Here is a 283,501-nt window from a genome sequence, read left to right on the forward strand (position 1 = left end):
GATGAAGAGAATGCTATCTAGTAGAAATAGCTGAAATTCAGGATCTGCAGGAGATGCTGGCTTGTTTTATGAATTGTAGTGAAGTTTATTCTCAATTTTCACTAATCAAAAATTCTAAAATAAAGTGGTCCCATGTTTATCTGTTTTTATACAGTGACCAATTTGAGTCATCTTTTTTTCCTTCTCTGCTGTGATTTCGTGTGAGTTTTTACCCTCAGAGGAGGCACAGCTCTTCCGTAATTTTAGGGAGGAGGAGCACAAAACAACTGCAATTAATTACTGAAACATTTCCTGATCAGTATAAATATTAACTATCTTTAAATGCTGGTAGCAGCTAAGCAGCAGTATAAACTAGCCAGGGAACAGCCATTTGAGACTCATTTCTGGGTTTTCCCATTTCCTTTAGAAATCTCAAGCAGCGTTCTGAGAAATCCTAGGCTTAGATATTTCAAATAAAAGAAAAATGCAGTTCTTTGTTCCCCCTCCTTATTTTTTTTTAACTGTGTGATTTTTTTGGACCATGTTCTTAAATTTTATTCTCTAGGAATTCAGAAATCTTGATTTAAGAACAGTGGATCTTTGCCCTCTCACGCTGAAGGAAGAGTTGCTTCTGTATACTCTGGTTATATTTTGCACAGAAGATAATTATGCCAATAGTGAAAAGTCAAGATTTATCAAAACCCATTAAGCTTTTTCTTAAGGGACCTTAACAGGCTTGTGAAATACTGAGACACAAATACTGTCAACAGTAGATGGAATTACTGAGTGGGTTTTAAAAAAAAAAAACCAGCTATAACCTATAACCACTTTTTCTAATACACCACAGCAAACGGGATAATTCTTTCTGCTTCTTTCACTGCACATTTTGCTTGATTTCATCTCTAATGCTTCGGAATGGCACATCCTTAAAAGACTCTCTGTCTGATGCCATGAACCATGGATTTTTTCCTGACTGCCTGTGGCTGGAAAGGGACAGTCTTGTTCAATCTCTAAATTACAGCTCCACTGATGCCCTCCTGCAGTCTCAGTGTTGAGACCAACTCTGTAATTATGATTATTATTATATAATTAGAAGTAACTTTGCCTGTGTAAGAAAGCAGGTCCATACCTCTTCTTATTCTTAAGAGCAGCAAGTTTTTAAATCTCAAAAAGTGCAGGGTCGACTCAAATCCCTGAATTATCAAATAAAATTATAGGCAAAACATGTAGTTACCTCTCCTAAATTCACATTCTGAGTTATTTCTACTTGTGATCACGTGTGGGAAGTTATCTATGCATTATAAGCAGTGATACTGGTATAAATAGGATCAGGAAAAAATGAAAACTAATATTAAATCCTTAAGTCTCTCGTGTTTTGCTTCAGCCCTGGAATTTACCAAACTGAATTAAGTTCATACTCAGTTCTCTCCTTTTGTTTGGTTTAGTGCAGCATTTTTTGGGCTTAACTGTTGTTTTCCTTTCTATAGCTACAGGCTTTTCAGCCAATTTAATAAAAACAGGAGAAGGTTGCCTGAGCACCAAAGCTGGTGCAGCTTCTTTGCAGATTATTTAATACCTGCAGATACTTTGCACACTCTGACTGTGCTTGAGAGTGCCAGAGGCTGTTTTAAAAACCTCTGTGCTCACAGGAGCTTTCGCCCTTACTCTTGGTGCTCATTGTAAGCTCAGTTCTTGAGGGGAGAGCAGTGGTGTTTACTGATCTGTGAAAAGCTCAGCAGGTTTCCTGACAGCTTCCCAGGATGTCCTGTTGATCCTGGAATTGGGTTCTTTGTGCTCAACACTTCAGCCACCTGCTCTGGGGTGACAGCACCGTGTTCTTGCAAGGTTCAGAGAGGCTTTGCAGGATCCCTTCCTCTGGTGCTGAAAAGTGCCCAAAAGCTCCAGCTGTAGTGTTGGAACAACTGTTTGTAAGAGCTTGAACTTTACCAGTCAGTACACAGCTGTACCAAGGGGAGTCACCTCCTGCCTCAGGGCCCCTGTCAGTGCAAACAGGAGGGACTGTGCTCACAGTGCTGAGCAAATCACTTGGGCCACGTTTCTCCAGAGTGCTCCTTCAGATTTAGCATGAAGATCTGCTGGATCCCATCCCAGTGGGGGCACAGGGCTGAGGGGAGAAGAAAAAATAATTCAGTTAAGAGGGAGAATGATGAATTGTTTCAGGGAAGAGTTAAGTGCTGTAGGATTTCTTCCCACTTTTTTTGGCTGGGGTTGGGTTGGCTGAGGTTATTTTGGTGGATTTCTTCTGTGTGACTTTCCTTAGCTAGTTTCTGCTTTCCTCTGCTGAGCCTTTGATGCTGTCCTTGCTTTTTAAGCTGGCAACAGGAGAGATGTGGTAGATTTTATTTCTCATTCTGACAATAAGCCATGGGAATTTAATGTGAATTGAACTCCAGTCAATTCTCTATTTCCTGGAGGAGCTTGAGCCATAATTTTGTTTAGCACTTCACAGTTCTAGTACTCATCTTTTTAATGCATTTTTTTAGTACATGATTACAACACTATTTTGGTGCTAATTGTAGGGGTTTTATACTTATTTGCAGTTCTCTCCCCCTCTGTAAGACCTTGGAAAACGTAGGTGGTTATCAATTGCACAAAAAAAGAAAATAGAGTGGTAATGTAAAAACAAGCATTAAAAAGGACCACACTTAAACATGTGGATATTGAGGACTCAACGCAGTACATTAACTAAAGCATTGAATCAGTGTGTTTAAGCATGAGATATTTTGCAATCTGCTTTACTTGTGATTTGTAAAGCACTTCTTTGTATTACCTAATTTTTTTTATATTAGGGAAATTTCTTTCACTATTGTCTGTGTACTTACTAAGCCTCTTCATAGCAATTTCTGTTTTTAAGTAGACTTATGGTAAGTACTCTGACTTGACCGTGTGTAACAACTTATCTGTTGTTTTCAAATATTAATTCAAATTACAGAACGACAGGAGTGGCTTTGAACCAGAGATGCTTGTGGTGTTGGAGTGGGATCTTGCCATAGTTTGTACATGTTTGTACGAGCTGCTGGATACAAAACCACAATCTAACTGCTTTGCTGTCCTGTCTTCCAGGGAATGCTGTTAATTGGGCTCGATGGCCAACACCTGCAGTGTCGGGTTAATGTTGGGACCAGAGGTCAGGTTGCAGGTGTGCAGCTTAATGAGTTCTTAAATGAGTGGCAGGTGGAACAAAACAGGGAGCAGACAGGCTGCTGGAATGTCAGTGTGTTGTTTGAACTGCTAACTCTGCAATGGAAATTAAACAACACTGAATATATAATATTTCAGCTTAATCTTTCTGCAAATATCATTGTTGTGTGAAATAGATTTTTGCAAGTGGGAGGGTTACGTTTGCTTTGAGAGCTTTTGTTTTTGGGAGCACCGTAGCCTGCAGGAAGAACAGGTAAGTTGGAGCTCAGCATCTCTTTCACAGCCCTGTTGTAACTGAAAGTTTTATTTTGGTTTTGGACTGCTAATAATGAATTCATCAGCATTGTGAAAATGGCTTTGGTATAAATTAAACCTCCATCCTGATACTGCTAAACTTCATCCCAATGTTGATGTGGGCCTGGCCTTTGAGGAACAACTTTGTTTTCTGCTTGTCTTCCATAGTGCAGGTTCCAGTGGCATTCCCCAGGAACAAGTTTTCCCATTTTGTTAAAAAGGGATTAGTTCTGGCTGCACTACAGAGGTCTGGGAAGACTGCAGTTATTGCTGTTCGGAGGGGAAGTTACATTTGTGTGCCAATAATGATAACGGATGATTTTACAACTCTTGATAACAGAACAAAGCTCCCTTCAGGCTGTGCTCTTGATTTTTCCTTAAGCAGTTCTGAAATTTATCATGTGTTTTGTGCCCATTTCTCTGAGACATAAAACTGAGCTGGTAGGACAAAGGCAGGGAGATTTTTTATCAACCTTGTTTTAATGTTGAGGCTGTGTTTGTCCTTCATTTCCCCACCGAGAGTAATTTTTCATCTCCTCTCCACTGACTGAAATAGAATTGTCCAAGGAGGCATGATTTCTCATCCACAGGGCTTGGGTTTTTGATTCTGCCCTTGTTTATATAAAATATTGTTTTGACTCCTTGAAGTGTGCATTCCTTGGTCAGCTCTGTTCTTTGTTTGTTGCTGTACTGTTATACCACTAAGTTGCATTTATATATTATATATACATTGCCTGCCTGATGAGTGAGGACGAAAGACCAGCCATACTACTAATCCATATAGTTATGGTTTAATAACTGACTTGTTGTCTGCATGTTTCATTTCAGTAAGAAGTAATGGCAGTGGGTGGTTACTTTGTTACAATCCATTTTATTCTGGTAACATTCCATTAATTTTAATTGGAGGGGCTGGCATGATGCAGTGGTCACCAGGCTCAGGTTGGTGGGGTTTTTAACTGGAATGTAGCACTGCAGCACACTCAAATGCTGTTATTTTATGTCATGATTAGTGAGTAAAACAAGACACAAAACATGAAGAGCCTTGTGCTTATTCACATATGCTGAAAATGTTTTATACGGACACAATCACCTTTTAAAAATGCAGGTTTAGAAATGCACTTAGATCCAGCCTTACTAACACTGATTGAAAAGCAGGACTGCAAACGAACTGCTGAACAAATTATCTTTTGTTATTCAAATGCTCAGTGGGGCCTTTTTGTCTCTGTAACTGGGGAAATCGATAGGCAATTAATGTGCAGGTAGGAGTCAATATTTTAGAAAGCATCTTATGGTTTGGGATCAATTTTCGCCTATGGTAAAGCTTCATCATAGTTTAAAGATTTCTCATTTGAATCTTGACATTTGGTTTCTGGGTGCTTAATTACCATTGAGGCTGGAACATCACTGTTTTCCAAAGACATGTGAATCCCACCCAGTGCATCCTTTGTACACACTCTTAATCAGCCATTGATAGAAGTTGGCTGTTCACTCTCTAAATCCAGATAAATTAATCTTCCACTAAAAGTGGAAAATGCTTATGAAGAAAAATATTTGCATGAGGCAATGTAATTGCTAAAACACTGGTTTGTCAAGAAGACATCTGTGATATTACAGATGAAGTATCCATATTTTGATTATCTTATTCATGAAATCGTACTGGTTTGTGGCTATTCATTTCCTGTTGTTTTCCTCTGTTATAAATCAGGAGATGAGTTTGGGCAGCCAGAGTGCTTTGTCCAGACAGGACTCACATTTATCACATTTAAAAAGTAACCTGGTAAAAGGTCACTGTATTAAATCAATATGTTTTTTTACTGCATTGCTTTAGAAAATGTTGATTTTCTTCACTTACCCGCCCCCACAGCAGACATGTAATGGAAGTTTAAAGCAGTGGTTCAAATCAGCAATTACTGGGATGCTGAGGTGTGTCTAGAAAAACAAAACCTGGTAACATTAAATAACTTCAGTGTCAGAAGTTGAGGGTTTGAAGGTTGCCCATCGATGTGATGGGTCAGGCCCCATGTTACCTGTGCTTGAGGCTCTTGTATCTGTAGACTGAAAAAATGTATTTTATTTTGGCAAGCTGCCACAACTCTGTTTCTGTATCAACCAAAATTTTCTAGCTTCATTAACTAATTTAGCTTCATTAACTAATTTATGGCCATTAGGAAAATGGCTTTGAGGGATGAAAATTTCATGAGTTTAATTTTTTTATATAATTATTGTTACAGTACCTAAAGTTTGTGAGTATTTTTTTTTTAACCTTCTTTCACTGGTAGAAACTGGATCACAGGAGGCTGAAGTCCAAATCTAGCCAGGATGGGAAAAGTGTCCCACTGATTTTAGAAATTTTGAATTAAAATATCTGTCTGGATTTGGACCCCAGTGACTTGCATAGTCACACAGAAATTCTGTGGCAAGGCAAAGAACCTGGAATTCGAAAAAAATCTGAAAAAAATCTGCCCTCCACAAAATCCTCAAGGATCCACTTCACCCTCTTCATGGAACTGCATTCCATGATAGTGTTTAGGAGCTTTAGGAGAGCTCACTCAAATATCTCTGATTTATTTTTTTAAGGCATTCAGGATTTTTTTCACAGTAAATAAAACTTCATTTGTAGATAGATAAAAATGATCGCCATGTGAAACATGCACAGTTTGCCAACTGGTGCTACTAATTGATGTAATTATCACTAATGAAATGTTCTAAAGATAGCGATTTTTGTAATGCTTTTTCAATGGGTTGAAGTGGCTTATGAAGCTGATCAACACAGAGCAGTTCTAGAATTGTGTATTAAGATTAAATTAAGTTAGTGCAACAGAAGATATTTTCCTAATGTATTTATCCTGGAACAAAACCAATATCACACTTAGCTAACCAGGTCGCTTGATGAATGAGTGCACAGTAGGAGATTTGCTTTTAGTGAATATTCAGCCTAAAAAATAGTTACATTCCCACTTTCATGCTAGTAAAGCCTGAGTGCTTATATACTAATGGAGAAAATAATTGCAGAGGGTCACAAATGTGATTGAATAAAGAAAGAACTTGTTCAGATTTTCTCAGAAAACATGTTATGCTTGTTCTTGTCTTTCAGTTAATAGATCTGCTTTTTCAAAGGCAATTTGGTAGATCCTGTCAGCACACAAATACCTCTTCAGAGTCTGCAGCACAAGTGGCATTTAGGCTGACTAAAATTTATGTTTTGTGTTCTTTTGTTGTGGAGGAGGTAATTCCTCTGATTTGATAACTTGTTGTGCCACAATTGGGAGTGATTAATATTGATTACAAATATTTAGTATTTGCAAATGGTGACTGACAGGCACTTCCCTAAAGTGGTGCATAGTGATGGTTCTCAGTGAAATAGTTACTGAGGTGAAAATATGGTTATTAAGATGAGTCAATCATAATGACCTTAAGTAGCTGATTTCCCAGTTTTCAGTTGTCTGTTCAGAACTTCAGCTGGGGCACCTCTCAAGAGGTGAGTGAAGGAAGGCTGTATTTCTGGGGGGTTTTTTCAAAGGAAATTAGGAAGTCCTCGTGTTCTCAGAAACCACTTTTGAGATGGTCATGTGGTAGCAGAGTTCAGGGGCATGTGGGACTTGTGAGGGGGAATTTCTAAGGGATTTCAGCTCTGTCTGCCATAGATGAACTGTTCTGCAGGCTTCTGTCTGCATGAGTTCTTCCCAGTGAGAGCTTCAGAAAGGATATGTTGGGCATTTTGGTCCTCTGCTGAGGTTTTGAATTACCTTGTTGATGAATACTTGCAATGACAGTCACCATATTTGACTTCAGTCTTTCCCGTACTCTAGAATTAGCTCTATGTCAGAATTCCTCTGTCTATACAGTTCTGCAACATCTTTGCAACCTTCATTTTGAGTAAAAGTATTAATGGCAGCAACAAAACATCTTACTTGTTACTTTCATGAAAGCTCTTGGATTAGTTTAATTCCTGCTTCTCAGAATGCTGACCAGAAGCCTCATAGAGATATTACACATATTATTTTATCCCTGCATATTTTGAATACAAGCTGTATCAGAGATATTAAATGGTGTTGTAACCATAATGGTCTATTAAATTTTGCGCCTTTTAAAGTGTAAATTATTTCCATAATGGAGGGCGATTGCTCTGCTTTGTCAATCCCTCATCAATTCATGGACCCTGCAGGGTGTATGTGCAACCTCATGTTTGAGGGATTATATATGCAACCCCCATCATTGTTTGTTCTTCAATAAACAGCCTCTAATGACTAAAGCTGTGTGTGAGCTGTTATTTAACAGCTAAAAAATTTGCCAGAACTGTTATTGCCCTTCTATCAGAGAGCTTGTTGTTTGTGAATGCTCAGAGGGATCTTGAATCAGATTATTAACTCCTTTGCAATCAGTTTTCCTTCAGTGTTAATTGTGCTGCTAAATCCCAGGATATTGTGTTTAAAAATAACTCAAAAGTCAGTGTCACATCACAGACACATTTTTATGCTTGAAAGAACAGATGCCTAAGTTGTGGGCACAATCTGCCTGTAACAACTCGAGTTTTGTCGTGAATTGTGTGTTTACATGCACAGGAGGGATGCTTGTGATGTTTGTACACACACATCTCAGAACTACCTCCCTTCATACCTTCTCCTTGCCACCTCTGGTATATAATCATTGTGTGTCGTGGCAGGAGGTCCTAGGAATTATTGGCAGGTATTTGATGTATAAGACAAGCCTTTGCAACACGAGAAAAGGTCCTGCTTGGTGCCTCTGAGTAATTTTAAAAAAAAATTCAGGTTGTAGAATTTTACGAATGGAAAAATATCGGTCTTGTTCTTCCACCACAGATGTGCACACATAGCTCTGCCTAAGATGTTTAGTATTTGGATTAAGTATTAGCTCCCTTTTGTTCACAGACTGTGCAAGCAGCTTGTAAATTATGGAGTAAAAATGAGGGGCTGTAACTACCTAGTAATAAGTAATGCCTATGCATTCTGGACTTTAGCACTAAAAATGGTGCTGATTTAACAACTCATCAGCATTTCTGAGCTTGCAACAAGAGATGTAGAGGCAGAGCTGGACTTTTTGCCTTTGAGGTGTGTACAAGTCTTTCTCTCCTAGGTAGCAGTGTCTTTGTTGAAGTGATTGCCAATGATAGTTTTGTATCTCAATAAAATGATGGTGCCAGGTTATAGATAAGACCTTTCACCCTGCAGAATTCTAAACGCTGTAATTCTTTAATCCTGCAAATACAACTGTATTGACAGAAAATTGTGGTGAGGAGGAGTTTTAAGTCAAGGTTAAGGGAACAGAGAAGTGCTGTGAGTTCCCTGCTGTCCACAGGAACATCTGTGCAATCTTAAATGAAAGGCTGGCTTTGTGGTGTCAGAAATCGAGAGACCTTTTCTTTTTTGTGGCACTCACCCAGGGCAGCCAGCAAAGAGTTTTTATTCTTGTTTTTATTCTTCTCACACCAGAAGTAAAGATAATAACGCTCCTTATTGTGCCCCATCTATTTGCAGAGCAAGTTCTGTGGAGTGCAGGAGGTCTTTTTTTAAGTCCAGGTCTATACTCCAAAGTTGTGCTGGTGGCACTGCACGAGAGCTGAGGTTATAAAAAATTAATCCTCCCTCACAGAAATCATGTTGTTAAAGTTCTTTCTGGCAAGGATGCTGACCTCCTGTCTTTCCATCCTAGTTCTGCTATGAAAATGAATGTTCATTTGCAAACATGAAGGAAAACCGTTAGCATTCTTTCAAATCAAAATATAATCACATCTTCCTGATTTCAAAGCCCTTCCCTCTTGGCAAACCTCATTAATTATCCCAGACAGGTGTTTTTGAACAAAAGCTCCTTCTTGCGTTCTCTCTTCTTCTCCAGCCTCCTACTTGAGCTAATGAAGCTTCAGTGATGTTTGTGGAACAATGGAGCAATTTATGTAACTGCAGGTTGGAGAGAGCAAATAAGGAATGGTAATTGAGGAGGGGCCGGAGGAGAGGCTGTGGGGGCAAAGTTCCTCTGTCTGTGTAAAGAGATCTCTCATTACTGGTGATTGGGGAGGAAGCATTACAGAGCCAAAAAGACAGTAGCTGTGCTGATAAAAAACGTTCTTTGATAGTTTATTGATATGCAGATGCTGCTCTGTGAAAGGACCACAGACCTTCTTACGTCCTTGAGTTACTGGAGTGTAGGTTTGGGTTAAGGGAGGGGAACTGGCATTGCCTCCACACGGCTCCTGTGGGAAGTCACTGATTTAAAAAGCTCCTGGGCATGACTTACAGCTGTGTGAATGCTGTTTACTAACACCCTGTGCATAAATTGGATGATTCTCTCTGGAATTAGCTGGGCTTCTTTTCTGCGTGCACTATGGAATTGAAGACTCTCTGCTTCACTCAATATTTGATGCATATTTATAATTATAGCAGGTCTTCTTTCCTGGTTGTTGAAAACAGGTCCTGCCTGCTCTGTTTATGCCTAGACAATAGGAAAGAGGCATTTTTTTAGCAGGTATGGTAATATAAATTATACACAGATGTTTTGCTGGGCTAGTTGACAAGCAGCCCTGCCTTGTCTAGAGTGGTTATGCATTTTCACAGTTCTCATTTGATTATGCCTAGAAACTCCCTAGTCCCTGCCTCTTCCAAATGCATATAGACATTTATATTCTGAACACTAAAAATCAGCAGAATTCAAATACTCCTTTAAGCATGTTTGAATTAGTCATCAGCTACTCTGAAACTTCTCGACCAGCTCAGAACATTTTCAGTATGAAAACTAGGCTCGGGTGTGACTTCATGTCCAGGCATAAGTAGTTATTTTTCTTTTTTATTTGGCAAGGCAAGAGCTTTTATTTCAGGAAGGAATATAAGTATCTTCCCTGCAAAATCCACTAATGAATAAAATTACTTTCAGCCAAGTGTAGATAATTCTGCCCATATGGAGGTCAGAGACCATGAAAATACTGTGCAAAAGGCTCACAATGAAATATGTGCATTTCTTCACTCTTTGGGAAATGAAGGTGTAACAACCAGTACCTTTTTATCAGACTCAACAGTCTAGTAGTCCCACCTCTCCTGATGAACAAAGGAAGAGAATCACAGCTGGAAACTGGTGCCTTGGTCACGTTATAACTCTTTCGTTTTTAGGCAGGCCAGTGGGTTTTGTAAGTCACAGGAAGAATTAGTGTTAATGTAACTCGGAGTTAGTATTAATGTTAATCTTAGTTGCATGTAACATGCTCTGGAAAACACCCCAGGTTGGAGAGAATTGAGTGATGTGCACTCTCCACACCCTCAGTGTGCTGTCAGCAGCCTGCTAAGCAGAGGTAAGAGACACTCAGCTGTTTTGGGAGCTGTTTTTTTTGTGAGATTCATAGACTTACCTGCCTCCTCTGGCAAATCCATAAATGTTTTACTTCCAGTTGGATTTTATCATTCCCACCAACACCTTGTTTACCATAAAATATTCAGCAAGCTTCATATAAAAATACTTTATTATGGTTTTCGGAAGGGAACAGACAGAAGGGAAAGGTACGAGCATCCTGTCAATTCACAGTACATTTCAAAGGGTACGTTTTAACCCATATATAAACAAACTGACAGAACATGTCACAAGACTGAAACATCATATACACAAGACAAGTCATCATTTAAATCCTGACTTCAGATGACAATACTGATCTACTTAACAAATATCACTGGAATACAGTTGGATGGCATTTTCTTTTACTCCTAGCAGCAGCCAAAAAGCAGTTTGCTTGCAACAGCGAGGTGTAATTGGCAATCACAACATCATAAGCTTTTGGGTACTACTTTACAGCATTTGGGCTTCTATTCATAAATGTAGTTTTCAGACTTATGATCTTGAGCTTTCCCTGCCCAGTATTGTTAAATATGAGCGTTTGCCACGGCAACTAAATACATGTTTGTGTTACCACATCACTGAGCAGTGCCAACAGAGATGGGCAGTGGAAGTCATCTGCTTTTTGTTCATACTCTGTGCCCAAAGAGGTTACAGAACACACGGGCAGGTGTGATGAAGCATGAGATGGGAAGCAGAGATAAAATGCCCCAAGATTTTATGTTAAAACCAAGGCTAGAGCCCCTGGTCTCCTGAATCTGGTGCTCTGTCTGTGGAATTAGTTGACTGCTTTGAAAAAATTAAGAAATTAAAGAATTGATGCTCATGTTGACTGATTATGTTGATCTCTATCCAAGTGATGTATTTTAAAAGGAAGAATGCAAATGTTCTGAATCTTGCTAAAATTCCCCACTTCTTGGGGAGTGGAAGGGACATCTATTGCACCCCGTGGAACAGGGATCCAGATTATGGCTGCAGCTGCTGTAGCAAAAGGGATAAACAAGATGTTTCCTCTGTGTAATAGCTTAAGAAAAAACACTCCCATTTATGGGAAAAATCAGGTCTGCAAACAGCTAAACTGTAATTTAGTGCAATGGTTTAAAGTCAGATATTAATTTTTTAGCTTTTATTTTTCCGTTTCCATTTTTCTTTATTTTAGCAAGATGCTGGTGCTGCTCAGCCTGACTAGGTGGCAGCAGAGCTCTTTTGTGGCACCTGCAAGTGGCGGACACAGACTTCACGGTCTGTGGTTAATGTCAAAAAAACAAACCCTTTACCCTCCCATGCTGTGGGATTTTGTTGTTGATGAACTAGAATAAATTAACAGTGGTCTTCCTGCTGCCTTCCTCACCTGCCCCAGACCACTGCTCCCAGCTCCCAGGTTCTTCCAAGGAAGGAAGCTGCATTCCTACACCGATGGTGGAGTATCAAACCAAGACCCTTCTCATCCTCACACAGGGCTGGCTTCACTTTCAGCAGTTCTGAAGGGCATCATGAGGTTGAATCTTCAGCTTCTTGGGACAGAGGAGTTTAATAAAAGCCCTTCTGAAGCTGTAGTGGCAGAGAGGGTATAGGACAGGGTTGATGGCCGAGTTGATCCACAGCAGCCAAAAGGAAGTCTCGTACCAGTACTCAGAGATGCAGTGGCCGTGGCAGCCAGCACGGATGATCATCAGGAGAGTGTATGGTGCCCAGCAAATCCCAAAAATGCCCACGATGATTGCCAGGGATTTGGCCACTTTCTTGTCTCTAGAGAGCCTGAAGTGTTGAGTCGTGCTCTGGGACATGACCTTCATCCGTTTCTCTAAGGATGGAGTGGATGCTGAATTTTTACAGCTCTTTTTGTTGCAACACCTGGGTTTCCCAGAGCTCTCCGAGCTTGTTGTCAGCACATCTTTGGCACCCAGGCTAGAAGTGGAGGCTGTTGCTTGAGCTTTACTCTTAGAGAGGTCGAGGGTTTCAGCTGACTCCTTCTGCTCCCACTTAGAGCATTTCAAAGAAAGCTTTGCTTCTGGGCTCGTTTCCATCTCTTCAGTGAAGGACTGGTTGTGCACTTCATGGAAAATATCCAGGCGTATCTTGGTACGCTTCTGTATGTTCAGGTAAATGCTCAGGTTGAAAAACATTACACTGATGAAAGGGGTGAAAAACTCCAGGGTAGAGGCTGTCATGAGAAAATACCAGTTGTAGAAAAACTCAGCGTAGCACTCCCCAGTGGGAATGATACTCCGGCCTGATATGTACTCCCAGCTGATAATGGCAGGTCCATACAGCAGGAATGCCAACACCCACACCATCACCATCTTCAGCACTGCTTGCTTGGTGTTGCCTTGCTGGGCTCTGTAAGCGACCTGCAAGAGGAAAACCTTTTCTTAAGGATGGTCACACACCCCAACTGGTTGAGGCTCCTCACAAATGAGCCGGTAGCGTTCCTGGTAAAGTTGCTAGGCAATACCCCGGCAGTCTAATAAGCTCATATGCCTTAGGCAACAGGAGCAATTGCTAGATAAATCAAACTCTTGCAGGGAAGATTTAGAACGCTCATTTTGCAGCTCTGAAATGTGGTGTCTGCTTAGTGGAAATGTACTGACTCGGCTGGAGCCCAGCAGTCACCCGCACCCACCACTTGCCTGAGCTGTCCCCAGCTACTCCCTGTAACTCCCAGGGAGATGCATGCATCAAACTCCTGGGTAAAGCAGGCATCCAGCTCTGGCTCCCTCTGAGCCTTGTAGATACTCTGTGTTGTATTTGGAGTCAGGGAAGGAGCAAACAGGAATGGATCAGATCTGCCTGTGGTGAACTGCTCGTTGCCTGCTCATGACGGGATGAGCATTTTTATCTCCCCACATACAAAGAGACCTCGGGGCTGTGCCCTGCCAAGGCTGGCACTGCAATCTACTGCCTTGGTAGCCAGGGAGAAGCTGTGAGTCTGACTGCAAACCACTTGTTCATCCTGGTGATGATAAGCCCCTGCAAGTTAGTAATAGGTCTCCTTACCTTGCTGGCTCCCTTGTACACTACTATCCTGTCATCTGGGAAGGGAACACCTGCACAATGGGGTCTGAGGCTTAAGTGATTTAATTATGCCAGGAATACTAATCTGAAACCAGAGCTGAATTATGTATTTGTGGATAATTATTGCTTTCCATCACCAGGCTGAAAGATTCATAATTTCTGGAGGATTCAAAAGCTTTTAATTATTGCAGAAAATCTGGAGAATAAGGCAGGAAGAGAGTTGTTTCCCTCTCAGCTGCCATGACAGGACTCACCGCTCTTGTCACCGAGAGGAATCTGTCATAGCTAATTAGTACGATGTTGAAGACCGAAGAGGTGCAGAGCAGGTAATCAACTACCAGCCAGAGTTTGCAGAGGCTTTTCCCGAAGATCCATCTCCCCGTCAGCACATAGGGCACGTACAGGGGGATGCAGAAGGCACCTGCAACCGGACGGGTACGTTCTCGTTGAGAAGAGGGGTGTCTGCAGCGCGGGTGCCCCCGGGGAGAGCCGCAGGTGCCGCGCTGGGACCGCGGGAGGGTGTCGGGGGGCGGGAGCCGGGCACGGCCGAGGGGACCCGCGGTGCCGGTGGGGCAGAGGGTGCCGGGGTGCCGGGCAGGAGGAGCCCCGGGCGCCGCTGCCCGTCCCGCCGCCAAGTTGCCGGCGGTCCGTGCGGGACGCGGGGCCCGCGGGGGCGGCACTTTACCTACTAGGAAATCCGAGATAGCCAGGTTGAGGAGGAAGAAGTTGTTCTGGGTGCGCAGGCTGGAGTCCGCCACGAAGGCGAGCATCACCAGCGCGTTGCCGGCCACGGTGACGGCGATGAGCAGGGCCATGAGCGCGGCCAGCGCCGCCGTGCCCGCGGCCGCGAAGCGCCCGGCGGCGGCCGAGCCGTTCAGCGCCCCGCCGCTCTCCATGGCCCCGCCGCTCCACCGCCGCGCCGTCGCCGCGGGACTGCTGCCCCTCCCCGCCCCGCCCGCCTCCCGCCCCGCCAGCATCCCCGCATACTCCCCCAGAGCAGCCCCGAATCCCCCGGAGCATCCCTGCATCCCTACAGAGCATGCCTGAGTCCCCCCAAGCATCTCTGAGCATCCTTACGTTCTCCCTTGCCCTCTCAACACGGGAGCACCCCTGTATTACCCCAGAACGGTCCTACATTCCTCCAGAGCATCCCTGAACCCCTACACAGCAAACCCGAGCATCCCCACGTTCTCCCTTCCCCTCTCAATCTGGGAGCATCCTTGCTTTACCCTGGAGCATCCCTGCATCCCTGAAGAGCATCCCTGAATCTCTCCAGAACATCCCCGAATCCTCCAGACCATTCTCTCCCATTCCTCTTTCCCCTCTCAGCCTGGGAGCACCACTGCATTACCTCAGAGTATCCTTGCCCCCACCCACAGAGCATCTCTACATTCCTCCTTCCCCTCTCAACTCAGGAGAATCCTTGAATTCTCCCAGAGCATCCTTGCATTTTGCACAGCAACATTCCTGCATCTTCCCAAAGCATCCCCCGAGACAGAGGCCAGGGGGAGTGCTTATGATTCCTGCCGTGGGGACCGTGCCTTAGTGAGAGAAGTAGAGGTCGGGGCTTCACTTGCCTTTTAATCAGAGGCAGCCAGGAGGGCTCCCTGGGCAGGTGGAGCGTGGAGGGTGATGCTTTTGCCTGTGCCCCTCATGGGTGTCAGGAGGAAGATCAGACTATGTCACTTGGTCTGCAAACCAGGGAGTCCTTGCTCCCAGCCCCAGCTCCAGGGAGGCAGTTAATGGTCCCTCCTCCCTCCACTTGTTCAGCTTTTTGTGGCCAAAGAGAATAACTTTTTTCTGAGTACTTGCTTTGGCTGGTGATACTGCAGGATGAAATTACCTACAACTGTACAACCCCTGCATGTGGTCCATGCTCCAGACCTCAGGAGTGGAAATGTCACGAGTATCATGTCACTGGGCAGGATCAGCTCCACAATCAGCACTTCTGGAGGTCGTCACAGGGATGTGCAGCAACGCTGGAAACCAGAGAACGATACTGGCTGGAGCCCTTGGCCAAGCACTCTTCTTTCTGGAGAAGTCTGGTAAGTCATGTGAGTCTGTGAGGAACAGATAAAAAAGCAAAGCAAGAAAATTGTGCAAACCTAGAAACATGCCCGAAGCTAATGCCCAGGGGTTTTGCCACCTTCTGATTGCTCCAAAAGCTATTTTCACATCAGGAACTGCTATAGCCTCAGTACATTTCTCTTCAAACTCACTACCACGGGCACTGTCTTGATAGCAGTGGCTGATCCTGCTGGGAGGAGGGTGAGAGGGCTCTCGGTCTCCACTGCTGCTGTGTCCCGACAGAGGATGTCACTGTGGGCTCGTGGGAGCCGCGGGTGAGAGAGCTGAGGATGCCGTGGAAACTCCTGGTCAATGGGAGAACGGCTTTGAGGAACTTCATGCGTGGCTTTAGCACTGCTTTGAGGATAATCAGATTTAACAAGGCACCTGGCTGCCTTCCCTGCAGGGTGGTGAGCAGCCTGGCTGGGCAGCCACAGTGGAGAGGACCTGAATTTTATGCCTATTAGCACAGATGTGACAGAGAAACAGCTTTTTGGTAACCCTCATGATGTTTAATGGACCCACGCACTGCTTTCATTGTGCAACTGTTTGTGATCTGGCGTATTTGTAATCTCTAGCCACTCAGTCAAACGTTAGTATTCGTTGAAATGTTTACAAATTCCAAATTACTGTGTGCATGCTGCAGTGTTATCCCTAGGAGCTGTCTGCTGTTTCTTAGCTGCCATTCATTATACAGAGTTTTCACTGTCTGGATAGGAGGCAAAAACCATCCTTTGTGCCTAAGGTGATTTATAAAGTGATACAATGTAAAGTGGGCAAATCACAGTTATTGTTTATCCAGAGTAAATTGCCAGGATTGCTAGATAAATAAGAGGTGACAGAGCTGGTCCTGATGTTTCTCTCTTGCTTCAGCAGACAGGACAAATATATTTCTAATATATTTCAGGAAACGTGCTATCTTGGTAATAAAGGAAATCACCCAGCCTGAAGGGGTGGTTACAACAGGTCACGTACAGAAATGAAGGCAGATGGTATGATAGCTAATGTTTGGACCTGGCTTATTCAGTACATATGCCATGGAGATATTCCATATGAGCCTAAGTACTTATGTATTTCATATAGGGTGTATTCATCACCCTGCAGTCAGGCCATGGAGTCCTCTCCTTGGTTAAGAGGCTGCCACAGACTCAGAGCCTTAATCCTTGTGGAAGTACAGGGGACAAAATTGGATCTTTCCAGAGGGTCAGAGTTGCAGTTCAGCTCCAAGCTCTCCTGAGCCTGGTTTCTGTTTATTCCAAGGTTGTGCCTGAGAAGCAGGGACTGAGGGTGGCAGATCACAGAATGGTTGAGGCTGGAAGGCATTTATTGAGATTTCTTAGGCCAACTCCTCTGCTGAAGCAGGGTCTGATGCAGCAGGTTGCCCAGGATTTGTCTGGTCAGGGTTTGAATATCTCCAGCAAAGAAGACTCCATAACATATCTCCAGACAATCTGTTCCAGACTGCCCTCACAGTCAAAATGTCTTCTTTTGTCTGCTTCCTTTCTGTACTGAAAAGTACATGGGCTTGTCTGACATGAAGCTGCCACAAACCTGGATTCTGTGGGGAAATCATAGGGGAAAAAAGCTTATAGATCAGTAAAAATAGATTCCAGTGCTGTTGGAGGGCTGCTTATTTTGAGTCCTTCCAACCTTCCGTGGAGGAATCTGCACTTTGGTACAGGTTTAGATATGCATCATTGCAATCACACAGGGAAGACAGCTGTGTCCTGAAATCAGGGGTTATGGAAATCAGAAGACACATTAGCATCAGTAACCATTAATGAGGAAACAAGAGGTTTTTTGGCACCTTCTCTTCGTTCTGTGGCTGTCTTTCCATTTCCGTGGAGGCAGTTTCCACACTGAGGAGTTTGCCCTTCCAGGGGCAGTGAGGATCTGCAGGGCTGAAGGCAGCACAAGCTCCAAACCCCCAGACGAAGTGTTGTAACTGCTATGCACAAATCATAGTTTTTCCATTGCTTACTTCTGTCCTAGGGAGCCAGTTTGCCTGTGAAACAAACTTTAAAGAAAGAGATGATTAAAAAACCTCTTTGTGTTCACATCTTTACTGATGAGAGTTGAAAGTGCTTTGGCATTCGTACAAGTATCTGTCACTATGAAACCCGTCCCTTTGTTTTATTTCCTTTTCTTCTGCCTTTCATCATGGGAAATGTTTATTCTGTTGGGAAAATTCCCTTTTTTGAGATCCCCTTGGAAGTTACCAGAACATGTGGGTGAGGGTAAGGGCAGATGGCAGAGAAAAGAGATTCCAGAGCAGCTGAGGGCAAAAGGAGCCCTTGAGCTCCTGCTTTGCCAGACCTCAAAGCTACAGCACGAACCCTCACTATAAATATTTTACATGTAGCATCAGTGGGTAGGACACAGAAAATGCCAGGGGAGCATTTCTCATACTGGAGATGCCTTTCCAGTGAAATTATACTCTTTGATATATTTTTCTCTTTTTAAAACAAACTCAACAGCGACTTGTCTGTCCAAACTTTGGGAGCTATTAGGACTGACAACCAGCACGGCAATCCAAACCTGGATGGGACATGATGAAATCAGTTGCTGGATGTGCTTCATCCACTGCTCAGCCAGATGTTAAAACAGCTTCAGCTGGTGGCAGAATGTCTCCTCCTTACCATACTGCAAGGGACGTAATTGAGCAAGTCTGATGTCAGATAAAAACAATGATGACTGGATCTCCTTAAAAATGCTGAGAAATACCCTGTGAACCAGCTTTCACAAAGGTAGGGAAAGCACTAACATCTCCACTCTCAAATCAGCACGTGCTGAGAGCTGCCCTGAGCAGCACCAGTGGCTGCAAAGCCACCACGTCCCTGAGAAGGACCACAAAAACTGGAGGGGAATTGTCCCCATCTGGGCACAGTGTGTGTCCATCTGTGTTCAGAACAAGTCCTGTGCCTTTTCACTCCTTTCCTGCCTTTCTTCTTTCCTCTCCTTCCTTTCTTCTTTCTCTCTCTTTCCAGCTGTAACCCTCAAATCCAAACTCCCCAGGTGTCCAAAAATGTATCCTGTACTGCAGGGAGACTGTTCATAGTCAGACCTGTCCCAGGTTGCTGTGACTGTTTTTGGATTCTTGAGAACTAACTCCTTAAAGTTACAAATCACCTTGTCACCTGAGAAAGTCACATTTCTATCCTTGTGCAAACCAAAGCAGTTTTGTGAGCAGGAAAATGCTGAGTTTAGTGACTCTGGGGGAGGAAAACACCTCAGAGCAGGATGAGTAATGCCATTAGTAATGAAGTAACTGTCTGATCAAACACCCGATTCTTGTTAAGGCCAACTCAATATTGTATTTTGAAATGAAAATTTCAGAGTACAAAGGGAATAAAACCAAAAGTCATCCTACATCTGTCAGCTTGGACTGAGTTGGTGGCTGCTGTTAAGACCAATGCATGTTTTCAGAGAGAGACAGCAGGGTCTGAATATCAAGACATGATATCCATGTGCAGCTGCTACCAACGATGCTGGAAGCATTTTACCACATGGAGAAGTGAATGTTAAAGCTCTGTTGAAAAAGTATCCATTAAAATTGGTATTCCATCAGGGGATGGCTTAAGAGGCAAGGCTGGACTTTGTTCCTAATACCCTTAATGGCAGCAAGTGGTGTAGGTTATGAGTGACAAGAGGACATCTGGGGAGGGCTAAAAAATTTCTAATTGAAGCCAATGCAGTTCCCAGGCAGATGGAAAATAGGGCAGCTGTAGAGAAATGAGCTGTGGCACAGTGTGCTCCTTAGCATTCCATCAAACTTTATAAAACTTCACAACACTAGGCAATTAGAGGGGTAGAGTTTAAGCCCACTTGTGGAGTCCATGGATTTCTTCAGAGCTACCACCAGGTTCTCGTGTGAGGAGACCTACAAATGTCAGCTCCCTTGCTTCCTGCAGGGCCTTGGAGGCAGGGAACTCATTGGTAACCTTATGTAATATTTAACAGACTTCCTTGGCTAATTAAGTATATTACTTTATATAGTAACTAACATATCTCTAATATGTATCAAAATTTAATTCAGTTTAATTCATTATCTCTGCTCAACATGGGCCAGTTCTCTTCCCTCTTATAAAGATGCAAATACATTAATTCAGTGATTGCATCAGGAAAGGTGACAGAGCCCTTATTTTGCCAGATTACTTCCAAACAGAAATATAGAAAACTTTAGTCTTGTCTCTGCCCAACTGAATTGAACCAAGAGAGTTCCTTCAGAGTCATGCCAAGGCAGCTGAGAGCAGAAGCTGACACCAAACACTCCCATCAGGTGTCTTACAAGCTGGAGGGTTCTTCAGGCACAGTATTTGAAGGGCTTTTCTGTAAGTCAAAGCTTGTACTTCCTGTCTGATACTTCTTCTCCAAGCACATGTGGTTGTGTAAGCAACACAGAATAGAAGGAAACATATTTTTCTGGAGAGCGGAAAGCAAACAAGATTTCTGTGCCTGAGATTGGGAAAATCAGCAGTGTAGCTAGTTTTAGCTTGTTTATTTGACCATTTGGCTTCTGTGAAGGCCCTGATAATGAAGCCTGGTGTCTCCAGGCTGCTGGACAGTGCTGACAGAGAGGGGAGGACAGGACAACGCTGCTGTGCTGCCAGGGAGGACAGGGAGGAGTTTACAAGCTGGGGAGGTACAAGCAGAGATTCAGGCAGCACTGGCTTGGCTGGACCAAAACTGCCTGTCCAAAGAGTGTCTGTATGGTCACGGGCTGTGACTGGCACCTTTATCAGGCAAACACCCTGGGCTGACCCACAGAACCTTCCCGAGGCATTCTGCAGGTGAAGATCAGGCAAAAGTTCATGGAGATGCTGCTATTGACATTGTTAGCAGGAATTTCAAGTGTCTGTGTCTCTAAAAGCCTCCTCAAGGGCACCCTGTGAAAGGCTATAATGTCCAACAGCTTCAGCATTAGCAAGCTCATTTTCTCCGGAGGAAGGTGCCCTTCCTGAGGAAAGGGGATGACATCCCTCTGTCCTTCCAGCTCCCATCAGCTCTGCTGAGTCCCCTGTCCCATGCCCTAGGAGCCACTGACCCTTCTCCATTTTTGAACAGGCTGGATTCTGCTCAGCTCCCCAGTTATGAGTTTGTTACCAGAGGGAAGTTGATCCCCCCGCCCTCCCATTGCCTTCCAAAGCCTGACCCGCAGTCTCCAGATCAGTCTAATTTAGAAAGACCTTCATCTGTACAAGGATTTTCCCTGACTCCTGGCTTTTCTCATAAAAAATCCTGTCTCAACCCTATCTCTGGCTGCCTGTGACAACGCCAGGCCTGCCCTTAGATCTGTCTAACAAAGGCAGATGGAAAATGTATTTCCTATTGAACCTCGGTGTGCCTAATGTATTCTCTTCTATTAGCGACTGCTCTGGGTCCTGATCTCTGATACGCCTTCTTTTCAGGCTTCCTTTTGATGTTTGTTACAAGGCAGCAGAGACTAATAGAGACTGTGTCAGGCATCTGACTACAAAAGCATGGGGAAGAGGAATTAAAAGGGACATGGTGACAGGAGGAAGACAAAGCATTTAGGAAGCATCAGCTCACCACAGGTAAAGCCGCAGCGATGCTCAGGATGTTTTTGCCTGTGCTGTTATCTACTGTCTTCCTCTTCCAAGCCAAAATCTTTTTTCCTGGAGCTGGTTTGGCCTCTAGACAAGCCAGTTGTTTGGAATGAGATTTGTACAGACAAAGATAGTATGGGACAAAGGGACCAGAGCCCTCCTGGATCTGGAGGGGAGGTAAAACTTCCAGCAGGTCTCTCTGTTGGGCTGGCTTGCAGCAAGCAGAGTTTTAGAAACAAAATCCATCTCATCAGCCAAGCTGGTGTTTGCTGAGGTTTCTGGCCCATTCCTCTGTGGCTGTAAGTAACAGGATTCTCATTTTCCTGACTGCAATTGTAAGATTCCTCTTCTTGTGAAACCACTCAGCTAAGCTGTCTCAGGGGACCCCAAACGCTGCAGAGCTGCCACGATGTAACAGCTGCTGTGATCTGAGGAGGGTTAAGAACATCCTGGAACAAATAATGGGAAAAAGAAAAACTGGAAGTCCTTCTCTCTGCAGTAAGTAATCACATTCTGCTGGGGCTGACCTCTACCTAACCAGAGTGCAGCCGTGTTGGAGGTAGGAGAAGTTGAGGACAAGGAACATTAGACACCTCTGGGGTAAGTTAAGGGTCTGAATCACACAGGAGCTGTAGGAAAACAAGATGTGCAGGAGCTGGGTCTTCCTTCTGGAGGGTGTTTAGTGTCATCCTCTTGGTTGTTCTCTGCCCCAGCATGGCAGGATCACTGGTCGGATCTGGCATCTACAGGGGACGATGGTCAATCAGTGATTTTCCTGCATGGTGTAGTGCCAGAGCAAGAATAGGAGCAAGAATTTGGGGGGGTGTAGGAGACAGGTCTCCTTTTAGACTGCAGGACAAACTATACCTACTTATCCCAAAACCAGTGGCCACAGAAACTTCTCTTTCCCTGTTGCTTCCCGTATTTCTCCTCCATGCAGAGGCTGAGAAACATCTCCTGCTAGCAGGGCAGGGGAAGTGAAAAATAATTCCCCACCTGTCTCTTTTGTTCTTTCCTTTCTTTCCTGGGGCCTATAAGACACTGTGAAGTCTGAAAATGAATGTCAAGCACACAAAAAGCTCTGTCATACAGTTTTTGCAGGTAGTATTATCTGATGAAGGCTGGGTTGGTGCTGGGCGGGTGGAGGATTCCTCAGTAATTTGCTTGGAAAAAAGAGAAGAGCAGCAAAATTAGAAATGCTATTCAGACCTGAACGTGGGGTGAGGATGCCAAGTTTTCCTGGGGCTCAGGAAAACAGCTCACTTGGGGCTAGGGGGTATTATCTGATCTCTAAACAGAGGGGGTCTTCTTACTTCCCAACCAGAGATGCTAAAGAAGACAAAATACAATGGGCATTCCCATGGGCAGAGAAGTGCTGCCTGGAGCTACCGCTGGGACTGGCCAGAGGAGCACACCCAGGGTAACTGGAAATAGAGGAGGGGACCAAACTGGGACTGGGTGCCTTTAGCATCTCCCTGGCAGCTAAAAGTTTTGGCAGTGAGGAGCTGGGACATTCGCCCTCCTCACCACTCACAGGGGCCCAGATCCCACCACCCTGCCACACCCTTCCAGTTAGGACCACGGTGCAATTTCTCTTAACTTCCCCTTGTCTTGCTCTGCTTTAACACTGTGAGGTGGTTTGTTGGAAAGGCACTGCCTGTCACTTCAGATGCTATTCCCTTTTCTCCTTGCTTTCTGCTGTCCGTCACTTTTGTCTGAGAGCGTGCCATGGTTCGGTAAAAAAGGGAGGGATGAATTGCCCAAATAATTTTGCAAACCACTGTGTGTAGAGGCACAGAACATCTTTCTGAAACAGTTAATAATTCCAGCTGTTAATAATGCATCATGCGCAGCTGATGCTTTTCCCAACACCCACAGCCAGGCTTTGCAGATCCCACTTACTTGCAGGCAGGTTGGGAAGGAGAGGGAATTGATTCTGAATAACATTTCATGTGACACTTGGCATTTAAGAATATTATGGCATTGCTTTAAAGCACTTCACCAATTTCTAAGCAATCTTTCCTGGGATTGTATGCATAAAAATGTGCTTATTTGTTTCCACAAAATAATGACTTTATTCATGTGATCTCCTCAGCCTGTCACAGCCCTTTTTTGAGCATCAGCACACACAACAGACTTCCACAAATTAATTGTGCAAAGTGCTCAGTGTTTTGAGAAACAGTTCCTAAATAGATACTTGGTATTGAGCAAGAAAGGTAAGTGATTGTGAAAGAGCATGAGTTGCTATTTGCGGTATCTGGATTTCAAAAAGTTTTAGCAAGTTACAGTCCCTCTTGAAAACAAGCAGGGAATATTCCATAATATTTCTTTAATTCAATTATCATGATTAAGTTTGTTTTTTCTAATGATACTAATTTCAGCAGCTCAGACCAGCTGAAGATGACCTCTTGCTCACTGCCCTGGCTGGTAATCCTGCAGAAGCACGTCATGAAGGGATGATCAGGAGCTTCAGGGATTTGCTTCAAAGAGCTTTTCTATTACTCTGTTCATCGTCTTCACAGTTCTGGTCACTGTGTCAGGCTCACGGCAAGGTATGGAACAGTGGAAAAAACAGTGCAAGGACAAGGAGGAGAGAGGATTGTGTCTATAATTGCTCGCCTCTAATTATCTGTCATTGTGCATTCTGTTCCTGCTTCTCATTAGCATAGAACGGGGAAAGTGTTTAATTGCAGCAGGGCTCTGTCTTATGGCATTATCTGAGAGCAGAGCAGATCAAATCAGCCTGCCTTGTGGGGACGAGGGAGCAATTAGCTTCTCCAGGGCAGGAGGGTACAGCTGAGGGAGATCAAGAGGCAGAATACAGATCGCGGGGTGCTGTGCACCAGCCTACAGTCACACAAGTGCCGCCTGGAGTGGGCTGTTCTCTCCTCTTCTTCCCGCTGATCACTTGGTGGTGGCAGAGTCCCACATCCCAGCCAATATCCCAACGCGTTTTGCATCGGGAGGCTGGTTTTCCACAGCACCTCTTCAGCTGTCACACTGCAGGGCACGGCTGGCTGTGGGGACAGGGAACTGCAGTGCGGTGGCTGCTTGGAGCCTGAATTTGGGATGGGCACACACTCGGCTGTGCCTCGTCCCTGTGTCCTGTGCACAGTCATTGCACAGGGGCATTGGAACTCAATCCTGGGGTTGCACAAGGGCAGCAGCTGCGTGGGGGGAGAGGAACAGACTCTGCTCCCGGGAGGCTGCGGGAGGAGAACTGAGACTGAACAATGCACCAAAATCAAGTTGTGACTTGCAAGAAAGAGGCTCCATAACACTGAAATGTACTTGGCCACAGACTGATTTTATTGATGCATGCGGGGAATGACAAGAATTTGAGCTGCTGAACGTGGAGCAGCCAGAAGTGGAGGCAAAACTATCCACACCTGAGCCACAGTCCGGCTTCCAGCGCAGTGAGAGGTGCTAAAGCTGCCCCTTCCTCAGGGTGCAGGTGAGTGTGATGTTGAGCCTGCTGAGCTGGCTCCATGCTGTGGGCACTCACCCTGGTACCAGGGGGCTTTAGAGAGGGCTCTGGCATCACTTTTGTGCCATGATGTGAGGAGCTGGGTTTCAAACCAACACTCTCTGCTCCCGGCTGCCCCCTTCCTTGCAGGCAAAGGAGTTTTTCCATGGCCTGGCCGGATCTGACCAGCGAGGATGATAATATCAACACTATTACTCTGGCATATTAGCCTGAACATCCAAGTCACCACACAGCTCTGCAAACACCTGATCTCCTGCATCCATTCCCACAGCCCTGAAATGCTGCCACGATTGTTAGACCTAACAGCAGACTTAATTAAAGGGTGGCAACCTGCCAGCATGCAAGAGGCAGAGCTGAGCTGGCTGTGGGGCTCTCAAAGAGGTTTTTTTAAAAAAAACAACCATGGGAAATAACAGGGCAAGCTCTGCCACACTGCTGTCACTGTGGGTCAAGCATCCGCTTTGCCTAAGGTTCGTCCCCTGGAGAGAAGTCCTTGTGCAGAGTCTTGGTAAGTCCCTGATCCTGTGGCTGAGGTAGGAGAAGTTGAGGACAAGGAATATTAGACACCTCTGGTGTAAATTCTCACAGGGACTCTTCCCAGTGGGGTGCACAGTGAGGTGTTGAGTCCCAGCTCCATCCTGCTCTGCTGGTGATGAAAAAGTGGGGTCCTCCCATTTCTGTGGGCTTAAGTGGAGCTCAGGAGAGCTCTGGGCTCCTCCTCTGTGTTGTTCTCAGTGTGACAAGGGATTGCAGGCTGGGGGCCATGGCCTTGTACCCCAGATGTGTGTTGGCAGAGAGATGAACATACAGACCTGCTTCCCTGCCCATCCCACCTGCCTCAGCCCCAAGGTAGTCTTGCTAATTCTTTACCTTCTCAAGCCTCAGGTTTATTCACTTCTGTGACAAAATGAGATGAAGCAACATATTTCCATGGTTATCTGAGATCTAAACATCTCCCCAGAGACCCCAGCAGGAGGGAAGGATGGTGACCACCTGACCTGGGACCCAGCCCTGCTATGGAGTTGTCATGGCATCTGCCCCTCCAGGCCCTTCCCGAGGCCACGTGCCATCTGATAGTCTGAGTGCAATCTTGATGCTGGAGGATCTCCAGAGATGGATGCTCACTGCCCCTCCTTGGAGGACAAAAGCATTTTTGCATCTGGAACCCAGTGCCAGCAAGCACACAAAAGCAGGATAAGGATGAACCAGCTCTGAGAGGAGAAAGGTAAAGTCCTCGGGTACCACCCTGCAGCAGGCAGATCCCTGTGGCATCTGTGCTTCTCAGCTCCAGGCAGATAACAGACAATACTCTGATTATTGGAACGAATTTAAGCACTGTGCAACAACTTGTGTGAATGCCTGGTTAAAGAATAGCTATTCCAACAGAAAAAAAAGAAAAAGAGAAAAAGAAAAAAAAAAGACAACCAGAGAAAAAGAAATCAGCCTTTGGTTTCTGAGTCATCGCTTTGCTTCACACTCAGGATTTGGTCCACTGTGTGTCTAGCATAATTATTAAGCAAGTTCTGATGGAAGAATTTTATTTACTCAGCCTCAAAAAGGAAGAAAAGAACCCTTAATAGTTGATTAGATCAAAAAAACCCATAATTTATTTTTCAATAAGTGCTTTATATGTAAGATCAATGGCTTGATGTTGATTGATAGGACCTGTTTGCAAAGACCTTAGATCTAATTGTACTGAGGCAATCACACAGACTTTTCCTTTGACTAGTACTAGACACCATCCCTCTTGTGCAGATGAGGAGAGGTACCAGAAAATAGCAATACTTTGCACTGGAGAGTTGCTCAGCAACTGCCCCATATTATTTTTGAGTTATCCTTGAGCACAGCCTCTTTTCTCTTTGATCTTCACGTAATTTTTGTTGCTGCTTCTTCTCAAAAAAGACAACGTTTTAAAAGAATTGCATCTCCATCTGCCACAATCTTTTTCTGTTTTTATTTTTTTTTTCCCCCAAGCACAAGCAAAGCCTGATGACATCGGGGAAGGCAGTGCATTGCTTTGCAGAGGGGAGGAAATTAAGGTCCATCTACTCTGCTAGAGCCTTTCACAGCTTTAGCATCTTTTTCTGTGCGTGGTCCATAGAGGTATTAAGAAGTAAAATAGCTGTGCTTAACTCTTGCCACCAAACAGCCACACAGCTGGGTTTGGGCAGGCAGGATGGTATTAGTGCTCCCATTTTGGCAGCATTTGATTAAGAAATGGCAGTGGGGTGATTTGTCAAGAGAAGAGAGTGCCAGGGCTGGGATTTCTCACCCTGCTGTAATCCCAGACAGAGCTTGGCATGGAAAACATTGGTACACAGTCCTGATTTGGAAAGAGCATCACATCTCGCCAGGCAGTTATTATGAGCCCTGCTGACAAACAGCTCTGTGTGATGCAAAAAGTCATCCAACCCTAAGCTGCTCATCCTGGACCAGTGCTGCCCCTGTGCTCTGGATGACACAGATCCCTCGTGGGGCCCAGCAGAAAGGAGCTTCTGATTATTGGGGTGTATCTGATCCTCCTCTCTTTCTCATTTATTTTCTGCTATTGCCACACACGGTGGGAAACAAGAGTTTTGTACTGTGTTTTGGTCTCTCCTGGGTACCACACACAGAAGAAGAGCACCAAATAAAACACCAAGTCCCTGCAATATTAAAAAAAAACCCTCAAAAAACATTAGAGAAGAAAATAGCCAATGAATTTAAACAGTATTTGCAACTATGAGTCAGGAGCATCTTCCCTGAAATCTGTCCACAGCAGCGCTGTAAAACCTCTGCCAAATACACCGGATTAAAGCTGGAATGATCCCAGCACAGGAGGGCACACACCACTCCTGAACCAGGTTACAGTCCAGATGGAGAATGTTCCTAAGGGGAAAAATGAATTTAATCATTTCTCTGCCCATTAGGCAACACCTTACCCAGGTAGAGCCACTTGTGTGCACAGGGGGTCCTTCTTGCATCCCTTCCCCAGAAAGCAGCTGATTTGTTTTGCTGGTATTTGACCAGGAGCCACCCAAAACTCAGAAAAACAGAACCCCGAAACTTTTAATGCAAATTAACACCCATAGCAGCAGAAGGAAGGAAATTTCTACATCTAGTAAAAAAATCTCAGCTTGAAAGGTCTAAAAATAGACCTTTCTTGCCTCGGGAATTCTAGCCTTGCCTTGTAAGTCGTGGTGCTGCAGATTATTGCATTCATAATTTAAACGTTGGATGGGTATAAAATTACTGGCGTGGGAGTTATTCAGTTTCTGCTAAGTACATTTACATTAAATAGCGGCTGCACGTACAAAAGACAGGAAAAAGCCCTTCCACTTCTGTGTGCCCGAAGCAGTGAGAGCATGTGCAGCCTCACAAGGCTGCTGTTGTGAACAGACAATGTCTTTTTCCTACTAAAAACCTGATAAAGTTCACCATGGCTCAAAGGGCACTTGTGTCTCCTCCCTTGGCATAGAGACACTCTGGACTCATCCCTCTCTGGGCTGAAAGAACCCCCAGAGCTGATCTGAGCACGGCCAGGGCTGGCTTTTTGTCTAGTTTCCAAACACTTCATCTTGTCACCTCGGTGCCTGTGAATCTGGAAGGACAAATTTCACAGTGTCCCTCTCCTGGGTAATCTATTCCCCTCTACAACTGGATAGAGGATTGAGCTTGCTGGACATCATCAGGTGGACCTCAAGTGAGGTTGTGACCACCCCTTGCTCACACTTGTGGGATGAAAACTGTTCCCCAGCCCCTGTCATCACTTTCCTGGCTTTCCAGTCACCTCTGAGTGTTTGGTTTTCCCTGTGTGCACACAGACACGTGCAGGAGACCCTCCTCTGGAGCTGCCTGGAGAAGCAGTGCTGGGATATCCATGGGGCCACAGTCTGGGGCCATGCACCCCAGTTCCTGAGTTTGTTGAATAGATGGGAAGAGGAATAATCCAGGAAAGCAATCCACCTTGCTGCAGGCCCTACGTGAGTGAAGGGATTTGACAAGGCAGAGATGATGGTAAGTCACAACAAACCTCACTCCAGACTTCAATTTGGAGGCAGAAATTGGGATTCCCTCTGAGGTTCATCCTTCCTCCTGCCTGAAATCCACCCAGATCTCTGCTCTGTGCTTCCAGAGGGGATGTTCTGTGTCTACAGCAACTGAGAGTTGGGGTTGTTCAGCCTGGAGAAGAGAAGACTCCAGGGAGACCCTATAGCAGCCTTCCAGGACCTACAAGAAAGATTGGAACAGACTTTTAATAGGGCCTGTAGTGACAGAACAAGGGGTGATGCTTTAAACTAAAAGAGGGTTGACTCAGTACAGATATAAGGAAAAAAGATTTTAACAATGAGGGTGGTAAAATACTGGAACAAATTTTCCAGAAAGGTGATGGATGTCCCATCTCTGGAAGGGTTCAAGGTCAAGTTGGACAGGGCTCTGAGCAACCTGGTCTAGTTGAAGGTGTTCCTACTCATTGAAGGGGGATAGAACCAGAACTTCTGACCCAAACTATCCTATGTTTTTATGACTAATTTGAAGAAATTGGAGGCTCATTGGTCCCCTCCTCACCCCACTCCTTTTTGCCCCAGTCTTCACTCCTTCTGCTTCCATGCTTCAAAGAGCAAAACCTCTGCCAAATTACAAGTGGCTGCATCTGGAGAGGCATTGCTGGGACCAGTTTGAGTTGCACCATCAGCAGACCCCAGGTCTGCACCTGAGGGGCTGCAGCAGCTCTGGTAAGAAGCCCTGGCCATCCCCCACCAGCACATCAGGACTTCTGGGGCACTTGCTTGCCAGAGAGTCTGGGGGTTTCGGTGTTTGTTTTTTTTTTTTTTTGTGATGCTGTTTTAATTCACAGAGTGAGAGCCTACCAATGAATCACATCTTGGTCAATTGGAAGTTTCCTGTGAGTTGTGCCTTCTTGGACATGATTCTCACCAGTGTAAATGCCAAAACTGAGCTCTGTCAGTCAGGGAGAAACTCTTCCTATGTGTAAATGAGGAGAGAGGACCTTCAAAATCCACTTCTGAGCTACAGGGCTTGAAAAATACGAAGTGTGCTTTGCATCCAGAGCGGCTGAGCACAGGTAAAGGAGCTCCCCCTCCTCCCTTCTAGCCCAGTTCCCATCCCTGGTGATGGGAAAATCAATGGAAATGTGAAAGGGACCCTGGGCAGCAAGGCAGGCAGAGCTCTGCTGGAAACCCTTAGCAGAGAGCCAGCTGGCAGGGCTCCTTCCTGCTGCCTGCCCGCGGCTGTGGGGCCAGATGGATGGCCAGGAACGTGGGTGTTCGGGCTCGGAGCTTGGGAAATGCTGACATGGCCAGCCCAGCCAGGCAGACACCCAGGGGTGAGTTCTGTCTTGCCAAAGCTCAGTGGCTGGATTTCCACCCATGGTCTGGAGCAGGGTTGTGCTTTGGGTTCAGGACATCACTTATTTTGTGTGGAAATGGGGACAGGGAGGGATTTTTGCCATCAGGGTGAGGGGACTGTTGCCAGCTGCAATTCCAACCTATCTGCTTTCATCATTAGAGATGTCTAATTTGGCATTTAGCTTATTTAGGGTAAAAAAACACTGTTTTTTCACGGTGCCCAGACTGAGTCCACCTTACTTTTCTCATATCAAATATACACACAGAAACCAAAATGATTCATGGTACTTTAATACAGAGTAACACAAGCCCCTTCCTCCACAACAGGGTCCTTTCTTCCCTTCTGACAGCCATTCTTCCACCTCATCACTTGTTTTCTCCTATTTTCTGAAAGAGCTCCCTTGGACAAAAATAATGCTGGACATGTAAGACATCATTGTGAATATCAATGAAGGTTTTTTCTTTTTCTTCTGCTCCCAGTTCCTCCTCTGGGCTAAAAGTAAATAGAGTCAGCTGTAGCTGACACAGAAGCTGATGAGGGAGGCACATTAGTTTGTCTGCCTGTCGGGGTTTTCTTGTGTAGCAGCCTTCAGATCCAGAGCCAAATTTCCCAACTCCATCTGGGACAGGATCTGGGACAGGATCTGGTTTTCTTCTTTTTGTTCATGCTCAAATATCCTATCTATTTTATTACTTTTTTTTTGTTGGAACTTCATGATGAGACCTTTTTTATACTTATTTTTAAAACCAATCTGTAAATTAGTATCATTTTTTGGAGGGAAGTTGAGATGCTGATTTTTAAGCACAGAAGATACTGAGGCACCATAAAATTAGTCTGGATCTTGTTTTGATGGATATGTGTGAATTTGTAGTTACTAATTAGTCTGTTCTAGTGGTTGCTTAGGGACAAGTAGCGAGGACTTTGTTACATTCAGTACAGGAGACTGTCCCAGCAAGTAATATGTGTATATAAATATTTGCTAGATCAAAGGTGCCAATTTTACAAAGCTGGAGAAAATTACATGCTGAATTGGTTTGGAACAGTCTATAGTGTATCAGGAAAAAAGCTGACAGTTTGCTTTACACGGTGGCGTTTTGTTTGGTTGGGGACTTTTTTGTTTGTTTGTTTTTAAATGTTTTGTTTTCTTTTTGTAGGTGTTGCTGGTTGCCACAAGTCATAGGGTTAAAATCCAGGGGGTTTTGACAAAATTGCAGGGCTGAACTGTCCTGAGCCAATTCCCAGCATCAGTAGATGCCTGAGCTCTGTGCTGCAGTGTGAGGAGGTGGCACCCTGGGTGTTGGGGCAGTTGTCCTTGTGTTGTGAACTCTGCTGGTCTGGTGGCTCTGCCCTGTGCTATGGGGCACATTGCAGATGTGTCATGAGGAACACTTGAAAAATACATGTGCATGCCACAGAGAACACTCCTCTGCTGTCTGTTCATCCACAAAGCCAGCAAAACGGAGAGGGAGGTGGTGCTGCCTTGGGGAAACACCCATGGTGCTGCTGAAGCAATAATATCTAATCCAGTAAATAATTAAATTAATTTACCTGACATCAGCAACACCTCTGTATTACCTGAGCAGCAAACATCTGTTTGACTTTCTGACTTAGTGTGGAGAGTATCCAAATGGAAATATCCCTTATACTGTGGTCTGTGAGGAGCATCCCTTCACTCTGCCTTGTGCACACTCATCCTGCTCAGCTGCTTGTGATGGATGAGATCCTGGAGACAGAGGGAAGGACTTAGACAGGTTAAGTTTTGCTCACACATCAATTCTGATCTTGCATCAATAAGCATAATTAACTTTTATTGACTTGAATTTCCAGAAAGAAGCCTCACACGAGCTGTTGAATTGATCTCTGATAGAAATACTGCCATCCCTGGGGAGAAGTGTGCTCCAAAGTGTACGAGGGGAACTTGCCATGCTGCTGTACGCGTAGCTAAACCCAGAGGTGGTAATTAATTCTAAATAAGATGTTCTTGTGGACAAACAAACATCTATTAGGATATAAAGCATCACTGATTGTTGACAGATCAACTGGCAGCAGCGTGATGGTGCACAGGCACTGGGAAAATAGAGTTTCTTCAGATCTGCTCCTGAAGCACAGGCTGAAGCTTGTGGGTAGGCAGCCCTCACTGGGAGGGGGTTTCTAAAAGATGGGTTCCATGGTATCCCCTATGGAGCTTCCCAAATCCTATACAAGTGTGTGAAGGATTGAAGCTGTGAGTCAAAGCTGATCTACCCTCATCTTCCCTGCTACGGATGTGCAAGAAAACCATGGACTTCCATCCCAGGGAAGGTGATACGGGGTATGAAAGTGAGCTAGTTTGGCCCACATATTTTTATCCCAAGCACAACCTCCTGCTCATCTCTACTCAGCTCCAGGTGTGGGAGTTTCCAGTGCCAGGAGTCATACCTGGAATCAGAGGAATTTAGGATTCAGCAGAGGGGAACATTCAGAAAACATGTGGATGTGGCACTTGATGACATGTTTTAGTGGTGAACAAGGTGGTGATGCTGGATTGATGGTCGGATTTGATGATCCTAAAGGTCTTTTCCAACCTTAACAATTCTGTGATTTTCTGATTCCGTCTAGACTTTGTGACAAAGCATGTTTTTTACTAAGCTTTCTGGCTTCCTGTGGAAAGGCCCTTGTACTCTCAGCACTCAGTTTTTAAGCTTTCACAACTTTGACCACAGAGATTTTAAAAACTTTACTTTGTATTGGAGGGAAGTGGCTCAGCCCCTGAACTGCCCTCAGCTGAATGGGTGCACCTCCCAGGGAAATTATCACTGGAGCGGAGGATACAGGCTGTTGTGTCTTTTCCTTTCCATGCCCTTACAAAGAACATGCTTATTCAGCCTTTTAACAGACTGGCTATTTCTACTTATTCAGCTTTTGCCATGTTCCTCATTATTTGTGGATTCCTTTTTCTGTTGAATTGCTTTTCTTCAAGATTCTGGTTAAAATTCATGTGGTTTCAGCGTTACCGTGTTTTTCATTATAGCCTTATCAGTGTTACCAATGTCTGCTCTTTTAATCTTTTTTTTTATATTAAATATAAGTATATGACTGTAGCTCTTTCACAGTATCTTCCCTCTTTCAGCGCCAGCAGCTCAAAAGACACTGTCACTGCCAATAGAACTCAAAATTCCTGTCTTTTGAGGTGAGCTAGACCATAGGAGGAAATCTTTATTATTCGGATTATGGAAGATTTGGATGGTTCCCATTTTGCAAAGTGGTGTCTGGCTCACTCGTATCGGGGCACAGGGAAGAGAGAAAGCCTTGCAAACACTTTAAGGCAGAAAGTTTCTTTCTCTTCCATGTTTGCACAGCCTCAGGCACGGTGTGATGGGAATAGGATGTGAAAATTACGGTCTCCAAGTGGGCACAGTGTGGGTGTCAGGTGGTACCTGTCCCGACAGCCAGAGCCACCCCACCAGGCAGTGTGGGCTGTGCTGATCTTGCCATTACTGACAGCACATTTAATCAATTGTTTTGATAATTTGGGGCTTATTTGCCCAGAGATATTTTGGGATTCCTGCTCTGCTTTTAATTCACACCCTCCCTTAATCCAAATTAGCTCTCAAGTGTGGACAAGCCCCGTGCTCCTCTGAGGTGAAGCTGTTGGTGAACAGGACTGGGAGTGTTTCCAAGTACATTTGGCACAGGACTGTAAGGACAATGCTGTGTCTCTGGAAGGCTGGGAAGGCACGGTGTGCTGGGAATTCCATGGTGTGGAGGACGAACGTGCAGCACCAAGCTGGAGATGCTGGAGCACTTGCTAAAAAAATGGGTTTGGTTTTGAAACTCCCTGGCAAGGAGTCATTGTCTAAAAAGGGCTTCCCATGGCACCTGCCTGAACATGTTGGGACTGAGTGACTTCTTTGGCTACTGGATGATTTGGAGGAGGAGGGAAGAGGCCTTTGTCCCTGCCTGTTTACAACAGGTGATTGACTGACTGCTGACAATCAGTGTTTCTGCTGTAATGTGCCACATTGCCTTGCAATATCTCTACATCAGCATCTCTAGATTTTCGGTTTCCATTTTTCCCTTCCTTCTTCTGCTGCAATTTTGGTTTCCTGGATCTGCTGCAGTGACAAGGTTTGTTAGGATCAGTTTTCTAAGCAGATGGTGCTGCTCCACAGGAGGGAAACAGTTGGCTTTATTATAGGTGGAGCTTATGGTTACACCTATGCCTGAGACAGTTGCTCAATATTTTCCACTATAAACCCTCTTTTTAATTACTTTTAATGTTGCAAAACTTTGCTAGCAAGGCAGAATTTTCCATGCCATCTCCTTTAAAAGGTAACTGTGCCAGTACAGGAGAGAGACAAATACGGAATTAGATTATTCTCCCTGTCCAATTTTGTGGTTTTGTGATTTTAGACCTGAAGCAGCTACACAAATTTGGTATTTCTTGGCCATCTAATCAGTGGGTTTTCTCTTTCCATGATCCTTTTGGAGAACTCTTCCAGATCAGCTGCTTAGTCATGACAAAGGCCTGCTCAGTCAGAAAATAATAATATAAATTCATGCTTACTTTTTTTTGTTGACCTTTGCTTAAAAGCCACAGGAGAAATATTTCTGTGCTTTATGTTGAGCCTATAATGTTGGGCAATCCAAAACAGGATGGCTGAATTTGGGGTCACTGGAAAAAAAAAATAATTTTTCTGGGAAAATCAGGAAAAAAAATCTTATATCCAGATTTAGAAATATGCAAATTATCCTCTGCTCCCAAAGATTTGTATTCCCTAAAGATGTGTCCAATAACACCTACCTTGCAGCTTCCCCTAGGTGAATGCAGGGGTAAAACAACCTGCATTGAGGGGACCAACAGACATCCGTGGAGACAGCTGTGCCAACCCCAAAACTCTCCTCAATCTCAACACGGGTGAGAAATTCTCGGTGGAATTTTCATTTAAAACCTTCTGTTTGTGCCAGAGCAAGGAGTTAATTTGTGCCTCATACATTGTCAGCATGTGGCTGATGGCCAGGAGCTGTCAGCCCATCTAGGGGTGAGCAGTACTCCAGAATCAACAGTGTGCCAGGAAAGTATTTGGGGATGGCAGGAGAGAGCTGTGCAGCAAAGAAGTGGTTTGTGTTTTGTGATGATTTTTCCCACCAGCCTTGCAGCCATTCCCTTGCTAAAACCATTTAAACATCCTCCCATGTTTAAAACCACCTCTGACGAACGAGTTCTGTGCTACAGAATTAATGTGCTAATCCCTATATTTGCTTTGCATTGAGAACTGAGTCAATGGTAGGAGAAGATAATTTTGAGGATAAATGTTTCTGTGACTCATCTCCCTCCTTTACTCCCTACCGTTCCTTATTCAGGCTCCACCTTATCATCCTGAGTGGATTTTGTTCGCTCTTGTGCTGGACCCTCCCAACATCCCATATCATTTCCTACTTAAGAGGAGAAGAAAATCTCCTTCAGCAATTATATCCATGTTTTGTGTTAGTGATATGAGTTGTACTTCATCCAGGTTGGTTTCCAGCTCCTCAGGATGGAAGCTTTTATCTCTGTGGTTGATCTCCTAAAGCACCTTGGCCTCTGCATGCTTTGTGATATTTTTAATATTTTTTTTTCCTTTTTAAGGTCATGGCTGCTGATTCCAACGAGATTTAAGCCAATTCTTAGCTTTCAAGTACAAAAAGAAAAAAACGCAGACATTTCATCGGCAAAGATTTCCAAACCCCCGCTCGTGGCAGAAGTCTGTGTGCATGTGAAGCAAACACCTCGCAGACTCAGAAACAAGCAGGTAAATAAAAAGAGCGGAACAGGTGTTGCATGAGAGAGAAATGCCATGAATCAAATTCATTTTAAACTCCTGACTCACAGTTTTGATACCTGCACCAACAGCTACAAACAGCCTCAATTGCTTTACCCTGCCAGTAATGACTGAGGCGGAGGGGATTATTACGGGCTTGCCTCCAGTCACCTGTCATGCACGAACAAGTGCAAGTTTGGGGCGAGGGAAAGAAAGGCACCTGTTGGCTTCTCGCCGGGCAGGGAGCGACTCTGACCCGTGAGCTACCAGCACACGGCTTTGTTGGGCATTTCTCTGGGGTTTTGAGGTGTGCATCGACCTGCTCGGAGCAACAGGACATGGAGGACGACGCCAGGATGATGGAAGGAACTGAAAATTGAACTGTTGCATTTGTAGCCTACAGGTGACGTGCCTCAAGGATGGCTTGAGAGTTATGTAATCCCCAAAACAGCATTTAAATTCACATTAGTCTTGATCAAGCAGCAGAGTGCACAAGAACATGTGCAGCTACAGGGCCCAAGCTTGAGACACCACTTACAATGACAAACAGTGAAAGATAGGAAGGATATGCCTGCTTTCATTTGTCATTAAAGAGCAACCCATTATACTACGACGTTATGGTGACCAAGTTCCCGCTCTGCAAGAGGCTGAGGGTACAATTTTCCCACAAAACACAACCGGTAAGAGTGGCTACATCGTTGTGTTCGTGCAGGAGGGGCCGCACCGACCCCCCAGATCGCGCCTGGTGAGGCGGCCTCGCGCCCCGGGGGCTGCCGGTACCACTCTTATTTGCATAGCCACGCCTTCCATGGCATCCCGTTCATCTGCATATCCCCGCCCCCCCGCCGTGCCATTGGCCCGCTCTCTTCCCAGCGGTGGCGCGGCCCGGGGCGGAGACGCTCCGCGCCTCATTAGCATTCGCCCCGCCTCCCAGCGGGGGAGTTGGAGCCGATTGGCCGTCTTCGCCGCGGCGGGGCGCGGCCGCGCCCTGCGATTGGCGGGGCCGCCCGTCACTCCGGCGCGGCCAGGGCCGCACTTCCGCCTCGGTGTCGGCGAGGCCGGAGCGGGAGAGGAGCCGGGATCGGGGCTGGTTCAGGTAACGCCGCGGGCAGGGCAGGGTCGGGGCTGCCGCGCTGCGCTCCCCGCGGGGCCCCCGCGCCCCCGGCAGCGCCCGCAGTGGGCCGCGGGGGGGTCGCTCCCCCGTGGGCCGCGGGGCGCGCTGTCAGCGCGGCGGCGGCGGGCGGGGGGGCCTTGACTCGCCCGGGGGTCTTGGGGCGCTGCGGGATCCCGCAGAGTCGGGCAGCAGGGTGGAGGGTGTTGGGGTGAGGTTCTGAGTGCCTCCCCGGTGCTGTGATTCCACCCGGTGCTGAGCCCCCCCCGTTCCCGGTGCTGTGATCCTGCCCGGTGCTGTGATCCCGGTGCTGTGATCCTGCCTGGTGCTGTGCCCGGTGCTGTGATCCCGGTGCTGTGATCCTGCCCAGTGCTTTGATGCTGCCTGATGCTGAGCCCTTCCCAGTGCTGTGACTCCATCCGGTGCTGAGCCTCTTCCCGGTGCTGATCCCGATGCTGAGCCCTGCCTGGCGCTGAGCCCTTCCCGGTTCCCCCTCGCCAGCCCTCGGGCTCTTTGTGGCCGGGCAGGGAGCGGGGGCTGAAGGACGTCGCTGTCCCTGCAGAGGGTGCAGGTCAGCGCAGCTCTGTCAGCCCCGGCGCTGGGCTTTTTCTAATTTTATTGCATTTTTCCGATTGCTTTTGCAGCTGGGTGGTTTAGCAGAGGAGTCTGCGACAGGCAGTTCCCCAGGGGAGCGTGTTGGGCTCGGCTCAGCTCAGCACGGGAGCCTCAAGGGGCCTTTTAAGCCACAGCTGAAGCACAGCGAGCAGTCAGGGCTTATTTGAGTTTGGCTTTTTTTTTTTTGTTGCTGTTCTTCAGTTACCTACCCAATGTTTCTCTTACAGAGCTCCTGAAAGGGAGACAAGCAAGATGGGAAAAATAGCAGGAAAAAAGGCTTTTTTTTAAATACCATGCCACCAGAACTTCTGCATGGTAGCAAAGGTATAAGTTATGTTGCCATTTATTTAATCTGGGTATTGATCATGTTTGTACTCTCTGTGTGTTCAGATTCAGGACTCCTTCTGGACTCTGCAGCACTTGCAGGCCAGAATTTCAGATGTGGGTTCAAAATCACCTTCTGTTTTTTGTGTATGCCATAATCTTGTGTTTCCTCTCAGGAGTATCTGCCAAAGCATGTTGAGTTCAAGCAGATATTGCTTCCATTTACTGTGAGTTTGCTCTGTTAAAGTACAGATCCTTCAGTTTTGATCCCAGGAAAACTAAAAAGGAGACATGGATATGCAGTGTTGATTAGCATCACTGCACCACTCCTCTTGTGGTGTTTCCTCTTCTAAAGCTTTGCATGCAGGAAAAACTAAAATTGGATTGTTCCAACTTTAACCCTCCGAAGTTCTGTAACTCCATGTTCACGTTGCCATCTGGGAGCAACCACGTACATGTCACCTTAACCAGCTTTGCACCACCGTGCTCAGGGACTTGTAAAACCTCTGGAAGCAGTGACTTGGGTAACTTCCAAACATAAAGCCCTGCGCCGTGGGATGGAAGTGGGAGAACTGGCTAAACTAGCATGGAAGCAAGAAATTCCGAGCAGTGATTTTTCCCCTAAGGAACCCTTTGGGTTTTCAGTGACAGTAAACAAAGCTTTTTGTTAAAATAGTTGTCAAGCCATGCGAATGTTTGACCACGTGACAGAAAGTTGAGGGCAGTCTGGGATAAGACCAGGAGTGATTCTTAGTGTTGTTTTCCTGAACCAACAGCACCTCATGGTGAACCTGTAACTTCAGGGAGTCCTCGAAAGGAAGCACTGGGATGTCTGCTGTCCAGGAATAAATGTGGCATTTTCCTCCAGAACTGGTTCTTCAGCCGTGCCAATATAATCTTAGAAAGAGAAGTCAAAAGTTGGAGATAGAAAATGATGATTAGACAACAAACCCCGTGCCTGCAAGTAGTTGGAGACTAGATAGGTTAAAGGTTTCGTTTGGTGCAATGCTGAAAAACAGTGTGGGTTTTAGTTATTTGTTTGCTGACTTCTAGGCAGTAACTGATCACTGAGGAGCATTTTCACTCTTGGATGGTTTCTTTAAATCAGTTTTAATACTGTTACTGCTTTCCATGATACGTACTTGCTTAAGCTGACAGGTCTTGTGATTGAAACTGGTATTTCTTTCAGTCTTTCTTCTTGTGAATTCTACTGTGTGAACTTCACACACGCTGACCTAGAACAAAGGTGGAAAGCTTTGCTTTCTGTTATCTTAGTGTTGGCTGGAAAACATCCCAACCAGGCTTTTTTTGCTTTGATAAGGCTATATTTTTAAACCACTGTTTGTAGTGCCAGTCAGATGATTTTTTTTTTTGGTGTCGTTGTTTGAAAGCAAGGTTTGCCTGCAAGTACGCTGAATTTTTAAGCAGATAAGTTATTAGCTTTGGTATTTGAAGTAACTTGTCCTTGAGCAAGTGCAATGTTACATCATGCTGGTTGATATCTAGGGCTTCCATTTGCAGGGTGGCATTTTTCTAGTCCTTCACTTCAGCATCAGTTTTGCCACCTGAGTCATGGAGATACAAGAAATGTCTGTATGTGACACTGCTATGATGTTTAAAATGCTTAGTGTTTAGTCACTTCTTTGTGAAGTAACTAAAATGTTTGGATCTCTTTACGTTTTTCGGAAGAAATGCACAAAATCGGGCGTGCAAAGAATATGTGTTAAATATGGAATGCTCGTGTTTTTGCTGAGTTTGAACATGTAACTGATCACAGGGGCACCTTCTCCAAGCTGAATAAATTGGAAAATGAGGGCAATGAACAAGTTGGTCACCCTGCATCTGCCACTTTGGAGATATGGGACTTTGATGTGCTTAGTCTTGCAAAAGAATATAGGTTATGCATTATAGCAATTCTTTTATAGGTATTATTATTTTATGGAATAGACCACCATAGAACTGGGAATCACAGAATACATTATCTCAATCCTTGAATTCTTGATAATTACTGTGCAGATACATGTATGATGATGTAATTATTTATTTTGTATCCTTAAAGGCTTGTAATAGCAAGTTGCAGGAGAGCAATAAGCAATTAGAATGTGTCAAATGTGGCTTACCATAACGTTCAGTTATACTCTTCAGAAAATGTATTGTTGATTCAGTGCACAAAGATAATATCTTAATTTTCAGGATCAATAAGTTACAAGAATAGACGAAAGAACAGACAAGAATAGACTAAGCTTCCTTAAACTTGATTTTTTTCTTTCCTTTAAATACAGTTACGATTGGAAATTCATTTGCTGGTCTAGACAGATCCTTTAGATTTAGTTCAGTATATTTTATTATGCACATCATTGTTGTTATGCACATATTGTGCACGTAATGAGACAGATTTTTAGTAAATTACAGCAGCCTCCATTCAGAAAATGCAGAGGCTGCAGAGTGTTGTCTTCCTGGGGTTGTTTATCAATCTAGTGGGAGGGAGGGTGCACAAAAGGTGAATTGTCCCTGCAGCTGCAGAAACCTTTTAGTTTTGACCCTCTGGGTTTTATAGTCCAAAACTTAAGCTGTCTTTTGCTCTGTGCTTGGCATTAGACTGAGTGGAAACCTTGGTCTGTGGTGTTCCTGGTGGAGTCCAGTTCCTTTGCTGTGCTGTCCAGAGTTTCGGATGAGATAGAGGTTGTGGCTGTTGGGATGCTGTGAACCTCTGGGGTTTTGTAAAGTTTGCATGCTTAGGGTATTTTTCAAGAAATGCATTTTCATGAATGCATAACTTCATTATATTTTTACTCTTCTGAGTAATTTTTTTTTTCATGCTCCCAAAAGAACCAGTTAATAGATCTCATTGTGTTTTGGTTGTGATGATAGTTAAAAGCAGTGATGGGAAGTCTGAAGGTGGTGTGTGAGTTCTGAGGTGTCTGTGGTTCTCATCACTCACTTCAGCTCTTTAACTCACCCACAGCTCTGGCCACTGAGGTGCTGATGTAAACTCTGTTCCCTGCAACGTGTCAGTGCAATCAAGTGAGAACAAGAATCCCTTTAATAACTCTCAATTATAAAACTTGTGTGTGTTGAGGCTGTGGAGAAATTCCCTCACCAGCCCGTTCATAACAGGCCCTTCAGCAACGTGTGTTCACTGAGATGAGAACTTTGTCAGGAGAACAAAACTGACCCCTGTGTGGGGTTCTTTCTAGGTTTTGCACCAATGAAACTGTTGAATGGTTGTCCAATAGTGAAACAAAAATGCTACCGATCTTCAGAGATGCAAATAGCTTTGTTTACATGGTCTTTCTTTTAAACAAAGTACTGTGCATGTTTTGTTACCCTAGTGGGTTAATGTTATTGAGCTCATAGTTGGGTGGATTCTTTACTAAAACTGAACTCTAAATAGAGAGATTTGTCCTGTCTTGAGAAGTCAACATTTATTTTATTTTATTTTTTTAATCTCTTGACAACAGCAAGCGTAGTAGCAACCTCATACTGGAATCCATTAGTTATCTACTACAAATGTACCTTTAAATAAAATTCACCCATAGCATAAACTCTGACTTTCTAAAGCTTTTGTAAATTTGTGGTATCATCTTAAAACTCTTAAACAGTCTTCTGGTTGTGTGCATGAGCTCGTGCTGCAGAATTCCAGTGTGTGAGGAATCGTTGGTAGGCATGAAAATATGGTTTCTTATGCTGTAGGGCTTTGCACTGGGTTCATCACTGTTGTCTTCCTGCTCTGTTTGTCATATAATTGCTATCATAATTATTTAAGAGTCTCTGTGAAAATGGTTTTGTAAGATACCTTGTACAGAATAAATGTAAACCTGCACTTGCCTGGAGAGAATGGGCCCACAGAGACAAAGCTTAAAAAGTGCCTTTGAGTAGGAAGATCTATAAACTTAAAAATGTAACTACTTTTTGCGGTTCCAGGGGTTTTCTCCGGTGATGTTTTATGCTGTAATGGTCTTCACATTCATAAGCTTCAGTGATCAATTTGTAGGGGTGGTTGCATCATGATGGGAAATACTGAAGCATCCTTAATTTTACCTTCAAAGAGAAGTGTTCATAAATGATTAATTACATATCTACTGACGCTTGTGTCACTGTGCTTGGAGTTATTGATTACTTCCCACCTTATCTCTGTAAGATAGAACAGTTCCTCAGGAAACTACTAAGAAGTAATTAGTTTTACAATACAGTAGTGAATGATTTTTTTTTTTTTAAACAATGTGCTTAGAAATGAGCTGGTTTATCACTCATGATCAAACCTAACATTCTGCATCATGCGTGGAGAGGAATGCAAAATGGAATTTTGTCATATTTTACAATCATGGGCCATGAAATAGTTTCCAAGGGAAGGTCACAAAGTCCAAGAAATGCTGTACCAGATGCTCTCAGGTGGAAAAATGTCTCAAATATTGAGGTGGTGTTAAAAAAGGAGAACATTTAGAGTTTTGTGGGAATTTCAGCGAAGCGTTTTGCATCAGAAGATATTAATCTGCTGGAATCAAGTTTCCTTGTTCTGTTTGTTTATTAGATTTATGGAAATTCAAGCCAATATCCTTGGCTGTAGAACAGAATTTTTGGTTGAAAAGAAAGTGGGGAATAGCCATTGGTTCCATAGGTAATTGAGCACTGTGCTGGGAGGGTATTTTCTGTCCAGTTTCATCTTTACAATTTTTATGTTCAATAAATAATACCTCTGGTAGCAGCACTGTAGCTTTGTGCTGGGGGCAGTATTTGTGTGTGCAACAATTACTGTCATTTGTTCTGAGGCAGATGCAAATTTTGTAGCTTTTCCTCAGTTGAAAGCCAGACTTGCAGAGTTCCAGTTGGCTCTAATTCCTGTGAAGTATCACCAGAAGCTGGTATTCCTGAGAGAACAGAACCATAAATCAGTTTGATTTGTGTTGATCCTCATCACTCAGCCTCTCTGCACTTTGTTAACTTGAGAAGGAAGTTGCCCTTTTCTTACTGAGGATGTAGAGAGAGTTTCATCTTGCCAAGACTTCTTGGTGGAAGATGGTATTACATTCAAACTTTGGAGTAAGAAAGAAATCTAATTTGGTAAAGAAAATCCTCTTCTGGATTCTGCCATCTGTAACTGTTCTCTGGCTAAAGAGATTTTAAGTGCATAATAATTACAGCAGGTATCTAAATTGCCAATTAAATTGACTTCTTGGCTAATTTTTGTAGATGTTTTAGATCCAGTGTTGTTGGTAACCTAATTCCATAAGTCAATTAGGATTCATCCTTGCTGAAGCAGAGATGAAACAGTTTGATGTTTTCAGGAGATGTATATGAAGCAAACACACATGAATATTTATCTTCCAGTTTGAGTTATTTATTTCAATCCCTTGAAGTACTACAGCTCTGTTTTATTTCAGCAGGCAACTCAGGAGATGATGAGGTTGGCTCCTATTCCCCCAACCATGCTGTAGACTGTTGGGTTTTTTGTTGTCCTTTTTTCCCCCCATTTTTTAATTTTAGTGTTAATGTGAAGAGTGTGTATCCTTGGTCTTCTGCTGGCTCTTGGAGTCTCTTTCTGGACAGAAGGTGCATCCAGGATATCACAGAATGGTTTGGGTTGGAAGGAACCCTAAAGACCATCTCTTTCCACCCCTTGCCATGAGCAGGGACACCTTCCACTATTCCAGGTTGCTCCAAGCCCCATCCAACCTGGCCTTGGACACTTGCAGGGATGGGGCATCCACAGCTTCTCTGGGCAACCTGTGCCAGGGCCTCCCCACCCTCACAGAGAAGAATTTCTGTTTAATATCTAATCTAAACCTGCTCTCTCTCAGTTTGAAAATTCACATTTCCTCTCATTCTTGTCATATCAAACTAATGAAAATGTTTTTCGTGAGGAAGTCCCAAGTGACCTTTTTCCTTTTTCCCCTTTTTTTCTAATTTTTCTTCCTTGCAATTATTCTCTTTTCAAGTTAATAAACTTTAATGATTTTAAAATTTGCTGTGGAAGTGCAGATCCAACAAAACCTTGTTAGGCATGTGAAAAAGCTGATGAATGTGCTAGTTCATGAATTCTTTGGTGGCACTCTAATTCCAGTGTATTGAACTCCTAACACCCTACCTGCTCATGCTGTGGTTATTTTCCTGACTGCCTATTGATTCTGTACTTGGTTTTACTTAAACACTCCTTGATCTCACAAGTAGATTTAATGTCAGTGTAATGAGCAGGACCGAGCGTTTTTTGGGTCTCACAGAGCCAGAACATGTGATTTCAAAGTGAAAAAAATGGGATTTGTAAAGGTAGCAGGATGGTGTCAGCAAAGCTTTCCAGAATTGCTGCATGATGTGAAATTTCTGCTTCAGGTCTCTGGAGGAAAAAAAAGCACTGCAGTTTTCTTGAGCCAGCTTCAAACCTGAGCTTGCTGAGCCACATTCCAGCCCAATGAGCCACTGGGCTGTAAATGCTGGTCTTTCTATAGAAATGTAAATGTTTCTTTAAGGAGGAGTAACTTTCGGTTATCCAGCCGGGTCTTTGTTGGGGATTAACCTGGAAGAACAAGTTAGTATGGAGGAACTAGTCGAATTAACTAAGCCAGAGTAGTTGCATGTATAAACTCTTACAGGTTGTTCTGGGGTACAATTTTTTGGGGTTTTTTTTAATCGTGTATAAGTTCCAAGGATCCAGAATCATGGTGTCAGAGGCATAAGCTGGTTATTTTTATTATTTTTCTGCTGACAAATGGATTTTGAGAAGGAGCAAGCACACGAGGCGACAAAATAGTGGGATTACTGATGTATCCAGATAAATGACATAGGAAATTTCAACTTTTAGTGATTGATAGAGCTGCAAGCAGATGAAATGATGTTATGGACAACCATTGCAGGTCATCTCCACAGCCTCAGGATCACAGAATCATTTAGGCTGGAAAAGACCTCCAAGATCATGGAGTCCAGCCTGTGACTCTTTTCAGCTAGACCAGAGCACTGAGTGCCACATCCAGTTGTTCCTTGAACACCTCCAGGGATGGGGACTCCACCACCTCCTTGGGCAGCCCCTTCCAATGCTTAACAACCCTTTCTGTGAAGAAATTCCTCCTAATGTCCAACCCGAAGCTCCCCTCGTGGCATATTTGCCTCATCTGGCATATAGGTGTGGAGAGCACAGGTGCTCTGCAGGCAGTGGATCCCCACAGTCTGATTTTGGAGAGCAGCCATGAAGGTGGAATGTGCATCTCTTCTCAGGGAGGTGCTCAGTGCTCACATGCACGTCACAGAGCACGTTGAGCAAATGAGTTTATAAAGTGATTTTGCAAAGTCTTGCGGCTTTTGTTGGCCTGGTTTTAAAAATAAATTCAAGTGGGAGGAAACGGTTTAAAATGGGAATTGTGCAAAGTCTCTGGGACTGATGTATTTCTGGAAGAGAGTTTTTGTACCTTCTACAACTGGGGACTGTGACCTTGTAGGGGATGCTCTGACCTGCACAGAGTTAATCTTTGCAAAGCAAAGCGTGTTCCTGGGAGCCAGATCACCTGGTAGGTGTCACACCGAGTGAGTGATGGGTTCAACTGCGCTTGACAAACACTTTGTGTGACATTATTCATAACCAGCTGATTGACAGATACGCTACAACTTCGTTCTTCCTTTGTCATGGGACCTTGGCTGTCACTGTGGGTGGTGTGAATAGTGACACTCTCTGCATCAGGGCTGTGAGGATCACTGAGAGGAGTGTGTTTTCTCCCGAGTGTGAGCCTCTGGGGATCTGTCTCAGACACATTTAGGAACAGCCCTTTCTGTTTGTTCTCTCTGTGACAGACTTCTGAAAGGCAGGATGTCATTCTGAGCAACTCCTTCCCTCTGTAGAACCTATTTCAAGGTGTGCTGTGAATGTGGTGCAGGTATTTTCTTGTGTTTCTGCAGTATTTATTTCAACTGCTTTGTCCTCTGCCTTTGTAAAACATCCCCATGTCCTTTGAGAAAGGGACTGTCCGTGGTCATCAGTCATACAGGAATGTGACACTTCCTGATGAACTATGAGAATTTAAAGGAATTTTAATGAGTATCATAGAATCACAGAATGGTTTGGGTTGGAAGGAACCCTAAAGACCATCCAGTTCCAACCCCCTGCCATGGGCAGGGACACCTTCCACTATTCCAGGTTGCTCCAAGCCCCGTCCAACTTGGCCTTGGACAAGGATACAAGGATGGGGCATCCACAGCTTCTCTGGGCAACCTGTGCCAGGGCCTCCCCACCCTCACAGGGAAGAATTTCTGTTTAATATCTAATCTAAACCTGCTCTCTGTCAATTCAAATTCACATTCCCCCTTGTCCTGTAAAAAGTCCCTCTTGTAAAAAGTCCCTCTCCACCTTTCTCGTAGGCTCCCTTCAGGTAACCTCTTGACTTGTTGTGCAGCAACAATACTAATCACTTGTGCCCATGTGATTAGTAGTTAGTTATATTTCTGTCCTTTACCTGTTCAGGTTTTGGGGATTCTTGCTTGGGGCAAAAATAGCATTTTTATTTCAGCATTGGTATTTGCATTTCTAAATTGTGTTATTGGACAGCCTAATACCTTGTTTAACCTGTTTATGGATGGCTTTAAAACATCACCAAAGTGCAAAGCTTATTTCAGAGGAACCGAAGTGGTTGTTCTTTGATAAGAAGGTGCCAGAAAGTCTTACAAGTTTTTGACTTCACATGCTATGCTTAACTCTTGGTTCTTTGGGTTTGTATATTTTAGGCATTGGTGTGCAAATAAGCAAAATGAGTAGAAAAACTAGGTTCTGCCCAAATAACTTGTCCAAGACTTGCTTCAATAAATTATGTTAGGCTTAGTTTTTTCTGTAAATTGCTTTGGCACTCACTTTAAGGGTAACTTCAAAGAGTGACATCTTATTGTGAATATTCTAGACAGAGAATTTGTCAGAGTGAATGTAAGATAATACAGCTGCAGTACAGATTTACCAACCAAAGTTGTACTGTTGGGATGGGTATTATTACTTTTTTTGGATGATTTTATCTCTTGTCTTTCAGTTTGAGCTTCAAAAATAGTGCCTTTCCTGTAGGGAGATCAGTTTGATACGAAAATAAAAATAAATGTGCCAGTTTTTGCTCATGCACACAAATCCCATAATAAATCTGATTAGTCTGTACCAATACCTACCCTTAAAATATGAGGAAATAGATAAGCTTTGTTGCTGTAAACCACAGAATCTGGGCTGCCTGTGGCTAGGAGTGTGTTGTCATCATTTAATGGCAAATTTGCAGTTCTCTTAGGATGCCACTACTTGCAGCTTTTCCATGTCATTTATAAAATGACTTGGTGATCAGTGTGGCAGCTGGGCCACACTGAGGTCCCCACAAAAAGCACCTTTCTGAGTGTCTGTGCCTTGAGCACTCAGGCTCAGCCCTTGGCACTGCCTGTAAACCCACTAAGATAACTTTAAGCTGTAAACCAGCAAACCCTGATGGCTGAAACAGTGTTTTCTCTCCAACGAGGAGCCAGTGAAATCCTGTATGGAAACCTGTTTGCTCTATTCCTAGTGATTACTATGTATATAAGAAAATATCCAAATATAGTTTATATTTCTTCTACACCGTAGGACTAAAAGTTGAGAACATGATACCATGTTTATGCTTTATAAGGGATTTTCCAAGACAGGTGGTCCTGAGCTCCTTAAGGTCTGTCTGCCACAGGAGTGTTGCACCCTTCCTCCAGTGGCAATTTTGGTAAAACCTGTTATTTACAGTTGCTCATGTGTAAGTGAATTCTTCTGGATACATCAGGGACATGGAGGAGGAAATGCAGATTACAAATACTGAATATGAAGCAACCAGGATGTTTTTGTCTTCTGGCATTTCAACCTAGCTGAAAGTAACTTTTGCTGTTGCTTTCAGTAAGAGAAAAGGACTTAATCCTAGCTTTTTGGCTCATGAAAGCTGAATGCTGTTATCACTGTGTTCAGCTACATGCAAATTCATGTTAATCTCTGCCGTATAAAAGAACTGAATGTAAAAGAAGTGATATAAGCGTGAAGTTATTCCCAGTGTAACTCAGCAAAATATATTACTTTATCCTTTTAAAATTGTTCCTGGCACCTTGGGACAATTTGTGACTGTTATTTAAAGTGACTTCAATGAATATTTTGTTCTTTAGGTAATAGTTATAAAGCTTGTGTGTAACATACAGGGATTTGACTGAACTTTCATTTTCAAATAGCAGTGAGCTTCAGGAGTGGTGTGAGGTTAAGTCAAGTTGTTGATTCTGGTCACTTCATTTGTACTTGGAGAGTGTTTTTATAGGAAATCTGGGTTGTCTCCATCTGCACACTGTGGGATGGAGTTCCACTTCACAGGTCCTTTTGTAATGCAATTCTTATTGTGCAGGAGAGGGGAGAGGAGAAACTGGCATTCATCTGTGTGACCTTATTTATTCTAAAGCTCTTAACGATAATTAACAGTTTTTTAAGTCATAATTTTTATTTCTCAGTGCCTTCTATACAAGACTGTTACAAAACTGAGACAAAACAGAAAAAGGGAAGGTGCAAGAAAACATGGAGAAAATGAGGGAACTGTAGTGCTGATCATGAGAGGGTTGTATCATGTGTGTATCCAAGTGTCCTTCTGGAAACGTTGGCTGCTGTTTTGCCAGGAGGATGCAATGCTTGTGGACAGCTGAAACCATAATTGTCTTGCATCTTCAAGGATACTTGGAGGGTTAAAGTAGTCCTCTAATGCAACCTCTTTTTTGGCAAATTAGTGGAGTCCAGTGTGGTCATCTGGGGTGAACACTTGTCCTGAGGTGAGTCCTGGTTTTCTGTAGCAATAGTTTTCTTTGGATTCCTTCCCTCCAACCCTGTAGAAAAGTTTACATAGTTGCATCCTCAAGGAGAGATTTTCTGCAAAGATATGACATATTTGGAGTCCTTGGAGGAGATACTCCCAGATATATTGCTGGTGGCGCTGGAAAGTTTGGAGAAACTTTGATATGAACAGGCACTTTTTTTAGAGTCAAGGATTGATTTCCCTTAGACAGCATAACACAGGGATAGTACACTGACTCGTACTCACAGTACAGATTTAGAAAAATTGGAACTAGATGATCTTTAAGGTCCCTTCCAACCCAAGCTATTCTGTGATACCAGATCTGGTGTTTAGTTCATGCAGAAATCCGAGCTGCTGCAAGTGAGCACTTGCTGATAGCCTTGCACTGGAATCCTTCAGACAGACATGTCCCTGCCTTAAATGCTCTGAGCTGTTGCATCCTTGCTTAGGAGAGTGCAGAGCTTTGGCAAAAGAAGTCAGAAGCTTGTTGCTGATGAGCAAGAAAGCTGAAAAAGGTTTAAAAGTCTCTGTCTGTAGAACAGCATAGGGAAAAGGGAAGGAAACTCATGCAGCTGAGAGCAATTGCAACAGCAGTGTAGCAATAGTCGAGAAGCAGATGTTTAAAGTTTTGTTCTTGTGGAGGTGAGGACTTACAAATATGATATTGCTGATGCAGAGATCGATACAAAATCCTGTAGTAGCAAGGAAATGGGAAGTTCCTAAGGGAAAAGTGACAAACTGAAATACCTGGCCTTGACAGACAGAACACTTCAAGGCGAACACTGTATTCATTAACTGAGATGAGTTCCATAATAAGCTGGTTTAGCTCCTCCTTCTGAATGGACAATTGGAAGGACTGTATGTGTGTGAGACATTCAGCTAGCTTTTGTTCTGGGCAGTGAGGGGAAAAAGGCTTGAAACACAGTTTGATTTCTTGTAGAGAAGAAGGAATTGGCTTCAAACATGGTAAACTCTTCTGCTAGGAGCAGAATGCGCTTCTGGCTTTGTTTCTCCTAATTGGAATGGAATTGTGCAAGTTATAATTACTCTGGAAAAACTACTGCCACAAAAGCAGTGGAATCTTCAAGGATCATAAAAAATTGAGACTGACAGATTGAGGTTGTTCTGGAGGAGATATCGATAGCATTGCCATGCTGTTGTCTGTTGTGGTGTACTTGGCTTGTTGTTGGTACCTGGTGAACATTTGTAAGAGTGGAAATTAAATTTTCTCATTCTCTCCTTAAACTAAGGTTGGGTGAAGTAAAAATGTTTGCATTACACCATTGCCAACCATCTGGAAAAAACCTGATTTAGTCTATGCATAAAGTAGAGCTGGAATGCTTCATAAATCTGTAAGTTATTTGCTTGGTTCTACCAAGGAAAAGTTTGTTGGTTCTTTACACTCCTCCTAGATGGAAAAATCTCCACTTGTCTCTTCAAGGGTTCATAGCAGTAGCCTGAGAAAACTTCTCTAAGGCTCACTATGTACTGATTGCATGATGTAGAGTGAGGCCCAACCTTTTTATGCAGTGGTCAGATTTTGGGATACAACTGTTCTCTTTCTTGTTCCTGGCATTCTTGGTTAAGGATGCAGTAAGGCTTGTCCTTGTGCTGAAAAGAATTTTTGGTTTGCCAGCTGTCTTTTTCTTCTGTCAGTTCTCTGCTCCTTTCAGTTGTACTTGAAATTTAACTTGCAGTAAATAAGATATATTTTACAGTAACGTATATGAAGTATTTATAGAGAGAGGAGGGTGGCATAGTAAAGCAACTGTTCTTGTGGCAGGCAGTATTCATCTTCAAAATTACTTTGGTATCAAAGAAGGCTGTTTACTTATGAATGCAAAAATCCATCTTTTACTATGGGAGGAAATAGGAAAATTAGTATTTGTCAGGTGTGCGTGTTTGTGCACGTAAGAAATGTGGAAGCTGCTAATTCTGTTTCCCTGTCTTGTCAAATAGATCATCTAAAGCAGCTGGGAATTTGCAAAAGAAGACCCTGACAGCACACAGATACTTGCTCTCTAAATCAAATTCAACGATGCATTAGAGGGAGCTGGATTGGCTGTGCAGAGATTTCACACTGAAGGATGAACGGAGAAGAAGAGTTTTATGATGCCGTTACGGGTGAGTGATGGGCACAGTGCCAAGGGGGGGAAAAAAGCTATAAATTGGATTGTGTGTGTGTGGTGAGGGGCCAGTAACATGTAGCTGTTAATAATAAATCAAAACGAAGCCTCTGTTGGTAAAACTTGTAGTTCTGTCTGCTGAAAAGCGGACAGAGAGAATTATAATTTGTGTTCAGGCTTGGAAATGAGGGGTTTTTATTGAAGCTTAATGCTGGCTATCATTTTATCATTATAACAGTCCTTTAGTGGCCAGGTCTTACTTTCGTTTTCTGGAAAAGCAGGTAATTTAATAGCAGCTTGAGAAGTAATGCTTTTAAGACCCTTTGAAAGGTGAAATATTTTCCATGGGTTGTTTTTACTGTTATTTTATTATTTTCTTTTTTTTTTTTTTATTTTAATGGAAGATTTTTGCTAAGGAATTGAAGTAGAAAATGTTTTTCTAGTCAGAAACAAATTACTGTAGAAGTGTGCTTTCAAAATCGGGAGCCAAAAGTCTTTGCAGTCCCATATTTTTTCTACAAAATTAAACCTAAATCACTTCACACTTGAGCAGTGTACCAAATGGTACTTTACTTTGAACTAATAAGGATAAATAGGTATTTGTAAGAGCCTTAGGTGGTTTTGGTGGAGAAATAAAATGCTTGAAGTGTTCTAATAAAGGAAATCTATTCAAAGATCTCAAACAATTTTAAAGTCTTCCACTGAAATGTCTCTTGAGAAGTCCTGTAACGGGGGAAATGAGAAATGTTGAGTGTGGAGTGGTTAATGTAGGATCACAGGAATGAGAAGAGAATAATGGGAAGCATTGAAAGCTGAAGGAGTGGAAGTACATGGTAGATACAAGTGGGTAAGGTGGACTTAGACATGGTTGGTTGGAAATGCATGTGAGAGTAAACAGAGGGGGCTGGGTGAAGCAGTGTGACTGACAGCAGGCTGTATAGGACTTGTCACAACTATGTCACAGAGAAGAGGAGGAAATTTGGTTTGCATTCATGCCAGCTGGGAGTGATAGGGGTAGTACTCCAAATTCCTTTGTAAAATCAAACTGTTGTACCATTAAAATCTTGAACACACAGTGGATTGTTGCCGTATGTCTTCGGTAATCTTTCAATTCCAAGAGCTCAGGACCAATGCCATGAATGAACTAGATTTTTTTCCACTGAAATAGGTGTACAGAAATGTGCCTCTGAGCATGAGGTCTGCGTGGTACAGCTGTGAGGTCGATGCATTCCTTTGTCTCTTGCTGCAGAAGTGCACAGCCCTCAGTGTTTGACTCATCTAGTTTTGTCCTCTTTCCTCTTCTTTTTTGCCTGAACCTCAAAGAGTTCATTCCCCCCACAAGTACTCCAGGTGGTAATGACTTCTGAGCTATTGTGCATGAGATGTTCCTGCAGTCTGGGCTGACTCTGCTCAGAAGTGGGATGTTGTGCATCAGTTCTGTGAGCACTCCTTGTCCTGTCCTAATCTTATTCTTCCACAGGGAGGAATGTACTGGCAGGAGATAAGTTTATATATATATATGTTATATGTGTTGCCCTGGAACATGCCCTGCAGGTACTTGGTTTAAGAGAAGTAAGCTGAGTTTAGAATCTGAATAGTTTTCTTCATTCTCCCTCAGGACTGTCTACCTTTAAAGACAGATGCTCAATCCCTTTCTCTAGCTGGATGCTTTAGAAGATGCTGACAGTTTGATGAATTACTTGCACAAACCTTTTGAAGCCAGACCTGGTTCTTTGTAGCTGTGTCTTGTCCAAGTCATACATAAATCTGATGCAAAGAACAACCTGTAAATAGGTCTTTCTACATTCATGTTCCCCAGCTGCTGTAGCAACTCTTTGCTCCTGTATCTTTCAGATAGTGCTTTGTTGAATTTTTTAGGTTTTATGGGTCTTGATCATGCCTATCTGTGTGTTATATTTTTAATGGTCTGGACATGTTAGATGTAGACTCAGTATTGCCAGAGATCGAGTTCACAGTCAAGGTCCTTTCTGAGCCAAGTTTAGCTTCCAGATTCTGCAGTAAAAACTTCAGGATTTGGGGTTCCAAATTTTGATTAAAAAAAGTTAAATGCCCTTGGCAGACTCCTTGGTCTGTTCTTTCCAAGGATACTCTCCTACTTCTACATCAGATGAGTAGATGAGCAGAAGCCACCTTTAGACATGTACTTGTTCTGCTCGAACTCTAGGACTGGGACATCGCTGCCAGGAACAAGCACATTCTTCATCTGTGTCTCAGCTCCATGTTGAGATGAAAACAGTGTGTTCACCATGCCCTGCTCTTGCTCCTGCCAAGTCCTGGGCCCTGGTTTCCCCAGAGGGAGCTGCAAAGTGTTCCCACAAGTTCAGTGATTTTAGTAATTGGGTACCGTGATTTGTGTCCTTTAAGTAGCAAACCAGGCTTAGAGCACTTGGACTCCGTGGGGAGTTACTCTCTGGAATTCTGCAGGGTTCTCAGGAGCAGCCCAGGTAGTATGCTGCCACCTTTAAGATAATATGGGCTCACTCCTTGAGGAAGCCACAACTTTTCTGTAGTTATTAATTGATGGCATCCACTTCTAGAATTTGAATCTGTCCTAAGGAGACCCCTGATTTTTTGTTGTGGTGGATTTCAGCTCCTTGGCTGAGAAGTTTCCTGCTTCTGGCACTGTCCCATCACATCCAAAAGACATTCTCGTGGGATGGAATTGCAAGCTGTGTGGTTGGGAATCATCCTCCTGGCAGATGGTTTGCCCCTGACTGGGTGATGATTACACTCGTGAGGGTGCAGGATGGATTGGGGTGTTCAGGTGATGAATCGAGTTAGTGACCAGTAAAGAGTTTCCATGGAGAGAATTTTCTTTGCATTCAGAGGTTATTAGCATTGCTGACACTTGACATCCTTGCCTCATGAATGAGTACTCCCCTTGGGAATCCCTTGGGAATGTTACTTGTGGTCTCAGCTAATTCTTGACGTTAACTTGACAGTTAATTCCCGACAGCACAGCTGTCAATAATCTGCTTTTTCTCAAAGCAAAGCATACTTTGATCTATGTCACCTTGGGCGTGATGCAGACTTTATGAAGACTATGTGCCACCAGGGTCTGCTCTATCAGAGCTGTATCCTTCATTAATTCTGTCAGATACCTATTTGCCAAAGTGTTTTGTGAAAGGGCTGCCACAGAGCAGGAAAATTCTTGGCTATTTACCAGAGTAATTTATTTTTGAGAACATGGATGGTTTAATTTTGCTTTTTTAAATATTGACCCGCCGTTCCATGGAAATCTGTTCTGTGCCCACCATGAGGTTAATCTAGCATGGTGTATTTGTGAGGATATTGTTCACTGTAAACTGTTGGTTTCACATGGAGAGGAGGAAATGAAGTATCTGCTGCCAAATGAATATATTTTCATAATGCCTGGATCAGACTGAATCAATGGATTCTGCTTTAATGTTTAAGTACAGATGTTGTGAAAGGCCAACCTGCCTCCCATCAGCTACAGGTTGTGAAGATGGACTTGTTTTGGAAAGTGTAGAATTCTAATTTCTGACAAAGAAAAAAATACCTCTTGCTTCACTTGCTGTCTACACTTTTAGCATATTTATCCCTATTCCTTATGCCCTTTTTAGGACTGAAGGCTCTCAGTACTCTGCTGTTTTGATTCTCTTTCTGTCTGGGCTGACAAGGCTTAATTAGTGCTCAGGGAAGTTGCTGACTGTACAAAGGGGTGTTCTCATGTACATGACTCACAGAACCGGGTGCCTCTGCTCCCTTGGCTGATGTGGAGCGTAGTCTGTGTGGACTTGTTTCATTTGCAGGATGTGGAAGAGGAAGGCTAAGAGAACTAGAATTACTGGCAAGTCACTTTTCTTTTAAGTTCTTGAAATAGATTCGTGTTGGCACCCAACCTAAGTATTTTACTTTGAAAATTTAAGATTTCTTAAAAGCTTTTGTTTCACCCTTAACGCACATAAGTTGGAATGTCTGATTAATTTTTGACATTGTATTTCTGCGTGTGGCTCCCTATTCCCTTTTTTATCCTCACTTCCAGTGGCTTTTCAGTGTGAAAACTGTCCTGTAAGTAAAACTTAGCTACTCAGTTTCTCAGGTTCAAAGCTTAAATGGGAGAGGTGTAAGTCTCTTCTTGTAACTCAGCAAAACTACAACAGATCGTTTCAGTAAACTATTTTTATTGCAGATCTACTTCCTCTGTGAAGAACATTCTCTGGGTAGTTCACAAAACTATAGCACTTTGAACTTCACTGAGAAGCAGCTTTTGAAACTTTCTCAGTGAGCTTGTAGTGGACAAGCCAAGTGATGCTTGAGGTTGAAAGTGTAGTTGAAAGTCTAGTGATGATCTGGCTGGGATTAACCCAAGTGGGTTTGGTTGGGTTTTTTTTAAAGTAATTAGGTGGAGGTACACTCTAATAAAGCAGACTTACCATTCTGATGTGTCTTACTTTTCTGGAGCTGGGATTTAATTTTTGTTGCTTGTCTGCAAGACACTTGTTTGAATTGGCATTGATTTTCTTACCAGTGACATATTGTCATCCATAAATAATATATATACCAGAATCTAAATTACTGTTGTGCTGTACAGGAACAGGGCAAAACAATTTTGAATCATGGAGGAGCAGAAAAACTAGTGTGGATAACATAATGAACATTTGATAGGATTTGCAGGGTTTCAGGTGCAATGTAAAGACTGAAATTCAAGTAACATGTTTTTGTAACTAATCTTCTATAAACCAGTGATTGAAGTGATGCTGTTCCTTGTGTTATGTGAACTTGATTGGTTTTCTAGGTGAGGGCACATGTACCTCATCCTTTTTTTCCAGCTTTGTCAGGTTTTTTTCCCAACTTTATTAGCTTGTCAGTCAAACTAATAAAAGTTATTTTGCTGTACCCTGAAGTATTTGCCTTTTCTACTTCCTTGTACTTTAACAGGTTCCAAATATGATTAGAAATACCATTTTAAGATCATAAATACTTTGTTGTGAGTTCACTGAAGTTGTACACGTGTATTTCTGGAAGACAGGTGTTTCAGGGTAGTCTTCATTTTAACTACCTGAATCTATATGTGACTATCATACTTTCCAATTGAGTACTGACTGGCCAGGTGTGGTTGTTGCTCTGTAATTAAATGCTTGTGACATCAAAACGTAGGAGACAGGGTAAGACATGACATCACCCATTACACCTGCTGTTTACCAAATAAGATCATATCACTGGTACTTCCTGGTGCAGTTTTGGATGTTACTGTCATGGTCTTGATATCTGAAAAAAATGCAGCTTTTTGAGTGTGAAAGTGTACCTTGCATGAATTCCTCCAGTACAGTAAAAGCAGCTGTTGGAGAGGTTAACACAAAACTGTTAAGAAGGTTTTAAAAGCATATTAATCTGTTTATTTAGAAAGTTAATGACAGAGGATCACAACATTTTGCTCTATTTAAAATTGAAATCATCTGTCTCAAAATTGATTTCTTTACTCCATTAGAGTGTTCACTTGCTTTGTAATATTTCAGAATCTTTGTGGACCCAGAGCTGGACTCTGGGATAGGCTGTAGCTGAGTGTGATGGTAACTCAGCACATAGACAAGTGGCTGCCCAGGTTGTGATAGATGGAATGAAAGGAGTGCAAAAATTATGTTATGTATTCCTTAAAACAGCAGGGCATGCTGTGGGTCACTTGGAGAGCTCAGGGAACAATTCATCTTGGAGTCCACAGGTTCCTGCTGGAACCTTTAGGGAAGTGTTACACGGTTTGCACACATGGGTGGCAAAAAGAAGTTAAGATATCCTGCATTTCTGTGCCTCCAGTTGTCTGAGTGTTTGCCCCTGGATTGTGAAATGGTCCCTTGCTCTTTTCTTTTTTTCTTTTTTCTCCTTGCCTGTTAGCAGTGTAAGTTAAATTATTTTAAGGCCTTTGAGGAAAACTACATAACTGAACAAAATTACAGTAATCACACTGCAGCTCTGAAGAGGAGACAATACAGCTAATCTGATTAGCAGCTACTCTCTTTTAAGATTCTAAATTGGTTTTATATTCAACAGTGTGAAAAATGAGTTGAGAATTCTTGATTCTAATACAATACTTGGCTCATAATACTCTTGGAAATTAGGTAGCTTAATGAGGGGCTTTCACTCTGATACTCTTTAAAATAAACTAACCTGGTATAAGTGTACTTAAGGTGTGAGACTTGTAAAGTGTGAGTGGCACTCTGTGGCATGATAAGGTTCCTAAGAAAACTGTTACCTTATGGTTTTTGTGCAGGCTTTGATTCCGACAATTCTTCAGGAGACTTTTCAGAAGCAAATCATAAAGTTCCAGAAATGCTTGATCTGGATCCACACCAAAGCAATAGGACGGGAAAGCATAACGGGGAGACAGAGATTCAAGAAAATGGAATTAAGAGACACAGGTAAACACACAGTGCTACACAGTGAATGAGGAGTGAGCATCTGCTGGCTCATTATCTTTTGGAGTATCACTGTTCATATAGTGTCTCTGCTTCCTGTGACAAGTCTAGGTTAATGTTTTACTTCCTTTATACATTACTTCAATACCTACGAATGAAAATGGCTTGTTATTTAAAGGGTTGATAATGACAGTTGGTTTTTTTTTTCCATTGCAGGACATCATTACCTGCCCCAATGTTTTCTAGAAGTGATTTTAGTGTGTGGAGCATATTAAAAAAATGCATTGGACTGGTAAGTTAGCCTGGATGAAGCATGCTGATGTTGGGTCTGCCAGTGTCATCTGGTTAATTTTATTGCTTAGACATTAAGACACAGAATAATATCTGGTGCATTTTGCATTTTTTTTCACTAAGGAGCATAATTTTAAATTGCAACTCTAGGTCTCAACATCCATACTTTCTTTCACTGTTGGAATATGTGGATTGCATTTCTGAAGCTGTCCTTTAAGAACTAGACCAAAGCCATTAAAAGTATAGTCAAATATGGTTTGAATAACTTAATGTTTTCTTATCTTGCCTTTTTTTGTTCTTTACTTAGCAAAATGTCATTTAGGGCTTTATTTTTTTTAATGCATGTCATCTAGGAGATACACCTGTACTGTCAAAACTCCTTTTGTTGGGATGAGTGGTCTATTTACTAGAATCTTTGCTTGGACCAAATCAATTTAAGCCAGTAAGAGTTAACATTATTTTTCCCTTGCTGCCTGTGACAAGATGAGGAGAATGTTGCATTCTCCTTTCCACTAAGTTTTAAGCACTTACATGAATGCTTTAATGCTCAGTCATGAGTGCAACTTTATAATTAAACAGCCAGATTTGCTTGGATATAGTGAAAGACCTGGGGAATTGGAAATCTGTGTGAACTTTGTGTCTGTCTTGTATCTATACATGTGAAATGAGGAACGTTCTGACACAAATAGCAGGTTGCTTAAAGAAAGCCACTAAAATTTGTTAGAGCAATTCACATACTATTCTTTATGTAACTGTTCCTTTCAAAAATTAATTTGTGGTTGCTACAGTACAATACATAGGTATTGTGCAAATAGGTGAGGATTTCAAAGGAATATGTGGCTCTTCGGTATCAGTATGGAGCTGGTTGGCACATTATTACTTCTATCTGTGGAAATTTTAACCTCTTCTGCTTTACAGAAGAGAAGGTAACATTTTTTGTGAATTTGCTAGGTTAGCTGAATGAATTTCTGAAGTTGTTTATCATTTCAGGTTGCTAGTAGAGTTCTGCAGTGCTTCCAGCCCCTTTTGGCTGTAGCACTTGGAGGTCTGCCACAGGCCTGCCAAATGTCCTTTGAAGAATGCTGTTAATAAACTCACCCACAACTTATTTTCAAAATTCTTGTAGTTGTCACTTGTTAACTTAGTGTTGTGTCTAAGAAATTATCCTGCCCTTTGGTCATTTAGGAGCTGTCCAAGATCACCATGCCTATTGTCTTCAACGAGCCATTGAGTTTCCTTCAGCGGATAACAGAATATATGGAACACATATACCTCATTAATAAGGCTTGTAGTCATGCAGATCCCCTGGAAAGAATGCAGGTAAGAACACCTACCACCTTCTGGGTGCTTCAGAAGAAGATTTTTTTTCTCCCAGTCTTTGATTTTAAGACAGTTTCTCACTTGAGTGTATTTCTTTCTCAGGCATTACCATAAGAATGCCCCTTTTTGTCTGTCTAGACAAGTTTTTTGTTTCATAGTGGCTGTATCAAATATTTGTGACACTTTCACAGTCAGTGCTGTGCATGGGGTTTGAGCCAAAAGGAGGAAAGTGCCACAACTGACCATACCCAAGAACCTCAACTCATTTCAGGGCTGCTTTTATCTGTGACTCCTTTTGTGGTTTTATGTGTTATGAAGATGAAATCTTGGCTTTAAGCCACCCTAAATTGGTTTGTTGAGTGGCCTTGTGATTTAGAAGTTACTGTATGAAAAATTGTTGTGGCAGAGACAAGATTTACCACTCTTTTCTTCCCCAGAACTGGTTGTTATTGGGAGTAGAATATAGTATCTCCCTGGTTTCACACCAAGGAGGAAAATATGGTGAAACCAGGCCAGTGTGTATTAGGTTATACTGGTATCACTCACAGCTCTGTTTTGAAAGTGAAACTGGAATATTTATCTTGTATTCTGTGTCTGTATAGTCCATACCTGTGCTTCCCAGCCTGCAGGAGCTCCTGAGTGTCATTTGTACCTGCTGGGGTGATTCAAGAGGTCTCATCTCTGTTAGAAGTAATTCTTGCCTGACACTGGGAAAGGAGGGCACTGTTCCCAATGAGCTGAGGGTGGGGGACAGTCAAAATGGGGAGAAAGTAGATATTAGAAACCAGGCTGACCTCATAGAGGTCTGTAGAGAAGATAGGGCAGAGTGCAACCTGACAGAACTTACTACAGAAAATAGTTCCTTTGGGAAATGAGAATCTTAATAAATGCTTATATTTTTCCACTTCTGTGTCACTTACCCATGGCTTGCAAATATTTTTACCTTAAGCAATATTTAGCAATTTCTTTTTGGAATAATAATGAAATACTGTAATGTGCAACAAATTAATACATTAAACTTAAAGTTTTAATGTACTCTTCTCATAGCAGCGTGTTCTTAATTTCCTTACAGGCTGTAGCTGCTTTTGCAGTTTCTGCTGTAGCTTCTCAGTGGGAGAGAACTGGCAAACCATTTAACCCACTGTTAGGAGAAACCTATGAATTAACCAGGTAATAATTACTTTAAATTGGGAACTGGGCCTGTTTGTGTTCTTGAGTTAGCAGACTTGTACTAGTTTGGTTGTAGTAAAATACTACTAAATTATATTTCTGAGTAGAGCTAAAATTCTTTTTGTCAAACTATCTCAAAATCTTTGAGAAGTTGTTATAAAAGCTAATAATTGTATTTCTAGCTTTAGGCAGAGAATTATTTCTTTGAATCATTCAGAGAAAAATCAGTCCATGTTCTTCCTCCAAAGACATTTCCTGACCAGACACTATTAATTAATTTAAACATTGTTTTGTTGATCATATCAGATAGAGGAATTAGTCTGAAGGACTTCCAGCTTGATTAAATAAATGGGTGATATGTCTGCAGTAGAGAAAAGAATTTTCAGTCAGACCTTCTCCTGCTGCCCAAAGAGTTTCTGTACTTTCATGAGTTATTTCAGTGAAACTAGTTCAGGTGCCTTTCTGGATAGAAGGCTGGTTTGAGGTATAAAAAGAAAGTGTTCAGAGTACAAATCCTTTCATTTCATTAATTGTAAATGTGTCATGAAACTAGAAAAGGAGAAGTCTTACCTTCAGTTTATTTTGAAATCCTGCAAATTTTTTTAAAGTATCAAGTCACTCTTTTCTAATATTAAAACAAAATACTTACTGTTTAATTGTCTTTTTTGTTTTTGCTAGGGAGGATTTAGGATTTAGGTTTATATCTGAGCAAGTCAGCCACCACCCACCTATTAGTGCATTTTATTCTGAAGGCCTCAATAAGGACTTCATATTTCATGGATCAATCTATCCCAAACTAAAATTCTGGGGAAAGAGTATAGAAGCAGAGCCTCGGGGAACAATTACTTTGGAGCTTCTGAAGTGAGTATGAGAAGTAAATAACTCTTTTTTTTTTTATGTTGATCTCCTTATCATTTACTTGAATAAAAGGATGGGTAATAATCATTCTGTTGGCTCTTCAGGGGTGATTACCTAAAAACCTCTTGCTGAAGAGGTTGTAAGAATTGATTTCCAAGTTAATTTTCACTGCTTGATTTCAGGACTCTGTTTTTTTTTAAAGTTATATCATGCTTGCATAGCTGTAGCAATTCAACCCAGTTTTTCCACTGTGAAAATAAGCATTTTTTAAAAATTGAATGCTACTCAAAGCTAGTTCTGTGAAGGCACGTAAAATTGAAATGTAGATATAAAATTCTGTTACTGGGCTGTTCAAGCTCATCTCAATTCTTAATATTGTTTTTGGTTTTGGTTGTTTGTGTCAATGTTTGTGTGGAAAGAACTACATCTCACAATTTTGTGATAAGGGAACATGAGAAACTCGTCAGGATTGCCTTAACACTTCCTGGGAAGGATCAACTTCCTATTAAAATCAAGAATGCCTCTCTTAATTACTCCCAGGCTTGTCTCTCATGAATTATGAGTGACTTCCCATAAGCTGGTTTGTGCCCTGGTGGCACAAAGACTGGAGCTTTCCCAAGTGGGACATGAGGATGCACTGGAATAGTTGCAGGAAAAGTGTTCTGCAGTTGAGCACTTCAAGGTGTTTTTATAAAAGCTTTCATGAGGCTTAACTTTGAGTGGGTTTTGAAATGTTGTCTTAAGAAATTTCTAGACATTTGGTTTCAATAAAGACTCAACTTGCCTGCCATAGCAAGCATTGACTTTTCCTGTACTTCCTTTTGGAAGCAGATTAATTTTCAAGCTGTTGGCATCTAATCTTCCAAAGTTTATAAAAGTATGAACTGGTCTTGGATATAATTGGTGATGAGAGGAAATTTCTTCTGAATGCAGAAATAACTATGAATGTTAGTGCAGAATGCAGATGTGACCAAAATAACATTTGCTTGAGAGCCTTTATTTAGAAGACTATTAAAATTCTTCCTCAGCCTAATCAAATGACAGGGCTCAGATTTAAACTGGAATATAAACAATTAAAGGGTTTATTTTAAATAATTGCTTCAAGTTAGCAGCAGAAGCTGAAATCAAATTTTGAGCCTCTCAGTGTTGTGATTCAAACCATTCTGTTGGTTTGAGGAGTCTGAGAACTACTCAAGGCCTGAGTGAACAAGGAGCTGTTTGGCAAAACTGTGTCAGTATAAAATCGTGCATTTATGTTAACCATGACTGCTTTCAAAACAGGAATTACAAGGCACTTCTCCAGCACAAAAAGTGTTTCAATTTATCAGCCCTCTCCATAAGTGCCTTGTGTGGGGTTTTGGTTTATACTGTACAGCTTTTGGTGTCAAGTAGTTCAGGAATAAAACTGTGCTTAAAGGCTGGTGGGATGAATTTGAGGAGTTCTGGTATTTTTCTCCCCACTTGAAGAGTAGTCATTGTTCTAAAGAAGAAAAGGAGCTGTGGAAATAGTAAGACTTCAGTGATTTGTTACTTCTCTGTACTGGAAAATGACAGGTTGGAAACATTAAATAGGAGTGTTCTCTCCATACTTACTGGAAATAGAAGTACAAGACATTTGTTACAGATGACACTGCTTGTCTCTGTATTATTTTGTATTAAAGTAGAGTTTGCAAGCTTTCCTAAGATGGATTGACTGCCAAGCAAGTAACTTCAGCATTTCTTTTACCAGCACAGAAAATGAGTGAAAATAGATGGCTTTGACTCTGCTAGTAATAATGGGAATCCTGTTGTTTAATTTTTTGACCATTTATAGGATAATGTCTTTTAAGGATTTAGAATCTGTTAACTCACCTTTAAAACTTTTCACAAAACATTAAACCAAAAGTGAAACCAAGTGGAAAATTCTTCAATTCTAGGACTTTTCTGTCTTCTCAGTAAATCTTTGGGGAAAGGATGGAATTGAGTAGTAAACACAATTTTTAAATGTCATGTTTGTCAAGCTTGAAATAGCGCTCTTTCTCCCACTGGTGTTAAAAAAAAAGACCTAAAAAAAGAAAAAACCACTCACACCCCCAAAATTGCCTTCAGTGGCACTGAACAGGCCTCAATTACTAACGAGGAAACTTGTGGCATATTTGTGAAAAACACTACTGCAGTTTACTGTTGTTACAGCACTTGAATAGAAGACACTGTTAGGTGTTAGGCTGCCAGTCTGGTTCTCCTGCCTGCAACTTTAAAAGTGCAAGTGAAAAAGATGAATTCCTGGGCTGCTCTTTGTGTTGGGCTGAAATTCGTAATCCAAAGCACAGCAACTGTGAGACTTATGTGAGAAGGGAGAAAAATAAAGGCAATATCACTTTATTAACTTGCACTAATGTTTGGATACGACACATTGTTGGCCTGTAAAGAAGAGTCTGTTTCTTTTCTGTTTTGAAGTTAAGTGCTGTCTGTTCATAGGGCTGCTAAATATTTTGCCCTGCCAGAACAGAATTGTAAACAGGCTTGCATTCCAGCTCAAACTCAAGAAATTGATTTCTTTCTTTGTTTTCCTTACAGGCACAACGAAGCTTACACATGGACAAATCCAACCTGTTGTGTACATAATGTAATTATTGGTAAACTGTGGTTAGAACAGTATGGAACAGTAGAAATTGTAAATCACAGGTAATGCTAATCATGGACCTGAGGGTTGGCTCGTGGGCACTGCTGTGTGGTCAGTTGTGTTACAAAGCAGATGGTTTTGACTTTTGTCAGAGACACGGGAAGCTTTGGTTTGTAGCTCCAAAGTCTTGGGGTTATTTTTGCTTGTTTTGTTTTAATCCATTTCTGACAAATGCAAACTATCCCTTGGGCTGGGCTTATTTGTCATAGTAGTGTTAATGAAAAGGCATAAGGCCAAATGTCTTATGGGCTGCAAAGGTTTTACTTTTGTGAGTTACCCATTCAAATTCAGCCCTGTTGACAGAGAACAGAATTGAAATTTAACTCCAGAACCATTAAATGGAATAATTGTTGGAGTCTTGGAGTAAACCTCTATCATGTTGATTGTGATTTGTCATTTTTTTTTAGTTTTGATAATGGAGAATGTCTTAAATTAGGGGTACAGCACAGGCTGATGTCTTCATGTGCATATTTGTTTCTTTTTTGTTTGTTGTGTGGAATTTTGACATTTGTGTGCCTTTTTTAATGCCCTGGTCAGATAATAAACCGTATTTAAAGAAAAATAATAAATAACTAGCCCCCAACTAACTGTAACTATATGAAAAAAACCTAAATAAGGTAAAAAAAGGTAACTTACTGATGTATTTAGAGGCGTGCTTCTTCAAGCTTGTACTTATTTCCTCTACAGTACTGGAGATAAATGTGTCCTTAATTTTAAACCATGTGGACTGTTTGGGAAAGAGCTTCACAGAGTAGAGGGATACATTCAGGACAAACAGTAAGTCATAAAAGCCTCTTGGTCTCTCTGTTTCTGGGCACTGGGGCATTTCTTTTGCTGACATAGTGACCACACTGATGTGACTGTAAAGTTGTTACCAATGAAGATTGTAACCCATTTTTGTTCTTTTTAGCACTAACCCCCTTGATTCCAAGGGTGATAATTTTAAGCATTATTAGAAAAACTCTACAGTCAAGTCTTTTGAAATAAAGGTATCCAGGAAAAATACAGAGTATTTGCAACTGATTTCACTGTTGTACAGTCATAATTCCAGTCTTCAGTTTAAAATAATGAGACTATGGTTATTAGAAGGTTTTAATTAACTCAAACCTGTTTCCTGGCTCCGAGTCTCTGCTGCAAACTGTTGGCTTTGATGTACCCACTCTCATTTAACAGTGGCAAAAGCATGTGACTCTCATGAGGATGTGTTCTGCCTGAAAGACTGGAATGAGCTGAATCTTTTTCTTTGCATTATCAAATATCTGGTTTCTAGGAATCACCCATTCTGTGATTCTGTGAAATCTGCAAGCAGAAACATAAAATGCAGCAAAGTAGAAACTGGGTGTTTAATATAGATCAGAATCTGCATGGCTTGGCTTGGAAGGCTCAATAAGAAGCAAGAGCTCAGTCTCCTTTGCTTTTCTCTGCAGCAGAAAGAAGCTGTGTGTGATCTATGGCAAGTGGACAGAGTGCCTGTGGTGCACTGATCCCACCACATATGAGACTTACAAAAAGAGTGAGAAGAGAGGTGGAGAGCAGAAGAAGAAGCTGGTAAGGTGAAATATCAGAAATGAAAACAGAACATCTTATTTAGGGAAATGGCCAGGTGTGAATGGAGGATTAAAAAACTGTCTGTCATTTGGTAGGGGTTGGATGGAGGCTGTGAAAAGACACTTGGCACTTTGCAGATGTAGTGTGAGCTGCTGGCATAGAAGAGAGCTCATGGGATGGTGTTTGCTGGAAATTTGTCAGAGAGAAGTCATCAAATATCAACCCCCAAACTGGTGTCCTGTCAGTCTGTGAGGAAAGTGGCTCTACTGCCAACTCCAGGGATAAAAATACTAGGATTTGGGCAGTAAAAAAAAAAATTATATTTTTTTAAAGTCAGATACACTTTTTGGTGTATCAGAATTTGTGACAGAGACAACCTTGACAACAAAGAGGTTTGGAAACATGCTGGGTTTTTCCCCCACTTATAAGCAGTGTCAGGTGATTAGTTCAAAAGCCTCAGTGTTGTATGGAAAATGTTGAATGGTGCAGCAAAGGACTGCTGGGTTTCCTGATATCAACAGGGTCTTCCAGACCCTGGTTGCTCAATGAAAACGAAAGGTTGAACAGAAGCCAATCATTCTTAGTGTTAAGAGGCTCAAACTTTCAAAGTATTTACATCAGAAGAATCTAGAGCAACAACAGGCCTTGCTTTTGGCTCTGGATTCTGTCATGGTACAGGTTTATATTTTGACTTTTTTTTTAAATAATAAGGTTCTGTTCATCTTAAGAAAATCAACTCTTTCTTTCCTTCCTTCCTGTTGTGTCTATATTTAGATGGGGAACTGTCTAACAGTAAACCAGATGTTGACATGGAAAGTAGCCTAGAAGTGTCTTTTTAAATAATGAATACTCAAACCAAATGATTGAAATTAGACTCTTAACCATATGGAGCTGTTTTCTAGTGTATAAAACAGGCCCTGTTTAACTTAGTAGGGTATTTTTGAATAAAATAAATGAGCCATGTCAGAGAAGGCAGAAAGGAAATAAAAGGGGGTGGGAGTGAGGAAAACTCTTGATACTGTCACTCCAGGATGTTATTGCCTCAAACTTCCTTTCTGGTTGTCGTGGTTTTTAATGGGTTCTCATGGAGAAATCCTCTAAAATTCCACAATGTAGCTGTCTGTGTCCTGCAACAGTCAGATTCTCTCAGATTCTGAGAGCAGCCTTCTGAATTTAGGATTTTTTTATGTGCATTATGGCAGTGCAGCTGGTAACAAAGGAACTTTGAAGGAAAGACACTGGATTCATAAACTGAAGTACACAGTATTCACAGTGAGAAAACTGGCAGTGACAATTGTGATTAGAGTCTGGATCATAGGAAATTGGACTGAAACAAGGGCTTATCTTTTTCTAACCACACATTCAGATCTTTTGTAAATGATGAAGCAATATCCAAAAGCAGGTGTGCCCTAATTTGTGACTCTTAAGGCCATTATGGGAACTTGCACTGGTTTAAATTGCAGTTCCTGGCTCATTTCAACCTCAAATAGTCATGTTAGGTGAAATTAAGCTATGGCATAGAATAGAAGGGAAGCTGGAGAGAACACTTCTGAAAGACATTAATTTACTGTTATTACTATTATTGATTTTTTTTTTTAAAGAGGCATTCAAGTTGTACTTAAGGGGTGGGAGAGACTATTCAGGGATATCAGGAGCCAGACATTACATTAAAAATGAGAGGAACAGTGTGCAGAGTGAGGAGAAGCAAACATGATGGGAGAGGCAGAAATACAGGAGAGTGTTTAGTATCTCAAATTTGAACAGATTCTTCAACAGCCACTGTGGAGTGGATGAAACTGTCCAATGTTCCTTTATTCCCCTGCCAAATGTTACCTCTCTTTCAGAGTGAAGATGATATTAAATCTGAAAATGATGAAGCTGATGATATGCCAGAGATTCAAGACACGGTGCAGTTCATACCAGGCAGTAAATTGCTTTGGAGAATAAATTGTAGGCCACCAAACTCATCACAGGTAACCATTTCAATCACCGTGTGCGTTGCTCTTGCCAGCGACTTATCCAAGGGAACAGTTCCCCTTGGAAGTTCTGTTGTGTTCATTGAGTGTAGGGAATCTAGTGCCACTTTGCCAGAATAACTTGTATGTTATCTTTATTTTACTTTTAAGATGTACAATTTCACCAGTTTTGCTGTGAGTCTCAATGAGCTGGAAAAGGGCATGGAAGCAATTTTGGCTCCCACTGACTGTCGGCTACGTCCGGATATCAGAAATATGGAGAATGGGAACATGGGTATGTGTTTGCTGCAGGAAATATTTCCACATTAATAAGTTTTGAGAGGAATGACCAAAGGGAGGTTGATACAGGAAACACTGTCTTCAGTTTCTCATTCCCAGAGCAGCCTTAACTCTTTTTCATCCTATGTAATGAACATGCGTTTGAACAATGTATAATGTGTGTTCTCTCCCAGAAAAGTCTGGCAGAGCAGATGCATCCCAGGTGGATCCCAGGGCTGCTATCCTGTGTTATGGGGTGTTTGCATGTTTGTTAGCTTGGGGGGGGGAGCTGGCAGACATGCTCAACATGCTCACTTGCTCTGGAGTTTGTCTGGAAAGACATGTGGTGAGCAGACGTGCTCTGTTGCTCTGGTGTTTGTCAGCGAAAACACATGGACAAATAGTGAAAAAAAATCACTCTCTCTGTTATTCCTAATCAGAACTGTTTCCTGCTGTCTCAGTGCAGTGTGTCTGATAGATAAAACACCAAAATTTCAGTTTCAACTCAGACTTTGTAGCAGCAGCTTTTCTGAAATGGCTGTTTTAGGTTTTCTTTACCTGAGTACAGCAAATGCTCTATCTTGCTTAAATGAACTCTACTTCATTTCTCTGCAGTCTTTTCTGTGTCTTCTTAATTTTTGCTCCTGTTTTGCCAAGTAACCAATTTCTCTTGGAATGTTGGCTAGATGTGGCAAGCAAAGAGAAGGAGAGACTAGAGGAGAAACAAAGAGCTGCTCGCAAGGAGCGTGCAAAGGACGAGGTGGAGTGGCACACACGGTAAGGGGGCAGGAGGGTGGGCAGTTGTTTAAGATTGGCATAGTTGGGTATATCCTGCTTGAATGGTTTCTCTTCAGGACAGCATGTGTTTGATTTCCTCCGTGACAGCACAGTTTGTAGTGTCACTTGAAGCATTGCTGGGTCAACAATTAAATATGTAGCTGGAAGCCAAAATTGCTGATAACTCTGTTCTGGACAAATTATCTAATGATAAATGCTGAAACCTGTCATAATTAACTAGTATGGTAATGCTGGGATTTTTTGGTGGGTTTTTGTGTTTGTTTTTTTTTTTTTTTTAACCTACAGAGGTCATATTTTTGTTAGAATTAATAAAATGTTAAGTCTCATCTCTCCTTTAACCAATTCCTGTCCGGCTTTTGGCAGTCAGGTGAGATGTTGTGGCCCTCTAAGGCCTTTTATTTTCACACTTTTTGGATTTCTTGGCTTGGATACTTGAAAAAGTGCTTTTTGAATTGCATATTCAAGTGACTTCTCAGTCACAGAGTGCATCAGGGAGTGATGTGTGATTTGGCTGCTGCTCCCACAAGTTGCTTTTTGCAGCTGCCAGTGCTGTGCAGTCAAGTGTGTGCTCACAGCCAGTCCCTGCAGGTGCTTCCTTCAAAGGCAAGAACTTTGGGATGCTCCTGTGCTTTCATGAAATTCAGAAGAGAAAACATTTTCTTCCCGAAGCCTGGAGGAGCAGCTATGGGCCAATTCCAGTTAATGCCTTTGAAAATCTCTTCCAGAGAGCATAAAATTGTTTTCAGTCAACGTGGCTAAAAAATGAGCAGCTGCTGATGTTCTGTGCAGAGCACAGCTCTGGAGAACAAAACTGTTTCCTCTTTGGATGAATTTACAAAAACGATTGTGTAACTGTTTTGGCATTATTTTAAAGTAAATTAATGTATGTTATATAAACTAGAGTGTCATTGTTAGTTTTATTAAAAATAGGACAGCAATTTTAAAACTAATTTCATTCTCTTTCTTGACTTTATGCAAAAAAAAAAAAAAGATGCCTTACAAGGTGGTGATAATTGTGTAGGAAGTTTAATGCCTTGTTTTTCATGTTCAGAGTATTTCCTGAATAATTTCCTGAGATTTTTTTCTAATAAGAAATACCACTATGTTTTTATAATGTTTTGTGAAAGAGGCAAAGTTGAGTTTTTTCCCCTGTTAATAACTGTTCACTCTGTTTGCTTTTTTTGTTTTCTTGTTTCTCTCCTTTTTCTTTTTCTTTTTTTTCTTTTACAGATGGTTTCATCAAGGCACTAACCCATACACTGGGACTTCAGATTGGCTGTACTCAGGTGGCTATTTTGATAGAAATTTCTCAGACTGTCCAGACATATACTGAAATTACAGAACCAATTGCTCATCTCACCTGGACATTTAGTTACTAGATTTCATTCCAAGCCAGTTCCTGTGGTTTTGTTGACAGCAAAAACCAGCTTTTCTAAGTAAATTTTAACAAAAATTCTATCAGCCAACAATCAATGATTTAATTATCACTAACGTTGGATTGCCAAATATTTAAATACCATTGTGCTCATTCCTTAAAGCTGCACCATGAAATCACCATGTTTTCACTAATTTTCAAAGGGACCTTTGGTTCTCCATCTTCTCCCCTAGTTTCTGTCAGGAGGATATGCTGTATCCGGTAGAGCACATAACATCCTTGAATACTACGTAACTTAAATAAAATAGAGATAATATCCTTGTTACTTAGTACAATAGCGAAGAATCTGAAGTTTTTGGAACTCGGAGCAGGGATGAAAAGCCAATATGGTACCAACAGGATCAAACCCAGTCCTGTCCTACTCCCCGTACGTATGTAGCACTCCCTGGGGACGGGAGCTCCCGGCCCCCCCTCTCAAACAATTCCATAACTGAGAGACTCATGGAAACAAAACCCAACCTGAGCTTCTCACACTGTAGTTGTCTGTTACAGTCTTCACAACTTTGGGACACTGTGAGCATTAAACTGTGTACCTGTGATGAATCCCATAAAGCATACCTTAGGAGAAGAGAAGGGCGCATTCCAAACATGCTTTTTCTGAAGTCAAATGCTGTTCTTAAAAATAGGAGAAGCTTCGGAAGCAATAGCAGGAATGTTGAGGTGGTTACAATGTACAATATATTGCTTGCTACCACTTGGAGGCTTAACTTCTGCACTACCTTTGGCAGCTTTGGCACTGTGTATGCTCCTAGGCTAAACTTTCCTTTGGAAGCACTTCCGTATGTATATCCACACAGGTTCATATTTTTGGGGAAGTTTTGGTTTGCATGTTTTTCATTAATAGGTCATGTCTTTTTTGTATGTTGTGAAAAAGCAGAATCAATTTAAAGCTTTGGCAGAGTTTATACCTATTACAAGTTTCCTGTGAGCACGTGATGTCAAAAAGTGGGATTTTTTGGTTCCATATCAAACCATCGAAGCCATAGAATACTGGAAAATAATCAATTACTGAACTGATGCATTCATTTTCTTTCAAGTGGTACACTTCAGGGGGTAAGGCAGGGAGAGAGGCTTGAAAAATTAGATCCAGTAATTAAAACTAGTCCTAATGTTGCTGCTTCTTTTATGAAAGTTTTTAATTGAGTAACCAGGTGAACATGGAGAGCGGCTGCACTGCTGTGAAGTTTATAGTAATTTAGACATTGCTGGTGTTAAGTGCCAGCAACATGAGGAGTTCAAGAAAGAACTGGTCTGATTTATGTCCAAAACATCTGTGGTTTCATCCAGAGGATAGATTTTTGAAGTGCGTCTCTCCCAGCCACAGGATTAAAAGGCAAAAGAAAACATATTCATAGAGAAACATTTTCCTATCAAATCGTGCATCTAATAATTAGATTAAATTTGGGTGAAATTGGAAAAATAAGAGAAGCTGTAAAACTGCAAGGCAGTAAGGAAGGGCCTGATCTGAACCATACTCATGGGGACATGATTCTGTTGCCAAAGTTTGCGTTGATGCAGGTCCTCAGGACTTAGGAGCTGAGTTGGTGACACAGTGCAGGCAACAGGGTCGTGTTTGTTTCTAGTAAGTGCATAGGCACTTCTAAAAAGACATTGCTGAGCCACATGGAACAGCATAAAAATAGTTTTGATAAAAAAGTGAACTTCAGTGACCGTGCCAGGCACTCTAATCCTTTTCCAAACTTGCTGCAAGCAGGTTAGGAAACCCTTTGTTAGGTGAGGATTGAAAGGATTCATGTATTAGACCAGTTTAACATCTCATGGGAGTTTAAAACTTGCTTAAACTACATGGTATGTTTAATGCTGGATTAGTGTTTTTAAAATAATGCATATAAATAGAAATTGCCTGAATGGAAAAAACTGTACAGTAGTTGCTAACAAGATGTTCTGTTTCTAAGAGGAGGTGTACAGGTTAGCATCCCTCTTGTCTAAGCCATGATTTAAATTCAAAGACCTAAAGCCTTGTCATTATGTGGAAGCATGAAACAATTGTACCAACGTGTTTAATCCAAACTTCAGTAGAGAATCTTCATGGGATATAAAAAGAAACTGGGAACATTTCCAAAGTAAGAAACACTTCATTAGTTACATCTTCACCCCCTTCTCCCCTTCCTTTAGTGTAAAGCTTTTAGTAAAATTTCAGATTAGTTCCAAACCCATTCTTCTAATTTATTGTTCTTCATTGACAACACTTACAGAACCCTTTCCCTGTGCTGCTGACACGGCTGTGCTTGACCAGCCCTGGCATTCCTGATGCTCTCAAAGTCCAAAAGTTTTATTTTCGATGCAGATCTCGCCTCTGTAGTTTACCTGTTGAAACATTAATAACTTTGCACCTTTTGAAAGAATGTCACTTTTATAACTTGATGAAACACTGTATATAAGATAACTGTGTTAGTATATGTTAATACAGCTACGTAGAGAAACCAGCTAGAAAAAAATTATAATAAATACTTAATAAATACCCTTTGGGCCTCTGGATGGTGACAGAGATTTGTGTGAATGCATACAGGTGGGGCAGGAGGATTCTGGCTTTGCTAAGCCAGCACTGGGGCTGTACTTAGATTTCACCGTGATGTTTATTGGATGAAGATGATTTAAATGGGAGCTTGGGACACCTCCAGCCTTGGGTGGAGGTGTCTGACCGTGGTGGGCTCTGTTCCTTAGCACCCTGTGGTGTGTGGGGTGATGGGGGTGTCGAGGACAGGGTTGCAAACCTGTGTGGGGACAGGGAAGGGGCAGCGGGAAGAGCCATGGCAGCGCTCCCAGCACTGGGACCTCACACTGGTGTGACAGCAGAGTGGCCATGGCTGAGCTGGAGCCGGGGAGCGAGGGGACTTCTATTAAAAATGTAATAGAACTGAAAATTAACTTTGTAGTTATGTGTTTGTCTTCGGGGCAACGTCCTGTTGTAAATTGGGAGCAGCTTAGCTTTTCAGACATCTGGCATTTATGTAGTTATTGTTACCTGGACTAACAAGGACAGGAACCATCCACCCTAAATCACCCAGTGAGAACAGAACTAATTAGAAGTATTTATTCTTGTTTATTTATTAAAAACAATTTCCCAGGAAATTTTTTGCTGAAGGCTGCTTTTAAAAAACAAACCCAAGACTCTTCGCCCAGCGACGCTGGGAATACACCAGTGTTGGCCGAGCCCCACATGGAACACCGCTGGCTCCTTGGAAAACACCCGGGATTTGGGTCAGTGATGCAACACTGAAATGCTATGAGGCAACCCAGAGTTTGGGCATGTGCAGGAGAGCTCCTCCATGGAAAGATTTATTTTTGTAACACTTGACGGGTGTGACGGGAATAAAGGTGGTTTTGGAGACGCGCTGTGCTTGGTTGAGGGGATGAGAGGGATGGGGGGGGGGGCCGCCGCCATGTTCCGTGACACAGCAGGGGCGCTCGGTCCCGCCCCCCACGTGATTGACAGCGGCGCGGGCCAATCGCGCGGGACCGCGGCGGCGCGCGCCCCGCGGTGGGCGGGGTTCCGGCGCGCCGGGCAGGAAGAGCCGAGGCGGCGGAGGAGGAGGAGGGAACAGGGGACGGGGAGCGGGGAACGGGGAACAGGTACCGCCGGGACCCCCCGCGACCGCCCGCGCTCGGTGGGGCCGCGCCGGGGGGCTCCTGCCAGCGGCGCCGGGGGGGAGGCGGCGTGGCGGCCTCGAGACGGTCCGGCAGGAGATCGCGGCCTCCGGCCGGGCGGGGGGCGCCGGGGCCAGGCCGGGCTGAGCCCCTACCCCGGCCCCGGCTCCTCTCCGGCTGCGGCGGGGCCGGGCCGGGCTGGGAACGCAGGGCGAGCCCGGGAACGGCCCCACAGTCACGCAGGGCCGCCCGGGCCCGGCATCGCCGTCCGGTCGGTCGGTGGGGACGTGGGGCGGGGGAGCGGGGGCAGAGCCAGGGGGGCACCATGAGGGTCAGTCGGGCGTAGGGCGGCCTGTGAGGCTCTGCTGGGATGCTGGAGCCGCAGTCTGAACATACAGCAGGGCTTCCTGCGCGTCCCTGAGCTTTGAACCGTAATTCGAACCAAAGAAGGAAGCGTCAGGGGACGGCGGTTTCATTTTCTAGTTCCTCAGCACGTAGGCTCACCTTTATTAGTGGAGGTCTGTGGAGCCTCCTGGCTTCATCCAGAGTTCTACTTTAGCTCAGCTGGATCACCCTGGAATTCTGCAGGCAGCAGGACAGATTGCTTTTGTGGAGCCCACCTGATAAAGGTTGAAATTTGATACTAGGAAGAGTGAACGGGAGAAGGTTTCTCATCACACCTGCTGCTCTCTCTCTTTCCAGGATGTCTTCAGGTGCATTATTTCCAAGCCTGGTGCCAGGCTCCCGTGGCTCCTCGAGCAAATACCTGGTGGAATTTCGAGCAGGGAAGATGTCCCTGAAAGGCAGCACTGTAACCCCAGACAAGAGAAAAGGCCTTGTTTACATCCAGCAAACTGATGATTCCCTCATTCACTTCTGCTGGAAGGACAGGACTTCAGGCAACGTGGAGGATGTGAGTACGAGCTTGAGGTGTTTGTTAAGTCATGGCCTGTCTTCTTCTGTTCTGCTGGTATTGCTGAAAGAGCTCCTCCAGGACAAATTAGGGTGAGAATGTCACTGACAGACCTGCACTTCCACGGCCGCTCTGCTTTGAGGAGCAGATGGAAGAAGGTTTGGGAAGGGGGGCGGAGGCCTTTGGGAGGTAAAAAGGAACGTTGGTGTATTTCCTCAAACATTTGTTCCTCCTGCCACATTTTCCAGGATCTGATTATTTTTCCTGACGACTGTGAGTTCAAGAGGGTCCCGCAGTGCACCACGGGCCGTGTGTATGTATTGAAGTTCAAGGCGGGATCAAAACGACTCTTCTTCTGGATGCAGGTTTGTGGGGAGTCAGTGGCAAAGATCTGGGACCAAAATACTCCCAGTTTGACTGGTACCAAGAGCTACTCTCTTGCAGGAGCCGAAGACAGACAAGGATGAGGAGCACTGCCGTAAGGTGAACGAGTATCTCAACAATCCCCCCATGCCGGGGGCGTTGGGTGGCAATGCCAGCGGAGGCCACGAGCTCTCAGCACTCGGAGGTACAGTCCATTCTCTGCTCCTTCATGTCAGAGGCCTTTTTTTTAAAAAAAATTATGTCTAGAATAAGCACTTAGAGTTCCCTAGGAAGACATTCCTGATGGCTGTGGAGGGTGAGTTGGGGACAGTGTTAATACCAGAAGCGTAAACGTGCTTTTTAGCAGAAAAAACTGTGCTGTTAAAATAGGTGCAGGCTGAAAGTTAAGACTGCCAGGAGAAATCTTTTTGTTTCCAGTAGATTCTCTGGAGTCTTACTTCTTTATGAAGCCAAGTTGCATTTATCTTTTATGAAGATCATGAATCAGTAAACACTTGAAACTGTTTTTCCATACAGAATGTGATACCAATTAATCTCCTGCTGTTTGAGCTGGAGTGCTGTGTAAAAAAACCTATGTGAATATGTTGTGTTTCAGAATGTTTTTGTTTTTAGGTGAGGGTGGCTTGCAAAGCCTTCTTGGAAACATGAGCCATAACCAGCTCATGCAGCTGATCGGACCAACGGGCTTAGGAGGACTTGGTAAAATGCTTTAATATCTTTATGCCAAAATGGTATTTTCTCCTGCCAGGTTAAATCTTACCTGACAATATTTTCAAGTAGCGCTATTGATCTCAATAGCGTGAGAAGGCAAGGCCCTGCCTCAGAGATGAGCTCAGGGCAAGAAAGGGTACCTCATTCTACACAGCACTCATCTCAGGGCTTGATCTGCAAGCAGCCTTGGTCTACTCCTTGCTGCACTGATCTTTCTGCTTTTTTTTTCCCCTCCTTTTTTCTACTCCTCTTCCTCCTAAATATTCACTGGAGCAGGGGCTGAAAACCAGGGGTTTGTTCCTGGTGCATGTCCTGGTTACCAAGCTGTGGAGTTGCTAGTGTTGTCTCTGATTCAGTGAATATTTGTGTGCAAAGCAGAGAAAGTTCAAGAGGAAGGTTGGAGCCTGCCGAGCCCACAGCACACCTGGTCAGAGGGGCAAGGCTCAGGTCAGGGCTTTCTCTCCTGGGCTACCCTGGGGAGAGCTCAATCACTGTGCTGGTTTCTGAGGGGCGAGGGATGTGTTGGAGTCCCTGCTGTGGTCTGTTCTCAGTTCTACCGAGCTCCAAGAGCGTTTTCTGAGAGGTCAGACCCTCAAGTGAAAGGCAAAGGCACACAGATGGCAGGGACTGAGGTTCTGTGCTTGAGCTCCGAAGTCCATTTCTGTGGATCTGGCTTGTGTCTTTTTAGCTTTAGATGCAAATTTTGTTGGTGGGATGTTCAGATGCAAATCTCATGTTAGTGTTGGAAGATTCTGGCTTTTTAGGATGTGTTTGGAAAAGTTCTTCCTTCTTGAAGCTTTACATAATCCTGAGACTTTTTCTCTTCTCACCACTTTTTCTCAGTAGCTCTTGTTCCTTCGCCTTTACATCCAGCCATAAGCCAGCTTGACATGAAGGTCACTACTGTAACCAAAGGAGAACCATGTGCTTGCCTCTGCAAACTGTGGTTGTGGTGAATCCCTGGGGGTCATTTCCCCTGGGAGTGTCATCTTCTTCACATCTGGTTTGCATCTCTCAGGGCTCTGCAGAGCTCCAAAGGAGCTCTCTTGCTCATGGGTCACTTCCACTTAGTGAGGACAAACTGAGCAGAGCAGGGTGGTCCAGCCAGGGGTCCTTCACCTGCTGTGCCTGCTGCTCTGGGATGGGTGACAGAAGTGTTGGGACGTGTTTCCATGGGATGGGTCCAGTAGAAGGAGGGACTGGTGGGGCTCACTCTGACCCACAGAGTCTGCAGCTGCAGTTGGCCACAGGTTTGCTTGTTGTTGTCTGTCCTCTGCTCACAGGCAGCTCCCAAGGTGGGTGATGATGCAGGTGCTTGTTGTAGGGATGTGTGTCTAGTAAGTTGTGGCACAAGGAACTGCTGATAGGAAGAGTGTGGGAATTGGAGTGTTTGGCTGATGTGGCTCAGAGGAGTTGCAGGGGGACAGTTGAGTCCCTGACAGCTCCAGGGGGCCCAGCAGCCAGGCCTTTCCCCAGGCTCTTGTTAGCTGAGGTTCTCAGTGCTGCAATAAGTCCTTGCTGGTTGGATGTGTGATGGAGGAGGCTGATTCTGATTTCTTTGGCATAGGGCTGTTGGTTTCCTGCTGGCTGCTCCCCTGGTAGCACTTGCTGTGCAGGGTTTTCCTCACTTGGCCTGCGAAGTGTTTAAGGGCTCAGCTGATTCTGCTGCTGCATCTCTGCGTTAGGTTTGAAGCTGCAAAACCCCAGTGTGTGGGGAAGACAGTGGTGCTGACTCAAAGGTGCCTCTGGGATCTTCTGCTGAGGGCCTTGGCTTGAAAGTTTGGAGAGAAGTTGGATTTTCAGGATAGTAGATAAGAGGAGAGGGTGGTGTTACAATGATTATGTATGTATGGCACAAACTGAAGCAATTTCATCCTTGTGTACACCTAGAAATCGAGTCCTTTTGGAAATGTTCAGGGATGCAAGATCAGAGAACAAGAGCTGATAATTTACAGAAGGGGGTGGGGGGGCCTTAGGCTGGGCTCTTTCATCCCCTCCTCTATTTTAGCAACTAAAAGCCTTTCAGGTACAAGAGCGACCTCTCTAGAGCAGAGAGGTGCAGAAAACCTGAAGGAATAAATGTCTAAACGTGTTTTTGTTTTGTGTTTACGGAAGGTGGGCTGGGTGCGCTGACGGGGCCTGGGCTGGCCAGTCTGCTCGGGAGTGGGGGACCCCCGACCAGCAGTTCATCATCAAGGTAGGAGGCCTGTCTGCCCTGGTTCTGGGGAGGGTTTGTCACGTGAAGCTGCCACTTCTGTGGGAGGAATCCTGGCCTACTGAATGGGGAATACGGTGGAAATTGGGGCTGCTTATTACCTCTCTAAAGTGGGGTAGGGGCTTTTGATACTCTTAAGGGCTTGAAAAGAAGCTTTTCAGGGTACAGGAGGTTTTTGCAGGGGATTAATTCTCCCAATTCTCTTGCCCAGCTCTCGCAGCCAGTCAGCTGCAGTGACTCCATCTTCCACGACTTCTTCCACCCGTGTAACGCCTGCCCCGTCCGTTCCTGCGGCTGCCTCCGTGACCAGTCCCAGCCCCGTTCCCAGCTCGGGTAATGGAACCAGCTCAGCCACAAGCCCAACCCAGCCCATTCAATTGAGTGACCTTCAGAACATTTTAGCTACTATGAATGTGCCATCTGGAGCAGGAGGACAGCAAGGTAACAGTGTTCTGGCCAGACAGCTTTGGATCCAGGAATCCTATGGAGCTGTTTTACTGTCCTGTCCTGTTCCAAACTGGTTTGAAAGGTCTCTTACCATTTTTTTGGTTCTTTTTTTTTAAAATTTTTTAAAATTTTGATGCTGTTCTTGGTGCTTGAAGTCTTATTCTCACTCCAAAACTGAGAAAGGGAGAAAGGATGCTGGCAGTGTGCTAACTATGTTTTAATAATCACACTCGATAATTTGATTTACATGACAAAAACACGTGGGTTTGTGCATAGTCTAATGGCCAACCCTTTATTTTCTCCTAGTGGACCTGGCAGCTGTTCTGACTCCTGAGATAATGGCTCCCATCCTGGCCAACGCTGAAGTTCAGGAAAGATTGATGCCTTACCTTCCCTCAGGGGAATCCCTGCCGCAGACTGCAGAAGAGATCCAGAACACCCTGACGTCTCCTCAGTTCCAGCAGGTAGATAGAGGCCTGGCTGTGGGGGAAAGTGCACTTCTCCTTCCCTCCTGCACCATGCTCCTGATTTTACAGGTGACATTTTTCAGAGTGGGAAGTTGCTCAGTAGAAGTGGAAAGGAGGAGGGACATGGTTTAAAGGAGCACTGGTTCTTCCTTCCTGCAGTCACCCAAAGTCAGATAGGAATGATTTTACTTTTTCTTTTGGAGTTGGGCTTTACCTTTATTATAAATGCTCTCTGGCAAATGACAGGGATAGCAGCACCCTCCCTGTCAAAGAGTGGCTTGAGCAGTCTCCTTAAAAGTAATTTCAAGTGACTGAAGGGAAGAGATGCTCATGTTTACAGCACTGCATCCCTTGTTCCTCTTGAAACACCAGTCCTTAATTCCAGGACACTCTGTGTGATTAAAGCTGGTGTGTTACAGTCCAATGTAAACTAGTTATTTACACAGATTGATTGAAATTTGTCAATTTGCAAAATTTCGGTGGCTTAAATTACTGTTTTTAGTTTAAACTGCAGCAAACCTACATGCAGCCAAGACTCAGAAGTGAGGGATTTGATGGAGTATCTGTTCCCAAGCCAGGTGTGTGGCCACTGTGCCCTGACAGGACCACTCTCCTCCTGGGGTTATTGCCCAGCACCCACCTGATGCTGCAGGAACACGATGCAAACTTTATTTTGATGCTGTTGACTCTGATTCACAGGCTTTGAGCATGTTCAGTGCTGCCTTAGCTTCAGGACAGCTGGGCCCACTAATGAGCCAGTTTGGGTTACCTGCAGAGGCAGTAGATGCAGCAAATAAAGGTGGTAAGTACTGGTGGTGGTGGAGACAGGATGAGGTGGTGCTTTGTTGCGGTTATTTGGCCACTGAGTGTGGAGTGTGATCAGCTTCTATGTGACTGTCCAAAGCTGACTCTGCACTGATTTTTTACAAGGAAAAGGCAGGTATTTTGGGTGTTCCCCAGCAGGCACAGTGAGGTCAGACACAGATTCAGAGAACTGTGAGTTCTGCAGAGATTTGCTGAGCAGCCTTGGCCTTGTTTTCTTTCTAGAGGTGTCACAGTCACCTTGTTCAGGAATGCCTTTTTGTGGGAGTCCTTACTGATTCATCTGAAAACAGCAAACACAGCCCCATAGCTCTGGGGGGTAGGGGGTATCCCTTTTCCCTAATGAGCTTTTAGCATCCCTTCCATTACTGCAGGAATTCTGGTCTTAGGCTGCCCATGCACAGTTCAAGTGTAAAAAGTGCTGGCTGTGTCAGAGAGATCTGGATGTATATTAAGTGTTTAATATTTTTTTTCCTGCTAATTCATACTAAAGCACCTGTTTGCTTTCCAAGTAATGAAGCTTAACCTCATGTGGACAATAATGTCTGGCCCAGAAAATGCAAAGTTCAGTAACCAGTATGTTTAATTTCCAGATGTGGAAGCCTTTGCCAAAGCCATGCAGAACAGTGTCAAGTCAGAGCAAAAGGAAGGAGACTCTAAGGACAAGAAAGATGAAGAGGAAGATATGAGTTTAGATTAAGTTATTTGCTCTTCCTTACAGATATTCCTAGATACTAACTTAAACAACTGCAGTAGGATTACTAACTTCATATTATGCTTCTATAAATCTACAAATAAAGGAATTTTCTTTATCTGCCATACTGTTCTTTCCAATCTGTACACTAGTCCCTATTGTGTTGCTTCCTGAGATGCTGATTATCCCTGTTCCAGCTCATCAGCCTCATCCTTATTCTTCCCCAGTAAAGTGAAAGAGAGTAACATAAAACTTTATTTGACTCCAAAGTATGTACCAGTGATTTACAAAGACCATCTTTTAATACTACAACTTTAAAAACAGGTCATAATTACATTTGTTTAGGATGGACATGTTAAAAACCCATTTTACAATATTTACCCCTCATAAAAAAAACCCCCACAATATAATGATATAAGTTACAAGTCCATTTCAGAAGCAAGATTTTGTCCCCAAGTGGCCAGATATATATATATACACACACAAATATATAAATGACGTGTAAGTGCACGAGTGAACTGGGTGTCTTGGGAGGAAAAAAAGCTGTTTTCAAGTGAAGGCTGCACTACACCAGGTGTGAGGGAGGCCGAGCAGAAGCCAGGGTGGGTGAGGGCCAGGTGTCACCTTGCACACCTGGCCAGATGTGGAGGTAACCTTTCTATTTCTTCCCTTTCAAGCAATAGTTTCTTGCTTCACACAACAGGACTTTAGTCATTGTACTGCCAGTGCTGAATGCAACTGCAGAGTCAGTGGTGGTTGTGTTTCTGCTTTCCCCCAGTAGTTCTCCCAGGATATTCTGTTCTTTTCTTTTGATTTTTATAAATTACTCTGATTAGAAGATGCTAATTCTGTGAACAGAATTTTGTCCAAGTTCCCCCTTGCAGAGCTCTTTTCGTAGCGTGGCAGGTGAGCTGAGACTGCCCTTGGTGGGGGGAGGTTAAATGTGCCCTTGCTTATAAAACCACAAAACTGACAGAATTAATCCAGTTTGTCCTAATTGCATTTATGATAAAACAGAAACTGCCTGCAGCCTTTATCAGCAGACAGTCTGTGACAGTTTATTAATAGCCTTGAGTGTTCTGTGAACTAAATCTATGTGCATTGTGAGTGTGGGGTGAAGGGAACAGGATCCAGGACACGCTGCCGTGTGCTCCAGCCCACGCTCTGTCACGGGCAGTCACTCCCACCACGAGCCACGTGGCAGCACAAGTCCTGCTGCAGATGCTTTACCACCAGGGAAGGACTTGGTTGTCGCCACATCCCACTCCGACTTGTTGGTTCTATCTGTGAAACATCCCCAAAGTGCCCCCTTCTCCCCAGCCGTCCTCCCCTGCCCTCCTTCCCCTTGGATTCGTGGCCCCTCTGGTGTGGCCCAGACTTGTGCCTGCAGTCACTGGAGTTCAAGTGTGTCTGAGCACGGTCGATGCCATCGAGTGGTGACACCGGGACCTGGAGCAGCGTTGTGTCACTCAGGCTGGGCATGGATGTGGCACTTACAGCACGGGGCAGCCCTTCAGGCCCACGGAGCCCCTCGCAGTCCCGGCTCGCGGCAGGTCCACGTGCCTCCGGTTAATCAGCAGGTTCCTTACACAGCCCACATAATGAGGGAGGGGAGGTAACAGCAGCCCTGTACTGGCCTTGTCTGTCTCTGCAGATTGAACAAGGAAAAGCAGGCATTAGTCTGGCTCATAACAGGGCAGGGGATTAAGTACCTCTTCTTTGCACCAGGAAGAGTACCTCACTTGGCTTTGGGGTATTTTGTTCTGGAGCACGCCTTTCCCAACTCACCTGGCAGCCCTCCCATGGAGAAGGTCGCCCTTGTGCTGGGTGCAGGACGCTGGCTGGGTCCCACTGTGTGGTTGCCTTCTGTGTCCACATCAATTTGGATTATGTTTTTCCATTTGGTAACTTCAAAAAAAAACAACAGTCAGCGTTGCTTCCTTACCCAGGGAGCAAGTCCATCTCCACCCTCTGGCTCAGTCCAGTGCTGGAGCAGAGCAAAACTACTGACCCCAAGCCCCAAAAAGGGCTTGATGCAAACCCTCAGCACTTGTTCAATACCAGCTACATTCATGGCTGAGTTTGCTGTACAGGTGTGAATCCTGCAATCCCTCCTCCCAGCTGTGGGCTTTGAGCCCCCTGGACCCACTCAACATCAAAGCAAGTTGGGCTTTCACTTTCAGTAGGACATGACAGTCCTGGATGGAGCCAGTCCCATGGGGACATCCTTGTCCTCACTGTCTGCTCCATGACCTGGAAAAACAGTGTCTTTCCTGCCCACCAGATCTGACAGCACTAAGATCAGGCAAGGACTTTTATGAATTAAGAAATTACTTAATGGCAGCTACAATCTCCCAAATTAAATGCATACAGGTGGGGCTGGGGTTTAAATACCCGAGGAAGGGCCCTGGGCTTGCCCAGGAGGTGTAGGCTAAGCAGGAGTGGGGCAGGGTCCCAGAGCCAAGCAGTGGCTGTCACCTCACCTGCAATGGTGTGCCACTGCCCGTCACAGAGAGATGGGCATGTCACCGACGCAGAGAACTCGTCAGCCCCAGCATTTGCTCTCACAGTGACCTGAGTGGGACAAACCCGGCAGAGCCCAGTGAGCAGAGTGGGACAGGCAGAAGATGGACACTGCTTCTGAAAACCTGTGGGGAAGGCACCCTCCCACTACCTTGGTCTCCTCCATGTACAGCAGGAGATAGTGGCTTCTCCTCGTGCCGATGTGGAAGATGAGGCCAGAGGTGCTGCGGGGACGCACCTCCAGTGTCACCTCCAAGTCCTGCTCAGTCACCACTGCATTAGCTGGAAGAGAAATGCCACTGGTGAGGAGAGGGACAGGGGGATTCCCACAGGATATGTTCCACCCAGTCCCAGGGCTGTGGGAGGCAGCCCAGGCTGCTGTTGGTACCTAGGGTGATGGACCCGCCATCCACAGCGAAGAAGACCCCGCTCTCCAGTGCGCCCTCATAGCAGGGCGTCACCCCAAAGGTGCGTGAGGGGGGACCAAGGGGCCTCCCATCCAGCTGTGGGTTCCTCAGGCAGCCATCAAAGCTGAAGGCCAATGCAGCCTGTGGAGAGAGGTCACTGGATTGAGCACAGAGGGGGAAAAACCTGGGAGGCACAAGGCGATGCCATGGGAGTACCAAGCCCTTACCGGTATGTGAGCCTTGGCTTTTCCAGCTGGGACCCCTCCCACATACAAGGGGGTCTGGGCCACAAAGAGCCCTGTGGTGGCCACTGCAGCATCCTGGGCTCGCAGCCCATCGATGACCAGCTGGGCCCGGCTCTGGTCTCTGCTGAAGAAGACCTGCAAGGACCAAAGGTCAGTGCCAGGACTGGCAACTTTCCAGGTTGGGAGGAGCCCCAGGGACGTGCCCAGTGACAGGAAGGCTCAGCTCAGAGGTTCAGCCAGCCCTGGCTGTGGTTTTGTTCTCTCCTTTGCTCCCATGGGACTGCAGGTGTCCCATGTGGTATCAGGAAGCAATTACCAGAGCAGGGCTGTAGTGAGCCAACCCCTGCAGGGGCTCCTGGCACAGGGGGCAGTGATGTGGTTTGAAGAGGTCCCACTGAGCCCCGACCCCTGCTCACCGTGTGCCACCGCCGGTCCCGGTACTTGTCCCTGCTGCGGATCCGCAGCCGGCGCCTGCCCACGTCCACCAGGAAGACAAAGCGCCCGTTGGAGACAAAGAGAGCCATGAAGGAGCCCCTCTCACCCGCCACGTAGAACAGCAACCCACTGGAAGAGTTCAGCTTCACCTCCAGGGAGAAATGGGACCTGCAGGGACAGGGGGTAATGGGAGCACCCGGCTCTCCAACACCTGCTCTCCAAGCCACGGTCAGCAGGGCCAAGCTTGTGTGGGGTGGGCATGGGGCAAGGCTCACCTCCACCCAAAGGAGGCTGGGATCTCATCAAACTCCCAGCGACTGCTCGGGGCCCCCCCAAAGCGGAAGGTGCCCTTGGCTGCGCGGGGCTGGGGGTGCAGCTGGCAGAGCCCATCCTGGTCGTGGCGGCGACCCTTGGGGGCAGGCTTGCCTGGCACCTACACAACGCACACCAAGGAATGGGGTGAGGGGAGCAGGCGCCAGTAGAGGTGCTCAGCAGTGGTATGTGAGGAGGATGAGGATGTGGGCAGTTTTGGCAGCAGCTGGTACCTTGGGTTTCCTCCTGTCCTTCTTTGGAGTCACTCTGAGCTGCTGCGGCTGTTCACCCCAGAGACAGCTCATGGTGACATTGATGCTCTCCACGTTCTGCTGAAGGTCCACCACCATCTGTGGCTCTGACACCCTACACTCGGGGAGAAGAGGTCCTTGTCACCCAGAGCAGAGGGGAGGTGGGACAGGGCTGAGCCCTGCTCTCTGAAGTGGCACGGAGCTGCTCACCGCTTGACGAAGACATTCCCGATGCAGCCGGTGAGGTTGCTGAGGGCACCCGGATCTGCTGAACCCCCGAGTTGGAAGAGCTGCCGCCCGTCCTGGCGCCGCTGCCGCCGGCTGGGCCCGGGGCCTGTCGCTGTGTCCTGCAGCTCGTCATCCACGTACAGCCGGACCCTGGGGGAGGGACGAGCAGTGGGGGCTCAGCAGGTCCCTGTGGCCATTGGCACCCCAGCCCCCAAAGGACACCAGGACACGTACCCACGGGCATCGCTGTAGAAGGCCACGTAGTGGGCCCTGTCATCTGCATAGGCATTGCCAGTGGTGACTTCGGTTCCCAGCAGGTTCAAGGCCAGCTGGCCCCTCTGGAGGGACACCTGGCACGTCCCCTCCTGCAGAAAGCATCACCCCATTGCTGCTCAGCAGCCCAAGGAAGGGCCCATTTCCCCACTGCCCCCCAGGACCTCAGGGTGCAGATCTCACTGCAGTCACCCCCTGGCCCCACCAAAATTCCTCCAAGGGGAAACAGCACCATCACCAGCAGCCCCACTGCTGGGATACCCAGGGGTCCTGCAGGTGCCCACCTGGGTGGTGTGGTGGTAGAGCAGCCCCTCGCGCTGGCTTGTCCGGAAGCTGAAGCCGCTGTAGAAGTCCCGCAGCCCCGGCACGTCCTTCAGAGCCAGGGTCAGGTAGCCGTGGCCATGGACACTGACTGAACGGGCAACCTGTGAGAGATATCATGGAGGCAAGGTGGGAGCCTGGCCCTGGCGCTGCTGGGGTGCTGGGATATGACTGAGGCACTGTGGTCCTCACTGGGCCTGGCTGGTCCTATGGCCAGCCACACAGAACACCTCACCATGACCCCTCCACGCTGAGGACCTGGGGGTTTTATCCCTGTTTCTGTGTGAATGACAGGAGATGGGGCCTGTCCTGGGGCTCCCATGCTCCCCTTCCCTGACAGACCCTTTCCTCAGCATGGCTGGCCAGGCTGCCTCCTGTGCTTACCAGGAGGTCCGAGGTGCAGCCGTAGCTCACGCCGACGGTGCTCATGCGCTTCAGGTCGACATATTTTCCTAGAGCCTTCAAGCCCTTCATGCAGCCCCGGATGGGCCCACCCGTGGGGAAAAGCGCTTTCAAGCTGCCGAAGAAGCAAGCAGTGTTATGAGGACAGCCCCAGGCAGGACCCAGCCCTGGGCAGGATCTGGCCCTGCAGCTCTTCAGACAAAGTGTCTGGGAAGGAGCCGTGATGGTCATGGGTATCTCCAGTGCCTCAGGCACGAGGCTGCTCCAAAGCACCCAGCACAGCAAAGGAGGACTTGGTGATACCTCATCCCACACCAGAGATGGAGAGAGAAAATCTTCCTCCAGAGCTTAAGCAGGGCCCCAACAGCCCTGGATGTGGCTGAGAAAGGGCCAGGGCTACTAGCAGGGACTAGGGAGGGGAACACGCTGACTATCCTACCCCACCACGGTCTGGACCCACCTGGGAGGCAGCACAGCTGGGGGAACACCACCCAGGTAGTAGGAGACAGCGTTCTCCAGGGAGTTCTCCTGCTCCACCACGAAGATGGTGAGGCGCTCCAGCCGCACCAGGATGCGCTTCTTGTTATTCATTTTGAGAAGGAAAATCTGGATCTGGAGACAGAGGAGAGAAATGATCAATAAATTTGGGCCAATTATATCCATCACTGAGGGCAGCACGAGGTGTCTAGTTTATGGCTCCCGTCAAAGAACTTCTTGTAGCTCTTCCCCTGCCCCCCAAAAACAAGGGTCCATGTGCCTCCCCACCACAGATGAGGAGCTCTTCCCCTCCCAGCAAGCCTGGCAGGCACTGTCCCCTCTTACCGCTTTGTTCGTGGTGCTGCTGATGGTGAGGGAGGAGGAGTTGCTGGGTTTTGCCATCTCCAGGCCAGAGCTGAAGTCGTAGTAAAGCACCAGCTTCCCATCCCGGATGGCCAGACACAGGAACTGACCCTGGGGGGAGGCAGGATGGACACTCAGCCCCACGTCCTGGTGTCCAGGATGTAGTTGTGGCACTGAGCCCGCCTGCCCTTTAGCACCAGTGGGAGCAGGTCCCACTGCCAGTGCCCTGACACACTATGGGTACAGTTATTTGGGATTTATCTGCGAACAGTGGCCCTGTGCAGGGGCACAGGGATAACACTGCAAGCTGGAAATGCTCCTGCCCCAGTGAACCCTGGCTCAGCTTGGAGGGCCTGTAAATGGGTGCTCTCTGAGTTCTGGGAAGCCTCTCCAGAACCAGATGAGTGACTGCTGTGGGGTTTGGGTTCAGCTCTCTCATGGTGACTTTTCCCAACAGTGCAGAAATCCTGTTCCAAGCAGCCCTGAGACCTCCAGAGCCCCCCTCTCCCCAGTGTCCTGAAATGGAATGCCTGCAAGCAGGCCTGGAATTGTCCCAGCCCACCCACTGAGGGGTTAAGGCTCCCCGGGGGGGCAAGCACATGCCTGGTTCTCCAGGAAAAAGATGATGCCATTGTAGGAGACCACACGGATCTCCTGCTCAAAGCGCTTGGTTGTGCCAAACTGGCTCTCAAACTTGATCTCTGCGTAACCGGTGCCATCAAAGTAGGAACCGTCAGTCAGCCAGGGGTCTCCCGTGGACTTGGACCTGAGACAACAGGAAGAGGCCCTAGGCATCAATCCCACACCACTCCCATGGTCTGGAGCAGCTGAGGGTCAGGGTAAGTGCCATGGAGTAGAGCTGCTCCTGGCCTGGGTGCAGTGCCCCACCTTGCACAGGGTTTCTCAGCAGTGGTGTCCAGCTCGAAGGTGTGCTGGAAGTTGTACAGGCTCACCACCTCCTCGTTCAGAGTGTCCAGCTCCAGGCACCCCCGGTAGTTGGGATAGCGCAAAGCGGGAGGAGGCTGGGAATGAAACCCAACAGTTAGGGCAAGTTTGATCCTGGTTTCCTCATGTAATCAAGTGGGCTTTTCTCCCCCCCAGCAATCTCCAAAGGCATCGCTGATGCCTCCTAAAAGCCAAGCCCCCTCTCCCTGCTGACTCACCGTGAAGCTGGAGGGGTAGCCCCCCACGTAGAAGACCACGTTGCGCGGGTCGAGGTTGAGCAGCCCCTGCTCCCCCTTGGCCACGCTGTCTCCCTTGGTCTCGTGCACCGTCTGCCTCTCCACGATCACCGACATGTGCCCGTACTGCAGGATCCTGCAGCAGGGAGCAATGGTCAGGACAAGGGGACATCCCCAATGAGGAACCAACTCTGCCCTCCCTGAGCAAAGGCCCACCCCCGCACAGCTCTACTAGAAAACGGTGCATCTTCCACTGGGGAGCCCCACGCCAGTACACTGAAAGGGGCCAGCATTCATGCTACCAGCACTGCCATGAGTGAATGGACCCTCAAAGATGAAGATGAGCTTCATCTTTCCTCTTCTGCAGACCCTCCATGAATTGGTAAGAAAACATCTCCCTGATAGTTTTTCAGAGGTGTTTCAGTGTTAGTCATTTAGGGATGACTGGATGGTGGAGTCCACAGCACCTCTACAAGCTCAAGGGCCTGTCCAGGCTTGGGCACAGCACATCTGCTGCAGGGGCAGTCTCCTGCTGTGCTTTCCTGGGATGTGTCCCAACAGCCTCCTTCCTACCTATTGATGCTGATGGTGGCAAATTGCTCTCCAATATCCTCGTCGACACTCAGGGAGGCTGGTTCCTCATCGCCCAGTTTGTAGATCCACTGCACTCTGCGGTCCTTGAGCACAATGCCCAGGTAGTCTCCTGTGGCCTGAACACAGGAAGAGACAGGGCCACATGTTGACATTTGGGACAGGCAGGAGCTCTCCCTAACACTCCCAAGGCTGCACCGGACAAACACCTCCATTCCAATTCCCACGCACTCCCAGCCAGGCTGATGGCTGCATCCAGGGGCTGTTCATGTTCCCCACAAAGACATTCGGGGAGCAGGTGAGGGGCTGAAGTCGAGGTGTGATCCCCCCCCGGTGCTGCCAACATGAGCTCCCTCCACTCGCCCGCAGGGCCCCGTCTCACCTCCCTGCTGCCCAGGTACAACACGAACCGCCCCTCCTCTGTCTCGTCCTGCTGGCTCTTGGGCTCAGGGTTTTGGATGTAGAATTTGAGAGATGTGTAGGCTGCCAAATCCTGCAGGTTGCTGGGCATCCGGACCTGAACCCCTGAGCTGCCATTGAACTTCATGGGGACTTTCACCTGCAGGGAAAGAAATCCAGCCCTGTGGCACTGAACCCATTGCTGCTGCTGCTGCTGCCTGTCCGGTCAGTGCCAGCTGTACCAACACAAAGCACCTTCTGGAGTCGTCCCATGAGAAAGGGACCCTTCCTGGTGGCCCCAGAGCTCTCCTAGATACCCTCCCATGTGCATACTACTCTCAGGTGAGCCCTCCATCCCCTTGAGCCCACCTTGCTGGCAGCATTCCTCGCCTGCGTGATGAGCTGCCGGATCCGCACGATGTTCTCTGACACAGTGGCATTTTTGTTCCTCCTGTTCTCCAGGCTGTTCAGCTTCTCCAGCAGCAGTGGGATGGTGCTTTCCAGGCTGGACACTGGGGTTGGAAAGGAGCCAGGAGTTTTGGAGGTTAGCGAGGAAGGGAAATAAGAAGCTCAGGCAGCTTGAAACCCATGTCAGACTCAGCCCTGGCAGCCCAGCAGGCTCAGCACTCACCAGATTTCCTGGCATCCTCGACCGCCTGGTTCATGTCTTCATTTCGAAGGCCTCCGTACTGGTCTTTCCACTCATCCAGGTTCTTCTTCATGGTGCTCAGGGTATCTTCCACTCTTGCAGCTGTTTCATTGGCCTCAGCAGCAGCTGCTTTAGCATTCTGGATTGTCTCCTTTGTGTCCTCTGGAAAGAGAGGAGAAATATCTCTGGGATGGCCAGGAGCAGAGAGAAAGCACCCTTGGGTCATAGTCTGGGCATGAGGAAGGGAGCAGAGAGAATCAGTCCAGCCACCCCAGAACAAACCTTGGTCCCTGCCCAGCATGTCCTGCACAGACTGGAGCTGGGTCAGGAGCTGCTCCTTCCTCACACGGAGGTCAGCCAGCTTGTCCTTTGCTGTCTGCAGAGTGCCTTTAATAGCTGCAATTAAAGAAATGCACATGTTGTGTGTTGGGACCTTGGTCCGGCCCAAAGGACATCACATCCTGAGAGGAGCCTCTCTCACCTCCATTTAGTTTGGTCTGCTCTCTCCTCACAGCCTCCTCCAGGCTGCTGCTGTTCCTTTTCAGCACTTTGGAGACGGCCCCAAGATTTTCTGACATGACATTCTGTGAAACAAACATGGGACTCTGAAGAGGAATTCAAGGCTCTGGCTCTGACTGAGCACCAAATGCTCATTCAGACAACTGAAGTGGGGTGAGATAGGGAGACTCAAATATCGAGTTGGGCCCCAGCTGTGACAGAGGTGCTGCTCTGTGGCACAGAACAAAGTCCCCAAGTGCCAGAGGGAAGGGAGTTGGTTGAGGGAGTTTGGTTTTTGCTCCCCACAGCACATACCACCAAGGCCTCGCTGGCTGCCTCATCAGCATCGTGGGCTGCTTGCTCTGCTTTCTTCACAGCTTCAATGATGCTGGCGTAGGCATTGGAGGCATCGATCGCCCGCTGGATAAAGCCATCCTGGTTTGTGCCCTGGATAATGCTGTGTTGGAAGATGAAGCCATCAAATCCATGGAAAATGCTCAGGCTCTTGCCCATACCCTCACAGACAAATGCCTTTGGGATCCTCAACACACGTGCTCCAGGATAAAGTTTTAGAGGTGACACCCCACTGTTCCCCTGCCATGGTGTGGAGCTGCAGTTTCCCATCCCCAGCTCTGGTAGGAGATGGTTTAACTAGTGAGGGTCAGGACTGGTGCCTCACCTGGACAGGTTCCTTGCAAGCTCATCCAGGAGCCGGGCATGCTCCTCTGCCTGCTCCACGATGGGGATCTTGCTGCTGGCTGGGGAGAATTTCTTGACCCGCTCAGTCAGGGGCAGCTTTGCCCCATCCAGCAGTGCCGCCAGCTTCTCGTAGGCCTGCAAGGACACACGTCAGTCCTGAGGGCTGCCACCCCCCGCCCTCTGCCCATGCCAAAGTGCCTCTGCCACTCACCTCCTTTGCTTGCTCCATCTTCTGTAGGAAGTCAGAGACCTGGCCCAGGGCGTCCTTGGCCATCCGCAGGGTCTCCTGCACCAGACCATGCTGCTTTTGGAGTTCCTGGCTCTTTTGCTAGACACACAGACCCAAGGTTAGGTACCAGCAAGGCTGGGATAGCCCCCCCCCTAACTGCATGGCCAGGACTACCTGGTGAAGGTCTTACCTGGCTCTCCTCCAGGTTGTTTCGGTTCAGGCTGTTCAAGTCCTCTGTCTGCCTGGTTTTGTTCACAGCCTCGTTGAGGGCATCGCGCAGGTCCATCAGCTGGGAGCTGTGCTGTGCCAGCCGGTCCTGGATGCTGCTCACCAGGTCCTGGTTGGACTGCCAGCGGGCGTGCAGCTCACTCCTCACCCGATGCAGCACTGGGGATGGGACAGAGGAGATGAGAACTGTTGCTAATTCATCCTCCTGTGTTAACAGGCTCTTTCTGTGCTTGGCTGCCTTAAAGCCTGGTTCTGGTCTCTCTTGGCAGGTATCAAGGCCAGAAGTGACCATCTTCTCTCCCTCCCTCCCCCAGTGCTGGTGAGAGAGATGGGATCTCTGTCAGAAAGATGCACAGCTATGCCTGAAAGGCTTCAGATGATGGAGAAACCCCATCTGAGGCCTGTCCCAGTGTTCGATTACTTCCCCTGTAAAAAATTACTTATTTCCAACAACAGCCAGTTTATAATTCCAGCTTTCAGCTGCTGAGTTATGTTTTGCCAGGGCCTGTTAATCAGAAGCGTTCAATTCCCACAGTGCCACCGTGCCTGGTTATGCAGTTGGGCTCAGTGCCCTCACTCCTGCAAGGATGCCCTCAGGACAGTGGAGCTACTGTGGTGCAGGCTGCTGGTTATTACGTTGAACCCCTCTCCTGGGACAGCAAATATGAAGAAAAATGATGTGACTTATTCACAGCCACACGTAATGTGAATACATCACATGATAACGCTGACTCCTTGTTCTAAGTGTTGTCATTTTTGGTCACCAAACAGAACTGCCCAGTTAGTTCTGCTTTGAAATTCAGAAAAGAAATAACAAATGACCCCATTGCAGTGCCACAGGAAACTCCTGTAAAATTTTTTTGGGGGTGCCTGGTTATTAACAGCACTCTCTAAACATGACCACAATGAGTAGCGTCCTCATGGGCTCCAAACCATAAATGGCCACACCCAGTGGGATCTGTGCAGCCCTGACCCATGACACCGAGCTGGACTCACACTTCTGAGCCTCCTCGTGCTCACGCTTTGCCAGCTCCTCCTGGCTGCCCAGGCTGCGCTCCCTCATCTCCCTCAGCATGCTTTCCACCTCGGCCATCTTCTGACGGAACTCCTCAGTGGAGGTGGTGCTGGTGTTTGCTGCCCCAAATCTGGTCATCTGCCTCACCAGGTCTGCAGAGAAATCCAAATTCCCCATTAGCATCAGTCAAGTTAGGCCCTGCATAATTCCCTGGGATCTTTCCCCTCTTACACCACCCTCACAAAGAGCCAGCTTTCAAGCAGCACTCAGAAATCACAATTGTTTGAGATCACCCGAGACATTGCCCCACATTTCTGCCTCCTTGGCCAGGAGAAGGTAGAAACTACCACTACCAGTAACATGTGCTACATGCAAAGCACTGTTCTGTGGCTCTACCTTCTCTCCCAGATCCGGCCACTCTGTTTTGCTAAATCTCTCCTAAAGCTGTAGTGCAGTTTGCCCCCATTTTATGCATTTGAATAACATTTGTGCAAGTTTAATGTGTTTTTTCCAAAGACTGTGCTTAGCCAAGCAGCTGAGATCCACAAAAACCTGGTCAGAGTAAAAGCAGGAATTATGCAGGGATCTTAATTTCATTTTTATTTCCCCTTGTTCTTTCCAAGGCTTTTCCTAAGTGATGAAGTACTTAGTGGTGGTTGAAACCAACAGCATGCCATACCACAGGAAAAAAACCCCAAAGTGAAGACCCTTCTTCACAGACCTGCAATGTCCCTCTGGATGCTTTGGATGTGCAGCAGGAGCTGTTCCCCCCTCTGGTGGGTCTCCTTCGTGTTCTGATCAACACGGATCGCTTCTCTGTGAGTCATGGTCATCTACAACAAAAACATGGGCTTAGCTGAAGAATGAGATGACATTTTATGTGATCTGTCAGGAAAATCATGTGATCAGTGGGAAAGCTGCTTCCAAAAGGCACACAAGGCTCGGGAATGTGCAGCTCTTGAGATTCATGAACCAGAACAGCCTGCCCTGTGCTGCTCTCCTGCCATGCATTCAGTGATGGTCTCATTTAGCACCTTCAGAGAAGCACAGGCAGTAAATGCAGCTCCAGTGCAAAGACTCTGGATGCTGAAACAATCCCCAGACCACAGAGGACAGCACTGTTCTGTGCTGTTAGCACAGGAAAAGCCCCAGAGCCTGGATCCAGGCCCAGCTGGGTCCTGACCAGGATGTCAGGGCTGCAGCCTGGCTGTTTGGAGCACAGATGTATGTACACAGAGGGGCAGTCTGTCTGTGCAGCTGTCTGGGGAAGTACATCATCAAGTAGAGATTTTTCCCTCTCTCTTAGATTACAGGCAGGTAGCTTACAAATCAAATCAAATTAAAGCAAATCTTGCTTGGTTTTAGACTGTATATAGACTGCATCCATGATGAACCCAGATGTTTTATGTTCCTTCCTTGTACGCTCCTTCTATAAATGACATTTGATGGAATTTAGTTTTACTGCTTAAAGTAGAGCCACCTCAAAAGAAAGTAGTAAATCAAGAAACAACCATCAATATCACATCATGTTTAACAGCTCCCTAAGGGAGGAATGCAGGTAACCCAGCTTGAGCACCTAAGCTGGAGAATGTGATACCAAAGTTTAGTGGTAGTTGGGCAGAAGATCCACCAGCCTGAACTGGGCTCCTCAGAGCCTTCATTTTGGTAAAAGGAGGGACTTGTGCTCTGGCCAAGGAATACCCTACTTTGTGCTGCAGTGCATTCAGGTCCTGTGTGAGATCCATGTTATCATCCTCCAACTCGTCAGCCCTTTGCCTGATCCTGCTCATGGCTCTGTGGGACTCCCGGAGCTGGTTCTGGAAAAAAAAAAAAAAAAAAAGACAAAATCAGGCCAACAGGTCAGGGAACATGAGCACAAAGTGATGTTGAACCTTCCACGCACAGCAATGGCCACTATCGTGCTGTTGAGGCCGTGGAGGCGAGCCCAGGCGATGGAGCTGGCGTTGAGGTTGACCAGCTGGCCGCGGATGGAGGGGAAGGACATCTCGATGCTCTGCAGGTCCTCCAGCAGGAGCAGGACACAGCTGTCACACACTGCCAGGGGAACGGAGTGGTCAGCACAGGCCCTTTCCCAGGCTTCCCTCACCTCCTTCCCCAGGACTGCAGGATACAGACCTTCACACCTCACGCTGTCGGGGCTGTTGGCCACAGGGATCTCGTACTTGTGCATGCAGACATCACACTGCTTCCCCGTCAGCCCGTTGGAGCACGTGCACTCCCCGGTGCGTGGGTCGCAGGAGCCCCCTCTGCACTCACACTCTGCAGAGTTGAATAACAGGGAAAGGCCCTTGGCATCATTTTGTGTTTATTCCAGCTGTGTTTATCCACACGCCGCTGCTGAGGGTTTCCCTGCACAACCCAGGCCCTCCAACAGCAGCCAGTTGTTTTCCACCTTCAACAACCAGACAAGGACACGTGCCACCAAAGCCCCGTCCCACTCCCCCACGCTGGGACCCCACACTCACTTGTGCAGCCGCTCTGGCTGAAGCCCCAGTATCCCGGGGCGCACTGCTGGCAGTGGGAGCCGCTGACGCCGGGCAGGCAGCTGCACTGCCCACTCTGCTCGTGGCAGCTGCTCCCCACAGCGCCCACATCACAGTCACACCTCTGGCAGCCCGAGCATCCCTCGAAGCCGTAGTATCCCTCCTAGGGAAAAGCAGGACAGAGGGTGCCCTGTTCAGCAAGAGGGCATGAGTGCCTCCCTCCCGGGGGCAGTGATGTGGGACCTCAGCCTTGCTTTCTCAGTGTGTTTTGACCACCACAAAACTCACAGCAACATGGTTAAAGATGTGGAGCTGCAGTAAGAACCCAGACACATCACAGCACTGCCCTGCAAACCTGCCCTTGCCCTGCAATTCTCATGCTGGATGTATTCACAAAAATGGGGTTTACTGCAGTTTCCCAAAGGATACTACATTCCTGCCCTGGCTGCAGTGGAACGCTGCCTCCACCACTTGCTGACAGATCTTTAACAGGCTTTTGCCTATGGGCAGCTCATGCAAATCCAGACTTCACCAGATGGCTGCCCCTCATCCCTGTCCCCAGGACAGGCACCATCCCAGTGCACAGGTGACCCTCACCTCACAGCGGTCGCAGTGCAGGCCTGTCACTCCAGTCTTGCAGAAGCACTGGCCAGTTCGTGGGTGGCAGGAGTCAGTCCCACAAGGTGAACAGTTGCACTCTGTCAGGGAAAAATATACCCAGTATTACACTAAAGACCCTGTCAGCCTCTCACAAAACTTATTCCCAACAAGGAATCCTATTCCCCCTTATTTATCACAGTCAGAGCAAGACAGAGCCTCTCTCCTCTTGGATTTGTTCCTCACAAATTATTCTCTTGACACCTGCCAGGGCAGCCCGCTTTTGTGAGCTGCACTTGGGTTGTTGCTCTTCTGAGGGAGAGAAGCAGTGCTGGAATGGGCTGTGCAAACCCATGCTCCAGAAGGAGCATCAGCATCACTGTTGCAGTAGCTGCTCCACGGCAAGACCCAGCCTGGGTGCAGTTTTGCATTCGGGGGTGGATTGGAAGTCATGATGCTGAGGGCAGATTTTTTTCCCCACGGAATTACAGAATCAATTAGGTTGGAAAAGACCTCTGAAATCATCAAGTCCAACCTACGACCTAACATCACCACGTCAACCTCCTCGTTATTGTCTGGGATGCTGCAATGCGCGCGCCCAAGCACGTGACTCACTGGGACAACGCACAGCCTGGCTAAGTTGCTGAGCACATCCACAGTCAGTCTGCCCAAGCTCCCCTTCCCCCAGTGCTTGCTGCCTGCCCCACAAGGCAGCAAGAACTCACGTGTGCAGTTCTTGGCTACCACAGCGTCCCCGTAGTAGCTGGGGGCGCAGACCTCGCAGTGCGCGCCGGCCGTGTGGTGCATGCAGCCCGAGCAGGCGCCCGTCAGGGAGTCACAGCTGCTGAACAGCATGTTGGGATCCGTGTTCCCGCTGCAGTCGCAGGGCTGGCACGAGCTGCCGATCACCAAGGGATTGCCATAGTATCCTGGGGCACACCTGGAGAAATACAGCGAGTTAAAACAGCATGAAGGCATCGGGGGATCCCGAAGCTCATCTTGCACAGTGCTGGAGTTGCACAGTTGTAACAGTGTGAGCATCCAACACCTGTAACTGCTGCAGCCCTTGGGATCTCAGAGCACTTTGTGCTTTGCCTCACAGTACCTTTATCACAGACTGCAAGTCAAGGCAAAGCACAGCTAAGTCATACACCCACAGTAACACAGTATTTCAGCAGTGGACACAGCAATAGGGCATTTTCAGGCTGGAAAGGACTGAAGGAAATGCTGTCGGAACAAAGCACACAGGGGCAGAGCCAACCGTTTTCACTGCAGTCCTTACTAGGACAACTTCTCCTCTGCCACAGCAGTGGCTGCACAGGATTAGTGTGTCTGAGGCTCCACAAACGTGGGTGCCATCACCCTTACCGCTCACAGTTGGGTCCAGTGTAGCCAGGCTTGCAGAGGCACTGCATGTTGGAGCCCTTGTTGACACAGCCAACGGCAAAACTGAAACGATAAGGGGTACACAGGGAGGTTGCAGTTACCCCTGACATGGTGCCAGGGGAGCTGATCACTCATTGTGGGCCATGGACATGGTTTGGAGTCAAGGACAATGGCTGGCATTGGGAGACCTGCCACTGCCAAGCCAGTGCCCCAGTGGAGCACAGCATGGTTCCCAGTGGTTAAACAGTGAGGTCAGGCAGGGAATCCCATCCAAGGGTGCTTACTTGTTGGAGGCAACTGAAAGAGGGCACGGACACCCAACACACTGCAGGGGCTCTTGGGCAGAGGGGTTGCCCATGTAGCCATTCTTGCATCGCTCACAGTGGTCTCCTTCTGTGTTGTGCTGGCAGTTCTGCAAGGAAAAGGCAAGCTTTAGGTTCAGCACTGACAGTAAGAAGTGGTGGACTGCACTAAGAATTCTCCATTAGGATGCCTCTTTCCCAGAACTGCCTTGTACCCTACACTGACCCGGACCATCCCTTAAATGGCACACGCAGCTAATGCCCCGACTCAGGCACCGTCCTGGCAGCTCAGTATGTGAAGACCTCATAACTCCAAAATATCCTACTGCTTCACTGTTTACTTACAAGGCATATCCCAGAGCCTGGCAGGCACTGATCTGAGTGGCCATTGCAGTGGCAGGGGATGCATTTTCCCAGAAAGAGCCCCTTGGTGTCCCTGTAATAACCTGGAGCGCATTCCTGAGGAGACAGAAAAAGTTGGAGATCTGAAAAACAACTTAATACTTTCGGGAAAAGCAAAGAAACTGATTTGATTTCCATGACAAAATTCCCACAGGGTTGTACTGATAGAGAAGAGATTAAAAGCAACAATGAAGATTTTTCAGTGTAGCTCCTTCCTGCTCCTCATCACCAGGAGATAACTGACCAGACAGAAGGACCTATTCCAAGGTATTGCAGGCACATAATTTTGGTCTGCAACACTTGAATGATTTCCCCATCATGCCCCTTCCAGGTAGATGCAGCTATTGAACATCTCCCAGGTGCACTGTGTTGTGGTAGGAGGGGAGCCTGGGAGACGTTCCTTCCTTTGGAACAACCCGAGCTGTAACTTCAACTGAAGCCCTCAGGAGTCAGCTCAGAAGCTGGTGCCCTGGCACCACTGCTTTGCACAGCCATCCAAACCCCACAGCTGCCACCCACACCAAGCACGAGGGGTTGCTGAGACCCAAACCATGACTGTTTGACTGCCCTCTGACTGGAACAGCATGCCCACTTTCCCCCTTACCTGGCAGGAATCTCCCTGGTAGTTAGCTGGGCAAAAGCACAGCTCCACGTTGCTGGCACGGATGCCTGTAGCTGTGTCTGTTGCCGTCTCCAGGACCACACGGCGCAGGGACATGGAGGAAGAGAGCTGGGAGAAGAGTGCCCGGATCTGCAGCTGTTCCAGGTTTGCCAGCACCATCATGAGCTCCTCTCTGGACACAGGGTTGTGTGTCTCTGTGTGCCTGAAGTTACCCTGATGGGAGAAGACCTAGCATTACTGGCAGGAAGCACAGGCACCTGAAAATCCAGCCCAGCCTCCACTTCCCTGCTGCTGGGATCTCTCCCCTTTGCAGAGGTGAAACAGCCCTGGTTTTTCACAGGCAGTTCTGCTGCCAACAGGCAGCACATAAAATGTTGAGGTCAAAGCAGTTGCCCCTCTGTCTGCATGCTGGTCTTGATCTTCCAGTAGCATCTGAGCACATGAAGCGTGCAAACTCACCTCCACCAGCTGCAGCCGGCCTTCATGCACCTCCCCTGGGGATGGATAAGTGCTTTCCAGAAACATAATGCTCATCTGGTTTCCCTGGGAAAAGCAAGGAAGGAGTCAGTCATCACCTCATCCTGCTCCTCCAGTAGCAGGGGGCACCAGGGAACTTCTCGGGCTGCACCTTCAGGATCACGTCTGGGCGGGACTCCATGGGAATGAACACGTCACCCCTCCGTGGGTTGGAGTGCAGCTCATAGTGCAGGTGCCCTCCGTAGGAGGAAACCTGAGGGAGAGACAAATGTTGCTGCAAGTCCACACCACTTAGACAAGACAGAGATGTCAGTGCTCAACTGGAGCGTGAGCAATGCCTGCGTGTCAGAGGGAATGCTGCTGGCATACGTGTTGGTGGGGTCAGGGTGGTCCAGTCACCACCGGCTTCTTACCTGGTCCCCAAGGTAGGAGCTGGGTGCAACCCAGTACAGCTCCTGGTAGGCATCTGGGAGGTTCTTGAGGTCAGCGGTGATGAGCTGCTCCCTCAGGCTCAGAGTGGTTGGCACTTCGTGGCGGTCGCTGCCCAACAAGAGCCACCCGCTGTTCATGTCGACAAACTGTGGGGGAAGAGCAACTGTGGATCTTGTAGTGGAGTTACAGAAAGTATTCAGGTGAAGAGCAAGTCCCAGAGCAGTGGAAAGGGCAGTGGAAAGGGCTCACACCTCACATGCATCCTGATGAAGTCACTGGAAAGCTGAGCATCACCCCTGCCTCCCACCCAGTACAGTCCCCCCACGCCATGACAGGAGACCCCAAAGACGAGGAAAAGAGGCTGAAAGTGGGAGGTGGGCACAGAGCAACAAAGATAACCCTCCTCACAGGGTAACTTCCAGAGGGGTAGGATTAATGCAGGACAGAGACCCGAGGGCAGCAGGGATCCCATGGAGCACACCTGACCTGCAGGTTCTGTGGCCCCTGGCACCTCTCACCTCAGCTCGGTGCTTCTCCGCGCTGCGGCAGCGATCGGTTGCACCAAAGCAGAAACACTTGGTGCAGCCCTTGGGATTGGTGGCATCCAAAGAAAATGTCCCTAGGCGGCACTGGTCACACCTCAGGCCCTCCACATTTTCCTGGAAGACAAGCAAAGCTCAACAGGGTCAGCAGCTTCTCAAGAGGACAGGGATGGTTGTGTGAGTGATTAAAGCAAAATGATGTGATGCCGAAAGACAATAAAGCAGTCCCTGAACGCGTCTGCTTGCAAAGCATTTATTAAACAGAAAATTCCCTGAGAGAAAGGACCCTTCAAAGAGGCTGGAGCAGGCAGTTCAGCAGCAGCCTGATTTACTCTGCTGCCATGCAGGAGCAGAAGAAGTCAACAGGGCTGATAGCTTTACCTGCAACGGGCTCTGACACTGCAGTGGAGCCAGACTGGCTGTCTCCTCAGTGACAGCACAAGGAGTGAGCCTTCATGGCCAGGAAAAATGAAGAGATAAGAGCTTTTCAGGGTGCTCTCAACCCACCACCCCATGGGGCAGGCTGGCTGTACCTCAGGCACACAGACACTTTCCTCCTTCATCCCTGCTCCCTCTGGCACACTAGGCACCCACAGCCCTCCGAAATGCCAGCCAGAGCAGGAGAGTGGAGCCAAGAAGAAAGGCACCATGTGAAGGCATCGAGGGACTGACCTTGCAGTGACACTGCCCTGTGACCGGGTCACACGTGCTCGCCTCGGTGCCAGCCTGGTGGCAGTCACAGCGCCGGCACTCGGGGTAGTGGTAGTAGCCAGGGGCACAGAGGTCACACTGTCGCCCGATGATGTTGGGCTTGCACCTGGGTGGACACAAGAGCCGCAGCGTTAGAACCTCTGTTGTGCTGTGTGAGGAGCTTTCAGTGTTTCCCCCATTCTGCATGTTTCCTCCCTGCAGCCTGCCGATGTGTCCCATCACTCCAGCAGGGACCAGGGATGCTGCCAGATGTCCCCAGTGCCGGGACAAGGCTCCCTCACCTGCACTGCCCGCTGTCCACGTCGCAGCCTGGCTCTGTCAGGTCCTGCACGCCGGGTCGGGAGCAGTTGCAGTCCTCGCAGCCGATGAGGGGGTGGCAGCCGAAGGTTTGGGGCTCACAGACGACACACTCTGGCTTCAGGGTGTGAGGAGGGCAGATGCACTGCCCTGTCACTTCATCACAGAGACGCGTCCCGCAGTCACAGGCTGGAAGGGGTAGAAAAGGACTGGGTTTGGTGGAGCAGGACCCAGAAACCCATGGAGAGTGCGGGGAATGGATGCAGAGCTCAACTGCTCTGAGGGCAGCTGGGCTGTCTGTACGAGGTGGAGCCATTACATGACTGGAGAACACAGCCATTTCCCAAAACAGCCTTCAGCTCTGTAAGAGGCAAACCAGCAAGAGCTGGGAAAGCAGAGTGGGAGATGGGACAACTCACGCCTGCAGTTGGGGAAGCCCCAGTACCCGGTGGCACAGCGGGAGCACTCCCGGCCGATGACGTTGGACTTGCAGGGACACTGCCCACCGAAGGGCTCGCACTGGCTGCCCCGAGCCCCGGCCTCGTGGCACCGGCACGGCTGGGCCCCGTTGTTGTAGAACAGGGACAGGGAGATGGCAGAGTCGCGGCAGAACCTCGAGGACGTGCTGGGGCTGCGGGGGAAGGCAGGAGGAGTCACCGGGTTGCACATCTCCCCACAGCCTCCCCCCCACCCCAAAATCCAGCAGGATCTCCTGCAGCAGTGGGTACTGAGTTAGAGGGAGGGAGAGCCCTGTGACATGGAGATCCCCCTAAATACCCACATTTGGATAATAGATAAGGAAAGCCTTAACCAGCCCCCTCCCCTGCCCCACATGAAAGGAATGTGGGTTGGCTCCCTGAGGAGGGTGCAGGCTGCAGACAGCAGAGAGGGCACCCAAAGTCTCACTTGATGTAGAAGCTGTTGATGCCACAGTTGCTGATGAAATCATAGGACTTGTCCAGGGGTTCCTCCTGCAGGTACTGAGAGCTGTAACTGTCCTCAGGCACCACAAGGATGTAATCCTGCAAAGCAAGGGCAAGCTGGGTGAGCCAGGCTCTCAGTTGAGACAGGCAGACACCACCCAAAATGACTCCAAAGTCCAAATGCACCCTCAACCTCTCATCCCTTGCTGGGACAGAACATAACACACAAAGCACCCAAGCACTGCAAAGACTAGGGGTCACCCTTCTACTGGGGTCTGTCCATCATGATCCATCTAATCTAATGCTCCATGTGAGGAGTGCCCCAAATTACTGGAGTTAAAACAGGCAGAACACCCTAAAGGGCAGCACTGGCTGTGCCTCAGCAGGGAGGGAGTCACTGGCATCACTGGCATCTTAAATCTCTAGACACGAAGGCACCTGCGTTCCAACTCTGTCTTTTAGCCATTTATCCAAATTTTGGTCAATCTTCTCATCCTGTTGCCTGAGGATAACAAGGGCTACCTGCCCCCATTATGAGACCTGTCTGGATAAACAATACTATGCAGGTTTAAAATATTGCTAGGGCAGGAGTAAGGCCTTACAAGCCACTAACCATTAAGGTTAGAGATTGTAACTTTCTTGGGTAGTTCAGAGAATGAGCGATAGTGGGAAACATTCCTGTGGTCACACAGAGACAAAATTCCAAGGAAAAACTCCAGCCCTGCTGAAGCCTGGTCCAGCATGCCCTGGGAGCTCCCTGGAGAGAGGCTCACCAGCCACAGCTGCTTGCCCTCTGGCACTCGAACAACCACAGTCAGATCATTATCGGTGACATCCAGGACAATCTGGTCCTCAGAAACTACCAGGCTCCGGCACCCGTAGCCGTGTGGGCAAAAATTCGCGTTGGTCTGACCTGAAAAGACAACAAATGTATTGGTCCCACATTTCCCTTGGAGCCCCTGTCACATCTCCCAGTTTGGAAGGGATGAGCAAGTCTTGCTTCATCTTTGCGATCCCCAAAGAACCCGAAATTATTCTCTGGCATGAAAAGCTTTCAGCAGCACCCCCAGGTCCTCGCTCTTCTCACCTTGCCAGATGCGCCCCCCGTTGATCAGCACTTCCACAGGGAAGGTGGGATGGTTGGGCTGGTAGTAGTGCAGGATGAAAGCATAGCGTCCCAGGCTCTGGATCCGGCTGTTGAACACCACTGCAGCCTGGCCCAAAACGGGAGAACAGAGACAAAAATCCACGTCTGATGCCTGTACTCACAGATGGGATATTTTTTAATTATTGCACAAATTCGTGCTCTTATTGCACAACTGTCATGTCTTGAGAATTTGCTGAAGCAAACCCCTTATGTCTCCACACTCCTCCCTCTACTAATGCCACCCGCAAAGCTTTTCCTGGGATCCCAGAGAACCAAGCAGGGTTGGATGGAGCTAACTCAGGTGAGTCCATGGGAATTACAGGTTCAGGGACAAGTTTAAAGTCCATATTCAATTCTGAAAATGCTCATTGATAAGCTACTCAGTAGATAAGGAAAACTTCTCCCTGTCCCAATGGTCCACTGGCACGGCACCAGCAAACCAGCCCAACCCACACTCACTACCTGTGGGGACTGCAGGAGGATGAGCTCTGCAGTGGGGTCCATCGCTGTGGGAGGACGAGGAGCAGGCTCCACTGGGACCCCAGATGGAACCACATGGACAGCCTGAGCCAGGGGGACGTCAGGGGCAATGGGCAGAGCCTGGGCCCCCTCCAAAATGATCGACTGAGAGAGCTTCAGGAACCTTGAGGGGACACAGGAGCTGCTGCAAAACAAGGAGAAAACAGGATTTAAAGATCTCTGACACAGAAAGAGAGAGGTTCTGTGGTCCTGGCAGGAGAAGCACACCCTGTAACTCCTGGTGGATTACAAAGCATGCCTGCAGAGGGAGAGCTTGCTACCAGGACCTCTGGGGCTCTGGGACATGAGCTCAGCAGGAAGAATAGGAATCTGGCACAGGTAAATTCCTCTGCAAACATTTATTCAAAGCAGTGTCAAAAATCTGGATACAGCGAGTGTCTTGCTGTATGAGAGCAAGCAGAGGAATGCCTGTTTGGGATAACACCTGAGTGTCTGCCCCAGGAGGCAGTGTGGTGCTCAGATAAAGGGCCAGCAGCCTGACTCCCAGTCCATATTCCATTTCTGCCTGCTCAGTGGACACAGGCAAGGAGCTTCACCTCAGCCAGAGATCTCCCTCTATTGTGTCAAGAACTTAAATGGCTCCAAATCCTAGGGAAGTAAGAGAAGCAACAGTTTTTTGAACAGCCACATTCATGCTAAAACCATGAGGGACCTGAGACTCGTACCTGTTGGAGGAGAATGTGCCATGGACGCTGATGCAATGCACCTTCGGCTCGATGAGCTCCATGGTGAACTGTGCAGCAGGGATGAGGTACACCTTGTGCTGCCACACGTGAGAGAGAGAGACACCTGGTTATGTGACAGCCTCTGCCACTGGAGCCCACAGCAGTTCCTGTGCCCACCAGGTTGACCAACTATGCACTCATCAGACACTTCAGCTAATGCATGGCAGGTGACACCTTTGTTCATTACCCCTTCTTCCTAACGCATTTAAGAGCTCCACGCATTTATGGGATTCTTCTATCCTTGGTTGAGCTACTGTGAATGCCTTCAATATAAAAGACGCACTGCCCCAGTGCTGCAGAGATCTCTCTGCAAGAGCAGCTGCTTCTCCCCATTTTCTCCCCAATTCCAGTCCCATGATCTACTTCAAAACACCCCATTGACCATGTTCTCCACCTTGGACTGGTCATGACACAGGCTAAGATCTAGTATCCAGTCCAAACAGTACTAGAAAATCCTTCTAGAGGCTGGGTACCACTCCTTGCAACCTGTTGACAGTGCTGCCCTTGCTGGGAGCCTTACCAGGAAGAAGTCAGCCAGATCAGAGGTGAACCGAATGGTGGCCTCCGAGGTAAGTTCAAAAGTTGCCATACGGTTCTGGGAATCCACAGCAATCCCTCGACAAAGGAAACTGCAAGAGAAACACAGATCTTGAAGCCAGCCTTGAGCAGGGTCATGACCCATTTCTTATCTTGCCAGCTATATGTCCTGAAGGGATTTACACAGTGTTCCTTTTGATGTTTTTTCTGGCAAGTCATGAGTGAAGTTTCCCAAGGACACCTCAAACATTTGTTTCCTACTGCAAAGGTTGCAGTCTGAAGTCAGACAGGGTTTGACCTGTCTCCAATAAACCTGCCTGTAGGTCATTCCCTAAGTCAAGGCCCCTACCAGTGTATCCAGCTGTAAATGGATGCAACAGATTAGCTCCTGGCAGAGGCATTAGAGGACTATGCTGGCACAAGAACACAATTCCAGTGGATGGCCAGCCACTAAAATCTGTGTCCAGCTGAGGCATTACTCTGTTCATGTGATAAACCAGAAAAAGTTCCACTCAGGGGGGAGATATCCTTGCCATGGCACAGGAGGACTGTGCTCTTTCTCCCTTTCAGAGGTGAACATACCTGTAGACACAGGGGTAGAAGGTGAACGTGCCCTGTTGCATGGCTGAGTGTGGTGAGCTCACGGCAATGCCCACCGTCTGCAGGGCGTTGGTGTTGGTATACTCCACCACCAGCACGTACTTCCCAGGCTGGGCAACAGGCAGGGACAGCTGGACTTCCACCTGGAGGACAGAGGGATGACCTGAGGGAGGGTCTTCAGTCCCACTCTCCACAGTGAGTGTGTGCAGGATGCTACAAACCTCCTCTGCATCTGAGAGGACAATGGGACAACTTGCAAGCCCTTTACATGGGAGACTGTTTTTGAGTGTCTTGAGCAGGGCATGCAAGCACACAGTTGCAAGGCTGATGGGGCAACAGTGGGGTGCATGTGGGTGTAAAACCTTTCTGGTAGCCTGCCCAGGTGGAGGTAAAGCACCAGAGGGTGGGGGCAGAGGGGTGAGCGCTGCAGTGCCCGTGTGAGGGATGAAACACAAGCGCCACTCACATCACTGCCACTGCAGGTGGCCATCCGTGGGTGGGAGGGGGTGAGCTGCTCTGTGGGACACAACCTGGGGAGTCTGTTGTCCAGCCTGCACACGGCATCCACCCCTGACACAGCAGGGAAGCCGTCCATGGACAGGTACTGATACAGGAGGCAGCTGAAAACATACAGAAAAAAATTGCAAAGTACAAATGTTACTACAAGATTGTAAGAGTCGAGAGCACCCACACAGCCTGGTCCCAGCCAGGTGTGCAAAAGGCTTTGGTCTATCAGGAGGGCCAAGGAGCACCTCTGGTTAGTGGGGAGCAAGAGACTGGGTATTATGGGACTAGTGAGGGCAGTAACAATATAAACCTTCTCCCCCTGCATTGTCCTTTATCCTGGGGACCATTACTATAGTGGAGGGGACAAGTGGTGTCCAGAGACCAACCAGCCTTCTTGCCAACATGGACAGAGGTTCTGGGCAAGCAGATGCACTGAGATGCTCCAAGCACTGGAGCCATTTTCCAGGACTGCTGACTGACACACAACCTGACACTGGGAATCCAGCCTAGCAGGGAGGCAGGCTATGGTCTTCTTACTGGGTGAGCTGGCCCTCCAGGGTCCATGAGAACACACAAACTGCCTGTGCCATGGATGAGGAGCTCTGTGGGTTGGCTTTCTGGGCCAGTGCAGGTTCCACAAGCTCTACAATCCCAGCAAAGTGCTCTACTAAGCAGTTTTACTGTATCCAGACCCTCACAGAGTACGGACTGTATATTCCTTAAACCCAGGTCAAGAGGAGCTGAGTAGGTCCCCCACAGCACAAAGATGTGGAGATTCTTACTTCTGGGTGGCTTGTTCAGGGGCTGGTTGGTAGGTACATGGCTCTGTGACCTTTAGCTGCAGGATTGGTGCTTCGTAGTATGAGCTGGGTAGCAAAACCAGATAGTCCTAAGAGGAGAAATAGAGCTGTTATGTTTGGGACAGTTTGTCTCCAGGGAGCTGCTGAAGCCCCCATGGTGGATGGAGCACAGATCCTTACCAGCAGCACACCCTCTGCTTCAACAACCAGAGACCAGGTGCTGGGGTTGAGTACGAAGGGCTCCCCAAAGCTGTTCTGGGGGACGGTGACAAAGGCTGGCTCCGTGCTGGGAGCAAAGACAATCTGCTTGGTCTGCTCTGTACCTGGAGTGGGAGGGATGAGAGGTTGTGAAGGGACTGGAATGGAAAACCTGGGGCTCCACATGGGCAGCTCTGCTCAGGGAAGCAGCTCTGTGGTGCAGTTGGGAGTCCCGGGCTCCCACTTTCTCAGCGCTGCCAGAGCAGGTGCACCCCAATTCCACGCTGTCCTGGAACAGAGACATCCACTCTGAACCTGTTCAGTAGCTTAATGGGAGAAAAAAAATAAAATCACTGCAATCCTTAATGCCAATCCATAGCTCTCACAGTGTGCTCTGCATTCCCAGACTGCAAAGCATGGAGTATTACATGCCAATGAGTATTTTGCCAGCTAGAAAAGGAAGGAACTCATCTGTGAAGAACTTATTGTGAGACAGACAAAAAAAATTGCCCAGATGCATTTTTCCTTAGGGATATTCTGACTCCAGCTCCACAGGCAAGATACTTATCTTCTGGTAAACTCTCAGACCCCCAAGCTGTGCTCGTGTCTTCCTTCTCGCCAGCCACAAACTCTGCACTGAGATTTAGACATTGATTTTAACTGACAGAACAGAAAGGGTTTAAGGTTTGATCCTGCTGCTGTTGAACAGCTCCTCGGCTCAGCTGACAGTCCCACAACCTCTGAATTCATTAAAGTTGGATGCAACAATGATACAGCAGGTAGAAGCAGCCTGTCTGCCTGCCCAGCAGTCTCAGGAGCATTCTGGAGAGCACAGACGAGAGGGATTCACCGAGAATGGCTGCACGGTGAGCAGATGGGATGAAGGAAGAGTGGAGAATGTGACACTGACTATCCTGGTGTGGTACGTGGACATCAAGGCACAAAGCAGAGGACCAGAAGCTAAAGCAAGGGCTTGTGCTACTGCTGGGATGGGTAATCCCTCCCCATGTGTGCCAGCTCTGTTACATGCCCGGCATCAGCTGAGGCTGAGCCCTTGCTTCCCCAGATGAGAAAGGAGAGGTGAGGATGCAAGGAATCAAGAGATTTCCCTGAACAGGCAATGGGGTAGCTTTCTTGACAAGTTGAAGTTTCACAACCCTTTGAGATGATATGTAGCTCAAATTAAGGTGGCTTCTGGAGGTGGGGTGGGAGAAACCAGTATTGGCTGCAATTCCTATGCTTGGAAAAGGCTTCCCTTTTTTCAAGCCACGTCTTCCGACTTTACTTCTTTCCAGGCTGCTTGTCCTTGATCACGTGAAGCCTATTCCACTCAGGTAGAGGGTGGCTGAGCATTTCTGGAGCCTCCCAGGGATGCTGCCCTCCCAGATCCTGTGGTTGGTGAGCCAGTCTGGCTGTTTGTCTTCAGCACCAGAAAAATCAAGTGTTGCTTCTGCACATGGCGTGAAGCACATTATAAGGCAAATGAGCTCTGCTGCTGGATAGGACACCTCCTAAAGCATGACCATGGGTCATGCTTCTCTTGCCTTTCTACTGCACAATATGACTGGCCATAAAAATAAAAAGCAGAAAAATAGTATCTTGGCATTTCAAACTTTGCATATCACATCAAAGGCAGATCACCTTCTACGTCAATTTGAGGCAGAGGAGAGAACATCACACACTGATAAACTGGGTGTTTGCTGTTGACAGCCTTGTGCTGTGCATATATGGTCTGGAGGAAGAGTTTCAGCAGGACGATGTGGCTCTGGCACTCGAGGGAGTAAAATCAACCAGCCAACCACCCATTAGGGTACCTGCACAGCCTCAGGTCTGTCCCCATGCAGTCTTGCTCATATTGTTTCCCAGAATATTTGTTATCCAGGCTTCTAGGCTTGTTCATACATCTTTTGATGTCTCTTCTTCTCCAGCAGCTCTCGGCTTGATAAGACGCTGCACCAGAGTGCAATGCCTGTGTAACATGCACAACTCCACTCCACTTCCAAACCCCACACCATGTGTGAAGCCTTCAGCCTAGTTTGGGAGATGTGTACAGTAAGGGCACGATTGCCACATCAGGGCATCTGCTAAATAAAACCACATCCAGCTGCCAAAGTTTGGATCCACTTCCCATCACTTGGCTCTTTCTGGTTTTGTGGAAACTCAGTTCAATTCTGCTTGGGGCATTGGGGTGATCTTGTCCCATGCTGGTAAGATTGTATAGAATTGTACAATAGTCTTATCTCCCACAAGCGTGGTTGATCTCAGTCCTCAGTGTGCAGCCCCAGGGCTGCTGCTGCTGCTTTGTTAGATAAAGGGGGCTGCAAACTCAAATCAGCCTTTCAATTGGAAGGGCAGGACTAATGGGTAAAGCCATATGGAAGCGTCTTCTGGAAAGGATGATGCAGGAGGTTGCCTGGGATGGGGAGGAGGTGGCGATGGCACAGGGGAGCAGAGCAGTCTGGGATCCTTACCTCTCCTTCGTGGCTGATAAGCTGTAATTTTGCCATACACAGTGGCCCCTCCTGAATTAATATACCTCAGGATGACATGGAACAGATAGAGCTCTGCCTCCTTCACGTCTACAGTGACTCTGATTTTATTCTGCAAAAAGCAAAAGAGCACATGGGGCACACGTCACTGGGGGCCAGCTCCTGACAGCCCACCCGCTCTGTGGGAGGGCCTGACCCACCTGCCTACCTGTCTACCTGCCTGCCTCTCTTCCCCCTCCCTCGCCATCCCATGGCACGGCTCTGGCCGGCCACCTGGGACGGGCACACTTGGGATGGGCACACCTGGGACGGGCACACCTGGGGCAGGAGAAGGGGCAGAGGAGGAGTGTCGCAGCGTGGGATGCTCTGAGTTAGTCTAGAAGTGAAAAATGCACTTACAGTTGCCACAAACATTAAACTTTCCTTCCTCAACGACCGAGACCCTCCCTTCCACACTGGCGGGCCCCCGGCTGACGTAGCGGAAGACGAGGCGGAAGAGGTCGGGGGAGGTCACATTGAGAGTCACCACTACCTTGGGCTGGTGGGAGAGAGAAAGGGGAGAGAAGCAGAGCACACCTTCAATTACCTCCACCGCCCGCACTGCCAGCCCAAGCGCAGCCGCTCGGCTCACTGCTCCCAAAGCAACATGCCACAGTGCGAGGAGGACACAAGCACACGGACCCTACTGCAGTCACGGCACATCGTGGCACTGTCCTCTTTTTGGGACCAGCCACTGAGGGAGCAACCTGCCTGTGGGAGGGGGTGGAAAGGCTCTGACCACATCTGGAAGGTGCTGTGGCACAGCAGGGGGCTTGGGCTATCCTGGGGCACACACCATGCCAAGGGAAAGGTTTTAAGAAGCTCTTGCTTTTGTTATTGGCACGTTGCATCTGGGCTTCATGTGCCATAACCAGTCAGCAGGGTACCAAATGCTGAAGCACCTGCACTTGTGTTTATGGGGCACTGCTCAGCTACCTACAGAAGAGGTTGGGAATTGAGCTGGTGCCTCGTCCCTGGGAGGCACCATCCCAAGGGCTAATGGACTGTGCCACTGACGGTGCACCAGCCCTTTGCCTGCCTGGACACTGTTTGGCAAGACCCCAGTTAAGGAGATACTTAAGTTTGACCTATTTCAAAGAGATCTAAGCTTAAATAACCTCCTGCCTGCAGAGTAAAACTGGGGTCTGCCCAGGGAGACTTCTAATGAGGGCTGTGCATTCTCCAGTTACACTCCATCTTCCCACTTGGAGAGCAAACTGGTATGATCTTGAGGAGAACAAACTACAGGTGAAACCTGCCAGCAGGAAGCCACATGCCAGCCCTTTTATTGAGGTCTATTTCTATCTCAAATGCCAAAACTGGATGCAACACTAAAGCCACAAGCTTGAGCATGAGCTCCATCCTTAAGCTTTAACGCTAGGATTTTCTCGAGGAAGCCTACAGGAGTTCATTGTTTAGCTCCTACCTACAGATTCAATGGGAAATGGCCCCTCTGTTACTTTACCTAAGCATGAAAAAGTGAAGAAACTGAAAGTACATGCATGAGAGTAAGGACCATCTTATACGGGACAAGACTGTCAAGAGAATCACTGCCCTGCATCCCAGCCCCCAACACACACAATTCTGCAAGGGCCATGCAGAAGAATCCACCGTGGAGGAAAAAGGGTTGATAGATGAAACTGCTTCACTTCTAGGGCTTACACAACTCCAGATTAGCATAAACCATCACTACAGCAAACCAGCTAACAGCAAGGGGCAGAGGCTGAAGGGTAACAAGAGGTCCAAGTTGAACATGGAAGCTAAGGAGATTACTTATTTTTGGAAAAGGGAGGAAAGGTTATGCTGAGTTGTAGGAAAGAGCAGTCAGATGAAAGAACAAGGAAACTGAGAGACAGCATTTACAGACATCCCTGTAAGTAATCACCAAGCTACCTTTGTCTAAATGGATTAGGATGTCACGGGATTTCCAATTTAGGATCTTTCCCCTCATCAGTCTATGCCATCCCCAGCGCTACAGGAAGTATCTGCACAAACAGGCTATATATACACTGTGCTGTTTATGTTGGCCATCATGTCACTTTGGGGGGTTGAGAAGCACTTGGGGTGAAAGATGTGTGCCAAAAGCACATCAGTCCTCCACCGGCCACATCCTCCCCAGAGGGAGCTGGGCTGGGATGCAGGCACAGGCATACCTGGATGGAGGACATCTGTGCATATCCTCGCCAGCTGAAGCCCTCAAACTCCAGGGGGTTGTAGCCAAAGCGCACGGCACGGCCAGATGGTGTGGTGCCTTCTTCCAGCTCGAATTTCAAGTGGTGAAGGTCAGGGAAATAATGGTCCCGCGCAGGTCTGGGGAAGAGAGAGAGCACTGCTACCTACTGGGCTACCTGCAGGGAGAGGCAAGAGGACACCTCTGCCAGGCACGTGGCTGGTGTGGCAGCTGCCCAGACAACAAGGTCCTCATCCCTGTGGTGGCAGACAACACCATTCCTGAGGCAATGAGTGGGAGGCAGAGCACTCCAAGGTGCATCTCCTGCTGGCAGCTTACTGGGTGCAGGTGGGACCGCGCGTGCTCTGCCGGCAGCGACAGGCTCCGCTCCGCTCCTCGCAGGACGGCCCCAGGGACCCGCCGACGTCGCACCGGCAGCCTGCGGGCAGGAAGAGCCTGTTTATATTCCCTCCACGCTAACAAGCTCCTGGTCACTAATCAAAGGCACGTCCCAGCAGGCAGGGAGCCTTGGGCCGCTATTTTTACTCCATTGTATCCGTTTTCATATTTGGCCCCGGCCCCACTTGGATCGTCTCTTCTTCCACCTCAGTGCTGAGCTATTTCCAGGCGGCCGCGGGAGGAACAAGGTCTGCAAACCCTCATGGCTGGGTGCCGCCAGCAGCAGCCTTGCTCCCTCTTCCCAGCCCTGCCAGGACTGTGTGGGCTGGCTGAGAGCGTCCGGATCTCCTCCTTTACCTCTTCCCATGGGCATGATGGAAAGCAGACAACCCCACATGTCCATGCCACCCACTCTCAGCAGGAGGATGGCACATGGATGCAAGGACACAGCCAGTGGTTCACACACACCAGTTTGTGGCACTCTGAGGAACACCCTTCCTGGCTGTTTGCTCCCCAGCCTGACAGAGCTGTGTCCAATGGTGGTAAAAGTGTGAACTCAGGTCTCCAGATCCACAGAAGATCCAGCCCCTGCTCTGGGCCATGGTATAGAATCATAGAATCACCAAGGTTGGAAGAGGTCTTTAAGATCATTAAGTCCAACCATCAACCCAGTGCTACCACTGTAAACCCTAAAGCACTAAACTGTATCACCCAAAAACAATGACCCAAAACAGGAGGTGGAACATCTCTTGCCTCTTCTCTTTACGGTCAACAATCAGTTGTCTATCCAGAGCTGTGTGCTCCAGGGTCAGTTCTTGCAGCCCCCTCTATTCACTCAAACCCATCATGAAGGGAACTCACCTTGGCACCCAAAGTAATTTGCATTCTCCACATTGAAGTAGCCGTCCCTGCATGCCGAGCAGAACTGCCCGCACACGTTGGGTTTGCAGAAGCACTGCCCGTCGCCCTAGGAGGGAAAAGCAGGCATGGAAACTCATTCCCTCCTGTTCCTTGTCATGGCTAAGCTGTTTCTCAGTTATTTGGGTTCTGGTCTGAGACACTGCAGAAGCATTTTTGAGTTTCATGCTCTACATGGCTTCCTGCGCGTGGGTGGGCCAGATAAGGGCCAGATAACTTAAATTACCCAACAATGCAGGCAAACAAAAATCCAGGCATCCTGGGACAGACCCAGAAATACTTAGGTGCCTAATTTATGACAGGTCTTAATCCCACGTTCTCATGCAAGCCCAGACTGTGGTGCAAGCTTTGAGAGCTCAGCGTCAGGCCTTTCCAGCAGCTGCAGGGAGAGACAGAGCTGAACGCTCCCAACACAGCACACTCAGAGGAGCCTGGAAGCAGAGGAGCAAACCCACCTGCCGGCACTCTGCGATTCTGCTGATGGTGCCCTTGGTGTCACACTTGCAGTCTGGAGAGAGGGAGATGAACAAGAAAGCCAGAAGGTCAATCAGTCCCTGAGAAGAAGCCTGATGGGTTCAGCACCCATCACACCAGAGGACACCGAAAAGGGTTACATTTCATTGTGGACAGTTACTGCTGAGGACACAGTGACTAATATGCTTTTCCTGCATATTTGGCCATGAAAAATTAAGTGTGCAAAGTCTGTAGGGAGGGCTGAGAATGGTACAACTCATGGCACGAGCCTTGTTTCGTCCAAGCAAAAAGCTCCAGGCTCCAGCCTTTCCCCTCTCTATGTGGGGGTTACCCAGACCACTCCAGCTTTGACATGTCACTTCTGGGAGAAGACAGAAGGAAGGGCATCACTTCCATCCAGCAATGATGACCCCCCCCAGTTTGGGTTCTGCACCTTTACAGCATGAAGGGGACTTCTTGGGGCTGTGCAAATGCCATTTCCTTACTCAGGCAGCCGTAGGGATTCTCTGGAGTCAGGTTCCAGTATCCAGGCTTGCATCTGTCACAAGCTGGGCCTTCAACGTATGCCCGACACGCGCAGGAACCCTGGGGAAAGGGAGAGGGTGAGAAGAGCAGGTTAGAATTTGCAGCACAGTGGTTGAACATGGGATCTGCTGCTCTGGTGTGGGTAATGGCGGCTTTTAGGCTGAGCTTAAGGTAGAACCTGGTCCAAAATGAGATAAAGGGGATCATGCAAAAATTACCTGCAGGGGTTGGTGGGTTCATTTGATACTCACCGGGGCCAGCGAGGGATCTGCAATCTCCAACCCTGCTGGGTTACAGGAGCCCACTGGAAAACAGAGGCACAAGGAGGGATTTATGGAACTAGCTCACACCCCCAGGCTGTTTGGGGAACGATAAACCCATTTACCAGCACCACACCACTATGTCCCAGGACACTGGAGTGTCCCAAGACATGAGGGAGAAGGGACTACCTTCGCAGTGGGGGAATCCATAGGCTCCTGGTACGCAGCTGTCGCAGCGCAGCCCCGTCACTTTGGGCCGGCAGCTGCACTGCCCCGTGTCCTGGTCACAGGTGCTGTGCAGGGAGCCCTCCGGGGAGCACTGGCAAGCTGCAAAAGAAGGGAGAGCAACTGCTGGACCTGCAGGGCACAGGGACTCCTGCATTCAAGGCTTCCCAGCAGCAGCCTCTTTTTGTCTGCCTGACCTTCTCCGCCATCAAAGCAGCCAGAAATATGGGTTATAAATAACACACACGCTCATTCTTCGCTTTTGGTTAAAACCACCCCATCTTTTAAGAAAAACAGTACAAACTGCAACGTTTATCACACCCCTTCATATACATTTATGTGTGTTTTGGAGGCAGGGAAAAGTTTTGGTTGAGGAGAAGGGAAAAGTATGATCTCATCCCCCAAAAGTTAGTCGCCAGTGACACATCAGGCTCTACAAAAGCCCAAACACCCAAGAGTAGCACTTGGCCCTCAGGGTCTGCCCTGTAGATGTATGTGGGCAGTGGGGCTGCAGCACCAGGCCAGCAGCACAGCCTGGGCAGTTGAGGGCAAGGGCAGGGCAATGGCTCTGTGGCTTCCTGCACGACCTGCCTCCCAGGAACACATGCAGAGATCCTACTGCCCTATTGCAGGAAAGGTCAGCAAGCTGCTGGGGAGCTGCCCATGCCTTCCCTGCCCAGCCAGTACTCCTCAAATCCCTGCCAAAGGAGACATTTTAGGCTGACATCCCCAGACTGGTTGATAGCAAAGCATTGCTCATAAAACAACGGACTAAAAAACCCATAAAAATCAGGTGGTTCTTTTCTTTCCTCACTGTGGCTCCTCTACAGCTCTGTAATGTGGACACTGCTTCATGAGACAAAAAAAAAAAAAGGTGACTGCTGAACTCCTGTGAGACCATTTCATCTATGCCTCCAGCCTCTTCAAAGGCATATTGCCGACATCAGCATTTGGGAGGAGTGCTCTGCCAGCTGGCACAGCTCAGGAGTCTACATTTAGTACAGTGCAAGAGGGTGATGATGCTCTTTTGTTCCCTCAGGGAAACTGTATCACGGATTACTTTTTAATGAGCAGTAAATTCTTGCTGGGAGACATAAGAGTACATCTGGCTTCCAGTTGGGCTGCCGACAGGGAGGGAGATGAGGACGCTCTGCCCAGAGCTGGGGGGGACTGGTCAGAGTATTTTGGGCCACAGGCATCTGCCACAGGCATTGCTCAGCCCTGGCAACTGCAGCTCTGGTCCAGGAGCATTGCAGTGCCCAGGGAAAAGGATAGAATCACAGAATTGCTTAGGTTGGAAAAGACCTCTAAGATCATCAAGTCCAACAGTTACGCATGGCCCAGCCCGCCACCAAAGCATGTCCCCAAGTGCCATATCTACATGTCTTTTAAATCTCTCCAGGGATGGTGACTCCACCACCCCTGGGCAGCCTGGTCCAGTGCTTGACAACCCTATTGATAAAGAAGTTTTGCCTAATATCCAATCTAAACCTCTCCTGGTGCAACTTGAGGCCATTTCCTCTTGCCTCATCACCTGTTACTTGGGAGAAAAGACCAATCCCCATCTGGCTACACCCTCCCTTCAGGCAGTTGCAGAGCAATAAGGTGGATACTCACGAGTGCAGCTGGGGTACCCGTAGAAGCCCAGGGCACACTGGTTGCAGGTGTGTCCTGCAAAATTCATGTGGCATCGGCACTGGCCAGCTGGGCTGCAGTTGTTGTCCACAGCACCCCGGGAATCGCAGGAGCAAGCTGTAAGAGCAGGACTGTCAACAGCCTGATGAACCCTGCAATCTGTGGCCAACCACTGCTGGTCTGTCGTTCAGCCCCCCCAGGAATTAACCATTTCTATCAGAACTAAAATAATTTGTTAATTCCCTGGCATGTCAGGTGGTATTTTCAGCTGGAGTCATGGCCATACCAGGAAAATGCCACTGAGGGTTTTTTACAGCCCATTCAATGTTCCCCAGCAGTTTAGTAGGTTAATGCACTAAAGTGACATGCAAAAAAGGCATAAGCTGAGACACCAGATCACAGCAGGGTTGTGATGTGGAAGTGTGACTGATAAAAAGTGCTTTGTCTTCCAGGCTTTGATGTGATCCATGACCTCCAAAGCAAGCCTGCCAAATTCACAGTGCAAACCACATGGGTTTGATGTCGAGAAACACCAAAGCCTTACAAAAACAGGTATGTTTTTTAGAAAGTGACAGACCAGCAGGAAACAGAGGTTAAGGCCCTTACCATAGCAGTGGGGGTAGGAGTGGTACCCAGGACTGCACTGCTCACACCGTGGCCCAGCAAACTCGGGTCTGCAGAAACAATTCCCGACGGAGTCGCAGCCTCCCGGCAGCGTCCCAACAGCACTGCAACCACACACTGCAACACAGAGAAACCATCTGCCCTGTGCTGAGAGCACACAGCAAAGCTCATGGCAAGTGTCTTTTCCTCTGAAAGCTTCTCAGGTGGGTATTTAGGTGCTGCTCTAAGAATTCAACCCGTCAGTCTCTGTCTATTGCACATACTCTTCAAAACGCCCAAAACCCCACTTTCCAGTCCTTCAACCCTCTGCCAGAGGACTCTGGCTGTGTGTAGCCACCCAGGCCCACGGGAGGACGGATACTCACACTGGCACAGAGGGTAGTTGAAGTAGCCTGGAGCACACTGGTCACACAAGTGCCCTTCAAATCCTGTTCGGCACAGACACTGCCCGGTCTCGCTGTCACAGGTGCCATCATACTGACCAGGGCCAGAGCACTGGCAGGCTGGAAAGCAACAAGAGCACTAATAAATAAGCAGGTTCTTCATCTTTCCCCTTCCTAGGGAAGGAACCAAGAGCACTTGTTCCTCAGGGGTAGAGGAGCAGTCGCTGGAGAAACCCTGGTGGACAGAGCTGACAGCAAGCATGCCCGGCCCATAGCTCACATCCATAGGGAATTTCTCAAGGGCTCCCCTCAGCCTGGGAGCATCAGGGATGGGTGGAAAGCAACAGCAAAAGTCATGGGAATTTGTCACTTGGAAGTAGGGCTGGAGAATTCCTCCTCCCCAGCAAGGAGAGGCACATTCCTGCCCAGCAGGGGGGTGAGCAGGGCGAGCTTGGGGCCACTGACCCCCAGTTACTCACGCTGGCAGCTGGGTCCATAGTGGCCTGGGGCACACTGGTCACACTGTGTTCCCTGGAAGTTGGGCTTGCACACACACATCCCCACACGAGGGTCCTTGCGACAGGCGTTGCCTTCTGTCCCACCGGCGTAGCAATCGCAGTCTGGAGAGGGGACACACAACAGGCAACACCACACACGGCTGTCAGTCGAGCTCTGAGGTCCCACAAGGACAGGGCAGAAGGTGCCATGAGAGGCAACAGCTCAAGCATTTGCCCCTCCTGATAACCTTCCTATTAGATGCAGATGTTTTAACCAAACCCTGCCCAGGCAACCGGCACCCCTGGCTCGTGGGATAGCTGGGAGAGCTCAGCACCACACAGGTGTGAAGGTGCTGGGTGGGCAGCAGGGAAATGCACAGGGCAGGCAAATGCTGCTTCCATGAGCCCAGGCAGAGCTGATTCAGTGCAGCACTACCTAAGTGCGGGAATAACCAGAGCCTTCAGCTAACCAGGGTGAGCTTTGAGCTTTCTCTCTGGTCACTCCATGCTCAGCTGCATATGAGACCTCCCCACTGCCAGGGCAGGCAGGTGCTCTGGGTGAGCAGTGCTGAGGCTCTGAGCCAGCCTTGCCATCACTGACAGCAGTGGTGTGGGGTGCTGGGCTGGGAGAGAAGAGCAAATATCATCTGAGAACTAGAGGGAGAGGAAGGTGAGGAAATGAGAAGGGAAGTGAGAAATTCCAGCTCAGGAAAGAAAAAAACCTGTCTGGAAGATACAGAGTTTAAAATATCAGAAGGAAGGAAAAGGTTATCTGGAGCGTTCTGGGGAGCATGAGACAGAGGAGGATTCGGTGGGAAAAGAGACAAGAAAAAGCACAAGGGAGTAGATGAACTGAGAGGAGTGAGCATGAGAGAGGAGGGAGGTGGAGGGGAGCAGGGATAAGGGCATGGGTGAACTTTCTAAACAACACAGAAAGTGACACAGAGGGAGCAGCTGCCCGTGCACACTTCAGAGGCACCCACAGCAGAGCTCCCAGCTCAGCCACAGCCCCTCCATGGTATTTCAGGGGTTACTCACAGGGAGGCCAGAAAGGGCATCCCCATGTGGCCTGGACCCCAGAAAAAAGTAATTACACAGGCATTCAAAGCTAAAGTTTTCATGTCTATAAAAACAGGGATCATAAAACTTCCTTTCCCCCACCCTCAGCTGCCTCCTCTCTCAGACCACTCCCTGTCTCATACAATGTATGTGCCCAGAAAGCTGAAGACCTGATCTTGCATTGGATGGAGAGATGCAACAAAAATGATATCATGGTGATTAGTAAAACATCAAGGAAAACTGCACTGCTTACTTATTATCTGTCCTGCAGGAAGCACTTGTTCTCCAGTATCGTTGTGAGTGAAAGCTGGAACAGCTACGCAGAGAAAGAGACATTGCACAGGTCATCACACACCCTCAAAGAAATCCTGTCAGAATATCAAGGGCCTGACAATCCTAAAGCTGAACAGGCTGAATGAAAATGTGGAACATGGAACAAAGCACAGATATCCCACTAAACAACAATCCATTACAGCCCTTGTTAAACTGTCTTTCACAGAAGTGAGAGATGAAACTCCAGCAAAATGGAAAGCTCCCACTGACTCCACAGAGCTGAGTTCAGACCATTCAGCTCTGGTCCAGCTTCCACCCAAGCCAAATGTGGGCTTGTTCCTACCTGCAAAAACTCTTCCTGGGACAAGAGTGCCAGGTGGCATGGGGAAAAGGCACATGAAGAGCAGCCACAACTGGAGCTCTTGGCTCTTCCCGCACCCCCTGGGTCTGCGGGATCCCAGATCTGATCACCCCAACTTACGGTAACAGTGGGGAAAGTTGAGGTATCCCTCAGCACAGGCATCACAGAGCTCCCCAGTGTAGTTGGGTTTGCAGTAGCAGCGGCCAGTGAGGTCCTCACAGGTGCCATCAGTGAAGTCAGACTCACAGTTACAGCCTGCAGAGAGGGACAAGCTGGCAGCGGTGTCACTGCCCGAGACCCCAGACCCCCTACACCAGAAAAACCTCCCAGCCCAATCCTCCAGACCACCCTCCCCAGTGCCACCAAGTCCAGGAGGGCATCTATGACCTACAGAGGAGTTCACACTCACGATAGCAAATGTATGGAGAGTCGATGGGGTGGTCAGGGGACCGATAGTATCCCGGGATGCATCTCTCGCAATTGATGCCAGTGGTGTGATGCTGAAAGACAGTGGGTTAGAGGGGCATCAGTTCCTGTGCCTGCAGGACTCAGTGTTCATCCGCCAGATATTCTAACAGCCCCAGGTTACAGAGGAAGCAGCTCAGGAGTGTCAGCATGCAGAAGACATAAATCTGCTCAAAATGCTGCATACACCGATTTGAAAACAAAGCATTTCCTCCAAACTCTATCCTCCCATAAACACAGAGTGAGTTTCAGGTTCATATCTGACCTCAAGCCCATTTCACTTCCCTCAGATGGTAAAATGCAGGATGGGAGCAACCTGTTTCCTCCTAGTAGGAAAGCACAGTGAAAAGTTTCATACCACTACGTGAATTAACCAGGGCACAGTCACCTTGGGTAGGGAAGAGCTACTTTACCACTTTCACTGGGAACTTCAGAGATTGAGAAGACTGGCATTCTGGTGGGCAGAGAGAGATCCAGGGAGATGGCAGCACCTGAGTGCTGTGAACTAGGCAGGGACCTCCAAAAGTGCTGAGCAGCAACCTGTCCCTCCCAATTCCAGTGCCTCAGCAGACCAAACCCTAAAGCATCAGGAAGGTAGTGGTGCTACCCAGGGGACGGCTAGAAACCCAAGTGCTATTTTAATTACTGGTGCACACTCCTTTAATCCATGGCAAATAGACTATACTTCCAGGGAAAGACCTAATGTAGATAACAGAGGGTGTGTGAGGGGCTTGGTGGAGGTGCCAGCAAGGCTGAACTCCAGGTTGACAGCGGAAACAAACACAAAAATTTGAAAAAGCCTTTTCTACTGGAGCTCTTCAGCCCTACCTGACAGTCAATACAAACACCTCCCCCTTCAAACTTGTCTTCACGACTCCTGCTGGCTTTGTGGCGATCCACCTCCGGGTCGTAGTAGCAGTCATAGGCATGGCCATTGCAATTGCAAGCTGAAATACAAGGAGACATTAGCTAAGCCACCAGCCCACGGAGATCCTTCAATCTCCAGCTGCATCTCAAGATGTGAAAGCTCCTTTGTGGGTCTGATGTTCAATGGGTTACTTTGCAATGACAAATGATGCCTGAATGCATCGGGAGGGGTTACGTGATCTCCCAAGCTCCCAGAATTCTTTCAGTTCGAAAGCACAGAAGCAGCAACTCTCTCACAAAGTCTGGTCGGCAACCAGGAGAGCGCAGTGGGCACAAAATCACAAGTAAAATATGTGCAGGCATGTATGGACGAGCAAGAGAAATTACCCAGCTCTGGGGCCTCAGAGAGTCTGGTTTAGAAAACAACATTCTTGCCTCTTTTATCCCACCCTGGATGGAGGTGAGCTGTAAAATTCAGCACCCAGTGAGGGGGCTTTATAAAAGCACAGGATTAAGATCCTTTGCCACCCTACACATATAAGACACCGTGTGGTGTAGCTGTGCTCCGTGCTCTGCATTCCTAGTACAGCAGGAATTCCACTGTCGGCACTGACCAAAGGCTTCTCTGGACAAATTAAGATGTCCTGTATGTAAACACGTCCAAACGTAATTCATCTTGGAGACAGAATTGAGCAACGAGACTTGCCTGCACGAACCCTTGGACACGCAGGAGGAACTGGAACATAAGCAGAGTCCAAATCCCACACAGACCTGGAGGACCTCCCTGTGTGAGCCTCAACTGAGCACCACCAACCACCGTGCCAGCGACCTCCCCGTCACCCAGTCCCGCACACCACCAACCCCACCGGTCCAGCAAACGGCTTCTCTGCACCGCAGCATCCAGGGCTGGTGTGCTTTGCAAAGCAGCTGGAAAAGGAAGGGAAAATCCCAGCTCCAACTCACGCTGGCACTCGTTTGCGCTGTCGGCAGTGGCAGGTTTCCACGGGAACTGGTTGTAGCCGGGGCAGCAGCGATCGCAGGACCCGCCGCAGGTGTTGTGCTGGCAGTCACACTGCAGCCTGCAGGGAGGGGAACAGGGCACAGACAAGGTTGGGGTGATGACAGGGATGTGTGGGATGGGGACCTGCCACGTGACCCCGCATTGCAGAGCTGCCACTAGTCAGATACATGAACGACTGATATTTGCAAATCCAAATATTCTGGAAAAGAGGCTTCTAAGGCATTTTTTTCAACTTTTTAATTGCTGATTTATTTTTTTCTGAGTTGAACACCAAACTTGGCTCTTCCAGCACCATTCTCTCCCTTCCTTCTCCTCCACCATCACTCCTCTCTTTTTCATAGGGAGACAAGGATTAGAGAAAAATCAGCGTGACGCTGCTGAGCCAGCTCTGCAGACAATAAAATGTGAAATGGTTGCAGGTGGCAGTGGTAGAAGCCTGAGCTGAAGCAGATTACTTGTGTAGGGTAGTGTGGTGCAGGGACACAAGGATGTCCCCACCACTGTGAAAGGAATAAATGACAGCTCAGAGCTGAAGAGGAGCGAGGCCACACAGGTGCTATCTGCTCCCCCAGGTGTACCTGTGCTGCACAGAGGAGCCACGAAATTTGAATTAAGTCTTTTAGCAGATGCTGGCCCCATGCTCCCTGTGAAATGCACCTCCTGCTTTCCAGGCAGGGCCGTGCTGGGTAAACAGGCGGCTCCGGAGGCGCCAGGCAAGAAATCTCGACAGTCAACCGACGGATCTCGTCCCTGCTCGACCGCAACGGTGATTCATTAACAGCAGTGACATCATCTCCAAAACCTCCACTTAGCAGAAGGCGATTCCCATCCAACACAAACGCGTTCTGTTGTATTAGACTTATGGATAATACAACATGTTCCAGCTTTTATCTGTGCAATTACTCATTTCCCCTCAGGGCCCGTCTGCCACTCCCATCTCTCCCTCCCTCCAATGCTTTTCCATTCAAAAGCAGTGTTTAAAAATAAATGTAATTTTTTTAAAACATCAGAGACAAAAGGAGCAGTCATTCAGGGTGAAGTGCAGGAGTGCAGACACACTCATCCGTGGCTGCAGTGAGCTGAGTGCCAGGGTTTCCACCTACATGTAATTTTAAGATGTGGGACCTGCAAGTGTATGTATTGCCAGACAGAGGCAGCAGCACAATCTCACTGTAATCAAACAAGGGATGAGCTGAAATTTTGTGGGAATGCAAGCAGGATCCACATTCAGCATGTTTGCTTCAGCCAGAGGGGTTGAGAGGCAGGAGGTCCCAGTGCTGCTCCCAGCCCTGCTGCTGGTCCTCCCCTTGAAGATGCCACGGGATGCTTGGCCGCAGTCAGGCCTTTGAGCACTGTCGCTGCCCAAATTCTCAGGCTGGGCTGTGGCTGGCAGAGTCCTGGTTGAAGCCTAAGGGGCAGAAAAGTGCCCTGAAATATTCAGTATGAACTTTGTTCTCCCAGTGTTTTGCAGACCCCAGGGGGGAGATGCAATGAAAGGCAAACTTGGGCCATGTCTCTGTAAGAAAACCACCCACAGACCTCTCACCTGGCTGATTACCACTCAGCACTTCCAAAAAATCAAAATTTTAAGAATTTCTTTCCATGGCAGCAGCTGGAGATCAAAATTAACATCCATATACATATGTGTGGAGAAAAATGGTCACTGAGTCAGGGAACTTATAAACCTGCTGAGCAGCGTTAATCTCCCTGACTGGAGGACGTGGCCCCAGCCACACACCCTGGCTCCTTAATGTTCAAGATGTTTGAAAAGCACTGGTTCCATTCCCAGAATGCAAAGAGATGGCACTCCACGAGTAAAGATGCACATTTCAGATGGAGAAGGAGTTATTTATTTAGTCTGTGCTGTCCAGAGTTGGGAACGACCTCTTGGAGAGTTCATCTATCGTGGCTTTACTGCACCTTGTGCTGAATCCATGCTGCTAATGAATTATGGACAAATGTGCATAAACTACAATATTTACATGTTTCATTGATTGAATATATACAAGGAAGAAGAGGGAGCGGCTGTGTTCACATAGCACATATTTCCTGCTTGTCCTGACATAAGAGATGAAACCACAGCCTTCCCACTGGAATTGATGCTCAGTAAGAGAGACTAAACAGTTTGCAGTGAGCAGCTGTGGCAGAGGTGAGAGCAGCACACAAGCATTACAGCATCTGGATTTGGCTGGGACATCTGAGTCGCACAATCAAGAGAAAAAAAAAACAAACCCCTTCCTCTGCTTCTGACTGTACTGAGGAAAAACCACCTGCAAAAAGAGACTGACAGATGGCACAAATCTACCAGCACACATGGTGCTCTTCCTTCCAAAATGGGAAAGAGGAAATTAGAGTTCAGGATCCAGCAGTGGGAAAGCATCCTTCATCTGCAGACGTGTATCTGACCAGCCAGGCTGCTGTTGTCTTGTTGGTTATCTTCAGCATCAGGCACAGAGGCAGAGCTGGACTCTCCAGTTGTCTCCTCTCTAGCTTGTGGCATCTGTGATGGGTGTACCCACAGAAACAGTTGCTCTTATCAGACGGATGTAGAGCCCTTGCAGAGTTCTCCTGAGCTCACGTCATGTTAACACACCTGAGCAGTTGCATGTCAACACAGGATTCCTGCCTGGGCTCTCCGTGCCAGGTTCCTGCTGATGCTTATCTCACTGCTCCCAGGGTTTGCCAGGAGAAAGGGCTGTGCCTGATCCTGCTGGTGTTCATCTTTAACCAGGAGAACATTCCTTCCCTCTGTTTAATTCAGCCCATTCCATCTTGGGGCAAAGACAGACAGTAGTGAAAAGTGCAAAGAGCCTGGAGGAGGCTGTACCTGCCCACACACTGCAGGTCCCTGCTCATCCACACTCACACAGGGCCCAGACGTGCTGCCAGCTTAACACAGCTGGATGTGCAGCCTCCTTACCTTGGCACTTCACAGAAACTTTCCAAAGCTGGATAAACATTATCATTTATGGCCAGGAAGTCAGCTCACAGACATGCTTCATCATGTCCCAGAGTCTTTGCCAAGGTTTCACCTCACCTCTATCAAAGTGCTCATCCTGCCTTGCTGGGCAACAGGCACAAGACACACAGGGTGTGCAGAAGAGGGAAGTTACAATGAGAAGCAGAGACAACAATTGGGACTTTTAACAGGGCCAGGCCAACCAACATTCCTCTGTTTGCATTTCCTTGCCCTGCTGCTGTCACCCATCAGCATCTGAAGAGGCAGGACATGTGCAGAAGGACAAGCTGCACAGATTTCTGAAGACATGACATGTTTCTGTCAGCTGGGGCCCACGACTGGAGGGGACAGTGTGTCTGAGCCCCAGCTGGCATGTAGCATTACAGCAGGTATCAATGAGCTGGCTCTATCCTGTGTCAGGGTAGGAGGACTGGGATGCCTTCCCAGCAGTGCCCACTTCAGCAGGAAGGTTAGACACAGCTGCTGCTGGAGCCTGGAGAACGGCAGCATTTCACCAATTACTCATTTTCTCAACTGAAAGTATCATATTTCTGCTGACTCCTCTGTGCTCCTGGGCTTGCTAACAGGGTACAGCAATGCCATGAGAAATTCTATTTACCCAGCACCTTTTCCTGCTGTATCCCAAAGGACTTACAGCTGTTATGTGATGACTATACAAAGCACCCAAGTAGGAAATGTTTTCTCCTCCAGTCCAGTGCAATCTGCTCTGGGTGAAATGCAACAGCTGTTTATCAATATGTGCTACAACATCAGAGAACAGTTTGGGGTCAAGAGCAAAGATGCCAAATGCATCCAAATGAGAGTGGAAGGAGAGGAATTCTGGGAAGCAAGAGACAGTTGCAAGTAGAAGTAGCACTGAACAAGAATTTCCAACACATCTCTCCTTGCTCAATTTTCGCTCCCTTCCTGGAGAGCCCCAAGCCATTGATTCACTCAAGAAATGTCATAGCATTTCCATGTTAAAGAATGATTTGGCCCCATAAAGCCTTTTGCCCTGGTACACAGGTGTACTGGCATCCAGCAACACCAACGTCTGAAAAACAAGGGACTGTACATTCAAATATTTATGAACTTCCTTTTGTCAGACAGTTTGGCACACTAAGGCAGACTTGCTTACCAATACATCTTTGTTTTAATACTTAACAGCTTTAACCTTGGCTGGGACTCACTGGAATTTTATTTTAGAAGATCCAAAAGCTCCACATGATCCTGATGAGAAAGAAATACAAGCTTCCCTCATCCAGCTGAATCTACCCGTCCCTTTTATAAAGGCAACATTCAAGCTGCAAACAGATGGCTAAAAGCAACACTTTCGTGGCTGGAAGCAGCTCTTTGGCATTCCAAATTGCCAAGGCAGATGGGAAGAGTCCCATAAGCCAAAATGTAACTGCTTTGCATGCTCTTTTTCTTTTGCAAAGAGTAATTGTTTAGCTACATACATAACCAATTTATGGTTCTTATGATTAGAAATGGCCTCTGGTTTCATGGGGACTCTCATTCTTATCTATTTATGATGAGACAATGCTCATCTATTTATGAGAGCATTGTGCCAATCCTTAAGAAGTCATGTGGGAAGCAAGAGACTTCTCTGAACAAGTTCAGAAACCAGCCCTAGACTTGGATGGAAAACCTCCGTGTTCAACATTAGTATCCCACCTTTCCATTCCAGCACTCTGCTCCCATGGGATGGCAAAGTTGTGGACAGGGAAACCAGACCAGGGAGTTGATCTGGCTGAAAAAAGAGTCTGACAAAACATTTAATTTTTGCTACTTTGTCTGGAGCAGTTTCTGATTCATTCTCAGGGCAGAGCCACGATCAGGAATTCAGGACAGGACACAACTCACACCAGCATCTCCATTCTTAGCACAGTAATTCAAATGCTTTTACACAGAAGTGGGACTTTGAAAAAGGTACCTGTAAGGGTCATTGGGGTCCTTGGCATCACAGACATCTGCGTGGCCGTGGCAGACACAGCGCCCGCCGATGCTGATATCTTTGATGCTGTAGTAATACTGCAGAGCACAAGAAGAGTTGGCCATTAGTATCTTTACAAATAAGATTTGTAACTGTTCTACTGAGGATTCAGCAGGACTTTACCCAATAAAATGATCCCCCCCCAAGGCAACATCCAGGGATGTCTTCTCCCCAGAGGTTGCATGCACAGCCCTCAAATAGTTCCATCTCACTAGCAAGAGGCATCAAGGCCTGCCTTACCCTCCTTGTCACCGTAGGGTCCCTCAAAGCTTTGCCCATCAGGTGCCCGAGCAGAGTGTTTGTCTGCAGGAAGCGCAGTCTGATGTTGGTGGCTTTCGTGAAATTCCGCAGGAGAGGAGAGTAGGAGAAGTTCATGGCTCCTGGTCGCCCATTGACCAGGGAGACAACAATCTGTGAATGGAAGGAGGGAAAAGGCCGGCATGGATGGGGCCTTGAGCAACCTGGTCTAGTGGAAGGTGCATCTGCCCACAGCAGGGGGTTGGAACAATACGTCTTTAAGGTCCCTTCCAACCCAAACCATTCTGGGATTCTATGAGAAAAATCTGTGTAATCCTGTGGAGTGGGGGTAAATTAGTTTCTCCCTTAGGTGAACCCAGTTATCCACATGACCGAATCAGTTCCCTGCCAATCTCATTTGGTTTAACTGAGTAGTTTAAGTGGCATCCAAAAATCAAGAGGGAACCAATTAGTAGGAGTATCTACAGCCACTGAGAAACCCTGGAAACTCCAGGGGATGAAAATGTGCAACTGCTCACCTCCCCATTTTCCAAAGGCACGATCCGGGAGTATTCAGTAGTGCAGATGGCATGGTCATCCCTGGTGATACGATCCACGGTGTGCTGTCCAAACTTCTCAATGCAGTCCCTCTTGGAAGCTGTTCATCAACCAGGGAAGACAGCAGTTAAGAGAAAAGGAACAATTCCAAGCCCTGTATGGATTTTCCCACGCTGACCACAGGAGAGATGGGTGTATGATCTTCGTTAAGCATTTACTACATACAGATTGCTTTGTATCATTAACTCTGTCACATGTGAGGGAGTCACTGTAACAGTAATAGGTAGAAAATGCTCCAAATCACCTCCCTGCAGTAAATGAGGGAAGTGAGAATGGCTACTGTACCTACTGCAAACACCTGCAGAGGAACCCACCCCTTTATTTTGGCATCAATCTCACAGCTGAACCAGCTTGAGATCTAACCCTGGTCTGGATCTGTTGCCTGGCTGGCACTGGATTTGCTGCACTGCTTCCACTGAACTGTGGAAGGGCCCTTTGCTGCCAGGGCTCTGCTCTTGATGAAGGAGCTGTTCCATCATTTCACGAGGCTCCTAAACTTCTTGGGTCAGTCCCAAAGCCAGCACAGAATCACACAATGGACATCTCCCACCACTTAGGGTGGCCATGCAGGTGTGGGGAGGGGACCTGCAGTATTTGGGAGAGGCAGAGTAACTGCCTGCAGGATGTCTCCTTCTCCCACCTTAATATGAACTCTGCAATTGCTCTTAAAGCAACACTACAAAACAGAAATGCCAAAGCCACCAAGAACCACCCCCTGGGGACAGCAAACGAGGGCTCCTGCCACTAAGTGGCAATGCAAGGCTGGGTAAAGTCAGGGGACAGAAACGGTGCTGGCTCAGCGACCTGCTTTGGGGACAGCATGCCAAGACTCTCCTTGCAGCTTCAGGGATGTCCTGGCCCCTGTATAGGTTCTCCTGCAAGTCCAGCACCCTTGTCCCCAGGATGTCTGACATCCCTGTGCTGGCAGGGCCAACCAAACCACTGTGAACGTGCCAGCACAGCTCAGGACCTGATCATGCAGGGTGGTGAGCACCTACATCTACCCATGCAAAAACCTACATTGTGCCATTCTCAAGGACTGTTCCCACAGGAAGAGCCTGGACAAAGGCTGCTGGTCTTCCCACTCCCATTCCACCTGTGCCAGGACCTCGCAGCAGTGCGTGCTGAAGCGTACGTTGCTGCAGCTTTCCTGAGGGTGTTTCCATGTGGAGAAGGAGGAAGAAAAGGCAGCCAACACAACCTGCTGTTCCTGCCAGCAGTGTTCAGCTCACACAGGAAGCTGATGGGGAAATGTTAACCCAATTCAAGGGAATAATCCTCCAAAATCTGTCGCAATGTACTTCAGGAAGGCAGGTCCTTCATTCCATGTGCTGCTCGGGTAGGCTGAGCCAGGCAGGAGGAGCAGCAAAGGGGGAGCAGAGAGCTTCTGCCTCCCTACCTTCACCCCTGGCCTGCACCCACCCACACCTTGTCCCAGCAATGCAGCCTCACTCCATGAAACACTGTTTTGGCAACAGTGAGAGCACAATTGCATCCAAAGGAAGATGTGGAAATATTTAACATAAGGTCTCTGGCCGCCAAGCTTTCCTTTACCAGGTGCTTTTTTTAAAGGCAATTTACTTTTAAAGCCCCAGGCGAGGAGCCTGTCACCACTGGCTCAAGATGATTGATTTCCAGAGAGCTGCCACGGCTGGGCATGGAGACAGGATGCTCAGTATGAGGAAAACCAAAGAACTCCTCCAAATCTACAGAACTGTGTGAGCCAGATAATGGGCACTCTGAACTAAAGCAGAGTAACCCATCAGCTTTAAACCCCAGCAGTGCTTTAAGGAAAGACAGAAAAGGATGGAGCCTTGCTCTGTGCAGTGGCTGCCTTCCCCTCTGCAGTGGCACTGCCCAGCAAAGCCAGACCAAAGGGGCTAATCCTGCACCCTGATCCTGCACAACACCACGAGGCTGTGTGGGCTTGCACGGACAGATGGGACCAAGCATCTTTCACATCCTGCCCCCATCTGAAACGCCGTGTGGGGAGCCTTTCATGGGGACAAACACCCCCATAAATCTCTCCCCAGCACTCCTGCTTCTCTTTTGGTGGCTGAGGAAAGCACGGTGCCTCCCCACCATGATGAACAGACCCACATTGCCACAGTCCCTCCAGCCCCCCTCCCTGAGAGGATCCATCAGCTGCAAGGGTAGATGCTTTCCACAGCAGGCACTTCTTCCCTACTCCCACAGAGCTAAGGCCAAAAGCACCTCAGCAGCCTGGCTGGGGGGCCTGGGGAATCAAACACCTCCCACGATGAGCGTGGCTTGAGGGGCAGCGCTGAGTTGGGGTGGACAGTGCCACCTCTGGCAAGGCTTGCTGGCACCTCTGGAGAACACTTGCATTTCTGCCAGCTGCTTTTAACCCTCTTACTGACCTGACACGTGTTTTTATTAGACCACCTACAGAATTCCCCATGCCAGAAATAAACCTCCGAAAAGGACTTCTTGTGCTAGCAAATCTGGCAGGTTTTGGAGCAACCACCTCTTTATTTCCATGGGAATTTTCCACTGGGCTGTGTCACTGCATGTCACTTCTCCAGAGGGGTGGTAACAGGGCCTGATGTTGCAGGAAGAAAGAGGACTCCAGATGTTGCAGCTTTGCCACTACACACAGGAACAAGCCAGAGGGGCAAGAGCTCTCCATGCAGCCCCAGACCTTGCAAAAACACAACTGTAATGGGCCCCAAGAGAAGTTTCAGAGCTGGAACATAAATTCTCAGAGACTACAGAAAAAAGCAAAGCAGGAATTCGACAGCACTAATTCCCTACTAGCACACAGCAGAGAAGAAAACATCTGCACTGGAGAGGAGCTACCACACTAAGGCAACACAGCAGTAACATGTCTGCAGCTCTTTCTTGCACAATAAGGGGCTCAAAATCCAAAGCACAGGCTGACAGGTAAGCCAGAAATACGAGCCTTCAGGGACAGCCTAGGGCAAGGCCTCCGAGTGCTCCCAGGTCCTTCCTTGCCAGGTTTTAAGCTCTGGCTGTAGATCTTAACTCACATCTTCTCCAAATTACTGCTGCTGCTTCTGGGAGGAGCTGGTGGTTAACAAGTTCCTCAGCATCCGGCTACCCCACAGACCCTCTGGGAGAAGAGTTTTGTAGAACCAGCTGTTTCTTAAGGTTTTAATCAGAGAATGGGGAAGCCAAATGCACAGACTGGATCTCCACAGCCATCCTGTCCAGCCAGCTGTCTCTGATCCCACCTTGCACTGTGCCAGGTTCTCTGCCCTGCATAGGCTGTATCCAAGAACAGGGGACAGTTTTTGGCTTCCAGACTTTTCTGTGACAGCAGGCACTTGGAAGTGAGCTGCTGTTTTGCATCTGGAAGAGCTGAAATACACCAGCCTGGGATAGTACAGAGCAGACAGAGAAGAGGGCAGGGAGGAGATGACAAGAAATCTCAGTTCCAGACCTTGATCAGCAATGCCCAACTATTGACACCGGTGCCAACTTTGGCATTCCCATAGATTTTGGTGGGCATCAATGACAATACTTTAAAAAAGACATTTAGTCCTAGAGAGTAAAAACATTCTCCTGCCCTGAGGAGCATCTAAGCTTCAACTCTTGCAGCCTTATTGGGCAGAAAAAAACCAGGACATGTGCTGCATCACAGTAATGACACGGAAACAGCTCCAAACCCAGCCTTGTATTTGCACGAGGAGCCCTCTTCACCACGGCCTCACTACCTGGCACTGAGCTGCAGCTCTCTTGCAACACTGAAATACTCACAGGCAAAATACTGCCAGGGCTCGTAGGTGAGGCCGAAATCAGTTGATCGCTCCAGCACCCAAAGGTCAGGACGAGGGGAATTGGCAAATTTGATCAGGACATATGCCACGTGGAAGAGCTGAAAGAAAGGAACACAGAGTCAGTTGGCTGCTTGAGGCATCAGAACCAGGGAAAGCTTAGTGGGATCCAAGTGGAATGAATGAGCTGGCACTTTGCAGATCCTGCTGCTCACAAGCAGCCTGTGGAGCAAAATCCTCCGTATCTAAAAGGATGGTGATATAACACGGCTGCTGGAGGGAGCCAGATTAGGGAGCTCAGCTCCCACTGCATGCAAACAAAGCACAGACTTTGTGGCTATGGGCTGTACTCAGGTTGTGCTGGGTGACACCTTAGACTTAGCCTTGACCTAAGCAGGCAGCACTATAAACCAGCTATGACACTGTTCTGGGGGACTTGGCTTTTGGGCTGTTCTTGAGGTAAGAGGTGACACACTAACCTGCCAGCCAGGAAACATCCAACTGCACCTTGCAAACAGTATCACTAAATCCTCTTTTCTTTTTCATAAGGCATTCCACTTGGCAGCCCTGCTTCATCCACACAATCTGTGTTTTGAACATGGTTGCAGAAAAGCCCCAGCACAGCTCCCTCTTCCCCAGATGCCACACAGGGAAGGGAGAGCAGGAGACCCACTTGGCTTCAGCACAGATCCAACACTGGGCTTCTCCCATTTGTCTGGACACTGACATGTGCACACACACTCCTGCCAAGTATAAAATAAACGTACTCTTTAAAGAGCTAAAATGTCAGTGCTAGAGAGAAACAAAAGCCCCAGCAGAATTTCCCTTCCCCGGCTGGCACTGGCTTGCTCCAAGAATCCCCACTCCATCATCCTGTCACAAAGTGATATTTAAAGGCAAATAAAGTTCTCTTATCAGAGAAAATTCCTAACGTCAAAAACAACCCAAAAGGGAGTTTAGTGCTTGAAAGGCAGAGATTTATAGCTCAGGAGTCCTTCCTCATGCAGAGCTGGAGCTGCATGAGCACATACCCCCCCAAAGACTAACAGGTATCCAGAGGTACAGTTCTGCAAGGTGAGGGAGGACAAGGATGGCTCCGTGCCCGTCCCAGCCCACTTGTCCCAGCCATGACCAGTTGCAGGAGGGCCAGAACAGCAGCCACCACCTCAGCCCTGCCCCAGCCACACACATCGCTGAGCCAGAGGGCAAATATTAATAATAACATGCCTCCAAAATAGCCCTGACAATCCAAAAAAGACTTTTTAAAGGGTAGAAGAAACAAGGAAGAGGCATTTGAATCTACCAAGTCATCCAAAAAGCACATATCTTGTTATGGTCATTCAGACGAGGGGGCCAAGTGCTGGTGTGTGGGTATGGAGCAAGAGGATGGTGCAGCCCTGTGGACTGGCACCACCTCAGTCACCCCCTCAGCAGGACATACAGATAAAAACCTCTCAGGGTCGTGCCAAACACTCCTCTGGTTCTGGGGCAGCCTCTCCTCCACTTATCAGGAATTGCTCTGGTTCTCTTTGCAGGCTGATGGTACCTGAATTCACACCTGGGAGTAGGCTAAGGGAGCTTGAGAGAGATGCTCGGGGAGGAGTGAAGTAGATCCATCTGGGAAATCTTCATGAGGCACAGCAGGTCAGAGACCATCTCCAGCTGGGAATGGGCAGGAGGGTGGGATTTGTCACCTCTCAGGGTTTGCACTGGTAAGGACTGGTTCCATCCAGAATGGAGAAACCAAAGTGGCCACCCAGCACAGTTCCCTAATGCTAAAAGACTTGCAAACCCAATCAAAGGAGAAACAAACATCCCTTTAAAGTTAGTAGAAACTGAGGAAAAACAGACCTAAATGCTGTCCTAATTCCCCTCTGCAACCTCCATGTGTTTTCAAGGCACACAAGACTAGGTTTTTTTGGAGGAGCAGTGTTTTCTGCCCATTTACGCTCTCAGCAAAGCTGTTATTTGATAGTGAAACCCAAGAGGCTTCAGCTCAGGCAGCTGCTTTCTCTGCAGGACCAGTTCTCACAGCTTAACATCTGCCTCTTGGCATGGGAACAGGGCTGAGCACCAGCCTGTGGAGTTACACCTTCCCTCCACCGTAAACCCTCCTCCAGCTTTATTCTCCAGGGAATAAATTAATGTTCCTGCTGGAATCTAGCACTGCCTTTAGCTGGACAAAATTCCCTGCAGCTCCAGAGCGCCTTTACATGTTCTGGCCTCAGGCACTGGGGGAGCCTCTGCTCTGAATGAACAGCAACCACAAACACAAATTTAGAAATGTGACATGCATCCCTCTCTTCTGCATTTCTTTTTGCAATGCCAGTTACAAATTTATAGTCAATAAATCCCATGGAGTTTCTGGGGGGTCCTCCTTGATGTCCAGTTTTATGCTGGAAGGAAATGTCCTTGAGTCCAAACTCCTTGCACGCTTCTAGTTCTCAGAAGTCCCCTCCCTCTGGAGGGCATGGATTACCATGCAGTCAAATTGGTGCAGCTTTTGCACAAACACTGAAGCAACACCGAAATCTGACACAAAACCAAGCCTCAGGCTCAGTGATTCACAAAATGAAAACAACAGCCAGAAAAAAAACTCAGTGCTGGTGGTTGCAAGTCCTGCTGAAGTGCCCCCGGGGGCAGGGAGGGGCAGGGCCGGGCAGCCACAGGTTCCTGACCCATCAGGGCCCTCTTCAGCTGAAAGAAGATGATGTAGATGGTTTCAGTACATTCTGAGTCATGGGAGACACGTACACACAGTGGGCACTGGGGAGAACTGTGTCTGTGCTTGCTGGGAGCTCTCTGAAAGGCCAGGCCCAACCCCACTGGCAGGGTCAGATGTCCAAGACCAGGGATGGCATGCTTTCATCTTTTATTACTGCTTTTCACAGGGAAGTAAAAAAAAAAACAAAAACCAAACCCCAAAAAACTCAGTTCTTGTTGGATTATTTCTGGATCAGCTGCAGCAGCTCAGCTGAAACCCAGTGCACATATTCACTCTCAAAGCCAAATGCAATTCCTCCCTCCGTACCCAAACCCATCACTAGCACTGCTGTGTGCTGTTAGACTGCTGCTGAATTTTATTCCAGTCATGACTGCAATTTTGGGACACAAAGAAGCCAGCCAACACTGCACAGTCACTCCCCTCCAGCATGGAAGGGTTAGGGTCATTCCTAACAGAGCACAGAAAATATTCAGCAGTCTGTGACTGCAGTGAACCCAAAACTGGAACAGGACCCGCATCTGGTATTCAGGGGGATTTTTGTCAAGTCTGGTGAGTCTCCTGCCCCTCCATCCAACATCCTTATCCTGCAGAACATCACAGCCTGCCGGAAAAAATAACGGCAGACTGCCTGGTTCAAGTGCATCTGCTGAGAAATCTCAGAGAGAGATGCAAAGATGGAGAAGTAGTTCTAAAAATAGAGCTGGCAGAAAAGCCAGACTTTTCATTCCATGTTTAGTTCCAGTACAGTTCTGCCCAACCAATATTGCAAGAGAAATGGTTGGGTTTTTTTCCAAAGCCTTTATTTAGCTCCTATTATCAGTCAGATGAATAAAAACCTCTATGCTCCCAGCTGCTTTGGCAATTTTTTTTCCCTTCTTCATGGAGAAAGGAGGTAAAGCACCAGATCTGATGCACACACTTGTCTCCAGGCACACAGATTCCTTGCTCTCCCCACCTCTGAAAGCATGCCAGGTACAACTCAACCTTTGACCAGTGCCTGGGATTTCATGAAATGAGCTTTCAGCCAGGAAATTCTGACAGTATTTTAATTAGCAACCAGATTTCTTTCAAAATAGTAATATCCCTACATCTAGTTAATGTTGCTGTTAGTGGTTTAGAAGCAAGTTTCCTTAGTGACTATCACTGCCTGGAAGGATGGAGAAAGCACTGGAGCCAGGAGAGGAAGATGGAGATGAGGGCATTTCCTCCATCTCCCACGCTCCATTCCTTTGCATCTTTGGATGGTGGGCAGCTTTATCAAGCACCAAAATCCCATGAAAATAAAATTCTGATTGCTGCCCAGTATGACAGTTCAAAGACACAAAGAGTAAAAGATTTCAGAGAGACAAGAAAAAGTCAGTTGCTTTTGGAGCAGCACATTCTCTGTCCATGCATCCATCCATCCTCCTGTTTAAGCAGCACACAATGGCAAAACTTGCACATTTCTCCTCTATTCCCTCCCTTGAGAAAGTAATTTTAGTTTTCCAGCTCTGGGAGGCACATGTGAGAACAAAACAACAAGCTGGACCAGCCATATCCTGTGTTCCTTTGGCGAGGGAGTTCTGGTGAAGTCTCACTGATACTTCCAAGGCATCACAAAGCCATACAATAACATTCAATAAACAAACAAATCTTCATGTTGTTGCAACATTGGCAACTACATTTTGATCAACAACGAGGGGGGCCCTTTTTGGTCCTCTGACAAAAAGGTATGAGCAGGCTGTGCCGGCCGGGAGCTCCACAGAGCTCTGCTCCTGGCCCTGGAGCACACAGGAGTAGTTTGTACAGCAAACCACTCACTAATTTTCCATAGGACAGATTTATTACCTTTGGCGTTGACTTATGAAAACAGCACCATGTGAAAACAAAGCAGTTCATCTCTTCCCAACTGCTGCTGGATATCCCAGTGGAGCTTGTGTGGGGATAGCATTGCCAGCACTGCTTATTCCTGCTTGGGATTTCCTGGAAGGATCGGGTGGACCTGCTGAGCAGGTGCAGCTCAATGGCAGTGCATGGGCAATAAATCCCACTGTTTTGGGGCACGTGAGGCCTCCTGGACACGCACAGAAAAGGGCTTCAGGACATGTACAGCAGGCACCTGCAGCATTTTGGGGTGCACTGCACCCCAGTCTGGGCCACTGCACAGCAGCTCCAAACATCTGTAAAAACCTAGAGGCAGGGAAAGCAGAAAAAGAACCACCATGGAAAGTTTGGAGGAGTGTTACTTATTTTTCCCCACTTCCAAAAGTGACCAAACGATTTTGCTCCCTCCCAAGTCCACCCATCCCACAAGCACTGCCTTGGTCCAGCACTGCAGCTGCAAGCCCACCTGCAAGATGTGGCAGGTTTCAGAGCCTGGATGGGGTTATCAGTCCACAGCAGCAGGGAGAAGCAGCTCTCTGGGAGCACAGGTCACCTCTGTCCACAGCCTGGTCACCAGCATTTGAGCAAGTGGCTGCTCAGCTGCCACGAGCTCTCGTCAGGTTTGGAAATGCCCGGCAGAGCTGGCACCGCACCAGTGGCAGAAGCTAAAGCTAACAAGAGATCAAGCCTCTCTGTGCACTTTTTATCCCCACAAACAAGTATGTGGAAGGTGGAAAAGCCCTGGAAAGGCAGAGAGTTTCTGACTCACTTTGAATTTCTCTAGGTCAGTGATCTGCCCTTTTTGCATCCTTTGCCTGTAATCATTTATTCTCCTGGAAGCAATGGATTTACTCATTAACAACTGACTGTCCCCCTGCTGAGCTTCTGCTGTCCTACAGCAGATTTATTTCTCCCCAGCCCATCCATCAGAATCCTTTATTAAAATCTCTCACATTTAGCTACAGGCAAGTGTGTGCCTACCTTTTATTTCCATTCACACAAGAACTACTTTAACACTACTAGGCAGCTAAAAAAAGGGTGCTTCCCCTCCAAGCAGGCATGGCTTTTTATCCAGTCATTTTTTATAAAACACTCAAGTCCTCAAGAACAAACAAATGCCCCTCCCCACACACACACAAAAAAAAGGCACAAAAGTCAGTGTTTGAAAGGGGTGTGGTACCAAAACACACTTTGCCCCCATTTTGCTCACAGCACCTAAAACCAATCTTTTCCCAAGTTACTCATGCAGGGTTACAGGGTTCTGAATGAGAAGGTTCCCCATGCTTGTAGCTCAAGATTTTGATTGCCAAGCTTTGGAAACAACCACCCATCCCTTTTGTTGTCTGCAGTGTCCATTGCAACTCACCACGCCCATGCTCTGAAACCCTTCAGGGGGCCCCACACCTCTCAGAGAAACCAGAACTGCCTGTAAGCAGGTGGGTTAGCTCTTCTCTTCCTCCAAAAAGTCTGGGACAAGGCAGAGGCTTGGGAGAAGCAGTGCCCTGGCTGCCCAGAGCTGCTCAAGGAGGTGACAGCCAGCCCCTGCCCAGCTGAGGACAGGGGTCACAGAGCCAGAGCCCAGCACAGACCCAACCCCCTGGAGAGGTGACAGAGCTGCAAAGTGGCAGCTATTAAATATCTCTGCAGGGCTGGGGAGAGAGACAAGCACTGAAACTCGGGGCACAGGAAAAGGACTCAGCTATGCACCAACCCGTTTTGAAATTTTTCTCTCAAAACTCTAGAGTTTTACTGAGAGACATCAAAGAAAACACTCTCCAGGAAAAAACAGATTCAGAACTACCAGCCAGCATGAAACCTGCCCAGTGTCATAACAAGCAGCAACAGCAAACCAGTGCTTTATGATGCTATTTTCTAAACAGCGCCTGTTCCCTTCCTAAGCAGATTGGTTTAGATGAACAGCTGATGGAGCATTTTCCACAAAGGATTTTTTATTTAAACGCCACTTCTGAGAAGGATTTGGCTCATTCACTGATTTCACACACAGCACTGCTTTATCTTCACAGCATCCTCCTGTGTGAGCTGTCCTTCCCTGCCAGTGCCAGACACACCTCCGGCCAAAAATCCTTGGGGGACCAAGTCTGTGGCACTTGGCACAAGGCTGGGCAGAGCAGTGCCATCACTTGTGGCCTGCACAGTACTGAATTGAAGGTTTGGACAGCCAGGTTTTAGAAATGACCTCCAACAAAGCAACAGCAAGAGCCTGATTCGCAGCAGGTTCAGCCAGCTGGCACAGAGGAGCACGGGCAGGACATGGGGTTTGGGGAGCATCCTGTTAAATCCTTGCCTGCCTGGAGATGCAAACAGCAAGTGCCACAGAGCTACAGGGGCAGTGTTCAGGGATGCTCAGACACCAACCTGTACACACTCAAACATGAGCCTGTGCTGAAACTCAGGTGTCACTGCAGCCAGCCGTGCTCAAGGTGGGCACATGTAACCAGAGGCATCCCTGCAGAGCAAAACGGGTCAGGACAGAAGGGGATGGCTGCCATTCCTTGGGATGAGGCTTCAGTCACTTACAGATAGGAGTTTGCCCACACCAGGTTCTCACTGTGCATTAGGAGACTCCCTGCACTTGGCTGAGATGACCTTGGCAACTTTCTAGGTTGCTGGGTGAAGTATAAAGTAACTCAAAGAGACTTAAACATTTGTCTTTTAGCCCAAACTTGAGACAGCACATCCTCAGGGAAGGGATAAGGTGACTCTCCTGTCACCACAATGAGGACAGCCTTGGGCACCCCATAAAGGGGTACAATCACTTGGCCCCCAAGGCCAGCCCAAGCCTGGGAGCTGACTGAGGCTAGAGAACATGGAAAGGACATCAAAAGGACTCCCACCCTTCCCAGTTGCTTTAATCCTCTTGCAAGCACCAGCAGAAGTCCAGCACAGAAGTGGCTGTAAAAAGGGCCTTAAAACTTCCTGGCACTTCAAGGATTTCAGATTCTCAGACTATTTACCTTGAGGTGTCAATTGTCTTTGATGGTTAAATACTCCTAAGAAGCTTCTGGGAATGTTTTTTTTGGGAGTTGGGTGTTCTGGGAAAGTATCTGCATCAATAATTAGTTGGCAGGATTAGTGGCAGTTCATACCAGGGTCTTCCAACCTAAGTGTCTGCAAGCAGCTCTCAGTAGATAGGTGAGCAATGAGCAGGTGGCCCAGGAACACTTGATATTCTAGAGGAGTTTAACTAGAAATCGTTCAAATTCAGCCACTTAAATACATCCAGTCACCTACTTGATGATGGTTTTGAGGAGGAAAAAAAACAAACCCCTCGCTGTTCTCAAGGCTGATTTTTCCAAGGCCCTTGGGTCCACTGCCTTATTTCTTCTCCCTTGAACTGAGTTTGAGACTAATTTTAGCATAATGAAAACTATACCAGTAAAAACTCTATTAATCCCAAAGCATACAGAAAACAATGTGCTTTCCTATAAATAGAAAAACCAGGGAGTTCCTGATGGCTAATACTAACTGGTGTGCTTGCATCCTAAATCTGAAATTTTTAAGAAAAAGCCTGATTTGAGGGATTTCACCCAACTGCAGTTATTTGAGACAGCAAGAAGCAACAGTCTCTTCAGGGAGTTGTCACTTCACACACCAGGAGAGTAGGTGGGGGGTTTTTTGTAACTAATGGGAAATAACTGGTTCAATTTTTAATGCCAGATAGACTTTGAAAAGGAAAGAAAAGTCTCCTTGGAGTGCCCTGTCCTGCAATGGCAAATTTTAGACAAGGAAAACATCTCTGTCCTGGAAGGAGATGACCAGTCCCTGTGCCCAGGATGAAGGGCTGTGCCTCACAGAAAGCTCCAGCATGGCACTGCTCTGCAAATCAACCTTTTAAATCCACTTCACTCTGCATCCACCTGTGTCATTCTCCAATGCCTCCCTTCACATGGACAACATCCCTGGAGAGTGGCTTATCCCAGTGCTGCCTTTGCTCAGGGAACAATGTAACACCTGTATTTCAAGGGCATCAACTGGCTGCTTTGTGAAGACAGACAGCAAACGTGAACAAAGGAGAGGATGGCACTGCCACAACCTCTCACAACATGGTTGAAAAAACCCACCTATCCATTACTTTTTGATGTGGCATGGGGAGAAGGTGCAACTCTAGAGAAAAACCTGTCCCTCTTCCCCAGTGACTGTCCATCACTGCACAGCAAGCACTAGGACAGCTGGGAGGAGAGCTCAGTTCAGGCCCTTCCTACTGCCAAACTGTCCCAGCAGCTGTAGATATGGTCTGTAAGGTCTCTCTGGGCATCAGCTCCTAAGACAGAGAGAGAATGGGCTCGAAATCAAGAGCTGCAATACTTTCAGCAATGACAGCCCTGCCTGGTACCTCCTGTTTATCAACGTGCAGCCTAATGGAGGAGAAACTATGACCTTGAGCACAAGAAACAATCCCATTAAAAGTCCATGTTCATTCCTCTACCAGCCAGTGACATCACCACTAAGGACTTCACCAAGAGTTTGTCAGTCATAGCTTGGCATTGCTGCTCATCTTTCTCATTTCCTCCAAGAATAATTGAACAGCTCTCAGTTAATTTGGTTAACTGTTCACCAGCTGCAGTGTGTGCTGAGATGCAGAGAACAGTGTCCACAGTCACGGATTGTTTGCTTTTAAAACATATAGAAGGAATCCGTGACTTTGGCAGCAACAGTGATGAAACTAAGTCATTAAACCCTGGCACATTCCAGATCCAGATGTATGGGCACAGCTGTGAGAAAGCACAGGCCCAAGGTCCAGCACAGCAGAGCCCACTCAGAGTCTCTGGTGTGCTTGGCTCCTCCAGGCTCTGCCCATCCCACAGCCTCTTCCCCGTGAGCCTTCCTGGAAGGAGGCACAGGGGCTCTTTCTGCACAGCTCCTCCAACTCCCACTCCTGCAAGCCACCACACCACAGCTTGCAAGATGCAAATCATCTGTGTCCTTATAAATAAAAGTCCAGGCAAAGCCTCAATGGATTTGTGAGTGGAGCTGCCTCCCCCGAGGAGAAGCTCCCACACAACCAAGCAGGAATTTCAGCGTGCATTGGGCCAAAATTCCTCAACTTCCTCCAAACAGCTCCTCACTGAAAAAAATCTGGTCTGACCTTTCATACCACTTCATTTCTTCTGTTCCACAATTAAAAAAGCAGCCCAGACCTCAATTTCTGTACAATTTCTGTATGGAAGCAGCGTGGGTTGCTGAAGACTGGGGAGTGTTGAGGTAAATCTCTGCATGACAGAGTATGTGGCACCTACATTGTACTGCTGATATCTAAGCTCAACAAACACTGTTGGTGAGTAAATTACACCCCAATAAAGATGGGGAGCCTACCAATGTGGAACCCCTGAAGGCATTTCAAGGCAAGCAAAGAAACTGGCACAGTCAGAAAAGAGTCTGGTTTGGTTCTCAGTTCAGGTTCAACCCAAGAATCAAGGCCCTGAGAGATGTAATACTCAGAAATTTTCAAAACCATCCCTCAAGAAAGGATTTTTGTTCGAATGTGTCTTAAACCCCCAGGAGCCAGTGTGACCCTGCAACCAGTTCTGTAGCTCACTATCTCCCTGTCATCACTCTGCCTTCAACACCTCCCAAACCCAGGGAGTTAGAGACAAACCTGCAATGCAGACAGGAAGGAGACCTCTCTCCATAGGGTGAAGAAATCCCTAATGATACAATGCTGACTTCCCAACAAGTTGGAGTGGGAAGGTGGAAAATCAAGGCAAAATACACAATGATTAATTTTCCTCATTGCAGAAGTGTCAGACATCACATAATGGATTCGTGGAATAAGAATGCAGGGGAGGAAAAGCTGAGAAGGGTACATGAGAAACCTTTTGACTTAGGCCAGGTATTAAGAGCAAAATTCTTTAAACATGAATATAACAAAAAAAAATGCAGTGAAGTAATATACCTGATGCCATACAGTTCTGAACATAATGAACTTGTATCTAACAGGTAGTCCAAGTTAAACTAAAAGCTGTTTCAGGTACATCACAAACCAAGCTGGCTGTGCAGAGCAGTTGGTGGGAAAAGTAATCACCCTGACTGGACAAAAGTTCAAATTTCCTTGAACTACCCAGTCTTCCAGTTCACCCGTATTCTCTGCAGTGCATTATCTCTGCTTGCAGGGTTTACTCCAGCCTTTTATTGTTGTCTTATCTCCAGCCTCTTCCTGCCCCAGCTTCAAAAAGAACATTGAGCATCACAGAACAATATGAATGAGCTAAAAAAAAAAAGTATATATAAACACCCAGTGCAAACTCTTCGTCAGCCTGGCTACCCAGTACACTTGTGGAGGCAGGATGGTGTTTTGCTTGCAGCAATGAGGAGAAGCAAATCTCCCCTGGCTGATGAGGACAGGGTAACTACAAGACTTCCCCTGTGCCTTAAGCACTGGTCAAACCAGACCAACCTATCTGCAGTCCATCAAGCTAGGCAGCATCCACTGGGATGACAGGAGGAGGAAAAGAGGCAAACGCATCTCAGCTATGTTTGTGCCAAGAGCAAAAATATGGTCCACTCTTGGGTATGATGGACTAAGCAGCCTATCTGCAATCCACATTGCGACCTTTTTGGATAACAACTGTGTAGTAGTTGATTCCTGCTGTTGTATCTGTGAGAGTGGACTAAGAAGTGTTTCCGAAGAGCTGGAGGAAACTTTCTGTCTGGCTGAGGAGACTATGTCCCAGAGAAGACCCTTCCTGTGGACAACATCCATTCATGACAACTGGGAGAAATCCCTATGCCTGTCACACCAGCAAGACAAATCCCAGGTGGCAGGCATCCCTCTCCCAACAGCACAGCAAGATGTACATGTCTGCAAGGGCACAGACCCCTAACAGCAGCCAGGCATTGGTGAGATGTCTCAAAAGGCACCAAAACCACAAAATACCAAATCAAAAAGCCCCAAACTGCCTGGTTCCAGCTCGTCCCACACAGTCCAGGGCTCGTGAGCTACGGTCACACCAGAGCCCAGGCTGCTGCTGTGGGATTTTTGCACAAGCCTCTCTGTATCTGCCAGGAAGAGCCCGGTTATGACACCAGAGGCTCCATTCGAGACAAACGTAATCTCCCGAGATAAGGCTTGTCTGTGGTGAAAGGAAATTGGCTGCTTTGTTTCAAACCAGAGCTGCCTTGTGAGTACCTTTATGCATACCCTCGCATCTCCTCCGTTAAGCTGCTCAGCCCCAGAGGGTCAGCTCTGGAGCCCAGGAATAAATCACTGGAGTGGGCTCCCCGCCAGCACAGCCGGCAGCAGCCAGGGCTGCAGCCTTCTGTGAAACAGCCCTCCCTGGGACCCGCTTAATTGGGCCCTTTAGACTCGCTTCACATTTCCAAAAGAGGCCACTGTCCCCCACCACTCTTCGCTCTTTGCAGAGGCAAACCCAGGAGCCCAATCCATCAAAGCCTGATGCTAACGAAGACCAGTAACCAATTAGCAATCCCCCAACTGACTCATCAGGGGTTCCTGAAACGTAGATGTGCTGCAGGGTGTTCACCTACTCTGACTACACTGCAAGTCTCTTGAAAAGCAAGCTTCGAGGTCATCCAGGCTATTCAAGTTTTAGGCTATTTTTAGGGCTCCAAATTATGTAGGGATATCCGGGAAGACTTCACAGATTTAGTCCCATTCCCACAGAGTTCAAGACTAAATTGCTCAGAAACTCATTTTATCCTCAAGGGTGTTTTCTTAATGTTTGGCTTATGCCCTCCTGCTTCTATTGGTATTTTAATTCTTTCTAAAAAATCTTATTAAACGTTATTTTAAAGGGAAAAATATGCTGCAGTCTTTGTGGGAGAAACATATTTTAAAGCATTTCCCATATTGGGAATGGAGGTCTAGAACATCTGAAAAGTCCCATCCTGCCTTTCCCATCAGCTTCAGGCTGTTACCACAGAAAATGTGAGAAGCAAAAAGGATGTATATTTTTAAAGGTACATAGACAGGAGAGGGCACAACAGTTGATGTGGTACCCTTTCTCTATCTCTGCCTTTTCCAAGAAGCTCCCATCAGATCCAGATGCTGTCATTGCTGTCCCAGGCATCACCACCTCTGTCAGGGCCTAAGCTGAATGCAGCAACTACAGACAAATTCTTGCCATTGCCCAAATTTATGTGCTCTAACTCCATGCACCTTCTTGATCAAAGAGGGAAACTATGTGCCAAACTTTGGCAACTTAATTGCCTAAAATTAGATGGAATAAGTACTACATGGTATCCTGCAAATCTCTGATTTATGGAAATGCCCTGGCCAGGCTAGCCAAGATCACTGGAAGCAAGTTGGAGCATCCTTGCTAGGAGCAAAGCCAACACTGGCAGAAGAGGGAATGCTCCATGAAACTGGAATTCACCCCTCCTCCTCTTAATCCAAAATAGCCCCACTGCTGGCTCATCAGGCTCAATCCAGAACTCACTGCTCTGGGGTCAGATAAGGAGAAAGGACTCATAGGCTGGAGATGTGCTGTGAAGGCAGCAGCATGTTGGCTGGAAGTGGCAGTGCTGGAAGGTTCACACAAAGGGGCTGTTAAAGACTGCTGATGATTTCTGTTTTGGGGTTTGGTTTTGAAGGCAGAACCAGACACTTGACTGCTGAATCTATAACCCAGCAAAGTGACTCTGCACAGCCTGGGGACAGCTGATGTATTAAGGCAAGACCACAGTGACTCCCTGCCCCGTCCATCACACAGCAGCCACTGGTCCTGCTGCACAGAGAACAAATGATCCTAACCATCCTAACTCGCTTGTCTACAGCATATTATGTTTTGAAATATTTATTGCCTCCCCAATCGGAAGAAAGAAACATTTCTCTCTTGGACATAATGAAGAACACATTTCCAGTACTTAACAGCTGGAAGCTGGAAAGGTGGCCAAAGAAAATCCCTATTTTTTTTTCTTCCCTTTAAAGTAAGCATCTGGAAAACTCATTTCTGGGGAAGAGGAGCCTTCTCAAATCAACCCAAGGAACGAGTCAATTAAACCTGGTCGCTATTCAGAGGCAGGGGCTGATAAGATCATATTGTGAGTGTGATATCAACAACATGTTTTCTGTCTGCCTCTGGCAGGTCGACTCCAGGAGGATGAAGAGAAGCTGTTTTTATTTAATGAAATGCAGCAACTCCTCCAGGCAGAGATCTTTAGTATGGTTTCAATCAGCCACTGAAGTATCAGGGAATTTTTTCCTCTCCATCCCACATCTTTTCAGCTGGTACACCCTGAGTGATGTTGACACATTCCTCTCCCCCCAGGATGGCAAGTGAGTCACCTTCACTCTTCAGCTTCAAGCTGTCCTTGGGACAAGCTCTTTCACCCTGGGTTGGCATGAACAAGGAATGACAACTGGCACACATGATTGCAAGCAAAATACTGTTTTGTCCAGGCCAGACCCTCACACTAAGCCTTCCAGATGAGAAGACTCCTATTCCTCTCCTTCCACTGTTACACCATTACTCTCTGCACCCTGAGTGCACCCCAAGGTCTGGAGCCAGTCACTGAAGATGTAGGAGGGCTATACAGTAGTTGCTGACAGACCTGTGCCCTTCATCATGGTTCAGTCACAACTTCAAGCTGATGTCAGGCTGCTCAACCCTGCCTTCATTCCTGATGGAAAGGCTACAGAAGGTCCTGTCAGATAAGCACTCCCCAGGACAGTGCTCCTTGCCCCCAACCTTCAGGAAATCCCTGCTCTGGAGGCACCGACTGCTTTTCCCAGAAGTGCGAGCAGCTGAGGAGAACAGAAACACTCCACTTTGGATGAGATGTCTGGGAAAATGTTTTTCCTCTAACTTTCATGACAGGTTTGAATTCTTTCGGAGGGAGGACTAATGTGGGTTGTTTTGAAACAGGCGCTGTGTTATTGTAACCAATAACAGGAAATTAATGGCTCGCTCTGTGGTGGGACACAAGGCAGTCCCCCTGGGGCAGGCTGCTGGTTGTCCCCACCATGGCCATGTCCTGCGTGCCAGTTGTCACTGCTGGATGTGTAGCAGAGTCTGCAGAAAGCACTGGACACCCCTCAAAGGATCAGCAGCAGATAAAAAGGAAGAGGGAAGGCAGAGCCAAAGCCTTTCCAGGTGCCCCATCCAGTGCACTCTGTTCCCCACAGCTGGGGGGCTAGTGAAGACTAAAGCCTTTGTCTGGTGCACCTACCCTGAACATCAAATACACTTCCAAAAATGAACTGTGCTACCTCTCCTACCTTGGGGACAGGCAAAGAGACTCCCCTCCCTCCCTGAATCCTTGGCTGCCACGTACCAGCCACTGGAAGAAAAGATGCTTCTGGCAAACGCAAGATGTTTCTTTTTGAGAAGCAGAGTTAGCTCACGCTGTTCTCCAGCGTTATCTATCTCAGCATGAGACCGAGCCGTGCCAGAACAAACAGCACATCAAATAAACAACACACTAAGACAGAGCACGCTGCGGACACGTGCAGTCACTCTGCTCTCGAGCCCCAGTGGCTCCCGTGGCTCAGACATCTGCAGTGGCTTTACTTCACTCGCCGTAGAGCCACACTTTTCTCTGACCTGCCCCAGGGCTGCCTTGGAGGTTCTGTGCTGCCCAAAATGGGTCTTGCTGCTGACAGAGTAGCCCAGCCCAACTGCAACAGCTTCACTTCACCGAGGACTGATGCTTTCAACACAACTCCAGCTATCCTGGTTAGAAAGGTTCCGGCACACCCAACTGCAAACATCACTGCGAGCGCTCCTGCTCAGTCAGCATCAAGCCAGCAGCAGCACTAATCCACCTGCTCACGTTTCCAACACCGAATCTCTGGCTGATGCAGCAGCCAGGGATGGGAGGAAGTGGTGCAGCCCAGAACTTCTCCAGCCCATCAGTGCGTTTCGGGTCACGTCTCTGACCCAGTTTCAAATCCGGGTGGTTTCTATTCGCAGAGCTCGGGGAGCTGTGCCACAGCCCCAGCCATGCACCTGTCAGCCCCTCTCCCTTTCAGCAACCTGACCCTGGGCAGCCACGCCACGGACATGCTCACATCCTGTCCTGGCCCTGGGGACACTGGACTGCACCAGTACTCACTGCTGACGTGAGATGTGGGGAAAATAAACCCCAAAGCCTTTCCAACACCGGCACCAAAGATGACTTCCCAGCCTGCATAGCAGCCATCTCATGTTTCCCTCTTCCTGGTGGCGTACACACAGGATAACTGATCAGTCTCACCACTGCAGAAATCCAAGCCCTTAACCCCACTCCCTGCCCAAAAAATAGCATCACTAGGAGGATTTACTACCCCTCAAGACAGGTAAAAAGGACCGGAACTCACATACTAGTTATGGATACAGCGTAAGCACAGGATTACAAACTCAGCATGCCCAGAACACCCAGCACATGTCCTCACTGGAGAGATGTGGAACCACCAGCACTGCAGGCATGGGGAGTTCATCTCCATCAGGCTCTGGGATTTGCTCTGCCATTTGCTCAGGCAGGGACAGTGAAAGGGACATAACCACAAGGTAGAGAGGTGCACATCACCCTGCACCACTGCTGATCATCACCAGAACCTGTGCTGCTCCTTGGAGGAAGAACCAAGGACACGGGGCTGGTACCTGGGAGGTGGCAGTAGCACATCCTGAGATCAGCAAGAAGCTTTTAATGATCTAAATATCCCAAAACACCTTTAGAGCAGCTGCAGAGAGCAGCCATATAACTTCTACCCACCCTTTACTAAACACGCACAGTTATTCTAGAGGCAGGGTCCTTGCAAGTGCAATTTAGCATCGAGTACAGCACCGTGTGTAACAGCAACATAAACACCATGGGGTCTGCAATAAGTGGCTATTGGGAAGAAGTAGGATCTCAGCAGGATTCACGCTAACCTGAGCAGGTTTGGCTCAGGAGCTGTTAGACAGCTGTACTTCAGTCCAAGGGAGGCCACTGTACTGTACAGCCCTGCTCCCAAGGGAAGCTTTATAAATATTTTCCATGATAAACATTTGTAAATAGTGTCTTTCAACATGTCTGATACCAGATTCTTGATCTCCTATTTTTCAAAAGGAGAGTCATCATCTTCAAAGGAGGGGAGGCAAAGCCATTCATGCAAACAGGATAGCTACAAGCACTCCAGCTTGGCACTCGCCTCCAAAGCTGTTGACGTGGGTGTTTGTACTAGATGGTTTGTCTACCAGGCACAGCCAAAACCTCCCCTGCGATGCCTCCCAGCACCGTTCCCAGGCACAGGGTACGGCGCCCTGACAGCCTCCAGAAATCGGATCTGCCTGGGGAAACGTGATCACCTCCATTCCTTTGCTGCTGAGGGACAGGGGTCACATTCTGCCAAGATCACAGCAAAGCAGACTGGCATCTGACTCGGAGCCTCACGGTTCATGAAATCAATATACAGGCCACAGTAGTAATTTCGTCTCCTCTGCTCTTTGAAGAGTTCCCTCCCTTCCTTCTCCCCTGGCCACAAAGCCAGGCTCTGGGTGGTCCCTGCCAAGACTGTAAATTGACTTGTTGAAAGCCTTAGCAAAAGAAAGGTCAGATGCCTTATAAACTGAGCAGGACCCACAGTGCTGTACAGCTATTTTCACATTATGCGAAGGATATGCACATCCACACAGCTGATCACACCACAGCAGGCATCATATCTCATCCAGGTGCTCCCATGTTGCACAGGTTTTCCCCAAAATAGCACATGAAAATGTGATTCTTGATACCATGCCTCACATACACCTTCAGCTCAGCCCCTCCTGCTTCCCTGCTCCCACTGCCCAGCTCTGGGAAGGAAGAGAGATAAGGGGAGTGCTACAGAAAACATAAGTGCTTAAGAAATCTCTGATTTAGTGGAGATAAGAGGTCTGGGTAAGTACACACCACTGAAATAAAGACCACTGCTGAAAGAAGGGCGGGCACATGGGATGGCATGTGTCCTGGGTGGGGGCACAGCACAGGTATGTCATCTACTTCAGAGGTTAAAACCCAAGCATTTAAGCAATAATCAGCACTGGCATTCTCATGGTGCCACAGTCTGATGAAATGTCCAACTGGCCTTCATGGAAGCGTCTCCCTGAAGATGGTTCACAGGTGTCAGAGCAGCCCAGGGTGTGCAGAGTGGGATCCCCAAGGCCTGAGATAACACTCATGCATTTCAGACAAAAAGCAGCACTGGTGTAAAACAGAGGGGGTAGAGCAGCATCCTCCCTGACCTGAACTGATGGCATTATGATCCCAGCCTCTCCACTGTTTTAAGAGGTGCACAGACCTGCTATGAAAATTATTTGATAATGTGTCTCCTGGGTTGAAGAAGGCTGACAACAAAGTCGTGGGGGAAGAAAATAAGGAATTAACTGCATAGGAAAAAAAAAAAAAGTCATCTCCAAACACCGTGAGACTTACTGTATGAAGCAGTTATTCCATCTCTACAGCAAGCTCAGACCCAGAGGGAGACTGCTAGAAGTGAAACTGCAACAACTGAGGCTCTGCAGGGTCCAAATCAGCTCCACTCTCCTACCCAGTAACTCCAAACCAAGCGTTTCAGCTGCCAGCCCCAGGGATAACACAAGCCAGGAGTAATATCTCAGTGCAGCCCTTACTGTGAGCACACAATTCCCCAGGCTCCTTAATAAGACATATTAATTTTTCACACTGTTAAGGGGAAAGCAAACAGCTTAGGCATTTCTGTTCCTACATTAGGCTCTCAAGCACTTTTGCTGCATATCTTATCAGCACAGCTTCAGCAGCCTTTCCAAGCCGTTTCAAGACTTTGGCCTTCAGAAACCTGGAGAGGGGGGTGGAAAAACCCTCTATTCATACTTACCAAAGCATAGCACATTTTCAAGAGGACATTCCTGCCATCCAGAGCAAACAAATGTTCCCAACTGTACATTCTATGGGTTGTTTGAGTTGTAGCAAGTAGTATCAATACAGGTTCACTGCACAAGGTATTCAAATATTCTTAGGAGTTCCTGGGCCAGTTTAAAATTGAAAGGGAGAGGCCAGACAAAAGAATACTTGTCTGTGCTTTAGACAGCTTGCAGGCTGGTTTTTACACCCAGAGTTTTACAAGCACAGCTCCATCAGCTAGGACCACAAGCTTGTTGGGACGGGCTCTCCAGAGCGTGCTAGGAGCTGTACAAATCTGGGACCTGCTCCATGGCCAGGCATCCTAGGCCCTGCAGTACTAAAAATAAAAAAAAATACCACAAAAGAGCTATAGTAAGACCCTTTTCAGTACTGCCAAAGCCTTGCTGATTTGCTACGTTTGTTCAGGAAGTCCTTGGCTAAATCATGGGCTGAAAAAAGAAACCCTCGAGTCCCCTTCCACAGGATACAAGTAGGATTTTGTGCTTTAGATACTGGATGAGACTTGAAACAGCATCTGCTCTTTCTATGGCCAACAGTGAATCAGACATTCCCAGAGCTTTCTGAGGGTCTTGGGCAGTGATGTAATGATCCCACCACAATCCAGCAGGCATGCAGACAAATGCCACCTGATCTCCTATGACATGCAGGAGCCAAATCTTCTGTCTTACAGGGCACAGTGGGCAGAGCAAGGTGTCAGAGCACCAGCCCAGGTGTCAGCCCATCACACTGAAGAAGAGTTGTCTCTATACTCCCCAGCACCCAGAGCCCTGGACATCACTGCTTGGGCCACACCAAGGAGTTAAGCCTCAGGCACTGCAATTCACTACTTTGCTTGCCATTATCATCACAGCTCTGAATTTGTGACAGAAAGGCCTTTTGCAATCATGGCAGCGCTTGGGTGTCACCAAGCAGAGCCTCCAGCTATACACTGAATGGGGCAGGGGTAACCATAGTCTTCACCATACAACTGAATTCTACTAAAAAAAAAAAATAAAAAAAATAATCAGGCCTGTTGCAAGCTCAGCCATTTAATCCAACTAAAAAACCCAAGAGCGATATTAACCTTGACAAGGCACAACTTGTACGGGTGTGACACAGCAATTTCCCATCAAAGAGAGGATTTCAGACCCAACCTGTCTAACCCACCCAGGTCCTCTTTTTCCTTGCATTTATGGGATTTAAAAAGAAAAGGAAAAGAAAAAAATCCCCATGTCATACATTTCACTTCCAGAGCTGCAGGAAATCCACTCCAAGTCACATGCCAGCTTCAGCTCCGAGGGTTTCCTTGGGCCGTTCCTTTCAGCGACAAGGAGAACAAAGCAACCTTGGCAAATGGCCATGCTACAAGCAAACATTTCCCCCATTCCCCTGAATGGAGTGGATATCCTGTCACAAACCTGCGCTCATGGGAAGGGTGAGGAGGGGAAGGAAACGGAAGAGGACGAATTAGCTGAAAATTGGCACAACGTGAGAAGTCTCAGCTTGCCACCAAAGCCCCTGAAAGGCTTCTCATTTCAAATGGCCAAATGCCAAAGATGAATGACTCACACAAACCTCAGAGGAACCCCAAGCCCTCTGGCACTCAAGAGCAGTATACCTAAATGCCACTTCCTTTCCACTCTCCATTCCCTGTCTTTCTTAATTCTCCATTCCCTGAGTCAAGTGGTTTTAGAAGGTCCCTTTCTGGAGCACTGACTGAGAAGACCCAGCTCCAAGCAGAAGAGAGTGCCCCTTGCACCACATATTAGGTCCCTGCACCAAACCCAACTGCACCCACCTTCCAGGCATTTCAGCAGCATCGCCCTTCTGTAATTCCTCTGCATGGTCCCTGCAAGCTTTGACTGCACTGGGTTTAAAGCTCTGGTCGTTAGCAGATTTCAACAAAGCCAATCCCAACATGTGCAAGCAGGTTTATTCATCTAAAAATCTGCATTACAGCCATGCACACTATGTTAGCATTTGTCAGCAAGTTTCCCCACCATGACACTGCCATTCATAGCTGGGTTAGCTGACCCAACAGCAGCACATACCAGGGTCACAGCGGGATTAACATTCCCAAAGCACTGCTAACACCAGCAGAGATCTGCAGCTACTGTGTTTGTGTGGAGTTCTTACTGCTGTTTGGACCCATGAGGGTCACAAGAACACAGGGTTTGTCCTCAGGATCCCCCAAGACCCTGTTGCATTTACAGCTCCATTTACAGATACTTGAAGCAAGACCACTCTGAGGCAGAAAGCAATGACTGGTAAAGAAATCAAAAAACAAACCCCAGCCTGGAGTCCAGCCAAAATCTTTGTGCCCACTGAGTTTGGGTGGATGCAGACTTTGCAAAAGCCTGGAAAAGGATTAAGGAACAGCTTTAGCAAACAGCCAGGACAACAACAGTGAAGTCATGACGAAGCCAGCGATACAGCTTTCTGTTTGCAGTCATGAGTCTGTGATTACAGTTTGTAACTATGTGCAAATACCAGAAAGCCATTCTTTTCCTCTTCCCATCAAGGCTTGGCATCCTGCACATTTAACTAGATCCAAGAGATGCCTACAGCAGCATGCCAGCTGGATTTTGGTCACAGGGCATGCTCCGACCCACAGTGACAGGAACTTGGAGGAACCCATAAACAGAGCTCAGCTGAGAGTGTGAGGGAGAGCTCTGTATCAAAGCAGGCAGAGAAAGAAACAGGAAAGAGCAACTAAAAAAAAAAAAAAAAGAATTGTGGCAACTCTCAGTTTGGCTGTTTGCTTGTCCCTGCATGGGTTATGCAAACAACCACTGGTAGGACTCAGGATGCCAAGCAGAAGATGCAAAACGATTCTCAGGCAGAGCACACAAACTAGAGCGAGTTACACGCACAGGCTTGGACAGGAAATCTGCTCCATCAAAGATGCAGTTTTTAGCATACAGGTACATGGAAAAAAGACATCATTGATATGCTAATATTCTAGGATAAAGGCAACTTACTCTAAGGGAAGCTGTTTTAAGTTCCAGATAACCATGAACACCATGCAACACAGACACTTATCCCTGCAACAGGAGCTCAGCCAGTTTAACCCTGCTGGCAGAGCCCAAACTTCTCAAGGTAGATGGAGCTGGGAACAACAGGCATGATGCCTCCTGCCACATCATCCCCCATGAATGTTGTTTGACAGAAGGAAGGAGAAGACAGTTAACTACCATCCTAACACTGTCCTCCAGGAGCTCTGACTGACAAGCCCAGGCAAGTCTTATTGCAGCAGCAATTGCTAGCCCTGTTACCTGCTCATCTTCTCTGCCAGAGCTGTTAGCCCTGAGCAGACCTGTCAGGAAGCAGCATGTCAGGAAGCTACTCCAGAGCCACCTAGCAATCCAGCAGTGGCAGCACATCCAGTTTGCAACACATCCTTGCTGCCATCAAGTAGGTGATACCCAGTGCACCTGGAGAACATAAACCATCTTGGAAGGGGACTGAGAAGGGAAGTGGGTGCTGAGTTCCTAAACCATACCAGCAGCTCCATCTCTGCTCTCCCTGTCTCTGGCTGGTTGCCCTGCCAAATCAGGGTGTGTGGGGCCAGGCTGGGGTTCCTGGAGGAAACAGGAACCGTGGCTTCCTATACTGCACAGACAGGAGCTGGCACCATCCAGATGCACCTTCCATTAGCAGTGACCTCATGTTAACAAAGGCTTTTTATAGTCATGCTTGGCAAGTCCTTCTATGGAGAACACTTGGCAAGTCCTCTTATAGAGAACAAAGTAACATCATTCTCCTCATTCTTGTCAGGATCTGGTGACCAAAGTAGCCCCAAACCACTGTCCCATCCTTGTCTTGTCAAGGCCTTCTCCTCCTCCTCCCCAGATCTCCCAGTACATCCAATCTCTCCTCTCCAACCACCCCCTCAGCACACCTCCAGAAGCAAAATCTCAACTACCAGGTCTGTGTGAATAGGCCACATTTTCCTCATCTGCTGCCACTGATCCCAAGTCCCCTCATAAGCCATTTCTAAAGACTCTTCCAACCCATCACATCAGGTATGTGCCTTTCACCTTGTGTCTTCCTACTGGTTTCCCTTTTAATTTCTGTCACATAGAAAGCAATGTACTATTTACTGCACTGCTTGGCATTACACATGGGAGGGGAGGTCTGGAATTTGAAGAGCACTGAATCCAGAAAACAGGAAACGGCTGAGGATCAAGGCTGGGCACAGCCCAGAGGCCCACATTTATGACTATAATAAAAGGATAAGGCAGAGATGAAAGCAAAGCTGCACCAAGCTTGGTAAAGCATCAAAAGAAAGGTGCAGGGGGCTAGAACAGGCTTGAAAGAGCAGAGAAGCTGACTAGGCAGATGATCAGAAGTGTATTTAGCATCCTCCGTGCCAGCCCGGTGGATCTGAGCCAGTACACTGCTGTGCTGGAGCTGTGGACTGCAAGGACAGCTCCTGGAAACATGCCCCAGGAAGCAGGAAAAGCTCACTCGAGGGGCTTCTCATCTTGATCAGGACAAGCATCAAGAACTGAACTTACTGTGCAATGCCACAGGATGAGCCTGTCTCCCAGACCCTCAAGAAGAACAGGACTGGCAGCATCTCCAGGCTCACAGCCCTTGGCACTCGGGTGTGTTTGGAGGACACGAGTCCATGGACAGCCGAGCACCCCACAGGGGTAAGGGATGCTGTCACTTGCTGGAGGAAGATGACAGACAGAAAAGAAGGGCTGTGTGGGGCCAAGCCAAGAGCTTGACTCCAGAAATTCTCTTCTGCAAACAATTTTGTACTCACTTGTCTGGCGCTGCACAGGCTTCTGCACACAGGTTGTGCACAGAAAATGATGGAGATGGTTGCAGTATTCCCCCTCTGGAGATGGGATAAGCCAAATCACAGAAAATTCTAACTCACTTATTCGGATGCCAGCATGCTCTGTGCCAGAGCTGGGAACCTCTCTGGTTCCGCTGGGCACACCGACCTTCCCAAAACGCTCCCTGTAACATCTCTCTGAAGGAGGAAAACAACTCTCCAGTAAACAGGGGCCTGACCCAGACGGTTCTGCTCTGTTTTAACTTGCCTGGTACAACCACAAACAGAGCAGACAAAGCTGACCCCCAGAGCACGTGTATCCACTCACATTCACACCCGATTCAAGGCACGCTCTTGTTTTCCAGTCCAGCCAAGCAGACACTTTCCAGGAGAACAGCAAGAAATTACAAGGCTTGCCTTCCAGCTATTCATTACAAACTAAAGCCTCCCATACACCAGCTTGCAGCTCCCCTGACCTCTCCCCATCTTGTGCTCGCCCCGAGGCTTTTTTCTGATCTTTGAAGAATCCCAGGGAGTTGAGAAGGAAGGGACAGCCTGGAGGGAATGGTAGGAGACCTCTCCATTAGCCTCTTTGTTTCTCATCACACTAAGATTTAAAATAGGCAACAATATCTAGGGAAAAACTACAGTGGAAATCTTCCACGCACTTCTTAGAAACAGTAATTATCCTTTCATCAGTCATTACCTGGAGCTGTTCTGAGCAGGGAGGCTGAGGCTTATTTTAACACCTGGTTCAGGTCTAGGCAGAGCAAGCACAGCCTCTGGGAAGATTAAGTCGTTTAAGCACAAGGGTCATTTGTACAAGATGCAAAGGATGGGCAGAAACACCCTCCTTGGAGGTCACAAAAGGTGCTGCAATGCTGAGTGACCTGCCCAGAGCCTCCTGCTCCCGTGCTCTTCTCCGTGCTCACAGCCTGGCAGACGTGAGGCAGGGCAGGTCCTTTGGGAATCAAGTGTTACAAGTGAAATACCATCTACTCATTGCAGCCCTGGAATACTGATTTTAAGCAGTACTGGTTCATGACTTGAGTAAACATAACATACAATTAAAATTCACATGTCATCCCTGATTTACCTATGCTGCTATTCTGCACATCTTTTCCCTGACAGTAACCCACAGCAGCAGTAACAAAAAGGAAAGAAGTTTCAGCCTTGGCAGCTCTGGATCCTGGAGCTTGGCAAGGCTGTTTGAAAAGGAGAGGATGGCTCTGCTCTTGCTGCCAGAGGAGAGATGCCCGTTTGATTAACAACCAGACGCTCCCTTCCCGCTCACCTGAACGGCTCCCGCGCAGCCCTTGGAGCCAGGAATCTGGTGGGAGCTGGCAAATAGCACAGAAAGGTCGAGAAGGCCCAAGTAAAGGAAAAAAAAAATAAAAATCTCCCTTTATCGGCACAAAAAAATTCCCAAAAGACAGCTGCTGGTCTGGGTCAGGGGAACTGCAACTTTGAAGAAAACAGAACAGCCTTCACAGCTAAGTTAATTTAAACAATAAAGGGGAAAATGAATTGGGAGGGAAGAGAAGATCCACTTGGGCTTGGTGCCAGCTCCCAGCGCTGTATGCTCCCACAGTCACACCTTTTCTGCTTTTCCCAGAGAAGCATTACAAATATGCACCCCACTTGCACTCCACAGCCATGGCAAAGGACAGCAGCACTGAACAGGCTCTGTATTTAAATGGGAGCCCCAGACCATCTCAGATTAGGGAACTACAGTTCTGAAGTCTCTAAACAGAAGAAGATCTTGATCTACTTTTGAAGAATTCAATGGCAGTTGCAGAGAACTCTACACAGGAGAAGAGACCATAGGCTGAGCTGTTCAAAGTAAAAAGGATTTCTGCTCAGCCTACTTAACATGTTTTATTTTTAATACTGCTTTTGCTCCAAGAGCTGGAGAACAATTTGGAGAAAGAAGGTCTTTGTTAGAGATTTTACGCCCCAGCCCTTTATTTAAGGTGCAAAAGCTCACAATAAATGTCACTAAGCCCTCCTACCCCTTTCCCACAGTGGTGCCCCAGCACAGTGAAGACCAAGTAGTCTTTAACAGTAAGAGATGTTAAGAAAAGTAAAAACCATGTAGAAAAAAAAGAAAATATCTTAAATCTTCACCCGTTCTTGCAATGCTCCATGACAAACCCACCAGGCAGATTAGGCAGCCTGTGGCCCTGAGAGAAATGGACACTGTGCATTTCCCAGCAATGAGCTGGGGAAAATGTTGCAGAAGACATTCCCCATCAAGGGGAAGAAAAGGAAGAGACTGATTTCAATTTTCCCCCTGTGTACAGCAAGAATGAACAAGGATGTCTCACAGGGAAATGCAGGCAGCAGTTACATCACCCAGAGGCACTAAGAGCTCTCACAGCAATGGAAATGAAGTTGCCAAAGGAACAAGATGAAAGAAGGCAGAAATCTACCTAGTTTTCAGCTGAAAATCTTCCCTATCCCACACCAAGCCCAGGGAAAGCAGCCACTAAGCAACAGCTCCCTTCAGGAACAACCACAAGCATTCTGTTGCTGTTTCATGAGTTCACTCATCAAGAAGGATTTTTCAATTAATTAGCCAGGGAATAAACAGCAGATTCATCTGCATGCTGAAGGCTTTTGGGAGGGAGGTAAGCCTTGGCCCATCTCTTTGCAAGGCTTTCCTTCCAGCTCCCTTTCAAAGAGGGCTCCTGAAGATCTCCACCATCAGCTTCCAATATTATTTCAATTAAATGAAAATAAGTGGAAGGTTAGAAAGTGAGGTGAAAGAAGATTTCAGAGCATTGTGACACACAAGGTACTGCTTCAGTGATGTTCCTTTAGCATTAGGCCAGGTCTAATCCAGTCCAGATCTGCCAAAGATGAGCAGGGATTTAATACTCATTTACAAGAAATCACACAAAGAGGATTGAGCTGCTCACGAAAGTCAGGCATTTGACTACATTTGCACATTTGTAGGTATCCTGCAAAGCCAGTCCTGAGGGGCCACATCTGCAGTGCAAGAGGGGACAGAAGTAGGTTTATGCCCTGAAAATCCACCTGGGGAAAAACACCCATCTCCTTTAGAGCAAAGTTTTGCACTGAAAGACCAGCAGCCTGTTGGCCAAGGGCTGAAGTGCCCTGTGTGTACTGTGTATCAACACCTTCACTTCAGAGCTAAAAGAGTTAATCAGTCCAGAGGCCAGAAAAAGTGGCAGCTTTGGCATTGTAATTACTAGAAACCTCATGAAATGCTTCCCAAAGCACCCAGTAAGTTATCAAACTACTCCCTTGCAGAGAGACATCCTACAGTGACTACAAAACACACCTTCAGACTGGCCCAGGGTCTTTTCTCACAATCCCTTTAATTCCCTTTCCATCTTCATGAGTTACCAATGAATGAAACTTTATTTTTCTCTTTTTAACCCCAAAGGGAGCTGCATTTTAAGCAGTAACACTCTGTACCTCTCCAAAGGAGGAGGCTTCTCTTCTCTCCTCAGCAGCAGAGGTGAATGGTGTTTCTTGCCAGTCACGGGTGTGTAGGGGAGGCTGTGTGCCCTCCATGAGGCACTGCTGGATTAAATACCTTTGGGGTGTAAATCAAAACTCCCTGCAAAGCTTCAGTCTGAAATTCTGTTCTCCAGTGTCACCAGGGCCAGCAGACAACGCGGGGGGAGATGGGGGATGAATCCAGCCACCTTCTCACTGCAGTAATTAACCTCAAGCAAGCACTGGCACGAAGCTCCTGCTCTTGCATGACTGCAAGCATTCCTCCCCACAGAGTTTATCATAAAGCACCAACTGTCCATAAACATCTCTGGGAAGGGCTGGCCTGGGTTCACCTTCATGCAAGGAAGATGTCGGGGCCTGGCAAAAAGCCAGCCATTCATGTTTCTTTAAACCTCCTGATTTTTGTCAGCTCTGACTCAAATGACCTTCTTGTAAAAAAAAAAAAACAAAAAAACCCAACAAAAAGAATCTTCCATCACACCCTTTCCTCCCCTCCACCCACTGTGGCACTTAATCACTGCAGGATCACAGGGGACAATTCCCATGGTGGCAGTGAGTCATGGTCTCCTGTCCCTCTGCCCTCTGCACAGCCCCTCTGCAGCAGAGGCACTTCCCCATTTCCAGCTGGTCTGGAGCCTCCAGGCAGGAGAGGAAATAGCTTGGAGCTGAGCAGCAGTGGGGCAAGCTGAAGAGCCTCCATCACACCATGGACCTACTCCCTCCAAGCCAGGTAGGACAGCCAGGTTTGGGACTCTGACAAGTCCACATTGTCCAGCAACAGCAGTGTCCTCCCAACACAGCAAAGTCAATTCTTCCACCCTGCAAGACTGAGCTGTGCTTCATCCTTGGTGCCATGATGTATTTTACAACAAATCCAAGCAGCAGCCCAGCCATTCATCCTAAATATACTAAATCTTTAAGCACAAGATCATGATTAAAAGCAATATAAAAAAAAAAAAAACCACCCTCTTCATACTCCTCTCTTCAGCAAGAAGAAAAATCACTCATCCTCATGGAGGGAGGAACAGACACAGCACCAGCAGGAGCAGTTCCGATCCAACCTCCCCAGCAGATAATCGGACACAGCCTCTTCCCAAACCGTTGTGGGAGCTCTGATCCGCCTTGCTGATGAAGTCATTAAGATTAGGCCACTGCTGGCACTAAGATGACGTGAGGCGAGTGTTTAATATCCTCACACCAGCTGGGTGGCCAGCCCAAGCCATTCTTTAACTTATTTGCTGGCTGTGAATATTCCTCCTTCTCTCCTTCCCATAGGATTTTAACATCCCTGTGAGGAGAGCAAGCTCCCAGCTAGGAAAAGCAAAGACCAACAGGCTGCTTAATTAACTGCCCCTCTCTCAGTTGCCACAGCCTCGCCAAATGCTGGAGAAACCCGATTCCAACGGGTAATTAAGCACTTCTGGCTTGAGAGGGTCAAAGCCAGCAGGGAAGCACAGCAGCAAAGGAAGGGGCTGACACCATAAACCCTGTGCCAGCCCCTGCTGTGCCCCCATGCCATCAGCTCTAGCACTCCAGGCACTCATGACTCCCCAGAGGGATAAAGGCTTTTAGTGGCCATCAGTCCCTTAAATTAAATCTTAATTGGTCCAAGAGCTCCCTAGAGGGATACACGAAGCAAGGAGAGGCCTTGTTTGCCAGCCAAAATAAAGCCCTGCTCTCAGATGTGCCTTTGAGGGTGTTGTTACCTGTGCTGTTTCACAGGTATCCAAGGAATTTCTAAAGCCTGGCTGCCAGGTACGCTGGCCTGATCCTGTGCTCACCCTGCTGGGTCCCAAGAATTCCTCTTTCTCTCTTCCATCCTTTCAACCAGACTCAACTTCAAAAGGAGGAAATCAGAGATTCCGTAACATTTCATCTTGTTTCTATTGCCTGACCTACCAAAACAAAGCAGGGAAAAGCAAAGACCTGACTCTCACCAGGAGCATAAACAGGTTATTACAGCAATTACATGCAATAAGGGTACATATAAAGGGGAATCCACTAAAAATGGGCTGGAGCCTTTGGTTTGCCCAGCTGTTGAGACCAGCTGGGTATGATGTATTGCATTGGTGGCAGAGGGTCTGTGAGCCCAGAGAAAATCCACACCAGGTAAAGCATCTCTCTGCAGCACCATGTACAAATTCTGGTACCAATCCTGCAGAAATCCCACCTCCCTGGGTACCAAGGGCAAATAGACTCAGGAGAGGAGGGAGGTGTTCAGCTCCATTTTAACAGTACTGCAGCCCCTCCAGATTATTCCAGGCTCTGGCTCCCAGCACAGCAGCTCTTAAAGCCACAAACCCCCAGGTGAGCCAAATGCAGCAGCTTGCAGGAAACACAGCACAGCTGGCCTAAAGCCAGAAAGTTGCCACAGAGAACGACAAAGAGGAGGAGAAGCTCCCAGGGAAAGCTGGTCCTTGAAAATCCCTCTCCAGAAGACGTGAATGATTAGAAAGGCACATTGCAGGCTGGCCCTTGGACAGAGGGGGAGAGCAAAGCAATCCACTCAGCAGCACATCCCTGCCAGCTGGGATGTTTCTAAGAGACACAGCAGATGCCACCCACGCTGGTGAGGGCTCAGCACAGCGTGTGCAGCCCCGGGAGGCTTTGCCCACACAGCTATTGTGTGATGCCTGGTGTGCCCCAGGCATTAGCAGATATTTCACTGGTGCTGTGCACAGCACAGCTTTGGACAGCTGGCACTTGTGGGAGAGAACAAATTTGTGGAGGGTCTTTGAGAGACTCCAAATGAGTGCTATAGGGCAGAGACAATCCTGGGGACTACAGTCTGTGTTGGAGGCATCTAACAGAAGGGTGTCCTCATCAATAGAGCCCAGGTATCCATGGCTGTAAATCTGGAGTCAGACACCTGACAAACCACAGTGACAAATGAGCCTTTACTCCACCAGAGGATGAAAAAGCCACCTGCAAGGCCAGGGCAAAGCTTCAGTGTCCGACAAGGCTCGAAATCCCTGCAAACAGTGCAACCTCCCACAGGGGCAGTGACTCAGCCCCTGAAAGGCTGCTGAGCAATCACAGCAGCCAGGTTTCCTGTGCAAGAGGTGAGCTGCCCACAGTTCCACAACTGCCCCATCCCATGGACCTTCCAGTCAAGGAGAACCCAAATGTGGCTTGTAGCAGAGCTTGGGGAAGCACAGCAGAGGAGGTGAGAGCCCATCCCTACCTGTTCGTGGGGGCCCTTCAGTATGTGTCTGCTAAAGTCTTACAAACTATGGAGCAAATGCCACAAATGCTGAATCACAAGGGCTAAGGCTGCCAGGGAGCAGCTGGGACTGTTCAGCATTGCAGAAGGGGTGTCTCACACACCCCTGTCCTGGCCGAGGACTGAGGAGTTCCCCCATCCAACAGCCAGAGTAGTGGCTCCATACCAGAAAGCAGACCCACATCCCTCAGCTCTTCAGATCTCTGGCTTACAGTGCCTTCCTGCCTTTGCACTCCAGCCAGGGCATCTTTTCTGCTGCTTCCCTCTAAGCTGAGGAAAAACTGAGAGAACACTCCATTTCCAGAGGGACAGCTCTGTGGATGAATAGGAGCAGCCAAGGAGGCAGTGGGGGCTGGCAGCCCTGCTATTACAATGGTAATTCCCTTTGACTTGCCAGCATTAGAGACCAAACATCCATTGTCATCCTTTGTCTTCTATAGGAAGATCTTCAGCACGGACTCGCTGTTTTTAAAGTTTTAAATGCACCAGCTAAAAGTTTTAGAGAGCAACCTTGAATTTCTCAGGGCTATATTTTCCAGTTTTGGGGTGAAGCCTTGCTAACTGTCCCCCTTCAAGAGGCAGGTACCCTCTAAGGGGAAATGGCACCTACAAAATGTGGTGGGTTTCCATGAGTGACTCAACTTTTAGGGAGAATCTAAATAGTAACAATAAATAACACACAATTTGTTATAACTGTATTAATATAGTTAATATTACAAACGGGCAAAAGGTTTTCCCTTCCATATTTTAACCAGAACCTCATGCCACGTTACTAAATGAGTGGGTTTTGTCCCACACTTCCACAGAGGTCTACTAAAGGATTTTAGAAGCACAGCAGCAGGTCCTCACCAGCACCACCTACAACATAACGAAGAAGGGAATTGGGTTACCTGTCCAAGGTCCAAAGTGACGTTGACCTGGTTGAACTCCAGCCCCCGGGAAAGAGGGGGGCTCTGCCACCAGCGCTCGGTCCCATCAATGGCATTTGTGATGGGGTGGGCCTTGTTGCTGTTTGCAGAGGAGCAGATGTCGCAGTACTGGCCCTGTTGGAAAGTACAAAACCAACACTTAAACCCCAGCCAGAAAAACGTGGTACAAAGCAAGACAGGTATGACAGCAATTCAGAAAATACAGGGTGTAAGCCTACCGATGCAAATCTATATATAAACTTTTTGTTTGCGCTGATTTGAAGCATGAATGGAAAAAGGAACACGAAAAGGCTCAAAAACCCCCTCAACCACCCAGTGTAGAATTTTGGCTGCTCTAAGCAGCATCCCTTCTATATTGCAGATATGCATGGAGTGCTGGCAAAGGAACCTGGACACAAAGAACTCGTTACCAGATGCAGAGGGAGAAGCCACACCACAGTAGAGAACAGTAGCTCAAGCTCTATGGGCACCAGCTCCTCTGCTGAGGCTGCCATTCACACCCCTGCTGATGCCCAGAGATCCTGACCCAGATCATTCAGTCATTTCTAGAGACTCAGACTGGCAGTTCCTCTGCCCAACTCCCTGCAATCTTTTTCTTGTCCACCTATTCATTTCACAGTATAGTCCTTTCAGCTACATTTTCAAGCTTAATAGTCTCACAGCAGAGTTCCTTTTGCTGATGATGCTGCAATGCAAGGCCAGAAGGGGACAGCCCCAGCTGTCAGCTGGCCAGGCACCTCACTGCCATCACTTCTCTGCCTTGCCTTTGTGGTGCGGGTGGTTGTGTCAGCTCCATGGACACGGTGCCAGAGAAAACAGCCCTGCAACTTTAACAGCACGACCAGACAAAAGACCTGAGCTGTTAGGGGCAATTCTTTCTTTCCCATTAAGGGACAAATGAATCTGACCCACTCTCAAAAAAACCTGCAAATAGCCCTGAAAATTGGCAAGTTATTTCTTTTGTGGAGCCACTGTTCTGTCGCTTGAATTGCTGCTACAACAGCCTAGAAGGGGACTCTGTTACGGGCAGTTTTCCTTTTAAAGGCGCAGTTATCCCCAGGCAGGAATGCTGCCCTTGCCTGTCCCAGCTGCAGCCAGCGTTAATATTACACCAGGTACAAGATCTCAAGACAGGCAATCCCCTTCCTGTTCACTGCATCTGCACCCCTACAAGGGCTGAGGCAAGACAGAGCCACCGCAGAGCGTGTGATTTTCCAGATGCTCCAAACTCTGGAGGAATCTCCGTGCAAAGGAAACAGATTTCACAGCATTCTTCCCCACAGCCATGCCCTATGTTATTTGCAGGCAATTATGCAACACAAATTGTCCTGAACAAGAACACATTTTCATTAAGTGTTCTGGAGATATGAAAACAGCAGACTGGGTAAGCACAAGGCCAAAGAAAAAGGAAGCTAAAACCACCCAGGTAACCCTGACACCCACTGTACAGAGCACCCGCTGTACAGAGAGGTCAGGACAAGGCTCGTTAGAACATGCTTTGAGCCAGGAGGGAGAGCAGACCAGATAAAACTGACCCAACTCTTCAGCTCAAACCTCTAATGGGAACCGGTGCAACAGGTTGTGTGGAAATTTCTGCTGCACAATGCACAACACTGGGAGGGGGGGGCAGTGAGGCAAGGTTACAAAATGGGGATAAATAACAAAAATAAAGTGTTCTCATAGTTTAAATTCTTGCTACAGATGTAAAAACCATTTTGGACCCAAAGTTCACATCGACTGAAGACGGTCAACTCAAGTTAAATTAGAGGGGACTAAAAATTAGGATCAGCTGCTCCACATTTGTAATGCTGCTGTTGTCCCTCCCCACTGCTGTGCAGCCTGGGCTGGAAACACATCAACAGCTGAACCAAGTTCGCTGTTAAAAGTGTGATTAGCCTCTTTGATGCACCAGTTGCTCATTAGTTGTTTCATTAGAGCCAGACCTAAAGCTGGTGAGAATCATTTCCAGCTATTTGTATTTTAGAGAAACTCAGGCTCCCGCGCAGTGCGTCAGGTTCTCCACAGGGGAGTTCTGACATCAGCAGAGGACTTTAATTAAAAAAGCAATTGTGAGCAGCAGGCTTAGCGAAGACAGCAGGTTGCCAGAGCAGAAGAGGTGTGGACACCGCTAAGGTCCATCAAAGAAAAAACTTTGCAAAAAGAAAGCAATGCAAGAAGTTGCAGGGGAGCTTAGAGAACATAAAACTGCCACTATCAGAGCAAACTGCAAAGAGAGAGATAAGGAAGAGGTTTGAATGGAGGGCAGCTCACAGAGACCTGCAAGGCCCAATCCTGTTCCTACTCAAGTCAGTGGGAACTTTGAAGTTTCCCCAGAGCATGAAGACCAGCCAGGCACCCCACTGGCAACACTATAAATAGGTGGCTTTGTCCCAGTTTATCTGGCCCTGCCATGACCCAACATCAGCTCTCCTCACCTGATTTATCAGAAAACCACAGGGAGCATGGGGCAGCCTGGGCTGCTGGGGATGAGGTAAAAAGGGCAGGAAATGGGGGGTAAAAAGTACTGTTTCAGACAAGTAAAATGCACGCTCGCTGCTACCAGGGCTGTCCTTGCAGAGCAGCTGCTCAGGCAAAGTTAAGCAGTGCTGTCTCACCAGGTGTTTTTTTCTGTGAGCAACAGCACCTTGTTCTAAAAACTTTCATTTTCAGCCACAGTTAAACCCCTGAAGTCCAACTCTATCACACATGTAAATGCAAAAGAGACACGTATAGAGAGGTACAGCATCAATTGTCACCCGGAGCATGGAGAGCCCTGGGCTGAGCCGGATTCCCAGTGCCACACGGGACAGACATGGTCAGACATGCACCAGGACAAATGGTCACTGACTACTGTAGGATATCAAAAGAGAATGTCACTAAATTCATAGACGCTCAGGGATGAAATAGCTTCAGATCTCATCTGTTAGTGACACCTGGAAGAGCGAGAGGACCAGACCTCTGGTCAATGCCCACATACAGCTCAGCACCACAATTCACTGTGCAAACCAGTGCTTGGAACACAGGGTGAGTGTGAAGACAGGCTTTAGAGGAAGGCAAAAGTTGCACTGACTTGAAAACAGTGAAGTTTGTTTTCTGTTCTTAAATTCTGAGGTCTAGAATTCCTTCAATTAATGCTAGTAACTTGTCTTACTGTTATACTCCTAATCTCCTTAAATAGTTGTCTACAACCCTGCCTCACTCCAAGCACAATATACAATCCCTGCTGGAACAGCCCCCTAGGCAGAAGGGTGGGATGGGGAACATGAGCACACTGCTATGCCTTTGCAGAGTTGTCTGTCTTGGAAGACAGCTACAAACATCTGCAGCAAAGCTCAATCAGAAAAAAAGAAACCTGTGACCTCCCTTTTGCCTCATCTTCAAGACATGATCATTAAGGCAGGATCGCCCATGCTGAAGAGTGAGTTGGACAAGGGAATCAAACCTCCATGGCAAGTCCCTTTCAGCACACCTCAGCACTGCTGTGCATCACATCCTTCCAGACTGAAAAGCCCCCCACGGTTGGAAATGCTCTCTTCTGCCAAAAACCCCTGAATAAAGCAAAGGAAACTCCTTGAAAAGGTTTACAGCCTTCCCATAAGCTGTGCCAAAACCACTGCAAGTGTCTTTAGAGCACCATTATTTCAGAAAGCTTAATGATTATTCGCATTTTAAGACTATCATGTCTTAAAGTCAGTGAACTCCATTTTCTGAAGTTTTCTACAACGTCAAATTAAAACAGTAGAAAACAGAGAACTAACTGAACTAATTTATTAGATGACTGTATTAATGTTTATTCTAAGTCTTTAATCAAGCAAATGTCCCTTCACCACCACAGCATGTGGAAGTGTCCTGGGAGGGTCCCGAGGCATTGTTCCAGAATTCCTGACCAAACCCCCTCATGCCATGGCCACACCACAAACGAGGAGCACTGAGCAGGTGAAGGGAGAAGGGAAGGGACTCTGGTCTGTTGCAACACATGGGCAGTGAGGACATGCATGTGGAGTTCATTATTGTTGTTTCAGTCTGCTCAAATTGAACACTTCCCTCCCACCTCCCTCCTTGCTTTAAGTCACCGGGTGGTGCCGAAAACCCTAAAGGGGATGAATTGGGAACTCTGACCTCTGCTCTGATGCCTCCTGTTTCCTCCCCTCCCTTTTAGGTGCTGCCTGTGGTCATGGAAAGGAGTCACTACAAAAGGATTTTTCTAAAGCTTTCAGACTGACTGAAGACCACTGGCCTGGGAAGTGGTGCTCAGATCAAAGCCACCCTGTGCCAGAGCTGCAGAGGGGACGGAAGGGGGTCGCTGCAGAAATCCACAGCTGGGGAGCTGTGTTTGGCAGCAGGGGAATGATGAGGCTGCCCCCAGAGCTGGTACAGCCTGAAGGGTTTCTTTTAGTCACCAGCATCCTCAGAGCTATGTGTCATGCTGAGCTAGCAGGGTGGCCAGAGCACAGATGGACACATGTGGAGTGATAAATGCATACCCACATTTGCCAGCTTTTCCAAGCACTCTTATTCCTCCTAGTTATACTTGGCAGACCATTCAACTTATTTGCAAGTGCACATAGTAGCAGTTAACTTCTTCACCTTTCCTTGCTCCTTTGCCTCACTGTAGGCACAATTACTACATCGAGGTCCCTGTAAGCCTCCTGCTACTGGGACTTGAAGCAAAGCTTCTTCAAGTTACATTATTCTACAGTGCAGCAAAGTGAAACAGATCACTTTAGAAGGTGGCAAAACTCAAGAGGAGGAGAAGTCAAGTTTTTGCCATTCAGTAACATCTTCAATAATTTATACTATGTAGAGAGCAGAATTCCATGTCATAACCACACAATAGCCAGAAAATTCCTAGTACAGCACTAACTCGGGAGAATGTGGCCAGAATGAGAAAAATGCTTCAGAGACAACTATGTAACAAAGCCACCCCAAACAAGAGGCCAAAAAAGGCTCAGACCAAGAAACTGACAGTTTTCCCTTGCTCATCCTTACTGTTACCTACAACACGGACAACCCCAGTGCTCCAGGGAACAGGTGAAGTGGCACCATAATCCTCACAAGCACCAGGCAGAAAACACTGGTGAGCAGCAGCTGGTAGCTCCAGGCTGCGAGAGCATTTCAAATCAGAGCTGCTCTTCCCAGCCTGGGCTGCCCTGAGGGGAGGCACAGGATCTGGAGTTCCTGCAACTAAAACTAGTGTTTTACAAGCCCGTTTACAACTGCTCTTTCCTCTCTTCAAGAGAGCCATAGCTGTTACGCTGCACTGCAGTTTTTACCGTCTACATTCCTGGCTGCAAGCTCCCTCTGGGCAGCTCAAAATGGGACCCCCGACATAAGTCACCTGACATTCGCTTGTAAAATCCACCCTCGTTACTTTCCCTCTGCTCATCCCAACGCCCCACCGACCACACGGGGAACCGCGGAGTTAAAACACATCAAGGTAAATATTATCACGTTTAAGACACATCAAGGTAAATATTATCACGTTTATCATAACGATCCTCTGACTAGAGGAGGAATGTGAGAGGTGGTTTTCCCGGGATTTTATAAACATAAAGAACCCACAAACTTTAAAAATAATGCCCCGGGAACTCAGCGAGCTGCGTTTCATGTGAGCAACTCCTGGCAAGGCTGGGGGAGAGAGAGAGAGAGAGAGAGCGAGCACGTGCGTCCCACCGCCCCGCTGCTCCGGGGAGCTGCGGACAGGCCTGGGCAGGGGGATGCGCTGGGACCACCCCTGCCTGCCCTTCGCCCCCTCCCTGAGCGGCCCGGCACGATGCTGGTCCAGCAGCTCTGCACAAGGGATGCGTGGGAAAACACGCGCGGAGCGGGGGCCGTGGGGCCCCGAGATTCCCCACCGCAGTCTCTGCCCCCGAGAAACGGGTGGGACGAGGGAGCGCTGGCCGGGGGAAGCACAAAGCGGGGCTGGGACCCTTCCGCACCCCCCGGCTGTGCCGCCCCCGGCGACGCTCCGCGATCCGCCCGTGTGCGGGGTCTGCGCTCCCCCCCCACCATTCCCGCGCACCGGCCGTACCTGGATGGTCTGGTTGGGGTCCCCCCCGGCCACCGGGCCCCCCACCAGTTTGCAGTAGAGATCCTCCACGGCGCGGCGGCTGCCGGCGCCCGCCGCCTCCTCGCCGCAGGTGGCGGTGGCGGAGATGCGGGTGCCCTCGGCCAGGTTGAAGTAGGGCGGGTGGAGGCTGTGCCCGTTCACATCGCTGGGGAAGGAGGCGGGCGGCCGGGCGGCGGCGGCGGGCAGCGCCAGCAGCACCGCCAGGAGCAGCACCGCCAGGAGCAGCCCCGGCCGCGCACCGCCCCGCTCCGCCGCCCTCGCCATCTTCACCGGGGGCTGCCCGAGCGGCGGGGCCGGGCAGGGGCAGCGGCTCCGCGCTCCCGTCCCGCCGCCTCGCTCGGCTCTGCGGCCGCGCCGCCGCCGCGCTACTTCAGCCCCGGCGGCGGGGAGGGGCCGCCCGGCCCCGCCGCCCCCATTAACCCTTTCGCCGCCCCCGGGGATCCCCCGCTGCCCGCCCGGCCTCGCCCCGGGAACCCCCCGCTCCAGCCCGGCCAAGTGGGGTGAAGGGATTCCCCACCTCCCGAATAAAGGGGAGACAGGATCCCCCCCGGGGAACAATGTGCCCATTGTATGTGCGGGGCTGCGCTGCCCGGAGGCTCTGCTGGTGTTTTAGTACGTTAAACTCCATTAACCGATAGATGGGTTATCTACAGGAAAACACTCTATTACTAATTAACAAATCAGGGGAAGGCTCCACCGATTCCAGTTGGCTCTCCTCGAGGTATAATGTGGATTCTCGTTAAATTTGGGCAGTGAAAATTTTACTTCCACTTTCCCCAGAAGGGATGGCTTTCGGGAAATGACTTTACCTTCTCACCAGGGGGAAGAAAGCAGATCAGTGATAATCCAACCTTCGCCCAATCTGTCCACGAACAGTCCCTCCGTGGTGTGACTTGCAAGGACACACACACTGTCAGGTCTTTATATACTGCTGGGTGGAAGACACTTTACAGCTAAGAAACTGAACATGTGTATATATATAAATACATATATATATATACGTTTGTATATATATATCAACACATAAATTAACTCATCAAATCACAGACCTTTTTTTAAATCCAAGAATTAAATGATATTCACAAAACGTTGTGCCTGAACTGGACTAGACTCCATACAGTTGGATTGCTGCAGTATTTGAACCCCACAGGAAGCAAAACAAGCTCTTAAGCATGTCCAGGTCCTCACAGGCTGCTGCTGGGCACTTGCTCCTTGCCAGACATCACCCTCTTTGTTTCTTTTTTCTGTGGACAGCCTAGCAGGAATCAGCCCTCTTGGAAAAGTTCTTTAAAATAATTAAAAAAAAAAAAAAAGCATTGTGATGTGTGTAGTTCAAATAGGTAGTTCCACAGACTGCATTCACATATGGCATATATCTAACAGGCTGTGCCATTACACTAATTTCAGCACTTTCAGGGGCCTTTGAAACATCTTTTTTGCTGTATCTGAAGCACTGTACATGTGGGATAGCACAACAGGCAGTCCGACACTCTCCGCCCTCCCGCCAGGTGCAGCTTGGGAACGCTGGTGGGTCTCAGCATCAGGAGGTGGAGGAGCGCAGATCTACATGCCATCAGGAGCCAGGGAGCCATCCAGTGCCAGCTGTTTCTCCGGGATGCATTAGCATGACATCAGGACTTGTGAACGCAGGGCGGTGAGAGGTGCCTGGTTCCACATGGCGAGGAAGCACTGAAGCACAGCCGCCAAGCCCATTCAGTTAGAAAGACTTCCTAAAGGGCTTTCAGACATCATTTAACCCCTTCTTGCTTGCCCGTCACTTTGGAGACCTTTCCCCTGGTTTCCCCACTTAATGCAAGATCTTATCGCTCCTCAGATGAATGTATCCTTTAGAAGTGAAATAGAACCTTTAAAAACAAATTCTTATCAAGAGAACAAGCAGTCTTTGCCCTTTAAACTGTGCTTGAAAATGGGTAAGTTCCTCTGGGGAAAGTGGAACAGCCACCTTTGAGAATACTTGTGCTCTGCAGTAATGGTTAACTAACATGTTTATGTACCCGAGACCAATACTCCACACGACAGGAATTAAAACTTCCTCAAACTTTATCAAATGCCGTATTTAATTAGCTACTTACACCCCATGGCACCTGTGAATATGTAAAAGGAGTTAACAAGGAAAGCAGGGCACAGATTAAGAAAATAACTTTCTCCCACCCCCACGAGAGTTTCAAGGCAAAAGACTCAGGCCAGGATAATATCCATAATCCCTCTAGTGGTAAACGTGGTGGCACTTAATTAATCTCCTCTCCAAAATGCAATTAAGGAAAGTGAAATCGCAGTTACCACGTGGGTTTGTGGCACAGGCTCAGGAGCACCACGCAGAAAAAATGACCCTTCTGCAGTATGAACTGCCTCTAGTCAACCAGAGAGCTACTTTCAAAGACAGTTTGAAGACTGCAATTGTACTTAGGCCACCTAAAACTGAGGGGATCTGAAGTTTACCAAGAAGCAATGGAAATGGTTTAAAGAAAGAGCATTCTGAGGGTCTTTTTCCAGCGCAGAAAGAAAGGGACAGAGGGTTTCTAACATTGCTAAATATCTGATTTAGAGGCTAACCAAAAACTTGAGGTTAACAACTTGAACTCCTATCCTGATGGCTATCCTGATCTCTGTTCAGCCACACTGAGGACATGAGTCCCATCTAATCCAATGTCTCATCTGAGAGTCACTAGAAGCAAACATTTCAGGTGAAACCCCCCTGTGGATGGTCAAGGAATACTCTGCTCCCAAAAAAGATGTCCCCTGATCTATGCAGTTAGAACTTTGCTTGAATACTGAAGCCTTTCTTCCATCTAAGAAGTTTTGCTAAGCATTAATTTCAACATCCCTGGATATTTGCCATTCCTGTTACTCCCTACTCTGGTCCCTCTTTGAGTTATACTAGTTTCTTGAGCCTAGCAATGGTACTTCTTGGCTCGGCTTCACAAAGCTACTGGTCACAGTGACATGCTCTCAAATAGGAGGTGTTGAAGCAGAAGAGACTTTTCCATTTAAATCCAATCCATTACCAGTGAATGCAGAAAGAACTGGAAAAAAAATCCAGCCTGTAGCATTCCTACTCCAGTCTTCTCTGAGCCTACATGTAGCAACATGATTTAAACCATGCTGCCATCCATCTGCATCCCTTAAAGGCAGCTGAGTTCCACTGAAGTTTTTACTTTTGCTTCCCTGAAAACTGCAGGACCACGAGGAACTTGCCAGAAGCTGCCACCAGAAACCACAAGCCCTTTCTTCAAGCAAGCTGCGGAGTGACAGACAGGGTTTGGGAGTGGGGAGGGACAGGAAGAGCTTAAAAGAGATCTGAGAACAAATTCAACTTACCTTGATGAGGAAACCCAGTTCCTAAATCTGAACAAAGATTCTGCAAGTTACAAGTGAGTTTTTCCTGTCTACATGTCTTTCTTTTAACCTACAGCAGAAGCACAGGGAAGCATCCCACAGCCAGAAGCGAGGCCTGTCTAGTAATTCAGTGGTGATACAAACACATTCTGCTTGCTGTGAATAAATTCTCTGGGTCTGTATTGTCTATTACATAGAGAAATGAAAGGAGTTCTCCTCGCTCCAGGAAAACCAACATATGGCCAATGGAACAAGACCCGTTGCCTTCACAGGCAATGTTTCCTACCAGGGTACCACCACAGTCAGAGCTGCCAGTAAGAGCAGGGCCTGAGCCAAGAGAAATAAGCGAGCATGTGGTTCTTGTATGGTGTAGGGTCAGGAGCACGTTATCTTACGGAAGATTTAATTACTTTTCTACTACCCTGCTGCAAGCTGTGTGAAGGAACGTGTTTCCTGAGCTTTGCTCCGTGGTGATCCAAGAAAATTATACCAAGCTCACCATTTTCATAAGCATGTCGTGTCTTGACACAAGTGTGTCAAGAACAGCTACTAGAAGCTAAGAAGTAAATTCCACATGAGCTGGAGTTGAACCAACACAAGCCAGAAGCGCAATCAATACCCTTCAAGCACATCTCCAGCTTTATAATTTTACAGCCTTCACAGGCTCTACCTGAGAAGACTGTAAAACAAACCCACAAAAGGCATAAGCTGGTTCCATGTGAGGTTTGCACTGAGTTTGCTGAGCTCACAGAGGCACAGAAAGGAGTTCCCCTCCTGTTCACACAGACCCCTGCACACATGCACACACAGACAGTTCTGCAAACAGCCCACAAACAGAGACCCGACGTACATTTCCTCCGTTTGTTCTTCAAACTGACAGCTCAATTACAGCTTTTTAAACCCTTCTGCACTGGGGGAGCTGGGGAACAGCTTGAATCTACAGTGGGAAAGGACTCGAGTTTTGTTGAAGGCATGAGGAATTTGACCAGGATCTGCCTTGGTTTCTCAGGCTGGTTCTTAGAAACGCATAAAGCCAGAGGGGACGATCAAACTCATCTCACCTCCTCATCTGCTGTCTGCTACAGGCCATAAACTTCTACCCCATGGTGTTATACCCAGCACAGCTCTGCTCTTATGAAAGTATTCCTGGTGCTGGTTTTGCCATGCTAACAGAAATAGTTAAATCTGTACAAAACTGACCAGGCTGATAAGGTGATGCAACAGGAAGTGACTCTAGGAAAGACAGGATCTTTTATATCTTCTTGGAATTGAACTACACTGTGTGGAAATGCAACCCCATGAAACTGCCAAGCACCAATGAGCAGTAGAAAGAGATGAATCAGGACACATCTGGAAGGAGCAGTTATTTTTCCTCTCTTCGTAAAATTACTTTAATGTGTTTTATCTTTGTTTCCTTTATAGTGTTGCTCTTTTAACATGTATTCAAAATTGAAAGAGACTGGTTTGAGACAGAGCTGTTCAATTTGCCATGCCCGGGCAGCACCTTTTAGTTAAAACCAAAAGGCAGCAAACATCTGTGTTTTGTCTGCTGTGGACATTTTCACAAAGAGATCAAGAAGTTTCATAATGTAGCAGGACATGTTACTCTACACCGGAGAATTCAATTCACTTTAAGGTCAGCCTGTACCTTCCCTGTAATCAAATGGTTGCAAAACCCTCCCAAAGCCAGAACAGGTGTTTCATTCATACTGTCTGTCTACCTGGCAAGGACCCAAATACTTTCTTTTAAAGCCTAAACTCTGTATTATTCTGGGGTGCATGGAAAACATACACAAGTGCTGTCTCCTAGGCACGCTTCAGGCTCGGTCATCATTAGCTTCGTGTTTTTCTTTGCACAACTCAAACAGGAGCACAGCTGCTTTTATGTTAATAACTAAATCATGCTTTAAATGTCTGCCACACAGCTCTGCCTTCAGCCAGAAGGGCCCTGCAGATTTAACGAGCTGACATGTCAATAGAGATCAGTTCACCCACCAGAAAAGTGCAGCTACTCCTGGGGTGAGCCTTGGTAGCTGTTTAGCACCGCAGGAGAACGAAGGCCACCGTGTCAAGTTGAATCCAGGGTGGAAGCAGGGGGATGAGTGAATGTGCTCGGGATGAAGCCCCGTGCGATGATGGGAGTTAACGCACCCATTCGAGTGTGAAACAGCAGCGGGGTCAAGCTGGAGACACACAGACAGACTGTGCTTTTGCTTCTTGTCTGAAAGGTGGGACACAGCCAGCACTGCAAATGGGAAACTGAGTCAAGCCTGACTCAGAGAATAGGACTTTTCCTACTATGTCATTGTAGCTTCTTTGAATACCGGGAAGTTCATCCTCCCACAGATTACTTCACCCGGCCTTGTTTCTGTACCCTGTGGCTATGTGCACAAGTATTCTTCAGGCATGGGGTCATGACAGGCCCTTGCTGGCTTCCACACACATCACATCATATCCAGTTTTTAAAAATCTAGGTGGAAATTATTGGTAGCAGGAAAAAAACAGTAGGACTTCTAATCTTCTCTGCCACACAGTACAGTAATATTACCATTTTCCTATTAAGTCTCATTTCATTAATGAGAAATAATACCTAATTAATGAAAAGCATAATTAGGAAGAGCAACAAATGCCAAGCTGGCCCCAGAGGAAGGAGCATCTCAACCAATATTCCACACAAGCAAATGCCCTTTTGTTTTCATGTGTGTTCTTCCAGATGAAGGGGCTGCCCAGTCCAATACACAGAGGCTGTGGCTCCCCAAAGGAATCAGCAACAAGAGATACAGTTAGAGGAAGGTGCACAGAGCCAGCAGCCCAACAGACTTGTAGGACTTAGCAGAACAAACATTTACATTTGGAATTTCCCTGTTACTTCCAATCTGCAGTTTACTTTGATATTTAGAAATGCACAAAATTGAATTCCAGCCATAAAAAATAAAAACCAGTCTCAACACACAAGTTTTGTGTTTTCTTCTCCCTTCAGACAGGGCAAAGGCAACAACAGGTGAGGGAGAAGATAACTCCTCTGGAATAAAAGAGATCAGTGAGGACAAACGGAAGGAGCTGGTATCCGGGGCACACACCATCAATGTCAAACACCCTCATGTTTGCACTATTTGATTTAAGCACATCTGCAGCACATTTTGAAGGCCCTGTTTGAGGGCACCAGCCTGTACTGGTGCAAGTTGTGCTGCAGCCACTCTCAATGGAACCTGGCACAGCCCTGCTGCAGGGTGTCTTAGCATCATCTCAACACAGATGAGGATGAGTCCATACCTGCATTTTCCACTGATTTCAGAGCTGGAAAGAGGGAGATTAGTTACTACCCAAGATTCTCCTCAGGGCACAAGGCAGTGTTGGATGACAGATGGAGTTTAGCTCCAGCTGTGCATTGTGGGCTCTGCCTATGGGAAATGCTTTACCTTTTTTTTTTTTCCCCTCTGGGATACATTCAATCCAAGCACAATATTGACAATCAGCTCTTCTTTTTGAGATTCCCAGTCCTAATCCATGGGACTTGCAGAGGGCGAAAGCATTGTAATGAAATATTAGCAAGAGTTGCCTTGGTAACTGCCCAGATGAAGCCCTCTTATATTCACTGAAGTTCTCCCAGCGTGACTAATACTCCTGGGCTGTAGTTACACCACTCTGGACGTCCTGAATGCATGACCAAGTCAGCAGAGCAAACACACTCAAGCCCCATTTACACAGTTATGGCTTAATCTGATTATTTGTAGTTTGACCAAGTGCAAGAGAAATTTGCGGAGCTTCACTCTGCAACCCTCATTTTCATCTTGCCTCTCTCAATAGCTCAAGCTGGGGTTTCTCATTCTGCATTTCCTAAGACAGAAAAAACCAGCAGCCTAACAGCTGAGTGGTAACTGCAGTCATCTGTTAAAATGCATTTGGTAACATTTTCTTCATCCCATTAACCTTATCAGTGAGCGGAACACGTGGGGAATGCTGAGGGTCTTCATGCAAAGCAAAGCAAGAAGCACTCAATGTACAGACCTCACCAGCATCTCTGCCACAAAATTCAGATCTGAACAAGCCTTCTCTTCCCTCACTTCCCTCCCAAGTTCCCTGGCTCTGCATGCACACGGGTCCCTGTGCTGTGTGGAGTCTGACTTGCTCAGGTACGTGCTGTTGACCATGTACAGCTTAAGGCTTGCACAAAAGAGACATTTTCTTCTGTTTGAGCAGGTGCCTGCAAAGAAAGCCCTGGACTGCAGCCCTGCTGTCCCCAGGAAGGCTGGCACCATCCCTCCCACTGGGCAGTGACAGTGGGGGAAACTTAAGCGGTTCCTTTGTAAACTGCAGCTGACAGCCCAGAGCACTATCATTGCTCCAAACTTGGGCTTGCTCCCTGTGCTGGCTCCATCCATCCCAGCTGTCCACTCCAATCCTTAATTTTCCTTTTGTGAAGCTCCTTTCACTGTCAGGACTAAGGATTTATGGGTCCCAGAGAGAATGACTCAATGGCCTGATCCTGAAAATTGGCTTCTTTAGCAGCAAGGAAAAAATGAACACAGCAGCACAGTCTCTGCCGGCACCGAGGACTCATGGTTTGGTTTTGTGCTGCACTAAGTCGTATGGGAACCAGGTTTTAAGAGTCAATTTACAGGGGATATAGGAAAGCATATTGCCCACTCCTAAGCCATTCACCAGCACCAGCTGACTCACCCTAGAAATGGACACTGCAGGCTGGGAGCTCTGTGTAACAGGGATATTTGTGCCTTTCATTAGTGTTTGCTCATCCTGTGCAGCACAAGTGAGTTTTCACACCTGTGTCCACCACAGATAAGAACTAGCCATGGTTTGGGCTCCTTATCAGGAAAAGATTTTATATATTTCCATTGTCACAGCCATTAATCTGAAATCTAAATTGCTTCCTATTTGGGAAAGCATCTGAGGTTTTTTTTCCATGCAGATTATTCCTACAGTAGCTTAATAGGAATAGCTTTGCTGGTTTGTGCTTAAAAATAATCCCCTCCAGTAGGAAGAGGTAGCAAATAGGAAAATTGGTGCTTTCTCCAAAACAGAAGAGCAATGAGCCTGTTTCAGACATCACACAGAGAGATGGTGCCACAGCCAAGAACTTAGACTATGGCTGAGGCTCAAATCCTTTTGCTACTGTTTTCCTGCATGACCTTGGACACATCATTTATCTTTCTCTTTGCCTCTCGTCATCAACTCAAATTGAAAAGAAGTAGCAGCCATGGGGTATGATAACAATAAAAGCTGTGAGATGCTCAACCATCCACTGTAGGCACATTTTTAAATTTGTAAAAAATGCATTTAACAGCTAAGCCCTGCTTTGGACCCTGTAGGTCCAATAAACTTCAGTAAAATCCCACACACTCTGCCCAGCCTCCCCAGTTCGCCTTCCAGGAGGTCAAACAGCAAGCACAAAAACTGAGAGTGTGTCAGGATTTACACAGATCAGAAACACAATGGGCCCTACACTCAGCTCCAAGGGCTGGTGAGTGGTAAAGCCATTGCCAGCTCTCATCACTGGGCAGCCTGAGGGATTCTCCACACTGGGAGCTCCGGAGGTTCAGCTGGGATGCTGGAACAGCCTCTCTACAAACAGCCCTGCTACGCTGGAGAATCTTGGATCATCCCAGAAGATGAGCTGGTATGTAGAATGTCTGCAGCCCTGGAGGTCAAGAACCCGTGTTTATACCATGAGGAAGCACTTTGGGATCCTTCAGTGCAAAATTTTGAGTGCAGTTTTCCAGCCATAACACTTCAAATGAGGTAGCTGGAAACATAACAGAGAGTAGCCTGGGGTTCATTCTTTGACTACTGGTTTTCAGCGTGGGATTTCCTTCCCTTGCCATAACCTCCAATTTCCTCAGCACTTTAAGGAAGGTTTATATAATGCATTACCTTTGTACAGTTCAGGTAACCAAAGAAATCTTAAACTCAAATGGCTGGTTTGCAGGAATAGATCCTGTTACTGCTTTTAAATGCTTTGCGTTCATATGGAGGATAATATTTTAAATAAAGAAAAATGAAACCTCATAACCACAGCTGGGCTATTTGTGGGAGGTTTCTCCTCAGTTTTCAAAGATCCTTGAAAAGCTGGCAAGGAAACCAAAAGCTATTTTACTTTCTTTAGGAACACTAAAGGGAAAAAGGTACTTTGCGGATTAGGAGATTAAAATTACAAATACACTGTCTGATAATTTTATAGTAATTAAAGTAATTAGCTTGATTGTGTACTACCATTTCGTCTGGCTTGGGCTTTTAGAATCTTATTTAAAGGAGCCAGATTATTAAAGTACTTCAGATGTGGAATTACTGCTGAAAGGTATCCACTCTGGATTGATCCACAGCTCTGAACTTTTAAGGACTCCCAAGATGAAAGCCATTTGGAAACTCCTTATGTGATTTATGCATATAGTGCCTGACATTCTCATCTTCATGCTAGGGGATTTATTCCTTCCCTAATGAGGTGGAGGTCAGGCATGCCACGCTCGTTCTGGAAGCACAGAGGGTATGGGCGTGTGCCCATTGGCATTCTTGCCTTGAGCTCTGCACTTCAAGGATGAGGTAGGAATAAAGGAATTTAATTAGTTCTTGCCTGCTTCTATTAAACAACTCTAGAGGGAGAGATGCAGAGACAGTGTAATAAAGAGGGTATGTGATTTGCATGCTAATAAAGGCACATACACTTTCTCTGGACAAGCCTTGACTTGATACCACGACTAGAACTTGCACTAAACCCAACTTTGTTCCAAAGTGAGCCTGCCACACACAGCAGCACGAGTTTCACAGCGTTTTAAAGTTAATTACAATCTATTCTGCTTTTGCTCTTAACATCTCTCTGGCTGTTCCCTGGCCTGCAGCTCACTGAAAAAGCAGATTAAATGCTTTGGGATGTTTATCGCACCCTTATTATTACAGGCACTCTCTGGCTTTGGGAGAGGAAGCATCAGATTCTTTTTTGCTATTTGTTGATCATGTTTAGGGCTGGAGGGAATGGAGGAGACCTACTCCCCACACAGGAGGGACTGAGGCCGTGGCCTGACAACATGTTGTCTTTGGCAGCAGCCTTGGCCTAATCAGTTTTTACCCTTCTTCCCTTTCTGGTTGTGCCAACAGAACCATTTGTGGAACCAGGCTGTGAACTGACCCAGCTATAAAAAGGGTGTAAACAATCTTTTTACAGTTTATTTTTTTTAAGCTATCTTAACCCATTTAAGGAATAGCCCTCCCTGTGAGACTGCACAAGTCAGTCCTCTAGAAGCACAACTATTTCTGTGCAAGGCTGTTAACACAGGTACACACTACAAGTTGCTGAAAGGGACATTTAATTTAAGACAGCAGTTCCTAATATTAAGAGCAATGATGTATAGCAAAGTAGAGTGTCATTAGGTCAGAACTGAAAGTGATCCATCCATCTGGTGGGACAGACAGACAGGTCAATGCACTTGCAGTTCTCAATTCTTGGAGCGTGCATAAGTTGTGCTGTTTCAGCCAGCCTTACAGATCTTGTCAGGGCAAAATCCCAAATGTTTTGCTGAAGTACTCTCCAGCCAAATCCAGATTTGCAATGGGATAGCTGAGTTAGTCAGGAAAGATAAATGAGCTGCAGTAATCGGCAGCAAAAGAGAAAAAAAATCAAAATATTTTAAGTGCTTATCTGGCTGCTGGATTGAGTCCTTGATTTTCATGAGTGTCCTACATGGCCTTGGCAGAATTGCTCCCCTGCACCCCGGTTTCCCAGCTGTAAGGTAGATACAATAGGACTGCAGAAACAGCAGATGAGATGCTACACGTTGAAGTAAAACACTGTCATAGGATAACAGAAAAATGTCTCACCTCACAGCACATGGCATCAGCAGAGGACAGGCAGCTTGCACCACTGACAGGAGTTTCGAAGCACAGCCATGTTCTCAGGGAAAGATCTGGGTGGTCTCTGATGCTGCTTACATTGATAATTCGCAATAAAACACCATCTTGGCAACATACCACAAACACCTTCCTAGTTAATGAAAGCCCAGCTTTGTCCCTGGAGCTGTTCAACCTGACACAGCTGCTCTGAACACAGTCCAAAGGCCCTGCAGAGGGTGGGAGGTACATGGGAAAACCCAGCAGAAGTGTAGGTGAAACAACATGCAACCACCACAAGCACCTGATGGGTTAGTTCCCAGCAGATCTTCCTTGACCCACTGAACCACCTGCACCAGCTGGACTTAAGATCTTCACCCCCCACCCCATCCAATCCCAAAGGATGGGGACATCTCTGTTGTTGAGTGCATCCAAAGCCTCCCCAAGGCACAGCTCTGTGAAATGAGCAGCTCGTGGTGACCTTCTGCTGCTGATCCATCCAGGACCCCCATGGAACTCACTGGTTTTACACCCAGGGAGCACAAAGCAGGAGCCAGCAGAGGTTCAGCTCTTCTGTTTCACCACTCAGTTTTGAACTATTCAGTTTTTGGGAAGGTCCACCTTCACATTTTTAAACCCCAGAGTATTTCACAAATAGGACCGAGTTTGGAGTTTTTTTAAGAAAGGTGTGACTTGCAATCCACATTTGTGTGGTTACATTTTAAGGTAAACTATGAAGTTCTGAAAATCAGACATGCTACACCAGACACTCAAGATCAATATCTGTGTTTGAAAGTGCTGCCCTACATGCAAAAGATTAGGAAAAAGGGATCCCACATGAATAAGCTGAAATGTATAGAATGACAGAGTTGCTGTTTTGCCATGTAGCAGTGATGCTTCACAGTCAGAACTCCTTCCCTGAGAACATCCCAGCACCATCTGAGCCGGCAGTAAATCCCCAAATTCTTTGACAAGTACATACATCCTGTTACCCTGCTTCACAACTGCAGAAATTAAGGCACTATGTTACAAGGAATCCATGCCAGATTTCTTTAGAACTACTTGAAAATCCTCCACAAACATCTCCACTGTCTCCAGACAGCAAGTTTGAAAGGAAAGGAGCTCCTTCAAGCACAAGCTCCACCAAAGAAAAGGAATCTCTGCAGAAATCCTTAGGAATGCAGAAAAACCTTATAACTCTTCCCAATACTTTCCCCCACTCTTTTGGTGATTACTAATCTTTATGGAGTTTCCATTCCATCTATCATTTTTATAACAAGAGATCAGAAAGGGATTATGACTGGGGGCTGCAAGCTATTCACACAGAGAACCTGTTTGTCTAAGCAAAGAGAGCAGCTCTTCTACTTTAACCATTTATAAGGTGGCAGAAACATCACCTGGCACATGTGCAGAGCTAACTTGCTGCCCTACACCAGTAATTTAGGTGGTGCCATTTATATCATCAGAAGCATCTCTAAATACAGCAGTCACAACAAGCACACACCCCAGCAGATTGTCATTTTTACACCCAGTTTACATCCACATTTTTCTTTTTTAATCACTATGAATAATTACATCCCTTCTCCCACACTGCCGGGAGTGTGCTGGGAGCTGGGAGTGCTCTGACGATAGAGCACCGTGACCCCAAGACCTCTGGCAGTCATAATTTAGAGAAGTCACAGCGCCGATCTAAATTCATACTAAAGGTCAGATCATCCCCTGGGGGCTCACTGCAGCCAAAGCTCAGCTACAAGAGAAGAGCCGGGCTGCCCAAATTGAACAGAAAGTAGCTGAAGTCCAGCCCACACTGCTGGATTTAGTGCGTCTCAATCGAGGATTCAGGTTATTTAAGATGCGTCTGCCACCTCTTAATGGCAACAATGATGTTTGAAAAGGTTCCTTTGATCTTCAGCAAGTGCTACAGCCCTGATACCAGAAATACTTTAGCCACCCAGATTCCACTTCCCTTTGGAGCTGAGAGGTTAAAAGAAAAATATTTAAAAAACTAAACATCGACAAACAAAACAAAATAACAACAAAGGAGGAGCAAGATCTTAAAAAAATAAAAATATCTGTAAATTTCCAGTAGCTAATAAATGAAATTGATTCCCCGATGCACAACACCATCTTCTTAAATATCAAGAAGAATAGTGTCTGCCTTAATCCATAAATTTACATGTAATAAGAACAAAGTAACTGAGAAAGGGAAGGAAAAGGGACCTCAGGAGACTTTTTGGAGTAGAAGGGGGTTCCAGGTTACAGCAGAAAGGGAGAGCTGGGGATTTAGAGCTTGTAAGGTCATAGTGCAGACTTCCTGGGGAGTGGATTTCCCCCCAGTATTTTCTTGCAGAGTGCCTTGATACCTTTGAAGTGCCCTATAAATTATACAATAACCATGAAGAGTGGGACTTACCGGCCTGATAGCCTTTACCCTGGTTTCAAGACCACTCCCTCGATACAGATACTCACACATTGCTTCAGAAAAAGCTGGCACACACTCATTTTTCCTACCAGGTGTGTTTTGCATTTCCATATTGTCTCTGTTGGCATATTGCAGCTCATACCCTCAGCACACACAAAGCCTGCCCAGCCCACCGCTGGAGTGGGATAGCTGCTGTCCTGCCTGTGCACAGCCAGGAATGGGCACAGGGCTCTTCTTTTGTGCTTTGCTGCAAGATAAACCACACAGACTAAGCACCTATAACATCTGGAAACTAGCACTAAATGGAAAATCTGAACGTGCATGCCCAGATCTTTGATGGGGAGAGGAAGAGTTACTTCCAAATAGAACCCAGCAAGCCCCAACCTTTAGGCAGGAGTTGTCTGCTTGCGGGTCTGGGAGGTGCTCTGCATGCCAGAAAGGTGACCAGCAGTCTTCAGAAACAGCTCTTAGCCACCCATAGCATGAGCAAATCCAGCACTAGGGATCCCTCCCCAAAAATGGATCTTCTGTGAGTTTGGGTTGCAGTGACAGGGGCAGAGATGAGCTGTGCTGCTGCTCGCTGTGAGGAGAGAGTGTGCCTTCAGCTACGACACAGCCCTACAGCAGAGGAGCTGAGGCTTTCCAGGGCACTCAGCACGCTCCCCACTCCCACCCCTGCAGGTATGAACACCCACAGCCCCTCCCCACCTCGCCCACAGCCCACTGCTGCCTTTGCAGTCAGAAACAAGCCTTGGGGACAACCGCAGACAGCTCTGGAGGCAAAGGTTACAGGTGTGCCCCACGCTCCCTCCTGGGTGAACCCACGGCCCCCGGGTGACAGCTTGACAAATGACATGCCACATGAAGGCTGGCAGCTTCTTTGCCTGGGAGGAGCAGAGAGGTTCATGAGCATTTTTCTCCTCTGAAATCACTCCCCTGCCTGCCTGACTGCCATTTCTAGCCTCTGCATCTCCTTTTCCTCCCCTAATAAACTGTTTTCAAGACAAAATGTACCAGAAGATCCCCTCTTTGAGATGAAGACAGTCACCACTCCAGGGATCTCCATACTTCATGGCTGGTGTTTTTCCCAGTCACCTCCTGGCATGACAAAACATCTGTGCCAAAGGGGACAACTGCCACAGGTGAGCTGGCACTTCTCACACTTATCACAGCTGTGCAGGAGAAATAGAGGAGAGAGGACAGGTGCTCATCCCACAGGTCACTCCTGGATCTTCAGAGCACTGTAGTTAGTGCATCTCTGCTTAATCTTTTTCCCAGCTTGGACACTGGCTCTTTTTAGCTCTGAAAAGAAGTCTCAGGAGCTGGAGGCTGGGGATTACCCTTCATTCCCAGAACAGAAGAGCAGAAATAACTGAAGCACAAGCCATGAACTCATCACCCTTGTACTTTAGGCAAAGCAGAGAGATGCTGCTTTATGAAAACATAACCCTTCTGCTATAGACTAGATGCACAATGTCAGCAAGAGACTCCCTAACCACATCAACAGCTATGGATCAAACCTAGGGATCTGTCCTTCAGCCCATACTGCAGCTCTATCACACTCAGCTCTCCTGCTCAGTAAAAAATTAGCAAAAAAAGCCAACTCCATGAAGAAAATGTTAATAATTTTTAATTGAAGATATAAAATATAAGCGAGATTGCAGAATTCTTTTTACTAATGGAAAAAAAAAAGAGGGTAAGAAACACCACGAAAAGCCTAGTACCTGAAGCTACAGGCAACTCTCAGACAGCTGTATTGTAGCACTGACAAGAAATGGATGGGAAAGTACAGCCTGCAGCTCTCCAGCACATCCAGAGGGACCAGAACCCATCCCCCTCTGTTTTGGCAGTTTCAAGTGACATATCCGACCATGGCTCATAAATCTCAGCTAACCAGGGCATTTCCTTAGGCCCTGTATCTTTGTTTAATCACTTTCTCTAGACATGCTGACTTTCCAGGTCTTGCATGGAACAGCTCAGCAGTTCCAGCAAGTGACGTGAACGAACGTGCATGGCCCAGTGTCCCACCCCCGTGGCCTGGTGTCCCACCCCCACGTATCCAGCCTCTGATGCCTTTGCTCACACGCAAGACCAGGCATCTGCACCCACCCCGTGAGCCTCTCCAGGGCTCACAGCAGTGCCCACACCAGGGGCTGCCTGGACAAAGGTTTTCTGTTCGACACATCCGCCGGTGCGCTTCACCATGCACCGTCTACCATGCTGACAGAGATTAAGTGAGTCATCCTTTAGCAAGTGTTTAGCTGGCCAAAAGCAATCTCACGGGGGATCTGTGATTGTAACTCAAGCTACTTAAATCTGTTCTACATTAGTTTCCCATCAGCCAAACCGGCTTAATTTAAAACGCATCTTGGGGTGTCATCGCACCTTTCGAAGCAGAACTCGGTAGAACACGAAGGCGCTTGAAAGCCCAGTGTGGTACAAATGACTTTTCATGAAAGCCACCTAAATATGTCAGCCAAGCAGTCTGCTCTTCCGAGGGAGCAGGAATCAGACTCAAAATGCACCTCGGTTAGATCATGTCTGTCTGATACTAAACCATGGGAAAAAGTTGGTATTAGTACAAGACCCAGCAAAGAGTTTAACTTGTCCATGTCTGGGGACTGTTCTTTGAGTTTTCAGTGAGCGCCTGCTATTAAAATCCTTGTGCTGTAAATAGTCCAAAATCAACTATAATTTTAGCTCATGACTCAAACAGAATTTAAAAAAAACTTTAAAAAGCAAAACAAAAGATGCTTTACTTTCATTTCTGAATTTCAAACCAGCTGAGTTTGGGATGGGGGAAGGGACACTAATTCACCCACAGAAGTAACGAATGAGGCAGTAACTTATACTTCACTGAGCTTTAAACATGTTGGCCACAAAGCTCTAGAGAATACAGTGTCCCATGCATCCTGGCATTTTCCATCATCAGAAGACTCTAGCCTAACATTTAAAAATTAAAGATTGGTGTTTGCATGGGATAATAGTTTAATCATTTTAACAATGAGACTGCCCGGCTGGCAGCAGTGGTGAGGATTAGGTATTAAGATGCAGTTTTATGAATGGAGACAATCAGTCAGAGCTGTCGGGATGGCTTTGTTGGGATTACTAAAGCAATATCCAGAAGTGAAGGTGTTCATAGGAAACCAGATGCCAAATGCAGCAGGGCTTTGCGTTGCAGCAATTAGCAAACAGGGGAAGATTCATTACAAAAGAAACTCACCGTGTACATACACAGACAAGCAGATATTTGCAAACAGGAAAAAAAAAGGCAAAATATACTGTCCTAATGTCACTTTCAGAAAGCACCTAGTATAGATCTCACGCTTGTCCCAACCCCACTGTTTACCCTAACTCATGCTGAATATTTACACCAACATAAACCCATTGAAAGTGATGCCCTGTGTGTTAATAAACACCACACTAGGACATGCTGAGCTACTTCTACGTGCACAGGACTCATATTTGGGCAATAAAGTGCAAGGGCTGTTGTATCATTTTTGCCCCCACACTTGCTCCTCCCCTGAGCAAATGTGCTTGGAAGGGGCTGTGCTGTGGGCAGCAACCTCAGCTAAGACACAGCCACACCAGGGGGAGGTGGAGAAGCTTCTGGACTATAATATTTCTGAATTGTGTCCCCTAGACCAGGTCCTGAAGTGGGCATGGATTCCTGTGGGCGTCTCTCCAATCAGTTCAAAGGCATCACACTTGTCTGAGTACAAGTTGATCTTTCAGAACACTTAGGGGGAAGAAAACCCATCACAGATGGTACGAAAGGGATATTCTCACTTGCCTCCATACCAAACACTGCAGCAAAATCAGAAACACATGAGCAGGTGAAGTCAGTGTACACAGGCAGACACTGTCTGTCATCAGCAGAGCAAATGGCCCCTACAATTAAGAGCACAGGCTCTGTCTGGTTCTGGCATCATTCATTTCTAATGGCTGCTGCCATATAATGTACAGATGCTGTAGGTGAAACTAAGCCTGGAACACCATCATAATATATCATTTTTATCCCAGTTATCTGAAGTGAAAGGTATGCTTATGCTGGAATGTGACAACATAAGTGTTGTTCCTGTCAATCTCCAAAAGCATTTTCAGTCAAATTGAGCTGCCCAAACTTCTTTACTCCACTTGAAAATTTATGAGTAATAAAAACAGTGTTATATCATGAGCAGAGGAGACAGGTGATGCTGAAATGAATTAGCATGTGAAATCTTGGGGAATTCTTTGTACCTCCTCATCCTGCAAGCAGCTGACCCTTATAATATTTTGATATATGTGATCTTGGTTCAGGAGAACAGAGGCAAGTGGAAACAGTAGGGAAAAAGTGGTGTCTGAGCATGTCTGTGTCTGAACAGTGTGAAACACTGGGGTTGAGGCAGGGAAGAGAATAGGTTTTGTAAAGGAGAACCTTGTCCCTGGGGGACTTCCCTGATGGGTGACCTGCAGAGGCTCCCCTCCATGATGGTGGTAACCAAGCGATTCCCCTGCGTGGGTGAATGAGTTCTCTTTCCCTCCCCGTTGCCTGGATCAGCCTGGGCAGTGCAAGCAGCAGAGAGCACACTGTGTTCAGTGTGGGCACTCCCATCCCCACACACCCTTTTTCCACGTGGGAAGCCTGAGGGCAGCCAAACAAAGGGATTTTTCAAATTTCATGTACTGTAAGTACCACAGCTACAAACAAGAAGAAAACAGGACCCAGGCTCTCTTTTTTCTCAAAACCCACTCCTGCAGAGGCACTGCCTGTGCCAGTACAGTTGCACATCCTTTATCTTTGCAAACAGTGTCCTCAGCTCCCCATTCAGCCTGTTACATGTAACACAGGATTTAGTTAATCATACACAGCAAGAACACAGCCCTCTTTGTCAGAGCCCCGCGGCTGTAAAATGGGGAAAGGGTGGGCATCACTTGAAATTATGACACTAACGAGGGTCAAACACTCCTTGTTTCCCTTCCATTAGTCACATTGAGCCTGTGTACCACAGTGGAAAACCTGCATCACTCCCAGTACGCTTGTATTGAAAGGTAACACATCTGTCACCGGTGCTACAAGAGTGGCTGTCACTGGAGCTGGTACCTTGGGTGTATATAAGTCTGTATCCACCTATGCCTGGCAGCACCCCTCCAGCACAGAGAGGATGGAGCAATTTGGATTTCTACCACAAGCTCTCATGCAAACTGCAGTGTTGTCTCATCCCTCACCTTCCCAATCCATATTCAGTGTCCCTGCTTTTGGGATGGGGCTTGAATCCTCCAGTAACACCCAGCTCCTCTCAACCAACTACATCATGACATCTCAGCTCCTTAGCTCAGTACCTTCAAAACTTAATTATTTTGTCTGCTAAAATGACAGCAATTCAAACAACAGTTTCTAGAAGTGCCTCCTTTGGGACTGAACCCCAAAACAGCCAAAAGCACTCCACAGATGTGCCTCACATTGCTTGTGCTCAATCACAAATTGTATGGGGAAAGCCCAAATCATGGTGGCCTGAGGTAAATCCAAAGTGGACATGATGACACCAAAGTTGTGTTTCCTACAACTCCCATAAGGGTGTTTTCAAAATCAAGAATTAGGACTGAGCTTATGTTGGCGTGGGCTGGTAAATGGCCACAGGCTGCCCTGTGTGGGCCGACCTACTGTCATACCAGGACCTACAGCAGCCAGAAGAAATGTGCGTGGGCAGAATTCCTGCGTCCGCAACTGGCCTCAAAAATCAGATAATATCATGGGAAAATACAGGGATGACCCCTGGGGAAGCAATCCTGCATCCCCAACAGCCTCTTGAGAGGGACTCTAAAGCTGCCACTGCTGCACACAGTGCCACTGGTTTCTGTAGCTGCACTAAATGCCGGGTTGTTTGAGAGCTGACTCCCGAACACACTGCCTGGATCTGAGCAATTAGAGAAAAAACAAAGTATATTCTACTGGCCAACTGTTTCATTATCAAGGGTATTAAGCACAGCGTGCAGCTAATAGAAAAGCTTTAGATTTTCAGAACAAGCCATTCTCTCTGCTCTGTTTATTGGAACGAATCAGGGAACGTAACGGGAGCGTGACTCGTTCCCGCCGGTACCACCCGTGCTGTGGGATGTGATGGAAATGCCACTGTTCTGGGTACATGCTCTCTGCTATGCTCCCAAGGGAAAAAATGGACTTTTAAGAATTGGGCAAGATTCCCATTATGGAGAGAATTCCCTTGGTAGGTTTGTACCACCCTGTTACCATAGTTGGCTTTATGTCATCTCTCTGACCCCCGTGATGTGCAGAGGAGAGGTTGTGGTGGTCTGGAAGAGGGCACTGCTGAGCCCTGGGAGATCTGGGGGATCTCACACTCCTCTGGCACTGGAAGCTCTCCAGGGAGATAATGCTGTCACTGAGAGATGAGCCCCCTAGCACTGCTGACACAGCATTTCTTTTCAAATGTAAACAGTTGTTCATGGTACAAGAAGGCATTTCACACTGCCCAGCCCAAACTTTTTTTTAAAAAACCCTCCTCTCCCTGAGGCTTGTTTAAGAATCTCAGTTTAATTTTCTTTAAGTTAATGAACTCTAGTGTCTTTTATCTTCATTTTGCTTTCTGGGCCATCTTTGGAGTGTACCTCACATTTTTCCCTACAGGTTTCAAGAGTAGAAATGCAGTTTTTTTAAAAAAAAAAATGCAAGTGGAAAAGGAAGCTGCAAGTAAAACATCTGATATTGCAAGATATGATAAAATCACGGGAGCTGGCAGAACTGGCAGGCTGCCTTCTCCTCCTCCAGCCCTGGCCTATGTCCCTTTGTGAATTGGCCTTTGTTTGCTACAGATTCACTCTAGCGGTTTCTCACACCAGAAATTAAGCCCTATTTTATCCAAACCTGGCCTAGAGGGCCTTTGGCTCCCAGCCAGAACATACAGAGCATTTCTTTTCATTTGCTCTTCTTTTCTCAGTCTTTCTCCCTGCAGGGTCTTGTTATTATTTTTAAAAAAAATCTTGCATTTTACTGATTAAAATGCTTACTTTCATGTTGATACATTTGTTTAGTAGTGCCTTTGGGGTCATAAGGAGGCACAAATTATTTTGAATTTAAAGGAAGCTGGGAAAAGCTGAGGAGAAAAAGGGATATTACCAGGCATTCTTTGGTACTGACACACAGGCACTGATATCAGCCTGCTGATGATTCAGGACTGGGGAGGGAAGTGGTGTTTGGATAAAATGAGATGGCTGTGATGTGCCTGTGATGGACTGAGGGAACAGGCTGTTATCAGCAGGGCCATGCCAGAGGATGTGCTGTGTGTGTGGTGGGACAAGGGGTCCTGTCACAGCTGCTGCTGGGCTGGAGGCAGGTGGCACACCGGGAACAGGCACCCCAGAGAGGGGACATCCCAGTCCAGTGACTCAGCCAGGCTGTGTGTCCTGAGCACACCACAGCACACACTGCCATTTCCCTTAGTGCCAGAGCTTTAACATTACAGGGAAAACAGCACCCAAGGAGCTGGTCTCAGCACAAGCCTTGCATTCCAGAAGGGAGACAGATGCCTGACACCAGGACCAGTCACTTCAGACCACGCCTCTGCCAGATGTAGCTGTCTGTATCTGGCACACAGGTGCAGCCAGTCTGGGCCACATCTCTGTCCTACCTGGATGTGTCCATGCTCCAAACTGCTTCCTACAGGGCTGCTCTTCTCCTGCTGCAGATCCATGGTTTCTTGGCTTTATTCCCAGTGAATTTCTCGGCTGCTGGTACACACCACCACCTTCCTGGGCGCAGGCACGGAGCCCTGTGCTGTTTTGCTGCTGCCCTGAGAGTGAAGGAAACATCAGGTGAGGAATCTCTAAATGGAGACTGACTGAGCAAAGCTAAACCTGCCCTCTCAGCTGAGTATAAATGTAAGTGGCTTCACAGTGGAATGAAGACCTGCATCCGAGGCCAACAAATTCTGCCCACTATCCAAGTGTGGAGGTCTAAGAGCAGAGACCTCTCTGGTGCACAACACAAAGATGCTGCCACCTTTCTAATTCACAACGTTTGGGGAACACAGTGCCAGTGGAGTCAGAAGTATCCCAGAAGCCATTTACTGTTCCCTGCATGCTCACCCCAGGCATCTGTGCCCCCCAGGAATGCCAGCACCTTGCTCTGCCTCTGGCCTATCTTTCTGGCTCTGGTTGATCTCAGAGACCCCAAAACATAGGGTGAAATCTCTGAAGGGGGAGAATGAGTGGAATAACATGCAGAAATATTAGAAGAATGTAGCACAAGAGCGGTTTTCTTGAAGACTTACAGGTTTTCCTTCCCATTCTCCTCTTATCTGCTCAGTTGCTTCTTCATATCTAGTTTCCATTTCCACCTTCAAGTTCTCTTTGCAAATCCTAGAGATCTGACTGCTTCCAACAGATAACAAGCTCCCACCTAACCCTTAACAAGTCCTTTCCCTTCCTTCTGTCCCACCCGTGAGATGAGACCTTGTACAATTGTCTGTTCCCCCCTAAGGGCTGTCTGCCTCTGTCTGATAAGACCTGGACCCTGTAAACATTTTCTGAAAAGCATGGAAAAAGTAACTACATCTATAAAGACCTCAAGCAGATTAGAGAACAGTGTCCTCATCCAAATCTGGAGTCAATTGTCTTTTTAAATCAATTTAAACTGAAATAAGAACCATTCCTCCCTCATTCCCTCTCCAAAAGTCAGCTGTAATCACAGGGCACTCAGTCTTGCACAGGCTGGAGACCAGAATGTGTCTCTGACACGAGTACTGGGCAATTTATCACAGGAGATTACACTTGAGGGTGCTCATGTGACTGGGATTTAACACTCAATTAAATAACACCAACATTTCTAACAAAGGAGCTGTGATTAAGGAAGAACTCCAAAATGACTCCTTTTCCTTCCCGACTCTTATGCCAACGTTGGGAATCTCCCTGTTATTAACCCAGATGTTCAATTAAAGCCGACCGGAACAAATAAAATTGCTCCTGAAATGTCACTACAATGGGAGTCAGACGGTCAGGTCTGCCCTCGAGGCAGCATGTAGGAAGCTGTTCTGTGTCTTGGACCTTATCAAAAGGATTCCAGCCATGTGTTCAGCTCAGGTAATTTCTAAGGAGCAGAGAGGGATATACTGCTTCTTTCCAAGATTAACCAGCACCAGAGGGTGCAGAAGAACGCGGTGCTGAGCAGCTCCCTTCAGGATGGTAAGAAGAGCCTGCTGCCAACCTTTCACTAAACACCAAACATTTTCATCTACTCCTTTCTTTCAGTTACTTTTTACAATAGTAAAGGAAAAAAAAAAAAGGTGACTCACTATTACCTCATTTTTTATCAGTTTCTTCCCCTAAATGCTGCTCCCCAGAGCTATTATTTGGGAATCCCACTTTGCACTGTGTCACCCTTGGTGCCACTGGGTTTCAGCGTCCAGCTACTGTTGTGCTTAGGCACAACCAGCCCATTTAGAAGTTACCTGGATATATAGTAGGACACAGCTTTTGTGACCCAAGTTTCCTCACCACAGAGGTCAGGGAAGGGCTATTACACTCTTGTGAAGGTAGCCAAGGTGCTGAACACTATAATTTGGGAGAAGAGACAATCTTCTCCCCTCTATATCCCCACCTACACTGAAGGCTGCCTTAGAGATTTCACACATCTGCTTGACTGACAAAGTCCCACAGGTTCATACCTTTCTCTCTCTCACCATGTGGAGTGAAAGGTTACTCCCAGTATCCTGTTCTGGACAATTCATCCCGGCAGTGTATGACATGCTGCTTTCCTAAAAGAGTATTTTATGAGGTCACTTCATCATCTACTCTTTGTTCTGCAAGGTCATTCAAAAGTGACGACAGTGGAGGCAGAATCCCCTTATGCTCTTTTTGGTGCTTTGGAAACTACTGAACTGTTTGCTGGAAGAGACAAAATGTGGCTCAAATAAATCCACTGAGTTGCTAGAATAATAGCAAGGTCATGACTCCCTCTTGCTTCTCATAATTGCTGCAGCACATCCCTAAAAGGGATGGCTGACCACAATACAAATATTTTTTTCATGTAGCAGGAAGGAGTTGTTGAGAAATCACTCGGAGCACATGAGCGTCAGCCTGACACTGTACTTGGGACCAACTCCTTGCCAGGGATGCTCATCTTCTCACATCCACATCATTCTTTAACAGCAAATCCATAGTTTTCCATGGTAAAGCTGTAGGGTTTTTTCCCAAACATTAAAATTCTATTTTCTCCCAAAGGTCTGCCTCATTGTTATTAGGCCATAGTACCTCTGCACAAATGCTTGAGGCAAAACTAGAGTTAAGATACATGGATTACCATGTCTTATGTCTCCTCCTCAAGTAATCTGCATCTGCCAAGGTGCAGGGATGCTCTGCAGTGGCAGTGATGACACAAGAAGGGTGACAGTGACACACAGAAGGTGATGGTATCCATGTATTTCTGCTTCTCAAAGCATGGGGCTATTAGGTGTCTACTTACAGTTGCCAGGAGAAACACTGGCACTGTGTCTCAATGAAGACTTTGTATTCCACCAGACATTTGAAAATCAGATCCCAACAGGGGATGTCCCAACATTTAAACAACCCCCATACTTCTGGCATGTTGTTTTTGCCAATATATGTTGTTTTAATCACTAGTGCATTTTCCAGCCACCCAAGTGACAGCCAAACAGTAATTCAGGGCTGTTTATTAGAACAGCAACATGCTCTGCTCCTTCTCCCTAAGGCTACACAGACACTCAGAACTAGTATTCCCACAAACATTTTCCAGGAAATAGTGACTTTTGGGAACCTGAAGGATAGAATGGAAGTCGTTGATCAGAACAAGCAGCTATAGATCCCTTGAGGCAACACACAATGCAGCACGAGATGCTGCCTGACACTGTTTAAACTGGGTGGATTTATGAGCTTCTCTGATAACAACTGTTATCTGGAGCTGGAATCAGTCACCTCCCCCTTTGCTGGAATTTCTCCTGGTTTGTTCTGTTCCCAGCTCTGAGCACTTCTGGAGAGTGTCGGGTGTCTCTTGCAAATTCATGAAGATGGGAATCCAAGGCTAATGGTATCCTGTGAATTTGCATTAAAGGCTCCATTGACCTTAGAGATCCGAGAAGTCTTTAGACTGGGCCAGAGCAGTAGGAACAGACATGGCAGCTGCAGCTTGGAGTGGGTTGACAAGGACCAGTCCTTTTTGTGATTCAGACTCCTGGGTCCGAGCTACTGATACAAGAAAGGGGTGACATGGAGAGCACGCTCCCCATGAGCATTGCTTTTTGCATTTCAGAGTCTCCAAATACCAGAGGAGTTATCTCAAGGTGCAGAGCATTGTAAATCAGAGTAATTCCTTCCAGCAATCAACTTTGATATGACCCTCCCTTGATATGGCCCACTCCCTAAAGGAAGAAAAAACACTCAAAGGGTCCTACCTCCATAAATGGTACTGGATTAAAAATGGGAAAAATTACATTGTTTTATTTGCATGTCCAGATAATTGAGGGTGTACAATTTCCCTGCTGAACAGCAGATAAAACCAGGGGTTAAAATAGTAAATTATTACACCTGCCTCTGGTTCAACTCTACTGAGTTCACTGTAGATCTTCTTAAAAGTTTATACTTCTTGTATTAGTTATTTAAAGAACTGTGCCACCTCATACTGCATTTTCTGAGCACCCCTTAAATTGATTCAAAGCTTCCTGCTTTTTTAATCACATTCATTTGAGAGATGGGTAAATTCCAGTATAGGACATAGCAGTCAACAGGTCTTGCTCAAAACAAACATCATTGTTGTAAGTAGAAACTAGGTCTCCTGAGCCTTGATCCCAGTGTTCTAGTTTTTTGGAATGCCTGTGATGCACATTTCATGGGAAGCACGCCAGGAGGAGCTTTCTGCTCTGCAGAAACAAACAGCACTTTTTCTTCTCTTTTTTTTTTTTTAAAGGCACTGAAAACAATGAGGGCTGAGTAGCAGAGCAGACATGAGTCACAAGGTACCTGGTGAAATGCCATAGTTTGAGATTTTTACATAACCATATGGAAAGCTGTTATGCATGTATGTGTATGAGACTTTCCTGGATATTTAAAGTTTTTTGGGAATTATGACTTAGGGCAGTGAGTTAGCACTGTTCTAAGTGAGGCAAAGATCAACTTTCCCATCAGGAGAGTCTCAAACAAGCTTGATTGTCACAGAGATATGTGATAAATATATTTTGGAAAACAAAAAAATCTGCATCTGGGGCCTTAAGACCAAAGGAGGTCCCCATTCAACTGAGATCAGAAGTGAACACTGGTTGCAGTGTTCCTGGCAGGCAGGCACCTTGTCACCTGGCCCACACCTGAAAAGCCTCCTGTTCCCTAGACAAGTGCAGCACCTGGGAGAAGGTCAGAAAAATCTTATCCAATTGCCTCCCTTTAACCTGAATGGGGTTTGTCTCCGATGTGTTGCCGAGATGTTAATTCCCTCTGTAATCAGAAGACCCAAAGCTTGGCTCCATTATCTTCTGCAGGAGGATGCAGGCTCTCCAAAGGCAGTGCTGTGTCAAGATGTGCTGGGTTTCCAGAAATATGAGCTCTGTGCACAATGATCAAGCTCTCTCTCAGGTAATATACTTCGCAGCCTGAAAGCTGCTTCCTTAATCTCCCTTTGTAGTTCATGTTTTAATCAGCACCATCTGGGATCAGCTTCCTTTTATTTACTTATTCTTGGGTACGGGCAGTCTTAGATCCTCAGATTTTGGTCAGCCTGCCTGGAAACTCTTCCAAGTTTGAGATTATCAGGTAATACACTGAACTCTAGGATACTGGTTCCAGGCACTTGAGAGCAGACACAAGACAGCAGCAAAAGTGTCCCATCAGCAGACACGGAACTTAATTGCAGAGTCAACTTTTTAAGGTTGTTATTTCCTCGGCACAGCTGGCTTGTGGGCTGTACAGTCACAGATCCATGCTTGGCTGGGTGATCCAGCACAAATGACCCCATTTTCCCAGGAATGCAGAGGGAGTTTGCTGTAAGCATGGCTCCATCGGCCAGAACAGAAATCAGGCATGTAAATCCCTTTCTTTTAGCCTCAAACTGGTCAAAGGGAAAATTAAATACCCAGCCTTTCTAGCCCTTGTAGGGGAAAGAACTGAATGAAGCAGGGACAAGCAGCAAGCAATAACCTCTGCCACCTCCCCACCCAATTTATTTTGAAGTGCTATTTTTTTTTAGCCTCAGACATTCGAAACACTTTGCCTGGAGCACAAACTATCACATTTCCCAGCTCAGTGAGTAACCTGTACAGAGTTGTGCTAAACACTAAATGAAAATACTGTTTTGTGAAATACAACACATGGGATTTTAGCATTTTTGTTTAACCTTCTTACCTGACAAGCACTGCAGCTCGTGAGAGTGTGACAGCCTGAGTAACTTCACATCAGGACACCAGTACATTGTATTTTGGTATGCATCGATGGATGGATCAAGGTGCTTCTCAGGACTCTGGTGCCCTGGGAAAACAGTGAAATGATTATTGCATTCAGTGCCAGGTAAGTAAAACCTTAATTTGATATATGTGGTGTGTCCCAGCTCACAACCAGCTTGCCAAAGTGCAGTGCGTGACTCTTAGTTCCATCCCTGCAGTGACCCCTAACCAATGCCCCACAATCCCAGCCTCCCTGCACAAGGATTGTTCTCCATCCTCTTGAAGAGCACCTGAATTAGCAGATTAAGTACAGCTCTGGGGCTCCACAATCTGCATCTTAGTCCTGACACTATCAGGTGTCTGATGGATGACCATGCCTCACCCTCGGAGCGCCATCGCCTTCCCAGGTGAGAAACACGGATAAACACACACGTATGCCTATAAAGCTGACACAGGAGAAGCGTGACACAAACCTGAGGAATTGCTGAAGGCCATCAGCAGTTGTTGGAACAAAAGGGTTTGGATTAAATACCTGTTGGTGGAGGGGAGAGCTGTGCTGGGTGCCCAGTGATGGCAGGAGGGTCTCCAGGGGGGAGGCACGGCCACCTCAGGCTGGGCACAGCCAGGTCTGGATGGCTCCAGCTGCCCCACCACAGGACACGGCTGAGCCCCTCAGCAACGCCAGGGCACGGTGGGGAAAGGGGGTGTGGGAGTGAGCAGTGGGTGAGGTAAATAAAAATTAGATTGTGAAGGGCAGCCCCACGAGCGCTGGGGCTGGGGATCTGCGGGTATCCCCTGACACAGAGCCTGGGTAAAGGGGGTGGATGGGGCTTCTCCCCATCCAACTCTGTTTTAGTAAGCAATAAATTGATTTTCCTGTTTTGCCCATGATGGTAATTGGTAAGTGATCTCCCTGCTGTCACCCACGTGCTTTTCCACCCTATTTTCTGTCCTGTTGTGGAGAAGGAGTGGGGAGTGGCTGGGTGGGCACTGGCAGCCAGCCATGGTCAGCCCTAGGACTGCAAACAGGAATTCCCAAACCCAGGGGCCCCAGTCCTTGTCAAAACAGGCATGTACCTGCTCTTCTCCACGGTCCCAGTCCTGTAGAAAGAAACCAAAGAACAGGATTTGTTAACAAACTAAAGCTCAGGGGTGTACACTGCAAAATATGCCTGGTTCAGCCTGGCCACGTTAGTTTTACTATCAGCTATCCCAGAACAGATGTTAAAATAGTACATTTTTCATCAATACATTTTTCATCATCATGCATTAAAAAAAGAATCCCACATTGACATTAACTGTTCTTAATTCTTAAAACCTCAGCACCTGCAGTTCCTATTGAGGATTCAACCAAGCAGAACTCCTGTCTGATATCAAACAACAGCGTGTTTCCCAGTAGGAAAAAAATGCCTAATTGGTTTTCTTTGTTTTTTTCCATGGCTGATTAGTCCAGCATACATACAGGGAAGCTGCCCCCCCGGGATGCCTCAATGCAAACAGCCATCAATGAATCAAAACCTACTAAAATCAAAACCTCCCTTTAACTTGTTCAAAGTCATATTTGCAGCAGAGGTGTATTTATCTTGGTGTATCACTAAGAGTGACAGCAATTGAACAAAACAGGAGGTGGGAATAGACAGCTCTCCATGACATCCAACTGAAAAACAAAATTGCTGCCAAATCTAGTGCAACTAGATTAGCTCAGGCCTCTAGGTAGGCTTTCAGCCACCTCCAGCATCACCACATGCTTTAGGAAAATAAATTATATCCTGCACAGCTGTCCCAGGTTCCCTTCTGCAGGCAGCACTAGTGAGACAGAAAAACTCCTCAAGAGTCTGAGCCAGGCAGCAGAGCAGCAGCAGTAGATGGACACACATGAAGGCAAAGGACACTCTTGGCCTTTTTTATCCCTCTCCAGTCACAGTGCTCCTCTGTGCAGTGGAGCAGGAATGATGCCAGGCAAGCACGTTGTTGCCTCTTGTCTTCTCCCAGCCTGGCAGCCTTGTGCCTGTTTGGCACCTTGCAGAGGGGTGATGTTATCAAAGCTGCTGATCCTGTGCCCACGGCAACAGAAGAAGCAGTGACCTCCTCACCCCGGGTCTCTGATCACAACAGGCTTACAGCTGAGACTGACTAAAGCAGCTTTTCAACACCATGTAGTTCATTAGAAGAATGTCAAGGCTTAGAAGAAAAATCAGTATTATGAGACATCTACAAGCTACAAAAAAACCCAGGTGTTTTCAGGAGTATACAGGCTCTTGCCTGAGCAGCAAAATTTTGGCCAAAGACACTAAAATAGCCCCAGTTAAATCAGATGTCTTTAGGATGCCACTGCCAAGTCCTCGTAAGTAACAGCAAAGAATTTCACGACTTGGTGCAATGTAACCATGTAAGGGCAACTCTGTCCATCTTGTACAGTACAAGTACAGTTCATTCCCTTTCATGGCTCTCGAACATCTGAACTATTCCTGTTCCAGGAAAACAAAGAACACTTTACATCACAATACTAGAAAATGCAACTGAAAATTGCATTTTTAAAGGGACACGTGTCCTCCCTTGTTAGGATTCTGCAGAAATTCTTGTAAGACTCATGTGCAGTCTTGCTGGTGACAACAGCATGAACTCCAGGAAGCCTTTAGCACAGCACTAATTCATTCCCAACTGAACTGTTTTAGGATATGGCACCATTACATTTCTTACTTTGACAAGAAATTAATGAAAAAGTAATTTGTTTCAATTGTTTTTTAAGTTCTGAAAACCAAATGGCAACAATCAGTATGACAAAGCCCAGAACATTTTAAATTACAACATTGTTCTTAAATACTTAAAACAGAAGTGTAAATTTGGTACAGCTGTATGCTAACGGGGTTGTATTGCTCAAAAAGACATCTGAGAGACCTCAAGTTCGTCTTGAACTTTTAAGCTGTCAGTTCACTGTGCCTTATGGAGGAATTCCACTGAAATCCACATGGATGAACAGAGTCCCAGGGGATTAGAAACAAGTCAACAATATCTAAACTCTTTGGTAAACCAGGCATTTATCAGCAGTAAACAGCTAGTGGTTTTATTTAAAGTTCTACCCTAATGCCAAGGCAGAAGCAGCTAATTTAAGATATGTCAGAAAAAACCCATCAAGTCCAATTAAAATTTATCTCCTCTTACTGTGTACAAAGGAAAGTAATAAGGATTGGACATATGCCAAGCTGAAATCTCTCCAGTTTGGAGACTGTATTTGTCTTTCCAGAAAGTGTTTTCACAGATTTATCTGCTGGAAAAATGAATTATTTCTAGGAGAATCACAACTAACAGTGTCATCCTCCCTCACCAATCCCCACCCCCCTTTTTTTTTAAATGCATTTTTCATAGTTAACTTAAATGTCAGAAGAACACAGCTCAAAAATAAAGTGTGGGTTCATTTTTTCCCTCTAATTTTAGTATTTAAAAGGTCTCTCTCATGTGCTTTCTGTCTTAAGTTCAATGTGAATTCAACATGAAGCCTGTTTTTTGGTCTTTTTAGCCGAGTTGCCACTACTCAAAACATCCAGGACTTTATCTATTAAAAGTACTATCAGCTCAGAGGAGTACTAGTAAATTCAAGTGTTATCAGTGAGAAGAGAGAATGTGCAGCCAAAGATGTTTTAGGTTATGGCTATTCTAAAACTCAGCCTGCTGAGTTCTGACTGCTGAAATTGCTCCTGAAATAAAGGTTTAGTTATGTACTTCATTGTGTCTACACAGTGGCATACACTCTAAATCCTAATTTACTTCATGATTTGAGAAAAAACTGATTCAATTAAAAAAATTATTCCCCACTTTTCAACATTGAAGTCCTAAGTAAAAATGCAGAACTTTTAAGTCTCTCTCACATGGCAAGCAATCTACTAGCATGTAAGCATTCCCAGTTAGTTTTCCATGAATTTCAGTTTCATTAATTTACTTAAAGAATGTGTCAATGGCAGAATAAATATTGTAACCCTCTATGAGGAGAAAACCCACTAAACTGTGATAACAAAATGAGAACAATACCCTTAGTTTTTCCACTGAAAAACCAGCAAGCTGAAACGCTCCACTACAGATCAAAAAAGCACTTGGGCTACAACTGCAAAACTTATTAACTCTGGAAAAGAAAGATGACAGTGAATCAAAGAGTGAAGTGGAAATTCTTGAATTTCAACTCTGGCATTGCCTTACAAGCTGATTAATTTAAAGAATTCACAATCAGAATCTGTATATTTTTCAAGACACATCTCTAAGTCTCTTAAGATTAACCATAATAAATCCACCGATGTTTACAAATCGAACAAAAGACACAGCACAATGTAGATCTGAACTGTTTATTTCACATCACATGTCCCATACCGAAGTTTCTTCAGTTAGAAGTTCCTAGAAGAAAACGAAATAAACATTGTTATTACAAACCAATTTGCTTCAACAACTTCAAGTAAATATTTTTGAGCAACTGTGTAATCCTCCTATAAATACAACCTATACACTGTCATCCTAAAAGCTGGATTTGGGTATGGAAGTTACCCCTGCAAGAGTTAGAGGATAAGATAAACACACGTACTTGGAAACAATCCCATCATTTTTTGCCAGGCGCAGAATGGAGTCGTCTGATTCACCCTTTAAGAAAGAAAATAAAAAAATATTCTGAAGTGTCCAAATAATTGCTGACACACATTGAAAAGAGAGGCAGCTGCAGCAGTTAATGCTGGCAGGGAAATGCACAATGCCTTCCACAGATCCTTACATTTTATAGACAGATTAGTGTTTTCAAAATAAACTGTTAATTCTTTGTCATCCTTAAGGATAAGAAACAGTTTTAACTTGATAAAATACACATTTACATTTACAAGATAATACTTTTGGGTAAGTGGACTTGTGATGAACTCTAAGAAGCTTCACATCACGCTTAACAACTTGAAGTCATTGTAGTATCCTCTCAAATAATTGTAAACAACAGATAAAAGCCAGATATTCAGTGTCTTGGTACATTCTTAAAAGAAATCACTTTCATCCTTCAATGATTTAAAAAAAATAAACAAACATAATTCTACAAACCAAAGTGTTAAGAAAACAAACAAACAAGAACCCAGAAGAAACTGATTATTCCAACTTAAACTGAGGCACTGGTACAGGTTGCCCAGAGAAGCTGTGGCTGCCCCGTCCCTGGAAGTGTCCAAGGCCAGGTTGGATGGAGCCCTGAGCATCCTGCTCTAGTGGAAGGGGTTCAAACTGAATGATCTTTAAGGTCCCTTCCAACCCCCGACCGTTCTGGTCTTCCATTACCCCCACAAAAGTTCTTGCTTGAGAATGAGGTGAAGACACACTGTGTTTTCAGGGCCAAATATACATTTCATTAATTACTAATCAACATGTAAGGAAGCAGAATGATTTTGTAGGTGAGGAAAGCACTCACCATCCTCCGGATTGGGCCGCAAATGGCGTAAGTCTTGAACTGGCCGTTCACTCTGCCTGTCACCTTGTCAACCTGTAATTACAGCCAAGTTACTGCACACAGATTCTTATAAGGTTTTATGCTCTTACATCACACTTGCAAAGTTAAAAACTGCAGAAAAACACTTGCAGTGTTGAGCAAGTAAACTACAGAAACTCCGGGCAAATACTGAAGTTAGAAGGTCAACTACAGATGATCTTTGCACAGCAAATTTATAGTTAATTCCATAGTGCAGCTATAAAATTTAGTGGATCACACAGAGTAACAAGAAGTGGTAGCTAAAAGAAAAAAAATCTGAGTTCTGTACAAAGTTCAATGTAAAGTCTACTTGTGGATTTTTCCTACTTTTACAATTTTTTTTCATGTTTCTTTTAACTAAGATCAGTATCCTGGAAAACTGAACTGAAGGGGGGAAAGGGGACAGACTTGTTACATAGTTAGGAAAATGCCCAAGTTGAGAGACATAAATTGTCTCACTTTCTCCCGCTGCTGAGAAATTTAACAGGAAAAATGACAAAACAATACAAATCATGAAATTAAACAGTGTGGTGAACCCTATAATACCAGGTGGGTTTGTTTACACATTCTGCTCATCTCTGATTCTTTGAAAACAAGAAATAGGGATCACTGAAGGAATGAAACATGGTGAACAAGGAAAGTATTTGCCTTCACATTTACAGGAAATCACAAACAGAGCACTTTTTAAAGTCAGCTAACACAAGAGACTCAGATGTTTAAAAAAAATGGGGACGTGGCCTTGTGGTCTCCTATTCAAGAACTAAATCAAGCTCTATAGTTCATGAGCTACAGGAACACTGTGTCTACAGAAATCCTGAAAGGTGAAAAGCAAGGAACAAATGGGAAAAAAACCCCAAATCATGCTAAAAGGAGCTTAAATCAACTGGGGCCCATGTGCATTAACTGGGAACCTGCAGGAGTCAAGGTCGACTGTGGCTTTCTTTGGTGAATTATTTGAGATGCATCACATGCTGTTTTATTTCTCAACTTCTATCAGAAGTTTAAAGGTGTAGCTCTCTCATCACATACTTCTGTTAAGAAACTTACCTCAGAAATATTTATCTGAATGGAAGCATGATCCTTGGCACCAATGATCCGGTTGCTAGCAGAGCTAAGGAATAAAACAAGATATATTTAAACAAAAAGAAAACAGACAAAAAAACCTACTAAAGCCAAGACTACAGGCAAATTAAAACTGCTCAAGAAATTTAGGCAGTAACAGTTTAAACTTTCAGTACTTAGAAAATTAAAATGCAGTTTTAAGTATATTTAAAGGAAACTTTCACTTGGTAGCATCGTGCAGGCCTTGAAAACACAGAATATTATTTTTTTTTCTAAAATGCAAAAGATGTAGCAATCAAGGTAATTCATAAGACTGTAGTTTCTATGCCTTTTTCACTGGAAGCCACTACAGCTGTCAAAGACACTCAAGTTGCAAACCCTCAGAAATCCCAGGTAGTAAATAATATTTAACCTAACATAATAAAGTGCATATAAATGGTTTATTTGTAATATTTTTTTAACATACACACACTTTTAAAAAGCTTCCTACTGTCCATTTACTAAAATACCAAAACTATACTTATGATGTGCTATTAGAATATGTGATTACTTAACAGGTTCACTACCATAGCTTGCAAGAGAGTCACAGAAACACCTGTGTGCTATAAACACATGTTTACTTCTGATGTGAACCATTTTAGGAGGAAATTCTTCCCTGTGAGGGTGGTGAGGCCCTGGCACAGATTGCCCAGAGAAATTGTGACTGCCCATCCCTGAAGTGTCCAAGGCCAGGCTGGACAGGGCTTGGAGCAACCTGGGCTAGTGGAAGGTGTTGCTGCCCATGGCAGGGGGTTGGAATGAGATGAGCTTTAAGGTCCCTTCCAGCCCAAACCATTCTGTGATTCCATGTGCTGTCACTGCCACCCTTATCACGGCTGGCAGTTTTGGAACAGGAAATGCAGAGCGTTCTCAACTTTAGTCTTTGCTTTACGTACTTTACACAAGGTACTTAAAAATACAGAAACCGACAGTAAACATTCCCCACCACCCCCGGTACTCGCCGCTACAAGAAGCCTCTTTGCGGAGGGCCCATTCCCAGCCCCGGCCCCTCGCGGGCCCCGCTCACCATTTCCGAGGAACATAAAGGTCCACGAACTCCCCGGCGTCGTTCTGCATCTCGTCGGGATCTCCGCTGAGGCACTAAGCAGCAATACCTGGAAAAACCATGGAATATCCTGAGCTGGAAGGGACACACAAGGACCACCCGGTCCAAGCCCTGGCCCTGCACAGACACTCCAACACTCCCACCATGTGCCCGAGAGCGAAACGCTCCCTGAGCTCCGTCAGCCTTGGCCCTGGGGAGCCTGTTCAGTGCCCGACCACCCTCTGGGGGAAGGACCTTTTCCCGACACCCAACCTAAGCCCCCCAGCACAGCTCCAGCCGCTCCCTCGGGTGCCGTCGCTGGTCACAGAGAGCGGGGCTGGCCCTGCTGGGGAAGCGGTGAGGTGGTGCCGGAGCCCGGCTGGGCTCCCGGGCCGCTCCCCGGAGCCCGGACACCGCGGGCAGAGCCCCCTCAAAGCCCCCCCGAGCCCCTCGGAGCCCGCGGTCCCGGAGCGGCGCCGCCATCGCTCCCACCTCGCGCGCGGCCGGGGCGGAAAGGGACGGGCGGGGCCGGACACGGAAACACGCGGCACGGGAGCGCTTCCCGCTCCGCCCCTGCCGGCACCGGCACCGGGACCGGGATCGGCGTCCGTCCCCGCGGGGGTGGGCTGTCCAGGCACTGACCCCCGGACCGCTCGGGCTGTGTCCCCCCGGCTGCGGATCAGAGAGCGGGTTTGGGGGGTGTCTTTGTCCCGTTCCCCCTCCCCGCGGTCACAGCTCCACGTACCTGCGGGGGCTGTCAGGAGACGTTCCAAACCCACGCGGGCGCGTTGCTGTGGCACCCGCGCCAGGGGATTGGCACGGGGGTTGGACTGGGGGATCCCCAGAGGTCCCTTCCAGCCTGAACTATTCTGTAATCCCGTGGCCAAACCACCCCCCGGGCCCCTCATGGAAGATCCTCATCCCGAGCTTCCAGAGAGGGCCCAGCGGGTGCCAGAGTGATGATCTTTCTTAAGAGAGACTGCAGGAGCTGGGCCTGCTTAGTCTGGAGAAGATGGATAGGGGGTCTCATTAGTGCATATAAATATCTCTAAGGCACCTGTGAAGAGGATGGTAGTGATGGGACAAGGATTAATGGATACAAAATTAATGAGTACAAAGTGAAAGAGAGGAAATTTAGATATTAGGAAGAATTTCTTCTCTGTGATGGTGGTGAGGCACTGGAACAGGTTCCCCAGGGAGGTTGTGGATGTCCCAAGGCCTTGAGCAACCTGGTCTAGTGGGAGGTGTCCCTGTCCATGGCATGGCATGGCATGTCCATGACTCTCTTAACATTATATGATTCTATGGTACCAGACTCTTTTCAGAGGTGCCCAGTGACAGGACGAGGAGCAATGGCTATAAACAAAAACACAGGAAGCTCCACCACTACATGAGGAAGAACTTCTTTACACCGAGGGTGGCAGAGCCCTGGAACAGGCTACCCAGGGAGGTCGTGGAGTCTCCCTCTCTGGAGACATTCCAAACCCACCTGGACATGTTCCTATGGCACCTGCTCCAGGTGGATGGACGGCATGATCTCCAGAGGTCCCTTCCAACCCCAACCATTCTGTGATTCCAGAACGAGACATTTGGTTACGAAACATGTACGAAAACAGGTTTTATTTCACAGCATCTTAATTTCACAGAAAGAACAAAAAGAACCCAAAAAACAAACTAGGCTACAACTCAGACATTTAAATAATGGAGCATGACAAAACCAGAGCAGTATTGTTTACAGGAAAATGTACAGCCTCTTATCAAGAGAGTTCTCCATGCTGAGCCATCCCAGCAGCACCTTCACACAGCAAAAGACCCCCCTGAACGTAAACCTGTTTCTCTTCAGAGCAAGAGGAGTTTGGCTGTGAAAACGTAAACTGGCAGATCTGGGTTTTATTTTGGGTCCCACGTTGAGTTTACGAACAGAAAACGTACTAATAGTCCTTTGCCACATGGTGGCAGCTTTTAGGTGAAAAGAGATTCCCCACACAGGACTGCGAGCTGCGCTCTGGAAATGGGAAAAACCAACACACAAACACACAGAGCTGGTGTATCTCTGCAGAAGGGCTGTTTCTGCACAGACACACAAGGTGCCTGATGTACAAGCCCCAGGCTACGGCTCTGGGCAGCATCACCCCAACCCCAGGCTCTGCCAGAGACTGGCACAGCACTCACTGCCCTGCGTCATCTTTGGCCTGTGCTCCCAACAGCTTTTGAACTCAAGTGTGTGCCCAAGCCAAGTTTTAGAATAACTATTAAGACAACATTCAGCATTCTGTAATTTAATGCTCCTTACCCTAATTTGTTCTCCTGGAAGAAAACAAAAGCTTGCTGGTTTGTGACGTGATTCTGGGAGTGTAATTACAGCCCAGATGGCCACTTCAACTAGACAAACTTCCACTGAATAGAGACTGCAAAGTGTTGCAAACCAAAGAGCAGTTTTTTCCCCTTTGATGGTGAGAAAGGAAAGTTAATTTTGTTACGTAAAACTCTTTATACACTAAACAAAGAAGTTCCCAGAGAAAAGATATTTTCTCATTTCATTCATACTAACCAAGCTTTTCTGGAGACACCCTGTGAGAAATTTCTTTGCTCAGTTGTACCTCTGTCCCCTCCACAATGCCTTGAGGAATTGTTGGACCACCTCAGCTGTCTCCACCACTGTTTGCTAATTTGGAGGCTCATTACACACTAGATGTTTAGTACATCACTATTTCTGCATGCAAGCACAGTTATATTCAGTAGAAAGTTTAACTAGTAGGCAATTTTTTAAACCTTTTAGAAGATAACTGGCAAGCTTATTGTCTAAGCTATTAGCTACCTTATGGAGACTGGAAAATCCTTCTGTGTTAGAGAAATCACAAGCATATTAAATTTTACACAAATAGTTTGAAGCTACATACAGCTGAACACAGTTACAAAAGAGATAGTCACTGTAACTATTATATATGAAAAATACACTTTGAACCCTACTCAAAGAGGAAGGGGCTCCAGTAAAGTTTGCTGCAATTCTAATGAAGCCAAATTAGCTTCAGACAAAAGAAGGCTGAAGAGCAAAGATTCAGCCTTGGTTTTGGCTACGACCAACATTTAATACAAGGAACAGGAATTTACATTACTTTACATGTTAGATAGCAAGTCCCTGACCTCAGCACAAGGTCTGGTGTTTCATTTAGGAGTCAAACTTAAATTACAAATTTCTCAGTCCAAATAGCCAAGTATCAGTTTTGTTCCTTGCAAACGGACACAGTTACTTATAATATTGCTTCAGAAAATAAACCCAAGAGCCAATACCACAGAAGGTTCCAAGTACAATCAAGAATTCATTCCCAACCTGGATATTTAAAAAAACAAACGAAGGAATAGCCAATGTTCAGAGAAGTTATTTAACCTGTGCGTACGCTTTAGAGCGCTGCTGGGCACCAGCTGGTGGCTGCTCAGATGTGCAAGAAATGCCAGTTTTATGAGGACCATCACAGTGATGCAACGCTTGGAAGAACCGAGTAAAAAAAGTAGCATTTTAAATACCGAGCATGCTTTGTTTCATTGGCTTCGTTTGGCAGCAGTAACTCTATTGACTTCATACTTGCTCAGAGCACATAAGACCATATATAATACAGTCATATTAAAAAGGTGCTTGTTTCAGGCTATGGAACAGTGAAACAAATAAAAACCCTAAATGATACATTTGACAGCAAATTGCTCTTAGTCGAGCGCTCATCTTCCACTGAAGAGTGAATCAGGACGGCAATCACTTCCCAGCTACCTTGTTCAACATGTGGTACTTCACGACAGATTTTCAAACCACCTTTCCTTTTTTAAGTGAAATGTGTATTTTTAAGGTATTAACAGTAAATAAATTGGAATGGAGTAATTTCAATCTCACTACTTACGGATCTACAGAATCATAGAACAGATGCCCTGTGTATCCTTAGTGCAGATATACTGGAATTGTGTTCCTTGTATGCAAGGCCAATGCAGGTAAAGAATAAATGGCTATACAAATTCAGGATTTCCCACTAAATAACAGAACTAACTTAAAAAGCACTGGTACCAGACCAGCCAGTTTTAGGCACATCTTTAAAAAAATAAAGTATGCATTTCATTAATGTAAAAATGCGAGAAGATTCTTAGAAATATCTGAACTTTATGGTGCACTGGAATGGAAGTGATGCTTCCCTTAGTTTCAAGGAATAGAATAAATGCTTAAAAAAAAAAAAAAGGAAAAAAGAACCAATACCATAGTATTCTTCATAGGGAAGAGCAGTTTTAGTAAAACCAAAAAGATAAATAAGGAGTAATAAGCAGCCGTGACAGCTGACTGGTGAATATTTGTGCTTTAAACGTCCAAAAGAAAACAAAAAGTTCATTAACTCTTCTCGTACCATCCCCCAGGCTTGGCATCCGTGTCCACAACACACAACTGGACAGTTTGACAACACCCTGCAGCCTTCCAAACAAGCTGGAGCAGCGGCGGGACGCGCACGGCGAGGCCAGTGGCACCTCCACCAGCAGCATCCAGGGATGCGATCCCTGGCACTGCCAGCTGCCAGCTGGGAACGGAGCTTTGGTTAAGACTGTTGTGTGAGCCGTCTGTAATGAGGTAAAACTTGGTTTTCAGGAAGATAAAGAGCCAGTTCCAAAGCTACAAGGACGGTGAATTCGAAACCGATGAGATCCCTTCTGTTGAATCTGAATCTCTCCTCTAGTTTCTATGACAGTAACAAAACAAAACAAAGGAGGGGGAGGAAGAATCAGTTAATCCAGATGATTTTAAGGCACTGCTAAATTAAGTCGGCATAAAACAGGAGTCAGCAATGCATGGCCTGAACTGTACCTACAGAATCAAAATGTGTTACCAGAGATCAGCTTATCAGCTCAGCTGTGACACCCACACAACGGTTACTGCTTCTCAGGCAAACATATGCAAGTGCAAAAATAACTTTACTGTAGGATCAGTAAGACATTAGCCTGCACCACTCAGATAATTTAATGAATTAAAAAAATAAATCAAGGGCCCTAATGAGACATAAAATTGCCTGGAAAAGCTGGTCTTAAATGCAAGCACGCGTTGCTGAAAATCTTGGCTTTAATGTTTGTCTTCACCTATGAACTAGAGAGAAGGTTCTGACAACACCTGGAAGAAGTCTGACAGTACTTACATCTATAAGGTGTTTAACTTCGTGTTTCCTGAGATCGCTGCTGATCTTGGCTGCGAGCAGAACGCAAGCACCAGCACACAGTTTGCGGTTCTGTTTGTTGAGTTTGCCTTGGAGGACGAGCTTCTCAAAGTAAACATAAGCCATGGAGACAGTAACGGGCTCCAGATTGCACTCTTCACTCAGGTTTCTCATCTCTCTCTTCAAACTGGGAATAGGAAAAAAGATACCCCCCAAACATGACAGCTCTTACGAAATGCTCTAGAGATACTGCAGTACGGCAACTCAGAGGAGCATGTGGGCAAGACTCCTATGTGGAAAACCATGACAAGTATTATCCTAGAGTGGAAAAGTCCAGCTGGCAGCAAGCTGGTGCTGCTGCACACCCTGATTTAACCTGGCTGGCAACATCCACTGTGGTAGAACAGTTTCTCATCATCTGCCCAAAAACCAGGGCTTAGCTGCCTCACTGACACACAGGCTATTGCTGTATGATTCCTTCTTGGCTTACAAAATGGTTTGTGATTCATATCATGAGACTGAACCACTCTGACCTACAGAAAACCACATCAGAGCTGTGCAGATCACAGCAGTTGCTGTGTAGAGACCTGTCTACTACACACCTTGTATAAGAGCCAGGTGTGAGGGCGAAGGCAGTCTGGTTTACACACTCCCCACAACAGCCAGCCCTTCACCTCAGCATTAAGGTAGACCTGGAGGCAGTGGTACCTCTCCTGGCTGCCACCCACACTGCACCTGCAAGCTCTCTGTGTGAACATATTACTCCAAACAGCTACAAAGAGGAGTATGCAGGACCCTGGCTCAACACAGACTGCCCAAGCAAACCTTCACCTGGAGCTGAGTTACACCTGGCCCTGCTGATTCAGCAGAATCATGTTTAAGCTGCTATTTCAGCAGGCCCTGACTGCATTAATCACCCTGTAACACTAGCAAGATTACAGCTCTCTGAAGGTGCAACAGTGCACCTTGCTGAGGAGTGCCCAGATACATTTACTGGAAGCTGAGAAATTCTGCATGACATTCACAAAATGTTTTTCTTTACCAAGACTCCCCAGATCTCACACCCTTTATCCTAGAATCTTGTTAGAGGCCATTGTTATCAGTGAGTCTGGTAATTGAAAGGCAAAAATAGCCAGAGGGCTCAGAAGCCAATCCAGTTTGAGTGGAAGTGCACTGCAGCCAAGCAATCAGGTTACAAGTGTTTGTTTCAAAGCTGATGCTGCTTCACTGTTAATTGGATGGTAGTGTTAGTACCCCCCAGTAGGTGAAACAAAACCCTTCTAGGTGGAACTGTAAAAACCAACTGCTAGCCCTTCTCAGCACCCTAAACATTCCTGTACAGGGCTGTCACTCAACAGTCAGCTCAGCTGGCAACAGGAGATTAGTGTTTAATCATATATGCTATTAATAGATCTAGTATTTGCTCCATACAAGTGGAAGATAAAAGCAGCCTCGTGCAGTGTAAATGATGTTCTCATTACTCAGTGCTTATTTCTTACCTCCTAATTTTGCTCAGTGTCAACTTAATATGAGGAAACTTCTCTCTAAAGGTTTCATTCATATCCTTTTTAAGGTCTGATGGTTTCACATATTCTATGACTGTAGTCTGAAACACAAGAGGCAAAATTTATCATTTGTCTTGTGAACAGGACTGACAACTGAAGAAATCTTCCAAGGACACTAATGCAAAGGCAAACCTGAGTTTTATTATTCACAATTCAACATTTCTGAAATGTCCTAAGGCTAATTGATCATGTTGAAGCCCAACTACAGACAGTCTTAAACTAGTAAGCAAATGGTTACAAGAAGTAAATGACAACATGAAGATAGGTGCCAGGTTGGCCCTCAACAAGTTCACTGTACAAACTCAACTGTTTGTAGTTTTCCTAATCAATTATCAAAAAAGACTCAACTTTTTCTTCCTAGAGGAATTTTTCTTCCTCAAGCAAATTCTTTATAGGAGGATCTTCCAGGCACTCACTTGCTCCCCTGTTCAGGAGTGCCAGTCACTCACCATGTAAGAGGCAAAGATGAGAACACGTTTATGTTTTCCACAGGGCCACTGAGGATCATCCAGAAGATTTGGATCATACTCTGCAGCTTCCCCAGCTTCACTTCCTGAGGGAATAAGGAAAGCACATTGGGTCACAAGATACAGAGCTTTAAGTTCCCCGTTTCCTCTTTAAAAAAGTTTTCAGGCAGCAAACACTAAGTGTTGACAGATCTCATAATATGGGTAAACTTCAGCTACAGTCACACGTTTGCATTCGTAAATATACCAGTCAAGTTTTAAAATTATTAAAAAAACCCAAACAAGCTCTTTCTCGACCATGTGCCTGATGCACCATTTCAGACAGTGCAAACTGAGTTTGCCACCTACAAATATACCCAGTAAACAAGAGCACAAGACTGAATTCTTTTGCCTATATCTAACAGACAGCAGAGTTGTCAGGTTTGCTCTTTTACACAAGAAAAGGGACTCTTGGCACAAACTCTTTGGCTTATGCATTGTTCCTGTGCTAGAAGGCAAGGAGAACCACCCGGATCCATGTACACCAGATGTTTCTTAGTGAGTAATATAAAACTTTACATTTCCAAGGAAAAGCTTTGTGCTCCTTGAATGGCATAATCAGAACTAGGGCAGATATATGGAGGATGTAAGGAACATGTGGAAGTCTCACTCCTAAGGCTCATCATTTAGACTTCACTAATGAGCCTTCTTTATTAGGCTCTGCTAAAGCCAGTCTCCTTCCAGCTGCAGCAAATCCATCCCAATAACGCACCGACCTCTTGCAATTGTCTCAGACAGATCTGTGCCTTTTCTGCTGTGTGCATGAGAGATGACAGAGCTGGTGCCTGTCCTTACCAATGTCTGTCCCTGCTGGTATTGTTTTTGCTGTCACAGGTTTGTATCTTGATCCAGGAAGACTCCGTGGAGCACTGGCTCGACACGAGGGAACAGCACCGTAGCCGTCGGCTTTGCGAACAACCAGAGCATTGGTTGGGTACAAGAATTTTGCATAGGACACAACCTGAAAGAAGAGAACGTTGTAGTAGTTATGGGGGGAAGTTTACTGAAAAGCCTGTTTCCAGACATCTAGGATTTTCCAACTCAGAGAGCCCCTGGAGTTTGTTCTTGGGAGTTGGAACCTTGAAATTGTGGGACGGGAAGAAAGGGAAAAGTTGGATGAGGTATGCCTTGTTTCCACAGCTTCAGAATGGAAGTGTTTTAGGAGATTTGGTGGTGTGGCAAAGGGGAGAATCACATCAGTAAAATTCTGGCAGAATATAAATTTCACTAAAGGGGTTTAAATTTGACCCGTATTTCTATCAAAACATCACTCACATGTTGCCCAAGATAGCTAAGTCAAATCAGTTCTCCAGAAACAGAGGCAGAAGTGATCACAAGCTTCAACAGCCTTCTCAGAAGAAACATTATCACAGGCCAGAATTTCAAACTAAGGATCTAAAACTTCCACTGGTGTGAAAAGCCATAGCTTTCACTTTATGGATAGCAAAGCGCTGCATAAATTAAGTGATTTGTCCCGGTATGAAATGGTTCCAGGGTGAAAATATAAGTGTCCTTACCTTGCCATCAGCACCCAGCTCTACTCCTTCCAGTCCAAGCACCATCTCAGTGGAGACTGAAACTCCCCCAGAAGGATGTCGCTGCTTCTGTCCTTCCATTTTCAGATCACTAAATGCAGGTAAGAAAGGGCACTATTACAGAATGCAGTACGAGCCCAGTTTCCTCTGTGGCAAACCCCAGTTCCATTCCCTAGATATAGCCAACAACCAGGTCAGAGTTCTCTTGTGTGGGAACAGGGCAACCCCTTAGTCCCACCTCAGAGAAAGCATGAATTTTTAACTACTCTCTTCAGAACTTGGAGTTGTTAATCTCATTTTAATGCAAATCTGTACCAATACACCTACCAAAACTTAACTTTCTGATATGGTCTTTCTGCACAAGACCACACCGTTCCTAACACACTAATGCTCAAACACCTCACAGCAAACATGATGTACATTACTAGCTTTCCAGGACTAGAAACTTGCCTTTCAAGTGCAATTTCCCAACCCCTGTGCACACAAACTCAAATTAGTAATGAAGCTGCAGGACTTTGTGTCAGCGATAGCAACACGCGGCTTTGTCACTGATATTCCAATCCAAAAAAACAGCTTTCAGTTGAAGAACTGCCCAGTGCTCAGAACTGCTCTGAAACAGCTCCAGCAACCTTGCTGCCTTTCTATTATGTGAGGGAATATTTTCCCATCAACTATTTTTATAGTGATGTATTTGCATACAATACAATTCCCACCACTAAGCATCCGTTTCCTTTGTCCGTAAGTTACGTACAGGACAGAAGTGACAACACAATTGTTTTGCCAGAATTGGATCAGAATAGAATTAGTATTTTCTATGGTATATTTGCAGATTGCAGATCTTCACAGAATCAACTTAAACTTCACAAGGGACTGAGGAGAGATGCAGGGAAATCCAGTTTGCAGATTTTGTTTCTCGTAAGTGATCAGACTGACAGTTGTATATAAAAATATAATCCAAACACTAAAAGCAGTTCAAATCACTCTAAACTGTTTCTGCTTTTCTTAGATTGCAAATAGTGACATTCATGGCTTAGAGCTGAGAAAAAGAAGAGCATCTTAAACTTACTTAGGTGTAAATTCACTATAAACCCCTGAGGGTTTCCATTGAAGGCAGCAGCATCCTTCCCTGATGCTCCCTGTGCGTTTATGCTCATACCATTGTTTGTGGCACTAAAGACAGCTGATTTCTGACCACTTTAGGAGTACAGAAAATCCTGCACAGCAACCAATCACACCATCTATTCAAAGCTGATTTCAGAGATTTTACAGGACTTTAAAATGTCAGTAAACACTGGAAGAACAGTTTACCTTTTCCACTATTTTTCTTTTGAATGAATGCTTTGACACCGTGGCAATATCTGCTTTTACAGCTCTGACAGCAAGTCCTTGTCCTTACCCATGAATGGTAAGTTAATTAACTTCACCTGCTTCAAAACAGGAGCCCTGTCTTTTGAAACAACAGACCAGACATTTCACAAAGCAGTTCAAGAGACTCACCTGATCCGTAAACCCTCCCCGTACGGCAGGATAGAAAAAGCCACGCACAGTGTTCGTTTAGCACAGATTAACACTATCCTGTAAGCAGATGGGAAAAGATCAGAAGTTACAGAGCAGCTTTTTATGCAATATGAACACAAGACTCATCTTGTCTTGCTCTGCAAGTCACATAGATCTTGCTATGTACGTTATGTTTTCAGAAAGCAGCAGAAGAGCAGAGGTTTCATGCTGACCCTGCAGGTCCTTGGGGTTAAGCTCTATATAAAACTCCAGCCTTCAGTAAGTGCCATCACCTTGGGAACTCCTCAAAGGAGAGTCTTCAAATATATATCTATATTTACGTAATTTTTATATAAACCTTGTGGAAAGATGTAGATAATATTTTACATTTAGATGAAACCTCACACTTCTGTTAATAATAAACATGAACACAGCCGCCCCTTTCTCTTCTGCTCAGCAACTGAGCCAAGAATTCAGCTAAACCAAGTCATTCTCCTTAAATCCTCCTCAGCTCTGACCTCTCTGTGTGTGAGAGATAAGGAAGGTGTTAAGAGAGAATGATATAACCTCCTCCAAGTAGGATGGCAGAACCACCAGTGTATTGCTGCAAACATTGCAGATATGAGAACCTAATGCCTTTGACAGAAGTCTGTATAAAACTAACAAGGCCCCAAGGACATCCCCTTATTCCCCCTGATATTAAATATCTAGCTCCATAGAACTGGAATCTGATTCTGGGCACATCCTATTGCACCTGAGCACAGGGGGAACCTTGATCTCCACAAGTTACCTGCTGTTTTTGGTGTCATACTGCCTCATGTTCTTGATGAAGTGCATCTTCTTCAAACTTTTGTGTCTCGGAGACCCAGATATATGCTTGGTTCTGCAACGATAAAAAAAAACAAAACAAAAAGAAAACCCCCAAAATCTGTTAAGTGCTCCGAAAAAAAAAAGTCATGCCAGTTGTATGATCAGATGGCAGCACTAGCATGCAGGACCTCAGATATTGGCGTGGAAGAGGGTGGAGGGAGGAGAGGACTGCATGCAACGAGCTGAGATTAATGCTGCTTTTGAAAAAAGTACCTTCGTACACTGGCATATTCCACTATGTCTTCTAAAAAGTCTAGAGAGCAGCGCTGGGAGATAAAACGCCTTCTGTAAAATGTACAACACCACGAAGAGTGAACAATATTAGTTCATGGCCTCTGAGTTTGTGAACTGCAACAGATCTACGAGCTCTTAGGACAAATGGCAGGTTTTCTGGAATTTTTTGTTGTTGTTGTTGCAAGAGTGCTTAACTAAGAGTCTGAAGTTCCTAAAAAGGCCAAGAACTTGTCTCCCCCTCCAGGACCCTTGAAATATGTATTTACACCAATTTCATTAACAAGAGCATTCACTGCTGTCCACAAAGAGGAACACCTACCACTGCATTAAAACATCAAAAAGCTTCCAAACACCAATTTAAAATCTGACAAGAAGTGTCGCAAAAAGCTCCCCTCATCAAAGCAAGGGAACAAGTAATTTTTAATTAATTTATGTTCAGACATAGGTATATCTGTATGATGACCAAACATCTGTGTGTCTTCTCAATTCAGAACCCTTGTCTCCAGCTGCAGGAGTCAGCAGACTGAGAGCCTATAGCTGCAGCTCAATAAAACCGACAGATCTCTCCGGAAAACAATAGAGAGGGTTATTAGAGGAAGCAAAAAGTATTTGGCACACATCTAAAGTCCCAGAATGGAAGATGCAAGAATAATAGTAGGAATCGTGTGAGTTAGTGCAACAGTAATAGGATATTACGTTTAAGCAAAAAAAATAGACTTTGCCAAAGTAAGATACATTATTTTTGTCCAAGTGAAGTCCTTCTTTGTTAGCAGAGATTTACAAATGAATTGTGCAACTATGACTGCAATTTCCATAGAACAATGCACTCGGATTAAACTGCCACCAGCAAAATGCTGACACCACAACTGAGAATCCATATTTTCTACTTTTTTTTTAAGCATACATTGTGCTACACTTTTAGAACAAGTCATGTGTGTTCAAATCCAAGGTTTTCTTCCCAAGTGACACAGTAACTCAACTAACAGTAACTCAACTGCCATGAAGGTCAGTGTAGAAGCAGCACAGGAGACAAAAGTTGCAGGACTCTGGTTTGACAAAATCTACTTATGACAAAAAAATAAAAATCAAACTTTAAACTGCATCAGAGCAGACTCTCAGCTGCTCAGGCATTCTTAAAAGAAAGAAAAGCCCATGACTCAAACAGGTAGGAGGATGAAAAATTAGTGTCCATTTCTGTAAACACAAGAGAGGTAAATCCTCCCACAGGACTAACACCTTCAGTGTTGCTAGAAACAGCCTCCTACAAATCAACAGCCATTAAGGTGCTGCTGGAGAACATTCCTGGCACAGCTTCAACACCCTTCACCAGCACTTCAGTTTTAAAATTATTATTGTTCTTTTGCTTTTCAACAAGAACAGCACAGGAGCATTTAATGCTTTCACAAACATATGGTTCTCTAGTCCACCTTGCCATCTAAAATGCAATAAAAAACCCCTCACAAAATGAGGAGGTGATCACAAAGGTAGCAACATCCTGGCACAAAGGTAGCAACATCCACAGATTTCCTCCCCTCCCAGGGGAGACCTGGCTGGATGGAGACAGAAGGACGCCATGTATGGCAAGCAAAGGGAAAACACAGCCAATGCCAACAGGCACTGGTACAAAAAAAGCATATAGTTCTGTAAAAGGATGCTGCTGGAACAGGATGGATTGGGAGAGCCATGGCTAGAGCCTCACTAACTCCACAGTGCTGCAGATGCAACCACCCCCAGTGTCAGCACAGGATCTCCACGGTGGAGACCCATCCAGGGTGTTACACTTCTGAACACCGCCCTGTTTTCTCAGTAACAGGGACAAGAGTGACAAACACCTGAGCCTGCTGCTCCGAGAGCATATCTGGAAGTAAAACCCCGATGCAGCAAAGGGAAGATCCCACCCCTTGACTCAGAACCACAATGACTCATCCCCACTCTGCCAACAGGAAACTTCATTTTTAGCTACACTTGTAAATAATTTCTGTCCTCAGCGAAGCTGTCACCTTGAAGGAGTCCCTGATGCTAAGCATGACATTCTCCCTCAAACCTCAAAATAGAGTTTACATACAGACCTCTCACTAATCCAGAGAACCTGAAATAGTTTCTATGCTCAATCTAACATTTTACAGCAACACAGCACCCTCACCACAGTCTGAGACTCGCTAGTGCAGTACTTGGAGTATGCAGCAAAATTTAACACTTTTTGAGTAGTCTTATAAATACACACACACATCTGCTTTAGTTTGAGTGTTCTTCTCATGCCACAAACTCACACTTGAACAACAGGTTGCACAGGATGGCTCCAGTGACTGCCAGCTTTGATGACACAAAAATGTTGAATCACCTATCCCATGCTAGGCAGCTTCATCTGGGATAACACTTCTTGCTTTTGGCCTGATCCACTGGAATTCAAAGGATTTTAAGTAGTTTACACAGTGTGTCTGTTGCTAAATGCAACCTAAATACTAAGGATACCAACATCTCTACATATGCTGAGTTACCTTACACAAACCCTTACCCATGTGTGACCTGACAATTAGAAATTAAAGTAGCCAATGTTAAAATGTTTATGGGTTCCATGGAGCAGGCTGTAATTCCAACAGTACCCTAAAGAAAGTTCAAACGTGCCTGTTTGCCAGTACAAGCTGTTGCCCTGATAAGCTATATAGGGTTTGGTTGGTTGTACGTCCTTGGCCAGGAGTCACTTTCGGTTGCTTCCCTTTGTTTCAGGAGCCAGTAAAGGCCAAAGCAGGACCCTCCTATATCATTAAAAACAGCAACTGTGTTTACACAGCCAGCACCTGTAGGGGACCCACCAAGAGAGAAAACACACACACACACCCCACATGCCCAGAGATAAGGGGCTATCAAGCAGAGGAATTCTGGATTATGCCTTGGCTTGTTATCTCCATGAGCACACAGGAGATAACACACAATCCAACACTGCTGCCAAGTCCTGTATGAGCTAAACACGCACTTTAAAAAAGCCCACAAAACCCCCTTATGTTCAGAGAAACCACAACAAATTACATTCAGAGCTACATTTTGACTCCTGCCCTGGGAAGCAGTAGGCAGCCCAGACATTTATCCTTTCTGATGGATCTCCCACCGAGGAAACCCAACTTCTGAGTGGTTTCAGCTTCAGAGTTGTCCTCTTCTGGTCCTGCCCACCAAGCACTGGCAGAGAAACTCTCTGCAGAGGGTGAACACTGGACAAGCAGCACATGGGATCTCCAGTCCCAAGGTTGACACAGTTCTTAAGTGCTCCCAGGAGAACAGGACACAGCTAAGAGCAATCTATGTATAGCACTGGTAATCCCTACACTTCCCCTCTTGTAAATTGAAAGGAAAAAGCTGGTTAAGTCACAGCTCCAGATTAAAGAGCACTGACCTTTCTGATGGCTTGCCAAGAGTATTTTCCAGCTTCCCACCTACAATGGGCAACCTGCAGACACCCAAGAGGACAAGGATAAAGTCTGGGGATGTTGCTGTAGTTGGAAGCCCAAGTTTCTGATTCTTTAGCAGGTTATTACAGTTGAATGTAAGAGATACTAATCCTGTGCTATCAGATGTGGTTTCGGGCTCAGACGAGCCTCTTCCATTCCTGCTTCTGGGCCATTGTGTCCTCTAGGGGACAGTGGGGTAGCCCTTTGGGCACCCAAGACCCTGCTCAGCACTCCCAGGTTCTGCAACAAACAGCCCTCAAAAACTCATTTTAACCCCTTAGTGTTGGGCCTTAACCCCTAATACTGGACCTTACAGCGGCCAATGATCTTTCTTAAACCTGTGTGCAGCTGCCATTTGGCCATTTTGAAGCTCCTTTCCCTTTTGCCCTTCTGATTCCTGCATTTCTGCCACAGCAGGTGAACAGACCAAGTGGCCTCGCTCCTTCCTGAAGGGTGAAATTGGAAGTTTCTAAAACCTTACTGGGATTCTCCCCCCACCCTGATTAACTCCCACCCCTCTGAGGGACAGGCTTGCACCCTGAGCCCACCACACAGCCAGAGTTCAATCCATGTTCAGCTGCACCCTGAGTTCACCTTCTGCCATGACTTCTCACCCTCATCACTTCCAGCATCACCAAGCCCTGTGACAAAACCATTCAAAGATGCTGCAAGAGCTGGACATGGCCGGAGACCTGCTCCAAAGGGCCCTGCAGGGTGGATTTGTTTCAGATGGAGCTGCATCCCTCCCCCTGCTGATGCTGCTTATTGTACCCACGCAGGCACACACCCCAGGCACTGGACTAAAATTAGCAGCAAGGCTGATATCCTCTGTTGCTCTTTAGCCATCCCTACTGCTAATAGATGGGTGGCATGGGGGAGGTCAAGGATTTTTAATTACTGTGTAAAATTAGGGCCTAATAGAATTTGGTTTCCTATTTCTCACTCGAGTTTTATTTTAATGAGATGTCCCTTTGTAAGGTCCTTTACAGGCTTCAGTACAATCACAGCTGTCAAGGGGCTGAGTTATTAATATAACAAGGACAAAAATAATTTATTGGTTTTTGGAAGCACTAGCTTAGTAACAACTGTCAAAGGCAATTTGCACAAGAAATCCAGATCCCAAATCCTGTTTACAATAGGAAGACATACCTGTCAGATTTGTTTTTCCAAGACATACTTTAAAGATTAAGCTGTATTGTTTTCATTCCTTACAGGCAAGCCAGCAAACAGATATGAACCGTGCTTGGGTTTCACTAGGTAAAAAACACAGGCATCAAGGGATTGAGAAAACTAGTCCCAGTTTTTAAGCTTACTTTTTAGCAACAGCCATTTCTTATGCTGCCCAGGAGACATTTAATGTTTCCAGGCTTGCATCCCAGAGTGTGGGAGTGGGAGCATCCCTGTTCTGCTATCAGTGCCCTGTGCCTCTCCACCCTCGGCACTCACATTAATGAGTTTCCTGCTAAAAAGCAGATTGAGTACAGCTCACTGGTAGCAACAAGTTCTCAGTAATTAAAGCCAAAACGAAGTCAGTCACTTATACTGAATCACATCAAAACCATGTCTTTGTTAAACAAATGACTTCACAAGGAATCTGTACCCTGAAGTGCCCAGCACCGTGCATGCCACTTTCATGGACAGATGGTTTCAGCTCTGATGTTCATTGAGAGGCAGTGGCAGAGAAGACACTTTGCATCACCAACAGTAAGCACAGACCTCAGTGCTCCTGCTTCATAAAGTCAGCTACTCGCTGTTTTATGGCACCACAAACGTGCAGTTTGGATTGCAGGCCACCATCCCAGGAGCTCTTTTTGACATTTGTTTAAGTATCAGACTGCCAGAGAATAAATACAAGTCTCACAGTAGGAGTAGTTTAACTTATTCCTCCAGTAATCTTAATTTTAGAGAGTAAACTGAAATCAGCCACATGAGCACGAGAAGTACTTTCAGGCTTCAGAGCAGGTCCCTCTGTGAGACCTCAGGAGGAGGGAAGAGGTCTAATTCCTTCACCTTTGTGTTCTTATGCAAGGTTTGTTCGCAAAACTGAAAGGGCACCAGGGGCTTTCCTGCTGGTCCCAAACACTGCACTGCTGCACTCCTCCAACACCAGTAAAGCCACATGCAAGGCAAGAATGTGTCACAGCCTGTGGGACAGATGAGAAGGAACAGAATTGAAGTATAATTTGAATGAAGGTGGAGGCAGAGTAAGTGGGAAGCTCACCAAGCCTGGAGAGTTTTAAATACTAACAAGGCAAGAAATTAGATAATCTTCACAGCAGCTGCTACTTCACTGCTGATTCACAACCACATATGATTAAGACCTAATAGAAAACGAGCTTTGTATTCATTGCATTTCATAAATCATATTGCTTTGGTGCTAAGAGTGTTTAGACAATCCAAGGATAAAATAATGCCTTCCAGTAAGCATTGTGAAAGCCAGCTGTTGCGACAGAACCACCAAACCAGATGTAAGGTTTGCTGTGCCCAGAGCCCAATCCTAAAATCCCTGCTGCTTCTCACAAAGCAGATTAGATGTGCTGGCCAGGACACCACCAGTATTTCTCTGGATTTCCACCAGTTTCTGGAGGTGTTCTTAGCTCACCAACCTGGTTCCCTTGTGCTCTGTGCTCTGCTTACTAAGCACTGAACTGCTGACCAAAACAGGCACGTGAAATGCAAAGTGTGTCCTTGATGACACTATGGGCATTTTGCTAGAAATATTCATGCACTTCACTGAGAGATGATGCTGTCTTTTCATCATGTGCCTTGTTAAATAAAAGTCTTCAGCACAACAAAAAAAAAAAAGGGGAAAAAAGAAAAGAGAAGCTTTTAACTGGGAAGGAAAGGAAAATTTAAAACAGGCAACTGGACAAAACCCAGTCAAAGCAAGCTTAGAGAGGTCTCACTGTTTTTATGGACAGTTGGTTCTTCCCACTGCATCAGGCATCCCCTCCAACCCACAGTCAAGAGGCTGCAACCTCACCAGGGCAAAATTTTATGCTTAATTGTAGCAACCACAACGGAGCAAGTGCAAATCTGTCCATGCTGTTGAGCAAGCAGCTCCAACCAGCAGCAGTTCAGCCTGTGCTGTGGGGACTCCAAAATGAAACAGCTACCCAGCTCTGAGGCAGGTCTGCAGCTGGGGTACACCTTGGGTACCACCACACTGAGCAAGGGCTGGAACAAGGGGAGCATTCCCTGGAAAGGGGAGAGGAGCCTCAGCAGTGGGGTCAGCCAGAACCAAGCTCTTAGTTTTAAAAGACTCAGTACGTCTTGTGAATCAGAGGGCTGCCCTGTGAAACACTTTGCTTTGCTTGCACTTACCAGACCAGATTAAGTTTCTTCATTGAACACCTTTTCCAGGGAATGAACTATAATGATTTAAGTAGGTTAAATACACAACAGCTATAAACCAAAGGTTAGAGGAGTTTAAAGCTCTGTGTTTGAAGAGCTGGCCTGAAAGAGTGGCTTTAGCTGAGCACCCTCCATCTGCAGTCACCTGCTCTATCAACAATATCTCGTGCTCCTTAAAGAGCCCAAGTTTCATTGTGCATTTTCTAAACTCAAACCACAGAGCCTGATGACTTCAGAACAACCTTCAAAAGAGGGCTCAAAAACATCTTCAAGCTCACTCAGCCTGACAGCCTCACAGCTTTAACTGGCTGACAGATGGAAAACGGGAGGAACACAGGGTTTAATATACTATATATAACTAAATAATTACATTTAATATACTAAATATAGCTAAAAAACACACAGTGCAGGAAATAAAAAATATATTTAATAGAGAATTTTGCGAGTCACTTCCTCTCCATCTGTTTTATTTTCCCTTTCAAACCAAAGAAACCATACCCAAACCCAGAGCAGAAGAGCTTGCCTGTGGCTCAGAACTACTCCTTTGAATGGAAAGCAAAGATTCTTCCATCTCTGCCTCATCCCACAGTAAATTACAAAATGCTGAGAACCACTGCTAGTAACTCTTCTGAACCAGCTCAGTCACAGTGCCAAGAGCACATGTAGCCCTGATGGAGGAGCTTCACCCCCACCTGGGCGAGATGTCCATCCCTGCCAGTTGGCAAAGCAGATCCAAATTTGGGCAGCCCACGTCTCTGCAAGTATCAAAGAGGACTTTGGGGCTAATCAGAGTTATGGCAAAGACACTGACAACTTAAACGTGTCCTTTGTGCACCCACAGTACTCAGCTGCTGCTCAACGTGAGTTTTGGGAACTCTGAGTGCTCAGACTGGGGAGGAGGCACTTCACCAGCTGAGATCTGGGGAGGGAGGAAGGCAAGGAGGAGAGAGGAGATAACTGGTTTTGACTGTGATTCAAAGAAATGATGTTTTAACCCAGTACACAGGGATCCTGCAGACTCCAGGGTCAAGAGTTACACTTGAAAAATAATGGTGTAGTGAAGCTTTTGTTATTTTTCCTAACTCGAAGGAAGCCTGTAAAATAAATCTGAAAAGTAAAATGTTAAACAGCCACGAATGCTGTGCTGCTATAGAAGGTTTTGACAGTACATTCCAGTCCACAGCAGTGGAACACCGGGATAAGGAACCTCTGACTGAAACACTCCTACAGGACTTGCTCACTGGTGATCTGAATGGGGGGGGCAAAAAGTAAGTTTTTCAGGTTTTTTGTATTTAATTTAGCAACATTTTCTTTCTTGGCTGATGACTTGTTTACTTAAAGCATGACAACATCATTCTGACCACCCTCATCACCTCCTGTGGAGAGGAGCTTTGAGCTGGCAGCAAAGAAAAAAGGAAAGGTGGAAACAGCACTTCCAGAGCATCCCCTATCCTGCAGCACCCCGAAACCTGCTGCCAGGGCTCCTGCACAATCCCTCTGAAAAGCTACAGAATCTGTCCACAGGTAAAAATCAGCTGCAAGTGTAGTTAATTCTGCACAGACCACTCCTGACTGGAGAGCACTGTTACTTTTAAGCCTCTGGACTCTCTTAAATGTAAGAGGTCAAATAACCTTGCTGCTACAAGTGTCTCAGATTGTCTGATCCAGACCCATTCACAGAGGTGTGCAGGATACAAGGTCATGGATTTTCTGATCTCCAAGTTTCCTGCTAGGCAGAGAACTTACTTCTGGTTAATATACCTGGCTGGGAATGACTACAGGCAGCTATAAAATATTTAATGTTGGGCACATGCAATTCACCTGCAGTTGCAAATATGAGAGAAATCTGCTGAAGCAACCTGCTTGCTGGGGAGGAGTCTGCAGCCTTCACATTTCAGCTGACTTTTAAATAAAGTTCAGGTTTAGAATATGTTCACTTCCAGCCCCGAGCAGCACATCCCAGTGTACTGTTCACCTCTGAAAGGTCAAAGCTTTCCAGCTCTGACAGGTCTTGCTGCTTTCTGAAAAGCACCATGTGTTCAGCTTATTCCAAATAAGGCTGAAAATCAAAACTAAGACTTTTGAACATTTTATTTCATCCATCTCAACAAAATCTGTTTATTAGGAGAAGGGTTTTTATAAAAATATTTATATTTCTTGAAGTGACAACAGCAGCTAAGCTGACAGTAGGACAAAACAACACATTAACCATCATAAGCATAAAATCCTGACCAAGCATTTCTGCTGTTCCACCCAAGGAACTAATCTGATCACACCTATGTCAGCAATCTGGCATCCAATTAAGACTTAAAAGCAAAGTTGGTCCAAAGTGTTGCTGTTATCAACTACTGTTTAAACTCCCACTCTTAAAATGACCTAAATCTGCTGATAAATCAGAAATGACTGAGCTATCACGAACACTCAGTTCAGCTCCCTGACCACTGAACTCCAAGGACATTAAAGCATCAGTCGCAAATAATTTACTCTCTGTATTTATTCTTAGGCCCAGCAAAATGCAGCAAATAATGGCCAAACCAGCTGCTTTACATTACACTATACTGAAACCTCAGAAGCACAACAAACATTGACATTCAGGGCTGTTGTTTCCATTTTCCATGCTTTCATAACCTGGCTATTTCCAGGGCCCTCTGTTATCTGTGTTTCCCCACAAAGCTCTGCCGGCTTCAGACCCAGCTGCAGAAATTCATTAAAAATCTGTGAATGCCGATTTGTTCGCCGTTTGCTGCCCTCCCTCCACTGGTTTCTGTGAGGCTTGTTCTTTGAAAGAACAAAAGAACAGAACAAGGTGGAAAAGGAGAAGGGAAGAGAAATGGCAAGCAGATTAGGCAAGCTGGTATAACACAGCATTGTAATTTAAGATCCTGTAAACAGAATATTCCTTAGGAAAACAAAAGTGGAAGTTTAGAGTCATTAAGTTTATAATGCTCAGCCAGCAGCATGGAGAAACCGAGCATCCAGAATGAAGGTGCCTCCTCTGCTGAAGTTTCCATCCTGAAGGATCTGACAGCTATTGAGAAACTCCAAGGAACTCTAGGTTACATCAGGTGAGATCTCTTGTTCCCTGGGCTGAATGTCCTGCCTGTTGCTAATAACTAACCACCAACTCTGGCAGAGGTGCCATCTCGACCTGCCCCGAGCCACACTGGCTGGTCTCATTAGCTTCTTGCAACTTCTCAATCAAGTCAAACAAGATCAAGTTTTGCAATAAAACTCTGCCCAATGATACCATCAGTTCTAGACAGAGATCTTCATGGATTGGGGCAAGCCCCAGCACAATGAAATCCCCAGTCACGGCACAGATTGCAGCAGCACTGGTCACTGAACATGGGTGGAGCGAGCCTGGAGACTCTCAGACTGTGCTCCTGGAGCATTAAGAGAGACTCCACTGAAGAAAATTCGAAGCAGCTCTTGACAGTGACTCAAAAAGGACTCTGAACACCTGCCTTAAGCGGGCACCAAGGATTTAAAAGTCCAGGATGGCAGTGCAGATTCCACCTCCTGCTTTCCTCCAACCACTTCACATGCCTCTACCTTTGCAGGATGCAGGCAGTTAATCTAGAGAAGCAACATCACTGTATGGCAAAACAATACTCAGATTCTCAACTCCCAGTAAAAGAAAACCCATTTTGTAATTGTCGATTTCTAAATCTTTTTTTGTAAACAGCTCACCCAACACAGAAGGGGAGGAAGCTCAACCACCACCATCCAGCAGCAAAGGAAGTCCCCAAATCGTTCCTTATGTATTTACAACAAGAGGAGATGCCTCTGCTCCATGGGGATGAAGGGATGCTCTGTCGCAGTACAAAGCACAGAACTGTCCAGTGAAAAAATAAAGTGCTTTAAGTCCCTCACCCTGCAAGTTGCCAACAAAAAAAATGAGATATGTTGGGTCTGACACATCCCCACAGGCAGCATAAAACTGTCCTTTTGTCAGAAGACGTGTGTATCTCCATGTAAAGACGTGGATCTTCTGTCTGATAGTTTCAGCTGATGCTCTTTTTCTTTAAAGATAAAAAACAGATGAACTCTCACTCCAAATCACCCTGAAAGTACTATACAAACTGATTGATGCCATAAAACATACCCTTTCAGCTATCTCTTCCAAGCAGAAAAATCATGGTCTGTTTTGTCATTACTCAGGCAGAAGCCTTTTGATTTCCTTGACTGGCCCCTTGCACTTCTCTCTCTACCTTTTATTTCTGATTCATCATTCTTTTCAGGTGGATTGATTGAAATTACTCCAGTGGAACAGCTAAAACCTGGTGCCAAAGAAAGGGGACATCAAATGAGAAGATCCTAGGAATATTTTCTTAGCGTCCTATTGACTTGGAGCAGGAAGGGGAAGGATTGAACCATTTACATGAGATCCATCAGTTCAGAACTCCACGCAGATGGGCACACAAAATGCCACAGCCACAGAGGGGACTGTGCTTGTGAAGCTCTTAATGCACAACTTGCCCTCAGGGGCTCTACCTACAATATTAAAGCAATGAAATGAAATCGCACAGCACCTCGTGTGCTGGATCTTGTGGACCAGGAGTGCTGGGAAGGAGCTGTGCCACAGCAATGCCCTCACTTCAGACTTTCCTGCTCAACAAACAGCACACAACAGTGCAATCTGTGCATCCAGGACATCCAGAGAGCAGGCCCAGCTTCAATTTCTCCAAGAAAAGCAATGGCTGGTAAGTAACAGTTCAAGAAGGAAAAACATCACAGGCAGGACAACACACGAGGACCCCCAGACATTACTGAAGTAGCTGTTTCCTGGGGATACACAGAACACCTCCACTGTGAGACGCACACTGAAACGGAATACCCATCAACTGCATTAGCAAGCTCCCCAGCTTTAACGCACTGACAACATCTCTATTTCAGCTCACTGACAAAGCTCTGGAAGCCACTGTAAAGACCACAGAGACTTAAAGCCTTTGATACTGCTGCCTATCTGCAGGCTCAGAGGGCCAGCTCACTTTACAGAGCTGTTTATGCAAGAAACGGCCTGAAAAGAGTTCTTTCAGAGCTCAAATCCCCAAGATCTGAGCAAGAGCCTGCCTTCCAGTCGATTAGAAAACCAACACTTCCAAGCTGATAGAAGTCCCTTGGAAATGCAATAGTAATCCTGCTCTGAAGGCCAGAGCATCCTCCCCCGAGGCTGATTCCAAGTTCCCAGCGCACAAGCATTCATTAATACACAGAGTTACTGCAGAGACAAGCAGCAGAGAGCAGGAGAAGGCACGACACCAGCAGCGTGCATGGAGGAAGCGTCCTGCCTAGCAGCGACCCTGACAGCTCCATCTGGAAACAGAGAAACGCAGAAACTGGGGCTGGGGAAAAGCAAGAGGCAAGGTTTGGGGTTCCGCAGACCTGCAGCCAGAGCCTCAGCGAGCGATCCCCTCCGCAGATCCCACTCATCCTCCGGGGCATCCTCCTTCCCCGGGGCCGAGCCGCGCTCCCGATGCCGGGATGGGCAGCGCTCCCCGGCTGGATCCCCGCGCACCTCCGGCCGGGCTGCCGGGGCAGGTGCTCCCTCCCGGGGCCACAGCGGGGCCGGCGCCGCCTCCCACGGCCGCTCTCCCCGGGGGCGCCCATTTCCCATGCCCCGCTCCCCCCTCCCGGAGCCGCCGGCCGGCCGAGGGCCCTGGGAAAGTCCGTGTCTTCCCAGGGCCCCGGGGGGTCCCGGCGCTTCCCACGCCCCGCGGGGTCAGGGCGGCAGGGGCGGGCTGGCCCGGCGAGACCCGTCCCCTCACTCACCTCTGCCGCTGCGCCTCCAGCGCGAAACCGCCGCCCGCCGCGCTCTGCGAGGGGCTCAGCAGCCCCGGGGCGCCCGGCTTGGCGGCCGCCAGCATCCCCGGCAGGGCGGGCGGCGCCGGGGGCGGCGGGCACAGCGGGCCGCCCAGCAGCAGCTGCGGCAGGAAGATGCCCCCGCGGGCGGTGTCCGCATCCCCCTTGGCTCCGGCGGCGGCCAGCGCGGGCACGCCGGGCAGCAGCAGGGCGGGCGGCGGCTGGCATACGGGCGGCGGGGGCAGCAGGCGCGGGGGGGCTCCGGCCGGCTCCGCCGCCTCCTCCCCCTCGCCCGGGCCGGCGGGCAGCGGCGGCTTCTCGGCGGGCGGGCAGGGCGGCCGCCCGTCCAGGGAGATGTTGTTGAGGAAGAAGAGGGCGGCCTGGCGCCGCCGGGAGTCGCCCCGCTTGCGCGGCGGCGGCTGCTCGCGGGGCGGGCGGGGAGGCGGGGAGCCGCACGCCGTGGCCGCGGCCATTCTCCGAATGAGCCGCGCCGCCCGGGCGGGGCGGCAGGAGCGCAGCGCGGCCGGCGGCCCGCGCGCCCATTGGCTGCGTCGCGCACGAATGCAAATGAAACCGGCCGCGGCCCCGCGCTCATTGGCCCGCGGCGGGTGGCCCCGCCCCTCCCCGCGCCGGCCCGTGGGGCTCCGCCGGGTCCTAGCGCCGCCGGCCCGGGCAGCGCTTGGGGGGGCTCGGGCGGGCAGGGGCTGCCCCGGCGGACGGGGGGGACCAGGACCGGCACCCTCGGGCCGTCAAGCTGCCAGCCCTTTCCTCCCCCGAGTGCTTCCTTACCACAGCCACAAGCCCACCGTGGCCTCGCAAAACCGCCCACCGTGTCCCCGCACAACCACCCACCGTGTCCCCTCGCAAATACCCACCGTGTCCCGTTGTATGACTTTTTTAAAACTTCTCCACCCACCGCCTCCCCACCCAAACCCTCGGTCGCACTGGTGGTCTCCCTTTCCAAGGCCTCCTGGACTTCCTGCAGGCAGGAGGGCACATCTGTTAAACCCATCGCGGGCGGCTGTGCGCGTCAAAGCGCTCCTACAAAAGCGGATGAAGGCGGTCGATCCTCTTGCTCTATCCCAGCAGCCTGGGACCCAGCCCTCCTGTAGTTCGCAGGGCTGAGGTGGACCCCAGCTCGCCGACCCCGAGGGTGCAGACCCCCGTGCACAGCCCCGAGACTCACCAGCAGCCCCGAAACCTGTGCAAAGGGATGGATCCCCACGCTCCCAGCTCCTGAAGCAAAACCAAGGCAATGCTGATCGTGGGCCGTATATGGGCAAGTCAGACCCGGGGCTGGGAGAACATAAACTTAGTATTTATCTCCACAAAGTAACTCAAGGCATCTCAGTGGCTTCCCAGACTGGCATGTTTATACTGCTCGGGATAAACATACCCCTCAGGCTCTTGAACTGGTGTCTGCCACATCCCAGGATGATGCTCTGACTGCCTGCCAAGCGAGAAAGCTCTGCCCTTTCCTTTCCTCTGGGGATATCGATGTGCTCTGCTGATGTCCATGCCCTTGGGCCTGGAAGGGAAAGTTTGGGAGCTGTGCTAAGGGAGGTTTGGAAGCTGTGCTGGACGTGATGAACCCTTTGGGGCTGAGAACAGCAGCGTGTGGGTGCTGGTGGCCTCTGTGTTCCTCTGAAACTGAAATGCAGATCCCATGCTTCCCACTTCACATGCTCTGAAGCAGCTTGTACTCCCAAGAGGGATTTTGCCCACTCAGTACATATGTTAAGGTACAGATCAAATTTGCCATTAATGAGGGACTACTGAAATGTATGTAATTAAGTAGGTATTAATGTATTTGCACTGGACCCTTAGAATGGTGAATGCTCTTGCCAAACATGCTTGAAGAAGCTACATGACAACTCTTGATATTGCTTATGGTCTACATCAGCAATCAAACCAATGTCTGGATTGAAATATGGGCACTGAACAAAAGATAGATTTTGAAACTGTCCTATAAAACGCATACAGGTTTTATGTCTTTTCATATGGCTGTTTCATAAGATCCTTTTTTGTATACTGTTGAAAGTGGGCCATCAACATGTCTTGCAGTATTTATTAATAATAATAGGATTAGGATAGGAAACATAAGACAATGTGTTCTTGTAGGCTTTCATTAAAAATCCTACAGTGAAATACAAAGTCTCCTCTTAAAATCTCAAGAACATCCTCAGTATCTTATGCTATTCAATATAGGTCAGGTTTTGAGCCTAAATTATTTGGCAGAACCATCTCATATCACAGCTGTGGAAAAAAATAGTTTGAGATAAAAAGGAATTAAAATCCTTCCTGCTGGCAAGATCATCAAATAAGCCAAGGGATAAATAGGCATGGAAACCTATGTAGGCTTGCTGCAAACAATTCTCTAGAACCCAAGATTGGATTTTGAAAAATAAATGTGTGGCTTTTTTGTTATTCTTTCCTTGTAAAAATAGCTGTGGGATGTAAATCGTCCCACTGAGTCAGCACAGAAAGGAGCAGCCTCCGTGGCTTAGTGGGTTGCTAACTTCAAAGCTGAATTTAGCAGTTTGAGTGTTGCTGCTGTTAATGTTGGGGAGCTTTCATCTACATCTGACAGGTGAACTCGCTCCTGGTGTCTGAGTACAGAGAGCACAGTGCTCTGTTTCAAGGAACTTGATGCTAAAACAGATGAGTGGCACATCAGCATCACTCCCACAAATGAAAGCGACTGGGTACGACCTTGAGCAACCTTTCCTCCCTGCAGGGAATCCCTGGTGTGGGGGGACAGAGGAACCCTGAGCTCATACACGTTCTCTCATTCATGCAGGGGGAAGCTGTTTTGGAACATGGCTGGACTCTCCACCCTGCTGCTGCACAGCAGCTTCAAGTTCTGGGCTGAAGCCACTCCAGCCTTAACCACCTCAAAATCCCTGGACAAAGAGGAAGACAGATAGATTTGCATTTACAACAATGTTATTGCACAGATATAAAGCATCACTCTGAATCTCCAATACTCAACTCATGCTCATTTTGCTCCTGGAGCTTCTGCTCTGCCTTAAAGGAAGCCCTGGGCTGTGTGGATACATGTCTGAGGAGTCAGGGGCTGCTGGAATAAGGAACTGGTGTGGAACAGGACAAGCCTGCAAGTCCTTATTCCAATAGTATGTGGGGAGTAGAGTCACCAAGGTCACAAGGATTTTTCTATGTGCAGGAACTGCAGGATTTGGTCTAAGCATCTGGTATGAGACAGCATTTTAAAGTACATATGTGGGCTGGGTGTTATATTTTTTGCAAAATCATGGCCCAAAATCAAGCAAAGATAAACAGGTCATAAGTATATTTAGGCTGGGAACCAGAAGAGCAGCTTCCATTTGGAGGAACTGGTGGCATTAAGGTACCAGAAATTTCTGTACACATTTTTGCATCCTAAGGAGAGTGGGAATGGGGATCCAAGAGGCCTCATGGGGTACCAGGGTGGTCTCAGTATTCTGGGAGGATGATTCATAAGTGCCACATGCACCCAGAGCTTACTGTCCCCTCTCTTCTGAACAGGCTCTATTCCAAGGACCTTGGAAATTTGACCCAAATTTCTATCATAGCTTGATCCTTTTTAATTCTCTCCTGAAATCAACACACCCAAGGGAACCAGCGCTCTTTGGAGCTCAGCTTCACACTGACCACATCCATCTAAAGACCAACCACTGCATTTTTGGGTCTGTGCATTCTCCTGAGCTCATCTTCCTCCTCCTCTTCAGTATGTCTCAGAAAACACATTTCCTATGTGTGTTACGTACGTAAGAAATGATGAAACCCTTCTGAACTGCACTCACATGTTGGATCACTCCTGCTCCCCGCTGGCACATCCGTCTTCATTGCCTTCCTCCTGCATCCCAAACCCTGTCAAGCCAGGTTTGACTCAAGCTGTCGGTCCCATCTGTGTGACCTGCTGTGGTTTTAAGCTGCCTCCAGAGGGTTCCAGTTGTGAGTCCTGGTTTCCCTTGGCCACTGCTGGAGCGGAGTGGCCGTGTCCCCTGGACTGCCATGTGCTCACCCACAGGGGTGACACAGAGTCACCGCAGAGTCACAGTTACAGCAAAATCAGCTGCTGATCCCCAGGAGGTGAACACTACCAGCAGACCTCTGTGCTGATAACCCTGCGCCTGGGAAAATGACTCAGGCTCTCCTGCGTGACACAAAGTATTCAAAAGATAAGGAACCCATTGATTGAGTCATCTCTCTCTGCACTCAGGAGGGCCCTGTTCTCGACTCACGAAATTGTTACGTGGTGTTTACATGAGGATTTGTGAATAAATGAATCAAACCCTCTCCCCCGGAGCACGTGGTGCTGTAGTACGCGCTGTTATTAATGAATCAGTAATTTTCGCGAGAGAATCTTGCAAAATGTGCTTTCTGGAGTGGTCCCCCTGGAGCTCAGCACATCCAAAAACAGGTTTGGCATGAGTAGGGTGTGCAGCACAGCCCTGCTGGTGCTGGGGAACTCTTGAAGGCTTGGTGAGAATGTTCAAGGCAGAGCAGAAAGCTGTGATACCCAAGGGATGCAAGAGGAACATGAACTTTGGCTTAAAAACTCCTACAGTAAACTTTGCTAGAGATAAAGGAGCAAAGGAACTCCCCAAATCTCTCTCTTCGAGAACCACCACTGCTTTCTGGACTTGCTAAACCTATCCATGACTTCACAGCCTCTTTTCAAAAGTTAAAGGCTTGTCTTTGTCTCCGTTCTGAACACCTGAGTTGTCCCAGTCCTCTCCTTGCTGTGCACCACAGGAGGCTGCCAGGGTCTGTGCTGCCTTTTTCAGACATTCAGGGCACATCTGACCCTGGGAAGGACCTACACAAAAATGCCCATCCCACTTAAATTCCCAAAACAGGATTTAAGCAAGGCTTCAGTAATGCTTGGAATGAGTTTTCCTGCAGTGAACGGAAGAGTGAAGCTGTGTTTCCAAAGCCAGCACTATAAATGGGCACTGCATGCTGACCAGACCCCAGCTAAAAGCATTTCACTGCAGAGAAGGTGGTGCTCAGGCTCATGAAAAGGGCATGGATTAAATCACCTTCAAGTCATCTATTGCCATGAAAGCAATACCACCACAGAAGGTTGTGAGGGGAAAGGATCTGACATGCATATCTTTGTTTTTGGTGGTTTTTGGTTCCTGCATTGCAGCCAGCCACGTTCCCAGCACAGTTCCCTTTTGCTTTGAGCTTGTTGCACTTCCTACTTTCCTGCCCAGCACCGTCTCCCTTACACATGCAACAGAGGAACCTTTGTGTCGTGGCAGGTTTCTTTTTTTTGCCTGAGATGGAGATTTATACTCACAGCTCGTCTTGCACAAAGTTATTTCTCACAAAATTTTACAAATCAAGTCTAGAGAGTAGCTGAAAATGTCAGTTTAGTGGGAGGCTGATGCACAGGGAGGATCAGGGGGTTCTGTGAGCTAAGAGCAGGGATCTGTGCTGCGAGGATGATTAAGCATGTGCAGATGCTTAAGGATCAGGAAGCAAAAGAATTGCAATGGTCTGTCACCAGAATTGTTTGGCCTGACAGGCAATAAGGGAACCACTCGTTGCTATTTTGGATGGACTAAAAGTGAACAGAAATGGTTACACTATCGCTCTCCCAGACTTCTGTGCAATTTCAAATCTGGCCCCTGACCTGAGTGAACCCAAGCTGGGCTCTGAACCCATTCCTCTGGGAAACCAGTTTGCCTGCCCAGATGTCCTACCTACACCACATCACTGGTGACATCAGAGCTGTAATTCGTCTGAACAAAACAAACGTGAGCTGCCAGAAGGACTGATCTGCTCATGGGACAGCTTCCCTTCTACTGTATTGCTCTGAGGGTAATTTCAGTGGATTTCTGAAGATTACTGTGTAAAACCTCCTTCTCGTACTGAGCGGGACTGTGGCAACAAAATGGATTAACTCTGCAAAAAGCATGTATTGCTGGGTCTGGCACACAGATGCCCCTTGGAGTCATTAGCCAAACTTCAGTGGGTTATTAAAGGCTGCTGGGCTGCAGGGAAGGCAGGATCTGCCTGTTGGGCTGAACGCTGCCCTGTGTGTTCCTGCAAACACGTTACCTCGGGCGGAGCTGAACCTCCACATGGAAACCTCTGTGAAGCTCCAGGGCTCCTTGCAGGGCTCAGATTTCTTCCTTACAGCAGAATACTTCAAGTCAGAGGCTGCCTGCATATCACCAGATACATTTACCTGTCAAGAACGACTTGAACAAAAGACTGACAAGCATAATTATGACAATTAATGGACCTCAGCAGTTATTCACCTTTCTGCAACATGGTGAGAAGGTAACAGCAAGCCAGGGCCTAGGCTGGAGTAGAGAAATTCCAGCACTAGATCAAGTGCAGCGTATAAAGTTTAATTTACGTCAACAACTTGCTCAGAGGAGCACTTTACTCAGACCTGACAAAACTATTTTTTGTTTTTATAGTTATGGGGCTGCCCTAACTATGAAATATGTGTCCCTGCCAGCCCCTCAAACACACCCTGCAGAAGATACGAGTGAAAATGCCTGCTGGAAGAAGGCAAGAAGCAATATAAATAAAAATTAAAGTCCTATAAATTAAAGTGGATTCTGTGGTGGTCTTGTGCAAAGGGAGGGAAAAAAATTCTGTGGGAAAAAAAGAAATTGAGGACTTCATTATTTTTGGCAAGACTTCTGCACCTTTGCTTATCAAGGGATTGTCATAGAGAGGTGATTATTTTATGTGCTATAAAAGTTCCCTCCCTCTTCAGTTCTCCCCATCCCAGGCTACTTCTTACAGTCTGAGGGGCCTCTTTATGGGATTACACTTCGATTTTTTTTTTTTTTTTGGCTGTGGTATTTTTAAAAGACAGTTTTATCCAGTTCACCACCATGCTCAGTGCTGCTCTGGGTATTGCTGCCCCCTGCAAGTCGATCTGAGAAGGGACAGGCTCAGTGCTGCCTGCCCGGGACCGAGGGGGGAAGGCGTCAGTGGTGACCCTGATCCCCTTCCCATGGCCTTCTGATGAACGCTTTGAGCTGGAAAAAATCAGCCCTGCAACTCTCGTGACGCCACCACTGCCCTGGGCAGCCTTTTCAGTGCTTGATAACCCTTCTGGTGAAGAAATATTTCCTGATATCCGATCTAAACCTCCCCTTGTGCAACTTGAGGCCCTTTCCTGTTGTCCTATCACTTGTTACCAGGGTGAAAAGACCAAACCCCACCTGGCTACAACCTCCTTCCAGGTGGTCGCAGAGAGCGATTAGGTCCCCCGCTGAGCCTCCTTTTTCTCCAGGATGAGCACCTCCAGCTCCCTCAGCAGATCTGTGCTCCAGACCCTTCCGCAGCACCGTCTCAGTTATTTTCCAGCCCGGGAAGTTTAGCTGCTCCGAGCTATCCTGGCAGCAGCCGCCCCGCGGGACTCCCCCGCTCCATCCCCGCTGCCGGTCCGCTTTCCGTGGCTCCGGAGCCATCCGGGGCAGACCTTGCGGTGCTCCCCGGGGGCCGAACCGCATCCCCCGCGCTCCGGGAGCGGCCCCGGCCCTGCCCGGCGGTGCCCAGCAGGCGGCACTGCCCGCCCGCCGCTCCGCCCGCACCGCTCCCGCAACCGCACCGCTCCCGCATCCGCACCGCTCCCGCAACCGCACCGCTCCCGCAACCGCACCGCTCCCGCATCCGCACCGCTCCCGCAACCGCACCGCTCCCGCATCGCTCCCGCAACCGCACCGCTCCCGCATCGCTCTCGCACCGCTTCCACCGCTCCCGCATCGCTCCCGCACCGCTTCCACCGCTCCCGCACCGCTCCCGCATCGCTTCCACCACTCCCGCATCGTTCCCTCACCGCTTCCACCGCTCCCGCCACGCCCGCACCGCTCCCGCATCGCTCCCTCACCGCTTCCACCGCTCCCGCCACGCCCGCACCGCTCCCGCATCGCTTCCACCGCTCCCGCCCGGCTGCGTGCAGGACTGCCCCGTGCAGGGCTGGACCCCCTCCTGCCCCTGCTCCCCCTCTTAAAGTGAGATTTTGATGCTGGGGAGGCGGGAAGGCGCTGCAGGATAAAGATGCTGCTCTTGGCTGGCTGAGCTTCGCCTTCGCTCTTGTGAACGGACAGACAAACACACGTTTAAATAGAAATAACTGCGGGTAAAGGAAATGATGGGGCACCAACTAGGGAAAGTACTGGCTCTGGCACTCCTTCTCTGGTCTCCTGTTTTGTCCCCCTGTTCTCCAGCTGTGCTCCAGGAACACCCCAGCCTGGCTCCTGGAGTGATGTTGTGGCTACAGGGATGCTCACTGCAGTCCTTCCCATCTCAGCCCAACAGAAAAAAAAATATTATTAAGAACAGTTTATCCATGTGACAAACAGCTCCCAGCGATCCTGTCAAAGTTAGTGTGAATTGCTGAGCTGGGTCTCACACACTGACCTTTTCCAGGCATGCAGGACACCTTGGGGAGAGGGAGCACCCAAGCCCTCCCTTCCCATGCTCTTCTCCCTGCCCTCTCTAGGGACACATCCCACCTGTCCACTCATGTGCTTGCTCCTCACTTAACTGGAAAAGGAAACCACGGACTTTTTCCAGGTCAAAGAAGATCCACATGTGTATGAAACTTGGGTAGGGATTTAATCAAAGCAAGTTTGTACATGCAGCATTTAGCTTGGTCACCACCCTTTGACCAGCCACCAGGCCATCCTACATTAGGAACAGGGTCTGGGTAGTCTGTTCTCCAAGCATGAAATCCCAGGGAAGAATCATTGTTCTGATCCAGGGTGAGTGCTGCAAAGAGATGTTTCCTCCTCTTAGCACCAGTCTGAGGGTCTGCTCCAGTGCAGGGCTGGGGTGGCTGAATGTGCTGCTCCACCAGCAATGACCTGGCTGCTCTGGGGATCACCTGCAGGGCTCTTCCTTGCCTAGCCTCTCCTGGGGCACTGAGTGAGGAGTTTCTGAGTGCTCTACCCATTAGTGGGTCCTTATGAATTCCCACTGCCAGGCCCAGCATGACAGAAGGATTCACTCCCAGCATGGGTGGGATGCTGAGGCCTCCGAGCCCTCCATGTCACTTCATCCTGCCCTGCTGTTAACTCTCCTCAGAGGTATCGTTGTGGGATGCAGAGCAATTCTCCAGTTCCTTTGTGATCCCCACTGAGCATTGCTCCACTTTGATTTTCTTTCTTCCTCTCATTGACTTCTTAGCTCCTGTAAACAGCAAGATGACAGCAGGAGTCAACCACAGAGCAATGGATTTACACGTACGGAATCAGCATGGCCTCATCCCAAAATAGGGACAGTGCAGGAGGAAGCAAAGCTCAGCAGAGGAACGACCAAGAGAAACACCTCACAAGTGAGGTGTGGATTATCCAGGGGAGGCTGTTGTCATCCTGGACACAGAAACAGCATGTAAAGCAGAAATAGGCAGAGAACTGACCTGATGCAGGAGCATATCTGAGAGGGTACCCAGACCAGCAGGATGTATTCCTTGTATTTTCCCCCCTTCCAGTGTGGTACGTGGCCCACACCACATGCTGAGAGAAGTGTTATGCCTCTCCATCGCCCCATTCCTACCACAGCTGCATTCAGTCCTCACTTGGGACATCTCCATCCTGTCCTAGAACGTTGGATGTGTCTGCCCTGGGGTGTACAGGGCATCTTCCCCCCCATTGCTCTGAGTGGCTGATTTTGTAGAGCAAATCCTCTTGTCACCCAGCTCTGGTGGTGTACCCTGAGTAAGCAGACCCCTCTGAAGGCTGGGCTGTTAAACAGTCTCCTTTCATGTTCCAGCAGCAGACCTCTCTACATTTATAATTGGGTCAACACTTCCCTGTCCTTATGGCTGGTACAGAGGGGGTGAGCAGCAGGGTTTGTCTGACAGAGCACTTTTTAAGGCCTGACAGACAAAGGTCTGTCTTTTCCTTACCCTTATCAGGAGCAGTTTTCTGCTTATTCACCTGTAGGAAACACGAGTACAACACATTCCTCTGTCAGCAGGGAAACCTCCCCAGCCACACTGGGAGATCAACAGAATGGGCAGAAACCTTTCTCTGCATGTGAATAACTCACCCCTGGGAATTTGGCCTTCCCCAGTCACTGCCTCCCTGACCTGCTAAGCAAACACAGCTCTGTTAGCTTAGGTGCTCAGGAGTGCTCTCCTGGTCACCCTGCCCAGGCTGCCCTGGCTAACCATTAGCAGGGGGCTCCTCCAGCTGGAGACAGGTGTTGCCAAAACACAGCACAGCGTGGTATGTGCTCGGCAGAAGAACCCTCCTCCCCTCTGCCCTCGGTTCCCTCACGCTTTTCTCACAGGAGCCTCTTGAGAAGCAGCAGAAATTGTGACCCCGAGCTGATGCCCCGAGGGACTCCTCCTCCCTACCTTTCAGCCAAAGATCCTGTCCTCTTTTTCTCTTCTTCTGCTGCACATGAGCTTTGTCTTTGGTGCAAAAGTATTTCCCATCAGCCTCGGCTTCTCGTAGGATCTCGTCTTCATATGGGGCAGCCCCCTATAGCAATGAGAACAGTCAGTCTACAAACTAGCCTGGATTTCCCAGGGAGCTAGTGGCATTGCCAGGGACCTTTGTGATCATTCCTATGGAGTGATGACAAATGCTATTGTTCATAAACACTCTTGTCTAGCTGGAAAGAGTGATACTTCTATCCCTCAGCAACAAGTTGTGTAACAGGGTGGGAATGAGTTTTGGCACCTAGTGCAGGAAGAGCCATCACCTTCTGGAGGGAGCTTGGGCAGGGACAACCTGTCTTATGCCTCTTGGACCCGGCAGCCTAAGCTGATGGCTGAGGAGAACAAACCAACCTCGCTGTCCGTTGTGTCTGGCTCATCGGATTCCTGCTTCCCAGACTCAGCATCGTTGTCATCTAAGGAAACACAAAAAGAAGGGCTTTTTTGGCTGGCAGGAGGCTTGACAAGCTTATGAGCAGACACAGAGCCACTGGTCCGTGCTCTGAGAGCCACTGAGGCAGAAAACAGGTTTAGCAATAAACTGTGTTGCAAAGCAGAGACACTGCGAGCTTAGTGGCTTGGAATGAATGTTTATGGATGATCCAACAGGACTCGGTTGGGAAACCAGCTCCCAGTAAAGGTGTATCCGTAGGACTTTGCTACACCAAAGTTGCAAGTGTTGCCCCTACATCTGTGGCTACATTCAGGTGGGAAGCTGAGGGGTATTTAAACCCCAGACTGCACCTTCCCATTTTAGCCCCAGGTGGGGAGAAGCATATTTTTCACACATTTGCTGTTGGTGTTGGTCAGTGTCTCTTGGCAGGAAACATGTGCCGAGGAGCAAAGGAAGGAAAGGCAGGGGAGACACTTCTCTGCCCAGCAAAAGGTTTTGCTGCACATAGACCCCAAGGCTACAGAACCCCAGACACAAACCTGCACACACTCGACCTCTGCACAGAGTGAATCTGCAAGAGTTGGGGGCCAAACCTTGCTGCTGGTGGCATCACCCTGACTGCACCCACAGCAGCACACCTGGGCTGGCTGTGGAGGTCAGACAGGGCTGGGGGCAGGGCTGTGCCCTCTTCTGATGGGCAGGGGCATTCCAGAAGCTCAGTACTTCTTGGTTATGACACCAGGTCTGGCTGGGGTGGGGCTCAGCAGGGCAGCCTCCCTACCCAGGTGGGAGAGCAGACAGTGCTGCTTCCAGGAGTTCCTGTGGCCTGATCCCATCCTCACCTTATCCTTCTGCAGGTTAAGGTTCACTAGAAAGTGCAGAAGTTTTTGTGTCTTGTTTCCTGGGCTTTGTGTCAACCTTAAGGTGAGAACTGAAGAAAGTCCTGTATTCCCACACTCAGAATGTAATCAGCTGAAATTCTTCTGTCATGATGATATCTCCTTAGCATGTAAATCACAGAGGACTCCCTTTTTTTTTTTTTTCCACCGTGAAAAATCCTGCTCCGGAGAGTGTTCCCAAACCACTCTGACACGCCCAGACCAACTAATCCAGGAGAGCTCAACTTTCTGGTCAAGCCAGTAAGACTGGTACTGAGCAGCTCTCAGCAGACGTGCTTCCTGCTCCGATCCCCATGGCTGCTGCCTCCCACCCACCTGGACAAACATGGCACCCGTGTCCCCTGGTGGTCAGGCAGGGAGAAAGCCTTGAAAGGGCTCTTATGGGGGATGGAGCAGGGAAAAAGCAGGAGAGCATCCTGGTCTACCTGCTACAGGTACCAGCATCCCTGTCTCCATGCTCAACCCTGTGTGCTGTACCAGCACAGGGCACGCATTGGAGTAAGGGGACAGACAGGGATGGTTTTCCAGTGTTGGTCCTGCAAACCTCTTGTGTTTTCCCCATCTCTCCTGGGGACTTCTGAGCTTCTACTTCCCTGAGAGGGGTGGGTAATGCTGGAGCAGCAACATTATCTTGCTGCTGCTCACTCTGGAGTGGGTTTTGCCAATAGGTTGGAGCTACATTGACCTCTTTAGCTCCTGGGAATTCCATGCCACCAGGTATGGAGAGGAGGGTGCTCTGCAGGGTGAGTAAGGGCACCCCATGGGTGGCTCCTGACCGTGCTGGGCAGAGACACTGGGCTTTTCTCCAGAACAGCTGAAGTTACTTTCTCCCTATAGATACTGAGCCTGAATTTTGGACATCTCTAGGGTTGAAAACTGATCTCTCAAGGGCAGAAATGTGAAATCTTAATTTCCCCTAATGGCCCAAAATTGTTGGGAGCCAGGAGCACCTGAGTCCCTGGAAGGGTCTCTCCTGTTGGTGTGTTTGCAGGTATGTGCAGAACCTAGCACAGAGCTCCGGGCTGGGAGATGCCTTTGCCAAAATGCACCTTTTGCTCTTGCCTTCTCGAATGTCACATTTGCCTGAGGCTTCTTACCTGGTTCTTCCTTCTGTGCACTCACATCCCGTCTCACCCCAGACTCAGGAAGGGCCTCCGGGTTGCTCGGTGTGGAGTTGTTTGTCAGATGTGCCCGTGAGAGCGTGAGCTGTGGGATACAGGGATACAGGAAGCACAAAGGCTGTTGCCACCAGGCAGGAGGAAAGGATTGTCCCCAGCCCTTATGTGCGACACCCATGGGGACGAGCATCACGGAGGCGTTTCTGTGTGCTGTGGTGTGTTGCAGGGAGCCCAGCACACCTCCTGCACCAGCCTGCAGGAGGGGGCACAGACACTGCTTGTCCTTGGGCTCAGATGGAAACCCCACAGGCACTGGAGGGGAGATGGGGAATGAGAGCCCAGGCTGAGCAGCTGTGGCTCTGCCATGTGCAAGTTGGCATCACATAAATCAAAGCCATCCTCCTAACAGTGGTCACAATGGTGCCAGCAGCAGTGCTGGACACCCTGGGGAGGGGAAGGGGCCACAGCTGGTGCCAACACGAGCTGTACTCACCACAGCTGCATCCTCTTCCTCCTCCTCTTCCTGCTTGGCAGCACCAGGCAGTGCCCGGGTGGCACTGGGCCAGTGGTAGGGGAAGCGCAGGTCGTCCCGCTGTGCCCTGTGCCTCCCACTAGGGCCGCGGGCTGTCAGCTCAGCAGGGCTCTCCCCAGGGCTGCCGCAGCTCCGCAGCTCCCGGCGGTGGTGCCAGTCTGTTTCCCTGCCACGGCCGGAGTCTGACAGATCCAGTGGCGTGTCTGCATCGTCATCCCTTGCCTCCTTCACCTTTGCTCGGAGCTCGGGGCGGTCTCGGCTCAGCCAAAGCTCCTTCTCTTCCTTCCCATCCGCGGCATCCTCCAGGAAGGACCTTTCCTCCTTGCATCCCGCTGCGATGCTCAGCCACGGGGAGAGGGGCCGCTCCTCGGGTGTGAGCTTGGTGTCTCCCTCTGCCCGCTGGCCTGGCTGGCACTGCTGCATGAGGAGGTGCTGCAGCCGCTCCCGGTGCTTGAGGAGGTGCAGTTTTTCTTCCAGGTGCTGATCCCTCACGTACACCATGGTGGCAGGGAGCTTCAGCAAGGCTGCGTGATCTTCCCAGCCGTCGCGTGACCGTGTCCTGCCCTCGGCATCTTTGGTCCTGAGCAAATGGCTGGAGAAGCTGCTGCCATCCCGCTCAGCCGAGGTGCAGTGACTCGCCAGCCCTAGCTGGTGCAGGGAAAGGTGCTTGTGGAGGAGGCAGAGCTGCTCTCTCCGAGTGGTCAGTTTTAGGTTTTCGTAGGATGGAGCAGCCCTGGGAGAGTCCAGTTTGTTTGCTGTTAAATAACTAAAAAAAGGAATGAAAAAACCCATCACATTGAGTAGAGGGTTCTCCTGTGGTTTCCTAGCCTTACAGGGTATGTACGTGGTCTGTTCTGCTCTTTCTGTGCCCTCTTGCAGCTCTTGGCCTGTGCATCATGCTTGCCTTTGGGTGCTGGGGAAGAAGGTCCTGGTGGCTGGAGGGTTCAGGCAGCAGGTCTCCTCACTGCACACACTGCAGGAAACCATCCCTATCCAGCAGCAATTCCCCGTCCCTGGGCCACAGCAGGTCCAGGCAGTGGGTTGAGTGAGGGTGAGGATGCAGTGACCACTCACATCAGCACTGCTGCTGAGACATCACTTTTCAAATCATGCCTTACAGCCAGCAGCATCCTACCCACCCTCCTGGGCTTTCTTAGTGCCTTGGTGGGCCTGAAGACACCCAGGACAGAGGAACAGCCCACTCTGCCCTAATCTCATTCAATGGGAGCCTTTTACAGCCATGCTAAGAAGGTTGGTACAGTGCATGAACCTGCCCTGTAAACCCAGTCCCTGCTATCACTGGTTATTTCCCTTCCATGAGTGCAAGCTTTTCCCAGGAATGCTCAGCAGAACTACTCCCACTCTGGAAAACTTGCTACAGGTGAACTCACTAGCTTTGCTCAGCCCTCTGTGCTCCTGAAATCCATGGGGAGGATAAGCCTGGGAAGTGCTGAGCCCTGTAGAAAAGCCCATTAGAATAGATAAGGAGGAGCAGGGATTCCTGCCTGCCATGGGACAAGTCCTTCTCCTAGCTGGAGGTGGGGGCACCCGGTTCACTTTATGGGTCTATCTGAGAAGCTGGAATAATGAGAGGCTGACCTTGTTGGGCTGCATTCCAGTCATTTTTTGCTGGTATAAACTGGGAGATTCCCCCCTCCCCAAGGCTGTGGGAGAAGATTGGAGGGGAAGGTGGACAGACACAGTGGATACTGGCCATCTCAGTCTGCCCAGTGGGACAGTGCCTTGGGCCATGGATCTGGCTCACACCACGACCCAGGAGCTGGTACTCACGCCTCAAGGCTGGGGCTGTGCTCGCGCTCCGGAGGGAGAGGAGTCTTCCTTGCTGGTGGTGACACTGCTGTCCCTGAGTGGCTCTTTTCCAGGAGACAGGGCCTGGAACCAGGTCTCACGAGGGCAATGGTTCCATGCAGCTGGTTGGAAATCCTCTGGGATGCCTGTGGCAGAGGGGAGAAAGCCCAGGTGAGCCATTCTGCTGTGCACCCCGAGCTACAGGAAGCCCAGCTGAGCTGGGGTGCATCTCTTTACCAGTGATAACAAGACAAGCAGCTCCTGAGTGCTCTGTTTGATGATTCTGGTCAACAGCTTGACCAGATTTTTATTAATTTTTACTGGGAAATTTCCCCCTTATGCTTTCTGGTAGGATCTACTGCACTCTCTGTTTTTGGGCTGCCCTGATTTGTAGAGCAGGAGGTCTTGTGTTTCTGCTCAAGTCATGATTCAGTGGCTTAACCAAGATAAGACCCTGCATATTCCCTAGCCTTTACTCATGTAAGCTCCTGGCACACACAGGTTTGGTGGGTGTATTTCTAGTGGAGTACCTGGTTGTGAGGCCAGGACATCATCATCTCCATCAGCTGTCATGAAAGGCTCACCACATGTTCTGACTTGACTTTTCCCTGCCCACCTGGAGATGTCACCAACCCTTCCTGTGGTCCCTATTAATTATCCCCACAGCCTGCCTGCAGCCTTACCAAAGCCCCTTTTCACCTGCTCTTTCAAGTTTTTTGTGGAGGTCAGGTAAGCAAAACCTGTGCCAAAACAGAAGCACCTATGTGGGTGTGTTTGTGGGTTTGATTTCCCATGACCAGGAACAGGGCTCCAGGTCCTGCAGTCTCACCTCCCAGCACCCAGTGTCACCATATCACTCAGCAACCCTCAGCTGGCACACTCTCTGTGTTTGTGTTTGCATCAATGCACAAAATGGCAACCACTGAACACCAGGCCCTCTGAAAATACCAATATTCATTATGCTGCACATGGAGAGACACCTGTATCTGCTCTTGGGCAGGGCTGCTGTGGTGTGTTTGTTCCTGGTACCCACAACTCCCACAGTTTACACGTACTCCAGGCTTTTCCAACATTCACTGTGCTCCAGCTCCTTGCTCACCCAGGTAATGGAGAGCTGGCTCTATGGCTCAGAATAAGCTACACTGAAATGTGGCTCAGCACAATCTCCCCAGCTCCTTCATTCCTCAGAGGTTTCCCCAGCAAGACATCTAAGAGAGGAACCAGAGCAATGGGCAGAGGACTCAAGGATGCTGGATGTGTTGTCATGAAGGATAAACACAGGAGCAAACATGGATGTGCATGTTCACAGCAGGGACAGGAGCCTGTGCCAAACTTCACATGCTTTGCTTGCAGCAAGTGGCAATTTCTGCAGAGAGAATGCACCTGGCATTTGCTAGATGCCCTCCTTGGCACTGCCCAAGTCTGGTTAGTTGTTTCACCCTCTGAGTGCCTCTTACTCTTTCCCTGTCCCAATCTGCTTGTCTTGATCCAGTTCAGATGACCACAGCGGTGGGGAGAAGGCCTGAGGACATTGGACCATCTCTGACAACTCACCATTTCTGCAAGGCTGACTTCTTGGAGGGCAGTGCCTGGGGAAGTCCTGCTGCTTGGAGAGCTTCTCTGTGCTGCAGGCTTTGCTGCAAGAAAGACACAGTCACCCAGAGCTGCTGCAGCCCTGCCCTGCAGTGTGCTGGAGTCTCACAGCCTCCCAGGGACCCACTGGCTGGTACCAACCACCCCTTACTGAAAACTTTGAGTCAAAATTTCCTTTTGGCTCAAGCCAGCACCTGATTGAACGTTCCCTCCATTACACATGTGGTTGGGCAACATGGTCTCTGCATGAAACAGGTGGTGGATCCACACTTGCACATCACTTGTGTTACAGTGAGGGCTCCCAAACACTCTTTTTCTCTAATGCAGAGCAGTGTGTTTCTCCTTTGATGTGCATTTCTCCCCCAGCACCTGTTCTACCCATGGCAATGTCCATCTGAGATGACAACAGCTTGGCCTTCGCTCTCCAGACCCTTTCCCAGAGCAGTTTTGCACCATGACTCTGTCACTCTTCCCGTTCCCAGGTCCCTCAAGGGTGGCAGGAGCCAGCAACACCCACCTTCTCCCAGTTCGAGGTCTGCCACATCATGGTGGGCTTCTTCTGCTTCCCTGTGAGCTCCTTTCTCGCTGCCAACAGTTCTGCTCACCGGGGACAGTAAAGGCAATGGGGAGCTTGGTGTGGAGCTGCTTTCTCTGGAGGTGACTCCTGGGTTCTTTGCCCTGTCCCTGTTGAAAGGAAAAGGACATGAATTAATGGGAAGGGGTAGGAGAAGGAAGGTTTTGGAGCCACTGTACTGGGAGCTCTGAGGCCGATATACAAATGTGCATATTTATGTAAGTGTGTATGTGGATATACTGGATCCTCAGACTCATCTCCTTCCACTGAAGCTTATCACTGGCTCAGCTGCAGTCTGGAGCATGGGACAGAGCCAGCACGACAGCTCAAGGTCTGATTGCCCCACTTGGCTGTGGGTAACATCGCAGGATGCCACGACGTTGGGTAAGCCAGGACCCAGCTGTGACTATTGCAAAAGCCCTGTGGGAACCTGTATGTCCCTGGCTGGGCTTTCAGCCTCACGTAGGGGTGGATTCAGCATGAGGATGTGGTGGCTGTGCTCTGTCACCATATCAGGATGGAGGGGCTGATGGTCTTGATGACTATGAGGGAATGACTAAGTCTTGGAGACACATGTTTATGTCATGGACAAAGTCCTGGCTGGACTCTGATGCTGAGACATAGATGTTTGGCTGGAAATCTTCCTATCCAGCATCCCAGGGAGAGCAGAGCAGAGCAGGAGCACTCATCAAGCCCTGCCCAACCTGCAGCTCTGGAATTAGTCAGGTCTTGAGAAGCATTTGGGGAGTAAAAGCCAGAGTTTCTCTTTAAGTGGATGGTGCTCCTGTGCTCCAAAGAAAACACATTTCTAAACTAATTCCTCAGTGCTAATTCCTCTGGACTTTAAACCCTTGAGGAATGAGCTGATTTGTATATATTGGCCAGCCTGGCAGGTTACTTGGCTTTCAGCACAGTGCTCTGCTGGGATACGAACCTGTTGGTGCTGATCTCTTCTCCCTCTTTAACTGCATCACAGTTCCTTGTGTGTCACTCTCCTTCCTCCAAAACACAACCTGGCTGCTGCAGGAGGGGAGCTGGTGCCATGGAAGAGCCCAGGTGGAGGTCCATGGCCAAGCTGAGCAGCCCAGGACTTTGCTTCCCATGAGCTGTACCCCATGAGGAGGAGAGGGGTTGAATACCCTTGTTCCCCAAACACTGAATCCTTGGATGCTGGTTAACAGGGGAGCGAGCAAAGGTCAACAAGGGTTTTGAGACTATTAGGAATGTGTCAATGTCTAATATATACAGGAATCCGCAGGAATTAGATGCTAAAATACCCCTGAGGATGCTGCAGTCTGGACATAGCCCTGCTCAGCTGTGGGGATGCCCCTGTCCTTACTAACACCCCTGAGAATTAATGAAACCCAGGAAAGCACTTACTCCAGGCTCCGGAGCCTCTTCAGTTCTTCCTTGAGAGTTTTGTTCTCTTCCCTCAGGCGATTTGTCTCATTAGCTGCAGGGACAGAGGTTGTGCTGAGGGTTCAGGTGCTGCAAGGAGAGAGCTGATACTCTCCACAGCTCGCTGGGGTCCTCAGGGGAGGAGGAGGGGGGAACGGCAGCAGGTTTTGGAGAAATGCTGAATTTCCTTCCTTCCTTCCTTCTCTGAAAATGTGCAGGGACTAAGGGATAAAAGGGAGCAACTTTCTGACTCAGGTTTCATCAGGACTGGGTCTGATTGCAGCTTGTCCAGCTCAGGGGGAGAGCACGACAAGATGCAGCAGCGGCCGTGGTGTGGTGGGTTGGAAACAGCCAACATCCTGCCCTGAACACCACAACCGCCCCTGATGAGCAGGTGCTGAGTTAGGGGGAGGACTGGGGGTCTGGGGTGGGATCAGGCAAATTCCAGAGGGAGCTGAGAGCACCCACCAGGCGGGTGCTGCAGTGAGGAGGCCGTGGGCAAGCACGGGCAGGGTGGGTGACTGCCTTGGCTTGCTCCTGCTCGAAAGCAGCACTCGGGGAGCAGTGGCATAGCAGGGGAGATAAACCAAGGGCTGTTGGCACCTCTCCGTCCCTCCTAAATGCCTTATCTCCCTTATCCCCATGACCCTCCTGGGGTCAGCCCAATCCCCAGGGAAAAAAAACCCACTCTTGAGCAGTGCTGGGAGCCCTGCCAAAAGCTCAGGAGAAGATCCATCACACGTGTTGCTTGATTTCCATTTACCCGTGCTGAGCTGCTGCTGTGACTTTCCTGTCTTTGCCAGAGTGTTGCTCCTGCCATGCCAAATGCATCTTTTTTCCTTGCAGCTGACATGGCCTGGCATTTCTTTTCTGGAGGTGCAGAGGGCTGCAAACCCCAGCTCTGCTGCTTTGTTACCTCTGCTTGGGTGGTGTGGCTGACATCCACAGTTCTGCTCCCTCCCTTCTCCCCACCCCCAAACCCCTTTTGGGTGCCTGGTCACCACGAGGGCTCCTGTGCAAGTTATCTGGGAGAGGCACTAACTGAGCACAGGCTGAGCCAGCCAAAGCTGAGCCTACAGCGGGCAGTGGTACGTACAGAGGATGAAGATGTGCTGCAGGCTCTGGAAATGGGAGGTCTCATACTCATTCTGCTTCTTTTTGGCCAGCTCCTGGGTGACCATGCATCTGTCACAGAGACCTGCTCGCAGCCTGGAGGAAGGAAAAACCACGGCCAGCAGCTTGTTACCACAAAGTTTCCATGGGGGAAATAAGCTCCTGCCCTCCCCATAGAGAAGTGTGAACACCCAGCCCATCACCCCAAATTGGTGAGAGGGGTTATCACTGACCCTTCCACCCCCCCAGATCTAGTCCCACCATCATGAGCTCCTCTGCATGTGCTCAGACTCCTCCAGCTCTCCCAGTAGCTGAGTATGAGCAATACAGAGGTTCCCGTGCTATACCCCACTCCTGGGAAGACAGCAAATTCTGAAGTCTCCCCCTAGGATGATGCAGTTGCTGCCACTAAGCAGCACCCTATTGAAAAACAAATCCTACCTGTTTTCTAACACCTTTACATTTTCTTTAAGGACCTTTTGTTGTTCTCTCAATTGGTGATTTTTAGCAAACAGCTCTTCAATTCTCTGAGCATCACTAATTGAAAAAACAGAACACACAAAAAAAGGGAGTTATTGGATTTCTTCCCAAAGTCTGTGCCTCGATTCACAGCGCCCTTTTGCCTGTGGGGCAGGAGGGGAAACAAATGTGTTAGAGCACAGATGCTGCCCTGTGACACCTCTCTTGGAGTTAGGAGCTCGCTTCCTCACAGTTTATTGCTTCCCAAGAGAACAATCACGAGCTGGCACGAGCATCACTTGCCAGTGGGAAGGCGAACCGGAGGTAGGTTGGGATCACACCGAGCCCTGCCTGTGCTGGAGACTTGTGTGGCAAAAACTCCAGAAAGGTTTGAATTTGGCAGAGCCAGAAAGGCAAGCAGTGCTCTCTAAATCCATCAGTTTTGGAGGAGAACTCGGGAGGTCTGAAAATTAAGCAGTGTAACCACCCCTCCACCCCCTGTCCCACCGCGGCGTGGGTGGGGTGGGCTCGGCATTGCTCACCGGCACTTCTCCGTCGTCAGCTCCGTCAGCTTGCTGTGCAGACCTGGAACAAGGAACAGAGGCAGAGAGGTGGGTGTTTGTTGCCAATCCCCTGGCACTCAGAAACGAACTGCAGCGAGGGAACTTCAGGAAGGTGCGTGGCTTTGCAGAAATCTCATCGATTTACAAACCGTATTTCCGAGAAGGAGTAACACACTGTGTGTGTGGAACACCACCACAGTTTAATATAGCTGGAAAAACCTCACAGGATGTGAGCACATTTTGTATTCCGAGTATTTAATGCATCTGCATTTGCCTCCCACCCCCTCAGAAGTCTGGTTTAGTTTTGTTTCTACTTATTTCTCGCTACAGCATACATTTCCCAGGTGGGCAGTATTTTATAGCTCTCAGGGTTGGAAAGCATCTTGGAGAATATTTACAGCTGAACAAGAATGGCTTTGGTTGATGGATCTGCAGACGTTACATCCTGTCAAATACATTTTATGCAAAGTAGATGTAAACATGTGGTTTAAATTGCTCAACAGCTTCCTCTAACTCTCACACGGCTTGAAATTACACAAGTGAAGAATGAATTCATAAGCCAGAATCCTCCAAAAGTGCTGATGTTTTGTTCATAATATTGATACTGGGAATTATTCTAATAGGAAAACAATTGTATTTGGCATTTGGTTGCTTAACCTAATGGGTTTTATTTTAATAATGTATGACCTGAGGAATAATTTATTCCCTAGAGGAATAAACTATCCAACCTGACTCTAATGCTTTCTTTAACAGAGCTTCATCTCCTGCTGCTTCTGTCTTATAGATTATTGCATCTCTCTGTTTTCCCTTTGATCCTTCACTATCCAAATGTACTCCAATCCTCGTTGCTTGGAGCAGATGCCCAGCAGGTGTGTGTGTCACCTCTACAAACCTCCCAATTCACCTTTAGCACAGACTATGGCACCAGGAGCAGGAAAGGAGCCAAACCCCCACGGCTAACGCTTGGAGCAAGTGGGATTCCCACAGGGATTGAGCACCTCCGTGGCTCGCTCTCCAGGAGCCTTGGATGCTCTCTTCTGCTCCTCCTCATCATCCACAAAGCTACTGATTTTCTCAGTAAACTTTGTTCTCCACCGGTGAGAGGCACCAAGGTGCCATCAGAGGGGGTGCTCCCCTGAGGGCCAGGCTGTGATCCCACATCCCAGTACATCCCCACAGGTAATGCTTGCTCAGCACTAATCCCCAAAGTTCCACACCTGCTCCTCCTCCCTTCTGGTTATTTGAAACCAAACAGATCAAAGTGGCATTACACAGAAATGGACCTTGGCCAGTTTTTGATCAGACATCTCATGTCTCCTTACCTTGGACCTCTTTCTCATGGATTTCCTTGAGCTTGTTCAGGAACTCTGCAAAACTCTCTGTGGTCATGTTCAGGGCTGAGCCACACGCTGCTCCTGCACGAGGATGTCCTTTTGTTTCAAATTATTCAGGTTTCAGCCTAAAATAGAAAGAAAAAGTCCAATAAAAGAGATGAGTCTTGCGCATGTGGTGTTCTGGGGCAAAGCCCAAAGCTAGGAAAGGAAATCATTTGCTAAACCATGAGATGCATTTTTGTCCACCCTGCCTCAGCTCTGAGCACAGTAAAGAGCATGTCTTGGAAACTGGGAGAACTGAAAGCCCAGCTGGAAAATCAGGCTTTTCCTCTACCTGCTGAGCTGTTTAAATTGCATTTCTCTGGGACGAGGTGGGGCAGGACATTTTCTCGAGGATAAAGAGGGGACTGCAGGACTTGTGCCAGGACCACATGGGGACTGATGGTGGGAAAATTTGCAGCAGCGTTGGTGCTTGACCCCGATGGGCCCAGCAGGAGATGGGTCCAAGCATCACTTCTCCCTCTGGCACTACACAGAGTTTCTACAGAGGCAACACGTACCACTCAGCCACCTCACTGTCATCACCCAGGCTTTCTGCATGGCTGCTGGCTGCAGCCTCTTGGGAACCTTCGGAGACACCAGAGTTTTTCACCCAATTTTACAGAAAACCAGGGGAGGTGGTGTGCAGAGCCAAGCCCTGCAGGAAGCTGGGGTGGGCACAACACCTGTGGGGTCTTCCAGGACCACAAAAACCATTCTGGGAGAAGACAGACTTCCACAGCAAGGCATTCAGCATTACCACACAGGAGCTTCTCCCCTAAAAGTCATGCCGGGTTAGTGAGTCATGGCCAGTAATCCCAATCCCAACAAAGCACCTGGACACTGAGCCTTCAGCCACGAAGAGATGACCAGGGAGAAAACCTCCCCTCTGTTGTTGGAAAGTGAAGAGTGGGCTGGGAGCTGGGTTTTACAGCCCCACGGCGGCATGAGAAGTTTTCCACTGGGTTCCAGCCCTCTCCCAGCCCGGCTCGCTGCCGGCAGCCCGCCTGTGCCTTTATCTGCATGCAGAGCAGAGGTGTGCCAGATTGCCTGCATATGCAAGATGTGGGCACGCAGAGCTGGAAGAAGAAAGTTTCCCCTAAAGCATCTGATTTTCAAAAGAAATGAGGCACGCGCCAGCAAGCACAGACAGTGAGCTCGGCTCGCGTGCTCTCGGCACGCTCGGATCAGCAGAACAGCTGCCTGAACATGAACCATCCCAGAGTCACTTCGTCTGGCTTCTGAGCAAATCTGGTGCAAATAGAGAGAGATCTCACTCTCTGGGAAAAAAAATATTAAAAATATTCATTGCTCCCACTTCCCTGGGAATAACCCACCCTTTCCCAGGGCTGAGTGATCTATCCCAGCAAATAAAAGCTACCCAAGGCACGGTGTGACTTGTGGCGGCTCACGCAGCTTGAGATGGGCTACTGTGAAATGGAATTGGGAACTGATCTCTCCTACTCAGCCCCAAGAGCCACAGCTGAATAACCAGTCAGGAGAAACAACACCTGACTCTACTGCAAAATAGAAAAAACCCCAAACCCCTGATATTCATGGGAAGCACTTCCCAGGATCACTAAGTCCTAAATTTGGCTCTGCCCTGAGCACAGCACCTCCCCAGGGCTGAAGGGAGGTTGTGAGACCCACCACTGCTGTCATGGGACTGAAACCCCAAGTGCTGGCTGGGAAGGCTCTGAAGTGCTCAGGTACTAATTCCCATTACATTCCCTATTGTTGTAATCTGGGAAGGGATTGCAACTGGGAACAGAGCCAGAGGTGCTACATGAGCTCCTTACTATGCTCTCTGGGCTGGATCAGCCCCTGCCCATCTTGGTGCTGCCTATTCCCCAAGGCTGGTGTCTCCAAGGGCTGAACCCAGCATTTCAGGACACAAGGCTCCAGCTGGGACATCCTGGCAAGGTGACACCCTGGCTGGGACTGGTGCCAGCCTGTGGTTCAGGCAGGTAGGGCTGGGCTGGGATGTGGTGGGAGGTGGAGGGCGCGGGGGCAGCCCAGGTGCTCTGTGCCAGATCCGATCCCTGCAGCTGTGACTCAGCGCTGTGGGCAGAGCCTGGCAGATCAAGATTCGGGGCTGGGGTGTGGGCAGCAGCTTTGCCTTCCATGCACGGCTGTGGTGCCACCAGGGTTGGGGTTCACTCCTGATTTTCTTTTCCTCGGAGCCCTCAGGTGGGCAGGGACCTGTGACCTGCTGCGAATCCAATCAGTGGGGAAATGCTATTGCTGTTTTTGGTGCTTTTGAGATGCCAGCACCCAACCCTGCCTGCAGACAGGACAGCCTCTCTGTGGCAAACCTGGAGAGGACTTTGGGTCTCTGGTCTGTGCACACACACTGTAACAGAGATCCTGCATGAGCACTGCTCCCCATGTATCTGTACCCAGTATTCAGCCTTTTGCTGCAGCAGGGCAACCCAGGCTCTCTGAGGGGTTCAGCTTTGCTCCCTTCTCTCTTCTGTCCCACTCCAGAGGATTTATTGAAGGAGATTTATTGATGAAGCCCAGGCCACAGAGTCCCTCGGTGTGGAGCTCACTCCCTGAGACAGGGATTTCATTTACAGCCCTGAGCCCTTTCCAGAGCTGTCACTGTGATATACACCCAGCGGTGCCGGATGTGGCCCCGCGGAGGGGCCCGGAGCAGCCCTTTGGTGTTCCGGCAGGGCTGGATGTATTTCAAAGTGACGGGTGCCCTCTGCAAACAGAGCCCCAGTGTCAGGGACCAAAGGCAAACTCTTCATCCAGCCCCTAAATCTGGAGGGCTTGGAAAATCCAAGACCCGGGGCAGGGCAGTTGTTGACTGCCGTGGCTTTGCTCACCTGCTCTCCTCATGTCTTGATGGTCAGCTCAGGGCAGGAAAAGGGGTCCAGGTTGGTACACAGGGTCCCCCAGGAATGTCAGCTCTCATGCACAGGACTGGAACAGCCCTAGGCAATGCCTGGGTACTGATGGCATCCTTGGGGCAGGATGCTCCCGGCTGGGGAAAGGAAGAGCAGCAGGGAGGTTATTTTCTGTCCTGTCTGATGGCCTTGGGAGGGGATGGACTCAGACAACGGCTCTGAGCACAGCTGTCCCCCATTCCCCGGTGCCCAGGGTGTTCCTGGCCTTCCAGCACTGCCTGCCATGCTCACAGTAAGCAACACACATCCCCACCCTCAGCACTGTCTCCTTTCAGAAGGATAAAGAAGCTCATTAGCTAAACAAGCTTAAATCTTAAAAAAAAAAAAAAAAGGCAGAACTGTGACATTCTAACACCGTGGGGATCAGTGAAGCTTAATGGATTTGCCACCAGATATTTCCCCATCAGTAGTGCTGGAGTTGTTCAGCTCCAGGCTGGATTGATGTAATACACTCCTCATTGGGTGATTGCCGGGCAGAGCCGCTTTGACCAGCCAAACTTTCTTTCCTTGACTACCCTACTATGTTCCTGGTCTAATTTTAGAATTATAAAACAAATTTATACTCAGAAAAACTGCCTGATCACTCATGGAAAATCTACAGTACCAGGAGTATTTCGTAGGCCAATGTGGAGCTAATGCTCTTTGCTGAGGTACTGTGAGCTTGAGGGTTTGAAGAGGGCTTTTTTTTTGTGTGTGTTGAGGGTTTCTTTTTCTTGCTGGGTATTTATTTATTCGCATGACTTAACATGGCACAGGCTGTCCTAAAATGGAGCCCAGTGCCTGCTCTCCGCTGCACTGGGCTTGCTGTGGGTGCTGGATAGGGGCTGGCAGATTGCAAAATTACCCCCCAACAGGTGAGACAGGAGGAGCAGCCTTGGCTCTTGCTTCTCCAGGGAGGAGGATTTAGTGCCTTTCTCCACCTCGCACAACCTGAAAATCCTCCCAGAAGCAGGGCAGCTGCTCCGTGCTGCTCTGCCAGCCCAGGGGCCGGTTTGCAGCAAGCTCTTGCTGCTGACACCCAGCCCCAGGGTCGCCTCTGCTGGGGGTCCCACCCGGGTGCTGTGAAGCTCCAGCAGGGCTATGATCTGCCTCAATGGCCCTTCAGGTTTGCTGGGGACTGGTGCTGGTCACAGCCCCCTGAACAGGTTAAATGGGACCGGCAGCACCAGGGAGATGCTGCCCCTGCTCACGTGTGCACAGACGTGTCCCATGGCAGGGAGAGGAAAACAGGAGTGAATCCTCTAAGATAAAGCTCCAGCCTCAAGTCCCAACCTGCACATGGATTTACTTCTACCCCATAAAGTCTCTGTTGCCATAATACAGCACAGCCACGGTGATCACAAGCCCAGCAGTTTAATTTCTACCCCATCACCCCAACCCTATGGAGGCAGCTCCTGCTTTTCTAACTGCTGTGGCAACCACCAAAACAATGGGGGTTTTCTTTCATTGCCTCATTTCTGCTTGAGACCCCCTGTTTTCCCTGGGAACTGGGACATCCCTCCTCCCAACACAGTCTTTGCTGCCCTGGCCTTGCAGGATCACTAAAGCAGGAGCTGCTGGTCCTCTGCAATACCTGAATATGCCCAGGAAATGGATTTTGGCTTTTATATAGCCAAGTGAACAGTTTGGGGGGCTCTCCTTGCACTGTACCCAGCTGGGAGGGAGGTTTTGTCCTCCCACTCCTCAGCTTCTGCTGCTTTGCTGAGGTTTAACACTAAATATTTGTTCTCTCTCCACTTGAGGAGGAATGACATTTGGACCCACCAGTCATGCCATGATGCTCCACAGAGCATGGTGGGCTTTGGACAGATCCATGGGCAGGTTTGTGTGCCTGCACAAGGATTCAGAAGATTATTAAGAGTAGCCACTTATCTGCCTGTGCATCTTGGGGTAACCACAGCTTCTGTAAACATTACTTAATTAACACCTCAAAATGCTCTGGGAAGTGGGTAATGAAGCATTATCGCGTGTTTCAGGTGTTTTAATGGAGAAGTGGTGATGTTCAGGGAATAGCTCAAGGCCCCATTGGGAGCAGAGGCACGTGGTCACTGCCTCCACCAGCCCAGCTAACACACTCCCACTCTCTCCCCGAGCCCCAGAGCCCTTGGCTGGGGAAAGTGGGAGGAAAATACCCTGGGAATCTCTGATAAAGGATGGTATCACCTCACAGTTTGCTTGTGATGCTGTTACGCTGTACATGGTGCCTGGAGAGCATCTTGGTCTCACTGTCTTCTCCTCCATGGCAGCATGCCTTGGAGCTCTTACTGCTCTGACATGGGGAATTCATCATTCCTGGTCCTGTGTGGGAAAGCAGGCCTTGCAGGGGGTAAGGGGCATGAAGTTCTACTGCGACCACTCTGCTGTAAACTGGCAACCCCTGCTCCTGCTGTGTCAGTGAGTGCATGGGCACCCTGAGTCAAGCTAATGGCCATGTAAATGGAAAGAACAGATCTCTTTCCCTTGGTGAAGTCTTTGACTGAATCAACTTTTCAGCACTGTTTAACAAAGGAGTAATGTGCTAGGAAGAGTCAGTCCTGAAAAACCATCCTAGGTGTTTAGCCCTGCTACAGCACTAAGGATGCGTCCTCTCTTACGAGCTCAGCCCCACATTGTGTCCCCCAACAGATGGGACAGCTACAGTTGGGCATTTTTATGGACTGAGGCATCTCTGTTTGTCCCAAATGCCTGGTGACACATTGGTGTTGGGGACACTTTGCTGCCCAGGCTGGGTTTTGAATCCATACTGTGCATCAGTGACCTCTATCCTCTAGTGAAGCTGTGGGAGGATCTGTGATCATCTACCCTGTAAGAGCACTCAGAAAATTCCCCACTGGGGGACTGTTCCAGCAGAAGGGACAAGGAACAGGCGGTGGGGACAGTTCAACCCACAGCAACAAACCCCTGTGCCAGGAGGCAGCGTGTGTGGACACAGCTTCTCCCCGGCAGCAATCCCACCATCACTTCCTTCCTCCAGGATTGAAAGTAGGAAAAAGGGACTACAGCAGTCAGTAACAGTCAGGTACCTTGTGCCTGGGGGTGAGCTCCAGCCTTGCTGAATATTTGTGCTGCCTGAAGGAACAGAACTGGACAACCCAGGAGGGCACTGTCACGATGTCCCATGAAGAACACAACAGGGATGGAGGAGGGGGACAGAGGGCCACCTCACCTGGTTAACAGGGGCCACCACAACCCAGCTCCAACCTGCCACCGAGGAAAAAGGAGCAAATTTATTCTTAGCCTTGGCAACAGAGATGTGACCAATTCAGAGTGTGAAACAGGGTGGGAAGGGAAACCCACAACCCCATTGAAACTTATTTAGTGCTGAGCATGTGCATGGTTTGGTGCAGTCCAGTGCTGCCTGAGATGCTGCATGGAAGGTGGATCAGGTGTGATCAGATGCCCATTCAGTGCCCAGCACTAATGCCCAGGTGAGCAGTGCTGCCTGCCCAGGATGGGCATCTCTGCCAGCCCACACGCTCCCACAGGGCATCCCACATGGCCACAGCCCCATCTCTGCTCACACCACGGCTGTCACACAGCCTGGGTGTTTGCTTAAGGAAGGCTTTGATGGTCCCTGCTCCTTAAACACAAACGCCACCAGATTCCCCGATACTCACATAAACCTTGACACCCACAAATCGCTCTGACCCGCCACAGCTATTTCACTCCACCTGAGCCAGAGCTGGATGCCATTTCTCTGCATTTTGTATTGCAGGGATATCTCATTACCTCTCACACTCAAGTGGAAAATGCCAGAGGAAAAGTTTTTGTTAGAGCAGAGGAGAGCCCTGGGGTCCCGGCTGGGCAGCGGCCACACAGCCCAGATGGACTCAGCCCTGCTCCCCACCGACCCTGCACCCCTGCAGAGGCAGAGCTGCCACTTTGACAGAAACATTGGACTCCCCAGCTGCTAGAGAAATCCAAATTTCCTCCTTGAACTCCAAGAGAGGACAGAAAAGCAAGCAAATCTGTGACACAACAGCCTCTGCCCATCAAATGGGAGCTGGACCAGGCTCTGTCTGCCAGCACCAAGTGACAGCTCTCCCGGTGCTCTGCTCAGCGAATTTTGGGCAATTCTCCGTGCATGGCTCACGCCAGCTCCCTTCCCAACTACGTAACACAGCCCAGGATGCCAGGGGGCAGATAAAAGTCAGTGCAAGCACAATACTCACATTGGAGGACTGTGTCTGTGTCTCTTCCTTGACTCCTTGAGCTCAGTTAGGTTGTGATCCGGACACGGTCATCTGGGACGCAGGAGACAGGAGTGAGCAGTGTGGGTGAACTTGCACAGACAATAAGCCATAATTTTTCCTTGCAGTCTGACTGGCTCTACTGGTTTGTGTTTCTTTGCCCCAGCAGCAGAAAGGAGGCTCAGCTTAACTAAAGTCGCCCAACAGGTTCTGCTATAATACAAAAAGTGGCAAGACCAGTATGGTGTGAACCCAGATAGAGATTTGATTGTTTTCCCATAATTACAGCTCAACCTGTGCTGTTGGTTGAAGTCAATCACATTAGCAAACAGACCCTTTTAAATAATTCATCCACCATTAAGATGGGATTTTTTTTTTCATTTTATATAACTTGGCACTTTCTGAGAGGAAGAGAAAAAGAGAAGTAAAATGTGACAGCAGCAATGTCCAACTAAACTAGGGCACACAACAGCCCCTAGCCCAAACACTTGGGAGAGGGGAAGGGATGCACCCAAAGTGACACAAATGGCTATTTGCAAGTGCACAATGAAAGCCTGTGGTCCTGAACTGTCTTTTGGGGGCACTTTGTAGTGGCTGGGGATGCTTTGGGGACCAGTGAGAAAAGGCTGGGTGACTTGGGTGCTGATCCTGGCCAGCAGCCCTGGCTTAGCCTGGGTTGCCTCCCAGCTCCAGCTGCTGACACAAGCAGCTTCCACCCAGAACCGTGGGCTGGTGGAGCTGAAGGCAAAATGGACACTTCCTGAGCCTTTGAAGTGCAGCATCCCCTGGGGAAAATGCTGGCACGGATTCCCCCTTCCCCCACATTGCTGCAGAGAGCAGCAGCACACAGGGGCTGTGAAAGAAAAAGATGCACTTGCTCCCCATCAGCATGGCACTGATAAAAAGCAATAAAAAGCTGTTGCCTACACATCTGGGACCCAGACAGCACATCCTGCTCAGCTGAAAGCTGCCTGGTGATCGCAGGGCCCTGCTGTGCTGGCACAGCCACCTCCGAGCGTGGCTCCGACTCGGGAGGGACGCGTCCCTGTTGCTTAACAGGACACGTAAGCTGGGGAGGGTGGTTTCCCTGTGATATTCCAGGACTAGTGGATAGGGAAAACTCCTCTGGAAGGGGATTTGGATAGGCTGAGCTTCTTCTCCTCTGAGTCATCCTGCACTGTGTCCCCAGAGCTCGGGGCCCAACCAACAGCTCAGACCCTCAGCTGGTGTAAAGTCCCATCCATCCACCAGCAGTGATGTCACTGTGCTGCCTTACACTGCATCTGCTGGTCTGGCTCCTCAGTCATCCCAGAGGAGCACTGAGCATCCTTGGCAGTGTTTCCCTGGAGGAATCACATCACCCATCTGCAGCTCTGCTGCCGAACAGTGGCTTCGAGCTTTGCTCCCCGAGCATGGACAGGTCAGGCAGGTGAGAGCAGCTGGGGCTCCCAGGAATGCAGCTGCACGCCCATGCTATGGAAATGGGTGGCAGGTAAACAAGCAGCTGCTCGGGAGGCTGTGGTCCCGGGCAGACCTGTAGGGACTGTTTGGTGATTACTCTACGTGCATGAAATTCCTGACTCATTTCTCTGCAAGAGGGACACAGTGTAGGGCTAAGGGGGCTGTTTTCCATCCAAGGCTTCTCATGAGCCACGTGCAATGGGCAGAGAGAGAGCTCTTGGCCTCAATATTCCCTTTCCCTTTGGGCTTTTTGTTTTACTGATGGATACAACAATTAGAGATTGATGGCTTGATATGGTCTGGTACTTCAGGCTGATGTTTGTGGTGGTAGAATTAGTGGCAACCACGTGGAAGAGAGGTCCTTGCTCAGACCAGCCCCATGACATCATGGGAGGGGCAGTGGGGTAACAGGGAGGTGTGGAGCTTGGGGAGATCACCTGCAGCAGCCAGACCTCCAAGCAGTGATGGTGGGATATGTGGCATGAGCCATGGGGGCACCAACACCATCCCATGCTTGCCTCAAATGGTTCAGTGACTGCTCCATCTGCTGCATCTCCCACAGGGCACTGGGAGGGGAAACACCAAAAAGTGGGATTAATGGTAGCAGCTGCCTGTGGGAGTGAGGTGGTTCGAGGCAGGAGCAGCTGTCTGGAAGCGTTGTGTTGATGCAGAAGGAAAAATGGACATTTCTGGGAAGCATCTCCATGTAACCTCCACCTTGTCTTGCAGGTGTCTGCTGGTGATCACACAGACTGCTCTCAGGAATTGTGATTGCACCGAAGATTGCTCTGCCTCCAGGCTTAAAAGCCAGGAGATTTGGACAGGACATCAGTTTCTTTACAACTGGGAACTGCCCAGCTTCTCTGGGCAACCTGTACCAGTGCCTCACCACTCTCATAGTGAAGATTTTCTTCCTAATATCTAATCTAACCCTGACCTCTGTCAGTTTGAAGCCATTCCCCCTTGTCCTGTCACTCATCACATATCAGCCTGAGGGCACTTCAGAGCCTGATCCTCTTGGGCTTTTCATCAAACCCCATCAGAGCAAACCCACCAACTGATGCTCAGAGTTCCTGCAGCAAGACCAAGCAGCATCACTGGGCTCATTTCAGCAGGACAGTCAGAAACAAAGGCAGAATATAAAGGGGAAGTAGGTCACTGTTACCAAGCAGGTGCTGCAATGAGAGAACGAAATATTCCCTGGATAAGCCTCCCCATCCTGCCAGCACTGCCGAGCTGTGGCAGGGCAGCACACAGAGCACACAGCACACACTGAGCAGGCAGCACACGCATAGCAGGCAGCTTCCACCAGAGGCTGCTCTCTGGCTTTGAAACGCCTCCGTTGCCTGCAGCTGCCTGCACAGGACACAGCCCCGGGACATCGCCTGAGTCCGGATTTGGGAGCCCACAAACTGGGAGGGGTCCCATCACACCGGGCAGCGCTGGCTGCCAGACCCCACGGATGCGGATGGAGCATCATCACCTGCAGGACAAGGGCAAGGAGGTTGCTGGTTGCTTCTCTCACCTTGAAGGGATGGAAAGGCTCTATAAAAGTTGGATGAGGAGAGGCTAAGCAAAACCAGTTTTATGGTGCTATAAGCACTTAAATAAAATAAGAAAGGCATCCTGCCTTTGTGCACTGTGTTTGCACCACCTTACCCTGGATTTGCGTAGGGTGGCACTGGGTGGCACAGGGTGCAGGGGAGAGGGAGCTGCTTTAACCCTGGAGGAAATGCTCAGATCTCAGAAGTCCTCATGGAAAAACCTGCCTTAAATTTCCATTACTAAAAGACAAAACACCAGATCAGGTGGGAGAAGGGCAGCCAGTGTGAGTGTTTTCTCTCTGTTGGAAGGAGAAGCAGATGAGTCCTTTCCACTCTGGCTCAGTTTTCCTTTGCCTTCTCGAACCTGCACCATCTGGGCTGCAAACACTCTGAGTGTGCAGCTCTTTCCTTCCAAGGTGCTGGAAACATGCAGGAGAGTACAAAGACATCAGAAAAGTGGGTGACAGGTGTTCTCAATGAAGTGCAAAAAGATGATGGGAAGGTAGCTGTCAATGTCAGGCTTTGGCACAACTTGTCTAGTCAGGAAACACGTAAGTTTTTGTGATCCCACTTAAATTCACCTGTTCTTATTGCTGTTGCTCACATTTTCCCAATAGCCCAAGGTATAAATATTTTATACTCTAAAAAACCAGTCTGGTTCTGTGGACGGCGTGGCTTGCAGAGCTCAGGGTGCCTGGCTCCGTGCTGAGGATGCTGAAGACTGGGTGGGCTGTGCCAGAAGTTATTCCCCTCTCTCTCAGCAAATCAGCCTGTTGAAATCAACATTTCTGAAGCTTTACGAAAATGTCCTCTTATTGCCTCATCCATCTTCATGCCACCCCTCAGTCAGCAGTGGCTCAGCCCAGGCTGGGGAAACACAAACAGGCTGCACTGCTGGGGTTCTCCTCCCCCCAACTCTGCCTTCCCCTCCTTCTGCAAGGAGGACATTAATGCAATTAGAGTGTTTTTTTAGCCATTTCCTCACTAACATGAAACACATAGGTAGTGGTCACAGCAAACTCCCACTGCCCAGGAATGGAGGATAGCCAGGCAGCCCCTCTTCCAACTCGTGCTCCCATCCAAGCTCTACCAGGATGCTAATCTTGTAGAAAATTCATCAATTTTTCTACAGGAAGAAAGGATCCAGGTCTGTTTTCAGCTGGTTTCCACTTGGACAAATCAGGGATGACCCTGCTGTCCTCTGACTTGTCTTGGCTCTCTTTTAAGCAGTCATGACCCATAGCTTGAGAAACTGCACTTAACAGTCCTTCCTATCTCTTACTGCTCCATCTCTGCTCTATCTCCTACAATATCCATTTTCCCTTGCCCCTCCCTCCTCCCCTGGCCAAAAAGAAATAAAAAATTAAGTGTGACTTTCAGAGTAAAAGAGGCTTTAGGTTTTTTTTACACAGACACTGCGAAGTGAAGGAAAAACCCTGCCCATAAATTATAGTCCCATGAAAATGGCTCCAATTGCACAGTTTGGCAAATTAGAGAAAATACAAATGTCAATCGAAGAAACTCTGGCAGTAAATATTTTTCACAACTGCTTCGTTAGCAAAGCTTTTCACTGGAAAGGCTCCTGACAGCCCTTAGGCTTTAAATGGTTTACCCATAACACACAACTATGTCATTTATTCCTCTGTAATTAATTAATCAATAATATCTCAGTTCTAAAGACAAGAAAACTTGTTTTGAACCTCATTTCTGGCCCAGATCCTTGGAAAGAAAGATGCTTCATAGCTCTCCTTGGCTCTCCTTAATGTGTTATCTCCAGCGTGGCAGCACCTGAACACCCAAATTACAAACCCTGAATGTGCCAAAGTTGGGTTTTTTCTCTGTTTTCGTCTCCTATTTCCCATGATGGAAAATCAGCAGCAAAGTGATCACACCACAATAAAAGTCATGAAGAGATGATTTGCCTGAGTCCAGTTGAAGTGAATGTCAAACCAGCTGTGGAGTATCCAGTGCCACTAATCTATCACTGGTTTCTCACCAGTCTCCAGTTATATAATAATTTTTAAAGAAAAACCCCCTAGAAAACCTAGTTATTTGGTTTTCAGTGGTGGCTGATCAACCTTTAGGTAATAAATAGTGGCTGCCCACCAAGTTAGGCTGCAAAACCCCCTCACTGCTCTCCAGTGCCTCCCTGGTGTGACACTCAGAGCGTGGCATATGCAGTTGTGCAGTGCCACAGCTCAAGCTGTGCCAGCCCAGGATTTATGTCCCTTCCTCCTGAGCACAAATAAAGACAACATCATCCAATGTACTTACAAGGACCTCTGTGAAGTCCATCTCCAAGTGTGAAAATTCCTTGGGGTACCGTGGTGGATTTGGGCCAAATTCTCCCCTATCATGCCAAGGGCTGTGTCCAATTCACAACCTTCCAGATGTGGTTTTTGCAGGGTCCCCTTGCCCATCTCCTCCCTTGCCTTAGTGTGGGATGGTATGGAGCAAGCGTGCTTGGCACACAAGGATGGATGGGGGATGGCTCCTGCAAACCCTCCCTCTCCCCTTCCTCTGTGCATCCTTCCCAAAGGGCTCCAAGCACACCCGCCCCAGCAAAACCACTGCCAAGTCCTCCCCAGGAGCCCAGTCCAGTGTGCAATTCCTTTTGGGAAGTATTTTAGCACATTCTTCTACATCACCCGTTAGAAGCTACACCCACTCCGTGCTCTTTGCAGAAATGAACATGCACATAAAACCTGGAGGTGAAGGGCTCCCCTGCCTGCCCCCACGCTGGTCCGGCTGCTCTCAGCTCCATGATTTATGCCTTGATTTGGGAATGCCTCTTCCTGCCAGGTGATCACATGGGCCCTCGCCAGCACATTATTTTTGCTTTTGCTTCCCCTCCTTCCCTGTTCCCCCCACCCCCCAAAATGGTTTTCATTTTTATTAAAGTAATTTATTCTTGCAGTTGCCAAAAGCTTATCAGGCTCGGCATAGGTTCAGACAAGTTGTGCCTGGTGATTTTGGAGGTGGGGGGGGTTTGTTTGGGGGGGAAGAAAATGAATGAAAGCAACTCCATAAAGACGGTTGAGCAGGGCTGGAGCGAGCGTGGCTGGGCTCCAGCACCAAAATTTCGGCTCCAGTCAAGGGTGGAGGTCAGGAGCAAGACAGCTTTTACAGAGCTGGGGAGGGCCAGAAAAGGGGTAAAGGCTATGGGAGAGATATTTCCACGCCCTTGAGCTATTTGCCATATGGCCACTGCCAATCCAGAGCTGTTGGTATGTAAAATGGCATGTAGAGAGGCGTCTCTCCTCCCTCAAAGGTATGTTAACGAGTATCCTGTTAAGAAACTCCTTGGAAACTTCAAGGGAAGACAAATTCTCTTGGTTGATAAATTAATTTTCTCCCTTTGCTTGACCCGTCAGTCTGTGCTGCCAGCAACGTTCCCATTAGCCTCCTCGGAGTTTGCCAACATTTGCTGAGATCCAAGACCCAGAGAAATCCACTGGAGCCTTTCCATGGATGTCAAGGAGCTTTGGGTCAAGTCTTCTGCCTGCGGGATGAGGCTTGGGGTATGTGCGCTGGCTGCCTGCGCGGAGCCTGCCGGTGAGTGATGAGCTGTTGAACAATGTCTTCATCTCTGGGCAGGGCTGGGAGGAGGGATTGGGGATGCTAACTGGAACCAGCCTGGAATGAAGTCATTTGTTTCGCCACGCTGTTTCCCTTCTCCTGAAGGTTCCCAGGGAGGGAAGTGAAACTCTCAGGCAGCGATGTCTGCAAAAACCCAGGGCTCTTGCTTCGTTGTGTTAAAGCATCACAGCCCTGGAGGAGCTGCTCAGTCTCTGAGAATGTCACCCACTTCCAAAGATCAACTCACTGCCATGCTGGTCCCACCACAACAGACCTCCCACTGCTGCTTTCCTGCAAACACTGTGGCTCTGCCAGGAAAGGGCCCTGGCAAATGCCAGCGGCACAGCCCTCGTGGAGGCCACCCCGTCCCTTGCCAAAGACAGTGGAATATCTCCAAACTGACAGTTTCTGAGCACTCCTTGTGAGGCTGCTAAACATGAGTTTTATCAGCATATGAGAGCTTGCAAAGATAACACTTCAAAGAAAACACGTTTTAAATACACCTTTAAAAGCTTTAAAATGTAATTCCATAAATGTTTGTGTTACTCAGGCAAGAGATAAAGCCAAGTGGTATTACTGAATTGCAGTGGGGCTCAATACCTGTAAACTTCCCTCGTGTCCCTATCAGATGAATGGTTCACTTATTAATCTATATCTGGGTGCAGTAGAGCCTTTCCTTTCTCAATAATCTTTCCCCCATCTCTGTGTTGCTGCTCCAACAGGACCCCGGTGTTGGTGCAAATCCCAGCAGGAGTGTGGTGGCTGCACAGTCTCAGGTTAAATGCAGAGACCCTGTCCCTGCAGCTTCACCCCCCCTCCTGAAGATTATCAAAACAACAAGGTTGTAGAGAAATAACTAAAGGTAATTATCACTTAATTGGTGATGCTGGTCCCACTGGTTTGGAAGTGGTTTATCTCTTTTTCCTCTGCTGTTGGTGGATGAGGACTGTGATGTCTCCCTGTCCCAAAGGGAGACAGTGGCCATAATTAGATATTTAGGTGGGTTTAGATAAGGTATTAGGAAAAAATTCTTCTCTGTGATTGTGGTGAGACACTGGAACAGGTTGCCCAGAGGAACTGTGGATGCCTTGAATGCCCCATCCCTAGAAGTGTTCAAGGCCAAGTTGGACAGGGCTTGGAGCAACGTGGTGGGAGGTGTCTCTGCCCATGGCAGGGGGGTGTAACAAGATGAGTTTTAAGGTTCCTCCCAACCCAAACCATTCTGTGATATTTCAGCATTATAAAAATTCCAGGAGAGATTTCTCACATCCAAGGACTGCAGAGCTGCGGGGTACAAAATATTCCATTTTCAGGTGTTTTGTCTGTATTAAAGAAATAAGGAAAATCAAAAAGGCAGGACTGAAGCAGCGTGTGCAAAATCCTGAATTTAAATCCTCCGAAACACTGCGGTCAAACAAACATGACTCACACTAACACACATCCAGAGAGACTTTGCCTTGCCTGGGGCAGGAGGGAAGGAAATCCCTGAAATCTCTGCTTTTCCATGAGAGAGCTCTGCTCTGCTGTCACTGAGGGCAGCTGGTGACATTACCACGGGTACACGGGGTTGTGAAAATGGGCGGGGGGGGAAAGACTGATGTAGTTTTCCAATTAATTTCCCTGAAGGTTGTTCGGTCCCTCTGATGCTTATCAGGGAAGACAGTGCGCTGTTCATCGGGCCAACGAGGCGCGTCATAACAAAGCATCTCATCAACACCTTTGAAAATGTTGAGCCCTGCGAGCATCAGTCCCAAAAAGTTATTTTAGGAAGGGAGTCTGCCCACGCTGGCACACATGCAGCCTTCCAGCTGCCTGGGCTGGCAGCAGGATTTGGCCATTAGCAGAAGATTTCATGCCTATTCACCCAATCCGTCTTTGTATTGGTCTCAGCAGCTTTCCTGAAGATCAGTATGGGGGGATCTGCCTGGGATCACAACATCCATCACCTGGCAAATATGAGCCAGGTAAAGGGACCTCTGAGGGGCTGCACAGCCTCTGAGGTTTTTTTTCTTACGTGAAAAGTGGAGACGAGGCCAAAAATTTTCCAGCAGAGCTTGCAGCCCTCACCCTCAGGCAGGTCCCTGGCAGCACTAATAGTCCAGGAGTGGAAATCAATAGTGGTGCAAATGCAGAACAAATTGATCCAAACTCTTGCCTGATGGACAAAATCCTCCTGGTATATCGTTCAGTGCACTTAGTCTTAAATAGTTAACACTACTCTTAAGGTGCTTTCTTCTTTAAATCCCCACATGCACCTCTCTCTGTGTCTAACCTGTGCAGACCACTTTTCAATTCTCTTCTTTCTCCCAAAGCAAAACTCTCTGGATTTCTTTGGATGTTAGGAAGAAAGAGTTTGAATATTTGGTTTTGGTCCAGAAACACTTCACTCACTCTAAGCCAGAGGAAAGGCATTTGCAATATTTTTTTGCACTGCATAGTGCAGAAGGATGCCTAGAGAAAAGGGGGGGTGAGGGGTGGTCCGGGGTGTGCCTTGTCATTGAGACCTTGTCCTGTTGGAGCCACCACCAGCAAAGACCACCAGTTTAGCCCATAAAACCCACATAGTCTGAAGGGAACCTCAGTGATGATGTGGTTTGCAGGGAAGGCTGCTCTACCCTGCAGAAAGTGTCTCCCCGTGGCCAAGGGATGGCAGCTGGGAGCCGCCCTCCCGGTGGGCTGGAGATAGAAATCAGGAGTCAACAGAGATGAAGGATGGCAGAGGGAGAAATCCTGTGTTTTCTCTCAAGGAGATGTTTTCTCTCCTTTATCTGGAGCACAAGCTATCTAGGCTGTGTGTATGTTTAGCTGTCAGTGCCTGGGACACTTAACATATTCCCTTCTGCTCAGCATCCCAGGGCAATCCCAGAAAAGGCAATGGCTGCAGCAGCACCTTTGGCAGCTCAAGAGCTTTAGAGAGCCAGGTTGTCAAGCACCCATCCTTCTCCAAATGCCCCTTTTGAAGCCCAATTCTGCTCTTGTCCAAGGGCTCCTCTGGCTCAGGATGAGTCCCCAATGTGTGGGGCTGACAGATCAGTCCCACAGCTTGGTCAACTCAAGTAATTAATGGTAAATAAAGGTTTAATCGTTTGTGTAATCTTTCTTAATTACTGAAGAAAAGCAGCTAGTCTGAGCCCACCCAGAGGCTCTAGTGTCAAACTCTTCTCCCCATAGTGATTGATGCTGGGTCCCCAAAATTCAAACTGATGGGAGCATGTTGAGTGAATGCTGATAGGCAGGAAAAGGCACCCTGGAGGCTGAGTGTCAACCCATGGTTTTATATTCAGCCCAGAGCTCCTCGGCCCATGGCTGTGATTGGATTCTGCCAGGGCAGTCCATCATGCTGTGGGACTGTCCACTCACGAGAAGAAAACACATTAAAATACCACTCCTATTATTTTTACCCCTTTTCTTTCAGGTCAGAGTAGCCAGATTTATTGCAAAGAAGATACATTTTCTTTCATTTTACCTGACTTTTACATGCTTTTCTTCCTGCAAGACTCAAGTGCCATCCATGGGTACTATCCAGGTTTTCCTATCTCTGCGTCCTTTAGGTCCTCAGTGGAAATGAGGGACAGATTTGTTTGGCTGTGTGACATCTTTGCAGCATGAATTGCCTCATGTTTTACAGTGCTGACTTGCAGTCTGCTGTGCATGCATGGTAGCACTGATAATTTTTTGGCTAACGGTGGTATTAAATCATCAAATAAAAACTAATGAAGGAGAGAGCCAGAAGATGTGATGATGATGATGAGGAGGAATTCAGAGCAGCAGAGGGGGCCAGCCATCATGCATCCAGGGCTGCTGAATTTATGTGTGTGTTAATTAACATTGTGATTCATTAAGCATGGCTCATTGTAGGGGTTCATTGATGAGAAGGCAATTTAGGAGCTGGTGCCAAGCAGAGGGAAGTTTCTCCATCTCCCATTCTCCCCTTGTTGTGCTGATGTAGGATACAAGTGGCTTTTAATATTAAATGGAAATAAAAAGGGAGTGTAAATGGGCATGTTTGAGGGGGCAAAGCCAGAGAAGAGGCCCTTGCCCTGGCAGCCCCTCAGCTGGGCACAGCAATACACAAACAAGGCTCCTGCCCACCTCAAGTTTTCCCAGACATCGCAATGGTTAAGAGAGCTCGACGAAATCTGGCATCTGGATCCCCCAGCCTCCAATTATACATGAAGCAAACACTGTACATCTTCTCCTGGATGGCATTACATGGCATAAAGTGGTTATAGGGAGAGGGATGGCCACATTACTCATGTGCAGCCAAGTGCTGAATCATCTGGGTCACCTTATGAGATGTCAACGATATTTGTCATATGTATTTTACAGAAGGAATATTTCCAGGATATTTTAGAGAGCATTAATATCATTTGTATGAATTGCTTCTTTTATCCCTTTGCATAAAAAGCCAGGTGTACCTTTTTGCCATGAATTCTGGCCTCCCAGGACTGTAAAGAGAGGAGAGTTATAGCTCTAACATTTCAGAAATCTCTAAAATGCACCTGCAATAGCTTCCTCATCCATCACCATGCTGTTATTTTGAGCTTCAGCATCCTGGGACATCCCAAGGCTCCAAGACAGCATTGCATGTCCTCTCTGCACATCTTCCTAGAAATTAAAAGCTACAATTAAGAAGGTGGACCAGCTTCTCAGCGGTGGAAATCAGCTCAGCACCAGCCCAAGCTACCAAGCCTTGCTACTGTACAGCAGCAGAAGACCTGACTCTGAGACCTTGACAAGGAAATACTGATCTAAGAACCAGAGGGAAATGAATGATTCTTCTTGAGGCACTTAAGTATCTTCTCCTGTGTCTCAGAGTAGGAATTACAGGGACTCATAAACACAGGAAATAACCTGATTATTTCCAACTAAATGTCAAGAAATGAGAGAGTTAAAATCAGAGATTGGTACTTATTGTGTCCAATCTGTTTTGCCCAGTGTCTGGTGCCCAGCTTTTTTATTGATAATGCATTTTCTTCAGAAAAAAACCCCAACCAAGTTGCTCTGCTGGCTCACTGTACTTTTAAGAAGTGTATTTGGCCTCACGAGAATGCATCAAAATTTTGATGCTTAGCAGAAAATAAAAATATTTGCACTCAGTTCATTTATAGAGCTGCACATAAAATCCTCCCCCTCAGGGCATATCCAAGGAAAAGCCTAGAAATAAAATATAAATTCTAAACAGCAGTAAAATGTTTATCGCTTTGGGGGTTATGAGTGTTCAGCTTTTATTACTACGAAAATCAATTTACTGATCTTGGGTTTACTGCAAAATCACAGAAGTGAAAACCTGAATTCATTTGGTGTCCATGGCTTTGCTGCTTCTTTGTGGGGAGAAACGTGTCTCACACAGCCCCCTCTTTGCTTCCCCCCCACCATGGCTCCTCTCCCAACACCAGCCAAGTCACCCTCCCTGCTTGGCTGCCCACCTGAGTCCCTCTCACTGGACCTCTCCAAGGAGACCAAGAGCCCAACCTGAAAAAACAAACTGTGAAAAAAAAGAGGAAATGGCCTGTTTCCTCCATTAGGGTTTTTGGTTGCCTTATAAGCCCACCACGAGCCGGGGTTTGGGATGGAAATGCAGGATATGGCTGAGAAAAGGGGCTGCTGAAACCCTCGTGTGAACTTCATTGTGGTGGAACTGGATTATTCGCTGAAAAGTGCAACTCTGTATGTTCAAAATAATGTTGGAATATTGTATTAGTCATTCCAATAGTCAAAATAATAAAATAGTAATAAAGAAAGGAAAAATAGGTGTATAGAAGTTACTTCACTCTGGATGAGTATCATCCAGTGCAACCCAATATACCAACAGATCCCATGTAGCCTCTCCTCTACTTTAATTTCTGGGGTTTTTAAGGATAAAATCAATGCCTAGCAGAGCTAGTGGGAAGCAGTGCAAAAAGTTTGCCCAAGGAGTTTCAGGCTTGCTTTCCCTCAGCTGTGGCCCAGAAGGGACCAGTGGCCAGGCTGCCACGACAGTAGAATTTTGCAAATCCTTCACAGTCCAACACATTCACCTCCCAGAGTCCCAGGTCTCTATCAATGCAAATATTTCATAGGAAGAGAATTTCAGCCCTGCTGATAAATTTCCGGGGAAAAAAAATGCAGCAGAAAACCATTTTTTAAATTTCAAATTAAAAAGAAAAAGAAAAGAGGAAAAAAAGAAGAGAAATATATTGGAAGAGAGTTGGATCAGCTCTACAAATAGTCAAAGCAAATGTTTTGGGAGTGATGAGGAGGATGAAAGCCACCGAACCGAGCGAGTCAGCAAATAGCTGGGGATAACAGCAAATTCCGAAATTCCGGGAAGGAGAGGAGCAGCTCGGGAGAGCGTGTTTGGGGTGGGAGGGTGAAACTCCTACCCAATATTAATAGATTTGGCCTGCTCTCCATGCTGAAACACGATCAGAAAGACATGGAAGCCAGGTGTGTTAGAGGGAAGGGCTGCAAAGGCTGGGGTGCCACCCCCACGAGGTCCCTGCAGCCCATCATCACAGGGTTGGGGGCCAGCACTGCTGACCACCCCAGGGTTTGCACTGGAGGGAAGTTCCTCTTTGGGTACAGGAGACCTGGAATCTGGCACACACATTTCCTCTTTCCCCCCAAAAAAGAGAGTGTGATGCCCAGATTTTGGGGTGTGTGTGGATATCTGTATGAGGTGGCAGATCACCACCCTTTGCACTGTCTTTGGCTCCCATTTGGGGGGGCTTGTATAAATGAGGTTCTTCTGGAGCCAGTCTCAGCCTCTCCCTGCAGAGAGCCAGCAGTGCTTGCCAGGACCATGGATTGATGTGGGAGCGATGGACAGGGCAACATAAAGAGCTGTGGCTCCAAGGACAGTCTCCAGCCTCACCACTGTTCCCTCAAACCATGATAAGAGCCGTAGTAACACCAAGCTGACGCTGTTGTTTCCCATACAACTATTGCAGAGGTTCTATCAGGCCGACCTCATTTCCTACGAGATCAGGAGGAGCAGCTCACATTAAATATGGGAAATGACTGCCACCTCCAGCCCTCCGCCTGCTACTGGAGCCAGCAGCTCCCAGCCCTCCTTGGGTGACTCCAGGAACCTGGAAACTTGTTTTACTGCTTGCTTGTACTGAAGATATAAACAGTGGGGCTCGAGAGCAGAAACACGAGATGGCAATTAGCCCAGAGCTATTAGCTGTGCCTGAATATCATATACTCCAAGCTTCCTTGATCCACTGGAATTTATATGACTGTTAATGGGCACTGTAAATTGCTGTCAGCATGGATAACTCAATCCATGCTTTTTTGGAGAGGTGGAGGGATGGGGGAAGTGTAGAGGAAGAGGGGAAGGTGCCCTGAGATGGACATGAGGAGCTGTACAACAGCTTTAAGGCACTGCTGTCTACTGGTATATAACAGATAATAAAAATATGGTTTAATTTAGAATGTAAGGATATGGTGTCAAAATAAAATGTCTCAAGGACCAGTAGGGAACATAAAAAAGTCATAGCCCATGCTGTGAGCATCAGCTGCACATCATAAAGATACATTAATGGTATATTTCTTTAAAAGAAATTTTCATACTTTGGAGTTTTATGAGAAATAAGATTTTAAAATATCAAAAGTAGAAATTTTATGATTGGAGGGGAAAAATGCTCAGATGAAGGTGACGAGAACAGAATTAAGACACTGGTAACTTTGGTGGTGCTGGCAGTGACTGAGGGCAATGACCCTGCTGTGCTGAGCCTGGTGTGTCAACCCTTCCCTCTGCCCATTCTGCAACCATGGAACCAGTGGCAATTTTTATTAAATGGGAACAGAATCAGGCCCCAGAGGTCAGAGATACAGGCACAAAGTAATGTCAGATTGTAAAATAAGAGGCAATCAAAACTACTTAAACCAGACCCACTTGTGTGCCAGTGGTCAAAAATAAAACCAATGAAAGAAATGAGGTTTTGAAGTAAAATTCAAATGTCAGAGATAAAATCAGTTAATATGGGCGTGGATCATTCCTTTTTGATTCTGGGCTTGGAGAAATGCCCTAGAAAAAGCTCACAGCATTGGAGCATCTCTGCTTCCTGGGTTCATCTGGGCTCAGGAACAATAGAGAGACCCATGAGTTCATTTTTCTCAGGGGAAAAAAGCATTTTTAACCCAATGACTAAAATATCCCTTCCTATTGTTCCACTTCTCTGTCAGCCACTGGGAAGAATAACCTGGCATTTCCTTCCCCTGTTCTGCTGCTAAATCTGTAGGTTTCAAGGGAAAGCTCACAAAAATGGGGAATTTCTAAAATTTGATCTGCTGTGTGCAACCATTGATGGCAAACAGCTGTTTTTGGCCACTGTTTGTAGAAATGGTTCTGCTATATATTTCACTGACATCCAGGGATCCTGAACAGAACAGGGATACTGGGATGCTGCTGAGTAGGCTTGCAAGCATTTCCTGGTTTAATAGATGTCTTTAGCTAGACTGAAAGGAGGTAAATTTAGATTAGATATTAGGAAGGAATTCTTCACTATGAGGGTGGTGAGACACTGGCACAGGTTTTCCTGAAAGTGTTCAAGGCCAGGTTGGATGGGACTTTGAGCAACCTGGTCTAATGGAATGTGTCCAAACCCATGGCAGAGGATGGAACAAGATGATCTTTACAGTCCCTTTCAACACAAACCACTCTAGGATTCTATGATGTTTAGCTGCCCCTCTTCTGATCCCTTAAAGGTGAAGAGGTTTTGCTGCAAAGCAGAACAGAAGGGTCTGAAAAAGGATAGGCATTGCTTGCCCAGATTGCATTTGGTGTCTTGTGTTTGGAAGATGTTGCCTGCCCTGCTCCAGCCCAACACATGTAAAGGACCACGCGAAGAGGCTTTGGCTGCATGGTCAGCTGCCAGCACACCCCCAGCCTGGAGATGGCAAAGGTGGAGAAAGAAAGACTAAAAATTCTATCCAAACCTGTGAGAAAGACATATTTATCCCAAATATGAAGCCAAATTTGCAATACCTTGGACACCATCAATATTAAGGAAGAGTATATTATGCTTGCGTACTGTGACTGTTCGTGATGCATGAATATTAATGTCCTGCATCTGAAACCTCTCTCAAGGCACTTACTGTCCATCAGCAAACCCTCATGGCTCATAGAAAGGGGTCACTCCCTCCTGGGATTTAAAACCTGTGATCAACCCAGTTTTGCAAAAATTGCAATTGTGAGCATTGCTCTAGAAAACTTTTTAAGAGGAACACCCTTAAAATTAGCCAAAACCCTGTTCTCTTGGTCTCCTGATGCCACAAGGGCCACAAGGATTCTCTGTGAAGTTAAGGGGACATTGCTCTTCCCCGTGGTCCATAAAACGTGCCTACCATTGTTGGGCTGCTCAGAGCCTTGTGTGGTCCATTATATTTTATGCTGGTTTCCTAAACATTCACAGTTAAATAAACTATGATAACACTTCATAAACATTTTTCTAACATGCGGAATGTTTGACATGAATTTCAGCTATTTTAAAACTAATAAACAATTGTCAATCGGATGTTGGAGACTAAGCAGAAGCCACAACTGTTCTTATGGAACATCAAAGGCATAATAAATATCTGATTTTTTTTTTTAAGTGAGGCTTTTGTACTTTTGCATATGAGCCTCTGTCAGATAGCGGAGGGACGAGCTCTGGGGCTGTTTGTTGTTGACTGCTGAGCTTTGGGTTTTGAGCAAAAAACAGGAGGGGTTACACTTCATGGGATCAGCCTGCACTTCAGGAATCTATCAGTGTTTGAAAAAAAACCAAACCAGCAAGCTGAACAGGCATCAGGCTCCTGCTCTGCCTGCTGTAGATGCACTTTTTTCTCCCAGGTGAAAGGCACCTTGTGGAGCCTCACTCGTTCTGCCATCCCTCTGGCATCACTCCTGGGGTGAGAGGTCTCACAGCCCTGCCCAGTCCCTCCGCTGGCACAAAACCAAGCCCGGGGTGGAGGAGCTGCCTTAGGACATGAGTCATGCAGTGAGTCCTGTCTGACTCACAGGGACATGGTGGTGGCCCAAAGGGAGCAACCTCCTTCCTCCACCAGCTCCTCCAAGCCACTACCTGCAGATGTGGGGTAGGGGACAAATGGCACTGTAATGACCCTAAAGGGCATCTCTGGAGGATTTTACATTGCTGCAATATCAAAGAACACACCAGGTCCCTCAGCATTCAGGACAGTGCCACTGGACAGCGATGGGAGCACAGGACCAGGGCCCCACAACCACCCTGAGCACTTGCATCTCTTCCCCAGCGCAGGACCAGCCCTTTGATCATGCCCTGATGGGTGGGAAGAGGAGACAGCTAGACAGCTCAGAAAAATATTTGTCAAGAGAAATACAATGTCAGTGGAATATTTTTTTTTTTCCTGAGGAGTGTCCTGGGTTGGAAAAAAAAAAGAAAAAGAAGAAAAAGCTGATTTAGAATAACAGCTCATTTAGCAAGAGATAGTCTGTCTCCTTTAATCTATTGTTCGCGACATCCCAACTGGTTAAAGGTTTCCCCGGCCTGACAACAAGAGCTTGTGAGCTTCGGAGAGGAAACTACCACAGCCTAATATTTATCTCTGGGCACATACATCAGGAAGGAGTCACCCATGGGAGCAGAGCTATCAGGCCCATGCTCATCTCTCCTGTGCCACGATGGGTGTGTGATTCCAGACGAGATGAAAGTTGTTCCTCTGTTTGGGATGACGGATGGTGGCCAGTCTTCAGGAAGGACTGCCTGGATAATTGTGCTGCTTTACAAAACTGGAGAGTTTTGGAACTGAATCTGAGGGAAAGTTGTACAATCTCAGGATCAGATGCACTAAAATCTCTGGTTTCTGTCATGACACAAGACAGAAGCACTGGAGAAGTCCTTTAAAGGCACCCACAAGGCTCATGTGGGTTTGGGATGCTCTTGCCAAGCTGCTATGGAGCCAACAATCCCCAGTATTGGGCTGTCCCTGTGCCCTGAACAGCTCTGTCTCCCTGGAGCCCCTCTGCCCTTACAAACCCTCCACTCAATAAAACCCCAGAGGTCCACAAGATGAGAAACCAGGAGGGTATGAAGATGTCAAGCAGGTCTCCCACCCTTCCCCAGTGCTCTGTGGGCTCCCAGGTGTGGTGCCCAGGGAAATCATGCAGGGACCTACCACAGCCTTCACCAGCTAGATGCTGCTCTGCTCCGACTGGAAAAACCCTCTCTAAGTTCATGCCTCGGCCCATGCCATGTGTGCAGATGCCCTGTGCCACTGCTCAGGCTTTGCTTTAGTCCCTGCCATTATGGGATGTCACTTCTGCCCACGCAGCCCTGCCTTTCCCATCCTTGTGACCACCGTCCCCCCAACGCCGGAGCCACGGGAAGGTTTTCCTTGCCCCGCTTCGCCCCTCCTGCCCCAGCTTTTCCCACCGGCAGGAAAAGGCTGGTGAGCCCCACTGGAGCCAGTCTGGCTGCTTTCGGCTGAGCTGGGCGCTGGGGCAGATAAGTAAACACTTGCAGCTCTGACATAAATTACTTTAGTCCTTGACAGCAGGACACTGACCAGGGTCGCCTGATAAGGGAGGGAAAGCCTTGCATGTCTCTCAGTCCCACTCAGATATTTCACAATAAATGTCACTGGGAAAGAATAGACACTTCTGTACCCATTAGGCAGCTGCATGTTCCTGTCACCTTGAGAAGAAGGGATGCATTGTCAGAGCTGTTGGAGCAGGCAGGAACCAGCTGTTAATCTGCTCTGACATCCTTTTTCACAGAGCAAGTGTGAATGGGGCGTTGCAAAAGCCCAGTGGAAAGGTGATTAAAAATAGGCCCTCCATGAACATCTACAGTGTCTGTCACTGTGCTGCTGGTGGGGAGTGTTGGCCAGAGGACCAGGATGGAGGCACCATCTGCTCCATCATTCTCTGCAGTCCCCTCCTGCCTGTGCCTCAGTTTCCCCTCAGCAGAGGTCACATCATCCAAGGATGGGCCATTTCCTTTTCCTTCTGATGGTGGCATGAGTGTTTCAGACCAGGGCTGGTTGCTCGAGCCCAGGTGGCACAGTTGCAAAGTTGGTAGTCAAAAGATGAGCTGGATGGACCAACCATGCTTCATCTGGATGGGTCCTGGCAGATGTAACAGTGATACCTGAGGCTGCCACCAGCTCCATCTGGACACTCTGCTCCTGTGCTGGACATCACCCAAGAAAACCTACTTGTGCCTGCAGCATCAGTGTGCAGCTCCCTCCACCACTCTGGCTGAGGGGGTTCTGCTGTTATAGACCCTCTTGCATGGCAGCTCTCATTATAGGGGCTGCCCACACTGATGCAAGAAGTGTGGGTACAGAGATGCTGGTAACAGGTATCCAGGGAGTCAAATGTACCTGATGGATGGCTCTGAACCAAAGCTCCTGGTCTGTTCACGTGGGAATCACTGTGGCTTCATTGCAGGCAGGCAAGTGACCCAGGGTCTGGGCAAAGAGCAATGTGTCTGCTCTTCTGTAGGTGCTTTAGAGAAAGTGGGATGTGGGGCTGAAGATGTATTACATGCTCATTTTGGACCCTGGCTTCAAATTATTTCCCAAGTCAAAGAACCTTGCCTCCACCCCATGTCCTTTCTTAGTGACATTATTGACCAATGTACAGATTTCTGTAGTGGAAATGAGTTTGGGTTTTGTTCCAATGGGTAAGATCCCTGCAGACCTATTCCTGGGCTTGTAGGTTGCTTCTTACAGAGAGACTTTACTGGCCCAGCTTTCACTCTGTGTAAGTCACCTGCACACACTCTGCCAGTTCCTTTTGTCTATTCTTACATCCCTGTGTCCTGCAGATCTTCAGGGCTTTGCTATTAAGTTTTTTAGCTACAAGTCCCTTTTATTACTTCAGATACTAGGAAATCTTGTGTGGAAGACATCTGCTTAGTGTCTAATGCATTTAGGATACTCATTAAAGGGATATTTCCCCTGTTATCTCAAGTGTGATCTTTGGAGGAGGATGCTGGTCACCGTGGCTGCAGGCTGCCACATCTCACCAGGGTCCCACCATGGCACAGGCTGTGCCCTCAACCCTCACACGCCCCTGGGGACCTGGCCTGGGCTCCTATCTGGGCACAACAGGTCTGGCCAACGCCATGAGATGAAAGCACCCTCACAATCCCATGTTCAATATTTGATTGTGCTCCACTGCTTAGACTTTTAATGTGGTTTTAGTGTGGTTCTGCTTATTTTTACAGGTTTCCCAATCTGCCCCCTCCCCAGATTGTTTATATTTTTGGAAAGCCTTCTGTTTAGTGCATGTAATACCCCTGACGTCCTTTCACTGCAGCGGTCTTCCCTTACCCACTCCTCTGCTGAGACTTAACTAGGATTTGTTTCAATACTAATCTCTCAAACTGTTTATTAAACCACCTCCTGATTTATCTGCAAAAGATTTTTCTTGAAGTTATAAAATTTCAATCAAAATTCCTTCGGGCATTTCGCATTCCCCTCTTACGATCACTAAATCCTATTTGTTCTCGGCGTGACTCCCTTGGCTCCCAGCCCAGGCTCGGCAGTGCAGCAGAGAGCAGGAATACACACCACTAGAGAGTGGCTGCAACTGCCTCCCTGCCCCAGCAACCTCCAGATGAGAAGACTTCTTGAGTTGCTCTGCTGAAACCATTTCTTCCCTTTCTACCTCCGGCCGCTAACAAAGCTTCCCTGTTAGCAAGGGTGAGTTTTCCTTGTTGTTCCATCCCCTCGCACCTAGTTCCAAGCCTGTAACATGCTAAATAATTCCTCTTCCACCTTGGTGTTTACATTCTTCAGATACTTTCCGCCGCTTTTCATGTCCCGACTCATTTGGCCCTTTGCTGGGGTATACCCGGCTCCTTTCATCTTTGCCCAGGGGAGCAGCCTCCCATTCCTTGCTCCCTCCAGCCCGCCCAGGTCAACAGCACCAGCACCAGCCAGGCTGCTTTCTCCCCCAAAAAGGACTTATCCATACATCCCAGTCTTTCTAGGATGAGGTTGGCCCAAAGATGAGCTTGTTCCCTGTGCCTGGATCCCTGTTATCCATGAATTTTCCCAGCTGTCTAAGTTCTCTTGGTGTAAATCAAGTGTACATTGGACCAGACAGCATTTTTTTACCTGTTTCTCACTCCACAGAGAATACAACTGACCAAAATCCTGATTTGAGAGGCAGACCACGAATGCACATGGCAAAGCTTCGTCCTCCCAGACTCAAGTATTCTATTCTATTTCCCACACCACCACTGCAGCTTTTCCTAGTGCCAAGGGCAGCTTTGAGCCAGAGACGAGGACAGAAAATATTTTGCCTATCAAGAAAAAAAAGTATTTGATCTTCAGCCCTTCAAACAGCTTTTGGGGTCTATTTCAGACCTTTAATGGTTTGAATACCCAATAATGTCACATCCTTCTGAGGGTTTTACCCTTAATGTCATTTGATTATATATTTGCTAGAGTAAAGGAATGGCAAGCCAGTAATTGGAATAATACAGTATGCAGAGGAAAAAAACCACCACCACATGTTTAGTTTAATACACACTATTTCCCCCAAACAGCTCCTGACCAAAGTTAGCCAAACTAAACAGTCCACCTACTATATGCAGGGGCACTTCAAAGGGAAAATTAGGAGACAAAACTGATACGAGAGGATGAGGAATCCCAGAGGGTCCTTATCAGAATCCCTTTCAGTGGATGTTCCCATGTTTTAGTGGGAAAAAAAAAAAAGGCAACAACAACAAAAAAGAGCATGAGCCTGTGCGGCCGATAGAGGATTTTCCTCTGGCTAGACACAGAGTCTTTAAAAAAGCTGCGGCAGAGTGTGGGATCATTAAACACCTTCAGATTCCTTCCCCCCTGCCAATCACGGCATCAGCAACCGCCCTCTCCATGGCGTCTGCTGATCCCACTTTGAAAACCTCCCCATTTATCACCGCTGGGAGAGATCCTGCTGAGACCGCTGGAGCCTGCTGCTTGTCAACAGGGCACCTTATCTTCTCCAAACATTTACTTAACCCTTTGTCGGGCAGGCCGGGAACAATGGGAGCCCGGCCCCGGCCCCGCACCGGGAATCCCGATTCCAACCCTGCCTCCGGCAGGCGCTGCCGGTCCCTGCCTGGTCACAGGCACTGGCATGGGCTGAGAGAAGGGAGGATGTTGAGACCACCACAGAACAAGCCTCCACCTCAATGGAAAAGGTCACTTGCAACATGGGAGAGCAGAGAATTATTTTTGAAGTGTGTTCTACCAGGGACAGACATAGGAGCTTTTCTGGCTCTAAGTACGTAATGAAATACATCATCAGAAATTCAAATAGTCCCCAAAAATCAGCTACCTGAGCCCAGAGTTGGTGCAACTCTACTTAAAGGAATGGCAGAACCTTCAGAAGATGTAGTTCTTACTGTGAACTACTCCAAAGATAATATAATTGTACTCTAAACTCATTGTAAGTAGAAGATGTGTATTCATTTAACAACAGGTTTTCTTGTAAAAATTGACTTTTTTTGAGAACTTTCCTATGATGTAGCAAATGAATCAGACTCAGAGGTTCCCAGTAGAGATGAGTCTGACACTCACAACAGGAAAAAGAAATCTCAGCTCTTGACCTTCAGTGCAACAGGAGAGAAACCCACGGGCCAGATGTGGACCCACTCCAGCTGTGCCAGCTCTTACAGAATCAAACAGCATTGATGAAGTACCTTCTGCCAGGAATGATGCCCATGGGGCCACAGATGAGAAATTTTGGCATTTTGGCATGAGGGACCTCAAGGCTACACATCCTCACTTTGTAACAAGCCTTTAGCAGCCCCGCAGCAGCTGATGGCAGGTACAGAGGCACTGGCCCAGCAACACAGAAGGATGAAAGTCCATAAGGAATCAGAGAAGGCTGAGATGAGCTCTCACAGCTCAGTTCTCCCAGTTGTGAACAACCTGCAGCCGACTGGCTCAGGCTGAGGACAGTAACAAATGGTTGTGTATTTGAAGCCGAGTTTTAAGTCTTTGTATCGCCGTTGTACTGCTTTGTGCCGTTATCTGTGACAAGAGCCGGGAGTTCACATCTTTATCTGGGAATAAAGACTCACAGATCATGACAGTGTTTGACAATATGACAGCCCTGGGAAATCTGGAATATAGAAGGCAACAAACAGCCCTTCCAGCAGAGCAGTGGTGGCAGACTGATGCTCCCTTCTCAATCCCAGTCTGGATTACTAGATTCTTTGAAGTGTTTTAATTAGCTGCCCTTCATGTACTTTGAATGAGGTTGGTGTATACTTATGTGCTTCCTAATACTCCAGCAAGTAACACCATCCCTGAACCATTTGGAAGGAATATAGGAGGGGATAAGATGCTTTTGTTTCTGAGTCATATACATGTTCTATCCACACTATCACTCAGTTCCATGCTCATTTAAGCACATATTCATAGCCCTGGGAACAGTTTCCTGTATTCTGAACTCACATGTCACCTAAATTTAGGATCCTTTATAAGGAGGGTTTTTTTTTATTCTTCAGCAATGAGTATTTATACTGAGTGCTAGTGCTGGAAGTGTCTCACACTGTACTTTTGGGATTTTTGGCAGGCTGCAGTGGCCTTGTGGACACCATGCTATCGTTACTGAGCTGCAGGAGGACCTTCTGTAAAGGAAGGGACTCCTTCAAACACAGCTTGTCTGAGAAGCAAGCACCTACCTTTATTCATTTGCTAAAATAACCCCCCAAAAAAACAAATCAAAAGAAATCCAGGATGTAAGTGGATCAGATAGCTTTGGATCTAGAGGGGCTTTTGATGGGGAAGGAAAGCAGACTTTGGATGTAACATGTACAACATCTATCCTAACAAGAGCTCTAGGAATGCAACGTATATTTAGCCAACATGCCTTGAACTATAGAGGACACTGCTGTGTAACTCATCACTGCCATTCCCACACGTTTTTATTGAGAAAGGCTCTCTGAAATTGCCAGACATCTGATGTATTCCACTGCAAGTGAAGATAGTCCTCCTGGCACGGAGACACAAGCTTTTGTTTTTACAGAGCGTTGCTGGACTGACTGCTGAAGTGGCTGTCACAGTGCAATGGCGTGTTGTCTCCGAGTTGAGTGACATTCCCGTACCCTTGGTAGCAGAAGTCATGTTTCTCTGTGGTGGAAGCATTTGGAGGAAAGCCCTGAATGCTTTGGCAATGCCAACTGGGCCCCTGGCAAAGATCACTCAACACCACCTGCCCTCAGCTCCATCCCACATCGTCTGCACTGTGATAATGGGAGCTGCAAGCATGCTTCTCCTAATCCCAACCAGGACAAGTGGAATGACATCAATCTTAAGGGAAGAGAAAGACATCACTGTCCAGATGGATGAGTTACAGTGTCTCCTGTCTGACTTAGGTCAGAGGGGACAGACCACAGTCCTACCTCATGGATGCACAAGTTTTATTATGAGCAGGAGCAATAAGACAAAGGCAACAGAACGGCCCTTATACATTGAGTTATCACACAGTGGTCCCATCAGTGCTACTAAAACTTGAATAGAAGCAGTTAAAGGGTGTTTTTCCACACCCCACTAGTGATGGGCAGAGATTTAGCATTGGCATTGGGCTGCCAGCACACCCAGGCCATTGCTGCTGTTCAGGTGGTATCATCTACTGTTTAGGTGATATGATTCACCCACAATCCTGAGCTCTAAGTAATAGTGTTAAAGATAGAGAAACCCCTTTAGATTCACTGTAAATAGTCACAGGACTTTTGGAGCATCCACATCAGAGCCACAGATCTATGCTGAGCTTTCCTGCCTTTCCTGGAGCTGGTTCTGCAGGAGCAGGAACCTGCCTGCCCAGAGACCAAAATGTTACTGATGATGTGATGGCTGAATGTCACTGATGCTATAGCATGTGATACTTCCACAGCTAAACTTTGAATCCTTTAGGGGGAATATTCTTTAGGAAGAGAGAACTAGTCGGAAAACACCTCCTGTGTTCCTCTTCCAGGCATTGAACTAAGTTTCTTTTTTGCCTGACCAGGGCTATTTTGATTTAGTTTAACAGAGAAGGGTGACTATCAGGAGGAAAAAAAACCTAGTATTGCTTTGTTCTGCAGCTTGCATAAGTCAAATCTCATCTTCAGGTTTTCATTTCAGAATAGACATATCTGCACCAAGCCCACCAAATCAAGAACTGGTTTTTGAGGTCCCACTCTTCAGATCCCTCTTGCCCCAGCCCTGCCCAGAGCAGTAATTTGCTCTGGTTGTACCAATGTCAGGTAATAAACTGGCTGCTGTGTAAGGATCACAAGGCTGACAGCAGCTCCCTGGCTCTGAGACACGAAGGGAGTTGGAAAACAAGCTGTTGAGCCCGTGAAACATCAATTAAGACACCATGGAACTTCACCAATCAATAATTAACTGGCTGTATGGACCAGAAGACCAGCTGCAGTAGGTTACTACCTACAAGTGCTGACTTCCTCACTGTCTGCTAGCTTGCCACTAGCACAGCTGTGAGAGGAGAACCAATGAGAGCCCCATGATTATGTTCTTCTAGCCAAAAAACTCCCACATTATTAATTTAATTTATAGAAGATGGTTATAAAGCAACAGGAAACAACGTGAGATACACACAAAACTGTCATCAGGAGCCATGGAAAGGATTAGGATAGGAAGAATCTCTTAAAAATGATCAGCTGTTATCACAGCAAAGCTGGTTTTTTAGCTACTAAAGCAGCCAGGACCCCCTGTATCACCCCAGTAATCCCATGTACTACAGCTGGGGTGGATGTGGTAATGCCCATCTCTCATTTGGGCCACACAACATTGATGGAGCTTCCTCTGCTCCACGTAGGGAAGCACAGAATTAATATTTTATGCATAATTAGTAATTTTCATTCACCACCACTTCTATGAATTGACTCCAATCTACAGAGAATTTAGCTGGAGTGGTAAAAATATGACTTGAAGTTCCTGTACTTTCATCAATTTAACATTTTTCCAAATAAGCTTCCCAGTTCTTACTTACATTGTTCTTCTACCTGTCATGGTCTTCTTTTAGGCATAATTTTGTTATCTATTACTTTAATCCCAAAATGGTAGGGAGTGCTACATGGAAAAAAAAAATAATGGGAAATAGGCCCAGCAAATGGAGTTAAGGAGAGATAGGAAGGAGCCAGGGTCTGTCAGCTCCCCGGGGCCCCGCAGGATGCCTGGGAATGACAGAGAGCATTTCCCTCAGACGAGGCCAAACACATTTCTTGATAAACTAATTAAGCAAATGTGTTGAAACAATGTGAGTGTGACTGGGTGCTCGCTCCTCTGTGTGCTGGCTGGGGCTGCTCCCAGGACAGGAGGCAGCCCTGTGGGGGATAAAGCATTCTTCCAGGGATATGGAACCAAATAAAGTGCAGATTGGGAGTGGGTCGTGACCGCTGTACCCACTGTCACTGCTCAGCAGGGGATCTGCCTGGCTGAGGGAAGCTCAGGGGGTGCCCATCCCTGGAGCCATCGTCCCACTGTGTGGAGCAAGGGTCACTTTGTGGGGTTTGTCTGATATAAAGTGGAGTGCTGAGGTGGACTGTGGCATGTCACTGTCCCCATTGGCTGGGATAGCCCATAAGAGTTCAGCCTCAGGGCAATGCTCCCAACCCATGACAGACATGACATTTTGTGGTTGAGGCTGCCAGCCTGGACCAGTCAGGCACTGACACCAGAGATACTGAGAGATGTGTTACAGGGACCTTTGGGCAATAGCTCTGAGTAAAACCAGCTGCAGGTATTATTTAGTTACTGGTGCTGCTGGAGTTGGTGGTGAGAGTGAAGGGGAAGGTGGAGAGTAAGGAAGCCCAGTGCATCCATCACCTGCTCTCTCAGGTCAGCTGGGAGGCAGCTGCTCTGGCATATCCTGAGCTCCTTCCCGTGTCCATCACTTTAGTGCAACACCTACAGCTTTCCTTACATGTGCTCTGGACCCTGACTACGGGATGCTTGTACCTTTAGACCTTCTCCTATTTCTTTGTTCACACAAGGAGCATCCCTGAGTTCAGCTTGATGTCCCCAACATTCCTTGCCTTTGTGTTTTTTCTGCAGCCAAAAATAGCGACCAGGAGAGCTGTGCCGGGGCTGCAGAGACAGCGGCTGCTCTCTGCCTGTGCTGGGGACTCCCTTCCTCCACCCACTCGGGGCCAGACCATCAGCAGCAGCAAAATGAAATATTCCCATCCCACATGCCTCCCCTTGGGATGAAAGATTACATCCTATCCTTCCTTCTCCTCCCTCTCGGTCCTCCACTGCCTTCCAAACATGACGTTGGGCCACGTGTATCCTGAGCAGCGTTCACTCAGACATGACAACCTGGACTTGACCCCCGAGGTTCTGGCTCCACTGAGTCTTCCTGGCCGTTTCGGGCAGCAGGAACCTCTGTCAGCACTGGTGATGGATGGGTTCAGTGGGAGAGAGGCCTACAGACAAAAAGTCTCACAAACACAGCGACAGGCAAAAGCAAAATAGACCCTGAGCAGCAGCAGCTTGCTGCGAGCAGAGCTTACGGTTCACAGCTGCAAAGAGCTGTCCCTCCTCGGGGACACTCGGTTGTCACTGTCCTTTCTGCAGCCCATGGTGTGGATGGAGAGCCTTTTCTCTTGCTCAGGCATATGTTGGCTTTCTGGCCTTCCCACCCTTCAGCTTAACCACCAAAAGCTGGAAATAAAGCAAATAGCAGCAAATGTTTCTGTAGTGTATCAAGAAGCAGAGGTGTGGGCTCCACAGGTGGAGGAACTGCCACCACAGACACAACATCTACCTAAGGCCATATTTTTGTTTATTCACAGCTGAGCTCCCAGGAACAGAGATGGTCCATAGGTATCTCCAACCAAATGTTGTGACCAGCCTGGCTTGACCAGCAGTGACTTTATTATGTTGTGCAGAGTCAGGACAACTTCTGGGTGGGATCCATCTCCTCAGGCCTGTGCCAGCTGCAAGAATTCACTGAACTCAAGGTTATCTGTCATCCCTGCCCAGCATCCACCCCTCTCAGCTGCCACTGCCCTGGGATGGGGTGGGGGTTTGCACTGCAGGAATCCCTGGTGAGAGGCAGCCTGGAGACTGATGGTGGACACATCAGTCCCTTGACTCTGCTGCAGTGTCAGGGCAGCCAGTGCAGCCAGAAGAGGAAATGAGGGCAGAAGAGAGAGGATCTGACCTTGTGTTTCTGCCTCCTTTTCCATATTAGGCCATTTCCTCATAAGAGACACACACCCTGCAGTCCAAATATTAGCTGAGTTTCCATTTCAGGCAATGCCATCATCAGCAAACCCAATCCCAGCATGCGCCTGTACCTGCTCTCCATTTCATGACATTTTAACATTGAAACTCTATTCATTTTTCAGACTTGTCTTTGATTTGTGTATCCAGTGCAGACAGCAAGGTCATTCGAAGCACTTGAGAACTGAATTGGGAGAACATCAGATTGGAGGGACAAGTCACAGCAACCCTTTGCTGCTGCCCCGACTCCACGTGCCTGGACGTGAGCAGAGCAGCACTGCTTCTGAGGACAGCTGAATTATGACCCTCCTTATTCCACCACCAAAGCAGCAACAGGAGCCACGTTGTACAAACCATTTCCTTGAAACAGGAGTTCAAGGCTGAAGACTAATCCTTTGGGCATATTGACTGTGGCCAAGGAATAAGGGTTGCTGTCAGACAGTGACTGTGTGTGCTCCAAACCCTTGCCCTTATTGCCCATGCCCCTCGTTCACCTGGTGCTTTATGATGGGTTTTGCTAACATACATGAAATTTAATTTCCGGTTATTAACCCACAGAAAGGTATTGCTGTTTTCAGAATTACATTGCTTCCAATTAGTGTTTGCCCTTTGGTTTATGGTATGTTGTTTTTCTTGAAAACCTTTGAACCAGGCTGTGCACCAGCTGAAGGGCATTCTGGGGCTGTTAATAAAGAT

The 283,501-nt window shown here is 47.3% G+C and overlaps 7 protein-coding genes and 1 long non-coding RNA gene across 13 annotated transcripts; 3 read left to right on the forward strand and 5 right to left on the reverse strand.

The window, feature by feature from the left end:
• Positions 1–10,912: 10,912 nt before the first annotated feature.
• On the reverse strand, positions 10,913–14,771 carry HRH3 (histamine receptor H3). Its single transcript, XM_051802657.1, has 3 exons — positions 14,468–14,771; positions 14,037–14,203; positions 10,913–13,118 (listed from the first exon to the last, which is right to left on the reverse strand). The coding sequence occupies exons 1-3, from the start codon at positions 14,757–14,759 to the stop codon at positions 12,240–12,242; spliced, it is 1,338 nt and encodes a 445-aa protein (XP_051658617.1). The 5' UTR covers positions 14,760–14,771; the 3' UTR covers positions 10,913–12,239.
• A 7,205-nt stretch (positions 14,772–21,976) lies between these two features.
• On the forward strand, positions 21,977–25,942 carry LOC127477852 (uncharacterized). Its single transcript, XR_007907053.1, has 3 exons — positions 21,977–22,016; positions 23,801–23,968; positions 25,865–25,942. It is a non-coding gene; the product is annotated as an uncharacterized LOC127477852 (long non-coding RNA).
• An 11,077-nt stretch (positions 25,943–37,019) lies between these two features.
• On the forward strand, positions 37,020–72,211 carry OSBPL2 (oxysterol binding protein like 2). 2 transcript variants are annotated; one of them, XM_051803493.1, is made up of 15 exons: positions 37,020–37,128; positions 37,986–38,082; positions 50,829–50,993; positions 57,246–57,393; positions 57,607–57,682; positions 58,867–59,001; positions 60,074–60,171; positions 60,850–61,032; positions 63,586–63,693; positions 64,379–64,468; positions 65,119–65,239; positions 67,084–67,212; positions 67,366–67,489; positions 68,160–68,250; positions 69,502–72,211. In XM_051803493.1, exons 3-15 carry the CDS (start codon positions 50,957–50,959, stop codon positions 69,602–69,604), a joined length of 1,443 nt encoding a protein of 480 aa, XP_051659453.1. In that variant the 5' UTR covers positions 37,020–37,128; positions 37,986–38,082; positions 50,829–50,956; the 3' UTR covers positions 69,605–72,211. The 2 variants fall into 2 exon arrangements, with proteins under 2 accessions (XP_051659453.1, XP_051659454.1); XM_051803494.1 differs by lacking the exon at positions 37,986–38,082 and having other exon boundaries at positions 37,062–37,128.
• Positions 72,212–73,192: 981 nt separating this feature from the next.
• ADRM1 (ADRM1 26S proteasome ubiquitin receptor) lies at positions 73,193–80,093 on the forward strand. Of its 3 annotated transcripts, none has more exons than XM_051803496.1 (10): positions 73,193–73,300; positions 74,018–74,228; positions 74,477–74,593; positions 74,673–74,796; positions 75,225–75,311; positions 77,439–77,520; positions 77,750–77,979; positions 78,292–78,449; positions 79,152–79,254; positions 79,868–80,093. In XM_051803496.1, the coding sequence occupies exons 2-10, from the start codon at positions 74,019–74,021 to the stop codon at positions 79,972–79,974; spliced, it is 1,218 nt and encodes a 405-aa protein (XP_051659456.1). In that variant the 5' UTR covers positions 73,193–73,300; position 74,018; the 3' UTR covers positions 79,975–80,093. The 3 variants fall into 3 exon arrangements, with proteins under 3 accessions (XP_051659456.1, XP_051659458.1, XP_051659457.1); XM_051803498.1 differs by having other exon boundaries at positions 77,750–77,871; XM_051803497.1 differs by lacking the exon at positions 75,225–75,311.
• Positions 80,094–80,248: 155 nt separating this feature from the next.
• Positions 80,249–167,461, reverse strand: LAMA5 (laminin subunit alpha 5). 2 transcript variants are annotated; one of them, XM_051803490.1, is made up of 80 exons: positions 167,042–167,461; positions 160,972–161,124; positions 130,179–130,296; positions 126,359–126,477; positions 125,823–125,993; positions 125,523–125,620; positions 120,570–120,685; positions 119,568–119,686; positions 118,684–118,774; positions 118,395–118,529; positions 117,894–117,956; positions 116,564–116,704; positions 116,067–116,204; positions 115,684–115,818; positions 115,060–115,194; positions 113,407–113,544; positions 113,209–113,261; positions 112,918–113,017; positions 112,414–112,466; positions 111,902–112,007; positions 110,981–111,080; positions 110,625–110,781; positions 108,415–108,544; positions 105,926–106,068; positions 105,728–105,834; positions 104,905–105,058; positions 104,421–104,581; positions 103,822–103,930; positions 103,242–103,339; positions 102,499–102,700; positions 101,977–102,103; positions 101,663–101,802; positions 100,873–100,988; positions 100,386–100,597; positions 99,951–100,155; positions 99,631–99,775; positions 98,935–99,075; positions 98,398–98,562; positions 98,136–98,237; positions 97,967–98,050; positions 97,490–97,720; positions 96,829–96,942; positions 96,466–96,593; positions 96,164–96,244; positions 95,521–95,735; positions 94,796–94,896; positions 94,181–94,361; positions 93,831–93,974; positions 93,598–93,749; positions 93,401–93,511; positions 92,416–92,527; positions 91,676–91,846; positions 90,642–90,838; positions 90,434–90,550; positions 90,203–90,357; positions 89,839–89,980; positions 89,507–89,609; positions 89,308–89,421; positions 89,008–89,187; positions 88,746–88,888; positions 88,360–88,536; positions 87,960–88,096; positions 87,369–87,522; positions 87,094–87,227; positions 86,809–86,971; positions 86,188–86,316; positions 85,826–85,977; positions 85,348–85,480; positions 84,927–85,067; positions 84,604–84,734; positions 84,352–84,519; positions 84,124–84,256; positions 83,854–84,011; positions 83,560–83,746; positions 83,126–83,278; positions 82,880–83,039; positions 82,643–82,773; positions 82,452–82,542; positions 81,757–81,876; positions 80,249–81,616 (listed from the first exon to the last, which is right to left on the reverse strand). In XM_051803490.1, the coding sequence occupies exons 1-80, from the start codon at positions 167,342–167,344 to the stop codon at positions 81,462–81,464; spliced, it is 11,082 nt and encodes a 3,693-aa protein (XP_051659450.1). In that variant the 5' UTR covers positions 167,345–167,461; the 3' UTR covers positions 80,249–81,461. The 2 variants fall into 2 exon arrangements, with proteins under 2 accessions (XP_051659450.1, XP_051659449.1); XM_051803489.1 differs by lacking the exon at positions 108,415–108,544 and adding an exon at positions 108,832–108,970.
• Positions 167,462–198,391: 30,930 nt separating this feature from the next.
• Positions 198,392–202,294, reverse strand: RPS21 (ribosomal protein S21). Its single transcript, XM_051803499.1, has 6 exons — positions 202,186–202,294; positions 201,676–201,763; positions 200,595–200,658; positions 199,491–199,562; positions 198,639–198,694; positions 198,392–198,454 (listed from the first exon to the last, which is right to left on the reverse strand). The coding sequence occupies exons 2-6, from the start codon at positions 201,723–201,725 to the stop codon at positions 198,445–198,447; spliced, it is 252 nt and encodes an 83-aa protein (XP_051659459.1). The 5' UTR covers positions 201,726–201,763; positions 202,186–202,294; the 3' UTR covers positions 198,392–198,444.
• A 660-nt stretch (positions 202,295–202,954) lies between these two features.
• Positions 202,955–226,430, reverse strand: CABLES2 (Cdk5 and Abl enzyme substrate 2). Of its 2 annotated transcripts, XM_051803491.1 has the most exons (10): positions 225,647–226,430; positions 213,057–213,128; positions 212,764–212,856; positions 211,974–212,051; positions 210,459–210,567; positions 209,737–209,902; positions 208,885–208,988; positions 208,370–208,476; positions 206,853–207,057; positions 202,955–206,402 (listed from the first exon to the last, which is right to left on the reverse strand). In XM_051803491.1, exons 1-10 carry the CDS (start codon positions 226,147–226,149, stop codon positions 206,262–206,264), a joined length of 1,578 nt encoding a protein of 525 aa, XP_051659451.1. In that variant the 5' UTR covers positions 226,150–226,430; the 3' UTR covers positions 202,955–206,261. The 2 variants fall into 2 exon arrangements, with proteins under 2 accessions (XP_051659451.1, XP_051659452.1); XM_051803492.1 differs by lacking the exon at positions 213,057–213,128 and having other exon boundaries at positions 202,956–206,402.
• A 7,847-nt stretch (positions 226,431–234,277) lies between these two features.
• RBBP8NL (RBBP8 N-terminal like) lies at positions 234,278–255,141 on the reverse strand. Its single transcript, XM_051802997.1, has 15 exons — positions 255,015–255,141; positions 250,762–250,919; positions 247,877–248,013; positions 246,534–246,576; positions 245,974–246,069; positions 245,516–245,628; positions 244,402–244,474; positions 242,965–243,131; positions 242,409–242,491; positions 240,837–241,000; positions 239,007–239,811; positions 238,493–238,601; positions 236,457–236,518; positions 236,019–236,145; positions 234,278–234,847 (listed from the first exon to the last, which is right to left on the reverse strand). The coding sequence occupies exons 3-15, from the start codon at positions 247,941–247,943 to the stop codon at positions 234,729–234,731; spliced, it is 2,028 nt and encodes a 675-aa protein (XP_051658957.1). The 5' UTR covers positions 247,944–248,013; positions 250,762–250,919; positions 255,015–255,141; the 3' UTR covers positions 234,278–234,728.
• Positions 255,142–283,501: the final 28,360 nt, after the last annotated feature.

Source organism: Manacus candei, unplaced genomic scaffold (assembly GCF_025592945.1).
Source record: "Manacus candei isolate 608988 ecotype Guabito, Panama unplaced genomic scaffold, ASM2559294v1 h1tg000057l, whole genome shotgun sequence".
In the NCBI taxonomy this organism is placed as follows: Eukaryota; Metazoa; Chordata; class Aves; order Passeriformes; family Pipridae; genus Manacus; species Manacus candei.

Bases quoted from the DNA above. Each gene is read 5' to 3' on its own strand.
- LAMA5 (XM_051803489.1), bottom strand. From the start codon at position 167,344: ATGGCGAGGGCGGCGGAGCGGGGCGGTGCGCGGCCGGGGCTGCTCCTG. The intron at 112,008-112,413 runs GTGGGTTTGCTC...TTTCCCTCCTAG, and splicing joins GAATCGCAGAGTGCCGGCAG to GGCGACGGGCAGTGCTTCTG. The intron at 81,877-82,451 runs GTGAGGTGACAG...TTTTTTTTGAAG, and splicing joins GCAGTGGCACACCATTGCAG to TTACCAAATGGAAAAACATA.
- OSBPL2 (XM_051803493.1), top strand. From the start codon at position 50,957: ATGAACGGAGAAGAAGAGTTTTATGATGCCGTTACGG. The intron at 50,994-57,245 runs GTGAGTGATGGG...GTTTTTGTGCAG, and splicing joins GTTTTATGATGCCGTTACGG to GCTTTGATTCCGACAATTCT. The intron at 67,490-68,159 runs GTATGTGTTTGC...AATGTTGGCTAG, and splicing joins TATGGAGAATGGGAACATGG to ATGTGGCAAGCAAAGAGAAG.
- CABLES2 (XM_051803491.1), bottom strand. From the start codon at position 226,149: ATGGCCGCGGCCACGGCGTGCGGCTCCCCGCCTCCCCGCCCGCCCCGC. The intron at 209,903-210,458 runs GTAAGGACACTT...CTCTTCTTTCAG, and splicing joins AGCTGGGTGCTGATGGCAAG to GTTGTGTCCTATGCAAAATT. The intron at 208,477-208,884 runs GTGAGTGACTGG...CTTGTGTTTCAG, and splicing joins TCATCTTTGCCTCTTACATG to ACTACAGTCATAGAATATGT.
- ADRM1 (XM_051803496.1), top strand. From the start codon at position 74,019: ATGTCTTCAGGTGCATTATTTCCAAGCCTGGTGCCAGGCTCCCGTGGC. The intron at 74,229-74,476 runs GTGAGTACGAGC...CACATTTTCCAG, and splicing joins CTTCAGGCAACGTGGAGGAT to GATCTGATTATTTTTCCTGA. The intron at 75,312-77,438 runs GTAAAATGCTTT...TGTTTACGGAAG, and splicing joins AACGGGCTTAGGAGGACTTG to GTGGGCTGGGTGCGCTGACG.
- RPS21 (XM_051803499.1), bottom strand. From the start codon at position 201,725: ATGCAGAACGACGCCGGGGAGTTCGTGGACCTTTATGTTCCTCGGAAA. The intron at 200,659-201,675 runs GTGAGCGGGGCC...TTTATTCCTTAG, and splicing joins CTTTATGTTCCTCGGAAATG to CTCTGCTAGCAACCGGATCA. The intron at 198,695-199,490 runs GTGAGTGCTTTC...TCTTTCTTAAAG, and splicing joins GCGGCCCAATCCGGAGGATG to GGTGAATCAGACGACTCCAT.
- RBBP8NL (XM_051802997.1), bottom strand. From the start codon at position 247,943: ATGACCACAGAGAGTTTTGCAGAGTTCCTGAACAAGCTCAAGGAAATC. The intron at 236,146-236,456 runs GTTGGTTTGTTC...TCATTGCTATAG, and splicing joins CAGACACAACGGACAGCGAG to GGGGCTGCCCCATATGAAGA. The intron at 234,848-236,018 runs GTAGGGAGGAGG...TGCTGTTTACAG, and splicing joins ACAGGATCTTTGGCTGAAAG to GAGCTAAGAAGTCAATGAGA.
- HRH3 (XM_051802657.1), bottom strand. From the start codon at position 14,759: ATGCTGGCGGGGCGGGAGGCGGGCGGGGCGGGGAGGGGCAGCAGTCCC. The intron at 14,204-14,467 runs GTAAAGTGCCGC...GTCCGGTTGCAG, and splicing joins TATCTCGGATTTCCTAGTAG to GTGCCTTCTGCATCCCCCTG. The intron at 13,119-14,036 runs GTGAGTCCTGTC...TTCCTCTTGCAG, and splicing joins TCCTCTCGGTGACAAGAGCG to GTCGCTTACAGAGCCCAGCA.